General features: G+C 45.0%; 1 protein-coding gene across 2 annotated transcripts; it reads left to right on the top strand.

Moving 5' to 3' along the window:
• The first annotated feature begins 122,036 nt into the window (after nt 1–122,036).
• Nucleotides 122,037–247,262, top strand: LPAR1 (lysophosphatidic acid receptor 1). 2 transcript variants are annotated; one of them, XM_074994041.1, is made up of 4 exons: nt 122,037–122,341; nt 163,661–163,826; nt 185,790–186,537; nt 245,000–247,262. In XM_074994041.1, exons 2-4 carry the CDS (start codon nt 163,767–163,769, stop codon nt 245,299–245,301), a joined length of 1,110 nt encoding a protein of 369 aa, XP_074850142.1. In that variant the 5' UTR covers nt 122,037–122,341; nt 163,661–163,766; the 3' UTR covers nt 245,302–247,262. The 2 variants fall into 2 exon arrangements, with proteins under 2 accessions (XP_074850142.1, XP_074850143.1); XM_074994042.1 differs by lacking the exon at nt 122,037–122,341 and adding an exon at nt 122,861–123,048.
• Nucleotides 247,263–288,358: the final 41,096 nt, after the last annotated feature.

The following is a 288,358-nucleotide window of genomic DNA, read 5'->3' as shown; positions in this document are numbered from 1 at the left end:
GAAGCCATTACATCTTCTTTTCTTGCTGATTTGCCTCCCTATTCCTGTAGCTGTGCCTAATGCCAGTTATGATGCATGCTTTGAACACGCGACTCCTGTGAATTCTCCATTTGGTAAGCGTAAGCACTCTAGCACCCTTTCACTGTTTCTCTTTGTGTCCTACCGTGTCATCTTGTAGCTCAGTTTCATTTCCTTGCTGGAAAACCATTGACTAGACCAGCTCACAGAAAAAAAAATGATGTGGTGGGTGATTATAAAGATCCAAGCAACAAAGAAGAAGGGCTTGTTGCACAGTGGATCAAACACTGATTTCAGTTACACTAGTGAGATCCTAGATGAAGTGTTTCCATCTTAGGTGACAAATGTTAGACACCAGAGCCATATTTGAGCTTCTGAATAAACGACCTGATTTTCAAAAAGGCAGACGACCCAGGGCTCAAGTGGAAGACAATGTGTGAGTTATGGATACTCATTGCCTATAGACATCAGACCTCTTATTTAGAAGCCTAAATGTGCATGTAGATGCCTGGCTTTTAGGCATACAGTTTAGAACATTTTTGCCGTATTGAAGTCTGTAAGGCTATACTGATATCATTAACAGCAGAATTTTACTCATTTGGCCCATTGTCTTGCAAAGACAGACTCTGCAGGCTAGCCAGATTATTTCAGGTGATCAGCCCTGTCTTCTAGATTGTTGTTGTTCTTCTGGTTCAAACCAGATTTTTCTTCTCCAAGAAGAACACAGAGCAAAACTGAAGGCTTCCAACAATATTTCAGAGGTGGTCCCCATCAGGCATTGTGCATTACATTTATTAGTTTACTAACTAAGTAGAGGGATTCACATAGTACTCCACCCTGCTCTTTGCTGAGCACTCTGACCTGGGCCCAGCAAAGCACTAAAACCGTGTTTACCTTGAAGCAAATGAGTAATCCCATCAATCTGAATGGGATTATTCAGATGCTTAGAGTTAAGCACATGCCTAAATTATGTGTTTTGCTGGATCAGGGTCAGGGTACTCAGCATCTTTGCACGATTGGACTTATTATTCATATTAACCATCACAAAACTTAGGGTTCACAAGTTAGTAGCTAATGATTTTTTGTTACAGCAAATTGTTACATTCATTTACATTAAAGAGAAAGAAGAACATTTGCTCACTACTTGCTGGAAAGCCTTCTTCAACACAGGCCTCTTTGTAGGGCCTTTTCTTGGCTTCTGTTTGTGGTAAAATTATCAGCTGTCATCCCCTGTCGGAAAAAGATAAGAGTTGTAATTGTTGTGATAGTAACATTGAATAGCTCTTTGAATGGATAGCACACAGGACAACTTATAAATTCCCTTGTCTTTTGTTTTGGCCTTGCCCCAGAATGATTTGGAATTCAATATCTAGATGGGCTTCCTCGGCATGTAAAAGTTATATAGGAACAACAGTGGAACCTCACTAATTCTCTCCCAGCTACTCTAGGCACTGAAAGAAAACCTGATTTGCAGCAGATACTTAAACTGCCATGCAGTCTGCAGTCCCTTAGTGCTAAAATCTTTTACAATTAATATTAGTGAACATTTAAAACTGATATTTTCAAATCCAGTGCTTTAGTGTTGGGTAGGGTTACCATATTTAAACTTTCAAAAAAGAAGACATCTTATAGTATACTATAACACATTAATACGTGAGTTGGTAGATACTGATACAAATACACTCCCTCTCAAGGGTGTCCTCTTTTTCGAAAGTTCACATATGGTAACCCTAGTCTTGGCCTCTATGTCCTCATTTAGGCAGTAAGTGACTTCTCTTTGAAGTAAATAGATGTTGGGCATGAAAAGCACTTCTTGAATTTAGGCCGCATTACCTAGGTGATGGTAACTTTGAGAGGATTCAGAGAAGAACCGTGAGAATAATTAAGGAATTAGAAAATGTCTTATATTGGAGGACTGAAGGAACTCAAACTTTTTAGCACCACAGAGAGTGTTAAGAGTTGGCTTGATTAGTCTACAAGTATCTACTGGGGAAACAAATATTTAATAATGGAGTCTTCAATCTAGCAGATCTGACATAATCCAATAGCTGGAAGTTGAATCTAGATAAATTTAGACCAGCAATAAGGCAGTGAAAGTAATGAAGAAGTAGAACAATTTATCAAGGATCGGCGTGCATTCTCCATACTGACAATTGTTAAATTACAATCGATGGGGTATTTTTTCTAAAATGTCTGCTCTAGGAATTATTTTGGGGCAATTCTGTGGCTGCTGTTACACAGGAGGAAAGACTAGATCATCCCTTCTTTCTATAGATTCCATGAATCTGTATATTCGTAATTTTAAAGCTCTATGATTAAGTTGGAAGCTGCTGATAGCTGCCGTTGTGTCGGCTTTCTTCCAAACACAGTTGCAGACATCATTAAAGCCAATGGGTATGCCAAGAACTCTTTCAGGCTTTGCAGAAGGACCTGTTCTACCCCTTTATGTAGTGAAGGGAGGTGGAAACAATGCGAAATCTTCTACGGCAATGGGCCCCCTGGCAGATCAAAGCTAAGGCATGCAGATTGAGGGATTTGTTGGGTACGAATGCGGGAGCTAAGAGTTTTGGTTTTCAGGCTGTGAATGTCAGAAGCAGATAGGCAGAGAAGCAGCAGAAGTAGTGAGTGGGACCCAGAGAGGCAGCAGAAAGTCTTGCTGACAAGAGGCCACTGGAGTGGCAGACCTGGGGATTTCTGAGCAAGGAAACTATACTCTGGGGAAGAGGACTTTTTTTTGCTCTCTTTGTAAATAAACCAGATTACACCACAGGAGAACCCTAACCTGACTTGTACCATCAGTTTCTCCTTCTAATTGGAACAATCCTGCGAGGCTTGAATGGAATAACAATATGAAAAAGTGCAAAAAACAAATTAGAAATATGCACAAAAAGTCAAATAAGGGTGTGACACTCCCCATATAGCTGTGCAAAATTATTCCATGACACTTTCAGGTTTGACCAATGGTTCTAATTTTTCCAAGAACTGGAAGCTACAGGCCCAATTCTGCACGATCACTGTGTGCAGATGTCCTATTACTGATTGCTAACACACTGAAGAAGAGTATGATACAGATGTTTCCATTTAGCTAATCCCCTACTAATGAAACTCCACCCAAAATACTTAAGATAGACAAAAATCCTTTCCTCACTGGAAAATATCATGGACCTATTATGGTGTCTGCACACTGTTACTGTTCACTCGTCTTATTTGTGTTATCCCTTTCCCCTGCACTTTGTCTCATCCATTCACATTGGCTACGTCCACATAGCATATGCTATTTCAGGTGCGCTGTTCTGGTTCTGGTACTCCTCTTTGTACTGGAACGTTTGGAATAGCCACTTTTTCCGAAATGTGGTGCCATTTGGACAGCACCAAGTTCACAATCAGGTATTTTGAAATAATTTATGTAATTTGCATACCCCAAATTGTGTAACTTATTTTAAAAAATCTTGACGTAGCCTTTGTAAGCCCTTTGAAGCAGATACCGTCTGTTACTTTACTTTCACCATCCATAGCACAACGAGGTCCTGATCTTAATAGGGGCTTGTTTGTGAAATTAATATTAATAGATAATAATTTCACGTTACAGTAGTGGCACACATTAGAGAAGGGAAAAAATGGAACAATTCATTTCCTAAATTGCACAAATTCTGCCTATATTCAATGAGCTTAACTTTTACAAAAAATTTTGCCTGGTATTGGAGCTCTTAGAGTGTTTGGTCATTAAACGCTTTGTCTGATATTGTCATCAGTACATAGGCAGCATGCGCTGAGAAGGACCAGTACTAAAAATCCCTCTTCATTTGTTAATGATTCATAGTTGTAGCTGATATAAATAGGATTTCAAAAGAGCTGCACTGATCTAGCTGAATAGTAACACAGGTAGCCATATTAGTCTATATTCTAATAAAACAAACCAGCAGCCATGTAACACTTGAAAGACTAACAAAATAATTTATTAGGTGAGGAGCTTTTGTGGGGCAGACCCACTTCCTGAGATCTGGAGGAAATAACTTCATGCAACCTTATAACTTCATATGTGATGGAAGCAAGTCATCTGCATGGCAGTTTCTTTGGCATCTGAAAAAGTAGTCAGAACACAAAACCGTTTACATGCAAAGCTGTTCTTGTTTGATCAAAATACGGACACTATCGAAACCAGCAGTCATGTAGCACTTGGAAGACTAACAAAATAATTTATCTCCAGATCTGAGGAAGTTGGTCTGCCCCACAAAAGCTCATCACCTAATAAATTACTTTGCACGCAAACGGTTTTATGTACTAACTACTTTTTCACATGCCAGAGGAACTGCTGTGCAGATGGCTTGCTTCCATCATATATAAATATTACTTTATTGAATAAGTGTAGCAGTATAACTGCAGATCCAAACAACATAGAAATATATTGCTACATAGGATAAAACAAATCCGTATGTAGGTAAGATACATTTAAAATATATGTTTACATCTTTTTAGTGCTTTTGTGCTTGTGTCTATATTGTCTCACTTACGAAGATGCTTGGCTGATGCTCACACGTAGGTCTTGGAACTAGGGATGAAGGGGGTGGGAGTGTGGGTACTGCAACACCCCCTGGCTTGAAGTTATTTCCATTACATGCAAGATTTACTGTTTGGTTCAATGGTTCTCAGCACTCCTGCAACAAAAACGCTTCCAGCCGCCCTGTGCTCACACTCCTTTTCCAACTTAGATGTTGTTATTAATGAGATTTAGTATTTACTGCCCACATGTTTATTTTATTTTTCAATGAGCGTATGGAAATAATTTTTCTCCACTTGATCAAATAGCTCCGTCGTACTGGTATTTTCTCTCCATAGAGGTTCTTGGACATAGTAAGCAATTACAGTCTGTCTTCTCTTTTGTCTAACTCCCGCTAACTTCGCCAGAGCTGAGGACAAGCTCTGTACAGCTTTGAAGCATGTCACTTCCACCAGCAGAAGCTGGGCCAATACAAGGTATCACGTCACCCACCTTGTCTCTCTTCTTAAAAGCCGCAGCCTGTGCAGTTCTTCAATTTAACTTAAAATGCTAGAACAGTGAGGGTATTTCAAATAGCAACAGGAAGCAAATACCACAGACATGGTGCCAAGTTACAAGCTGTTTTTATCCTCCTTCCTGACAGCATCATAAGAAACCTTGGGTTCCTCTTACTGACACTTTAGCCCACGTTGTAGGTGGGGTCTTTGGATCTGAAAAGAGTGGAGGCATGAAGGAGCCTGGGCTAGAGCATAGGGTGACCATACATTGTGTTTGGCTGGGATCAACATTCCCTCTAACTTTTTCCGTCTTTGGGAAGAATAAATTTTGTAATGTGCAGCAAGGCACAGGAGTATGCGCACCCCTAGTAGAAACACAGGCTGCCGGCTGCAGAGACTGTGGCCACTCTGCCTATCAGCTGGGGGGGCATTTGAATCACTCCTGGGTGACTGTCCAAGCCCCCAGATTATAGGGAACACTTCTCTAGGATAGACCCCTTTTTAAGCCTTGTCCCGGACAGCCTGACTTTCGGTAAAATGGAGCATTTGAACCACCAGCTGATCCTCAGCTGGTGAAAGCAAATGAGACAAAACCCAGTTTTGCTAAAGGAGTGGATCATGCCCCCACCTCAAGAAGGACATTGAAGAATGTTTAGGGGGATAGAATGAACAGTTCCCTGGGGTTGTAGGTGTGATCCTCAGGCCAGCCCTACCGGGTAGTGGGGAAAAACCCATGGACCAGCCCATCACCAGAAAGGGGCCTGTTGAGCCAGCCCCTCACAGTATCCCATTTTCACTTGGGGAAATATGGCCATCCTACCTTACAAGTGGGAAGAGTGGGCATCCATCCTGAGGAGCAGCTTCTAGTTTGGGAGTTGCAGAGAGCTGGCCGAGGGAAAAGGCAGAGGGAAGTTGCATGATGCCAGCTCCAGCATGGCCAGGTCTCTCCCCTTGACTATTTGCCAGGGTCACCCTGCTGCAGCATGTAAAGCAATGCCACCTTCAACTGCCCCAGCCTGCCACATGACAGAACTACCCAGGCTACAGAACCTTTATCCAGAGGGAACCAGAGGGAAGTGTCTGCTGTGAGGCTGGCTCTATGGACAAAATCAGAGATGAAATCTGCTGTGCTCTCACATTTGTTCAGGTTACCTTAGAGGAGCTGTTGGGGGTGGGGGAAAGCAATGCAGGGGGCTCTGAGTCCCTACCAGGGACCTAAAGTGGCAGTTCCCAAGGTGTACACTCTGGTAACTCAGCTGGAGCAATGTATGCACCAGCCTCACCCCAAAGCACCTCCATGAGACCCTATCACAGTCACTATGCAGGTTAAAGGATGCTGCTTGCACCCCAGCTGCCCTTTTCCTAGCTGTTTTCCACCACCTAGGCAATGCAGAGAGGCCAGAAATCTGGTTCTGGTCTGTGAATGATAAATACTATCTGTAGGGAGGCCCAGAAGCACACAGACAGACTCAAGCTGTCTGTGAAGAATATTGGCTTTAGACCTTCCGTCCTGCAGGACATTGTGGTTTTAGCGTTCGGCTTGAAGCTGACAGCAGACATTTGGAAATCCAGGTTTGCTAGACAAAGTTTATTCGCTAAAGCTGCCCTTCCTCCTGTAATTTTTATTTTCAAACAAGCTCCCTCATTAAAGAGCGTGAATAGTGTGGGTAAAATGCAAACAGCTGGCCTAATATTATGTTTTTAATTCCCACAACTAATGCCACAGTGTTTTAAAGATTTGCCTCACATGATGAGTGGGATGAGTTCAAGGAGCAGCTGATATGACCTGAATGATTCCAGAATCCTTCCTGTTTTTGAACTTAAGCAACAACTAGCAATGTTGTCAAAAGCTGGCCTAAGTCAAGGTAGAGAGAGCAGCCTTTTCAGGCTCCCTTTTGTACCTGAGAGAGACTACCACCATTCTCGTATTCAAACTGTAGTAGTCAGTGGGACCAAGTCATACAATCAAATCTGATATTCAGGAAGAGAGAGAGAGAGAGAGAGAGAGAGAAAGAAACACACACAGGCTATATCCACACGACCGTCTTATTTCCAAATAACACAGGCACATGCAAAATGCATTTTGACAGAGCACTTCTGGACACACAGCACTATTTAGAAATAGTGCCAGTAGAGCCCATTATGGCTTATTTCAAAATAGCACTATTCTGTTTGGCTACGTCTACACTACAGAGATCTTTTGAAAGAAGCTATCCTGGAAGATCTCTTCCAAAAAAAACTTCTTTCGAAAGAAAGCGTCCACAGTGTCCCTGCTCTTTCGAAAGAGCAGGCCAGGGATCGGAAAATCAGGCCCTATGAGGACTGCTCTTTTGGAAAGAAAAGGGCCTGTGGAGCATCTACACTCGTTTTCTTTAGAAAGCAGCTTTTGAAAGGGGGCGCTCTTCCTGAAACGGGAAAGGAAGAGCGAATTTGAAAGGAGCACCACGTTCTTTTGATTTACTTTTGAAACAACGCTTTTTGTGTGAAGATGCTCCTTGGGATCTTTCGAGAGAGCCCCCTTCTTTCGAAAAGTCTTCTGAAAGAACTTGCAAGTGTAGATTCAGCCTTTCTTAATAGCACCTATTTCAAAATAGCGATTTTGAAATAGGCCTGATTCCTCATAGAATGAGTTTTACTGGAATCGGAATCAGGCAGCATTTCGATTTTATTTCAAAGTGGTGTGTGCATCATTTAGATGCTGCCAAAGTTATTTAGAGATAAGTGCTGTTATTTGGAAATAACTTGGCCATGTAGACAATGCCACACATAAACAGGGAGATGTATAGCTCTGAAACAAAACTACTGCAGAGTGTAAACACAACACAGCCTGAGTGACACATTGTGCTACTACTTAGCAATGGTGCTCAGAGGCACCGCGGGCTGAGCGGGGTGGCCTGGCCCCATATCCCAGAAGGGACGTGGCCAATGGCAGAAGGGGCATGGCCTAGCGCATTTGGCCCTCGGCACTGATGTTTGGCATCGGCAGCAGCCAGAGCTTTGGGCCCTTTTGAATTGCTGGACCTGGGGCATTTGCCCCCTTTATGCACCCCCATGAACGGTCCTGCTGGTGAGTTAATTAGCAAGGTGAGCAACACAATTATCAGAGGGAAAATGCTGGTTCCAAATACCTAATCAGGGAAAATATAGCAGTTTTAATGAGCTGGTAATTTACAATGTTGGGTGGGAGAGCGGCTGGCTCTTCGCCAGGAGCAGGGCAATCTCCTTACAATCCCAGAGCTTAATTAAGGGGCTGGAGGGTGGATTCATTCACCAAAAGTCTTGTGTAATTCCATCTGCTTTGCGCTTGGAACAGAACAGGAAGCTATTGACAGGGCAGTTGGGGCCTACATCTGGCAAAAACATGTTTCAAAAAGAGTTTATAAATCCCGCAGACAACCAAACAGAAAAGGGAAAGAAAAGAAAGGGGAGAGAGCCACTGCAGGAGCTGGTGAAACACGGCAGACAAGGGGCGCTTTGTTTGTGGGAAGCCGTGCAGGCGCTCGTTCATGCTAGTAGGAGAAAGCTTTACGATGACCGCGACACATAACTGAAAGCAATAGACAAAGTGTGTTTGTTCAGGGTAACGTGGAAACAGAAAGAACTTGCAGACTCTCACCTCTGCATTTCCCTTTCCTCTCTGGTTGGTGCTCAGAGGAAACGAGGCCTCTGGGGCTGCCTGGGCCAGGTTTGATGGCAGGCAGCTCATTGTTCGTGACGACTGGGCCTGCAGGCAGGCATAAGGACTCTTTCGCGGTAAGCAGCTGACTCACTGCGCTGGGCTTTTACGGAGCTGTCTGTACAGGAGTGTACCTCACTACACATTCATTTCCTTTCAGTCAAGGCGGGTTCTTCCCAAGCCCTCAGGTCTGAACACCCTGGAAGTTTGTGGTTCCAGTTTTGCTGTGTGGATCCATCCTATTTGGGGTTCAAATTTGGTTGCTTGGCTATAAATGTCCAGGGGCCAGACTCACAGCTGGTATAGACTGGCAGAGCTCCAGTGAAGTCAGTGTAACTTTGCTAATTTATACTCACTGAATAGCTGGTCTCCTATGTTGTTTTTTTTCAAAATTACCCTTCTCATACCTTCCCAGCCAGGACTAAAATCTCTCAGAGGACAGATGCAATTCAAGTCATGGAGAGACACGCTATAGTCATTGCTTCTTTGACCTCTACAGGCCCGCTTCGTATCTTTAGAAATTCAGGTTCCTTCTCATCTGGCAGGCTTTTTGCTGACTGGAGAAGTAACGAATTGATTTGATCCCAAGAACTAGGAGAATGAAAGTTGGACAGTAGAAGAGGAAGGATATTTAAAAATCTGAATTTTGATTAACACCTATTTAATGTCTAACAAACATTCTGTGGAAATGACATCTTGTTCAGTTACTCAATACCCACTCCCCTGTTACACCCAAGAGCTACAGACATGTTCCTTGAGAGTTCCCTCCATCTGCCCTTCTGGCAAAAAAATATCAGGGGTGACGTTCCTGATATTTTCAATTCCAGTGTGAAAGCAAATGCAGGGGAAAACCACAGAGAAAACTAACAAGCCAACTTGGAGGCCTTCCTTTCACATCACAAAGATGTGAAACTGGTGACTGGCTCAGCTCAAACAAATGAGTTACATATACTACTCTAATGTGGTTTGAGGACTTGAGTTAGGAACAGAAGGAAGGAAAAAAAATAATGCTCACAAAAAATTTACAAGGGAAATAAGTCAGCATCACTGTGTGCTCAATAGTTTTTTCTCATGTTATACAAGAGGCCAAATTCAGCTCTGACATGACTGTTTTGATCTCAGGGGACTTTCTCTGGATACGAAGTTGGCCCAGTGTTTTATTTTCTTTCCACTTTATATAACATTCCTTGTACACTCCTCCTTGCCAATGTGGGGCTTTGTTCCCCTCTAGTGGTTGAGTCAGCTGAGGTTGGGGTTGTTAATTCTTTAGCTCCCCATTAGGGGTGTCCAAACTTACTGAGCCTCAAGCCACATACGATTATCTTCAGACATTCAAGAGCTAGGGTGTGTCTTCTGGGACTCAAAGCTTCAGCCTGGAAGTGAGTGTGTGTGGTGGGGCGGGTATCCTCAGGGCTTCAGCGCTGCAGAAGGCACCTCTGTCCTCTCAGGGTTTCATCCTAGCTACTACTGTCATCCTGAGCCCCAGCAGACATGCCTCATTGGGTTGAAGCCCTGAGACACCTCCCTCTGCTTCACCCCACCATGCGCAGAAGCCAGTGATGCACATGGGGTCACATCCCACCCCCAGACTTTTGCCAGGATCTGCTGGCCCTGCTCTGTCTGATGGTGCTGCTGGGCCCCTCCTTGCATGGCAGAAGTGTGCCTCTCTGGGGGTCTTCTGCTGACATCCCAGTCATCCTTGTTCCATGAGGAAGAAGGGATGTGCCAGCAGAGGGGGATTTCCCTGACGTTTGGCCCCAGATAGATGGGCCAAATGTCAGGAAAGCTTCTCCCAACAGAGCTGTTGGCAGGAGATGCACAGTTTGAATGTCTTTTGCCAACAATTCTCGGCGCTTTAGACATAGCCTAAAAGCCACCAGAAAAGAGCTGCAAGTGGCTTGCAAACCTCAGTTTGGCCACCCCTGCCACAGATGCTCATGCCTCAAGCACAAGATATGCTGACAACCCTCCCTGCTGATGGCCCACACCAGGGAGTCATCACACGTGCAAAAAGACCACAACTACTCAGGTGTACTGAGAGAGGAGGTGGCATTGGAGGGAGGCCTGCACAGCCAACTATCTTCTCTCTTCCAAATCACCCTGGCACTTTTCAATAGCTCTTGGGGCACTAATTGAAACAGTAAATCCAGTAAATACTTTTGTTTCCTTTATTAATCGGAAGTGTTTGGGGCCTGTTTCTGATCAACATATACATTTTGTGGAAGTGAGCTCCATTATGTATTTGTTTCCCCCGCGATCTTTCATTACGTTACGTCTCAGTTCCTAGGTTCTTTCTTTAACAATGTGTTTTCAATTAAACATTATGGTGGCTATTAATAATTCTAGAATTTCAATACTTGTGGTGTATTGCTGGAGAGCTACCGGTAATTAATTATTATCTTGACTGCAAAAGCAGCAGGTTTCCAAGCTCTGAAACAGCCCCTTAAGGTTTGCTGGCACTTAAAAGAGGAGCATAACTAACTGCATGTTCAGCTTTTGCCTGATGGAAAAACTCCATTATTACTAAGTGACTGAACATTAGGTATTGTTTATAGCCAGATGCAGCTGCTTCACATTGTCTGTAAATATAAACTAAAGATGTTCCTGCGATTGAGAATAATGGGTCAGTTTTTGAGTTAATTTAAACTAGTGCAAACCGGGAGTAAGCTCACTGATTTACTTCTGAGTAATTGAGCTGAAAATCTGACACGATAGCATCAGTCCTAGACTCAAGAGAGGCTCATTTTGGTGGCTGCTACACTACGATTCTCCTGTCGGAGGTGCCTTGCTAATGAGGCAGTTCAGAGCAGCCTAATGAGGTGCTAACGTGCATAGTCAGTGCCTCATTAGCATACTGGCGGCCACTGGAACAGACTTCGAATTGCAGATTGACAGTGAAGATGGGGGCAGCTTTGAACTAAACTCCCCACTTCAACATTGCCTTACTCCTACAGAACTAGATCGAAGTAAGGGGATGTCGAAGTGCGGGCTTATTTCAAAGCTGCCCCCATCTTCACTGTCAATCTGTAATTCGAAGTCTGTTCGTGCAGCTGCCATTATGCTAATGAGGCACTGAATATGCACGTTAGCACCTCATTGGCCTGCTTTGAATTGCCTCATTACCATGACACCTTTGACGGGAGAATAGTAGTGTAGCAGCTGCCAGAGCTGTATGTTACATTTTATGAGCCTTGTTTGAAAAACTATAGGAAAAAAAATGCCAATCCTTCTAAAAGTAAACAGTCTGCTAGATCTGAACCTTATTCCATAAACTATGGGGAAAGTTTGTATCCATGTTCAAATCTGAAATCCATGGCTCAGACTCATCTCTAATTAGGGGCCTAATTCTGCTGCTTCTGAAACCCTGGGTGAAACTCCCCTTGACTTCAAAAGAAGTATAATTAAACCAAAAATACCTTCAAATGGGTAGACAACTACATTTTTGTGTGTGGATTTGGGTCCAGATTCTCATTTACTCTAACTGTTTTAAACCACCTCAACAGTGTAATGGGACCTTGAAGTATGCATGTGTTACATTTATGCTCATTTGAGGTACCTCTACACTTCCAGAGAAGTGTAAAGAAGCCTTCCCGTACATGAGAATCCAGGGCTCTGAGCCTGCATAGAGAAGGTGAGTGCTTTCCTCCACAGGCAAGAACTTGAAAGGCAGACCAAGCTCCCCAGCTTCCGAGTTCTTTTAAATTTTCTGATTCTTTAAGCCAATCTCATGAATTTGAGGTCTGACTCATGCTTGCACATGGTAATAGTGAGATTGTTGCCTGTTGTTTCACTTGGTTGTTTCAAACTGTCAGAAGTTATTCAACAGTGTTTATAGGGCTCCAGTCTGAAACATTGCTTAGACTCAGCCTACTTTTTCTATATAGAACTGTGCTGGGCCTGAAATAAAGAATTTCAAGAAGGTATAGATCTTGTAATTTTATTGAGAGTCTCACAGTATGTGGGGGTTTGTTCATCACAGATGCTGGAGTCATGGGAACCTTGGCTTTCATTTAAAGTAAAAAGTAAATCCTGGCTGCCTATAGAAGCTGGAAAAATATGACCTGGGGCATAACTTGAAGGCTCCAAATCCAGGAGACAATTTCCTGACTTTGAGCTAATTTCATTATTATTTTGGGGTCCTGACTCTTGATTCTCCAGTGCCTGGCAGCTGGCAATCCTGTAGTTGAATTTGTCAGTTTCAGACATTGTTGGCATCCTTTCATCTGTGAGAGATAGTCGGAATTGTAGCCTAGGTTGTAGACGGTTTTCAACGTCTCCGGTAACTGAATACTACGATCCGAGATTTGCATGATCTTTGGCAGTTATTGCAAATGTATGTATCTTGGTTGGGAGCTGCTCACTTCCTAAGAGCTCTTTTTTCTTTAGGCTGTAGGAGTCAGCTTCTGTCATGGACGTTGATACCCTGGTGGAAACAATGGCATCACCTATTATCATCACTTGCCAAGCTTTCTCATTGGTCAGGATCACTTCCAAAATCCTTCATATCTTGTGTGCACGGGTCTTTATAGCAAAGCTTGGGATGTCCTGTTGTTCTTGTTGCCTCTAATAGCTCCCCCTATAGCATGTTCTTGGGTATGCATTCATTCTCCAACCTACTCAGGTGGCCCAACCAGCTCAGTCATCTTTGCTTGAGCAGGGCAGCCACACTCAGTAAATTTTCCCTTTGAAGAACTTCTGTGTTGGTGACCTTACCTTGCCATATGGCGTTGAGTATGTGGTGTGAACAACGTAGGTGGAAAGTTTTTAGCCTTCTCTCCTGATGAGTATCAATTGGCCATGTTGCCCCACCATACATGACAGTACCAAGTACATGCTTGGTACACTATAACATTTTGGTCTTCAAGGTAAGCTGTGAGTTGTTTCATGCTCTTTTAGTTAGTCTGCTAAAGGTGGTGGCAGCCTTTCCAATGTGAACATTTTAGTTCCTCATTGAAAGACTGGTGTCCACCATGGAACTGAAGTAGCTGAACTTTTGAACTACTTAAGAATGTCCATATTGGGTTCATCTAGCCCAGTATTCTGTCTTCCAATAATGGCCAATGCCACAATCATCCATTTCCAGCCTCTAATAAACAGAGGCTAGGGACACCATTCCAACTCATACTCACTAGTAAGTATAAATAGACCTAACCTCCATTAATGTATCTTGTTCTTTTTTGAACCCTGATAAAGTTGTGGTCTTCACATTATACTCTGGCAGGGAGTTCCACAGGTTGACTGTGTGTTGTGTGAAGAAAAAAAGACCTTTCTTTTGTTTTACACCTGCTACCTATTGATTTCTTTGGTGAACCCTAGTTCTTATGTTACAGGAACAAGTAAATAACCTTCTCTTATTCAGTTTCTCCATATCTGTCTTGATTTTACAGACCTCTATCATATCTCACCTTAGACTTCTCTTTTTCAAGCTGAAAAGTCCGAGTCTTCATATGGCACTCATACCAAATTCCTAATAATTTTATTGCCCATTTCTGAATCTTTTAAAAATGCCAATGTATCTTTTTTTTAGATGAGGTGGCCACATCTGTACACAGTATTCAAGAAGTGGGTGTACCCTGTATTTATATAGAGAGGAAATAAGATATTCTCTGTCTTATTCTCTGTCCTTTTTTAAATGATTCTTAGCATTCTGTGTGCTTTTTTGACTGCTGCTTCACACTGAGTCAGTTTTTCAGAGAACTGCACAATAACCACAAGATCTCTCTCTGGAGTGATTATGGCTAAATTAGTCCCTCTCATTTTGTATGCATAGTTGGAATTATTGGTTCCAGTGTGCATAACGTTGACTCTATCAGCATTAAAATTTATTTCCCATTTTGTTGCCCAATCACTTAGTTTTATGAGGAAGCAGTGAAGTAGCCCTTTAAAGACTAACAAAATAATTTGTTAGGCGATGAGCTTTCGTGGGACAAACCCACTACTTCAGATCATAGCCTTACCAGAACAGACTCAATATATCTTGCATTTGGAGAGAAAGATGATGTTCTCCTGGATCTGGGCAAGAATTTTCATGTAGGTGATCTGTCTATTCCAAGCAGCTGAATGTAGTGCCTTGCACGCTGTCTGTCACTATTCAACATGCAAGGCACTACGTTCAGTCATTTGGAATGGAGATCCATCAGCTACATGGAAAAACACTTGCCCAGTTCCAGACAGACATCATCTTTCTCTCCAAATGCAAGATATATTGAGTCTGTTCTGCTAAGGCTATGATCTGTCCCACGAAAGCTCATCGCCTAATAAATTATTTTGCTAGTCTTTAAAGTGCTACTTAACTGCTTTTTTGTTTTGATAGAATACAGACTAACACATCTCTCTCTCTGTCACTAGTTTTATGAGATCATTTTGAAGATCTTCGTAGTCTGCTTTGTTCTTAACTATCTCGAGCAGTCAAATATCATTAGCAAATTTTGCCTCCTCACTATTTGGCCCTTTCTCCAAATCATTTATAAATAGGTTGTATAGGATCGGTCCCTGTACATACTTTTTGGGGACACGCCTAGTTACCTTGCTCTATTCTGAAAACTGACCATTTATTCCAACCCTTTGTTTCCTTTTTTAACCAGTTATCAATCCATGAGAGGACCTTCTCTCTTGTCCCATAGCAACTTACTTTACCTAACAGCCTTTGGTGAAGGACCTTGTCAAAGGCTTTTTGAAAATCTGAGCACACTGTTCCTCTGGATCCCCATTGTCCATGTGCTTGTTGACCCCCTCAAAGAACTCTAGCAGATTAGTAAGGCATGATTTCCATTTACAGAAACCATGGTGACTTTTTCTCAACCAATCACATTCATCTATGTGTCTGACAATTCTGTTCTTTACTATAATTTCAACTAATTTGTCTGGTATTGATGTTACTTGCTGCAATTTCCAGAATCATCTCTAGAGCTCTTTTAAATATAGGCATCACATTAGCTATCATTGAGTCAGTAGGTACAGAAGATGATTTGAAGGTTAGGTTACAAACCACAGTTAATAGTTCTGCAGTTTCACACTAGGGTTCTTTCAGAACTCTTGGGTGAATGCCATCTGGTTTGAGTGACTTGTTACTTTTAAGTTATCGATTTGTTTCAACACCAAGTTTCTGTGGTGCCTATTATATCAATATCCTCTTTTAATACGAGGCACTCTAGTTCACCTATCTTATTATTTAGACTTCCAGTGTCTGTGTGTAAGCACTTTAAAATTTGGCCATATGTAGCTGTCTTCCATATCTTGATGTGTATGAATGGCTCACCTTTTCATTTGACTGTTTTTCATCTGCTCTTACCCATATTTTATCACCTTCCATCCTATCCTCCTTCATGTAACAGGGAGAACACCTCTTTATAGACCCTCCCCGGAGAGATGCCTCAATCTGATCCATGTGCTCCTCCACACCTGCCAGTCCTCCCCCAGGTCCTTTGTTTAAAAACTACTCTGCAACCTTTTTAATCTTAAGTGCCAGCAATTTGGTTTCAGTTTGGTTTAGGTGTAGTCCATCCTTCTTGTACAGGCTCTGCCTTCCTCAAAGGTCTCCCCAGTTCCTAATAAATCTAAACCCCTCTTCCTTCCACAATTATCTCATCCACACATTGAGACTCTGCAGTTCTACCTGTTTACCTGGCTCTGCACATGGAACTGGAAGTATTTCAGAGAACACTACCATCAAGGTCCTGGATTTCAATCCCTTTTGTGGCAGCCTAGGGCTTACAGTGGGTATGAAGCTGGGTATGAGTCAACAATGAACAATGTGCCGTTGTAGCCAAGAAGGCTAACAGAGTACTGGGGAGCATTTCCAGCAGATCTAGGAAAGTGATTATTCCCCTTTATTCAACACTGGTGAGGCCACATCTGGAGAATTGCATCCAATTCTGGGCCCCCATTACAGAAAAGATGTGGATGCATTGGAGAGTGTCCAGCAGAGGGCAACAAAAATGAACAGGGGACTGAAGCAATGACTTATGAGGAGAGGCTAAAGGATTTGGGTTTATTTAGTCTACAGAAGAGAAGTGTGAGGGTGGATTTGATAGCAGCCCTCAACTACCTGAAGTGGGTGTTCCAAAGAGGATGGAGAGAGACTGTTCTTAGTAGTGGCAGATGAGATAACAAGAAGCAATAATCTCAAATTGCAGAGGGGGAGGTTGTATATTAGAAACAACTATTTCACTAGGAGAGTGCTAACACTCTGGAACTCCTCCCAGCACTTGTTTCCGTTCCTACCTCCTCTGTCTGTGGAAGGAGTGTGATCACCCACAGGTCTGGATCTCACCTCACTGCATGGGGCAGGACAAGGAAGGCTTTTGCTGCCTACTGTCCTTTCCTTCCCCTACCCCGCCACCATCTGGTGCATGGTAGTGCTGTGGTCCTGTCCTGTTTTCCCTCAGGTCCCTGAGGTGAGGGGAGGGGGTGGCTACTCTCCCTCATACACACCAGCTGCTCCACAGGATGTCTGCTGGAGGGAAAAGAATGCCATAGCACGGCCCCTTTTACCTCCCCTCCCAGCTTCCTGGAATGGGCAATGAACATTCCATCACTCTTCCAAACATCCCCATCTTGGGTTCTCATTGCATGGCTCAGGACAGCAACAATTTCTTCCTTGCTCCAGGTTCCCCTCCCCACTGCCTGCAGGAAGGGAGTGGTATTTCCCCTACTCCCTCCTGTCTATTAACACCCCTACCCCACTCACCCACAGCACAGACGGTTGGTATCATGATCCCTCTGGGGCTTTCCCACTGCCTAGGGAAGGCAAGTAAACATATGCTTCTGTCTGTCAGTCATCCTCCTTGCGGTCAGGCTGAAGGAAGCAAAGATTGCCAGGAGCTGCCCTGCTACCCTCAGACTTTATCAGGAAAGGGGAAGAGATCATTTCCCAATATGTCCTCTCCCCTTTCCCAGCTCCTCACTGCATTCCTTGCCGGGTCCATAGCTCCCCAGCTTAATGGGGCAGTGGTGCAAGGAGCTCCAGCACTAAGCTCAGGGAAATATTTTCTACTCTGTCACCTCAAGTCCTCCTGCGAGAGGACAGTGGTCCCCACTTTCCCCTCTAAAGCCTGGAGGCAGTGACATTCCTCGGCCCAAGAACCACTTCCTTTTCCCTCAGAACTCCTCCTCCAAATCACTACACTGGAAACAGAAGTGAACCTAATCTGTCTCAGGCAGTTTTGGCTGAAGGTAATATGTATACAATGGGCTTTGCACCTCTGCCAGAGACGTAGATGTGGACGTGGCAATTCATATTAAGGTAGCAACTGTGCCCTGAAATTGAACCCCAACATTTCAATGTATGTGGGATTTGTTTTCGCTTAATTCAAGGTGAGGAACTTCCCAGAAGTAAGCATGGAGATGAATTCTTGGGGATGGAATATATCAGGAGGGCAGAGACATAAGATGGTGTTGGTTATGCGGCTCGTGTATAACTCCATTTTATTCCGCCTGTTGGGGATCCAGACAATGACATTCAGGGGACAATGGTGTAACTGCACCCTAGCATTCAAATGGAATTGTTGGGTTGAACTGCTATCTGGGCTTGGAGTATTCTGCTTCATCCCTCCTTTTCCCAGTTCTCCCCTACTCTGGGCCCCAACTTTCTCCTCATTTTTGTGGATTTTATTTTAGGGTTGTGTCATTTCCTGTTTCATTTCTAATTACTCTTCCTTCTTCCACATATTTCTCAGGGAAAACCCAGTTTGTCAGATTTGGATATGAGCCTTTTTTGACCCTCATTGTAAGGAGCCTGACCGTAAACTCTCAAATGCAGTGTAGCAGCAACAGGGCTGTAGCAGATTAGGTAGGATGAAAGTATGCACATTTGTCTTTTAAGTTTAGATGGAGCTGGGAAACTGGGCAGTTCATTTGGCCCAGTTTTCTTCATTTGTTTAAAGACTAAATCCAGGCCCTAATATTTTGAATCAGAACCTTCTCCAGCCTTGGTAAGAATCCTCACTGTAGCTTAAGCATGGAGATTAGAGGGACAAGGGAGGTGAGGTAATATATTTTATTGGACCATCTTCTTTTGGTGAGCAAGAGACAATCTTCTGAGCTACACAAAGCTCTTCTTTTTCAGACACAACAAGACAACATAAGACAATCTGATGCCTCTAACAAACTGGGGGAAGGTCAGAGTGGAATTGTATATTTTACATATTCACTTTCCCTTACTCACCTTTCCAGAAGATAGATAAGATACATATGGTCTCAATGTTCTGGTGCTTTTGTGTCTTAGTTTGAGGTGCATTGGGGGGTGAGGGCATTTTTCCTTGTACCTTATTATGTATCTTTGATAAGTTGATTTTAATATAAACCCCAGTTTCCAAAAGTTGGAATTTAATTCCTAGCTCTGCAAAGTAAGGGTCCTGGAAATAAACTAAGCATTGAGGTGAACTTTTGGCAATAGATTAATATGTACAGAGGGAGAGAGAGAGAGAGAGAGAGAGAGAGGTGGTGGTGGTGTTAGCTGGGCACCACATAGACAGCTCTGGTAGTTCACCCAGCTAAGGGGTTTGTGTGATGACATTATGGGGACTAATAGGTTAATCAAATTCTAGAACTGTATTTGAATTTTTGAGACAAGCTGCCTCTAGAGTTGGACTGTCCTGCTTCTTTCCTAGTTACTTTAGGTCTGCCTAGTTTGCAACTGAACCCCAACAGTCAACTGAGGGTGTGGTTTTTTGTTTCTAGATAACTCTATTTATAGCTCTGTCAGCTCACTCTTCCCAGGGATTGACAACAAGACGTTTGGGAGTATCTGACATAATCGTGTTCAGTATCTTGGCTATTGTTATTGTTTGTGTTTGGTTGCCATGTCTCTGTTCTGGAAGTGTCTTTTGTTACATTTAATTTTACTTTCTTTTTTCACAGTATTGTGGTGTCTGAGGTTTGAATTGGTTACTTTTTCCCAGTTGATGGTGCTTTCTGAAATGCATGTGTGTTTGGAAATATCTCACCCCCTTTTTCCTGCCTGTCCAGGCACCCGTGAGACTGGTATCTGCAGGCTGGTGTAGCAAAACTGGTTGGAGCCTTGGCTTCTCTGTCCGATATGCCACTCATAGTAAACCAGCAAACAAGAAATCCTTCTTGGGATCTGATCCTCAAACGGTTGAAGTCAACAGAGGTCTTTCTATGGCATTCTGTGGGTTTGGACCACGTCCTTGGTGCTGGGATAACCAAAGAGCGAATTGCTTTTCCCCAGAGCGAAGAGATGCAGGCAAACAATTATGCATTTATGCAATTATGTTGCATCTGACGTCTTTGCCCATGAAAGCTTGTGCTCCAAATTATCTGTTAGTCTATAAGTTGCCACAAGACTTCTTGTTAATTATACCTCTGCAGGGTATTTCCTCCCAGGGGCATTCCTGGAATGGTGCAGTTTATGACCCACTCTTGCTCAGTGTTGTATCTCTCTCGCTGCCTTTGCTATTATTCTGCAGCTTACAGAAAGCCTGTTTGGTAACTGGACCAACCTGATTGGTGTTTCTTTGTTTCTGCACGCATTTCTTCTTGGGGCAACTGAGAGTGAGGCGTTATCCTCATCTTTTTGTCATTGATTGTGTAAGGAAACTCTGCTCTTGAATCTGGGAGATGAGGCCTGGTGTAGGCATCTGTGGATCCTCACACTAGTCCCAGCATGGAGAGGACTCGCTCAGGACTGAGTATGTCTGAACATGATGGGTAAGGAATTGATATCAGCTGCATACCAGTTATATGCCTCCAGTTCCTGGCTTTCCATTGGCTCAACAGAATTACAGTCTTCAAAGTTTTGAAGATGTGTTCTGTCAATAGTTTTAACCATATTTACACAAAAGTGTGAGAGAGTGTGTGTGCTCGTGTGTTTGTCTATGTTTGTGCCTGGGGATGGGATTGTGGGAATATAATTCTAAGTAACTTCTTTCAGTATTTACTGGAACCATAAATCATTTTCTCAAGCTTAGGGGCTGATTCAGGTTGGCCCATAATGTGAAGCTCAGCACCTTCACACACTCAGGATGGAGACTTCACAGAGAAGATGTTGGCTGCATGTCATACATATGCTTCTAGCCTCAGAGGCTACCTATGATTTATGTAATGAGTTTTATGTGGTCCTTGGGGTAAGCATGTTTTGCAAGCTAGGTCCCATATCCCCAAGTGCATGTGATCATTCCAGAATGGCAGGGCATATGGGACTCTGCTTCTGGGGGACAGTATATCTTTTCTTATTCTTTATGCATTGAGGGAATCAGTTTTGAGGCAAAGTCTTTTTCTGCTAAGTGAAGGAGCCTGTCTGGAGCAGTGATCGCCACAGAATGTAATAAAATGGGTTCCTGGTTATCATTATCTCTTGGCATTATTAGGCTCATCTCATCATCTTCCTCATCTAGGGGTTATAGGAAAGTTGCTAGCATAACAATAGGCCAAATTACAAAGAAGAATTCCATCTCCCCTTTCTTTTGAGATGCATCAGCTGCTTCTGGGCCAGCAGGAGAGTAAGACAAACTGGAGAAGGCCTGGAAGAAGGTCAGAAAATAGAAATAGTGAAGGACCAAGTTTATCTCAGTGTTCATCTGCATCATGTACAACTGGGGGTGCCTGGGTCAGCCCCCACCAAAAAGGCCTAGCTCAGGGCAGGCAAAAGGGAGAGCACATATTCCCAATACTGATGGGTCACATTGAAGTGAGACTCCTCAGCCAGTCAAACTGTTCTTCTCTTCTCCCACAGTGGTTATCAAGATTCCAAGAAAGAAAACACACAGCCCTCTTTATTGCATTCTGGGTCTCTCGCTCCCAGTCAGCAACTAGGTCCAGTACAGTGAGAAGTTATATTAAAAAAATCCGCTCACAGATAAAAAATGTTCTTCCGACCCCAAAGGGACAGTCACATTACCAGGTCATCTTAGGTTTGGATCGTACCCAACATACCATGCTGCCAGCCAATCCTTACACTACTAACTAAAAAGCACAAGAGAGATGGTAAATGGTCAAATAGTCACACATACAACTTCAAGGTCTGTGAGGTTCCCAGCAGTACTGGTGAGTTTGCTGTCTTGAAAGTCTCTCTGTAATGCATCTGAAGCTTTGATGGGCAATTCATTGCTTTGTCCAGAGCTTTAGGTCATAACAAAGTTCCTCCAGATGTCAGAAGCAGGAATGAGGACAAACTGGAGAAGATGCAGCCGACGTTTATGGTGTTTTGCCATCTGGCCTCTACTTCCTTTATCTCAAACACAAATTGCCCAGTACTTGTCTGAAAGCCTCAGTGCTCTGTCCATAGGCATACCCTGGCATGCTTAGCTGAGTCATAGGCCTGTCTCTCAATGGGCCATTTGAATAGCTGATGGTCCCTGATGACCAGGAAGCAGAATAGGGTGTGCATTACCAAGCTGTCTGTGGCTGTTAGCTGGAAGCATATCATAAGTTTGTAATACAGACATACATATGAACTGTCATGGAAACACAGACTCTTGTGTGGAAAGATAGAAACACTTTATTAACACACAGCTGTGGGAAGCCTTAAAGGAAGACTTAGTATACAATATGTCCGCAGCAACTTTTATACTCTTGGCTACAGAAAGAAGAGGTTAATACGTAACATCAACAACAACGATTTGATTGGCTTAAAACAATAGAGCTACCTTTGTCTTCAGTAACAGAAACTAAGTTTTCTTGCAAGGACACACCATCTCATCTCTCAGCAGCTAAACCACATCAGACCGATTTCAGTCAGTCTGTTATCAGTCACATGACCCAGGCAACTTTCGGTCAGTCACAGACAAGCATCCAGCACTTTCCATACACATATATGCTTCTTTCATCAGCAACATACATTTTTCCTTCTTAATATCCAGAACCCCAAATACAAGGTGCTGGAAACATATAACCAAGATTAACATGTCTGGTGGATTATAGCAGTTTTGCAGTTATCTTACATGTCATAATTCATTCAACAGTTCTGATATTCATAATATACTGTAGCGTCCCCCATGTTCCATACTGTGTCACATCATGTATGAAAGCATCTTTGAATACATGGTGACCTCTTCTCACGTGAAACTTTCCTTCATGCCTGAATTATATTTTATAACCCCCTGTCTCATATTTGACACATGGATTTTGTTATATCCTGACATATTAACCACACACCATTTATTCTGTAATTGCTTCTGAAGTGCTGACCAATAGGTGTACTTGATACGCATACTTGCTGCAAAAACAAGTGACCAGGCACGTAACTGAATAGTTCAGGTAACACATTCCCAAAAGAAACCTCACCCCTATGTGTAGTTCATAACTGATCCTTGCACTTAGACCTGCCGTTGGACTCTGTTACCCTGTATATTGCTGCTAGGAGTGATCTGAAAAGAGAAGGGAAAATGCTATCACCTCTTCACTGTTTATGGAGCTACTGTATCTGCCAGAAAAGGCAATGCCTCTGCCCCAGTGTGTGCTTTGTGAGAGCCCTACCCTGCTGGTGTGGGATGTTCAGATTCACTCTCAGCTGTTAGAATGACCAACTGTCACCCTTTGGAACCCGGCAACCTGTGCCCATCACTTGGAGCAGCTGCCAAAAACAGCCAGACAGCCCTGTCACATACACTCGCGAGGGCAAAGAGAGTAGTCACAGGAGAAGAAAGGAGCCTCCCCTCTCCGCCTCAGATACAGGTACAGAGCAGTACTGGAAACAACAGGGCTTGAAAAGACAAGCAGAGGTGGAGACAGTGTTGTGGTAATGGAAGACATGAAGGTGTACATCAACTCCGCTGTGGCAGCGCTAGGGGCTCGAAGCCCTGAAAGCCCTTTAAATGTCCGCCAGAGCTCCATGCAGCTCAGAGGGCTGGGGAGGAAGGGTACCACTCCGGGTGGCACAGAGGACTGGCTGCTTCTGGCTCCACCCCATCCCCTGAGGCTACACTTCTTCCAGAAATGCGCCTCCACCGCACCCAGAGGCCTGCACAGTGTGTCTGTTCCCCTCTTGTAGGGTCAAACCTTCAAGTACAACTGTACAGAGAAAGAGAATGCTATAGGAATGTCAGTGAGTGATGCAATTTTTATTGTTTCCCTGACTTCATTTCAGACTTGGTCAATCAAAGAGTCACACACACACCCCACTCTTGGCTCTATTAACTCATTCTGGACACGGAATTGAGATAGTTTCTTTCTTTCTCTCCTATAGTTCCTGGTAATAGAATGTCTTTTCACTGACCTTGATCAATCCTTTCCGCCTTACACCTGTGAAATTCCTTGATTACAATAGGTGAAGGGGAAATTGTGAGTAGGAATGAGATCTGAGGAAGGAAAGAACGTGGGGGGTGGGACCAGACAAGAGGAAACGGAAGAGAAATTACATCTATTGCCTTGTGAAACAAGAGGAAGAGACTGGCGGTTCAGAAGGAGGGAGAAAGTATGAAATTAAACACAAAGACATGCAAACTGAAAGGGTGAAAACACTGTTGCAATAAAGGAGAGCGATAAAGGAGGAGAAAAAGAGGAGCACTTAAGACAGTGTAATAAAAAAAGGAATGATAGGGAAGGCTCCCAGAGGAAACACACAGGAAATTAAAGGTTGGGGAGGAAGAAGAGGATAATAATCAGGAGCTATTATCATTTTGGATTGGCCGTTAACAAGGCTGATCAGGTAGAGCCCTGATGTGGAGCCTTTCTTCAGGGTCTCCCACTGGCCGTGCTTCCTCCAACCACTGGTATTTATGTGGTCCTGACATTTATCTGGCCCTGGACATCTGAGTGCCTCTCACCTGTTTAAACATACAAATAACAATCTCTCTTTTTCTTCTTCTTCTTTTTTTTTTTTTTTAATTTCCCATCCTTTAGAGGAGGTAACTGGATTTACCATAGGGAGAGATTTTGTATTGTTCTAATGGCATCGTCTCCCTGGCTGAGTCCTCACTGCTGCAACACAACATAATTTTACATTTCCCTGTCCCAGCTCTTGTTGCATTTTGCCCAGTGTCTGTCTTTCTCCCTTTTCTTTTATAGATTGTGGCTTCACTACAGATGGAGTTCCCAGAGGATGAAAGTTCTTTGCCCAAAGCTGGGGCAGATGGTTTGCACCAGACAGCACCAGCAGGTTCACCTCCAGATATTAAATGCCCTACATGTTTGAAAAGATTTGACAATATGTTTTGCTTAAATCTCTGCTTGCAGAAATCCCGCTTTTCTTCTGTCCAGGAGTGGTCAGAAGCCAAAGCAGAGTGCCTGCTCTGCAAGCTCCCTTGCCAGTCTGCCTTTCATGGTGCAGGAGCTGAAGAAGATTCTAAGTACGTCTCTTGGCCTTCTGAAAATTGTGCTTTGTCTAAAGCAGATCTGTGGGGATTTCCCTATCCGACCTCAAGAGAAACTGATACAGTGGTTTCTCCTTGCAGCAGTTCCACTTCTCAGCAGACTGATGATATAACATCAAATGTTGGGTTTTTGGATCAGTCAGTACTGCTAGGAGATCACAGAGTCAATGAAGCGATGGGCTTGTTTGCAATAAGGAGACTGATTAGTGCAGATCGAACCTATCTGGGCCCATATCGGGAAGAGTCCACATTTGATTTCATCCCAGTTTTGCAGCGCTTTGGAGTACAGGATCTAGGGGATAATCCTCATAGGGACATTTCAGCTAGGTCACAGATACCAACCCTAATGAACATGATAGTGGTGCTTCTTTCTTCTGGAGTTTTACTCTTTGTCTGTTTTTATCTGTATTTAAGTGTTATTCTGTTACATAAATGAAATCCAGCTGGGTTTCTTGGTAGTCTAGGAATTAAAGTTTGTGCATGGAAGGAGGAGAAAGCAAAATTCAAGTCCTTTGGGAGCAAAATCCTGATGGTTATTTTAAAACCAACAGTGTCCCTAGGTCCAAACCCACCACCAGTTTAAACTTTATGTAGTCAAAGGCTGCTTCTTCCTGCCAGGGGCGACGAATGAGATTATCAGGCCAAAGACAAAAGCTCCTTAGCCTTGAACAATGGGGACGATTTGCTCAAAGAGTAGAAACAATGCAGCTGGCCCTGATAAGCTTCAGGGGTTATTTATTTTTCCCTTAATTAAAAAACAAACAGGACTTACCCTCAAATATGGTCCAAAATTTTACATCTTGTATTCAGATCTCTACAGTGTTTAGGTCTAGAACTCTCCTTATAAAGGATAAACAGGTTCTTCAGAAAGTTAGAATTAAACTAACCATTGCCAAATCTTGTGACACCTGAGATATTAGGTATCACTCTCTTTATTACAATTGAATATTTATAGCAGTAAAAGAAAAACCATGGTCAAATGCAGAAATAACTTAAAATATTTGATTGTTTCTGAGGCACAGTAAAAGTGAATCAGATTAGGGCTCCTGCATCATTTAAGGTAAATTTTCAAAAGGACCTAAGCCTCACTGGAAAAGAAATCACTGGGATGTTGGGTCCTGAATCAGTTAGGTGCTTTTGAAAATTGCCTCCATAATCATTAGTGAGATGAAATTGACTGACAGCAGTAGCCCTCAATTTTCCTGAAGAGAACACCAAAAGCTTGCTTAGAATGATGTACAGTTTTGGGCTGGATAAAAGTTGTTTTACGTAATATCTTTGAAAGACAGAGATGAAGGGTTTTTTTTCAGTTGCTTCTTTGTCTCTCTCTTTTATGGAAAACTTCAAAACCTGCCTCACTGTAACTCGTTAGCTTTGAAAAAACATCCTCTTAGGGAACCTTTACCTACCCCTATGGCACTCTAACTAAAGTCATGGCAAGAGCATTGGTGCTGCTCACAAACACGCATGCATGTTGCAAGAGCTTGGATATACATAGAGGTACGTGTGTGGTCAAGTGGTCATGAATTTCCTTCTCTGGAGAAAGCATTACAGTGTAACCTCAGACAGCCATTGTTATGCTGGATACAGTAGTCCATCGAGTTATGCAAGGGCCCCGTTCCCAGGCACCCGCCCATAACTTCAAATTTCGTGTAATTCCGGGAGTGGCTTTTTTCCCCCGGCAGAACACATGTTCTGCAGCCGGGGAAGCAGCAGGAACACCTGGAGCTCCTTTTGAAAGGTAAATTCTGGAGTTGGGGTAGGCAGTTGGGGAGAGTGAATTGGGGCCATGGTGGGGGGACAGAGGGGTTAAGCCTGGGCTGGATTAGAGCTGCAGGGCGGCAGGTGGTGGAGTTGAGCTGGGACTTTGTGGCCCTGTTTGGGGGGTGGGGTGTTGAGCTGGAGCCAGGCACAGGGGGTGGTGAGCCAGAGAGGCACAGAGGGTTGAACCGGGGCTGTGCAGGGGAGGGGGTTGAACCAGAGCCAGGGTCAGGGGAGCAGGATTTTGAGTTGTGCTTAACTTGCATTTATGCAAATTAAGCGCAACTCAAAATCACACATTTTGAGGAATTACTGCACAGGTAAAGCGTTGGAAAGACACAAGAATTTTAATCCTGCCAGATAAATAATTCTACCATTTAGAAAAAGAGATCTACTCTTAAGTGGGTCTTTAATATATATATATGACTTCTCTGATTAGCCCCAGACTTCTGCTCTTGATATCTAGTCAGGGTATTTCCACTTGCATTTGCTAATGGGAAGTAAGACAAGTTTCAAAAAACCCCTTTGGCCTCAAAAAGGGAACACGCCTGTTGGAGTAGCAAAAGGCTTGTTGGCTGGCAGAGAGCGGCAGCTGACCAGTCTGCAGCTGGTCCTCTGCATCCTCTCTAGCAAGTGTTCATCACAAGGGAAAGGAATTCTGAGAAGGTCTGGGGGCAGCTGAGCTCATACACTCGAATAATCAATCAGTCTCTCTCTTTAGCACTTGATCACAGGCTTGGAACTCTGTGGGTTTTACACTGGTGCTCATGATCACTGGGAGAATCATCTGCAGAGCTGGCCAGGCTCCATGGGAGACTGTGTTTTGGACGTGTGTCTACTGCAAACTTTTTTTTCACCACTGCAGTGTGTGTTGTAGCCGAAGCTCTGTGCTAAGGATGCACTGCCCACCAGCAGACCAAGAATGAGGGATTTTTAAACAGCAGAGAGAAAAGGGCAGGTAATTGGTATTCTGGAGTGAAGACATAGGTGAAGGAGTAGAAGCCTTGAAGGGGTCGTCTTCCAAATAAAGACTCCAACATATGGGCTGAGTGCAAAGTAAAAAAGTATTTATTAAACACCACATGCCAACAATCCCCCAACAGGAGCAGTCACATCCATAACCTGGTCTTCCAAATTAAGGGGAGAACTTGCGCTCACCCCCACAAGTATGCACCAATACCACGGTCCTAAGCATGCATATGCTACCTCTGCTTCAGCCATATCAGGCATTGCCCAGTCTCAGGGTTGTACACGCTCAGCAGAAGATCGACACTGCTGCGGTCGATCGGCCAGGAGTTAATTTAGGTAGAGGTGTACCAAATTGAATGTTCAGGGTGTGCCCATGGACCTGGGGCTCCTCTCAGTCACAAGAAGTGAGGAAAATCGACTGCAGATTTTCTCCCATAAACCTTCTGATTGGAGGACTGTGGAGAAAGTTGACCTAAGGTATGTCGACTTCAATGATGCTCTACTTGTAGCTGGAGTGCCCTCTTCAGCCAATTTAAAGTTTGCAATAGAAGAATCAAATTACCCATAGGCCGTGTCTACACGAGCCCCAAACTTCGAAATGGCCACGCAAATGGCCATTTGGAAGTTTACTAATGAAGTGCTGAAATGCATATTCAGCGCCTCGTTAGCATGGGGGTGGCCGCCGCACTTCGAAATTGACGCGCCTCGCCGCCGCGCGTCTCGTCCCCACGGGGGTCCTTTTCGAAAGGACCCCGCCTATTTCGAAGTCCCCTTATTCCCATCAGCTCATGGGAATAAGGGGACTTCGAAGTAGGCAGAGTCCTTTCGAAAAGGAGCCCTGTCTGGACGAGACGTGCGGCAGCAAGGCGCGTCAATTTCGAAGTGCGGTGGCCACCCACATGCTAATGAGGCGCTGAATATGCATTTCAGCGCTTCATTAGTAAACTTCAAAATGGCCATTTGCGTGGCCATTTTGAAGTTTGGGGCTCGTGTAGACGTAGCCATAGTCTGTTCTCTTTTTGTGCTGGTACTGCATACCAGAACCATTTTTCACAGCGCTCTGGCCAAGGATCCTGCATCTGGGACTGCCGGCAGGACTCCATGCTCCATGCCCCAGTCAGCTCCCAGCCACAAGGCTGCAGGGTGCTCCCGCCCGTGGCCAGGGGTGAGTACCAGCACCTCTTTTTTTTTTTTTTATCAAAAATTAAAATAACACTGGGTGTAATAATAATGACACTACGACATAAAGGCTGTGTCTACACTAGCCAAAAACTTCGAAATGGCCATACAAATGGCCATTTGAAAGTTTACTAATGAAGCGCTGAAATACATATTCAGCGCCTCATTAGCATGCGGGCAGCCGCGGCACTTCGAAATTGATGCGGCTCACTGCTGCGCGGCTCGTCCAGACGGGGCTCCTTTTTGAAAGGCCCCCAGCTACTTTGAAGTCCCCTCATTCCCATCTGCTCATAGGAATAAGGGGACTTCGAAGTTGGTGGGGTCCTTTCGAAAAGGAGCCCCGTCTGGACGAGCCGCGTCAATTTCAAAGTGCCGCGGCCGCCCGCATGCTAATGAGGTGCTGAATATGTATTTCAGCGCTTCATTAGTAAACTTTGAAATGGACATTTGCATGGCCATTTCGAAGTTTTTGGCTAGTGTAGACGTAGCCAAAGAATATGTATCTTTAGCATTAGATCCAAGGATTCAAACTACCCCTTCAGCCATCTGACCTATTGCTGTACTGTAACTTTCCACCTTGCTGAATAGACGTTGTCAGCTCTGGCCCTCCCTTTTCCTGGGACCCTGTTCTTTAAACACCCCTCTGAAATCACCCACCCCACTCATGCATCTGATGAAGCGGGTCTTTGCCCACAAAAGCTTATGCTCCAAAATATCTGTTAGTCTATAAAGTGCCACAAGACTTCCTGTTGTTCTTGTAACATTTCTAGGCTCTCTCCATCAAGGTGGTGCATTTCCACATCATGTGGTCAAGTTAGTGATTGTTGGTAGGTTGAAGGGAATCTATGGCAATCCTACAAGTTGAAGAGTACGAATGGACCTGTAGCACCCACATGGAGCACCATTGATGCAAGCAGAGCAGTTTGTAGGACAGGAGACAGCAGAAGTGCGAACCATAAAAGAGACAGGCAGTTGCACATTTAACTCCCAAATCTGTTATCCCAAGGCGATGTGCTAAAAGGTTTTTGGAACTGAAAGACAGAAGGAATACAAATGGAGCAGGTCACTTGGTTAATTTTTATTTACAGCCCCGTAGGGTTTCCTCACAGCTCTAAAATCTCTTTATGATATTTCATATTTTTCCATGCAAGGACCATATAATATTTCTTCCCATGCCAGCAGCATTTTGAAAAGTTCAATTATGACCAAAGAGAAAAGGGCAAAAAAGAAAAAGGAAAAAAGAAAACACTCCCTTTAAAAACCCAGCACCCATCTTTTGGGGGGATTTGTGGGAAATACAGTAAACCCTCGAAATGTGTGATTTCGAGTTGTGCTTAATTCGCATTAACCTGAGTTCAGCGCAACTCAAAACCTGCTCCCCCTCGCCCTAGCTCAACAGTGGTGGCCCCAGTTCAACCCCATTGCCCAGCCCCGCTCACCACCTGTGCACAGCTCCAGCTCACCTCCTACCCCTGCGCCAAGCTCTGGCTCCAGCTTACCACCCCTCACGTGCGGCTCCAGCTCAACCCCCCGGCAGCACTGGTTCAAACCCCCTGCTGGCTCACCCTCCAGGCACAGCTCTGGCTCACCACCTCTGCTCACAGCTCTGACTCACCCACCCTGCAGCCCGGCTCACCCCCCCCCCACCAGTGGCTCCGCTTCAACTCCACCCCCCTAGAATCCTAACTCACCCCAGGCTGAACGCCCCTCGTCACCACCCTACAGGACTTACATGTCAAAAGGAGCTCCAGGCGCTCCTGCCGCTTCCCCAGCTGCAGAACATGCATTCCATCGGGGGATATAGCCGCCCCCAACTTAAGTGAAATTCAAGCTATGCGAGGGTGCGCGGGAACAGAACACTTGTGTAAATTGAGGCACTTCTGTACTAGCCATTGACAACAGATGAGTACTACTCGTCAGTGATGAATGCTGGCTGCTCTAAATAAGCATCAGCCACTGTTATACTGTAACTAAAAGAGATGTCTGTCAAAAAGCAGATTATCAAGGGCAGATACAAAGAAGGAGTTTTATTTTGTCAGAAGATACAGAGGCCCCCAGGGCAATATCAGTAACAGGAAAGTTATAAAACAAACCACAAAAAAAAAACAACCCAGCCCCGCAGCACTTTAAAGACTAGCAAAATAATTTATTAGGTGATGAGCTTTTGTGGGACAGACCCACTTCTTCAGATCTGGAGATAGTGCTGTACTGTATTTCCAGTACAGTACTATCTCCAGATCTAAAGAAGTGGGTCTGTTTCACAAGAGCTCATCACTTAATAAATAATATTGTTAGTCTTTAAGGTGCTATAGGGCTGGGGTTTTTTTTGTTTTATCTAACTCAGGTAATTCCCAGTCATCTAGTCATCCCATGGAAACTGAAGCCGAAGGAAGGAGATTCTGTTTAAGCCAATTGAATTCTAATGATTTAAAAAATATGTTTAGGGCAATGTGCCAGATGTGTGTCAAGGTGTCTAAAAACCCTCTGGTTAGCAGCAAAGCAAGCTCGAGAACAAAGCAGACCTTTTAGTTATCCATTGACTAAAAACATTGGTGTAGGAAAGAAGTTACCGACATTCTTTATTAAAAAGTAAGGGAATGGGAAGAAAGATTCTTTCAGATGGTGGAGCAGCATCAAAACGCCTAGTGGGTCAGAGGCCAAATGCTACACTGACAAATGCTTAGCTTGAAAAAGGATAAGTGCAGAGGCTAGTGCTCCTAGCTTATTCTGCTCAGCTGGTAGGAATAAGGGATTTCGAAATGTGCGGGGTCCATTTGAAAAGGGCCCCCACGTAGCTGCGCCAAGCCATGCGCGTTCGAAAGCAGCGCTTTCGAAGTACCACGGCCAACAGCATGTGAAGGCTAATGAGGCACTGAATGTTCAGTTCAGTGCCTCATTGGTATTCTTTGATTTGGCCATTTCGAAGTTTTTGATAAGTGTAGATACAGCCAAAATGTGTCGGGCACCCTCATTAATCATCTTCTTGTATCTCTGAAAGAATAACTAGAACAATTACATCCAGTTGGAGAGAGTGGTTTACAGTGTTCACTGGGGAAAACGCCAAATAGAAGTCCTCATCAATGATGGTTTCCCTGGGGTCTAATGGAATCTGACATGTCTTGTGCCACTGTAATATGGGAACTGTGCAGAACTACTAAACGTGTATGATTTTAGCATTATAAAAGTCCTAAGGCTACGACCTACTTGACAAATGTAATCTTTTCATGGCCAAATCTGCAATCGCATGCACTAATCATACCTCTGAGATTTTTTTGCAAATTTTACTTCCTGATATCTTTAACATCAGAATATTTAAGTCTAAGATGCCAGCAGCAGAATGGATATAATTCTCTGGTAGTATTCAAAACTGGGAGTTTGATTCAGTATTGTAGTGTTAAAGTGCTTTGAACACCATAGATAAAATGTGCTACATAAGAGCTGATGATGGATACTGTTAATTTTGTCCTGTTTCTTTTAAAATCATGTGGGCCAGAACTTCAGATGATGTAGGTGGACATAGCTCCACTAAGTCAATGCATCCTTATATATCAGCTGAGGATCTAGCACAATAAGTATACTGATGGAAAACACTCCTCCCCGGGGGAAGCGGTTTTGCACAACAATATGATACTTAATTTCCCAGCCCAGTGCTTCATATATTCCAGTCTGAAATTATAATGTCAACAAGAAGAGCTGAGCCAATACTATAACAAATGTTCCTCAAATATTGATTCAGAGTTAATCTACTTTGTGTTTCTGCTGCTATCGTATTTGTAAACATGTGAAATTCAGATTCAACAAAGCACTTAAGCATATGGTTGACTTTAAACCTTTGCTCAAATCCCATTGCTCGCGGTAGACTCTGGGACATCATGCTTAAAATTAGACATGTGAATATATTTCCAAACCTTGGGATCGGATCCAAATCCCACTGAAGTCAGAGGAGTGAATCCTATTGACTTAACTGGGTTTGGATCTGCCCCTGCTGCAGCTTGCTTATTGAACTGAGATGGAAGTTTCCTTCAGTGAATGTTCAGGCAAACTGTGTAACAAACAACTGGCAGGCAAATCTTTTTGGAATAAATTTTTGGCCTACCTGTTTTCAGGAACACATTTTATGAGCACAGAAGACCAGATTCAAATCTAGTTTTCTGCATAGTGACTCCATTTCTTTGACTAGAGCTATGTGTATTTACACTAGCTGAGGCTCTGGCCTAATATATGTGATATATTTGGTGGACTAGGTCATGCCGGGCAGCATGCGCCACTGAGCAATGAGTGGGAATCCCAGCCCACATGTAAGTATGCATGTCTGGTTAAGCCATACCAGGTTCCAAAGCACAATACAGCAAGCAAGGGTGGCCTATGGATTCAGATATTCTCTGAGGAGCCTTGCAATTTCCAGAGGCATTCTACAGTGCCAACAGGAGCAGAGTTAGATCCCAACCTGACAACTCTTAAGCCTTATATTTTGTTTTTAACGTATGCATAGTCATCATAAATCAATGAATGGATTATACAGTGTGCGTGTGAAGATAGGTCAATAAAAAACAAAATTCATCTTCTTTTAGGTCCTGTTTTTCTACCCTGACTTATGCTCAGGAGTAAAGTTATGCACTTAGCAAATTTCATACTCATTAAACCAGGGCGTAAACAGGAACACAGCAGGGAGAAAACATGATACCTGCTGACAGTTAATTTTGGATGGAAACTCCTGGTAGCATTACAAAGGAACATCCAGAATCTGCCCTTTTGAGACCTTCTGTTTGCAATGAAAACTGTGCTGGCATAGTTATGTCTGCACAACACCACAGTGTCGCTTCAGCTTAAACCAAATGTAAGAGTAAGCCCTTTCCTGAATGGCATTAGCTGCATGGTCAGAAGCATTCTTCTTCAACGCAGCCTCATCTCTGCCGCAGTTTATGTTGGCATGACAGCGTCAGTCAGGGATGTGGTTGTCTCATGCCACTGGCTAACGTAGCTGTGGCAGTGTAACTTTCAAATGTAGCCCAGACTCTGATACCTTGCATGCATTGAAAAGAGCCTTACTCCAGCAGGGATCTATTGATTCAATGGGAAAATATGTAGAGAATGATCACACCTAATGTGGGGCCAGAGTTTGACACCCACTCTCAATCTGGAAGGAAAAAAAACAAAAGTCATCCTGTAGCACCTTACAGACTAACAATTTTATTAGGTACATCTTTAATACAGCAGTAGTAGAAACAGCTACTGAGATTCTTGGCAAACACCGCCCAAAGAAGAAACCTTGGGTTACTGCTGATCTGCTTGACCTCTGTGACAAATGGCGAGAACAGAAAAAGAAGAAAGGTGAAGCTGGTGGGACTGAGAAATACAGAGAAATCAACAAGACCATCAGGAAAGGCATGAAGGTGGCAAAACAGAATTGGGTAGAAGACCAGTGCAAGGAAATAGAAGACAACCTTAACAAAAATAACAGCAAGAAGGCATACCAGACAGTAAGAGAGCTGACAAATGTTAGACAACCTAGAGTTTCCATAGTCCAGAACAAGGCAGGGAACTGCCTCACTGAAGAGAAAGAGATCCTTGGCAGGTGGACAGAATACTGTTCTGAACTGTACAATGATAAGGTCGATGGAGACCCAGAAATACTGAAATGTCCATATGCTACCGAAGAGGACAGCCTCCCAATCCTTCGGGAAGAAGTAGAGGCAGCAGTGCAATCACTGAAGAAAGGAAAGTCAGCTGGAGTGGACAATATCCCAGCAGAATTGATACAAGCAGGGGGAGAAGCCATGATCAGTGCCCTTACCAACATATGCAATAAGATCTGGCAGACGGGAAAATGGCCTACGTCATGGACCCAGTCGCTAGTGATCGCACTTCCCAAACAGGGCAACCTCCAACAGTGCCGAAACTATCGTACGATAAGCCTCATTAGCCACCCAAGTAAAGTCTTACTGAAAGTAATATTGAACAGGTTGAAGCCCCAAGCTGAGGTGATTATTGCTGAGGAACAAACCAGCTTTAGGGCAGGATGGAGTACCACCAAACAAATATTCAACCTGAGAATTCTCTGCGAGAAATATCTGCAGCACCAACAGCACCTGTACCATGTTTTTGTGGACTTCAAAAAGGCCTTTGACAGAGTTTGGCAGGCAGCATTATGGGCCACCATGAGAAAGTATAACATCAGCCCCAACCTTGTCCGAGTTGTTGAACACCTGTATGACAATGCCACCAGTGCAGTTTTCCACAACGGTACCATTGGAAGCTGGTTCAGAACGACAGTGGGCGTCAGTCAGGGTTGTCTGCTCTCCCCCACGCTTTTCAACATCTTTCTGGAGCGCATCATGATTGATGCCTTGGAAGACCATGAAGGAACTGTCAGCATAGGGGGCAGAATAATCACCAACCTTTGCTTCGCTGACGATATAGACAGATTAGCTGGAGGAGAAGAGGAGCTTGGTAGAATGGCTGGATACCACCTTGAAACCCTATGGAATGGAGATAAATGCAGAAAAGACAAAACTGATGACCAATAACAGCAATGGCATCAGTAGGGATATAATGGTGAATGGACAAGCTCTTCAGTGTGTGTCCAACTTCAAGTACTTAGGTGCAATTGTGTCAGATGAGGGGTCCAGACCAGAAGTCCTCTCCAGAATAGCACAAACAACAGCAGTGCTTGCAAAACTTAGACCCATCTGGAGGGACAAGAACATCAGTCTGAGATCAAAAGTAAGATTGATGCGCTCACTGGTCATCTCAGTGTTCTTGTACGCTTGCGAAACGTGGACCCTTACAGCAGAATTGCAGAAAAAGATCCAAAGCATGGAGATGAAATGCTATAGGAGGCTTTTGGACATCTCTTATATTGAGCATGTCACGAACGAAGAAGTACGACATAGGATCAGGCATGTCATAGGCCCACATGACGACCTGCTCACTGTGGTGCAGAAGCGCAAGCTCAGATGGTACGGCCATGTCATCAGGTCATCAGGCCTTTCAAAGACCATCTTGCAAGGCACAGTACCTGGTGGTAGAAGGAAAGGCAGGCAAAAGAAGAGATGGGAAGATAACATCAAAGAGTGGACAAACCTGAATGTGAGCAAGTTACAGAGAGCTGCACAGGACAGGATGAGGTGGAGTGAGTTGATCAGGAAGTCATCTGCGGTGCCCCAACGACCCTCAAAAGGGGTTATGGGATAGAGACCAGAGATGAGAGATGATGAGCTTTTATGTAAGATCTGATGAAGTGGGTCTTACCCACAAAAGCTAATTACTTAATAAATAAAATTGTTAGTCTTTAGGGTGCTACAGGTCTGCTTGTTTTTGTGAAATCACCAACTAACACAGCTATCCCTCTAAGACTATTCTCAATGGCTAGGTCTACATGGCCAAGTTATCTGGAAATAACAGCAGTTATTTGAAATAACTTTGGCATTGTCTAAACGATACACGTTATTTTGCAATAAATCTTTATTATTATTATTTTGATTGCAGTAAACCTCATTCCCTGCGGAATAACACCTATTTAGAAATAGGCCATAATGGGCTCCAGTGGCACTATTTCAGAATAGATCTGTGGACCGGAAATGCTCTTTCGAAATAGCGGGGTGCTATTTCAAAATGTGTTTTGTGTTTGGTTGTGTTATTTCGAAATAGGGCTGTCATGTGGACACAGTCAATCTGGCCACCAGTCATGGACTAGGTGAAAAGGAATAGCCATTTAGGGCTCAGGATAGAGTGGTAGAGTATTGTAGGGATATCTGGTGGCTTTCTAAAATATGGATTATGACAAGAGCTGGTCAGCAAATTTTCTAGTAAAAATATTTTGTCAAAATCTAACACTGCGTCTACACTGCACCACCCTTCTGGAAGGGGCATGCTAATGAGTGAGAGCAAAAATTCAAATGAGGTGCAGAATTACACACCACACACCTCATTTGCATACTCCTAGGCAGTCACACTTCCGGAAGAGCCTTTTCTGGAACCCAAAGCAGACATGTAGACAGGGTTCCCTCAGAAGAGCACCCCCTGCTCCTTCTGGAAGTACTATTATTCCTGAGGTTTTCTGACAAGGGAACCCCGTCTACATGGCTGTTTTGGGTTCTGGAAAAGACTCTCCCAGAAGCAAGATCATGCGGGAGTATGCAAATGAGGCATGAAGTATGTAAATCCATGTATCATTTGAATTTTCGGTCTCGCTCATTAGCATGCTCCTTCTGGAACAGTGGTGCAGTTTAGAAGCAGCGTAAATGATTTGCAAAAGCACTGAAATGTTAATTTAATTTTCCGTTTTTGTTGGGGAAAAAATAAAAGAAATTCTGCTTTCAATTTTTTCTCCTTCCTTCCTCTCTTTTTCTCCCCCTTTCTAGTCTACACCTCCATTTTCAGTGGAAAAAATGGGATGAATAGGTTGAAAAATAACTTTCCCCCCCAACTTTCCCTTTTCCTTCCCACAGTGTGGTTCCTGCTCCCTTCTCTGGGCAGTGGGTTGCGCCAATATTCTCCTTATCCCCTCCCACCTATTACGCAGCAGTGGTATCGCAGTTCATCAATGACTATCCTACCATCTCGCCTGCCTACATTATAGTGATGTGAATAACTCACATAGTCATGAGAAGGTCCCATATTTCCCCTTACTTCTCTGCATGGGTATGAAGGAGAGTTTATGACCGATCCCAGAACACATGTGATTTAAAAAAAAAATCCATGGCATCGCTCTTATACAATATAGCATGCCAGAAGTCAAAGTAAGTTTAAATCATATCAAATGTGACTATTTTTTTCATGCAGGTGGTTTTGGTTTATATGCACATGAGTAAGTCTCTCCCACATGGGATTGTGACTCTTACATCTGGCAACTAGTACCTTCAAGGAGATTACAGTTCTGTGAAACAAAACAGGTTATTTCAGCCAGTCATTGATCGGTAAGTAACACTGTCACTTGGAAGTCCATTTTAAGGGACATTCAAGCTAATAGCAGTGCAATGAAATTTTTTGTAGTGCAATAAGGAAGTCAAGTGTATTTGTACTGATTGCAGGAACTGTTGTGGGATAGTACTCAAATGTTATACAAAGGCGTAGTAAAGCAATGTAAAAAGTTGGCTATAGGCAAAAAAATGTAATTTTACGGGACTATGAAATTATTGTACTAATTGCACTTGACAACTGGTTTGTATAGGCAGTGCAGAAATGGAAAGAGGAACTAGGTCAACAGAACTAACTAGGCAAAGGAAGTTGGTTTTGTAAAATTTCAGTGATCATATGCAAAGCTGGTTTGCTAGGAATGTAACTGACACATATTCATGCTCTCATTTTCTCTTTTACTGTGAAAACAACAAGGAGTCCTCTGGCACCGTACAGACTAACTGATATTTTGGAGCATAAGCCTTCTTGGGCAAAGACCCGCTTCGTCAGATGGGTGCAACCATCTTTCAAAGCCAGCCTTTGCCCATGAGAGCTTATGCTCCAAAATATCAGTTAGTCTGTAAGGTGCCCCTGGACTTCTCATTGCTTTTGTGGGTACAGACTAACATGGCTACCCCTCTGATACATGTCTGTTTACTGTAATTTGCACATGTATTGTCCATTAGGTAATTTGGCAGGGTCCTTTCGAAAAGAACCCCCATGCAGACGAGACAGGGGTGAGCGAACTGCTGCACTTTCAAAGTGCTGCAGCTGGCAGCATGTTAATGAGGCGCTGAATATTCATTTTGGTGCCTCATTAGTATTCTTCGATTTGGCAATTAGCATGGCCATTTCAAAGTTTTTTGTAAGTGTAGACGTGACCTAAGAGTTGGGTTCTTGCAACAAATTTGTAAGTGTAGATGCTATCACTTAAACTTCTTGTCACCTGACCTGTTTGAGCCTGAAATAATCCAATGGTAGCAGACATCTAACTACTTGACTTCTGGTGCTTATCTGAAATCAAACCAAAATCATCTATCTTTTTCTGTAGCCTCGCTTTTCTACAAATATATCCCTTCTACTTCTAGGGCTCAGTTATTTCTCAGTCCCTGCTGAAGCTCACCAGCTTTGCACTTCTCTGATGGTACAAACCTGGCAGAAAATGAGTTCATGCAGCGAGTTAAAGATTTTTCTGGACTAGGGGCATGTCCTAGGGAGGACATATTACCAGGGAAGCACTGAACTTTGAAAAGCAGTCCAGTAGCACTTTAAAGACGAACAAAATAATTTATTAGGTGATGAGTTTTTGTGGGACAGACCCACTTCTTCAGGTAAACACTTGAGGATCAGTAAGTCAACAAGTTTAAAGTTGTCTTTTCAGCCCTTCAGCTGTGCAGCTGTGCTGCATGGAGTTCTGGCACAGTTAAGGATCTGGCCCTCAGTGTGCTCAGCACATTCTCACAGACAAAAAGGTCTTCTGCAAATGCTGTCTGGAAAATATTTCTTATTTTCTGCCTGAGAGAGCTGTGAGGGCACAAATTTTGTTTTGAGGCTTATTATTCAGAAATGTGTGACAAGAATCTAAAAGGAAGGGAGAGAAACCTTTCTTGAATGGTGCTCGTAAGGCCAGCTTGGCTGAGAAAAACATCCACTTTACGTAATACTACCTACAGTACATAGAATTCCAAAGAAGGGACAGGGGACTTCTACACACACACACACACACACACCCCGGCCTCTGATAAATTTGGACTTTTGGTAACGTTTACTGTACATCTGTGGGGTGTCAGTTTGTTTTCTGTTGGCTTTTTCCTGTTGGGGTGGGCGCTTCTGAGAAGATGACCGCAGCATCCGTGGGGAACAAGATCTAAAAAGACTGCTCGCTAAATAACAACAGCTGGAATAACTCTGCTAGGCTTCAGTGACAGGAACATACCCAGCGCCTCTGCTTAGATGCAGATCATAGCTCTCCAAAGACCTGATTTTTTTTTCCTTAAGAGGCAAGTTCAGGACGTGAAACCTGTGTATATTAAGCCCTTTTAAAATGGCACCAAAAATGCCTCCAACTCTTCCTGCTATGCTCTGAAGCACTGCTGTTGCTAACATCCCAACTGGAATGAAGAGACTGCCTCTCTTTGGCTGGGCCGCTGTGAATATTACTGGCTTTGGTATCTGACAGAAGGACATGCCACTAGATTCCAGTAGCAGCTGCTGGAATCCACTGACCTGCCAAAAGGTCAGATGCTTGCGCCATTTGTTCCTGTGGCACATTCAGCCACTTCCAAGAGCTGTGACCCTGCGAGAGAAGAGCCTTTGATTAAAAGGATAAAACTGGGGGAGTGGACAGGGAACAAAGAGCTGATAAATTCAATTTATCAACAGAAATAAAAGAAATCTAAAATACCGAAAGGAGCAAGGGGTTTTTGCCTACTTGGGGAGGGAAACTGGGAAGGATATGCTGACAAACAGGGAGAGAAAAATAGCAGGGAAGATGGTGTGACCAAAAAAGAAAAGCCAAACCATCCCCTAACCATAGGGAGCCGGACTATGTGTCAGGACACACTCTGTAATTTAGTACCGCTTCTATTGTCTAGCTCAGCCGCTCTGTGAGGTTGGATTATGTTTAGATCTGTATTTCTGTACAAATCCATGTCATGCTGTCAAATTTAGTGTGCTTTTTTGGGTGCATGTATTTCTGGAGGATTAAGTTTAAATGTTTCTGTATATAAATTTGGCTAACAATTGCCGTGACAAAAAAAGTCCCCTTTATTCTCTCTACCATGCTGGAAACATCAGTCCTGTTCCCCTGGATAAACAGGCATTGGGGCTCTTCAAATGCCACATAAGCTACGTCTATACTGGGATGCTACATGGACATAGCTTATTTAGATGTAGCAAAATCGAAATAAGCTATTTTGACGAATAGCGTCCACACATCCTCCAGGGCTGGTGCTGTCGATGTTCAACGTTGACGTTGGACAGCACTACATCGAAATAGGCGCTGCAGGGGAGCGTCTACACACAAAAGCGGCCCAAATCGAAATAAGGGTGCCAGGAACAGCTGCAGACAGGGTCACAGGGCAGACTAGCACTTCCAGGGCAACAGCTAGCCGCTCCCTTAAAGGGCCCCTCCCAAACACACTTAGCCTGCACAGCACGCGGTCTGCAGAGCCACAGGCATGCACACCCTGTGAAGCACCACGGACCCCCAGCAGCAGCAGCAGCAGCAGCAGCAGCAGCCAGAGGCCCACACACCCGCCCCTGGAGGACCAGTGGCTGCCCTGCTCAGTGCCATGCAGGAGGCAGCTGACCATCTTTTATTTGAGGAAGATGAGCTGCCCCCAGGGGATGAGGAAGTAGCCCCCGAACTTGCTGCCCTCCCAGCCCCCGTCCACCACACACGCCGCCGGCTGTGGAGATACCCCATGAGCACGGACTGGTGGGAGCGGCTGGTGCTCAGCGAGTGGGACAATGACTGCTGGCTCCAGAACTTCCGAATGAGCAGGCAGACATTCCTGGAGCTCTGCCAGTGGCTCACCCCTGCCTTATGGCGCCAGGACACCCCCATGCGACGTGCCCTCCCTGTAGAGAAACGGGTCGGCATCGCTGTCTGGAAGCTGGCCACTCCAGACAGCTACTGATCTGTAGGGCAGCAGTTCGGCGTGGGCAAGGCCACTGTCGGGGCTGTCCTCATGGAGGTAAGAGGACCCGGGGGGGAGGGCCAGACACACCCTGCACACCCCTTACCGGTGCTCTCTCATGTCCTTCCCCTGCAGGTCGTCAGTGCAATCAATGCCCTGCTCCTCCACAGGCTTGTGCGGCTTGGGGACCTGGATGCTGCCATCATGGGGTTTGCCAGCCTGGGCTTCCCAAATTGCTTTGGGGCTCTGGATGGGACCCATATCCCCATCCGTGCCCCGGAGCACACCGGAGGATGCTTCCTGAATAGGAAGGGATACCATTCGGTGGTCCTCCAGGCCTTGGTGGACAGCCGGGGCCGCTTTTTGGACATTTGTGTTGGCTGGCCTGGCAGCACCTACAACACCCGGGTATTCAGAAATTTGGACCTGTGCCGCTGGCTGGAGGCGGGGACCTACATCCCCCAGCGGGAGATCCCTGTGGGGGACACCACCATGCCCCTCTGCCTCGTCGCAGACACGGCATACCCCCTCCAGCCCTGGCTCATGCACCCCTACACAGACCATGTCACAGCCAGCCAGGAGCGGTTCAACACGCGCTTGAACCATGCACGCCAGGTGGTCGAGCGCACTTTCGGCCACCTCAAAGGGTGCTGGAGGTGTCTCCTCACCCTCCTGGATGCAGGCCTCACCAACATCCCCCAGGTTGTGGGCGTGTGCAGCACACTCCACAACCTGGTGGAGAGCAAGGGAGAGGCCTTCTTCCAGGGCTGGGCTGTGGAGGCTGGCAGGGCCGACGTCCAACCACCCGCTGCCCCCAGTCGCCAGGTCAACCCTGAGGGGATCCGGGTCTGGGAGGCCCTGTGGGCCCATTTTGAGTAGGTTGCGGGGTGAACGCTGGCACGGCCAGCTGCGGGCGAGCCACCCACTGCACCGCCCCATCCTCCACAACATTCCCTGTCCCCATGCCCACACCACAGAGAACCTGAGAGCACACACCCCCCACACTTCTGTGCAATAAATGGAATTTTTTTTTTAAACAAAACCTTGCAACCTGTATTAATTATTAAAAGAAGGGGGGAACTATGCACATGGGGGGGCAGGTACAAAACAGGGGTAGAACAAAAACTATTTACGAGGATGGGGGGGAATATGTCCAAAGGAGGGGGTCTTGGGGGGCAACGTCCTCAGCCATGCACCCGCTATTGTCCTGCACCTGGTGTTGGGGGGCACGACCCATGTCTCAGCTGGAGGCCCAGTCGAGGCTGCGTGGGGGCCGGGAGAACCGGCAGATAGGGCCGGGTGGAGTCCAGAGGCCCATGGTCCCCCTCGGCGGCAGGCCCCAGGACGGCGGATGGTGGAGGGACGGCAGGCGGAGTGGCGTTTGGAGCCAGTGCGATGTCCTGGAAGGTGTGCATGAAGGCTCCCCAAGCCTCCTGGCGCCAGGCCAGCGCTCGCTTCTGGAGGTGGAGCCGCTGCTCTTCCACCTGCAGGCGCTGCTCAGACACCTCCAGCTGACTCCAGAGGGTGGCGAGCAGCTGGGGGTCCGTGGACGCCCGCGGATGTCTCCGCCGCTGTTGGGCTTATCCTGGGGTTGGTCCATGCTCTGCCAAGGGGCTGGCCTGGTGGGATGGCCCCGGTGGGCTGTCCAGGACCACTGACGCCACGCCGGTGCTCTCCGAGCCCTCCGATGGCACAGCTGCGGAACAGAGGGGGGAAGAAGAGTGGAGACAGCCGTTAATCTGGGCCCTGACCCGTGGCCCTTATCCCCCCACCCCTCTGCTGCTGGTTCCCCATCCCCGTCTCCTGGAGATGCTGATGATGATGATGGGTGTCCAACCCCCCCCCCCCCCTACGGGGGACCCTAGCTTCAGCTCCCCCCATCCCCAGGGATGGGGCATGGCACTGTCCTGCTGGGGTGCAGGGGCTGATGGACTCTTCTGAGGGACATGTCACTGCTGTCCTTGGGGCCATGGTCATCTGGGTGTGTGGAGGGCCCTGGTCATGTCTCTTGTCCCCCCGCCACTTAACCCCGGGGGTGTGCACCAGGGGGGTACATACCTGACGCTCCACTCCCACAGTCAGGGGACACCCATCGGGCGGACACCCTGCTGGAGCTGTGGGAGGGGAGGGCGATTTGGAGCCCCCATCACTGGAGGACTCCCTCCTCCTCCTCCAGTGTCCCAGGGGTGGGCTCCTGGGGGGGCCCCTAGGGGGACCCCTGGGGTGCAGGGCTGGCCTGCGGGGCGGACTCCATCTCCAGGGCCTGCTGGGGCTTGTCGCCCGAGATGTCAAGGGTGGCTGGTTGGGGGAGGTGTACCGGGGGCCCAGGATGGCCCTGAGCTCCCTGTAAAATAGGCAAGCAGCCGGGGCAGCCCCAGATCGGCTGGCCGTGTCCCGGGCCCGGGCGTAACCCTGCTGCAGCTCCTTTACCTTACTCCTGACGTGGTCAGGAGTGCAGGCAGGGTGACCCCGGGCAGCCAGGCCCTTGGCCAGCCGAGCAAATGCATCCGCGTTCTGCCTCTTGCTCCCCATTACCTGGAGCACCAGCTCCTCGCCCCAGAGTCCCAGCAAGTCCTGGATCTTGGCCTCCGTCCAGGAGGGGCCCTGCTGCCTCTTCCCCCGCTGGCTGGCAGGCTGGGAGCCCTAAGTCCCCTTGTGGGGGGTGCCCTGTGGGTGCTTGGGGGGCTGGCTGGATGCCATGGGTGCAGGGTGGTGGGTTGGGGCTCTGGGAGGACGTGCAGGCTGTGCATGTGGCTGTGCTGCTGCCTGCACACGCTCTCAGCTTCCTGCACAGGAACTCGGGGCGGGGAGCTTTAAGGGGCTGCTGCACGTGGTGACCATAGAGCTCGGGGCTGGAGAGAGTGTCTCTCAACCCCTCAGCTCATGGCTGCTATGGAGGACCCTGCTATTTCAATGTTGCGGGATGTGGATTGTCTACACGTGCCCTACTTCGATGTTCAACGTCGAAGTAGGGCGCTATTCCCATCTCCTGATGAGGATAGCGACTTTGACGTCTCACCGCCTTACGTCGATTTCAACTTCGAAATCGCACTCGGCATGTGTAGATGCAGCAGGCGCTATTTCCAAGTTGGCACAGCTATTTCGAAATAGCCGGCTAGTGTAGACGCGGCTATAGCTTGTTTGCAATTTATGGATGCTTGTAGTGATATTTAAGCATACATGTATGCTTGTATGAACAAGGGCTTTGTCTGTGCGATGGAACTTTCTTTGATTTCTTTTTCATTCTTTATGTAACAATTCATATTTGTTGTTGTTTAATATCTGTGTAGTGATACTACCTAGAGCCCAACTAGGTCCAGGACCCCATTGTGCTTTGTAATGTAAAACACAAAACCATGCACATGAGGATATCCAGCACGCTGTCAGACAGCTTCACCATTTGATCTCCCCTAGCCCTGTTTCCTGTCAATCTATCCTCGTCTGCATGACACATAACAGTTGGCGAAGTGGTGTGCATTGTCCTATCTGGGCACTGCCACTGTTTGAGTCTGTATTCTCATAGCCTTATTCACTAATGCAGTCAGTGACCATAAATTTGTTGATTCAATGAAGCTGTGGTTGCGCAGGCAAGTGGCCTTAGTGTCAGTCATTTGTATTACCATAGCACCTAGGAGCTCCAGGCAAGGACTGGGACTCTTCTGAGCTAGGTGCTGTACAAGCACAGAGGGAAATTAAGCTCACTATCTAAATGTAAGGGCAGAGACAACAGACAGATTAATGAGGAAGCACTCAGAAACATTGAGACAATAGTAGCCTCATTGATACTCAGCAATCGCAGCTTAACAGTCAATTAACTTAAAACATCTGAACCCCTGTCAGGTTTTTGTTTTGTTTTGTTTTTCGATGCCATGCCAAAAGAATTTAAAGGAGGGAGATGCATAAAGATAACGGGCAGCAATGAAGGGTCCTGTGGCACCTTATAGACTAACAGAAAAGTTTTGAGCTGGCCTTGCAGATAGTCACTGGAAGCAGCTCCCAAGTCTGAGAAGCAGTGTGGGAGAAAGCATACAATGAAAAGTATCAGAGAGGTAGCCGTGTTAGTCTGTAGCTTCGAGAACAACAAGAAGTCTTGTGGCACCTTATAGACTAACAGATATCTGTTAGTCTGTAAGGTACCACAAAACTTCTTGTTGTTCTCCATACAATGAAAAGTTAGCACACCATTTAGTTCTCGATCTCTTGCAATTCTCTGCAGTCCCAGGACTAATTCTGCATCTGAGTTGGACTCCCACTAGCCTTCATTTTGGAGTGTATTTTGTGTTCAAGGAGCTTACAGGATCACACCTGTAAGCAATGGAACTTCTCTGTGTGTTCCATTTAATTGAACCAAATTCTGATTTTATTTTTTTTTATGCTTTCAGGTTTTTGTGGTTTGGGGGATTATTATTCTTTTATTGATTACTAAGAACCATTGGTGCGCCTGCTGCTATACAAACATAATAGGCCTGATTCCTGGCCTAAGGCGCTTACAACCTAAAGCAGAAACTTTCATGTATTTTGCTTTTTATGTTTTTTTGTCTTGTTTAGAAATATTTCACGTGTGGTATTTAATTTTGCAGAGGTTTTTTTTTTTAAACTCTTGTGTCTAATTTAGTTCTGTAAACAATATCAGTATGTCACAGGCGATGTTTTCATCCTTCAGTCTCAAATCCTCTGTCCATACTTCTCAAACTTCAGACCTGCCGGAGTTTGACACTCACAATCTAAATGAGTGATAAGCGACATGATCTCCAAGCACCCAGCTCAGGGTACTAGACTATAGCCATTTGGACAGTCTATCTTTCCTCTGCTCTCCTCCAACCCCCAAACACACTCTGGAGAATATTGAGTGACTTGGTTGAACATGGCCCTTGATTCAACTCAAATGTAAAACCCTCCATTAAATCTGGCACATGTGAGAAATCTACTGAATCCATCCAAAGTGGTTTCCTTGACCACTACTCTTTGTGTATGTCTCTCTCTGGGATCCCTCATGTTGAGTAACATTTCCCCATGGGTGCCTATAACTGAAAAGTGCGAAGATGAGAAATTAGGCCAATTCTGCCAATGAACACTCTCAGGCAGTAGCTACACATGAGGTCCCTGTCTCCAGCCGCATCTACACCTGCAGCACCAGTGCAGGCCCGGGAACACTCTGTATATTGGACTATCTGGTCTTCTTTCTTGAGAGTACACTTGATCTCAATATGTTGGCCACCATTCTTGAATGGTGGTCCTCCAGGTTACCCGAGCCGCCACCTGCTTCTCCCCGGTGTCAGCATCAATGTTGCACTTTAACAGGGTGTTCTTAAGGATTTCTCTCTGTCCACCACAAGACCTTGCCCATATCCTCAGCTGCACATAGAGAATTTGTTTAGGCAACCATGTGTCAGGTATCCTGACCACATGATCAGACCATCGTAGATGCCTTTGGTCAATTGTTGCCTGGATGCTGCAGGACACACAGCCAGATTAAAGACCAGAATTTCACATATCCCGTTAGTACTGTTTAATAATTCTTTGCTGCTGATTTATTGAGTTTTTCAGGAAACAGCATCCGTATCCTGTTTTGCCCTTACCAGATTGCTGCTGGTTTACGTCAAACAGAGTTTTGATATTTTTCCTCTATCCAGGGTTATGATACCAAAGTTGGTTTGTTGAAGTAGCAGTTTGGCAGCATTCAGAACTGTATAGCAATTATGCCTTATTTCTGCATGAAGATAGTGTCAAACACCCTATTTTCATTACTGTTTCAACAACTGAAATGTGAAGTTCTGCCAGACGTAGAGGGGATTAGTAGACTAGCTCGAGATGGATGAGTAGAAAAATACTCAGTTGATCTACCACTTTGACAGCAGCTGTTCCTGGTATAAAACCACCTATGAGTAATAAAGCAATCTGAGTTGAATGGTGCTTTAGAAAGTGAAGATGGGTTATGCTAAAACCTCTGACTGTGGATGGACCAAATGCTTTGTCATTGACTTTGTCCTCTCACAACATGAACTATGAATAGAAACCCTCTCCCCACCATCTCGCCAGAGAAAACAGCAGCATGTGAAATGAATGAGAGGACCATTTGGACATATTAATCATAAAACAGACTTTGTCTGACTCCCAAAGCCTTCGTCACAGTGGCATAGGCAGAGCAGGACTCTTAGGTGAGCCCTGATTTAGGGTGGGTGGGCAATGACGGGGGGCTGTCATGAGTGAGCTGGCATGGGCTAGCTGTAGGTGTCTAATTGCAGTGAAGATGCATCTTTACCGTAGAAATGCCAGGAATTCCACTGCAGTGTCTCTGACTATTATCCAGAAGCATAACGGTCTGCAAATGGTGCAGCAGATGGCAATTCCAAGGCTTTGTCCCCTTTGCAGATGCTATTGCCAGAGTGGAGACGAGGACTCCTTTCACACCTATCCCACGTGTGGGGATTCAGTAGCTCAAAGAGGAGAAAGAATCTTTCCACATACATGCAGAGGCAGGAAACAAAATGGCCAAGTATGGTTGGTTGTGGGTTGGTTATTTTTAATGTCAGAATGAAGAGTTTGTCTTGAAGTATGGCACAAGATTCCACCTGTAAAAGCAGTACGTACAAGAGGGTTTGCCATTGTTGGTTTTACAAAGGAGAATAACTAATTTGTGCTGTTCAACAGTGCTTAATGCATAATTACCTCTAGACCATGTAAACCAACAGGAGAAGAAAACAGCAGGATTGCAATATCGTGCAAACATTTGTAAACAAGCTCTTTGCTGGTCTGCTTTCCAGACATCATGTTGATGTGTGTCACAAGAGCAAGCACGCACACCCCTTTAAAAGCCACGTGCATGATGGTGCAAGCAACCATCGCCTGCCTTTTTGTGCAATGAGAATATCTGAGAAATAAACAGTCCCACTAATTAATCAGGGGGAGGAAGAGATGTCTGATGAACTGAGTAACTATAAGCACCTTCTGAATACAAAAGGAAGCGCAAAATCTTTTTCTCCAATACAGTCATACCCCGAGATATACCCATTCGAGTTATGAGAATTCAGCTTTATGAGGAGTTTCATTTAATAACCCTACTTCAGCTTACGAGGCATTTCTTCGCATTTATGAGGACCGATTTGGAGGCTGGCGGCTCTGATAGGCAAGCACCAAGGGGATGGAGTCAGCTGTGTTGGTCTTGACGAAGAGGCCGTGCAGGGGGGCAGCGGCGCCCTGCGAGAGGGCAGCAGTCTGGTGCGGGGAGGTAGACTCGTCCGAGTCCTGGCAGTAGATCACGCCGTTCTGTGAGACACAGTAGATCACACCGCTCTGCGCGCAGCCCATCCCAGCACTGCTGCTGTCGCTCACCCCCGGGCAGCTAGGGGGCCACCACCGCCTGCCCTGCGCAGCCATGTCTTGGGCACCACTTGCCATCTGTGGCGCTCCCTCCCATTTAGCACCTGGCTCGCCCACTGCTGCCGCCTCAGCTGCCGCCAGCAGGGCCTCTCCGCTGTGCAGCCCCGCAGGAGAGAGGCATTGCCCCTCACCAGCCAGGTGCCCCCTGTGCCTGCCCAGCTCCCCACGCGGCCAGCCCCCTGGCACTGCCCCCTCCCCACTTAACCTAAGCTGCACTCAGGCCGGGCTGCCTCCCCGTGCCCTGCTCTGCTCTGCCTGCCCCCTTGCACCGGATTTAATGGGATTTGGTGTTGTTTTAGCATAAAGGGTGTACAATTTGGGGCTCAGGAATGCTTACAATTTTTTCCCATTGAAATTAATGGTAATTACATTTTTGACTTATGAGAATTCACCCTAACAGGGTTTTTTCAGGAACGAATTGACCTCGTAAGGCGGGGGAAGACTGTACTCCCATCCTTAATCTCATCTCAAATGAAACTTTACTGGCGTGGAGGTCAGAAGACAACAAAATCATCTGAACTTTCCAATAGTCTCTTATTTTTAAGGGACTATGTCCATTTTCCTAGGCTGCCTTTCCTCCAGCTCACCCACCACTTCCCAAGAACATAAGAACAGCCACACTGGGTCAGACCAAAGGTCCATCCAGCACAGTATTCTGTCTGTCAACAGCAGCCAATACCAAGTGCCCCAGAGGAAGTAGACCAAACAGGTATCGATCAAGCATCTGTCTCCTGCCATCCTTCTCCAGCTTCTGACAAACAGACACTAGGACATCCTGGCTAATAGCCATTGATGGACTTAACCTCCATGAATTTATCCAGCTCCTTTTAAAACCCTTCTAAGCCGTGTCTACACGTGTACGCTACTTCAAAGTAGCGGCACTAACTTCGAAATAGCGCCCGTCACGGCTACACGTGTTGGGCGCTATTTTGATGTTAACATCGACGTTAGGCGGTGAGACGTCGAACCCGCTAACCCCATGAGGGGATGGGAATAGCGCCCTACTTCAAAGTTGAACGTCGAAGTAGGGCACGTGTAGACGATCCGCGTCCTGCAACATCGAAATAGCGGGGTCCGCCATGGTGGCCATCAGCCGAGGGGTTGAGAGACGCTCTCTCTCCAGCCCCTGCGGGGCTCTATGGTCATGTGTGCAGCAGCCCTTAGCCCAGGGCTTCTGGCTGCTGCTGCTGCAGCTGGGGATCCATGCTGCATGCACAGGGTCTGCAACGAGTTGTCGGCTCTGTGGATCTTGTGTTGTTTAGTACAACTGTGTCTGGGAGGGGCCCTTTAAGGGAGCGGCTTGCTGTTGCGTCCGCCCTGTGACCCTGTCTGCAGCTGTGCCTGGCACCCTTATTTCGATGTGTGCTACTTTGGCGTGTAGACGTTCCCCTTCAGTGCCTACTTCGATGTAGTGCTGCCCAACTTCGATGTTGAACGTCGACGTTGCCAGCCCCAGAGGACGTGTAGATGTTATTCATTGAAATAGCCTATTTCAATGTCGCTACATCAAAATAAGCTACTTTGATGTAGGCTTCACGTGTAGACGTAGCTCTATAGTCCTAGCCTTCATAGCCTCCTCTGGCAAGTAGTTCCACAGGTTGACTATGTGCTGTGTGAAAAAGAACTTTCTTTTATTAGTTTTAAACCTGCTGCCCATTAATTTCATTTGGTGTCCCCTAATACTGATATTTTGAGACCCAGGAAATAATTTTTCCTTGTTCACTTTCTGCACACCTCTCATGATTTTATATATCTCTATCACATCCCCCTCTTAGTTTTCTTTTTTCTAAGATGAAGATTCCTAGTCTCTTTAATCTCTCTTCATATGGGACCCGTTCCAAACCTCTAATCATTTTAGTCGCCATTTTCTGAACCTTTTCTAATACCAAAATATCTTTTTTTGAGATGGGGTGACCACATCTGTATGCAGTATTCAAGATGTGGGCATACCACAGTTTTATATGAGGGCAATAAGACAGTCTCCGTCTTATTCTCTATTCCTCTTTTAACGATTCCTAACATCCTGTTTGCTTTTTTTGACTGCCTCTGCACATTGTATGGATGTTTCCAGAGAACTGTCTGTGATGACTCCAAGATCTCTTTCCTGATGAGTTGTAGCTAAATTAGCCCCCATTATATTGTATGTATAGTTCAGGTTATTTTTCCCAATGTGCATTACTTTATATTTATCCACATTACATTTCATTTCCCATTTTATCGTCCAATCACTCAATTTTGTGAGATTCTTTATATTATTTTTTGTTGAGCGCAGTTACGTCACAAAACATCTACGCTTTCACAATAAAAGGATTGCACTGTGGTTGTTGTATGATGTGAATTGAAAAATACAATTCCTTTTGTCATTTTTAAAGTGCAAATATTTGCAATACAAATATAAAGTGAGCACGGTATACTTTGCATTCTGTGTGGCAACACAAAACAGCAGTCACGTAGCACGTTAAAGACTAACAAAATAATTTATTAGGCGAAGAGCTTTTATGGGACAGACCCACTCTTTCAGATCATAGCAAGAGAAATCAATATATTTGAAAATGTTGAAAAACCATCCGCATATATAATAAATTTCAATTGATATTCTGTTGTTGAACAGTGAAATTAATCATGATTAATATTTTTAGTTCATTGCATCTGTTAACTATGATTAATTGACAGTCCTAGTTTTAACCTTGTTAAAATGTTTTCATTCATATTATTTTTAAATAAGATTTAATCAAAATTAACCTGTGCCGCCTTGAAAGTTTTGCTTTCAATGAAATGGCATTTCTCTGACAGGACTGCATTCCACCTCTGGTTGCCATCACTAAATTGCTGCAAGAGTTTCAAAGATATGTTGCCATTCAGCAGTGTTGGGGGAAGGGATTCTTGTATAACTATCTTGTACATTATTCACAGAGACAAAAAGCCTGTCTAAAAAAATGTTTATTTTATTGTTGAGCCAAGATAGACAACTTTCTAGCACAGACACTAAGGGGGAACGATCATATGGACCAAATCAAATTCAAATGTGAGAACTGTGGTAAATGCAAGTAAAACATTGATTGGTCTAACCCTCTTCATTCACTGGCCTTTCTCCTTGGCCTCTGAATGGCAAAAGCATTAGGAAAAGCAAGCCATTTTAATCCTGTCCTTGAGGAAGGAATATCTGAAAGATATTTCCTGTGACTGGACTACATCATTCCTTTTGTGTCTGGTCTGAAAATTAGGAAGACCATCTCCCATTAACATTCAGCTGACTTGTCTTTTCCCATGAATTAGTAGGTGTCATATTTGGTGGAAACTTATAGGTGAGGATTGCAAGGGGCTGAACTGAGGTGGGTAGGTTAAAATGTTTCAGTGAAATTTAATGGCCCACTGAGATAGTCCTTTGACAGCCAATCCTTTTGATCTCCTTAAATTGTATACCACTTACCAGCTCCCTCATGCCAGAGGCAGACAACAATCCAATGCAATATCCTGTATTCAATACAGAGTGCTGATGAAAATTCAGCTACAGTAGCAAAACATGATAGGCTCTTCATAATGCATTCAAAAAGTGCTGGACCAATGTAACATCAATGTGTATCACCCCCAACTATGAAATGACAAAAAAAGCTCAGATGCATCCCAAATCTCATTGAAGAGTGGTCTGTGTAATCGTTTCAGGTATTATAAAAAGTAAGAGATTCTCAAGGGTACTACCGACTGATCCAGAAACAAAGTTCTGGGCCCCGTACCGTTAGATTCTAGCATCTTTGTTGCCTATTTCAAAGTCATTTTGGCCATTGTGCGGCTGCATTGACATAGCAGCCTGCATGGGAGTGATCAGTGTCCGTATATCTTCCAGTATTTCCTAAATACAGCCTTTCTTTCTTTGTGGCAATTCCTTTTCTTCTATCTGGCTGTCTCATGACTCCCAGAATGTCCATGTCATACTGACTCACTCTTTTACTCATTCCTTAAGCAAGCATCATGAACGGATACCACAAAAAGATACAGTCCAATCTTATATGGTCAGGAAGGTTTCTTTAAATTAAGTAATTTTAAAGGCTGTTAAATAAAAGCACCTGGACCCACAAAGGGCCATGACAGGTTTCACTAACTGATATGCAATCCTCTGAGCGTCTCTGAGCTGTTCCATCCTGTTTTCATGGAAATCAATAGTAATATTGCCCAGGGAAGTAAATGACAGCCTGAATGCTGATTTAAAGAGGATGGAAAACTGCTTTCAGCACTGCTGGCTCAAAGCCAATCCATCAAAAATGGTATTGTCAACTTTTCCATCTCAGCAATTCTGAAGCTAACAGGCTGCTGAATATAAACTTCTGCAGCAAGGCAAGATCCCATGAGCCTAACCTCTGCTACCTGTGCAGTCACTTTCAGATGTTGATTGGTGAGGCCATGCTTGAAGCAGGTGAGCCAGCAAACCCAAGAGTTGCATCAATATAATCTGAAAGCTAGGAAGTTCTAGCTGGAGTTCTGATACTCAGACTCTACAGAAAGCAATATTTGCTTTAATATATTACATTGCAGAGTATAACACATCCTTTCGGGAAAGAAGCTGACACATGGACCTTGTTGATATCCAGCTAAATGTGGCTATGAGATTGTACCTGCCTCCTTGAAGTTCACTCTGCTGCCTTTGCTTTCAGTACTAGCAGACATCCTTCTGCTAACCATGGCTATGTTATATAAATACAAAAAATCCTCACTGATCAAAAGGTCCCACTCCTTGACAACTTTATGCACCCACCTTGCATTTATTTTAAATCCCACTGACAATTCTTAGTGGCTGAGAAGCTCTTCTGTCATCCAGCTTCAACCCAGAAGACAGCTGGCAGATGCAATTGTCAGCCTCTGATGTAAACAAAGACTATCAAACCACTATTTTTCTTAGTCTGACAAAGACAGTGGATGACCATCAGCCAAAATTAGGAGATTACATGGAACCAAATGCACAAATGGAGAACCAAGGCTTTGCACAGCGCAAAATCCTCTTACCCACCAAATGTACTGTGAACAAGTATCATGTCTTGTCAGTTTCAGGAAGGCTAGCAAAGAGGCACTCTGCATGGATTTCAAACATTAACAAAAGAAGGACGAAATTCTTATTGTGATGGGTTGGATCACAGGGATCCACTTGAGGCTGTAACCCAATATGCTGATCATACCACTGAGCCTGCCCATCTGCCCTCTGGTGCACTCCACCATCCTGTCCGGCTGGGAAGCTCTGGTGTCCCCCAGCAAAGGCACAGAGTTGGGATAGCACATGGTTTTTCAAACTGGTGGGGTGTGCCCCCCTGGGGTGTGTGTGAAAAATTCCGGGGGGGGCAGGAGGCAACCCAGCCCTCCCCCCATTATTCCCCCTACCTGAAGAAAGATCCGGCCTTAGCTTCTGGCTCTCAGCCCCTGACATTTTAGGAGGGTGAACCAGTGCAGCCACTATAAAAAGCAGGCAGCTGGCAAAGACCCACATGGAGCTGGCTGTCTTCTGCAAATGATAGTGAGTATGGGTTGGGGAAGGGGAGGAGGAGGATGCGGTTAGATGGCATCTGGGGGTGCCTGGCTTTGTGAGAGAGCTGGAGAGGGGCTTGGGTGGCCAGCCAGCTTGCAGGACTTGTGGGGCTCAGGCAGCTGGCCCTGGCAGAGCAGGGCTTGGGTGGCTGACCCCAGCAGCATGGGGCCTGGGCGGCTTGGGCTGGTGGGCAGATGGCTGGCCCCAGTAGCATGGGGCTTGGGCGGCTCGGGATGGAGGGTGGGCAGCTGGCCCTGGCAGCGTGAGGCTTGGGCAAGTGGCTCAGGCAGCTTGCCCACCACTGGGGTAGGTGGCTGGTGGGTGGGCATCTGGTCCCAGCAGCACAGGGCTCAGGCCGCTGGCAGGCAGGTAGAGTGGAATCAACAAAAAAATTTCAAAAATAAAATGGAGAGAGAAATCTCTGGCTACATCTACACTAGTTGAAATCTTCGAAATGGCCGTGCAAATAGCCATTTCGAAGATTACTAATGAGGCTCTGAAATACATATTCAGTGCCTCATTAGCATACCAGCAGCCGCGGCTCTTCGAAATTGCAGTTTTTCACTGCCGCATGGCTTGTTCAGAGAGGAAGGACCCCCGGAACTTTGAAATCCCCTTATTCCTATCTGCTGATTTCAAAGGGGATTTTGAAGTTGGCAGTGTCCTTTCAAAAAGGGCCCCCATCTGGACGAACTGCACGGCAGCAAAAAGCGGCAGTTTCAAAGAGCCGCGGATGGCAGCATGCTAATGAGGCACTGAATATGCATTTCAGCACCTCATTAGCGATTTTCAAAATGGCCATTTGCATGGCCATTTCGAAGATTTGGTGCAGTGTAGACATAGCCTCTGAGTTGCAATTCATTTGCAAATTTGACTTCATCAATTAAGGATTAAACAGTGACTAGGGCCGTGTCTACACTAGCCAAAAACTTTGAAATGGCCATGCAAATGGCCATTTTGAAGTTTACTAATGAAGCACTGAAATACATATTCAGCGCCTCAGTAGCATGCGGGCGGCCGCAGCACTTAGAAATTGACGCGGCTCGCCGCCGCGCGGCTCGTCCAGACGGGGCTCCTTTTTGAAATGACTGCCTACTTCAAAGTCCCCTTATTCCTATGAGCAGATGGGAATAAGGGTACTTCGAAGCAGCTGGGGTCCTTTCGAAAAGGAGCCCCGTCTGGATGAGCCGCGCAGCAGCGAGCCACATCAATTTCGAAGTGCCGCAGCCGCCCGCATGCTAATGAGGCGCTGAATATGTATTTCAGCGCTTCATTAGTAAACTTCGAAATGGCCATGCAAATGGCCATTTCGAAGTTTTTGGCTAGTGTAGACATAACCTAGGAGTGGCTGGTCCTTATAAAAGCAGTTTCTCTGCTCTTGATGTTCACACCTCCACATTAGAATCTGACAATGGGCCGCATCCTCCCTGACTAATCTAACTTGTTTTCTCCTCTCTTGATGAATACTACTGATAATGGGCCATTTCCACCCTGACTGAACAGACCTTGTCAGGTCTGGCCCTCCCTTTTACTAGGACCCCCCTCTTTAAATAGTCCTCTGACCCCCCCCCACCACCCCCCCACTCATGCATTTGATGAAGTGGGTCTTTGCCCACAAAAGCTTATGTTCCAAAATATCTGTTAGTCTATAAGGTGCCACAGGACTTCTTGTTATGCTGGATGGTGGTTTTCTGAGAGTGTGGCCTAGTTATCCCCCCTTTCTTCTCTTGATTTCAATGTCAATTGGTTCTTATCCTGCTCTGTATGAGTGTGGAGGCGAGACCATACATATTAAAAAGTCTTCAAATCACAAACTACAGACATTCATAAACTGTATATTGCCTTCATCGACCTGACCAAGGCTTTGACCTCGTCAGCAGAAAAGGTCTGTTTGCGATTCTGGCTAAGATCGGCTGTCCCCCAACTCTGCTCAGCATTATTAGGGCCTTCCATGAAGGCATGAAGGCGACTGTCATATACGACGGATCCACATCTGAACCCTTTGAGATTCTCAGTGGAGTGAAGCAGGGGTGTGTGCTGGTTCCAACACTGTTCGGCATCTTCTTTGCAGTTTTGCTCAAATATGCCTTCGGAACTGCTACAGAGGGCATCTGTCTCTGCACGAGAATGGACGGCAACCTCTTCAAACTGTCAAGGCTTAGCGCGAAGACGAAGGTGCTTACGAAGCGTCTTATGTATAGACGCGATCTATCAACAGAAGTTTTGTCAGAAAATCTCTTCCAATGGTAACTTCTGTAGCCAGCTGCTTCTAGTGTAGATGTAGCTATAGGGTATAGCCTTGCAAGCTGTTACAGATGGTTGTCTTACTATGTATGTGTTTCTTGAAGGTGAAACTGAACAATAGGCTTTGAGAGGGAAGATGTTCCCACACAAAATGAAAACATGCATGTAAATTATTGATTACAGACAGAACAGGCAGAGATCTATTTTCTATTGCTTTATCATCTTTATCTCTCTGTTCAGATCCTGTGGGTTTAAGAAAAATGGGCTTGAATCTGTTCCTGTTGAAATATCTCCCTGCCTTCAGTTGGAACAGAATTGGGTCCCAAAGGCTGGGTCAAAAGTTTTCCAGTAAAAATGTTTTCATTGGGAAATGTGGCTTTGTCAAATGAAATTCCCATGAACATGATTTTCAACAGAAGTAGGGCTGTGAAGCAAAATGAACATGGTTTCATTTCTAATCTAGGATTTCATTTTGTTGTGGATGGAAACATCACATTAGGGTAACTCAGTACGCAGTACTCTGGGCGCAGTTCTGTTAGTCAGTGGCAATATCGCCATTACTAAGAAAAGGAGCAGGACTGAATGCATTGTTTCAGGTTTTTGCCACTTCATTATAGTGCGGTCTATTTATTCTGGCCTCCTCACTTCCTATGTTGTTTATGGGGATTCACAAGGAAGATTGCGAAGTTAACAGGGAAACAGCTCTCACTAGGAATCTGTACCAACACAGAAAGGAGAGGTGTGATGTCCAATCTGCTGTGCAAGATGTCCCAACACTGGACAACCCCTCAGACAGCCAATGGGAAAGTTTTATGAAGCAGTGTAAGGGAACACACATGGTCTGGACCCTCGCCCTTGCTCCCTGCAAGATGAATCTGAAAAGTAGTAGAAACTTGATTTTTAGCCTCTTGCAGGGAGCAAAGTCTGTTGTGAAGTGGTGCTCAGTTTGGTGGCACTACTGGCACTGCAAAGCCTGTAAACCTAAGGACAAAACTCTGACCCATGGAAATGGTAGGCTCACAGAAGCCTTGCTCCTGTCAGTCAATGCGCAGCAGCATTAGAAAAAGCAGACACTGTTAGGAAAGGGATAGATAATGAGACAGGCTCTGTCATAATGCTAAAATGCTAACCTTGACCTGAATAGAGATCTTAACTGGCTTCTGCATTCCAAAGGCAATTTCCCCACCCTTGATATTCGTTGGTATGAGAAACCTCTAACTTAATTTGCTTCATTAATTTGCTGCTACTAGAGACAGGGTAACTTCCCTTTTTTATTTTTTTCTCTCACCCCACACCCCGCTCCCTGCTATATAAACCTCGGATTCTGTATTTTCAATCCAAATTCCATTGGATGAAGTGGGTTTTGCCCATGAAAGATCATGATCTAATACCTTTATTAGTCTCTAAAGTGCCACATGACTGCTTGTTACGTATAAATCCACGTTACTTCCACACCTTGAATACAGTTTTGGTCACCCCATCTCAAAAAAGATATGTTCAAACTGTAAAAAGTACAGAGAAGGGCATCAAAAATGATTAATGGTAGAACAGCTTCCATACGAGGAGAGATGAAAACTGGCATTCTAGCTTAGCTGCCTGAATATTAAAATTCAGATTAAATACTTTTCACGAATAAAAGCCCTGTTTGCTGTTATGCATGACACTGTATCATTAGTTATACATAGGTATTCAGGTAAACTCCAGGTAGCTTTGAAAATACAGCAATGAAGAGTCCTGTGGCACCTTAGAGACTAACAGAAAAGTTTTGAGCATGAGCTTTCGTGAGCACAGACTCACTTCATCAGATGCTGGTCATGGAAATCAGTTTTATCATTTATTCATTTATTTATGCTGATTTCCATGACCGGCATCTAATGAAGTGAGTCTGTGCTCACAAAAGCTCATGCTCAAAACTTTTCTGTTAGTCTATAAGGTGCCACAGGATCCTTCGTTGATGTTACAGATCCAGACTAACACGGCTACCCCTCTGATCTTTGAAAATACAGTATTTAAACAAACAGTTTCACCAGTGTTAGAATGAATGTTTATACCTGCTGCGAGTATATTGCTTACTGCTCCTTACTTATTATCCCCACATTGAGTGATAATCAGAGTGAGGTTCATGACCTGTTAAGTGGCTGTTCGATATGTCTTCTGCAGCTCTTCATAATACGTGCAGCTAAAAACATCCTGACCAGTCAGGATGCTTTTACTATGTTGTGTGTATGTGTATAATACACACAAACCCACTAAATATTTCCCAACAGGGTGTTCCAATGTGAATATATAGCCCTATCAGAAATGAAGCAGTGATTTCACGCTACCATGGCTATTTTGGGTAAGCTTGATCACCAAAGACAATGCTATATAATTTCACAACAGTCATGTAGCACTTTAAAGACTAACAAAACAATTTATTAGGTGATGAGCTTCCATGGGGCAGACCCACTTCTTCAGATCTTTTGGGTAAGCCACAGATAATGCTATGTGAATTCTCACCATTTCCATGGGATGTTATAAGCCTCCTTACGTCACTTTGGCCTGGCCTCCCCAATACCTAATTAGGCATCTGTTCCCTAGGATTTTTAGGGGTACCCATGTTCAATTGGTCAAATTATGCTAAGACACTTCTCTGAATATTCACAAGGTGGGATGTTGCAGCCTCAGGAGCAAATTCCGAGAACTGCCACCAGTAATAGAATACTAAGAAACACCACTAGCTGATCTTTGTCTGTACTTTTGGGTCAACGGGATGACCATTGCATTTGGGCCATGATGTTGTTTTGGCACCTGATGCTCCATGAGATAACTGCTGCCTTTTGCATCAGCATGTGGCTAGAAAGCGAGGCCGAATGATCTGATATAAGTGTTTATAGACTTATTTGAATATATAGTCCTAAACATTTATTTCTAAGACTGACCTCTAAACTGGAAAATACCTGCTAAAGCCTCTTCTTACAGAGTGTGAACTCTGTAGGCCCTTTGAATTGCTGCTAAACAGGACAAAGAAAAACCAGAATAGAATAGAACAAATTTGGGCAACTAGAAAAAAAAAATACCGCCCTCTGGCTTAGGCTAAGCAAAGAGTAAAATATACCCTTAATCAATGTATAAAATGTGTAAATGCACACGCTCTAATTAAAGTAGTAGGTTTTGTAAACTAGCAGGCTACAACATAAACCTGATCTGTGATTAGCAGTAACTGTGTATATAATTGACTATAACCTCATCATGTCAAAAACAACAAGAAGTCCTGTGGCACCTTATAGACTAACAGATATTTTGGAGCATAAGATTTCGTGGGCAAAGACCCGCTTCATCAGATGCATGAGTGGAGTGGGGGGTTTCAGAGGAGGGTTTAAAGAGGGAGTCTCAGTCAAGAGGGGGGCCCAGAGTTTATAAGGTCTGTTCCATCATGGAGGATGTGGACCATTTTCAGCAGTTAATGTGGAGTTGTGAACATCAAGAGAGGAGAAACTGCTTTTGTAATGGGCCAAACACTCCCAGTCTCTGTTCAATCCTTGGTTGATGGTATCAGATTTGCAAATGAATTGGAGCTCTGAAGCTTCCCTTTGAAGTTTACTTTTGAAGTTTTTTTGTTGTAGGACTGCTACTTTTAAATCTTTTACTGAGTGTCCAGGGAGATTGAAGTGCTTTCCCACAGGTTTCTGTACATTACCTTTTCTGATGTCTGATTTATGTCCAGTTATTCTTTTACGTAGAGACTGTCCAGTTTGGCCAATGTAAATTGCAGAGGGGCATTGCTGGCACATGATGGCATATATTATATTAGTAGAAGTGCAGCTGAAAGAGCCCCTGATGGGGTGGTTGATGTGGTTAGGTCCTGTAAAGATATCGCTGGTGCAGATAAGTGAGCAGAGCTGGCAGCAAGGTTTGTTTCAGGGATTGGTTGCAGGTTTAGAATTACTGTGGTGTGGTCTATAGTTGCTGGTGAGGATTTGTTTAAGGTTGGCAGGCTGTCTGTAGGCAAAGACAGGCCTGCCTCCCAAGGTCTGTGAGAGTCAAGGATCGTTGTCCAGGATAGGTTGTACATCACTGATGATGCTCTGGAGAGGCTTTAGCTGGGGGCTGTATGTGATGGCCAGTGGTGTTCTCTCATTTTCCTTGTTGGGCCTGTCTTGTAGCAGGTGGCTTCTGGGTGCCCGTCCGGCTCTGTCAATCTGTATCTTCACTTTCTTAGGTGAGTATTGTAGTTTCAGGAAATCTCAGCAAGGGTCTTGTAGATGTTTGTCTCTGTCTGAGGGATTGGAGCAAATGTGGTTGTACCTTAGTGCCTGGCTGTATCCAATGACTCATGTAATGTGCCCTGGATCAAAGCTGGAGGCCTTTAGGTAAGCATAGTGGTCTGTGGCTCTCTGGCATAGGGTGGTAGTTATGTGACCATCACTTATTTGCACCATAGTGTCCAGGAAGTGTAAGTGTTGTGTGGACTGGTCCATGCAGAGGGTGATGGTGGTATGGAAACTGTTGAAATCACAGTGGAACTCTTCAGGATCCTCTTTCCCACAGGTCCAGATGATGAAGATGTCATCGATGTAGTGCAAGCAGAGGAGGGGCACTAGGGGACAAGATCTGAGGAAGCGTTGTTCCAGGTCAGCCATTAAAATGTTGGCATATTGTAGCCAACATAGCAGTGTCATTGAGTTGAAGGTATAGATTGTCCTCAAATCAGAAATAGTTGTGAGTGAGGACAAAGTCACAAAGCTCCACCACCATTTGTGCCTCGGTCTCATCAGGGATAATGTTCCTAACAGCTTGAAGTCCATCTTCATGTGGGATGGTGGAAAGATCACCAATGAATTGTAGTTTCCTAAGGAAGTCAGTGGTATCTCAAAGAAAGCTGGTAGCGCTGGTATTGTAGGGTGTTGAGTAGAGTCCACATATCCAGACAATCCTGTGGTGAGAGCCCCAGTGCCTGAGACGATGGGGTATCTGTGATTCCCAGGTTTGTGGATCTTGGATAGTAGATAGAATAAACCTGGTTGGGATTCTTGGGTTGTGTCTGTGTAATTTGACACCATCAACCAAGGATTGCACAGAGACTAAGAGTGTTTGGCCCATTACAAAAGCAGTTTCTCCTCTCTTATGTTCACATCTCCACATTAGCTACTGATAATGGGCCACATCCTCCCTGACTGAACTGACTTGATTTCTCCTTGCTTGTTGTTCACAGCTCCACATTAACTGCTGATAATGGGCCACATCCTCCTTGACTGAACAGACCTTGTCAACCCCGGCCCTCCCCTTGACTGAGACTCCCTCTTTAAATCCTCCTCTGAACCACCCCCCGCGCCCGACTCATGCATCTGATGAAGTGGGTCTTTGCCCATGAAAGCTTATACTCCAAAATATCTGTTAGTCTATAAGGTGCCACAGGACTTCTTGTTGTTTTTGAAGATACAGAGTAACTCAGCTACCCTTCTGATACTCATCATTTCAATTCACTTCAATCTGATCAATAGAAGCCAGGTTTGGGAGCCTGGGAAGCAGAGGGCTGAAAAATGCTGAGTAATTATTTGAATGGCGATAAGAGAGGTAGGGATCTGGCCATGTTCTCCATAGCTAATGTACCTATCAAAATGTTTTTTACAAAGGCAGCTTTCAATGTGCTAGGAATGGAGCTTCTGAGATAAACTTTCCTCAGCTCCCTGACTTCAGGCTTAGTATTGTTACTGTCTATATTGTAGTAGACTCTACAGACCTGGGCATGGACCAAGGTCCTGTTGTGATAGGCCACAATGATCTCACTTAAAGGAAGAGGTCCCTAGATATCTTAACCTGAAAATCTCAGCCCAGAAGAGCTGGTTTTGCAAAATTAGCACTTGGTGAGTACACTGGAGGTACAGGAAGGTTTTCAAAAGCTTTCTGAACTGTGATGAACAAGAATGCCCAACACTGCAAACTGTTAAAACCTCTAGAATAAAATGTTCTAGCCAGTGTTTAGAAGCTGCTTATTCAGAATTTGCCCTGGTGCTTGTTGCTAAATGGCTCACAACACCTATGCAGCTGGTTTGGTTGAAAGCCACTAAAGGCAGACAAAAAGTGCATCTTTTTTTTCCAGAGATTGTAATCTGCTCCTTGACCCCAGTCCGTATTTTGGGTGAATGTCATGCAGCCTATTGCTCAACAGCTTGTTCTTTTGGCAAGAACTCCAAGCTGAAAGTAACTGAGCCGCAAACATGTGGGATCCTCCAAGTTCATTTGTGAACCAAGAAAGCCAACTGTTACATCACAGTGGGATGCTGGAAAACACCCCCTTCTCCCTCCCTCCCTCCTGCTAATTATCTGGAAAAGAACCCACAGTAAATAAGAGCTTTAGGTAATTCTTTGGCTTTGCAACTGGCTAGAACATAGGATACGTGGGGCCTGGAATACCAGAGTCTAAAGTCAGTCTATAAAAAAAACCTAAAGCAAATCTTTACACATAAAGACTGGTAAACATTGCATGGTGCTCCAGGATCTCAGATTATGCCCTTGAGAGTTGTGGACAATAGTATGAAAAAAATGCCGGAGCCCCTTTCTTCAAAACCTAGATGAGGGCTCTTCCACTACAGAGCTCTTTGAAGGTTAGCCCAACAAAAATATGCTGCATATAGTGAGTGCCATAAAAGTCTTTTGTACTGCCCAGTTGTTCTGGGAATAGTGGGTACTCAGTGAAGGACTGTGGCATAGTGGTAAATGGGGAGATTACATTGCCAGTTCCCATGCTAAATTGCTATGTGTGGCTATGGGCAATTAAATTAAACTCTCTGTACTTCAGGGTTCATCTGCAAATAGAAGTCACAACAATTTAACGGGTCTCTAAATCAGTTTAAACAGCTCTAACTTCCTGGAGTGGACACTCTTAAATCAGTGAAAATCAAATCAGTTTTAGCTTTTTCTGGATTTAGACCTGGCCTCTGAAAACTGAAGAATGTATCCTTTCCATGGTCCAGTGGACTTATTATTGATTTTAGTGAGGTTTAATCAGGTCCATACAGGAATGTTCTCAGATTTGTCTCCATTTTTTTTTTGCTGGTTTCTAACTTTTGCATACAACAGCAAGATAATTAGGCCCCTAAATATCTGATTTACATGCACCTATTTGCATGTGCAAAGATTATAACTGCATGCATAAGATTAGAAGCCACTTTTTGAAATGTTGCCACTTCATGGTAAAAATTCCCTGAAAACCTTGGCTGAAAGGGGGCCATAGATTACAATGTGCCCGGTCTTACAGGCATGGCTTTGTTTGACATTAATAAGAGCCATACTGCAAAAGCCCCATGCAGTGAACTGGGAGTATGCACAACAGCAGTTGATTGTTTAATGTCACTTATTTCAAAACCTCTTGAGAAGAAGCTGAAAGTTTGGTTGCCCAGCTTGGGTAATGAATGTGCAAGAAGAATGGGAGAAATGAACAGCGTTGGAAATTAGGACCACACTTGGAATTAATTATTGTCTGTATTGTTTTGAGCATATTGAGTCCTGGGCTTGTGGAGCTCTGCTGATGTCATCTGCCATGAGAACACAGCTGGTGCACAGCTTGATGGCAACAGATCCCCAAGACACATTCAGACACTTCCTATTTCAGCCACATGCAATGGTTCTGGAACTGATCATATTTAAAAGCAAAGAAAATCAGCATATAAGCAGACTGGTGGTCAAGTCCTACCATCCTGTCCCATATTCAGAAGGGATGAGTACACTAACATAAACTAGGCGCCATTACACGCAACTTAGGGACTCTCATGTTTATTTAAACCTGCTTGTGCCTGAAGACTGATGTTTGCGTGCAAAATAATCTGTTATTGTTATCTGCCTTTTGGTTACGCCTAGGAGCACCAGCTGAGATCAGGGTCTGTGAGGCCGGGCACTGCATAAACACACATATAAGACCATCTGTGCTCTGCAGTAAACAAAACAAGACAGGGTGAAAGAAAGGAAGTAGTAGCATCCCTGGTATATAGATGGGGAAAGAAAGGCACAATGGTTTGTCCAGTCTCCCAAACAATCACAGTTTGCTCTCTCAAAAAGAAAAGGAGATCTACTGAATCCCAGTGTGATACATTCACCCCAAGATAGCGTCTTTCGCTGGTGGTGCAACATACATGCCAAAGAGCTGGAAGAAGGTGTAAACTCAGGCTAAGGTTCATCTTACTCATTCTATTATAGCAGGGCAGGGAACCTCCAGCCTGTGGGCCACACGCAGTGCATCAGGGTAAGCACTGTCAGGCTGCCAGTTTGCTTACCCACGTATGCACAGATACAGAGCCCCTCAGCTCCTCAGTGGCGGCAGTTTGCTGTTCCCAGGCACTGGAAGCTGCGCAGTTACTCCAGTGTAGAAGAAGAAACACCACAGAAGCCAATATGGCTGTCTGAATGACCATACAACAGAAGGTGATCTATCATATTTGGTCCTATCTGACAGCTTGTCTACGCTTCAGCAAAGACCCACCCCGCTCAGGGTTGATCCTTCAGAGTTCGATTTCACACACCTGGTAAAGTAAGTCAATTTCCGATACATCGGTTCTAGCTACACAATTGCTGTAGCTAGAACTGTGTAGCTGATGTCGACTTTCAGGTCTAGCGTGGACCTGCCCTGAGCCTTTTTTAATTTGGGATTTCAAAGAAAAGTGTTCAGTGGAGCTCAGCTTGGAGCAAATGAAACAATCACATTATTCAAACTACAATTGCCTGCGTAGACGTGTGAAATTTTCCCCTCCCCACAAACTGACCACTAAATGACAACACAACAGTATGTTGCTTCCTGAATAGTTCAGTAAATGCATTGTCACCTTCCCATTTTGGCTCTACTGCGCCTGAATTTTCTTTCCTTTCCTTGGGTGAGATGTTAAAAACAAATAATTTTCCTGAAGCTGGAGTGGAAATTGGGGCGGGGGATGGGGAACCAGGTGATGTGTTTTACTGCACAATGCAGTACAGCACTAGCACAGAGGAGAAGCTTCTGCAGTTGCTCAGCCAGCAGTGAGAGGACAGGAACTGCTGACACAGGTGGGGCAGAATCTATTTTTACTATTTAGTGCCCCAGGCTCTGGGGAGTAGGAAATAAATTAGGGGGTGGTGCCCAAGCTGTGTAAATTAGAGACAAATTCCAGGCTTAGCTCTGGGTTGTCTGTTGTCATGCACAGGGCTGGCCTCTCTCAGGGTTACCTGCCTGTCTGATTGGCCTCCTCTGATGCATGGGGAGAAAAGACCTTACATCCTGCACAGCCGTTTGTCTCAAGGGCAAACAATGACAAATGCCGTTCTCTAGTGCTAAGCACCAACTCAGCAAAATGCTGCCGCTAACTATAGCTCCAAACCACAGGACGTCAGCGTGTGCACGACACCCTCTGAATCAGAAGGGTCTAACCACTGCACAGAGATTCTTTCTAGATCCCATGCCTGTGGTGAGGCAGCCTGACCATCCTTCTGAGCAGTATTTCGCGCTCGTTGCAAGGGCAGAGGTCAGCCCAAAAAGCACAACGTGGGCTTGTAACCATGCTGGGAAGTTTTGCTGCAGCTTGGCTCCATGGACAACTTATGACCCTGCAAGGGGTCTGAGAAAACCACACAGCTAATTGCAAACATCATCCTGACCACTTCAGCTACAGCCTTTCACAAAGCTCAATACCAGCAAAGAGGTTAAATTGGAGATTTGCATTTAGAACTGAAAGAGACCTTGGGAGGTCATCTAGTCCAGTCCCCTGCCCTCTCAGCAGGACCCAGCACCATCCCTAACATCTATTTGCCCCACTCCCTAAATGGCCGCCTCAAAGATTGACCTCACAGCCCTGGGTTTAGCAGGCCAATGCTCAAACCAGCGAGCTATCCCTTCCCCCAGACTCCACACCCCCTGAAATTTGGGTGGCAGACCCTCAGCTACTATAAATTGGCACAGCTCTCCTGAAGTCAATTGGAGGATCTGGCTCCATGGATGTGAAATTATCTCCAGCTCCCAAACACTTCGAGCTCCTCCACCAGCCCAGATGGGGGGATTCAGCCCTCAGAGAAAGGGCAGGAAATTGTACACCCCACACTGAAGAGTGTGTTTAAGGGAGTTAAGGGAATTCTGGGTAGAAGTTTCCCGTTAAACATAAAGGCTACATCTACACTAGCCCAAATCTTCGAAATGGCCATGCCAATTTCAAAGATTACTAATAAGGCACTGAAATGCATATTCAGCGCCTCATTAGCATGCCGGCAGCCACAGCTCTTTGAAATTGCCACTTTTTGCTGCCGCGTGGCTCGTCCAGACGGGGCTCCTTTTCGAAAGGACCCTGGGAACTTCAATATCCCCTTATGCCTATCTGCTGAATAGGAACTTCGAAATGCATATTCAGTGCCTCATTAGTAATCTTCAAAATGGCCATTTGCATGGTCATTTCAAAGACTTGGGCTAGTGTAGACACAGCCAAAGAGGGGGAAACCTGTGGTTTGTCCCAGCCAGGGCCTGTTAAAGTGGGATACAAGCCTGTTCACTGGAGGGAAAGAATGGCAGTGGTGGAGAGGTCCTGAGAGATGAGTGTACAGTAAAGCCTCAATGTAACAAACGAATGGGGGGAAGGGGTGTCCGTTAATGCCAAAAGTCTGTTATAGCCGACTGGTTCTACTGTATGATGATGCACTGACCTTCCCAGCCCATCACTCACTCCTGTCCTCTTCCCCCTCCTTTCCTTCCCCCCCCCGCCCCATTCTTCCCCTCACACCTCCCTCTCCCCCTCCCAATTACCAGGAGAGGAGCTGAACGCCAGCCTTGCTCCTTCCACCTCCTGCAGCTCTCAGTGCTGCAGCTCCTCCAGCCCCCGGCTCCAAGCCGCCTGCATGAAGATAGAGTCTCCATCATTTATTTAAGAGCATGCAGGGGGGAGCTGGCTGACAGGGTCTATTATTTCTGAAGTCCATTACATCAGGGTCTGTTAAGGTTTGGGTCTGTTAAGGTCTGAGGGTTTATTGTAATTGTTGCCTGCTGCTTTTTCGGTATGTGTTAGGGGCTGCACAACCAATGTTGTAGCACATCAGACAAACACACACACATCACATGTAAAATACTGACCTTAACACAGGTGGATGAAAATGTTTAACCATAACATGCATTGGTTTAAATACAGTTTCTTGTGTGTTAGCCCTTTGCATGTGGGCACCTGTGTGTGGGATTGTTTTTCATCCTGTGCAGTATGTGATCGCGCTGGTTCTCATTATGTGTATTAAGTATTGGTGCTGCTTGTACTTATTATGCAGTGTGGTGCACACAAATGTAATGAAGGCTAAAGAGTACAGCATTTATACGAATAGCAAACTACCCACACAAAGCCCCAGTCAAAGGAATCTCCTCCATAAACAAAAGGCATCTATGCTGCTGTAATGTACACCTCCTTCCAACCCCTTCCAGCAGCAATTTACACCATAGTCACTTAGTTACTTCTGAATGTGGCCCTAGATAGTATACGAATCAGAGAAAGCTATTCCATATGTGCAGGGAAGATGGATTAGCAAAGACTTGTGAGCACAGTTGAACATCCCTGGCAGGATCAGGGGCCGGGCTGTTCAGGAGATTGGTTATGGCCTATGGAAATACTGATTTCAGTATCACAAGTTCAGATGTGACCAGGATTGGTAGTAAAAGGTGCTTCTGCCTAATATCTGTTCTGTAGCAAATGCATCTGTGCTCTCAGCCATCCCCTATGGGATGCCTGTCTCTCAGAAACCACTACAATGCGACTTGACTACAATGACACTTGAGGACACTGAGCACTCTTAGAAGGGTCAAGCCCCAAATTAACATGGATTGGCATCTTTAAAGGCAGTGAGAAACTGGGGCCAATGATGTATGCAGTTGTTGCGTAGCTAGGGCTTGTTTATTATACTGGCACAACTCTCTCCCATTCTTGGTGATAGGTCCATGGTTATCTCTCTGAGTGTCTGATGGAGGTGGCTCTCTGGCTGTTTTTTAACTCACCTGATTTTACTTTCATTTTCAAATGTATTCCCTGGTATTTGTCTGGCAAATAAGGATCTAGAGAGGGGCCCTGAAAGCATGAATGAACTCCAAATAGGTAGGAAACCATTAACAGGTCAAGGGGACACCTGATATCTATAAAACTTCTGGTTATGTTATTTCTCCATCTCTCCCTTCCTCCTTGCCAGGCCTGTACTCTTCCTTAAAGAGGAGTGGTGGGACAAGAGGTGGAGAGAAAGAGAAACTTCAAACTGTGGTTGGCTGAAGAGGCAAAGTGAGGCAGTTAAATACACTAAGGACTTGTCTACATGGAAAAGCTGCTCTGCTATAACTTTAACTGGTTTTAAATGGTACAGTTACGCCAGCGCCAAAGGCAGTGTGGCAGTTCTATTGTTTGATATAAGGGATTTACTTCCATTTAAAAAGTGACTAACTGATTTAGACTAAGCCAAAATAAACCACCTCCACACTGAAATCAGAGCCCACACAGGAGGTCACACTAGTTTAATTATCCCATTTTAATTCTCACTAAGTTATACTCAAGCAATTTAGACAAGGGCTAAGGGATATAACGAGGAGGACCTCAAGCTGCAAATTACAGAGATGAGGTTGTTCAGACCTTGGGGTTTCTGGCGCAGTTTGCAACATTCTGACCAGAGCCATTGCTCAGGCTTCCACACCTCCTCACCCTGCCTGTGTTTGGTGTTTGAGGTCTGGGGCTTGGGAGCAGGGGCTCCCTCTGAATGGACGAATGGAAATAAAAGGATGGCTGAGCTTAGCAGCACTTATCAGGGATTTTACAATTACTAATTCTCTACCTTCTGGCACGTGTTCCTATTTTCAGAGGAATGAATGTGGCTCACTGACCCCACACCTCAATATGTCAAAATGTCAATGTGCAGTTCCATTTTTACTGTCCTTCAATAGCTCCATGTCAAATCAGCTCAGTTTACTAAGGGGTGCTCCAAACCCTCGTCTCAAAGTCTGTCTGTTTCTCGGTTCTTGCATCCTCACCAGTGATACAGATTTTACAGTTAAAACAATTCAGCCGTCCCAAAGTGCATCTGTGTACCAGAAACTCTAGCTCACTCTCCTTTAGCTGCAAGGGTTGTGTAGTACTAGTTGTTTTTTTAAAGTGCTCTAAAGGATGGGGGGGTGCTTCCCTGGGGGGGCATGAAGAAGTTCCGGGGGGAAGTGAGGTGACCCAGCCCCCCCCCCATCATTTTTCCACCCCAAGAAAGAGCAAACCTTCACTTCCGCCTCTCACTCCTGCCATTTTACATGAGCGACCCGGCACAGACGCTATAAAAAGCAGGCAGCCAGCAAAGACCCCTGTGGAGCTAGCTGCCTCCTGCAAAGGTGAGGGAGTATGAGATGTGGGGAGGGAGAGTAGAAGTAGGATGGGGTTAGATGGGGGCTGGAGGTGCCTGGCTTTGAGCGGAAGGGTCTCAGACAGGCAGCTCTTGGCGCTCGTGGGGCTTGGGCAGTTGGCCTTGGCATTGCAGGGCTCAGCATTTGGGCCCAGCAGCCTGGGGCTCAGTCAGCTTGGGCGGGTGGATCTAGCAGCACAGGGCTCAGGCGGGCAGGTGGCTGGCGTGGGTAGCTCTGGTAGCTGGCATGGGGCTTGGGCACCTGGTGTTGCCCCAGGCACCCGCAAGGGGCCAAAAAATTAATATTTATTTTTAATTTTAAATAACATTTTATATCAAGTTTTTGGGTTTATTTTAAATTACAAATTGTTTTTTTTTTGTTAAAAGAGGGTTGGATGATGGTAAAGAAGAGGTGGGGAGGGTATGAGGCTTTCTCAAAAATCAAGGCCGGGGGGCAGGATGCCAAAAAGTTTGGAAACCACTGCTCTAAAATACCTAGCTGCTGGCGCAAAAAGATATGACAGTTGGTATGCACACCCAGAGCAAACCTACAAAGAAGACAGAGATGTTTTGATTAAGAGACTTTCCTGACCATACCCTTGCTTTACGATATGTATCGCATGTTGGCCTACCATTAAAAGGCAGTAAAATCACAAACTTTCCTACAAGACTGACTGAGTCCATCGGAGGGCTATCACACTCCTACATAATCCACTCCATCACATATTAATGTAGGGAAGCACTTGTGGTGTATGCCTGCTCTACCTGTTACTGAGCAGAATTAGCGCCAGCTACTATCTAAAGTAGCTTTGAACTCAGCTCTGGACTGGAACCTGGATTCATTGTTTTTAATGATTCAAGCTATAACTCTGGACTGAAATAGTCACAAATTTTGGAAACATTTGGATATGAACTTGCAGTGCAAGCCCCTTCCATCTGTTCAATCTCTTGCTTTTGTGACTGTAAAAATAGTGGGTGTTGTTTTGTTTTGATTTTGAGCATGCTTTTAATTACACCATTGTATATGATTACTTTACTTGGCTTAATGTGTCACCTGGATGATCTGCACAGTATGTTTATGCAATGTAACATGAAAGGACAATGTAGCTGGCCAGGAAAACTCATCCCAGTCATAATTAATCTGCGGAAATGCTGTTGAAAATGTCATGTGCGTGTGTTCTAGTTGGATGATGTGGGGAAAGCAGCATTTTCAACTCAACCACCTAAAAATGCGGGCATAAAATGAAATGCGAAATGAATGACGGATGAAAAATCAAGACCCTGGTATTCGGCATAATGGACAGTTCGAATAGGAGAGGCAGACCCCACAGAGAATGGATGGATGATATAGTAGATTGGTGTAGAGCTAGTCTACAGAAACTAAGCCACTCTGCACTGGACAGGGAGAGATGGAAGGAAAGAGTGAGAGAGACATCAGACGCCAATGGGTGCTGAACCCACAGTTATTGATGATGATGATAAAATGAAAACAAATCACTAGTGGGTGAAAAAGTAATATTACTGTTTCTCTCTCCTGGTCCGTCTCCACCTGAATGCTCTTGTCAGACACCTTCAATTAGTCCCATGGCTCAGCACAACACACTAGTTAAGCACGTGGCAGAGGGCACAGGACATCCGAATAGCCTGTTGTCATCTCCTTAAGACCAGCTTTGCTGCTTCACAAAAAGCCAGATGATCCCAGAGTGCAGCTCATTGGTGAATACTGAACAGTGGGAAAATAATTTCTTCCTGATCTCAGCCGAAAACTGGCTTCTGCCTGGAGCATGAGAACAGTCTTACCCTGACTAGCTCAGCTCCATAGGCGATCTTTGTTCCTAGAAATGCGCCTTATTGCAAAGCTTACTAAATGATTCACCTCCGTGACATCTCACGGCAGTGAGTCCACCGGGCAGATGGCGAAGAACGTGTTTGAACCAGCTTAGTGTATTTGCCTAACGTTGCACTTTCTCCCACCACCCCTACAACTTCTCTAAGCAGAAAGGCTGCGACAGGGAACTGAATGACACCAGGAAATTTCAGGGCTGTTCTTAGGATTTTGGAGGCATCCATTATTTCTTCACCTGGGACAATTCCTTCCCCACTGCAGAGCTGACTTGTGGTGAGGGAGGGAGCAGGGCTAGTGACTGATCTTTTCCCCTGGAAGCCTCTTGGAGAGCCTGATGACACTGGCACTGCCAGCATTCTGGGCCCTTGGGCAGAAGAATTAATGGTTCCACACACACTCGCCAGCCACATCTGCATGGACTCGGTCTGCCTGAGGTTTGGGCAATGCTGCGCCTGTGCTGGCTGGGGCCCAGCGAGCTGCCAGTTGTGCTTTTGGGCACCCCTTTCTGGCACAGTCCAGGTTTGTGCATGCCGCTCGGTAAGGTTGCCAAATGGCTAAGCACACGAACCCAAAGACCCTTGGCCCAGCCCCTGTCCTGCCCAGTCTCTGAGGCTCATTCCATCCCCTCCATTGCTTGGTCTGCCCCACCCACTCTCACTTTCACCAGGCAGGGGCAGGGGGGTTGGGTGCAGTGTGTAGGCTCTGAGAGGGAGTTGTGATGTGGGAGAGGATGCGGGGTGTAGGCTCTGGGAGGTGGGTTGGGTGCAGGTGGCGGGCGTGGGGTGTAGGCTCTGGGAGGGGGTTGGGTTGCACGGTGTGGGCTCTAGGCAGTGACAAGGGGTTGGTGTGCAGGAGAGAGTCGGGGGCTGACACTTACCTTAAGTGGCTCCTAAGAGCAACTGGCACACCTCTCTGGCAGTGGGTCTTAAGCAGCAGGAACCTGGGAATCTCCACACATTTCTGTCTGTAGGCACCACTCCTGCAGCTCCCATGGGTCATAGTTCCCAGCCAATAGGAGCTGTAGGGTCAGTGCCTGGGGAGAGGGTAGTGCATGAATCTCAGAATCCTAGGGCTGGAAGGGACCACAGGAGGTCACCTAGTCCAGCCCCCTGCTTAAAGCAGGATCAACCCCCACTAAATCATCCCAGCCATAGCTATGTCAAGCTGGGTCTTAAAAACCTGTAGGGATGGAGATTCCACCACCTCTCTTGGTAACGCATTCCAGTGCTTCACCACCCTCCTCGTGCAATTGTTTTTCCTAATATCCAGCCTACACCTCTCCCTCTGTAACTTCAGACCATTGCTCCTTGTTCTGCCATCTGTCCCCACTGAGACCAGTCTCTCCAGCCGCCCATGAAGACCCATCCCCCAGAGGCAGCACAGATAGGCTGTCCCTCCTGTCTGCTTCTGGGAGCTCTGTGGAACACAGCCAGGAAAGGACCCTGACAGCAGCCAGGAAGCCACTGGTCTCTGGGTCCTTTACGTGGGCCCCTGGGTGGTTGCTCCCTTTCCTTCTCTCTGTGCCCCACCCCTGTTGGAGAGACAGCTGCCATTGGTCCATGCCCTACTTCATGCTGGGTTGTGCTAGGACAGCTTGTTTGGAAAATGTCAATCAATTCAAAGGCAGAGCAGCAGACCCCACACTCGCAAAGGGGCTGTGGGTATCTCAGACAAAGGGAACAAAGGGCACTCTTGGCCAATGGCTTCTGAAAAGCCTCCCCCCTTAGTGCTGGGTAGCCTGTCTGAGTTAATCTCATGCTGTTGAATGCATTGTAAGAATTCAAACTGGGCCAGGAGTAAAACCCCAACATGACAAACTTTTGAGAGAGGCCTATCTGGATCTAACCCTCAAACCCAACTCTGCCCTCTGCGTGGGGCTGCTCCAAACACCCTTGAACTCTTTGGAACCTCAAATTTAGCTGTGGCGTTGGTTGCCTCAACCCATCTACCTTTAGGGCAGTGCTGGAGAATCCACGGCTGGTTGGCTGAATCTGGCCCCCAGCTTGGGGATCCTGGCCCTGCAGGACATGGGGGAAGCAGTGAGGAGCTGGCGTAAAGCCCCTGCATGACCAGCTCTGTCTGGGGCTCGGGGCGGGGGGGCCGTGCAGGGGCCCATTGGCTTTTCCCAACTGCTCCCATTGGCTGGGAATCATGGCCAGTGAGAGCTGTGGGTGGCGCAGTGCCTGCAAAGTGCAGGGCCATGCAGAGCCACATGTCTCCTCCCAGAGCTACAGTAAGCAAGCACTCCAGTGCCCTGCTCCCTCATGCACCCTCCTTCCGGCCCAATCCCACACCCTCACCTCAGTCCTGCACCCTCCCTCTTGCACCCCTCCTCCTGCCCAGACCCTACGCTCCCACCTCCAGCCACTCTCCAACAGCTCTCTCCCTCACACGCTGAACCCCTCATTGTTGGCTCCACCCCTGGCTCCACCCCCCAAAAAATCTATGAGCACTGGGCCCAAAGAAAAGTTTATCAGGCCCAGGGGGGAAGCGCTGAAATTCAGTGCCCTGCCCCCCACAGGGCTAGAGTGCAAGAGGAACTCTGGTGCCCTGAGTTTTATAAAAGAGGGTGGGGGGTTATTTTACATGTGGCCCCAACTGATTTTTCTATGGCTCAGTGGCTCTGACCCAAAAAAGGTTCCCCACTCCTACTCCAGAACATTTCCCAGGCGGTTGTTTTGTGTCTCTCTTTGGCTGACAGAGGGAGAAGTGAGGATCTTCCCCTTTGCAATTACCGCCTACTGAGGCACGAAGCTTCCTTCAGCAAGAAAGAGCAGCAGGTACAGCTGGGTGCCTGGCAGGAATAAATGGAAGAAGAAACACTGGGCCTGCTGGAAGAACAGTGAACCTCATAGCCCTCAAATGTGGAGCTTTTGCTCTTTACAATGGTTTTCTAATACACACTCTTTCTTTCTTCCCCCATGTTGGAACACCAGTTCAGAACCCTGTTGTGTACAGTCTATGAGGAGAACCCAGCATGAAGGCCAGCACTGAAGCCGCTGAGGGAAGTGTGGGACGCAGCCTCATTTCTGTAAGCCAAAGCCTCCTTGGCTCTGGATTCCAGACAGAGGGCTATTACAGCTGAAACAGGGAGTGAGTTTGCTGCCTTTGACAAACAGTAGCAAGGGGCAGACAACTTCCTGTTTTGCACTGCCCCCCCACCAGGCGGCGGAAAGAAGGAATGCCACCACAGGGAACGAAACGGTACTTCCATGCCATCACATTGTGTATCTGATGGCATCAGTGTCAAGAGCTCCTGGGCCTCTTCCAAAGACAATATCTTCCAACACCGGGGATTTTATTCTCCTTCCCCAGTCCAGGGGACAGAGACTGCAGGGGACACTTCACAAGGGCTGGCACGGAGGGCAGACGAGGTCATCCCTTGAGAATATTTCACTCTGCAGGCTGCAAGTGGCTGCTTTAAACGATTCCCCGCTGTAGCTAAGATCACCCAAGAAGCAATGTTGACACAAGACCCAATAATCAGCATGACACCAGCCCTGGAGGCCCCCAAAGCACAGAAGAGCCTTTTGTTTGGCTTTGGAACTCAGAGCACATAGCAGCTCTCTATGTGGGTGCTCTGTGGTGGCCTGGAAGAACCACAAGTCACTGCATGGGCAGCCCCAAGTGCAGCAAATGAGAGCTATTTTTGTTCTCTGGTGCTGGAAAATAGGCTTGGTGCACCATCGACATTTACTGGGCCTGGCTTGTGCATTTGGAGCCTGAAAGGATCTAAGGTAGTTGCAAGCCATGTGTGCAGCCCTACTAGCCCGGGTGAAAAAGCAGCTGGATTTAGAGAATGTGCTGCAACTTTGCACTAACAACATACCAGCTTTCAGATTCTCTCTGCTGAGATAATTGTCCATGCTCTGGTACAGTACTGATTTTATCACCTTTGGGCTGTTACACCTATTTCCTTGTTCTTTGGACAATAACCAGTAGTGGTTATCTGACACCATTAACAAACCTCTTTGTACATAGAACTGTTCTGTGCAAAAAACTGCACATTTTCAGTTATCTACTGAAAATGTCAACTATCTACTGTCCCCTCTATTCCCTGCTGGAGTTTTTTGTTTGTTTGCTGGTTTTGTTTTGTTTTGTTTTTTCTCCTCCAGCCTGTTGTGCATTATGTCAAATTTAGGCCAGATCCTATAACAGACTCCAGGTGGGAAGACCCCTAATTCTGTGGGGCTCCACTTGGGTGTGGGAATTTGCCTTCACATGTTTATTCATGTGATTGTGGCTTAAGATTTTTATGCTTTTTTTCTGGGCTGGCACTTTATAGTCTATGTCTGCACAGCACCTAGCACAACAGGGAGCTACTATAAAACAATTACAAAAATGAGTGTATTGTGCCATAATGATCTAAAGTAAGCACAGACTTAATGACAACAACCTTTAGATGTCTGAAATGCCCAGGGACGGTCTAAAGGCTCCACCTCTAATCCTTTACTCACTGCAACAGGAAAGGCATATGACTTTAATTTTAACTGGCTGCCACCAGTTTGAAACAGGAAAGCAACATGCAGGACTTGAAAGTAGCAGAACAGCTACACTGAACAGAAGCAAAGCTATTTAATGTGCCCTCCAGAATACAGTACGAAAGTACAACTTTTGAAAAATGCTGCATGGAGCAGGCAAACACAATACAAAGAGTAATTGGGTTTCACTGGGTTATTTTTAAAGGGCTACACACACTTTATTGTGGCTCACTTTTTATTGTAGTCTGTTTTCCTGTCTACTTATGTGTTTCTCTCTCTCCCTCTTTGCCCCTGCACCAGTCTGTTGAGTGGGTGCTGTTAGCAAGACTTTATCCTTTTTAAAGTCCATTTCCTTATTAACGTTTTTGTTTGGAACCAACTCTGTGGAATCCTAAAACTGAAATCTCATTTCGTTAGCACCAGAGTTTACTTTCTCCAGGTGGGGAGAAAGTGTCTTTCTAGTTCTCTGCTGGGTCAGTCTTTGTGGGCTCTGGATCTTGGGCAGAATGAAGACTGGCTGTGCTGCAGAGAGAGAAATGGCCAGATCTGCTGCCAATCGGCAGGTCCTGGGAGAATGGCTGCAAAGGTGAGAGTCTGCGTAAGAAGATGGTGATTTCAGGAAATGAAAAGGAAGAATTGCTTAGGAAGAAAGAAAAAGAGCCTCTTGTTTGCCAAAGTGGGCTTGTGTCCACCTAGCATGACAGGTCAGGCCATCCTAGATGTACGTAAGGGGACAGGTCGGGAGTAGTAAGTTTACAGTATAGAGATGACACGTGCGATACTAGAACGTAGTGCATCGCCAGAGATGTGAGGTGAGGAAAGAAAAGTCTGAGCCCTGAAGAACGCTTTGCAGACTAGTTTTTTTTAATGCAGTCCAGGTTACCATTCAACATGTTTTTCTATGCCATCGCCAGCCAACAGTCATGAAAACACCACTGTTTTTACATTATCATCTGCAAGCACCTGTCCAGATTCACCCAGGAAGAATTTCCAAGCTTTGGGTCACGGGTGTTACATCTGTTAGTCTCCTATTATCTATTATATGACTTGTTAGGGGTAAAATGACTGGTCCTCTAGATGATTATTATTGCATTGGGAGGAAATAAATTGAGGTGGCCCTTAAGGCTCAGAATGAGAATGAACCTGATTAGTAACTCCTATGAATCTTTGAAATCTGTTTCTTTTCTCTTTTAAGTATGCCTAGGGATCATGTTGCAAAGACAACCTTGATAATGTGATCTGAGTGTAACCAGTGCAGCAAGCCACATTAGCCTGAATGGCAGAACCCAGGAACGAATAAGCAGGAGTGTGGTGGGGTGGTTTCCCAATATAAGTAGATGGAGGGTTAAAGCTGCCCTTATGGAGGCTATGCTAAATCCAGCCAATGGGAAGAAGACTTGTAGAGATCCAATCAGGAGAAGACTTCTTGGAGTAGCCAATCAGGGGCTATATAAGAAGGGCTGCTCAATAGAGTAGGGTGAGTTTCTCCCTGCAGTGCAAAGGAGAAAGACGGGCACCTGAGGGGAGTACCTTAGACGGAGCAGTTCTGGGCAGGGCAAGGGGAACTGCCAAACTGCAGCTCTGATACAGAGGTCTGGAAAGATGCCATTTCTCCCCATTTGCCACTGAAGGGAGTGTCCAGGCCAGAGGCAACAGTTTGCTACCAAGGCAACTGGTTGGGCTGAAAACTGTCAGAGGATCCAAGTGAAGCATGGCTGGAAGGCTGTGCTGAGAAGGGGATGTCATGAACTGGGGAGCAATGTAGGTCCCACAGGCGGAGCAGAAGTGACAACAGGCAAGACATGAGAGGAAGGCATGTTATTGGGCTGAGCTAATTCCTGGGATGGCCAGCAGGAGGTGCTGTGGGGCTGAGTCATGCCACCTCATTACACAAAAATGTGTGAACATGGTCTGGCTATTCCGATAGGAACTGTATGCTTACAAAAAGTGCTGTGGGGACTTTAATGATAAATTGTCAGGACCTCCTTTTTTATATCATTATGCCAAAGCCATTACATCCAGCAGCTGAGTGCCTTCTAAAGCTGTGTTGGGGAATTGTCTTACTGATAGATCTCGCTATCCCCACCAACCACTTCCTGAAACACCAGGACATTCCCCCCTGAATTGTGACAACCAAATCCTCGCCAGGCCTGCTTCAGCTTAGTGCATGGAACCCGGTGTGATCAGAACCCACGGCAATATGATTACAGGCCAGATATGACCTGGTGTCCATGTCTGCACCTATTCACAGAAAATAACATTTGGATCAGACATGCGAGGCAGGACAGCGCTGTAGTTAAGCTCTGACTTGGAAGACCTGAAGTCACATCCAGGCACTTCCATCAACTCCATAGCTACGTCTACATGGGGACGCTACATCGAAATAAGCTATTTCGATGAATAGCGTCTACACGTCCTCCAGGGCTGGTGCCGTCGATGTTCAACGTCGACATTGGGCAGCACTACATCGAAGTAGGCGCTGCAGGGGAGCGTCTACACGCCAAAGCGGCCCACATCGAAATAAGGGTGCCAGGAACAGCTGCAGACAGGGTCACAGGGCGGACTAGCACTTCCGGGGCAACAGCAAGCCGCTCCCTTAAAGGGCCCCTCCCAGACACACACAGCCTGCACAGCACGTGGTCTGCAGAGCCACAGGCACGCACACCCCATCGAAGCAGTATGGACCCCCAGCAGCAGCAGCAGCCAGAGGTCCACACACCCACCCCTGCAGGAGCAGTACTTGCCCTGGTCAATGCTATGCAGGAGGCAGCTGATCACCTTTTATTCGTGGAAGAGGCGTTGCCCCCAGGGGATGAGGAAGCAGCCCCAGACCTTGCTGCCCTCCGACCCCCACCCCCGCTGCACACGCTGCCGGCTGTGGAGCTACCTCACGAGCACGGACTGGTGGGAGCAGCTGGTGCTCGGTGAGTGGGACAACAACCGGTGGCTCCAGAATTTCTGAATGAGCCGGCAGACATTCCTGGAGCTCTGCCAGTGGTTCACCCCTGCCTTATGGCACCAGGACACCTCCATGCGACGTGCCTTCACGGTCAAGAAATGGGTCAGCATCGCTGTCTGGAAGCTGGCCACTCCAGACAGCTACCGATCCGTAGGGCAGCAGTTTGGCGTGGGCAAGGCCACCGTCGGGACTGTCCTCATGGAGGTGAGAGGACCCGGGGGGGTGAGTCCTGGGGGGGGAGCCCTGGGGTGGAGGGCCAGACGCACCCTGCACACCCCTCACTGGTGCTCTCTCATGTCCTTCCCCTGCAGGTGGTCCGCACAATCAGTGCCCTGCTCCTCCACAGGCTCACGCGGCTTGGGGACCCGGATGCTGCCATCGCGGGGTTTGCCAGCCTGGGCTTCCCAAATTGCTTTGGGGCTCTGCATGGGACCCATATCCCCATCTGTGCCCCAGAGCACAGTGGAGGACGCTTCCTCAACAGGAAGGGATACCATTCGGTGGTCCTCCAGGCCTTGGTGGACAGCCAGGGCCACTTCCTGGACATTTATGTGGGCTGGCCTGGCAGCACCCACGACGCCCGGGTGTTCAGAAATTCGGGCCTGCGCCGCCGGCTGGAGGCGGGGACCTACATCCCCCAGCGGGAGATCCCTGTGGGGGACACCACCATGCCCTTCTGCATCGTCACAGACGCGGCGCACCCCCTCCGGCCCTGGCTCATGCACCCTTACACAGGTCACCTGTCAGCCAGCCAGGAGCAGTTCAACACACAGTTGAACCATGCGCGCCAGGTGGTCGAGCACACTTTCAGCCACCTCAAAAGGTGCTGGAGGTGTCTCTTCATGTGCCTGGATGCAGGCCTCCCCAACATCCCCCCAGGTTGTGGGCGCATGCAGCGCACTCCACAACCTGGTGGAGAGCAAGGGAGAGGCCTTCTTCCAGGACTGGGCTGTGGAGGCTGGCAGGGCCGACGTGCAGCCACCCGCTGCCCCCAGTTGCCAGGTCAACCCTGAGGGGATCTGGGTCCGGGAGGCCCTGTGGGCCCATTTTGACCAGGCTGCGGAGTGAACGCTGGCAGGGCCACCCACTGCACCCCCCCATCCTCCACAACACTCCCTGCCCCCAAACCCACACCACAGAGCACCCAAGAGCACCCCCCACACACTTTTCTGGCAAATAAATGGACATGTTGTTTGTAACCAAACAGTGCATTCTCTTATTAATTATATATACACACACACACACACACACACACACACACATACATACATACATACAAAAAGGGGGGAACTATTTACGGGGGGGGCAGGAAGCAGAACAGAACAGGGGGTCCAACACAAACTATTTACAAATGGGGATATGTATAAAAGGGAGGGGGTACGTCCTCGGCCCCGCACCCCTAATGTCTGGCGCCTGGGGTTGGAGGGCGTGACCCTTGCCTCGGCCGGAGCCCTGGCCGAGGCTGGGTGGGAGGCCAGGAGAACCAGCAAATATGGCCGGCCGGTGTCCACAGGCCCCAGGTCCCCCTCGGTGGCAGACCCCAGGGCGGCGGATGGCGGTGGGACGGCGGTCGGAGCAGCGGGTGGAGTGGCGGGCAGCGCGGCATGGGGGGCCAGGTGTTCCGCTATGCACTTGCAGGTGCGCATGAAGGCCCCCCAACCCTCCTGGCGCCAGGCCAGTGCTCGCTCTTGTAGCTCTAGCCGCCGCTCCTCTACCCGCAGGCACCACTCCAACACCTCCAGCTGACGCCAGAGGGTCACGAGCAGCTGGGGGTCCGTGGCCATCCTCGGGTGGCTCTGTCGTCGGCCTCATCCTGTGGCTGGTCGGTGCTCCGCCGAGGGGCTGGCCTGCTGGGATGGCCCCAGTGGGCTCTCCGGGACCACGGACACCTCGCCGGTGCTCTCCAGGCCCTCCGATGCTGCAGCTGCGGAACACGGGGGAAGAAGAGTAGAGACAGCCATTAGTGTGGGCCCTGACCCGTGGCCCTTGTCCCCCCACCTCTCTGCTGCTGGTTCCCCATCCCCATCCCCAGGAGATGCTGCTGCTGCTGATGGGTGTCCCCACCCCCTCCCCGCGGGGGACCCGAGGTTCAGCTCCCCCCATCCCCAGGGATGGGGCATGGCGCTGTCCTGCTGGGGTGCAGGGGCTGATGGACTCTTCTGAGGGACATGTCACTGCTGTCCTTGGGGCCATGGTCATCTGGGTGTGTGGAGGGCCCTGGTCATGTCTCTTGTCCCCGCCCCCTTAACCCCGGGGGTGTGCACCAGGGGGGTACATACCTGACAGTCCGCTCCCACAGTCGGGGGACACCCACTGGGCGGATGCCCTGCTGGAGCTCCGGGACGGGATGGCGATCCAGAGCCCCCCGTCGCTGGAGGAGTCCCCCTCCTCCTCCTCTGGCATCCCAGGGTTGGGCTTCTGGGGGGACCCCTGGGGTGCAGGGCTTGCCTCTGGGGCGGACTCCGTCTCCGGGGCCTGCTGGGACTCGTCGGCCGATGTGTCAATAGTGGCCGGGGGGGGGAGGAGGTGTACCGGGGGCCCAGGATGGCCCTGAGCTCCCTGTAAAAGGGAAGTGGCGGAGGCGGCCCCAGATCGGCTGGCCGCATCCCAGGCCCGGGCGTAACCCTGCCGCAGCTTCTTAACCTTACTCCTGACGTGGTCAGGAGTGTGGGCAGGGTGACCCCAGGCAGCCAGGCCCTCGGCCAGCTGAGTGAACGCATCTGCGTTCCGCCTCTTGCTCCCCATTACCTGGAGCACCTCCTCCTCGCCCCAGAGCCCCAGCAGGTCCTGGATCTCGGCCTCCGTCCAAGAGGGGCCCCGCTGCCTCTTCCCTGGCTGGCTGGCTGGCTGGCTGGGAGCCCTGGCTACCCTTGAGGGGGGTGCCGTGGGGGCACTTGGGGGGCTGGCTGGCTGCCATCGCTGCAGGGGTGGTGGGTTGGGGCTGCTGCGGGCGTGCAGGCTGAGCCGCGTGGCAGTGCTGACGTCTGCACATGCTCTCAGCTTCCTGCACAGGAATGCAGGGGGCGGGGAGCTTTAAGGGGCTGCTGCACGCGGCGACCATAGAGCTCAGGGGCTGGAGAGAGCGTCTCTCAACCCCTCAGCTGATGGCCGCCATGGCGGACTCCGCTCTTTCGATGTTGCGGGACGCGGATCGTCTACACATGCCCTACTTCGACGTTCAACATCGAAGTAGGGTGCTATTCCCATCTTCTGATGGGGATAGTGACTTCGACGTCTCGCCGCCTTATGTCGATTTCAACTTCGAAATAGCGCCCGCCACGGCTACATGTGGCCAGCGCTATTTCGAAGTTGGCACGGCTACTTCGAAGTAGCTGGCTCATGTAGACGCAGCTCATGTGTGGCTTTGGGCAAATCATTTAGACTCTGTCTCAGTTCTTCATCTGTGCAATGGGTATATTAATACTCACCTTCCTCACAGGGGAGTGATAAGCAAAAATACAAGTGGGAGGCACTGAGATACTATGATGGAGCCCAAAGAAGTACTAAGGTTGTATCTGCACAGCAAAGTTATTTCGGAATGCTGGCTGCTATTCTGAAATGATGTTGAGAGCGTCTACACAACACACCTGCTAGTTCAAACTAATTTTGGAATAATGGATAGCTTATTTTGAAATTGGTAAACCTCATTCTGTAAGGAATGGCACCTATTTTGAAATAGGGGCTGTGTAAACAGGGAATAGAAGCTATTTCAAAATAAACTATAGTGCCTCCAAGAGTACTAAAGAGCCTGTTTTGAAACAACTGAGTGATATTTTGATGTACATTTTTTGAGTAGATGTGCTATTCCGAAATAAGCTATTCCAGAAAAATCTCTTCCGGAATAGCTTGTTTTGAAAAAATGCTGCTGTGTAGACATAGATACAAACTTTTCTAGGCAATACAAATTTGACACAAGCACAAATATTACATAAAAAGATCAGAAGAGGAGGTAGAAACTCGGAGCATCGCAGGTCACAGTCACTTCTCCCAGAGCGAGACATGGACCTCCCAAAATGTTCTGAACCATTTAATACTCAGCACTGAGTAGGCCTCAATTGGAGTATTGTGTCCAGTTCTGGGAACCACATTTCAAGAAAGATGTGGAGAAATTGGAGAAGGTCCAGAGAAGAGCAACAAGAATGATTAAACGTCTAGAAAACATTAGCTGTGAGGGAAGACTGAAAGCACTGGGCTTGTTTAGTTTAGAAAAGAGAAGACTTAGAGGGGACATGATAGTAGTTTTCAAATACCTGAAAGAAGAGAAGGGAGAAAAGTTGTTCTTCATGGCCTCTGCGGATAGGACATGGAGCAATGGGCTTAAACTGCAGGAAGAAAGGTTTAACTGTCCGGGTGGTTACACGCTGGAATAAAGTGCCTAGGGACATTGTGAAATCTCCATCACTGGAGGTATATAAGAGCAGGTTAGATAGACATCTGTTAGAGACGGTTTAGGCACTGCTGAGTTCTGCTGTGAGGGCAGCGGACTGGACACAATGACCTCTCAAGACCCCTTCCATTCTAATTTTTATGATTCTGTGTCTACACCAGCTGTGCTGAGCGGAGCCAATGGAGTCAAGTCCATCCCTCAGGCCTTGTCTACCCTACCTCCCTCCTTCAAAGGGAGGATGGTAAGTAGGGTGTTGGGAGTTTATTAATAAAGTGGTGTGCTGTACATGCAGCACTTCATTAGCAAATTCCCTCCTGCGGCAATTTCTAAGTTTTAAACTTCCAAGTGCCGGCTTGTGTCTAGCCACGATTCACCCACCGGTACTTCAAAGTGCCAGGGTACTTCGAAGTCCCTTTAATCCTCAAAATTTACTCCTCAACATTTTAAATGCAGCACAGCATTTCATTAATAAACTCCCAACACCCTACTTACCATCCTTCCTTCGAAGTAGGGAGGTAGTGTAGACAAGCCCTAAGAGAGATACTAGCTTACTTCAAAATAATGCTGCTCTGCAGACATAGCCTAAGAGAGCTACTAGCTACTGAAGCAGCAAGTGTGTGATGAATTTGTAGTAGGTCAGATGTCTTCTGATCTTTGACATTGTTAAAGTTATGACAAAGGTAAAAGTCCAAGAGTTTCTAATGTGGAGACTTACTGCGAAACTTTAGTTTCACACTTATGAAAGAGATGGAATTTTGGCATTGATTGTATATATCATACACATTTTTGCCTTGAAAATCCCTCACCTGAGTGATCCAGTGTTAAAGGGTGAATTCCTCACTGGATTGAGCTGTGTTATATACAAATGCATCAGTGCCTTTATCTCCTGGCAGTGCTGGAGTGCTGCTCTTGTTTCGCCTTTATGCAAACGTAGCTTGTAAGAGAGCGCCTGGAAAAATCAACAGAAATGTCAAGGGTCGTGCCAGTTGAGTCTCTCCCAGTGCAGTTCTATTTGATGAGCTAAAACACAGAGCAGGTGTCAAACCTTCTCAAACCTTGTGCTAATGAACAGAGAACTGAATAGAAAGCAACGAGCTAATTGCATAGAAGTGCCTTCTGTTGGCCAGGTAATAGACTGTAATGTTGTCTCTAGGCATTTGTCTCACTGTGGTATCTGAGTACCACTATAAGCCCAACATGTAGATTTGTTGTTAATCTTTTGCTTCTTACAATATTGGTTTTAGACTCAGCCATCTGCTGCAGGAAGAAACACTTCACTGCATCTGAACCCCCTTGCCAGCCTCACTTTGTAAAAGGGCTGAGCAGGGATCCTCCCACTGAGAGAGAGGACAGTTCAGCTGTAACTTCTTCCATCCATGGGTGGAATAAATTTTGTTATGTGCACGAGCAATAGAAGTACACACTGCCAGCTGTGGGCGCTCTGCTAATCAGCTGTGCGACACCTGAATTTCTCCTGAGCAGTCACCGCAGGGGTCAGCTTGCAGGGAAGACTGCCCAGAACTAAATTTACTTAGAGTCGAGTTGTGAGTTCTTGACATGGACAGAACTCCCCCTGCAATGAATGGGAGCAAATGGGAGGCTTTCCTCAGGTCAGACTTCACACGTTGGGCACCTCGCTAAAAAAAAAAGTCTATATGAAAAATTAAAAATTCAACATCAATCCAAAATCCTGGGAATCTACATCATCAAATTGAAACACCCGGCGACGATTGCTATGACAGGGCACATCATCCTTCAATAGCGTATGTGCAAGCCACACAAAAGAACTTTGTCGTAGAAGGAAAAACTCTCAGACTCAATTTGGAAGTAGACTGACATGCAGCTATTGCAATCAACCATGCAAATCCAATACTGGACGGATAAGCCATGAGAGAAGCTGCAGACTCAAACACTGCCCATAGATCCTCACCACCGCAGCTAACCACCATCTCTTGAGACGAAAAGGGGCCATATCAATCATATCATATCATACGTCACAGCCTTTGATTTGCTCACTGGTGGCCATTACACTTCGCCTGGCTGTAGCTACGCCTGGAATCCTTCCTTGAAAAAATGGGTTACCTGCTCCACTCATTATGGATGGGAGAGACTGGTTCAGTTCATGGTTGTACCACAAATTCTCTAAATGATGTGGGGGCCTGTCTCTAAGGGTTTGGCTACACAGCAAAGAGAACCCCATTGCAGGCCTGTTCCAGCCAGCTTGGGTTTGTGGGGCTCAGACTGCAAGGCTGGTTCATTGCTGTGTAGACTTCCAGGCTCAGATTGGAGTCTGAACTCTGGGGCCTCTCCCATTTCCCCTCCTGAGCCCAAAAACACAACAATAACCCACCCCTGCAGCCTAAACGCGAGTCGACTCGCATACGCCAGCAGTAGGTGTCCAGTTGCCATGTAGACATTCCCTGTAGCTTTGGGCCTCAGTTTCCCCAACTGTAAAAGGGGCATAATAGCACTTACCTACCTCACAGTGGTATATGAGGATAAATCACTAAAGACTGTGAGTTGCTCAGATATTATGGTAATGAAGACATCTACAAACAGATAGGTGGTTGCACAGAGAGTCTTGATGGAAAAAGGTAATACAACCTCAGAATTCCGTGCATTCTCTGCCTCCCTCCTGCCTAACCTCCACACCAAAGGCCTCTTGCAGAGTCTCAGGAGGCCAGAGGTGAGGAGCATGGTGCCAAAGAGGGAGCTCACCATTCCTCGGTAGGTGAGAGGAGATCTTAACGGTGCCCTTTGTGCACGGATCTAGGGGCCACAGTCTGCATCCCAGGATTTTACTTTCCCTTAGAAACGCCATGGGATGGATAGTCACAAGCAAAATTATCATTTTCCCCACAAAAGAAAATATTCACAGGCTTGTTAAGACATCCCTGCTGATTTGCTCTTGTAATCCCCCAACCTTTTGTCCTTAGAGCTTTCTGTAGGCGGAACAGGTTTAAGATGTTCTTTTCCACTAATCATGACTCGCGTCTTGGGCCAGAGCTGGGCTTTCAGTGTCCAAACCACACACAGTGTGTTCCCAACTTCCATGGCAGTTTTGCGGAGGCTTCCGAGGAGAGAAATGAGAGAGAGACTTGTGGGAGGGAATGCTGTGGTTCATATATCTGTGCCTGACAGAAAAGGAGATCATTGGCTTATCTCCAGAACGCACATGCTTCCCAACATCAGGTCTCGGGTGGTGGACTAAAAGATATTTGTTTGTTTTTTTAATGCTAGACAGAGTGAAAATCAGAGTGATGGTCAAAGGGTCATACCACAGGACAGTAGAAACTGACTCCAAATAAATAAGACTAAGAAAACACAGAAATCTCCCTAAGGTTTTCAGTTAGTGAGAAATTTGGAAATAGTAGACAAAGGGTGGAATAAACAATAAACTTCAAAGTAAAAATTTATTTACAGTTATCTTCAGAGGAGTCCCAAACCGAATGTAAATTCTAGCATGGTCATCACCAAGATCGTATATTTTTTAAATATTTTTCCCAGGACTGAAATAAGAACAAAAGGAAAAATAATAAGGATACAAAATTATATTCCTGTGAATGAGCACTGGACATTACTCAGTAATCTGTAGCTTAGTTGTCCCTTTCATAAATAATTAATGGAACATAACTGGAAATAGGTCACCGAAATCGAATTGCTATGGAATAATTTCACCTAACTCTTAGTCACCCTGGTATTTTCTCTGAGTGCTTTTTAGTTCACTTTTTTCCCCTTTGTACACATTTGCCTTTGGCAGAAGAAGCAAAATCTCACCCCCTTTGCTCCATCTCCTCTATTCCTCAGATGGTAATGCTCCAAAGTAGTGATTACACAGAACAGATGCTTATGCCAAACCAATGGGCCAAAGTCAGCCCTTACATAAGCAGCTGCTGCTCTCTTGATTTCAATAGAGCTGCAATCACTTGTGCCAAGAATGACTTTAGCCAAGTATCTTCTTTTAAAATAAAAAAACTGCCCTTCTTGCCTTTAAGGCCTTAAGGGCACTTGATATCTGACTTTGAAACATGAATAGGTAAATGCAGTTTTACTGCTGTGGACGAAGAAGGTATGGATACTTGTAAATGTGTGTCGTCCCCATTATCATAGTATCCGAGTGCTTCACAATCTGTAATAGAGTTATCCTCACAACACACCTGGGAAGGATGGAGCATTGTTGTTATTCCCATTTTACAGATGAAAAAACAGAGGTACAGAGAGTCCAAGGCCCGGGTCTACAAAAGACATTTGGCTCCAGACTTCCACTGAAGTCAGAGTAGTGAGATCCAAAACCCCAAAGGTATTTAGGTTTCTTAGAAACATACCCAAGATCACACAGGCAGAGTGGGAAATTCAGCCCTGCTGAAGTCAGTGGAAGCTGGGCAGGCAAAAAGAAATCTGTCTCCAAACTATAGAGCAGATCTGCAGAAGCCTACTGCCTGGTGTACACACACCCCCAGAACTGAGTTCCATGCCATGCGGGAAACACCCTGGATTCTGTCTCCCTTGACTGGAGGTTTGGGCTTTTAGGGGCTGGAGAGCGGAGGAGAGAGATTAAATCACACAACACAGCACGGTAACAGAAGCTCAGTGGTGCTGGCTCAGTGATGCTGACCTGCAGTGGCTGAGGCAGGCTGTGGCTTCTCCAGTCTGACAGATGACTTGCGCCTTTTTTTTTTTTGGGGTGGGGGTGGCCCTGGCTTTGGAGATCTGGCTTGTTGGGGAGGGGACGACCCTGGGCAGAGGTGTATGGTCAGTGGGCTTGCCTCCCCAAAGCAGAGATTTACCCATGGCCCATGACTGCAGCCAACTTTTCCTTTCTCACACAACTCCTGGTGACTTTCGATCCTGGCACGCAATGCTGCACACAGGCATAAGGGGTACTTTTGTAGAACACTGAAGGTTATTAGCCATTGGAACAACTTGACAAGGAATGTGGTGGATTCTCCATCACTGGCAAAATGTAAACCAAGATTTTTTTTTAAGCTATGCTCTATTTCAAACAGCATCTATTTTAGGGAAGTTCTGTGGCCGACCTTACAGAGGTAGTTATACTTGGTGAGTGGGTTACTGAGAATCTAGGACCTCGGCAGCAATTCATTTTGATCAAGATGTTTGCAGTGCATGCTGGAACCAACGATCTCCATGCAATGCAGTGAACCTCCATATTATAAAATGAAGTTGGTTTGTGCCTGCCATTAATTGATGATACAAACATTTGTCGTTGTCTGTCTAATTATCGGACTACATTTCGGCCTTTGTGATGCTCTCTGGCCACCTGGGGATCAGCAGTATTTTCTTCCTTGAAAACATATTTTGTCCTCTTTATGCATAATGTATTCACTGTTTTGGTGAACTCAAAGCAGGCAGTTGTAAGGTCAGCTAGTTTCTGGACCCAGTATTTTTGAATCTGTAATTCTGATTGGGAGAGAGGGAGGTTATTGACAAAGGTGAAGGAATGTGATACTTTTCTGAAGAGAAAGCAACTTCATAATTTGGAACAATTGAATTGTGGCTGGAGGTTATTAAGGTTAGACTAAGATGGAAAGGCAGCCCACTGGAAATCTGCTCCTTAAAGGACAGCAGTTGAACCGCTCGGTTACTGTTTGAAAATGTGTATGTTTGTGAGGCTATTCATTAATTCTTAATGGTATTTTACCCCGCTTGCTCTACTTTATAAAGCCTCTTTTTTTATTTACAAGCTGAGACTGTATTATTGGTGCATCCCAAGCTGCCAAAGATTTCAAAGTGAAAGTAGGATCTGCAAGGAATAACTGATTTGGCCAATGATAGTAACAGCAAACTAATTCCAGGAAAAGAAGAAACCCTGGGTGTGAACACAGTTTTGGAGCCAAACTTTTCTGAAATATGTGGGGTTTTTTCCCCCCAGATGGGTGAAGAATTCAATGTTCCAGAGAATGTAGGGGAAAGGCAACTTCTCACCAGATGCAGCCTAAGCGTCAGAAATGTGATGAAAGAAGCCTTCGTGCCTGAGATTTCCAGCTCACTTGTGCAGCCTTAGAATCTTTGATTGGTTTGAAATAAGCCTCCCAAAGTGTGGCAGCTCATTCAAATCAAGCCCAAACCTTTTGAGGGTGGCCCATTCGCACTGATTGTCCCTGAATGCTGCTGAGACTGCAGTGTAGTCATGCAAAGCCTGCTGCATTCACCTATAGTGTGGCCATTTCATTTCCGCTTTGACATGTGCGGCGGAGCAATGCTAAGTGGTTTGCAAAGCACTCATAGAATGGTAATTTGTTACAGTTGTTACCTTTTGACCCACTGGAGAAATGTATCCCTGTCTGCTAAAGAGATTTGAGAGCAACGCAAGCTCTCTCGGATCTACCATGAATCTTGGAATGTTATGTGCCGGTGCTTGAAAACTTCGATAGGCCATGATGGGAATTCAACGTGATTTTTTCTTTTTTGAACCTTTAATGAGCAAGGTGAATTGTTCCAGCTGCACCAGCTGATGGAACGGATACTTCTGAACATTTTGTTTGCCTACCTTGAAGAGGCACAGCTAGAGAGGTTGCAGTATAATGAATTAGATGACCCCTGCCCTAGGGGAGGCTGGGACCCAGGTTGATGAGCCTGTTTTAACCTTGGTTTACAGCCTTTGAGCTCAGGCAGGACAGGCTCATGATTTACAACCCAGAGACCCCCGATCAGTCCCCACTGCTGATGGCTCCAGAGGAGATGGGATGGGAGGTGGCATTACTGTTGCCACCAGTGATGCTCTATAGCCCAGTTCACCATGTTCAGCACAGCATGGTTGGGTGTTTCCTCAGCAGCACAGGCTCTCAAGCCTGCCAGCTGGCACCACACAGCACTGCTGTTAATCTCCATCAAACCAGGGAGCAACAAATCCAGGCCTGCTCACAAACCCAGATTTTCTGCTAGGCAGTGGGTCTCCCTCCACACTGCACCAAATAATTGATTTAAAAAACCCAGCTTCAAATAAATTATCAGTCACTTTTGCAGAAGTGCTGAGTACCCACAACCCCCTCTACACCTGCAAAATTCTTGAGCCAGGCAGCTGGGCCAGCAGCCACCTCGGGCCTGTCTCCTGGAAGGGGTGCAGCCAAGGGAGGAAGGGGCAGGGGCTTGGGACAGTCAGTCCTGGTCTCTCTCCACCCCATGCTCCCTCACAGCCATGCACACAAAGTGGTGACACAGCATTCCCACAACATTTCAAAGGGGCCCAGAGCTCCGGATGCTGCCATTACTGTTTCACCAGCAGCAGCGGACGGAGCTCTGGGATCCTTTGAAATGCCAGGCGCTGGGGCAACTGCCTTCTTCCCCCACTACTCCCCCCACTGGCAGGCCTGGAGACAGATAAGGAGGACAGAGGACATGCACTGATACGTTCCAGGAGATCTTGTGTGTCAATGGGAGTTGTGAGTGTTTGGTGCCTTTGATAAATAAGGTCACAGGCCCTTTTTCCAAGCTGGGAAAATCACCTTGTCACCAGCACCCCACAGTACAAAGTGACAAATGAGAAATATCTGTCCAGGTTCACTGATTCTGTTACCACCCTCCTACGTCCTGTGTGTCAGCCAGTTCCTGATAACACTGGAAGGCTGTGTCTACACGTGCCCCAAACTTCGAAATGGCCATGCAAATGGCCATTTCGAAGTTTACTAATGAAGCGCTGAAATGCATATTCAGCGCTTCATTAGCATGCGGGCGGCAGCCGCGCTTCGAAATTGACGCTCCTTGCCGCCGCGCGGCGCGTCCAGACGGGGCTCCTTTTCGAAAGGATGCCACCTACTTCGAAGTCCCCTTATGGGAATCCCCTTATCCCACTCACTCCAAAGAGTGCCTATGGGAATAAGGGGACTTCGAAGTAGGTGGCATCCTTTCGAAAAGGAGCCCCGTCTGGACGCGCCGCGCGGCGGCAAGGAGCATCAATTTCAAAGCGCGGCTGCCACCCGCATGCTAATGAACTGCTGAATATGCATTTCAGCGCTTCATTAGTAAACTTCGAAATGGCCATTTGCATGGCCATTTCGAAGTTTGGGGCACGTGTAGACACAGCCGAAGTGAGGCTGAAGATTCAGTATCAGCTAAGGATGAGCAAGGTGAGAGTGGGAACCTCCATGGAAAAAGGTGTGCAAGAGGCCAGCACTGCTTACAGTGTAGTGATTTCACACTCATGGTAGGAATACGAAGACATCTCAAGGAGGTATGGGTGAGCTGTTTTGACGAGAAGAAGAGCAAAAAGAAAATGTGCACTGGATGCAGAAATGCCACAATACTGTGGAAAAAAAAACTGTCCTCATAACATATCTTAACCACTTTTGCCATATCAGAGATTATTTCTGATTTAGCCAATCTTTCTGATTTCTTAAAAGTGGTCATTTTTCTCTGAAAACTGACAAAGAGTGCCTACTTCCTCTCCTGATCGCCTCCATTTGAGTCACATCTGCTTACGTTAGTGACAAAAATAAGTGTTAAGCTGACTTTTTCATTCTGGTCAGCCCTCAAGCTTCAACAGAGGTACAAAAGGGAATTCGCTTTGATTCTGTTCTCCAGTCTGTGGTCGAGATGTGTCCCTTTTACTGTCTGGAAGCGTCCTGTTACATTATTGCTAAAATCAGCCAGATTCAGACAGAACTGATTGTATCGTGGAGTCAGGCAACATCTGGAAAAAATCAACGCTGTGGCCCATCTATACCACATAGTTAGGTCAACTCAGAGCAGCTTAGGTTGACCTAGTTGTGCATGCGTCTACAGGTACTGTGACAAAGTACCTTGTCAGCCTCTGTGGGTCCCTGCGCTTCCTGGCAGATCTGTGCTGCCTCAGAGACTCACGGAGGCCCCCCTTTTGCCCAGGCCCTTCCAAAGGCAGGGGTCGCCGCTTAGCGAGCCATCCTCACCACAGGCAGGACCGGTACAGGGAGAATACTACCAGTCCCCTTGCAGGCCCGCAGCTGCTCCAGTAAAGTGATCCCTCGGGGGAAGGGTGGGGGGAGTCCAGACCCACCCTCTACCCTGGACTCCGGCCCAGGGTCCCTATGAGAACAAGAGGCAACCGGCAGGACCTTTACCCCTGCCCCAAAGTAGTAGCCTCACCCTGGGCCATTTCGCCTACCACTTCCCCTTGGTACCTTTTTGCTCGCTCCTGCTCCTCTGGTGCACCTCCCAAAACCTTTCCCCCGCTACCAGATGGGGAGCCTTTTATAGGGAGCACAGGGCCTATCTGAGCAATGAAGGTCTGGGCCTAGACAGGGAACAGAAACGCTCTGTCCTCCAGGCTGCGGGGATCCCACCTGGGGAGCCCTGCAGTTGGGAGGTGAGTACTGGGGGACAGGCAGCCTTTGGCTGCTTCAGCCCCCTCTGGGACTGTCTTTTGGCCCTTTTCTCGGGCCAGCTTCCCTTTCCCTGCCTTGGGCAGGTTGCTTCTTGCCTCCCCCCACTCCCCCCTTCCTGGCTAGTTTCCTCTGGAGCTGCTGGGTGGGTGGTGTGTGGGGGGACTCTTGCTGCCCTGCCTCTTGGCAGGGAAGGGGGTACCCTCCCCCCCCTTTTTTCCATCTTCTGTGCGGGGAATTTTCTGGCCCTCCATTTGGGCCCACTCTTTCCATCCACTGGCTGCTGCATCCTCACTGCTCCGGAGGAGGTAAGGGGCTTTTGTGGGCGGTGGCCGGGCTTTCCCTCCACAGCTTGCTGTGGAGTGGCTGGGGGGGGTGAGTTTAGGTGGGGCCCCTCTCCACCAGGGCTCCACAGGGGTGGCTGCGTAGTTGGGGGTGGGGTGTTAGGGTGTGGTCCCTGCCCCACCCCTGCAGCCACTGCCTCCTTTGCCGCCCCCCCCCCCCCCACACCCAACTGCTGCTGGGGCCCTCTCCATCTGGGCCCCACCCTAACCATCTGCCCCTTCCTCCTTCATCTGTTTCTGTGAGGCTCTGCAGCAGCTGCTGTGGGCCCACCCCCCAGGCACCCGTGGGCACATCCCTCCCTTTATACCCCCTGTCCCCGCTTTCTGGTTGGTTCTGCCACCCCCTTTCTTCCCCCTCTTCTCCCTCCCCTTTATGCCCGCAAATCTCCCCCCCTTCTTTTGTTAGGTGCCTGAGCCCCTTCGCCTTCCTTGCACTTGCCTCCCACACACACATCTTGAATTCCCCCCACATCCCAGTGCAGAAACAGGAGCCATCTTATCATCTTGTGTTGGGAGTTGTGGCCTTTTTGTGTTCCCTTTCCTTTGTTTTTTTACCCTCCTGCCCCACGCCTGCCTGTCCAGGTCCTCAACCTGGCTGGTAGGGGAGGGGCAGCCGTTTTCATTTTCTCTCTCTTTTCCCCTCTCCCCTCCCCTGCTAGTTAAAGGACCCACTCCCAATTTTTCATGAACCCTTATACCTTATAAAATGGCCTCCCCACCCACTTGGGGGTTGTCCGTAGATGCCCCCCTCCCCTCCCCTCCACTGTCACTCCTTCTGCCTCTGCAGCAGTGGCCGACTTGTCTGGGGCTGCCGGGAAGTCTGTGACGGTTGAGGGCGCGGGCATGGGCTCCGGGGCTCCTGCTGCCCCCGCCGCAGCATCCTTCTCCAGTGACTCCGCCCCTAATCCACCCCCCCCCCCCCCAAAAGGGCAGGAAGGGCCAGGGGACCAAAAAGGGCAAGAGCCCTGCCCGGAAGGCCAAACCTCGCGTGGCTGGGCCCTCCACCCCAGCTGCCGATGCACCTGCTGCAGCCCCTCTTTCCCTCCCCCCTGCTCCCACCACTGATCCTGAGGGCTCGGATCCCCCGGCCCCCAGGTCGTACGCCCAGGTGGCGGCAGCCACCTTGCACCCTGCTCCTTCCGCCTCCACTCGGAATACCATCCCTGATGGTCGCGGCCCCTTCCCCGCCCTCACCAGGAGGCACGGAGTCCGCTGCCTCATGGTGTCGGCCTCACCCCACATGGAGACCTACGTGCAGGCGTTGGCATGGGTGGGGCCCGCAGCCATTGTGGCGGCCTCTCGAATGTTCAGGAAGATCATCTTCTTCCTGGCGTCGGAGGCAGCCGCGCAGGAGGCAGTGGAGAGGGTCTTGGTGGTTGGGGGCGTCTGTGTGCCCCTGGAGCCGCTTGAGGACCTGGGCATGTGGGTGGTTTTCTCCTCTGTCCCTCCCTTCCTTCCCAATTCCGCCCTTCTGCCTTTCCTCACCTGCCTGGGCCGACCCTTGTCGGTCCTGAGTCTCCTCCCTCTTGGCTGCCAAGACCCCGCCCTACGGCAGGTGCTCTCCTTCCTCCAGCAGGCGTGAATCCAGCTGCCGCCGCCGGCAGCACAGGGCGGGGTGGCCCAGGAAGGGACTATACTGGTGCCTCATCAAGCGGCCCAGTACTGGGTCTTTTACACCTTGGGGAAGGCCCGGTGCTTCGTGTATCGGGCGGCAGGGCATGTCCGGAGAGATTGCCCCCTGGCCCGGCACGAAATAGAAGATCCTGGGACCTCCTCCGACCCGGAGGGTGCCAGCCACATGACCGGCAACACCCCAACTGCAGCAGGCCCTGGGACCGCCCCCCTCTTCCCGCCCTGGATGGAACCATCGCCGCTCAGGTGTCAGAGGATGCCCAGGCACATGGTGAGGGGCAAGAAGAAGCAGGCGCCGGCGCCCGAGCGGGCATTCAAGCCAGGTCTGTGGAGGAGAAGGAGGCAGGGACGGCAGCAGGACCCGGACAGGGCCCACCCCAGGGCGGGCCATCCCTTTCCCTCACTCTCCCGTCCTCTTCTCCTTCCCTCCCTCCTCATTGCCTCCGTCCCCTGGTCCTTCCTCCTCTATCACTGAGCCCACCTCTTTGGAGGACTGGGTATTGGTAAGGGGGAAGCGCAAGAAAAGAAGTGCACGTGCCCAGCACTCCACCCTGTCAGAGGATGGGGTGGATGTGCCACGCAAGGCATTAAAGAGAGCCGCCAGCCCTGATCCATCTGCTGAACCCCTGGCTACTGACCATCTGCCGGGGGTGACTGAAGCCGCTGTGGTGGCAATGGAGAATATCACCCCTCCTGTCCCAGAGCCCGACATGCTCAGCCCCCATCTCAACACCCTTGTCCCACCCCCAGGTTTCCTGGCCGCCCTCCAGAAGGTAGTTCTGGAGTTCTTTTGGCCAGGACTGCACTGGGTCCCTGCAGGGGTTCTTCATCTCCCCCCGGAGGAGGGAGGGCAGGGCCTGACCTGCCTACACTCTCAGGTCCATGTCTTCCACCTTTGGGCCCTGCAGGGACTCCTTAACAGCAATAGTGCAGATAGTCCGGCGTGGAGCATGCTGGCGCACGCTTTCCTCCATCGCTTCCAAGGACTCTGATACGACCGGCAGCTCCTTTATTTGCCTTTGAGAGGCCATCCACGAGACCTCTCGGAGCTGCCGGCCTTCCACCAGGACCTCCTCCACACCTGGCAGCTGTTCTCAGTCTCCAGGTCTTTAGGGGCTGCCGCGGGGGAAGACCTCCTCGCGGAGCCCCTGCTACACAACCCGTACCTCCATGTGCAGGCAGTGGAGTCCCCCGCGGTGTGCCAGAGGCTGGTCCTCGGTGGAATCGCCAGGGTCGGAGACCTCCTGGACTACGACTGGGAAGACTGCATGGAGGCCCCGGCGCTCGTCTGGCGCATGGGGCTCTCCACCCTACTTTCTCCCCGGCGCGTACTCAGGGAGGTGAAGGCTGCCTTGCCACCCGCTGCTCATGTCTACCTGTGCCGGGTCTTGCAAGAGGGTGCACCCCACCCCCTTCTCACTCCTGGCCCTCTGGATCTCTCCGTGGGCCCCAGCTCCGCTACCCTTCCCGCTCCCCTCCCCTGGATCATCCCCTTTCGAACCGCGCCCAGACATCATCTGTACACGCTCGTGCTTCACATGTTCCACTATCCCACCCTCATGTCCCACCCTGACCACAAGTGGCGGGACCTTCTACCATCTTCGGAGGGTGGGGAGCCCCGGTGGGCCAGCCTTTATTCTTCCCTGGTCCTGCGGCCCGCCGGGGACATCAGCTGGAGAATCCTGCATGGGGCGGTGAGCACAGGCATGTACCTGGCACGGTTCACCCCCCTCCCTGACACCTGCTTCTTTTGTGGCACGAGGGAGACCCTGGCGCACATTTACATCGAGTGCTTCAAGTTGCAGCCCCTCTTCTGGCTCCTCCAGAGCCTCCTGCTGAGGCTTTGGCTGCACTTCTCCCTGCACCTCCTCATTCTAGCACACCCCATCCATGGCCCCACTAAGTCGTGGGACCTCCTCATCAGCCTCCTCCTGGCTATAGCCAAGGTGGCCATTTTATAACACTCGGGAGAGGAGGCTGGTGGGGAGGAAGCCTGCGACTGTGGGGCCTATTTCCACTCTGCTGTCCGCTCACGAATCCAGGCACAGTTCCTTTGGGCGGCGTCCACTGGCTCTCTCGACACCTTTGAGGGGCAGTGGGTGCTGTCTGGGGTTCTCTGCTTGGTGTCCCCTTCTGGTTCCCTCGTTTTAAACCTTTGACCTCCATTCCCATCCCTGTTTTTCTCTTCTGTTGGGGCCATGTTTTTTTTTTAATGGGATCCCTCTTCTATTAAGAGGGGCCTCTTATTCGTGGGCAGGCTGTGCCCGCCCACTCCCTGGTCTCCAAATAGACCCAGTATACTGTCCTTCTAGAAGGCTCTGGAAGCTTCCAGGAAAGGGTCTACCACCGGGTTTACCACAGTACATTTGTCTCCACCTCTGGTGCTGGTATAGGGATAATGTGTGTTGTCTGTTGCTCTGCCACAGTGCAGGAGCCCCACTCCTGCAAATCCATCCATCATGTCCCGCACATAGCTGAGAGTTCCAGTCCTGCACAGCAGGAGGCAATTAATGTCCTTGCCACTGGCACCACAGTGGTACCTGCATCGATTCCCACTTGACCAGTAGTGATTTGGAGTCAGGAAATTCGTCTGGTCATGTAAGTCTCAACAGTGCAAACACCACTTGCTTCTTTACTGTTGGCGCAGCTCTCATGTTGGCATCCCTGTGATGGAGGGTCGGGGATAGCTCCAAGGCACGTGAATGTGAAACCCAAGACATGGACGAGAAGGACTAGTTCGGCATGCAAAACTTGCGCTAAAGTGTGAGGAGACAGAACTGTGTGTGCCCCTCAGAGTTCACCATGAGTCCAAGGCCAACAGTTAGGGAAATAAGAATGTGTTTCCTTGCCAGTGACGTTCACTGTTGAGTCATGGAATATTAGTAATCATGAAATCCTATGATTCCCTTTTGCTTAGCCTGCAAAGAACTACATTTTAAAGACCTCCACCTGCAAATCATTTGAAATTCACCTATTAAAAGAATGTGGTTAGTTTTTAAGCAGAACCATCATTGCAATCAGTGATTTAATCTTACCAAAAAGTGATAGTATAATTTGGCTTTGTTTTGGGCATTTTAGTCATAAAGTTACTTGATTTTGGTCTTTTTAGTTCTGTGAATGAAGTGCATGGCACTCTTCAGCCATTGTTAGAGAATACAGAATGACAGTGACTATCTTCCCCTCAATTTCAGTTCCTCTGCAGGCCAGGCTTCCTCCAAGTGACAGAAATCAGCAAGAGAAGTTGCTGAGGTCATTTTAAAAAAACCCTTTATCTTTTGCTCTTGTCTAAGTTCCTGCCTCAGGTACCACACAGAAATAATTAAATGGTAAAGGTCCTTCTCTGAAGGTCCCTCTCTGAAGCTGACAACACCTGGCCCTGGTGAAGTCAATGGAAGTCTTACCATTGATGTGTAAGGGATTGAGATTTGGCCTAAATTATGAGACTTGTTGTCTCACTCAGTGCCAGATGCTTAGTGCCATGAAATGAACTGAGAGCCCATCACACTGTGAACTGTCAGGACCTTCTTGTCAAAATATCCATTACAACAGCAAAAGCAACCCCGAGCCCGCATGTTCTCCCACTTACGTTTCCAGCCCCACCCTTTGGAAATGCGACAGGAAGCAGCTGTCATGTCTACGTTCCATATTGTATTGAGGCTTTGGGGTCTCCCTTTGGCCAGGAATCAGACTGCTGTAAACTCAGGAGACTATCTCCCAGCTTGCTCAGCCCTCCTTTTCAGACAAGCAAGACAGAAGAAGTAGAAGAGCAGACACTGAAGAAGTCCATTGCAGCTGGGTAATCCTTATCCAGAACTTTGCCAATAATTCTGATTTTGCAGTCGTGCAAACCAAGAGTCACTATACTGAAGTCAATATAGTTAAACTAAGTGTAAGACCAGTGTCAGTGATCAAACTTGGGCCTTAGACTCTGGGTGTTCCTACACTACTGGGAAGATCGACCTGGTCAGGACTTCAGATTTGCATGCCTGGTAGAGAAGCGTGAAATTGAACTATCTGGGGTCTACGTCAACCACTATACTCATTTTCACAAGGAGTAAGGGCGTTCCAGAGAGTTTCTCCAGTTGACCTCCCTCTGTGAAGACAGCCAGATAAGTCAATTGCAGATAAGCTGACTCTAACTATGCAATTGTTATAGCTAGAATTGAGTATCTGCAATTAACTTTCCTGCCTAGTGCAGACCAATCCTCTGAGGGTTCTCTGTAATGGCAGTGCTGAAGAAAATCACTGAAGAACTTAATCATTCACCATGGGGCAGGGAGTGATTCAGAAAGTCTCCACTGCTGGCTAGGATGAGGTGAGGAACATTGTTTCCAAAACAGGTTGAGCCCAGAGAAGGTGAGACATTTTGCTGAAGGAGAGATCACATAGTGGGCTGCTCAGGCCTGTCTGACCTGAGCACAAGGTGACCTGACCCTCTACCATAGCCAGAGAGGGATGAGTTACTTTCACACCCAGCCAAAACCTGTCTTTCCCTAAACCTGTTTCAGTGCTGCTGACTCATCCTCGAAGCATGGCCTAGTGTATAAATCTAGCCAGTTAGAGCTTGTGTTTGTGTGTGTACATTTATATATAGGAATGCATGGACTCTTGAATTGATCATTGACTTAAATTACTCCTGTCTTTGCAGAGATCCCTACCAAAGATGTCAACTAGTGCAACTTTCTGAGTATAAAGTTGAGGAAATGTTTGTGTGCAAATAATGAATCTTATTCTCATTTACATCCAGGCTCTATTACACCCTTCTGTCCATGCAAAGTAACCTCAAAGTGAGACTAATGCAAAGGAACCCCCATGAAAGACTCAGGCTCTCAGTGCTCAAAATTTGTTTGTCAGTCTTGGGAGATAAAGGAAGAAGTTAAGCAGAACAAGCCAAACAATGTTTAGAGGATTCTTAAAATAGTGCACTTAAAAATGCTGGACACAACCTCCTACAAACCCAGGTTTTTAATTTACCACACAGCTGGAGAAAAAAGTCTGCGCCATGGCAGGCTTTGTAGACTGTGCCAAATGTGAAAGAGTTCAGCTGCTTTTTTGACCAAGCGGGCAGAGTAAACTAGGGATGAGATTGTGGTTTGCACCCTAAAGTTTCAGCACAAGACTCACTGGCTCAGGAGAGGGAAGACAACACCACCTTTGAGCCCTCCCAATCCTGAGCTGCTCTGGGACCTCTGACTTAACTTGGACAATCCCTTGGGGGCCTGTCGAAGTTATGGCAGTCTCCCTGCGCTGCCCTGTGCTTCCCAGTGCTGCAGATACATCACTCTTGTATACCACCTACCTACCTCAGGCTTGGAGGGCAGCCTCATGGTTGTCTTCTGGAGAGTCCGTGCTGAGGGAATCTTCTACCTCAAAGAGGGTTTTTATGCCTCTGTGATCCTTTTTATGCTGCCCTTGGGGACTAGAAGGGAGATGAGGATCTCTAGCAAGGGCCATGCTTCAGCCAGTAATGTAAAACATCCCCCAATAATGTAAAACATCACTGAACAAAATCAATAAACATGGCTGAGAGAGAGCAGCTCCCCTACAGTCACTATAGTACCTCCTCCTTGGTCACAGAAATTCCAGTGCCTTGTGGCTGAAGGACTCTGCCACCCTTCCTCTTGCCAAGAAGCATCTTCCTCTGCAAGGCATCCCACTGAAACCAAAGAAGGAAGGCACCACTTGGCATGAGTCAGGCTGACCGAATCAGTCCCATTATTAAGTATTTATTCCAACACGGCGTGCCCAAAGTGCTGACGACTGCGCACAGCCCCTTTAAAAAAGGAAAACTCAAACCAGAATGTTACAAGGTCGGAAACTCAGTGGAGAGGTGAAAAGTTTAAGTAACTGAAAAGCAGAGTGACAGACAGCAACTGAAGAGTGTGTTTCATATAGATACAAGCAGTGCTGTTTGTTGTGTGTGTGCGCACCCCTCAAAACACTTAGTGGTCTGAGTTCAGCCCTGTGGAAAGTAGGAACAATTCTAGTGAAATAAACAAAGTTGCACCCTTTATACTGGGACTAAATATATCCCTCTGTGTGGTTGTGTGGGGTTGTTTGTTTGCAGCTCTTGATCAAAAACAAAACCCATTTTTAATTAAGGTCCCTTCTTGCTAGTTTCCAGTCACCCCCTCTGCCCCAGTCAGAAAAGTCTGAGATCCCAGAAATTTAGGCTAGTGCTGCACTATGGCAGAAAATCGACCGGCTCAGGTCAGCGTCGACCCCTGTACTCCTCGTGAGAAACAAGAAATAAAGAAGGTTGACCTTCTGCTGTGTGGACAGACATGGGAGTCAATGCAGATAAATAGATTTTAGCTATGCAATCAGTGGTTGACCTCTGTGTCTAGTGTAGGCATAGCCAAAGGCATAGCACCACCACAGATTTTATGTGTTATCTTGGGCAAGTCACTTAATGCCTCTGTACTTGAGCTGCTCACGGTAGAAATTTCCTTTCTCTGACTCTTTGTGTCTTCTCTATTTAGATTGCCAGCTTGGAGGACCAAGACTTTCTTCTACTGTTTATACAGTAACTAGCACAATGGCCCCTGGTCTCAGCTGAGGCCTGAGTCTGAGTGCTACTGTAACAAAAGTAATGTCCAAAGTCTCCAGTAGTGAAGGGTGGGGGATGCAGTGAGGAGTGAATGAGCAGCTAGGCAAAGCTGCCAGTTGCCTGAGCTAACAGTTCAAGCAGCAGTGAGCTACATGAGTGTTAAGCTAGCCTCCTGCACAGCTTCAGCAGAGTGCAAGTATAATATTCCAGAGGACAAGCAATAGGGCAGAGATGTGTAATTAGTTCCTGATGTTCCATACAAGCCAGGCCTGGGTCCTTTAGAAACCACTAAGGCTTGTTTTTATTTATGCATTTATTTGTTTTTAAAAGAATAATGCATTTTCCTTCTGCACTGATGATTCCCATCTGGCAACCTCAGTACTGGCTGCTTTGATCCTATGCTCACCTTTCAAAGCCTTGAGGAGGTCTTCTTTTATGTTTTAAAAAAAAATCCAGCCAATATTTAATATGAAGGAGATGTTTATCGGGGCTGGCATAATCACTTTGCTCTCTTTCACAGCACATACTGTCTCTGAACCTTTGAAGCCCAGACACAGATGAAAACCCAAGGAGGTCAGTGACTCGGTTTATTTTGAAAGAGGGACACTTGGAATAATGAGGAGGAATGCATGTTTGTATGTGTGTGTTTCGGACTCAGTCGGTCCCCTTAACCTCTGACACCTAGTGAGGCTTACTTATGTCCCTAAGCTGTCTCCTTGGTTTAGGACATTACATTGACCAGATCTCAGCCTGCGATCCAACATGTTTGTGAATAGTTTGACTTTTGTGAACTGGAGCTTTTTCCTCTTGGAGGGGATGGGATGCAGTGTAAGGGTCCAAATTCATGAGATCACCAGGGGCTCTCTAATGCCATTGTAAATGAAAGAAAAATATGCTGTATTTTACCTTCCTAAAGGAGCTTTCCAGGTGGTGGGGGGGAACCCTCCTAGTTGAATAAACAATACAGAAACCAGCTGTGTTGCTCCCTCGTTCCTGGGACATGTGGCTGATTGTACAATGGAGATATCCCAAAATACTTGAGCCGTCCTTGAACTAAATGGAATTTTATTTTAGTTTATTTTCCAGAAAATCTTATTTCTCTGAGGAGGTAATAAAATGCAAGGAACTGTACTGCAGACAAGAAAATTTTGTTAGTACAAGTTAGACTTTTTGTTTACACAAAATTCAATATTTCGCCGCCTTTTAATAATCATGTATTTATATTCCAAGAATATTATATATTTCAAGGTTTCTCTTGTATCTAATGTATTCAGTCTGCATAAGCCAATGACATCCTGGTGCCGCACACCATTATTTTGAACTGTGGTGAACAAAATAATATGGATTTAATCAAAAAGGGGCTATCACTGGATTTATTTATTTGTAATGTTCTAGTTCCCCCCAACTTATCTTTCACATTCAAATTTAGTGAGAAAGAAAAGCAGAAGTGTTCAAAGTTAGACTGTTTTAAGAGTTGACTCAGAACTAAGGGGGGATTTTATGGATTACAGCTGTGCTTATTTTATGGTTTCCTGGTTTTTTACAGTTTTTCAGCGTACAGACTCTGAGACTTCAGACTAGAGAGAAGGGGGTGGAGGTTGTGTAGAAAGCTTCCAAGATGTGATCTGAGAGTTTTTAGATGTCAGCCCAGGGTTCGTATTGTTACTGGAAAATGGATTCAATTGATCATATAAGCCAGCATTTCAAGTTTATGCATTTCTCCCCAGCACAGTATGTATCTGTCTTCCGCATGAAGGAAAGCTGAGTGTGACGCTTTCAACTGCCAATTAGCTAAAAGAATCAGGCCTGATGGCAGTGATGACATTAGAGCTGTGAACACAAGTTTTTTCCAGTGTGAGGTTAAAAACTAGGATGTTTATATAGGTTGAATCTCTCTCATCCGGCACCTGCAGGACCTGACTGGTGCCAGATGAGAGGATTTGACGGACAACGGGAGGTCAATATTTTCTAGTACATTACCAACACTTGCACTTCTTACTAGGCTCTTAGAAAACATTTGGCGGTAACTTACAGCTAAATAACAGCACAGAACACTGAGAACCAGGACTGGTGGCTGTAAACAAACTTTATGGGCTGTAAACAAACTTTATGGAAACAAACTTTATGGAAACTTGGCCACACCCCTGATAAGTGGCCATGCAGCTAACTAACATCGTGCCGGATTACGGAGTTTACCAGCTAACAGAGTTCTAGATTAGAGAGGTTCAACCTATAAAAGTAATAGCATGAAACATAGCATGCCAGTAGTTGAAATTATATCACTTGCTAGTGCACTTCTTATGCCTTTGGAGGCCCAAAGCCAGAGCTCGCCATGCCTTTAACCTTCCAACAAGTGCAGATATCCAACATATCATCATCATTCTGAATTAATATTTGCATTATTGTACCACTCAGAGGCTCCAGCCAAGATCGGGGCCCTTTTGTGTTAGGGACTGTAAAAGAACACACACACACACACACACACACACACACACAAAGACCACCCCTGCCCTGCAGAGCTTACAATCAATGCTGTTGCTTTCATAAAGTTTCATTCTTACGCTTTAACAACTAACCGTAGCATCTGGAGAGGGGGTTAAATCGATTCTGAAATTATAAAGATCACTTACAACATAGAACTAAAGTGGCAACGCTAAGACGAGATTCTGTGCAGGATCTTGTTTGTACCCTGGGGGGGGTGCAGGGGGAGGGTGGCAGTCGCAGTGGATGCTCTAACATTGTTTTAGTTGAGCTTTACAATATGCTGATCGTGACCTGCTTCAGGGGCTGGGTCATTTGCACTATGTTATATTATATGTTATATTATGGGGACTATGTTATATTATAAAAGCATCCCAAAAGCCACAGCTCTGGATGCTGAAGCAATTCTTCCTGTTGCACACTTTCAGAGCCTGGACTTTATCCAGCTCCCATGGGGGCTTGTGAGAAGCATTATGGTCCAGCAGTAGCTGCACCAAGGAAATCCTCCTCTGACTTCAATGTGCACACAGGAGGAACAGGAGCGGTGATGTTATGATTGCCAGTCTCAAGACACCACTAACTGGAAGAGAATGGGATGAAATGAGAGAAGAGGAGATGAAAAGAGCACATCATGTTGATGTGGACTGCTCCTTGCTTCCAAATATGTGTTCCATGAGAAGATCCTCTCTTTCACATGTTGTGTACCCAAATTCAGCTCTCAGTTGTACTCAAAAATAGCCAGAAAAACTCTGGAAGCACAAAATCCCTGGGGCGCACACTCAAACAGCCCCACCCAAATGGAGGCAGGAGAGGAAAAACAAAATGCTGTTTTCATTCACTCTAGAGGCTTACATTTTATTCTTCAGGCTATTCACATTTGTTTTGCAGAATAAGCAGCCTGAGGGCTATTGCAATGCTATGGGCCAAGGTCACTTAGCGTGTGGAATCCCAAATTATCTGATGGACAAAAAGAGTGTCTGGAAACCACCCAGGCTGAACCGTGGTGACTGTATGACTCTAGGCTTCTTAGTAATATGCTGGAAAACAAAGGTTAATGGGCAGGGAATCTAATGTTCAGCTGAAACACCATTGAATACAAATACGAGTTCTGTGCAGCATACTCCATGCACTGGGACAACCACATAGACTCTTCTTCTTCCTTCTTCTTGGTGGTCCTCGATAACGAGCAGGACATCGCCCATTTGTGAGTCCAGTGATAGCTGATCAGCTCAATTGTGGAGCCACAAGCCTTATCGCAGAAGGGGCAGGTATTAGTAGCTGTTGGAGGGGCACGGGGCGGTTTTTGCCACTCTTCTTCTCCCCATCTGTGCTACAGAGGGACTGCTCAGATTGTGCCAACCGCTCAGAGATTACCGCTTTCCACTGGGGATGGTCCTGGGCAAGGTTCTCCCAAGTGTAAACACCAAGGCTGCACTTTTTCATGTGTGTCTTCAGCATGTCATTATATCATTTCCTCTGGGCCCCAACACACCTGGGCCTTTCCTTCAACTCTTAAAACAAAATCTGTTTTGGGAAGTGCTGATAAGATATCTGAACCATGTGCCCACTTGAACGAAGTTGTTGGTGAATGATAATGGCTTCAATGCTGGTCATGTTTGACTCTTCAAGGACGCTAGTGTTTGTGAGCCTATCCTTCCAAGAAATATTTAGAATTCTCCTGAGATAGCATTGATGATACTGTTCAGGTGCCTTAGATGACACTATCCAGACTTCACAATATAGAATAATTCATCTAAAATTACTAAAAGGGTATTTGTTCATTCTTGTCACTGAGAACTTGATCTTTACTTCCAATATATCAGCACTCATCACCACAAAAAGTATGCATTTGCAACCAGCCAGCCCTCTCCTGAGGCAGATACCCTTTAAGGACAGTTGTTGGGGACTGGCAGAGGGGTTTATCAGACCATTATGTGAAGGGCTCAGGTGTTTCCCATAAATATCCAAATCCAAGGAAGTGTGTCTTCCCCATGAAAGCTCATGACCTAATGAATAAATGTGTTAGTCTTTAAGGTGCTACAGGACTGCTTGTTATTTGTGAAGCTACAGACTAATATGGCTACCCCTCTGAGTCTCTTCCCATAAAGGGTAGGCAGGCTACAAAAAACAGACTGTGTCCTGTGGCAGGCTGACATTAGAAAAAGAGCCAGAAATTCTAGTGAACAGATTAGCTCCTGCAGAAGATCCCAAGTCATGGGAAAATATGGGGATTGTGTACTGAACTGTAGGATAGTGGAACAGACTGCCTGGGGAAGTTGTAGAAGCGCCTTCATTGGAGGTTCTTAAAAGGAGGCTGGACAACCATCTACCTCGAGTGGTTTAGACCCAACAAACCCTGCAACTTGGCAAGGGGTTAGACTGGATGACCCTGATGGTCCCTCCTGACCCTGTGGTTCTATGATTCTGTGTTTCGCTGGGAAGGAATAAAGTTGAGAGTTTGATTTAGTCAGTCCCTTCTGGGCTCAGGAGACTAGCCTGAAGCCAGCACACCTCCAGTGTGCTTAGGGGATACAATGCACTCCTAAAGTTAAAAGAGATCCCGTGATGGTCACCCATGTTTTGAAAGGACAGCGCTGCTCCTGTAGGATTGCTCTTGCTAGTTATTACAGTCCCCAGCAGGTATAATCTTTATTTTAGTAAACACAGCTTTGTGTTAGTTTCAATATAGATGAAGAGCTAGCCACAGTTAAAGCTAAAAGAAAGAGGCGTAGCCAACAGCTGTGCTCTATGAACATCTGAGGTTATACTCCTAGTAGATCATTACAATTCTTGGTATATTTTTAAAGAGTTTTCCTAAGTGCATTTGTTCTTTTACATAGGTGCCACATTTTTAATGCTATGGCATTTTTCTAAAAAAACAAATCTGATTCTCAAGTATTTTTGTCTTGAGTTAGTTGGCCCCTCGAGCTGCTCACTTTACCTTCCACTCACTGTCTTGCCCCAGAGTCACTCAGCTCTTTATCCAAGAAGCATGCTCATATAAGACTCATGGGAACACACCTCTTGTGCTTTCATAATTAGTCTTCATGAAAAAGAAAGACCAATATTTATTTCTTAAGTTTTCCTTGAACTCTGGCAAATACAGATTTTAGAAGTCCTGATTGCACAGTCTTCTACTAACAGTAGGTGAGCTGAGCATGAATGAGCGTTGATCTTTCTGGTATCTCCTGCTGGCTAAAAAAAGATCTGAAGTGCTTTTGAGATGTATATAGGCAAAAATGGTGGTTTTAAGCCCACCCACTCTAGGGATTTGTTCACACAGCTGACGACTTAGGGCAACTACACAAGCTCTAGAATTCCCACCTTTCCCCACCATCTGCCACAGGAAGGCTATGGCCTATCACAAACCCACTGTTGCACTCTACAGAGTCACACAAAGCCAGTGCCTTCAGCTAGTCCAGGGCAGGGTTGTGTGCAGATGAAAGATGTATTTCTAGTCAAATTCAGCCTGTGACTCTTGCCCCATCATTGCCAACTGAAAGGACACAGGCATCATGGTGTTTCCTGCCGAAAGAAAGCAGGCCCAATACTACATCCATTGGTGTTCTACCAAGAAACCATGTAAAACCCTGGTCCTATAAAATTCTTTCCATCTTTCAGACACTCAGGTGCGCTTCACAAAGGTGCTTAGGTACCTAACTCCCCTCCTTGGTATTCTGCAATTGAACAGGAATGGTAGAATAGGAAATTCCCTGCAGGCTGGAACAAATTTTTAAAAGATTTGGATCATGTAGTTTACTTGTGTGGCAGCAAAAATAGAACAATGAGAAGCGCATCAATGCACAGTTATGGACAGCCCAACTCTCTCTCACACTCCTCATTACTAAATGTGACCAATTCTCCAGCTACATGATGCACGTCCCATTGGCTTGAGTTACTCTTTGTGAGTGAGGAACAGATTTCTCATGCAGCTATGCTGAGTGCAGATTGAGAAACAAATCTATAACCTTCTATCCAGCTCAGACTTTGTAATAAGTTTTCTTTAGCCTTCACCCTTTTTGGTGGTAAGTTCTTCCATACCTCTAACAGTATTTGCAGAATATACAGACCTACAGAAGAACAGACACTCGTGTGTCTTACTAGAAGGAGATAGAAAGATCAGCATCTTAATTTGGGCTCTGTTCCTGTCTGCCAAATGCTGAAAGACAGCTGTCTTGTGCTCTTCTGTGAGCAAAAGATACAACATGGAAATAAGGGAGGGAGGCAATAGAACATTCTTATATGATCTGTCTTGTTCTTAACCTTTCTGGGTTTTCATAATCAATATTTATTTCATCACTAATTGTATGTGCCAAAATCAAAGTCTCTCAGTTACCACGCAGTTTTATTGTGGTAGCCATATATCCCATTATAGACATGTTTTATATTGTATCAAAATGAAAGTGTGTAATGTTTGACTAATTGCCTTTACTTACAAGGATTTGTCTAGGATTCCAGCATTAAAGAAGGAGAATTTGCTAATTTTGAGTCACATCTCCAATCAGATTAATACCCCTCTTGGTCTACTAATTCAGTTCAGTTTCCTGAAGTCGGTAGGAGACAAATTCAGCTGACCCAATCAAAGCTTCTAATTATTCAATCATCTTTTCTGTGAATGAGTAAGAATCTTTCTACACAGCACCACCTACCTTCCTCTTGCAAGGTCTATGCCCTATCTCTGGCCAGGAGCATGCATTTCCCCTCTAATCATTGTTTCTCAACCCTTCCTCTCCTAACAGATGATATATTTCCACAACAGGCTGGAATACTGCCAGACCAATGCTGATTGATTATAGATTCTTAAGGCCAGAATGGATCGTTATACAGTAAACTCTTTTATATCCAGTATTCTATTATCTGGAACTCTCATGTAACCAGCATTTTAACCATAAGTACATTTTAGTTACATTTTCCATAAGTACAGTATAGTGAAAGTAAATACAAATAAACACAGCAAATAGAGTCTAAGTTTACAGTGTGTAATACTACTGTTGTTGGTAAATAAAGTACTCTGCATACATTTTTGTTTGTTCCTTAATATCTAACTTTGTTTTTTCTCTAGTGTTGTGCCTTTGTAGGTATACCTCTCTATTATCCAGAATATTCGAATATCTGGCAACCTCCTGGTCCCACGGCTGCTGGATATGAAAGAGTTTACTGTATCATCTAGTTTGACCTACTGTATAGGATAGGCCATAGAATTTTACCCAGTTATAGAATCATAGACCTCCACAGAATGCTAGAATTGGAAGGGAACTTAAAGGTCATCAAGTCCAGTCCTCTGCACTTGAGGTCTGATCAGTGTAGAATACAGCTGAAGAATTATTTCTTGTGTCTTGTGTACAACAATCCTGTTAATACATCCCAGAATGATGTTTGCTTTTTTTTGCAGCAGTGTCACACTGTTGACTCAAATTTAACTTGTGGTCCACTCTGACCTCTGTTACCCTTTCTGCAGCACTCCTTCCTAGATAGTCACTTCCCATTTTATATATGTGAAACTGATCGTTCTTTCCGAAGTGCAGTACTTAGCATTTGTCCTTATTAAACTTCATTCTATTTACTTCAATTTCTTCCAGATCATTTTGAATTATAATCCTATCCTCCAAAGCACTGGCAACCCCTCCCAACCTGATATCAGCCACAAACTTTATAACCTTACTCTCCATGCCATTATCTTAATCAATGATGATATTGAACAGAACTGATCACAGAACTGATCCCTGCAGGGCCCCACTTGTCATGCCCTTCCAGTATGACTGTTGAGTTCAATACATCTGTCTGATTCAAATGGATCTTCCAGAAAAGCATCCATCCCTAATCTGAAATAATCAAGAGAGTGGTGGGAGCGTCGGTAGAGCAGAGTCTTGAATTCAGCTCTCCTAAGATCCAGGTAAATATCTTCACCATTTGAAAAATCCATCTTCTGATGACACTAGAGAAACAAGACTTCTCAGTCCTTGTATAATATCCTCATAGTAAGACATGTTCTCCACTTCGGATGTCTTTATTTATACGTGATCTGGTTAGGACAAAGCAGAAATCCAAATACTGGGACCAATTCTGACCTTGCCTACACAAGTTTTACAGTGCAACTCACTTGATAAAAAATTTAATTACTTCTGATTTCCACCAGTATTAGTGACATCAGAATCAGGCCAATTATGTCTGAAAGCAGGAAAGCAGGGATTGTTACAATGGCCTCAACAATTTGGACAGCTGATTCCCATTTAAAAAAAAAGGGGGGCGGAATTGGAAACCAGACCCCAAAGAAACTTTGAAAAACACATCCCAACTATACAAGATGAGAATTTGTGGCACTGATCTTTCTCCGTGAAAGTGGGGAAGTAAAAGATAAACTTAAAACATAAATTGGGCTGATCTGTTAAAAACCTGTCCCTGTATTTTTAAGCTTGTGTAAACTGGCATAACTCAAAGGCAGTGGAACAATGGGTCTACTCCATTTACACTGGCTAAAGATCTGGCCCTCTTTATAGCAGTGTTCCCCCCAAAAGAGACTCCACAAACAACATAAATATCCCTCCACTGTTGAAACAAATAACCCTGTCACTTTTTCCTGTCTTGCTCTGATCTCACGCTCATGTAAACACTGTACAAAAGAACCTAAGGAGGGCACACAAATAAAAGCAGAAAACAATGTGTGGGGTTTGCCAATACAAACAGTCATTCATCAGGGAAAGGTAATGGTTAATTTCAGGAAAAAAAGACTTTTAATTATTAAAAGGGCTGAGATGACTGGTTCCACTTACTTCATTACTTGCGGCAATTTGAAATGTCTAATACTGGGATTCCCAACCTATGGGTCAGGACCCAAACCTGGGTCGCCATTAGATTTTCTAAGGGTCACCAGCTGGGCTGCTCTGAGCTGCATATGGCTCTTTAAGGAGCCATTTGCAGTTGCTGCCACCACTCACTCCTCCAGCATCCAGTTCCTGGCCGTGGCACAATGAAAGGGAACTTAATTTAAATAGTTTAATGGCCAGCAGGAGGGATCTGGCCATTAAATCAATTAAACTGAGTCCCATTTCAATGCGGCAGGGCAGGGAAATGCCCACACTGCAGGTGGGGGAAGGGAGTAGGAGGACCCAGGGGGGCTGGATGAAGGAGGGGGAAGTGGCCTCGCTAAGGAGCAGTGAGGGGCAGCAGTGGTACTTGTGTGAGGCAGGTGTGAGGGGTAGTTTGGGGTTGTGAGGTATTTAAGCCTGGGGGTGGGGGCAGAGCAAATCAAGATTTATAAAAGTATTTTCCCAGGGGAGAACCTCCCCCACCCAGTTTTGAATTGCCTTGGGTCACCGAGTCTTACTGAATTGTCAAAATGCGTCACCGGCTCAAAAGAGGCTGTGAACCGCTGGTCTAATAGGACAGCTTAAAGGGAAATATGAATTTGTTTAATTGGACGGCAACACTATTCATTTCCTATGAGTAGCCAACCAGAATATAGCCCTTCTCAATGTAAGGGGCTCTTCTTCTGCTGAGTGCTGGCTCAGTTAACAAGACTAACTAGTTATTAGGTCAGTGTTTCCCATATGGTGCTCCGTGGAACCCCGGGGCTCCGCAAAGTGAAGATAATGGTTCCGTGAGAAAACTCCTCTGTGGCTCCGTGACCCTCCCCCACTGAAACAGTAGAACTAAATGTAATTGGTTTAACAGCCGGCAGGGCAACAGGAGGGATCCAGCCATTAAACCAACTGAATTTAATTCCATTATTTCAGCTCTGACAAGGCAGGGAGCTGCAGAGAGTTCCTCACTTGCCCCACTACTCACACCTCTCCAGTGGAACACCTCCACACCAGCGTTCCGTCCGCTGGGCACATGTGGCCACCCAGCATGGGCTCCTCAGCCAGTGCCACGAATGGGTTAGTCCCAGGAGCCAGTTTGGGGCTGAGGTGGGTTAATCCTGGGGACAGGGTGGGGTGGGGTTTGTGGCTGAGAGGGGTTAAGCCTGGGAATGTGGGAGGGAAGGTTTGAGACTGAGGAGTTAAGCCTGGGGATGGGGGCAGATGTGGGGGATGGAGGTAAAGCTTGGGGAGAGGGGAGCAGATCTGGGGGATGAGGACTGAGGCAGGTAAAGCCTGGAGATGGGGGCATGATGGGGCCAGAGAAGGATAAAGCCTGGAAATGGGTTTTGCAAAATTCTTTCAAGTTTATACGAGTGCCATGGCCAAATAAAATTAGGAAACACTGTATTAGGTAATGAATTTTTGCGGACGTGGGTCTTACCTATGAAAGCATTGGATAACTCCCCCTAGCATCCTCCAGAGAGCAAGAGAGAGATTTGGGAGTGAAAGTCAGGAAGACAGTGGTACAAACACACATTTAAAGTGTGAAGAAATAGAATATGTAAAAAGTTTGTGAACGTCCTGCAGTAAACATGTATCATATTACAAATCATTGTGTGTGTGCCGTTCTTGAAATGGGGTTACAAAAAGTATGGTTTGACATTATTTATTTATTAAGGACCATTTATTCACATGCATTGCAGTTCTCAAATTATTTTTTTTACCAAAACTGAAAAAAAATGACTCTTCTTGCTATTTTGATTGCAAACCCCTGCCCAAGAAGGACAGCTAGCCTCTCTGCTCCCTCTGATGAACCTACTTTTTCTCCTCAGAATGAGATCCCTGCTCTGAGACTTTATCAGCACTGTGGAACTGGGCCTCTTCCTGTCAAACTTAGTACATCCCACAGAGGCTGGCAGGAAACAAAAGATGGGAAGGGCCAGATGCCCTCCCTCCTGGGGAGCAGAGATGGGCACTAGGGCTCTTCTGCTGCTGCATTTCCCTGTCCCCAGTGAGCAATTCAGCTCCCTTTTTCCAGGCTCCCTCCTCCATCTTCCTAATCTCTTGTCCTTCATTCATGAACAAGATGGGCTAACAACTGGAGTAGAACTAGGGACCAGAACTTCCCTACTGGTGGAGGGATAGGGGTAAGGGATTTGAATTCCAGTCAAGTTGGGCATGGATGTGTGTGGAAAGCCCAGGTGCCAGCAAGAAGCTTTGCTGTCTAGTTCCTACACATCCACAACACTTCTCCCCAGTTTTCCCAACAACACTCCAAGTCCAATAGGTCTTCTCAGGCTCAGGGTACTTGGGTGACCCACAGCTTCTCATGGACATAGACACAAGTGCAGCATTAGCTTATTATATATTGTTTCTGAGTAAGAAAATATGTGTGGTACCAGCAAGAGCACTGTATATGACTGTGGCTTGGAAGAAGGGGATCTGTGCCACTGAGAGTGGTTATATGGCCATCCTGACAGTGAATGTGTGGTGTAGTTGTAAGAGTGCTGAGCATGCTTGGAGAAAGAGTACCTGAGGTGCAATTTGGCTGGACACTAATTAATTATGAATCCTGTGTCCCTTAATTAGAAATACATTTAAGCTAATGGTACTCTGAGTAAATTAGATGTTCTGTGCAGTACTCTTGTAAGGCACTTAAGACAAACTCTTATGTCCAGACGGAATTTCCCCAATCACACACCTCTGTAAACTAACAGGGACATATTCCTCCCTGTTAATCTCCTTGCCTTTAACTGAGTTTCAGCACAAGTGAATTGAAAAGAAACCACTGTTCTTTGGCATTGCATCCATGCAGAAAACGGCATGACATAGATAGGCACTGGTTTCACTTCCAAGGGTGCTGAGCACCTGGTGGTGCCATTGAGACCAATGGACAACACAGCTCAGAGGTATAGCCCCCTTTCACATGCATAGGACTGAATAATTATGGGAAAGTTATCCAAGGGTTTTAATGCTACAATCAAATCATTATACACCAAAAGCTACACAATCACATTCAAAACAATGAAAACATCAGTTCATTAATGGAACAGCTCCAGCCATCTGGCATTCATATGTTCCTTGTCAGGGCTGTTATTTTGCAGACATAAGTGACCCAACCTTACCTCCAAGCAAGGGCTTTCATTAACTAAATGTATCCAAACCCTTTGTAGTTGGCTAATGTTACAGTCTTCCTTTCCCACTATTTTACATGGTTAAAGTTTCAGACTCTCGAGCCTTGCAAATCCTGTGAGGTGTTCTGCACTCTCCACTCCCACTGAATTTAGTGATACTGAAGGATGCTCAATACCTCTCCGTCTCAAGCCCTAGGCAAAAGAAAAGAGCTGATAATTTATTTCTGTAGTGCAAAAGGAGGCATTGCTACCCACTGTAGCAAAATTCCCTTCAATGAAAATACTTAATAACTGATGGTAAATACTATTGCATATGTTCTAACATTTTGTTAACAGCCACAGGTAAACGTGTCACGTGCACCTATTTCAATTACCCGACTGCTAATTAGCTCCCAACTCTTTAAAAAGCTGGAATTTAAACCAAGTCATCACAAAGGTATGTGTGGGGCTTGATGTACACAAGAGAAGGATTTTTCAGACTTCTCAATATAAAACCTTTTTTCTGAAAAGGGACGTGTGAGCCAGTTGTTTAGTGCTCTCTCTCGCTCGCTCTCTCACTCTCAACAGTGCACCATTTTCTACCCAAGCACAATTAAAAACACAGGCAAGAGGGCCAGATTCACCACAGAATGCATAGGAGGAGTAAATTACTTCCCTTCTCCCAAGGCTTCAAATCACACCCTCTAAGGAGGCTGCTGAGGGGGGTTAATAAAGTGGCACGTCCCTAGCTACTGTACCATCTTCTCAGACAGTGGAAGGACAGGGGGAGAAAGGACACTATCTTCCCTTCCCCCAGTGGGAGGTTGCAAGTATTCTGTCCAGCTGCAGTCAGCACGGAAGAATGTTTGAAGGCCAGGCCCCTGTGCTTGATTGACTGAGACTCTATTCAGAATAACATCCTGGCTTCACTACCAAAGCATGCACACACACACTCACTGGCTGTCTCTCTCAGTGTCCCACTCATGTACAGTGTTTGCCAGTATTAATAAATAAACTCCAAACAGCTGAAATGCTGACAAAGAAGCATCTTCAAGAGAGAAAATATCCTGAGTTGGACCCCTCCCTGCCAATGCCCTGTCAATCATGAGATTAGCCCCAGAAAATCATGACCTTTCTGAAAAAAGATTGCACTGTATTTCTTTTAGTCTGTCTCTTGGTTTTTGAAATACCTTTGCATGGTCCAGCCCAAACCTTAGCCACCAGGGTGTCCACTTTCACACTTGTACAGGATAAGGTGATTTTGGCCTTTCCTGCTGGAGTTCTCATCCCCATATCTGCCTGTCACCCTTCCAGCCATTAATCCCATCCCCCAGCCTACTATCACTTCTGTCCCCACCTAGTCCTTCTCAGTTCAGGCTCCCCACCCTCAGATCAGTGCCCTCACCTAAAGCTCCCTGCACTCACCCCACATCTGCTCCAAACTCACCATCCATACACCTCCCTCCCTCTGCCAGCCTCCACCCTCCTCACTTCAGCTCCCTGGCAACTTCCAACCCATAGCTCAGTCTTCCCAGCCTTCCCTCTGCTTCTCATGGGGTTCTTTACCCTCCCCAGGCCTTTGGAATGATGCTGCAGTCTCTGCTGGGAAAAGTCCTGGGCATATACTCTGCATTAAAACAGATAAGAGGTAGCACTGGGGATTAGAAGTTTTTCTTTCCTATCATTGTAAAGGATCTTCGAGGAGCTGCCATTGTTATTTACTCAAAACTGTCTTACACTACAGGCCTGTAACAGAACACTTACAACTTGCGATTAGAATTCTGGTCTTAAATACACATAGTGGGCAAGCTGTCAAACCCTGAAAAACATTTACAGTATTCTGCATGAATCATAACTACTCTGCAAAGCACATTCAGTAACAATACTGAACTGCAATGGTTTAAAATTATAATAATTTAAGAGCTGTTTAATTTAGGGCCAATTCATTTGTTCATCCACACAATGTTTATCGCAGCTGATTGTAGTGATGCTCATCTCAGATATTTTTTTAAGGTTCAGAATTTTCTCATTGCTTTATGAAAGGAAAATATTTCTGGTCTGACCTGAAGTAAACAAAACCCTATTTAGGCTGAAAGAGTTTCCTTGACAAGGCCTGTTGCAGCAGAAGGCAGCATGTTTCAAATCGTACGTACATATGTCATGGAAATGGAAGGGACCTTGAGAGGTCATTGAGTCCCTCGCCTTCCCAGCATGGCCAAGCACCATCCCTGACAGATATATATATATATTTTTAAAAAGTCTATTTGCCCTGACCCCTAAGTGACCTCCTCAAGGATTGATCTCACACCCCTGGCTTTACAATGTCAATGCTCAAACCAGCAAGCTATCCATCAACTTGAGTAAAATCATCCACTGTTTAAAGAATTCTTTAATATTATATATAAACAAAGTGAACGGGCAGAGACCATCTTAGTTCTGAATTTCCTGGATTTGTTTTTTCAACTCAGATCGCAAATACAATAATTTTTCAAGCTCACAATAAAGAGAAGTTAGTTCCCTAGCTTCTATGGGATTTTCATGACTAACTTTCCAGGACAGAGAGAGATCGAGAGAGAGAGAGAGTGTGCAGGTAAAAGGCACTTACGTTTAAAAAACAGGAACATGGAATTTAGTGAACATATTATTGAAATATGTATTTTTCCAGGGGTTTAGATGTGTGAAACTGCTTCCATATTTGATCACATTCAGTGCATCTGTATATAATTTTATAAATAAGCTCCAGATGTCTCATCTTCTCTTAGTATTACATGTTTGCCTGCTCATAAGATGCAGTGAAGATCTTATTTCTTTATGGTTACTGCCATTGTGAACAATTTTTACTGGATTATACAAGATATGGATAACGAACTAGTCACTGTTAGAACACTGAGTCAATGTTTGGATTCTATACTAATTTTTGTAGTAAAAAGATGGCTGCTGGTTTAACCACCAAGGCCATCACCTTTCCCAAGCAAGGATTTGAACTACTAGTCATTCAATTATGCAAGTCATTTTTCCAGTTTCAAGCAGTGCAGTCCTCCTTTTTGTGTAGTTTTGTCTCCTTCATGGTACTGAGACAAAACCAGATGTGTGGATGGAACATAATGGTGGACAGGGAACACCATTTTGAGGAGCATGCAGACCTGCCCCCTACCGACATGATGTCATGCACTCTTCAAAATGGCATCCTCCATGAGTGTGAGGAAACACTGGTGGTGTGGGCCCAAGCTAGTCCCAGAAATACTGGAATATCTGATATTCTGGAGATGTGGCAGGAGCCACGTTACTTTCAGTATGTGTCATTGTCTTTGTATAGCAGACTCATTGTATTTCCCCAGTCCAGTTCTCCCATGAAACTGTCACTTAAGACTTGTCTTGGGAGAAAGAAAAAGGGTTTACCTTCACTTTGGACAGCTACAACAGATTACATGACGAGGTTTAAAATATCAGTGAAGATACAGTAAATTGACTTTCAGTTTAGGTTACCATCTCAGATTCAACCATGATTCCTCCCTGGGCATTAATTCCCGCTGCTAACTTGAGTTAAAAGAAGAGCAAATTCTTAAAGCCAACTGCCAGACAGAAGATCAAATCAACCTAGCACATCCCTCCTGGCCCATCTTCATGATGGTTAAGAAGTGGCAGTTCCACACTTGCTTGCAAACGTAGGCTGTGAGTCTCTGAATCAACTATACCGCTTCACAGAGTCCCATTCAGCTCCTACTGCAGAATCAAGGCTCCAGGTCTCTCATGTATTAGAAACTAACGGCTTATCCTTCGTGTTACCTCACAACTCAAGATCATCTTCACAGTTAAGGAGTTCTAAAATATTATAATGTTGAGGAAGTAGGTTTTGGATTTTCAGGGCAGAATCTCTAAGGTCACACACACAGAAAAGCACACGTATGTATGATATTACCCAGAGTATAATCTGGACTTCTAAACAGCTTATGGTAAAAGAGTCTACAGAATGGAAATATTTAATCTCTTTTATATTGCATACAGATCTGAAATAATAGCACATCAAGTCATAAAAGGCTCTAATTTCAAATGATCCATTAAGGAAATAAACCGAGGTGTGCAAAACCTGATCCAGGTTGGTTGCCTAGGTTATGGCCCTGACTCTTTGTACAGTTTTAGTTCAACGCCAAATTCTGCTTTGAATTTCAGATCTGTGCAAACCCAGACCTAACCTTCAAACTAGAAACACACCTTTGCTGACTATCTCCTCTTCAGCTTCCACTCTCAGATGGTAAAACAATTACATTATGGCTCATTCTCTAGCAGAAACATCCTTCGGGCCATGCTTTGGAAGAAGTTGGATAGATCATACCCACAACTGCTTTTCGAGCATCAACAGCATGGCCAAAAACTACTGCGGGTCCTGGGGCAAAGTGAGAAGACGGCCTGGCTCTGTGCTCTGGAAAGAATGGGGCCAATAGTGAAGGGGCAGTGCAAATTGTCAATCTTATTGGTATACTAAAGATACATTATCTTTAGTTCAGCAGTGAAAGTAACTTAAACTTCTTATAGGTACTGTTGTATTAACCTCCCCAGGGGCTCAGAGCACGTGGTTGGAGGGGTGCGATATGACAGTACCTGTAAGAAGTTTGAGTGTAGGGTGGAGTGCAAGAGGCTCAGGGTAAGGGGTTGGGGGGCTTAGATGTAGGAGGGCAGGGTGGTGGGATTGTGGGGGGCCAAGGTAGATGGTTGGTGTGGATGTGCTCCAGGCAGGCAGTGGGTCACTCACTCTCCTGCCCCCTCCCAGCAAGAGCCAGGAGGTAGAGTAAGGCAGGAAAGCTGTTCACTTTCCTCTCTCTCCCTTGCACTAACAGGAGGGGAAGAGCAAGCAACAAGCAGCATCAGTAGGAATGTGTGTGTGGTTGGCGGGGGTGGGGATCTAATGTTGTCCTGGGCAGGGACTTGGAAGGCCCAAGGCTAGTGTGGAGCATGTCCTCTGCCATCCCTTTAACCTGCCTGCTGCTTAGCATGGCAGCCTACCAGAGAGCCCCAGGAGCTCTCCTGGAAGCAGGCCACCTTCCTGCAGTGGATCACCCCAGGCGGCTCTCACTGGAGTGGTGCACCAGGGAATGCTGCTTTACTTTCACCTCTGATCCTCACATGCTGTTTCTGCATATGGACCACAAACAATGCGGTCTCACCTTATAGCTTTTGAAGGACAGTATAGTCTCTATTAGCTCTCAACTACAGTAGTAAATCTTCAGATACCCAACCATTCTTTGAAGTAGACTGGTCAACCCACATCAATCTCTGGCACCACTTGCCATCATCCCTTCCCCTCCACATGCACTACAAAGTCACAAGTGGTGAAAAGGGGGCAAGGTATATGCGCTTATACTCTTTCCAGCCTTATCTGAATGCTAATACTGAGAAAAAAAACATCCTGTGCCATCTTAAAATAACTTCAGTACTTCCCCCAATCTAAAAAGAAATAGCATAATTCTCCTCTGATTTAGACCAGTTTCATGAGCTAGTGAAACTTTTTTTGTAACAACGTAGTTAGTCTTCCTTTACACTGGTCTCACTGCCAGGAGACTGAAGAGTGGAGTCTGAAAGGAAATGCTGACAAAATTCCTAACAAACTGATATCTAGAAGACAGTGTGCAGGGGGTGAATTGCAACTGGCCTCTCAGAACTGTGTGTTCCAACTGCCTACACGGAATATGCAATCCTAGCAAACTGTAGCATATACAAATAATGCACATAAAGGTTTAATTTGCTGATAACACAAATCCAGACCAAGTTATACTTTAAAAATGTGACTTCTTTGTTTCTGGGTAAAGCACTGGAATGCACTTGCAAGGAAAGGAATTTAGGGATTCATGAAGCCCAGGGATGCTAGGATGGAGACGGAGAATGTGTTTTTTATAAGATGAAATGTAATAAGGATATATGCAAAGTACTTCACTTACGAAGGAAAAATCAGATTCACATAAACAAAATGGGAAGTGACTGTCTATGAAGGAGTACTTCAGAAAGAGATCTGGAGGTCACAGGGAACCACAAGCTAAATATGAGTCAAGAGTGTGACGCTGTCGCAAACAAAGCAAACATAACTCTGGGATGCATTAACAGGAGTGTTTTGAGCAAGACATGAGAATTAATTCTTCTGCTCTACTCTGCACTGATTAGGCCTCAATTGGAGTATTATGTCCAGTTCTGGACGCCACATTTCAAGAAAGATGTGGAGAAACTGGAGAGGGCCTGGAGAAGAGCAGCAAAAATGATTAAAGGTCTAGAAAACATGACCTCTGAGGGAAGAATGAAAGCATTGGGTTTGTTTAGTTTGAAAAAGAGAAGACTGAGAGGGGACATGAAAGCAGTTTTCAAGCATCTAAGAGGAAGTAACAAGGAGGAGGGAGCAAAATTGTTCTCTTTGATCTCTGACAATAGGCAAGAAGCAAGGGGCTTAAGCTGCAGCAAGGGAGGTTTAGGTTGGAAAGACTTGCTAACTGTCAGGGTGGTTAAGTACCGGAATAAATTGCCAAGGGAGGTTGTGGAATCTCCATCACTGGAGATATTTAAGAGCGGGTTAGATAAACATCTATCAGGTATGGTCTTCCGTGGTCTCCAACATTTAGCCACTAACCACATGTAGCTATTTGGCTGGTTGAGTGTGGCTAGTTGGTGTGAATGATAAATATATTTTGAGAATAATGTGGCTAAATAGAAGTAGCTGCTATATTGGCTGCTGCTTCAGAACTGGTTGGACACCATGGATGTAGACATGCCTGTTCCTGCCATGAAGACAGAGGACTGGACTTGATGAACTCTTGAGGTCCCTTCCAGTTCTAGTAGTCTATGATTCTAAATAGGTAGCATGTTTATTAAAAGCAATGAAAGAGTAACAGACAGAGAGGAACAGACTACTGGTGTTTGAGTTACCTGAAGTAAGACAAAAGGACTGAATGGAAAGGGAAGAAAGCAGATGACCATTTCATGTTGTGAAGAGGAAAGATAAGGAGATGGCAACAAAACAAAACAAGAAAAAATGTGGAGAAAAGTTGAAGCCTGTAACTGAATGAAAGTGGGGTGCTGGAAAACGGAAATGGGATCTAGGCAGACAGGGAGGCTTGATATAATAAGTACAGATGCTTAGAACTGGCAAGTGAATGACAGAGAGGCTGCCAGACAGAGGACATGGAGATCTGCTGAATGGGACAATCCAGGAGATGGAACAGGGACAGGGGTGTATATGGAGTATGAAATGCTTGGGAGGCATGTATGCATGGCTGGGGGAATACATTTCTGCAGAAGAACAAAGGGCTGGGTGGGGCAGATATGGAACAGGGCATTAGTATTGCAACAGAATGTGGGGGGAGAAAGGGGATGGGGTCTGTTGTAGGGCTGTGTAGGACAGGTGAGGGGAGGGCATGAACATGGGTACAGGGTGTGGGACAGATAGGGTTAAGAGGCATGAAGAGGGGTAAGGGACCTAAGCATGGGAGTGGGGGTAGGAGGAGGGAGCATGAACATGGGAGCTGGGGCAACTGGAGGGTATGTGAGGCATTTGAGGAAGAGGAATGAGCAGGGGGACAAGATACAGTTGGAGGGATGGGAGAGGGAGGTGGAGGAAGGGCATGAGCATGGGGCTCGGCTAGTCAATGGGCTCTGAACCCAACTAATTACAGGTGATAACTAAAAAGAAAATAGGGACAGGTGTGCAGGTCATAGGGTCACAAAGGTGTGTGGGGCAAGTGTGGGAAAGGCATTAGCACGGAGTCAGGGAGCAAGCGTGGGGAAGTTGGCAAAAGTTGGAGGGTGTGTGAGGCAGAGGTGGAGGGGCCTGAGCACAGGCTGTGTGGGGTAGGTGGGGACAGCTAGAGGTGTGTGGGACAGGTGGGGAGGGGCTGGGCACAGGAGGGGGAAAGGCTGAGCACAGGTGGTGTGGGGCAGGCAGGGCCAGATGGAGGTGTGTGGGACAGGTGGGGAGGGGCTGAGCACAGGTGGTGTGGGGCAGTTGGACGTGCATAGGGGGAGGGGCTGAGCACAGGAGGTGGGGGCACGCGCAGGTATGTGGGGCAGGTGGGGAGGGGCTGAGCACAGAAGGTGGGGGCATGTGGACAGCGGCTGAGCACAGGGTGTGTGGGGCAGGCGGGGAGGGGCTGAGCGCAGGGGGTGGGGGCACGTGGAGGTGTGTGGGGCTGAGCGGCAGGCTGGGCAGGGCCCCGGGCACGCGGCTGGCGGCAGCGCCAGCGCCAGGCGGCGCCGAACCCTCCTCGCAGCCGCAGCAGCAGGCGGCGCCCCACGCCCGGCGGCCCCAGCCCGCTCCCTGCCCCACGGGCCGGCTGGCGGCTGCCCCTGGCTCGCGGCGCCCGGCGCGGGGGGGGGAGGAAGAGGCGGAGGATGGCGCGGCGCGGCGCTGCCGCCGCCCCAGAGTGAGCGGGCTGTGCGCGGCGGCGGCGGGGCTCGGGCACCCGGCGGCTGCAGGCGGAGCGGCGCCCGCTGGGTCGGTCGGTCGGTCTGTCTGTCCCGCGTGGGGCGGGCCCGTCCGGCCGCTCGCTGGCTGGAGGCGGCGGCGAGCTCGGGCAGCGCAGGTAACCCAGGGAGAGCGGGGAGTCTGTCCGCCCGGCCCCTCTCTGCACCCGGGCCCGCCGCTCCTGGGCCGGGCAGGTCGCCCTTCTCCCGCGCTCCCGAGGCTTTACGGCCGCACCCCCTGGAGCGGCTGCTCCTGCCGCGGGCCCCGTGCAAGCCCGGGGCGGCCTTTGGGGGTGCCGGGTCCCCCCGCACTCGGGGTGCGCTGCTGGGGCTCGGGCTGCTCCGGGGCGCGGAGAACTTGCAGGAGTTTCGCTGCGGCCGCGTCGGTCGCTCCGGGGCTGCGCTTGGGGTTGTCTCGCCTCCCGCCTAGGTCGGGGGGTAGCCCCGCGCCGGGACGAGCCCCCCCCCCCCCCGAGCGCTGCGTGTCCCCCGGGGCTGGCTCCCCGCGCCGGACAGTGGTTCTTTCCTCTTGTGCCTCTGTGGGGGGCGGGGCGGGGTTGTCCCCCCGGAACGGGGCCCGGGGCCGCTTTTTTCCTCCCTCCTCCGCTGCCTCATCCCCCCTTGCCCATCGCCAGCCGCAGCCGATCGCAAGGAGTTAGCTTTGAGTGGGAGGCTGGGAGCGTAGGGACTTGTTGCTTTGGATGGATGAGGGTTTCGCTGGCTTCAAGGTTATTTTCAGCCTTTGATGCCGTATGGTCTTCCGTGTCCAAGCCTGGAGATCTCCTAGACTTATTACTTCCATCCTAGCTGCGGGTGTTTGAGCCAGGTGAGGAGTTGCTGCTCTTAGTGGTTAACCCTGTCACTACCTGGATCCCTCCTGGCCCCCCTGCAGGACCCTCATCCTGTTGCTGAGAACTTAACATAGCAGTGTCTACCAGGATGCTTATGAAGTCATTGACTTTTAAAACAAATGCGTGTGTCCTATGTTTTGGTAGCTCAGCCCCTGAGCTGAATATGTTGGTGCATGTATGTGGGAATATAGACAGCATGGTCGCGCGTGTGTGTGGCCAATTACTGTGTTATACAGTGTGTTGTGCTGTGAATAGCTTAGCCCTAACCAGTTTCAATGGGCAGCCCTTGCTAAATGAGTCTTCTGTTTCTGCTGGATCAATGTATTTATCAAATCAGTTAAACTGCTGGGAATAAGTAATAGTTATTTCTTCCATTATTGGATATTATAATAGTGCTGAATGTGGTGTTATACTTGGGGGGCCGATCCAGGTTTTCCATGCAATGTCCCTCAATTTCTTTATACCAGGCACACACTGAAAAGTCCTATTTGAATGGTTGCTGCCTCTTTTCAGTCACTTAAAAGAAAAGCTTGCTGAATAGAGACTGAAATCTTAATGCCAGCATAATCCAATGAATAGTGGGAATTTATAAAAGGACAAGTGGAGGAACTATAATTTGTTGAATGAAGAACAGATGAGAATGCAGGAGTTGAGAGACCAGTGATCTTTGAGGATAAAGCTGGAAGACAAAAGGGTAGCTGAAGGTAAACTAAAGGAGAGAGAAGAGCAGAACCAGAGGGCAGGGAGGGAGTGGCAACTTGAAAACTTCTCTGCCTGGAAATTCAATTAAAAATTCTTTTGCTCTTCTATCAATATTTCTCCTTTGCAAACTCCCATTGACATGAGCTGTGTTCATCATATGCAGCCCCAGACCTTAGTATGGGAGCCTGTCTCCTTGTTTTCTTTCATCTCCTGACATCTATGAAGATCCATAGTTTCTATTGATTGAGATATGGAAACATCTCAAAAGAGGTTCTTCAACTCTACATTTTAAAGTTTGAGGAAAATACAGTTTTTGAGTCTCAGTAGATAGCATAACTTTTTGTTTAAATTTTGGCTGGCTGTGACTTGATTTCAGCTAGACAAACTACTGGAAAAGAGTGAGTGTCTCTTTAGAAAGAGAATCTCATGCCAAGTCAGGTTCCTTACATTGTACCGTTTACTTTAAAATGAGTTACTAAGTTCTGAGACTCATGTTTCAATTTGGCAATCAAAATTGCATGCCATGCAGCCTTCTGTTAGAGTGAGTATACTGTATCATTAAAATGAATTATTCCAATGGTTTCAGCAACAGATTAGCTACTGACATTAGTTTGAGTTGCAATGCAGCCTTGTATACTGTGATTTTGAGTCCTAAATACACAATTATATAAGCCCTTTGCTAGGTCCATACTCAGAGTTACGAACTGACCAATCAATAACATGCCTTTTGGAACCAGAAGTACATACTCAGATAGCAACAGAAAGACCATAAAGTAAAACAGGCATAGTACTGTGTTCAATGTAAATTACTATGTGGAAGAAAAACATACCCCTTTTTTAATAGTAAAGTTTCAAAGCTGTGTTAAGTTACAGATTTACAACAGAATCTTCAAAGAGCAGCCATAATGTGTTGTTCAGAGTGACAGACAACCTCCATTCCCAAGATGTTCGTACATCTGAGGTTCTACTGTAATACAGATCTGAAAATCGTATAAATGGCTCAAGGGGCTGCTGTCTTTTACCAAATACTGTAAGCAAGTGTGTGTGTGCTTTTGGTTTACAGTTCAACCAAAAGAATTAAAGATTATGTTTAAATATTTGTCGGCAAGCCCTCTTTCAGAATTCTGCAATTTGATGTTGTTCACTAGGAATTAATTTTGTTATTGGGGTGGTGGAAATTGGGTTCAAAACTGTTAATTTAAAAGTACTCCAAGAAGTTAGTAGTTATAAAAGAAAAACTTAATGAGAAAAGTGACTAGTGATGTTTTCTTTCCCCTCTACTTCAAAGCACGTGACTTAAAAATGAAAAACAGCTTTTGAACCAACACATTTGTGAGCTACAAAATTGTTGGTTAGTGAAACAGTGATCTGTGCAAGTATGTAACAACTAACTCATCTGAAGAGGCATTAAGAGATCTAGTCAAGATAAGATGTTTTGTCACTGGGCAGTTCGCGGTACATTATCCATGGAAGCAAATCTTTTTTTTATATTTATAGAGAAAATTGGATAACTGTCAAAGCAGTGTTGCCCTCAGCACAGAGATGAAGCTTGTTGGAAAATCTGTAATGCAGAGTTGAAGGAGGAATTGTTTAGAACCTAAATGTACATAAGGTTTAAATAGAGCAGACAGTACACAGTTGTGATGAACAACTCAGCGCCCTAATGAGGAATGATTTGCTTCAGAGGGACCTGATGATAATGTAAGTGTTCTGTGAAATCCTGCATTGAACTTAACAGGGTCAAAGTTAAATAGATGCCTCTTGTTTACACCAATAGAATAACATTTCTTTAAGCAGCTTTCCTAGTTGAGATTCTTTCACTATTTTGTCTCTTTTTAGTTCTCGGATGTTTTGGTCATTCATTTGGATGGTGTTGTTGTGTTATCTTGTTACCATGCTAACTTTTATATAACACAATACAGTGCCCAAGCAGTCAATGCACAAGTTCCATATGGTGAGTGGTTTTATGTGAATACAGCTCCACCACCACCCCCAAACAATACCTAGTGTAGTTTTGTATCTTAGCGTGTCCACCCTGCATACGTACTTGGGGCAGGAACACTGAAGGAATGAACAGTGGGACTGGTGTCTTCCTGAAAAATGGCAATAATTTGCATTTGTCAACTTTAGCCATTTCTCTTGGGGGAATGAAAGCTGTATGGATTTTTAAGGAACGTTGTCATTTTAAAAACTTTAGCCAGAAGTCCCATTTTTAACTACAGTTGTTGCAAATAATACCAAAATAAGAAATATATAATTGAAAGAAGTCTGACCTCTTCAGTGTGTGTGTTCGTGGGTTAGTTGCATTGTGACCCCCCACCCTCAGCGCCATAGTTTCCTCTCTCCTTTGTGAGGCTCTTTTAAACAGCAATGAAGGAGTGAGAAATGCTGCTCTCTAGGAAAGTGTGGTTGTACATATTAGCAGAAGTTCTTCATTGACTAGACTTTGAACTGAATTCTGCTTTAATATCAGGTTGTTTTGAATAAAAGAAGCCTGGGCCTGATGTACCCATTTTAACTGTTGGAATTAAATGAGATGAAAAAAAATTGATATTTCCCAAAAAATTTGCTCATGAGCTATTTTAAGTAATGGTCAAAATACAGCTTTCAGCATGTGTGTTTTGCAATACCATGTCTGCATATGCTATTAGGCAATGTTGTATAAATATTATGCTTTACAATATTACAGCATAGGCACTGTACTGAAAACTTTCAAGTAACTGGAAAACTTTCTTTTTAGTAAATGTATGAAACTTTAAAGGGCTTGAAACAAAGGTGGTAGGTATCAATGACAACACCCCCATTGACTTGAATGGACTCTGGCTCAAGCCCAAAACTAGGGTTTCAAAGAGGAGGGCAAGATTGCTTCCAGAAAGGAAAGTAGTACTCCATTGGGAAGAGAGACTCCTGTTTGTGTTTCAAGGGATTTGGGTTTTGTTTTTCTAGGCTAATCTTTATGGTATAATGACTTTAAAAGAAATAGAAATATGGTCTCACTGTTTCAGCACTGTGCTATACGAGAAAAATGTTAATATGTGAAACAGGTCCAGTACGCTTTTTTGCTGAAGAAACAGAAAGGTATGGAAAATGTCTGCTGTAATGCCTCCAGCCCACATCCTCCTCCCTCTGTAGCCCCCCAGCTGGTTAGTTCAGTATCCCTGAATTTCATACTTTTGGCTATTGTGGGACTAAATAATATGCTCTAGAATCAAAGCGTGCTCTGATATTTGTGAAAATGTGTATATACATTTGAGCCTCTTTAATCGGGCAACCCTGGGAAATAGGATATACCAGATTATGGAGTTTTCTGGACCATGGTGGTTTATGCTGGGGGGTGTGGTTTCAGAGGGAGGGTGGGTTTGTCAGGGAAGTGCAGGGGCTGGGCATGAGGAGGATGTGGGTGAGGTGCTGTTCCCAGGGAAAAGTGGCTCTGTGCCTCCCTGCTGGGCTCTGTCTCAGATACATACATCTCCACTCTGGGAGTGGTTGGAGAGAAGCATGGAACTGTGCTGCCATTTCCCTAGCTGGGAGGGAGGGGGAGTAGCAGAGCTCTTCCCCTGCCAGGGTCTGAACCATGGGTGTTCTGGGTTTAAGGACCCGTGTGCTATGCCTACACCAGAGGATTTTTCTGGAAAAACTGGGCTTTTGTCGGAAAAAGCCATGGAGCCTCTACACAACTTGCTGTGTCAACAATCTGTCGACAAAACTCGGCACATTCACCAGCAGCGTTACACCTCTGTGTTTGGGCATAATGCCTTTCTTGACAGTTTCCTGTTGACAGAACAGCCATGTAGACGCTCTGGGGGGCCCTTTTGCCAACAGACACGGTTTCCGGTTCACTGGGCAGTCCTGTTTGCAGCACTTCTGGTCGGCCGTTTTGTTGAGGGCCAAGCAGTCTGGCTGCTCTGTCGAGAGGGCAGACTGCTCTTTCCATCTGCTTTTATGTGTAGATGCAGACTGTGACAGAAGTTTTGTCGGGGTATTTTGGTGGTCACTTCTGTCAAGAGATGCTTCTCCTGTAGCCCTGGATTATAGAGGTTCAAGTTTTACAAATTTGTAACCTGAGCATGCAAAGTTTTTCCTATGACAGTAATTTGTACTCCTTTCTCAATTGACTTTTCCATCTTCAGACTGCCCTGACTGACTTTTCTGTTTGGTGTAACAATATTCTTTCTAACCTAGCCAGAGTTTTCTGCAGAGAGAGTTTGCTGTGCACAGACCAATTTGTTCATCATGTTCTGCATCCTCTTCTTAAAAAGTCATCTTTTTGACCTCCAACAATGCAAGTAATTAAATGACTGAGTATGAAACTCAGTTTAGTTCAAGTGTTGTTTACCCTAGAGGAAAAGAATTTTTTGTTAAACAAACAAATGATGATGATTTACTTCTGACAGACAAAAACGTTACCCATAGACTTGTGCGTCTGCTCAGGTTAAATGATCCTCATTGGTTGGCCCACTTTACCTCTTCTGACAGTGTGTGCAGACATCTGGTGCGGAGATGATATCCATGTTGCTTTTGACTCTGTTTAGGCCGTCATTGGGATGAATGACCTGGACAGAATCCTACATTGGCAAATGTGGAGACACTTATTTTTAAAATTCTTATCAGGGAAATTGGATGACTAATATTACTCCATTTTTAGTGGAGCAATACAGAGCTAGGCATTCTTTCTTGCAGTTTCATAGCCTATGATTCTTAAACAAGCAACTATGTAGGTGATTAGTTCCAGAGGGGTAGCCATGTTAGTCTGTAGCTTCACAAAAACAAGTATTCTGTAGCACCTTAAAGACTAACAAATTTATGTATTGGGTAATGTGCTTTCATGGGTAAGACCCGTTACAGATTTTCAGAAAACCTGAAAAAGTTAGTTATTAAAAATTTGTTTGTCTTTAAAGTGTAACAGGACTGCTTGTTCTTTTTATATAGGTAAGCTGTAGAGCTCTGAGGATACAGAGTTTGTATCTGCATTTGCACAGATGAGCTGTAGATATAAGGCAGATATCTATAGATTTGCAGCACTCTAGTAGTGATCTGTGTGGTGGTAATACTGTGAGCAGAGAACTTAAGATTTTTAAACATCTCAGAACCAAGCAAGCATTTGAGATTTTTTTACAAACTGGAGGCTGTTTTTACCCATTATTAAAAATGCATGTGGGTACATAATTTGCTAGTCAAGTATCTTCTTTCTGCTTCTGTTTCTGACTAGGATTATAACATAAGTTCTTTGAAAAATTTTTTTTTAATGCTGACTGAAAAGTGTGCTGGTGAGCTTTGTAGTCATGTGGAATAAATTACAACTTCAGGAGGCCTAAGCACCCTGTAAGACCCACTTATTCCTTATTTAAAAGACTGAAGTGCTGCATGAACTCCCCTGCACAGAGGGAATTTTAGATAGTTTAATGTGTGTTGATTTCTTAGTGTGGCAGAAAAAAAAATCTCAGAGGAGCAAGCAAAAAAAAAAAAGCTAGGTTGGAGTAAAAATCAAGGCCATTCTACATAACAGATTTAAAACAGTGCTAAAATTTGTTAAAGGAAACACATGGTGTGTTCCATTTTAAGTGTTTGCTCTTTGTTTCTGAGACACCATGTAAAATAATGGGCTGACAGCCTGTCCTATGGTAACAGTAAGCAAAGACTGTTCTTGAAAGTGATTGGCCATTTGAAGATGGCTGGCTCTTGTTTAGATTAAAGAAAGACTGTCTATAGCTTTTTATTACGCAGATGTTGGTTTGCAATCTCATAGTCAACCTTCATGGGAGTTTAGAAGTTATGATTCAATCCTCACTTTATATATAGATGTATGTAGTACAGCTTCTCATTAGGGATGTCATAGAGTATCCAGTTACATGACTAACATATAAGCATCTGCTTATTGGTTAGTGCTACTAGTTACTCGCAGCCCCCTCCCACCAAGTAAATGGAAAGAGGCTGGCTCAGCCTCTAGCCCTGTTTTTCACTGCGATCAGGCAGATTTCCCCCACTGCTACTCTGCTTTTAAAATAGTGAACCAGTATGCAGGATGGCTCAGCTTCTGTTCACCACCACTCCGTCCTGGCCTGCCCCCCATCTGCTGTTCTGCCTTTTGAATTTTAAGAGTGGCAGGATTGGTGGGGTGAAGAGTCCAATCCCCACAGCAGGGACAGAAGCTGTAGAAGCTGAGCCAGCCCGTGTGCTGGTTCACCCTTTTAAATACAGAGCAGCCGGTTGGTTGTGGAGCAGTTAATCGAGTAATCAGCAACAGAAATTTTGTCGGTTACTCAGCAGATTACTAGCTCTGTAAGAATCTCTACTTCTGATTAGATATCAGTGGCTATTTAATACTACTGACTTCACACAAATGTAGCAACGAATAACCTGTATCTGGAAAGTCTGGTTGATGCTACGTAGCTCACCCTGACTACTACTTGTGTTTGGGTGTATGCATGTGGAACGAACCAGAATCAATATGCTCATGCTCCTTGTGCAGAAGGATACAGGTGTAACGTGTTGTGCTTCTTTGCTAGACTGTTTTTCTGTTTGTCATCATGGGGTGATGGAACGGCTTCAACCTGAATTTCAGTTGATCTATTGAGTGTACTGTACCTGGAAGCTGAATCTGTATAATTGAATTACATTGCTGGAGTTTGGGTTTCAGCCACCGCTGCAGCTTTAGATGATACTGGTGGTGACTTAATGTTGGTCTGCTGTTTGAAAAGTATCAATTTTTTCCCCTTTCTCTCAAGAACGAGTATTGTATTACACTACAGGGTTGAACCTCTGTAATCCAGAACACTTGTCCAGCAAACTCCATAATCCGGCATGATTTTGGTTAGACAGATGACCGCTTATCATGGGTTTGGCTAAGTTTCCTGTGGTCCTATAAAGTTTGTTTACAGCCACCAGTCCTGGCTCTGTTTTCCATGAAATTGAGCTGTAATTTACCCCTAAATGTCAAGAGCCCAATAGGCAGCAAAAGTATTGGTAATGTGCTAAAAATATCAACCTCCCAAAGTCTGGCAGGTTCTGTCATCTGGCATTGGTTAGGTCCTGAGGGTGCCAGACTAGAGGTTCAGCCTATACAAATATTAATTCCTTAGGTACGTGATGCAGAAGAGTGCAAAGGCCTGCAAGTTTCAGGTCTTGTTGCATGTTCGGGTGTTCTAGAAGGGCTGAAGGATTGATCTTGGCAGTTGAATCTCCATATATATATATATAATATATATTACAATGGCCCCTTTTCGTCTCGAGAGTCAGTAATTAGCAGCAACAGCGAGGATCTTTGGGCAGTATTTGAGTCTGCAGCTTCTCTCATATCTTATCTGTCCAATATTGGATTTGCATGGTCAATTATGACAACCCCATGTCAGTCTATTTCTGAATTCTTGATTATGAGAGCTTTTCCTTCTAAGACAAAGTTCTTCTGTGTGGCTTGCACATATACTATCGAAGGATGATGTGCCCTGTCGTAGCGATCGTTGCCAGGTGTTTCGATCTGATGATTTATATTCCCAGGATTTTGGATTGATGAACTTTTTCATGGCATTTTTTGCACGTATCCTTGAATCTTAGCTTTGGTCTTCCTTTTGTTCTCCAACCCACATGCCAGCTCACGGAAGAAGATTTCTTTGGGAAGACATTTGTCACCAATTCTTCTCACATGACCAAGCCAAAGTAGCCTTCTGCTGTTGAGGAGCACTATGAGGCTGGGTATGTCAGATTTTGACAGGACATCAGCACTTGAAACTTTATCTTACAGGTTGATATTCATAATTCTGCGGAAGCAGCGTAGACAAAAGCTGTTCAGTTTTTTGCTCCTGGTTTGAGTAGGCGGTCCATGCCTCAGAACCGTATAGCAGGATACTCAATACACTTGCGTGATAAGTATCTTTACTTTCACTGTCAGCTTAGGATTGTTCCATGCTAGTTTCATAAGTCTGCCAAAAATCATAGCTGCCTTCTCAACACCGATGTTCACTTCTTCGTCCATGGATACGTTTGTGGTGACAGTAGAGCCAAGGTAACAGAATTTTTGAACCACATCTAATGGGGTGTTATCCAGAATGACACTGGGCTGCTGAAGTATACCTCGAGTGAAAACAGTTTTCTTCATGCTTATGTGAACGGAAAACACCTTGCAGGCTCTGGACAGAGAATCCATCAGTGACTGTAGTGTGTCGTCTTTGAGTGACTACAGCTGCATCATTTGCAAAGAGGAGCTCTCTAAAGAGGACTTTCTTGACATTCGTTTTGGCCTTGAGTCTTGCCAGGTTGTAAAAAGAGTCATCTAATCTCATCTGGAGAAGTGCATCACTGTATGAGTTTTGAAATGCGCAGTTTAGGGGGACTGAGAAGAATATGCTGAAGAGGGTCACGCCCTTGTTTGACTCCGCTGTTCATTGCAAACCGTTCCGATGTAGATCCGTTATATAGTACTGTTGCTATATAACCAGTGCCTTTTTTGTGCTGGTACTTGTGAGTACTGAATACCAGCATCTTGGCAGCCCCAGCCATGGCATTGGCCAGGCCAGAGGGTAGGGGCAGGGGGCAGCTGGCTGAGTACCAGCTCCTCTTTTAAAAAAAACCCTTTGCCCCCAAGAAAGCACTGTATATAAGTAACGCTGCTACTTCCAGCCAGTAGTGCCAGCACATGAACAACTTATCTCATGGTTACACTCTGTGGGTAACAAAAAGCAATACAGAATTTCAGTTTGCATCATTTAAGTTTTATTGGGAGAACTTTTTTACATCTCTATTTTACTAGATATATCAGTGTCAGTTATTCAGCTATCAAGGTGTGGAATAAAATGAGAGGAATTTAATATTGTTGGGTTTTTATCTTCCTAGACTAGTGGGATTCTTCAATTTGACAATTGTGGTAATAGGTAAATTTACACGAGTTTGGTTTTTCTTGTCTGGCTTGTGGTTCTCATACCAGGCAGGCCTTGGGACAGGCAGGATTTGAGTGATTCATTAGAGAGATTAGGTGTGCTTTTTACAATGTGTAAGTAGTTGTGAGATGAGCTGTGTTAAATGGAAGGAGTGTTGCTTTGATGTGGTAAGGAAGCTGTAAATGGACAATTTGGTTACGTTGCCTGGGGCAAGGTTTGTTGTGTTTTAAACTTAAGAGCATGCTGCAGTATTTACTTGGTAGAACTATACTTCAGGTTAACTACTAGAGTATAAAACATTTTGCGTGACAGTTTTTTAGGAGGATAAAACAGCTGGTCAGAACAGCATTGGAATCAAAGTATCGTAAGACCAATTTGAGAATGGCCTCTCATTTTATGTGAATAGTGTTCCAAGAAGGTATTGCAAGCCAGTTTGGGGGCGGGGGGAAGCAAAAAAAAGCCTCTTTCAATTATAATTAGCTGGGACTAGTCATTTCCAGTGTATCTCCCTCTTATTTCGTTGATAATGAATGAAAGATGATCTTTGTTCTTCAAATAGTCATTTTCGTTGTCAATTAATACACTGTCACTTAAACCAAATAAACAGAAATTAACTGTTGTGGATGAAGGTACCACTGATTCAATTAATTAGAGGAACATGTTGGTTTGTCGTATTGCTAATCAGATGTAAATCGTAAAAAAAAGAACCACCAAGAAAACATAATGGAAGAGAATTAAAAACAAACTACTCAGACAGTAGAAGGCAGCGAGACAAACTGCACAGTCCAGGAGATTAGTATCGGAGGGGTAGCCGTGTTAGTCTGGATCTGTAGCAGCAACGAAGGGTCCTGTGGCACCTTATAGACTAACAGAAAAGTTTTGAGCATGAGCTTTCGTGAGCACAGACTCACTTCATCAGATGAAGTCTCTGCTCACAAAAGCTCATGCTCAAAACTTTTTTGTTAGTCTAAAAGGTGCCACAGGACCCTTTGTTGCTGTTACAGATCCAGGAGATTGCGATTTAACAACAAGAACTATGCCATGAAAGATGTAGTATAACTACAATGTACATTGACCTTTTAGGATTACACAAAGGAATAGTTGCAGGTTTTGACCAACAGTAGATGTACAGCTTTGTCACTGTACATGGAACACTAAGACACTTTTACAAAAGTGAATGTATTGCATTTCATTACAGGAAACTTGTACAGACTGACTGAAGGGGAGTTGTTTTTGTCCATGGTTGCCTGGTAACTTAAAATAAAAAGTGTTAGTTTTGTATAAAAGCCAATAAAACAGAAAAAAATGCAGCATCATGTTATGCTACTCCCAGAATCTGGCGCTTGCAGACAGCTGCTCATACTTCCACACTATAGCATTAAAACATATCACAGTGCTGCTATCTAGTGATGAGTCTGGATTTTAAAAAAAAGGGAGTGGGTGGGGACAGGATGGAAATTATCATACTCACCATAAATAGGCTCATTGAAGTTTTGCAGCACCCATTAAAGCTCTAATTTTGAACATTCTAAAGCAAGTGTTCATCTTTACTCAGGCAGGTAACCATTCTTCCCCCAATTGACTTCAGTGTGAATACTTGTTAGACTAAAGTCCTTAAGTGTTTTGAAGCGTGACCATGGGAAAATGGCAAACAGTTCTCATACTTCAGTCCAAAAATGTTCACAAATAGGAAGAGTGGGAAGAAATCTGGAAGTTCTTTCACCTACCCAACATTTCTCAGCATAAAAAGTCACAGGACCTGGCTTGTATGATGGTTTATATGGAGTCTGTAAACGCACTGTTAATCTAACCTTTCACAGAAAAATAGGAAATGAGAAAATCATGCTGCTTTCCTAGGCTAGAGGCTCCTTTTTAAATACATTTAAGCATTCAGGTTATATTCTAGTTGCATGATAACAGCATACCCTAGTTCTCTAAATAATTTGGGGATGGGACAGTTAATACAAATTCACTGCTCCTCTTGCCCAGCCACAAAACAGTTGTTCAATCTGCAGACAGACCGCACTGCTACCAAATGCAATAATCTGGAAGGACTAAAGTCAAGGAAGGCCAGAATTAAAGCAAGCCCGTTTCCAAATTACAAATGTAACCTATGGTTATAGATCTATGGAGAATCTGATCATGGTGTGCGTAAGAGTTTAATATTATCTTAAATAGACAATTGCCAACCTCTCCCTGCTTGTTCATTGAAGATTGTCAAGACATTTAATGGCTTTCAGACTCACATTACTGCATCTGCAATAATTGTATCAGCCTCTCAAAGTGGAAATACAAAACCTTTGCTTGGGCAATATTACTCTTAACAGTTGTGTTGGTCCAGTTAATTGTCCATTTAATGAACTCTGTAGTACTGTATTTTGTTTAGTCAGGCTGGCTAAAGTTTGGCAAGAATAACAATGGACAATAAAGAATTATCTTAATGGTGGGGTTTAAATTCTCTATTCTCATGTCCCTCCCTCCACCCAGGGCCACAAACAAACTTATCTGACGAACAGCTGTGACCTAGAAAGATCATACCTTTGATCTTTGACACAATACAAGGCCCAGACTAAGTGGCCTGGAACATCCAAAGTCCCAAGGCAGACATATTGAAACTTTTCATTACTTTTTCATCTCACTTACCGCTGAAGGGTGCTTGTAAGTCCAGGGTGTAGCACAGAACTGAAAATCAAGACTGGTTGATGATATGAGTTTGTTTTTGATCTCTTAAAAGAAAGCCCTAAAGGGGTGATTTCCCCCCCCACACTCCACTTCCTGAATTTCTTCAGGGCCAAAACTCAACCAGTTGTGCTCCCTCCTTCATTTTTGAGGGGTACCCAGAGTGGATTAGGTATGGGCTCTCTCAGAAGTATTAAAGAAGCTGTGATTGCCAACAACATTCACTAGAAAACTGAAGCAGGACGCCAGTTTTCATTTTTCAGCCTCTGAAAGGTCACATGGGTCATTAGTACATTCAGGACTCATTCCAAAGTGTTTCCTGGAAAGAGGTATGTATATGCCCTTCAATTTTAATGCTCATTGTGAAGGTACAATCAGAATGTGAAGGAGTTCTAAGGATCCAGAAAACAAAAGGAAGACTAAAATCACCTTAAACAGTTGGTTTTGGAACTCAGAGGTGGCCCCAGACTGGACCTATATGACTGACCTGCTGCACCCAGGCTGAATTCGTCAATGATTCCTCAGCTCTTCTCCCTTATTACCCCCGACTTATGTTACATTGATGACATCTTCATGATTTGGACTCTTGGTATAGAGACTCTAGAAGAATTCCACAGTGACTTTAACAGTCTGTACCCCACCATTAACTTATGCCTCGACTACTCCAGGCGAGAAATACGTTTCCTGGACACTACAGTATAAATGAAGGATGGCCTGATTGGTACCACACTCCACCTGAAACCTACACGCCTCTAGCTTCCATCCTCCACACACAACTGGATCCATTGTTTACAGTCAAGCCCTTAGGTACAATCGTATTTGCTCTGCTCCTACTGACAGAGACCGAAAACTACAAGAGCTTTACCAAATATTTATAAACCTGAACTACCCACCAGGAGAAATTTAAAAAAAAAAAAAACAAATCGACAGGGCCAGACAAATACCCGCAGACCAGCTACTCTAAGGTAGGCCCCAAAAAGCCAAGAACAGAACACCACTGGTCATTACCTACAGCCCCCAGCTCAAACCACTGCAATGCATTATTAAAGACCTACAATTTATCCTTAATCAGGATGCCACACTCCAGAAGGGCCTAGGTAACAGGCCTGTTCTCTCCTACAGACAACCTTCCAGCTTTATGAGGATTCTCACCAACAATCACAGTCTATACCTCGGGAACACCAGTCCTGGAACTTTCTTGCAACAAAGCCCGTTGCCAGCTTTGTCCACATATCTGTTCTGGAGATACCATCCCTGGACGTAACCAGGTTAGTCACAGAATCACAGGCACATGCTCATGTTCCTCAATTACCATCATACATGCCATCATGCCAACAATGCCCAGATGCTTTGTATACTGGGCAGACTTCAAACTCTTTTAAACAAAGAATTAATGGACACAAAACAGACATAAAACACTCCTGATCCACAAACCAGTCAGCCAGCATTTTAATGGAGTGGGCTATTCTGTTAATGACCTGAAGGTTTGCGTCTCACTGAAGAGAAATTTTATAAGAACGGCCATACTGGGTCAGACCAAAGGTACATCTAGCCCAGTATCCTGTCTGCCGACAGTAGCCAACGCCAGAGGAGGTGAACCAAAGGTAATGATCAAGTGATTTGTCTCCTGCCATCCATCTCCTGCCTTTGACAAAAGGCTAGGCACCATACCTTACCCCTTGGTAATAGCCATCTATGGACCTAATCTCCAAACATTTATCGAGCTCTTTTTTAAACTCTGTTAAGAGTGCTGGCCTTCACAGCATCCTCTGGTAAGGAGTTCCACAGGTTGACTGTGTGCTATGTGAAGAAAAACTTTTAGTTTTGAACCTGCTACCCATTAATCTCATTTGGTGTCCTTTAGTTTTTATATTTTGGGAACAAGTAAATAACTTTTCTGTATTCACTTTCTCCACATCAGTCATGATTTATATACCCCTATCATATTGCCCCTGAGTCTCCTCTTTTCTAGACTGCAAAAGTCCCAGTGTCTCTAGCCACTCCTCATATGGGACCCCGTTCCAAACCCTTAATCATTTTAGTTGCCCTTTTCTGAACATTTCCTAATGCCAAGATATCTTTTTTGAGGTGAGGAGGCCACATCTGCGCACAGTACTCAAGATGTGGGCGTACCATAGTTTTATATAGGGGAAGTAAGATATTCTTTCTTATTTTCTATCCCTTTTTTAATTATTCCTAACATCCTATTTGCTTTACTGACTGCCGCTGCACACTGCGTGGATATTTTCAGAGAACTATCCACTATAATTCCAAGATCCCTTTCCATATCTGTTGTAGCTAAATTTGCCCCCATCGTATTGTATTCCAACAGATTGGAAATAGAGTCAGGATAGGAATTTTTTAGGCCATTATAGGGGTTCGTTTGCATACTGGGCTTAATCTAATTCTTGACCCCTCCCCACCTTCTGCCCCTCTACTCTATGGTTTGCTCACCTTGATGATGATTTTCTGATTTGTCAACCTTGATTACTATTTTTGTTTCTCTGTGCCTTAAATATTGAGGGTGTGTTTTGAGGCATTCCTGAAACAAAAGCGCACACGTGCTGTTGCATTCAGGCTCAACTGACAATTACATAATATACGCCATGCAAAATTAGCATTGTGTTGCACACGGCTGTGATTCCACAACAGCTTTAATGCTGGAGATGTCTACAGCCAGCTTTAGCAACGTGCTCTACCCCATGGGTAAAGAGGCACTGTAACTAAGTAAAGCCTTCTCCTTCACATGTACACAATTATCTATACCCCCAAACCATTCTACCATCAAAAGACTTGGGGTGCAGGCTTCCATATCAGTCCGCATTTCCTATGGGTCTGATTAAATTTCAGTCTCCTTTCTTTTAACTGCTGGCATGGAAGAAAGAACTTTCTGTCCATCCATTCCCCTCTGCCGACTGCTTCCTCAGAGCTGTTCACAGGCATCTTTAAAACTGCCGACTCACAGTTCTGCCAGCCATGTTCAGACCCTTTTTTGCTTGCTTTTTTCCACCTTGTGAGCATCCTGAGAACATCTTGTTGACCAATTTTTGTTCACATGAAAATATGGGGATGAGACTTTAGGCTCGCGAATTTGCATACAAATAGGCATATTCATAGTGAAGTCCTCATTCTGACACTTTATTTTAAAACCATTTATTTATTATTAGAGCTATAAATAACCTGTACACAATTACTTTGTGTGCATGTGACGAGAATTGATTAAAGTTTCTTGAGCCGTGTCTACACGTGCACGCTACTTCGAAGTAGCGGCACTAACTTCGAAATAGCGCCCGTCACGGCTACACGTGTTGGGCGCTATTTCGATGTTAACATCGATGTTAGGCGGCGAGACGTCGAAGCCGCTAACCCTATGAGGGGAAGGGAATAGCGCCCTACTTCGATGTTCAATGTCGAAGTAGGGACCGTGTAGTCGTTGCGCGTCCCGCAACTTCGAAATAGCGGGGTCTGCCATGGTGGCCATCAGCTGAGGGGTTGAGAGACGCGCTCTCTCTCCAGCCCCTGCAGGGCTCTGTGGTCACCGTGTGCAGCAGCCCTTAGCCCAGGGCTTCTGGCTGCTGCTGCTGCAGCTGGGGATCCATGCTGCACGCACAGGGTCTGCAGCCAGTTGTCGGCTTTGTGTATCTTGTGTTGTTTAGTGCAACTGTGTCTGGGAGGGGCCCTTTAAGGGAGCGGCTTGCTGTTGAGTCCGCCCTGTGACCCTGTCTGCAGCTGTGCCTGGCACCCTTATTTCGATGTGTGCTACTTTGGCGTGTAGACGTTCCCTCGCAGCGCCTATTTCGATGTGGTGCTGTGTGCCAGCCCTGGAGGACGTGTAGACGTATTCATCGAAATAGCCTATTTCGATGTCGCCACATCAAAATAGGCTACTTTGATGTAGGCTTCACATGTTGACGTAGCCTTGGAGTGGCAACTGACTTTTCTTTCACTCCTTTTCTTATGAAAGAACCCACCTACTTTTAAATTTTGAGTGGATGTACACACCAAATAGAGCCTTTCTTATACAAAATAGATCTGGTAAAATATTTAATTGTCCTGAAGAAGCCTCTTGATTTCTTCTGCATCTTCTCCACCTAAACTGTACCTCTTAGGAGAAATTCAATGGACACATACTGGTTGTGGTGGCTAAATCACCCAAGAAGGGGACAAAAACCAAACCATGTTAAAATAACCAAATATCAAGGTGAGAGATTTCTGGGAATCGTTTGCAAAAACCATTTGGCTTCAAATAGGTATCTGAAAGACTGTTCATCATTTACAAGTATTCCTACTGTAGTATTATCCAGAGGACTGAATCTAGTACTCATGACTGGTCATGCTGGGGACTTCAAACAGCAGGAGTCAGTCTGTGCATTGAGACGCTCACAAAGGTAACGCAATGAACAAACAAATTTAAGAGAAAAAAAAGAACCACATCCCATTTATGGACTGCTCACAAGAGGAAAGAAAAAGCTCAGGCAATCTCTTCCAAGCTGATGTTTACAAAAGCTCAGCTCTGAGACTCCCTCAGTAGCAGAATGCAAATGACCTACCTTTCTTTCTGTTTCACAGCATCCCTCCCAGTCCTTGGTAGCAACACTGAAACTTTTGTTAGCACAACAAGGTGAGTAAAGTAATAACTTGTTGGACCACCTTCTGTTGTTGGAAGAGACAAGCTTTTGAGCAACAAAAGTATTATCACCTCACCCATGCAGGTCCTCTAATATCTTTGGTTCTACATGTCTACCACACTGCAAACAAGTTTTTTTTTTTTTTTTTTTTAAATAGACTTTCAAACGTGATAGGACTGTGTTCTGTGACAGCATACATCTCTACCATCTCAGAAGCTGCTTGGAAGGAGATACAGTCCTTGGCAAACCCACAGCGTGCTGACTTTGCAGACCACTTCGTACATATGAACCAGTGCAATACCATTTTTCTTTTTTAAATGAAAGCTGAAAAAATTGTGAATGTTGAAAGAAACTCTCCTGTTCTCCACTGCTAAAAGAGCAAGGGGATTTTGAGCTCATTCTTGCCACTCTGAACTTAAAAGTAAAATAAACTCCCCAAATGAAGAAAGGGCTGTCTAGCATATGAAGTTAAGACCCCTAAGGTTCTTCCTTAACTTGTTTGCCTGAACAGTAATAGTACAACATGAAGCACAGTGAGGTGCTCCCACAATACTACCACTTACTACCAGGATATGGCCCCTTTTTAGATCCCATTCGTTAAACATACTGTAACCTGGGCACTTTTTGTACATATCCAGTAAGCCTGTAAACTGCATCACATTGATGTCTTTTGTGGGACACTCAGACTCTTCGGTGTCATTGAACAAGCGTCTCTGAAATTTGTATTCACAGTACACATAAATAATCAAAACCTGGCTGAGGCATCAGAAACAATGAATAAGGATAAATGGCCAAGTCTCATCATAGCAAACATTAACAACCAGGTGCCGCAAGGTTCTGTAACAGGACCCATAGTTTTAACATATTTGTTAACGAGCTGGAAAAAGGGTTGAGCAGTGAGAGAGGAGAACTTGAGATGACTGCTGTTTAGATTAGTGGAGTCCAGTGAAAACCATGAAGAACTTTAACCAAGTAAGATGAATAGGTGAGGTAATAAGGATATAAAGTTCAGTGTTGATAGATGCATAATGAAGGAAAAATCATGAACTCTGGAAACTCAGTTTGGGATAGAACTTGGTTATCACTCTGGATCACTGAATGTTTACTCTCTTTACTGAAGCATCAAGGTCTGAATAGGAAAATAGATTAAAATGTTTTGGATCCTTTTATTTCTGAAGGAGAGGACTCGGGAACACCGGGACAGTGTGGAGAAACTTGAACTGCTGTTGCCTCTTTTATACCTATAGTGCAGTTGGTGGATACTAGTCTTTGGTCTGCCGCTGCAATTAAGTGCATTTTTCTAAACGGTGTTCTGAGTCATATCAAATCAAGTAGCTTGGATTTTGTCCTTTCAAAATGTATCTGCAATCTACGTAAAGCTTGGTAAAATGCGCTGTTCAGGCCTGAATTTGTGTTACCGAGGAAATAGGCTTCTTTAGAGATAAAAATCTGGTGTAATACCCTAAGGGAAGGGAAGTAATTGTTTTGTACACAGAAAGCACATTCAAGAAAATTCTTTAATCAAATATACTATTGTTTATCGTGCTGCATGCATGATGGAATGTTTATATGATTCAGAAGAGATTTTCAAGATAATTTCATGCTACCTCTAACATTTATAGCCTTTTTTGAAGGTGATCTTTGTACTTTCCACAGATCTTAAGGGAACACTGCCAAGACTTGTGTAGTGTAAATCTGTTTTGATTTGTTTTCTTAACACTGCTTGCCAGCATATTTTCTTGGGGGAAGGTAAATCCCCTTAGCCAAAAGTTGTTTTTGTTTTTTTTTAAAGCAGAAGAGCATTCTCATACTTACGCGTAATCAGCAATAACTAATCATTGTATGTTTGCATGTTAGAGGAGGGAAAACCTTGGTTTCAAGCATTCACAGAATCCTCATAAACAGTAAATATCTAATTCAGAAATCTAGGGTGGCATTCAGAAGTGATCTGTGTTCAATCTCCACTTTGCTCCCATTGAAGCTAGTGGGCAGTATAGCTTTGACTTCAGTTGAAGCCGTATAAAACCAAGGTTGAATGCTTATGAAATATCCAATCACTAGTGCAGGGGTCTGCAACCGAAATAGCAAGAACCATGGTTTTTTCCCAAATTGTTACAAAATTAATACTTCAGGAGCTGCAGTGCATGTGAATATAGACAGTCCTTAATAAATAAAGTTGAACCATACTTTTTGTCGCCCCTATTTTAAGAACAGGACGCACAATGATTTGTACCAGTTGGAAAGCTGTTACCCCCATCTCCAGTCTCTACCCCACTCCTGCCCCCATCTCACAAACCTGCCGCCATCTCCAGGATTAACCTGCCTCAGACTGTGTGGCTCCTCTGTGGTTGCCACCTCCCCCGCCCCCCGCCCCGCACTGCTCCCTCATGTTGCCACCTCCTCTGCACAGCTTCAGCAAGGGCACACTCAGCTGCTCCTCCCTTCAGCTGTCCTGCGAGCTTAGCACATCCCCCCAACGTGCAGCTCAGGTGGCTCCCTGCCTTGATGGCATTCTCTTCTAGGGCTCCCTGTCCTGCTGGCTTTCTCTTCCCTGACTGCTCAGTGGCTCCAGAATCTGATGCTGCTTAAACAAAAAAGACTAAATTCGGTTGGTTTGATGGTGGGCAGCTGAATTTAGTTTGTTTTATCAGTGGCAACTTCCAGAGCTGCAAGAGGAGTCGAGCAATGGCAGCACTCAGAGCTGCAAATGGCTCCTTAAACAGCCACAGGTTGCTGATGCCTGCTCTAGTGCCTTTTTCTGCAGTTCGTGTCAATAGGAAAAGTATCTTTTCACTTAATGGTTATAGGATCATGCTCCTAATTTGACCACAAGAAACTCCAGAGAGACCTAACAAAGCCACTGGAGAGAGCAACTGCGTATATTAATGCACTGTTGACAAATGCAAAGCAATGCACATGGAAAGCAGTAATTTTAACTACTCATACTCAACGTTGTTTTTAAATTAACCTTTCCAGACAAAGGCTTAGGTGTCGTCATGCACAGCTCTTTGAAAACCTCTTCATGTATAAAACAAACATTAGGTTATACAAAGGAGGGAATAGAAGGCATGTTCAAAATACAATATTATATAACTCTACCATATGCCTACACCTGAAGTAATTGTGGTCAGCCTATCTAAAATAAATAACTGAAATAGAGGTGGCCCAATGATTGATGAAGTGCTGAACGGTAGGATTGCCAATCCTCCAGGGATTAAAGATGACTCTTTTAAAGATTGTTGCATGAAGAAATCATCCTTCCAAAACTGGCAACCCTGCCGAATAGAATGTTTTATACATGTGGAAAAGTGGCCTGTATAAGAGAGTAAAATGTTGAGGGCTGTTTGAATTTGTTAAAATGTTTGAATTATAGCACAGATGATATTTCATAATGTCTTCTCATGCTACAATGTCCTCTTCCCTGTTTCTTCAGAGTGCACTTTCCCTGAAATTGTTCTGAGAACCCAATTCCTGATCCCATATACTTTTTGTTTATAGTTGTCCCACTGGCTTTAATGAACCTATTCTTAGGAGTGGTCCTTGGGATTCTACTGGATTGTACTACATTGCTTTGTTGTTGATAGCAGATGATTAGTTAAAGAACCAATTGTTCAACAGCAATAAAGAATGAACAGTCAATTGTGCCTGTTTGCAGACAAAGCAGTTATAATTAATTTTACTCTGTGCGTATAAGCTTTTTACAGTATATTTAAGTAGTGTGTACAACTCTGCAGCTTATATGTGGAGGCTGCGCAAAGTACAAGACTCTGCATTTTTGTACTGAACTTCTAGCTGAATGTATTTGATCGGGGGAAAAAATGTTCTGTACTATGCACCATTTTCCTGCTTAAGGCCAGGACAATGCTCTATCCTCGATTAGCCACAAAGGCCCCTATTCAAGAGGTTTGTCTGATGTCATTTTTGAGTAAAAGCTGGACTGTGAAAGTAGCTGATGTAAACCAGCTCTTAGTCTGAGATCATCTGTTGATTGTCATGTAGTGGAAAAAAATGATGGAATGTGAAGGTAAATTTTGTTTAAAAAATAACCAATGAGAGGTGCATTAGTAGCAAGAGCAAGTGACAGGATTTAGAGAAGGAAAGAGAGGGTGGTACAAAATTAAATACAGGTTAACTTGTGCAGAAATGGTAATTCAGCTGGCACCCAAGGTGGTCTCTTCATAGAGCAGTTATAGCATTGGTAATCTGCTTTGCCGAGTATTTGTACAGCCATATCTGAGTGTTTCTGTTGATTGGAATTGCCATGTTTTACACCCTATAGAGGCAGTGCTCAGATTCTCCAGTCTAGAGAAGTTACTTTTGGAACAACTTGCTTCCCATCCTCCAGGTGACTGCTGTAAACTCATGGCTCTTTTTTATATTAAGAACATAGATATCTGTAAACTGCTTGTGAAAGTGAATGGCTGAAAGTCCTTTATGTTCTCAGGATGTCAAATGCTTTGCCAGAGCAGAGCCTCTATTTAATAGCCATCTCTGAGGCCTGAGAGTGAGTGGCTTGGGGGCAGCAGGATGGGTGGAAGGGAAGGAGGATGACCTGGTTTTCTTTTAATAATAACATGCTTTTGGCCTTTCACCTTAATTAACTGGAGTTTGAATACATACATTGAAGGAAGACTCCCAGCCTAGAATTTAAAGAAATTGTTGATGGCAACTATCTAGTGCTTTATTAAATAAACCAAGTAAAAGCGAAGCCCTTCTTGATGGGGGATGTCCCTTGCATCTCATCCCATTGTTTCTCTGCTGTCTGAGCTTGGAAGCCTCTCTTAATAAGTAAGCCTCGTGGCATTCACATGGGAAACACCAACAGGAGACCTGAGACCCACTTACACTCATGTCCACTCAGAAGTTATATACTTTAAAAAAGCATCGGGGTAGAGAGTGACTTTGTTGGAGATAATGCCACTTATAAGAGGAATTGTCTTTTAAATAAAATCAGCTGAAAAGAGATGCCCATTTATTTAATACCAAATCAAATGCAGCAGTTGACTATAGGCTGCTGCTAAGAAAAAATGAGCTCACCCCTCTATCAAGTGAGGGAACGAGGTCTTCTTGCAAAATGCAGATTGGAATTTGGGTTTGGATTTGAAATCCTGCCACAAAGTTCAGATTGTACAGTTTTAACTCAACTCTGCATTTAATTTTGTCTCTGTAAAGTTAGCTCCTATGCAAGGTGCTATATTGACAAGCCTCAAGAAGAGAGCAGCGATCGAGCAAGTTTCCTCCTGTTGCTTGTCAATATGCCATACTGACCTGGAGGAAACTCCTGTAGAAATGAGATAGTACTGTAGTTCAGTTTGTGTCTGTGCAGTCAGTCTGTGACCTCTCTGCTGAGACTTGATAAAGGTTGCCAGTTCCTTACAGCCAGTTATGGCACTGGTGCTTTCTGTAATGTGGACATCTTGTCTTCTGGAAAACGAACAGACTACCAAAGTGGTGTTTAGTGTTTTGGTTTTTTTTTTTATGAATACACTATATACCTGGTTTCATTGCCAAGGTTGACTCCATTTCCTCCTGCTCCTTTACTGCAAGAAACTCAAATGCTATCTTGATTTTTAGGTTTATGATACAAACCCAATTTAAAGTGTATTTTGTCACAGATGATTTTTCTCCCAACCTTTGAGATGTGCCACTAACAAAAAATAAGAGATGGATGTGTTTGAATGTTGAGAATACTCCTGGAGTTGTGCTGGAGCTCTTCCATACAGGACAGGCAACTGAATTCTGTTCCACTACGCCTGGCTTTAGGTGAGAGGAAGGAGCTGCCCTTTAGTTTTCTGGAATTGCCTGCTCAGACTTTTGACATTCATTAAAACTTCAGGAATCTATTTTCGTATTCAGCTGGAAAAGCTTGGTAGGGAATGAAATGCATATCTGTAGCCAGTTCGTGTTTGGCACCCCTCTTTCTCGCTCTCCCCACTGCATATAAAATGCTTCCAGTCACTAGAATTGAGGGACAGGTTGCTGCCAGGTCAGGTTTTTGACCAGAATGGCCAGTTGAAAGGGAGCCCTGGTGCTCTGATCAGCACTACTGCTCAGGCTGCTTAAAATCCAGTTGGCAGTGCAGTGGTGCTAAATCAGGCTTTGTCTGCCCTGGCTCTGAGCAGCTCCTGGGAACTACCGGGATGTCCCTACAGTTCCTAGATGCAGTAGTGATCTGGGAAGCTCCATGTGCTGCTCCTGCCTCAAGTGCTGCCTCTGCATCTCCCATTGGCCAGGAACTACAGCCCGTGGGAGCAGCAGAGATGATGGTGCATGTGCAGGCAAAGTTGCCTGGAGACCTTTTATGCTAAGGAATTGGACATGGTAGCCACTTCCAGGGGCCCTGCATAGCCAGGCAGGGTGTCTGACTTAGCCCTGCTGCAGTGTCACCGGAGAGCTGTCACCTGATGCAATGGCCACTCGCCTGGAGTCTGCATAAAGAACTCCCTCCCTCACCAAACCCACTCCGGTAGCTGACCTCCTTCGAGACTCCCATGGCACAAGCCCAGCCCTGAGTTGCTTCTGGCACCCAGCTGTTCTCCAGGTGCCTGAACCCCCCCAGCCCTATCTCAGTCCCAGCGTCTGCATCCCATCTAAAGTCTGTATCCCCTCCTGCACCCTAAGCACCTGTCCCAGCCCTGAGCTTGCTCCTGCATCTCAAACTCCTCATTCCCAGCTGTTTCCAAGAGTGCTCAGCCCCTAAAACACCCCCGCTCAGCCACCAAAGTGAGTTTGGGTGGGGGAGAATGAGGAACCGAGGGAGGGTGGGATGGAAGTCAGCAGGGGGTGGGGCCTCAGAAGGGTCGAGGCAAAGGTGTTCGGTTTTGTGTGATTAGAAAGTTGGCAACCCTAGGAAGTGAGGGCTCTGGGAGACATGTTTTATGTGGGACTACATAAGGTTTCTCCCTTTGTTCTGATAATATTTCATATCTTAGAAGGGGGTATTACTTGTGCAATTTGCTATGTCCACAACTGCCCTCAAAAGTTAATCGCCATTTCTTTCTTTTTAGCAAAAGGTGCAGAACAATGTTAAAACCTGAGACCTCCTGTTTCTTCTGTCTTGGGGGTATCAGAAGTAAATTCTTACCTTCCTTAATATCGGGGGAATTTCTTTTGCGTTTTGTACTATATTTGCAGATGTATGCTGTTTAAACTGGTTTTATTACCATACACTAAAATGTATTCAGCCGGTGATAAATAGGGAAATAGCAATGGTTGCCAAAATCTCTTTATCATGCTTGCTATAATGAAGTCTAGTAAAGGAGTCAAGCTAACAGATTTCCCCTCAGGATAAAGTTAATTGAATAACGTAATTCATAGAATAAAATCATTCGTTCTTGACTCTACAGTACGAGTTTGATTATCCGTCATCCCCAGGGAACAGGGATTGCCAGATAATCAAATTTTCTGGTTATTTGAGTGCTGCCCAGGGCAGCTGGTCCTGGGAGAACAGCCCTGGCCAGGACGTCAGCCCTGCTGCAGCCAGCAGGGTAGCTAGCCTGCAACCAAACGGTCCCATGCGCTGCCATGCCAGATAATAGAACTTGCTGGTTATCCAAGTGCCGGATAACATGGCTTTTACTGTACTATAATCTACAAAAACAAATTCTTGTAGGATTTTTAACTCCTCTTGGTAAAGTCACTCTGTTCTAAGCACATTCTAAATAGGAAAGGTGTGGCACAGTCCCTACTCAGAAGTTCACAAGCTGAAGAGGAAGGGAGCAGGGCCTCCACAGTGTGTGTAAAGTGGTTCACTTGGTGACAGACCACATCTTGGTAAGACAGATTTGTTAATTTCTACAGCCTATTATGTGGTTTATTTCCAGTTAGTACTCAAATTTATCAGTAGTAGTTAGCAATTTTTTGGTTAGGTAGCATGGTGGAAGTGGGTTTTCTGAAGAGACTTGGATAGATAATTTAAAGAAGTGGACCCCTTTAGTTACCTGTTTGCTGATCCTGAATTCTTACACCATCCTAAAGCCATGTTAAAACTGGCGAAGGTTCAGTGCAATAGCCACCTCTTCTTCTTAGCGAAAGGTGCAGAACAATGTTAAAACCTAAGAACTCCTGTTTCTTCTGTCTTGGGGATTTCAGAAGTAAATTCTTACCTTCCTTAATATCAGGGGAATTTCAATATCTTCTCTGCAGTTTTCAAATGTATCTGTATTGATGTTTCATTAGAGCTGAAAACCTTTTCCCTCTAAATAACACATTACTGATGTCCCTTTTTCAAAATATGTTGTAAGGATACTTGGTCTTTTTTTTTAAAAAAAAAATTTACATTCTTTATTCAGAGCTGACCCACTCAAATTCAGTCATGGTTTACATTCTTCATTCTGAGGTGGCCCACTCAAATTCAGTCATGATTTTTTTTTCTCCCTTTTGATGAGGATTGTGGCTGAACAGAATTTTGTAGGAGTTGCCTAAACCAGGTTTCTGGAATGTCAGGTAGAATTTCAGAACTTCTGTGTCCATATTGCTGGCCACAAATCTTAATAATACGGAATGTGGCCAGGTCCTTGGAAGCTGTGTAACTGAGCAGCCAGGTCACTCAGGGAGTGGGCAGAATTGGGGGGAGGCAGACCCCTTTTCTCCGTGAGCTCCTTGTGCAGGAACTTTGAGCCTTTCCCTGTCCACATCCTTAACTTTGGGTCTCAGCCACCAGAATCCAGATTCTCCTTAACCATCAGGTTTCTCAATAGGTTTCGTCCCATGTTTTTCCCAGAGAGGTAGGGTGAGGACTCTCTTGCTCCCCTGGCTGCTGGGTCCTCAGTCTCTGGCTTGTGCCTTCAGACAACCTGACCGAGCTCCTGCCTCCTCACTAGTCCACTCCAAGGCAGGCTTTTTCCTTTTCTCCCTTTTCCAGGCCAAGCATTGGTTTCAGGCAAAGCAGGGTGGGCCTGGCTGAGCCCACAAGCTTTCTTTAACCCCTGGGGTGCCAGGCACTCTTTTCTTCATTCCCCCAAGTGGAGAGAGTACTAATTTGATTTTTGTTATAAACATAGTTGATCAGCGAATAGTAAACAGAGCTATTGCTGAAATTAGATAACTGTATGAACAAATGTGCCTAAACGCTGGGGCTGTCTCTACATGAGTCCCCTCCTTTCAGAAGGGGCATGTTAATGAGGGAGTTTGAAAGATGCTAATGAGATGCTTCCATGAATATGCAGTGCCTCATTAGCATAATGGCAACTGCAGCAATTTGAAAGTGCCACTTTCGAATAGTGCACCACCCGTGTAGCTGGGGGATCCTTTCGACAGGACCTCCCAAATCTTCAAAAGTATTTTCTTCCCATTTGTTTTGGGAAGAAGGGGCTTTCAAAGACTGGGATTTTTTTCAAAAGGCCCCCAGCTATACAGGCGGCGCACAATTTGGAAGCAGCAGATTTGAATCGCCATGGCTGCCAGTATGCTAATGAGGTGCTGCATATTCATGACAGCGCCTCATTAGCATTTTTCAAACTCCTTCATTAAAATGCCCCTTCCGAAAGGAGGGGGCTCATGTAGGTGCAGCCTAGATGATGCTGGCTTGGTAGATTTGGTACATCCTTGTGTGCTAAGAAATGAGGCCTAATTCCGCAAATGCTTGCACAGGTACTTAACTTTAAGCAAATGAGTAGTCTCACTAAATTCAGTGAACTTTAAGCACTTTGGGACCATGCTGTTTTTTTTTTTTAACTTGAATACTCTTTGTATAAATGATACACATTCTACACATGCAAGATGATGTCAGTTCTGGACATCTTTCAATTACTTTGCAAGATCTTAGCTCTTTTCTGCTAATTGGAAGGATTATTATCCCATTAAATGTGTGCCAACATTTTCTCTTGCTCAAAAGATCTAAATAGTTTGATGTTTTTGAGTAACTGGTGAAATCTGAAGAAGTGGGTCTTTACCCACAAAAGCTCATCACCTTATAAATAAAACTTTTAGTCTTTAAGGTGTTACAGGACTGGTTGGTTTTTGTGAAGCTACAGCCCTCTGAGACTTATCAATTTCTTTGTATCCCTCCTTTTTGTCAATTTCTTCCTCCTATGGCCATCCCACTCCCAATTACTGAAGCATAGGTATTATGTACTGTAAACCTTGTAATCTCCTGGCAATTGAATGCGGAGTTCAGGAGTTTATCTAAGATTGCAGCTTCATGCAAAATATATCTTTGAATGAGTTGAAGGCAAATAAGCAAACGTGTCTTTTTAGAGTCATAACTTTTGAACAATTTTAGTTGTCAGTGTGCTTAGCTAGTTCATTTAGTAAAGTTTCACGAGTTTAGCTTCTTCAAATTTGTCTTATTACAGCATGTACTGAACTCGAGGTCAAAATTCAGCAACTGCTCACTGCTGCAAAATAAGACAAGGCTCCTGATAAAACATCACTTTCAGTATTGGTGTAAAAATAATTGTCCTTATACATGTTTTAAAATACTGGTGCAGTTATACAAGCAAAAATAGTTGGACATATTTATATAGTGGTTTCTTTGAAGTAAATTGCTTAAATAAATTATTGCACAGAAAATGACAGTAACCGCTGTCTCTAGACAGTTGGCTGAAGTGAGTAATGGGATCAAGTAATGATGAAGTTGATAGTCTGATCAGCATTTTGCCAGATTTGAATTTTGGCCTGAAAATAAGACATTGTTTTCCGAGACATTGTTTCCTTAATAAAAAAAATATTTTCTTTGATCGCTTGCAAGCAACAAAATGTAGTAACGTTTCTTGGGTCGGGTCATTGCTTAAGCACTTTTTTCAAGAATGGTTTTAATGTGATGATTGTGTTTAATAGAGAAAAATGTTAAATTTCTTATAGCTCTTTAACCTAGTTGTCCATAAATTTGGTATAACGTGGTCCATATCAGGCAGAACTCAGGAATTTCTGGGGGGGGTGAAATGCTTTTTTTGTAAATGTGGACTACTTTTTTATAAACAAAAAACATAAAGGTGTTCAAAATATTCGTGCAGTGAGTGCGCATGAGAGGTTAATGAAAAATTTGAGTGGAAACAGTGATTGGCAAAAGGATTTTGTTATAACATACTACAAATTTATATAGTAATTTTTTATAGAAATTACCTTCTGGGATCTTGCTGTAATATAGTAAGAGAGAAACAATATTTCCTCATCCCTATCCCTTTCTTGTTGTAGAGGCCCAGGGTATGCTGGTAAATGTAGTCGCTTCCATGCTCCAGCTCTCTAGGCTGGGAGCTTCCCAAGTAAATACCATTCCTAGGGTGCATTGGTTTCCCCTCATCATGCCCTGAAGGCTTCATCTGCATAGTACAGCAGGTAGGAAGGAGGAGAAACATGGGGGGGGTGGTTACATTTGCACTTCCTCTGTGTATGAGGCTCTATATTGTGGTGATGAAGCTGGAGGACAACATTTCATGGTTGTGGTTGGTGAGTTTAAAATTTTTTAGTGCCTCATCCTACTGTAATGTAATAATAATAAACAGAGCAGAACTTGCTCCACTTTCTCTCTTCTGTATTTACATAATTTATGGTGATATTTGCTAGCAGACAATAGTGCCTGCGTATAATAAAATATTGGAGAAAGGTCCTTGGAATCATTGCAAACCTTTCTTCTTTCCCCCTTCCCACAAAGCATCGACATGTACATTTGGGTGTATAAAATAAATATCTTTAACAAACACATTTTTGAGTATGTTTGTGTTCATTTGTGTTGATTTAGCGTCGAAGTAATATCAGAATAGTAAAACTGCTAAAGTGAGCAGTGAAAACATTCTTCATATTTGTGCGTGCATATAAATACAAACGCGGAACAGGTGCATTTAGTTAGCATGCAATAAAAGTGACACATACCGTTAAATACGGAGCACAATGTGGTGTACTTATGCACATTTGCAGATTGGCGCCTGAATCTCTCCTGGGCAGCTGCCCAAGTGCTCAGATTACAGGGAACACTGTCCCCTGCCTTTCTCCCAGTGAAGAGGCTGTTCTCAAGACTCTCTGCACCTGAAGCTGGTGGATGGGAGATTTAGGATGATCCTTGGCTCATGGGAGCATGTTTGCCTGTGTGCCACTGTCCCTTGGAAAGATCCACGTGGTTGGCATAATTGCTTGGGAATGAAGGTGACTTGTGATGGAATACAGCCACACACCAGGCCCATACTTAGGAATTTGGGGGATGGGTGCTCTTTTTTTTTTTTTTCAGTAAATATGGACCCAGCTCCCCACCCCGCAGCAGGTCCTGCCCTTCCCCCACACTGGGGTCTCCAGTAAGACCTGCTCCTCCTCCAGCCACCCATAGTTTGGTCACCTCCCCCCAAACTGTCCCCCAACCCCTACTAGGCCCTGTGCTTGGGTCAACAGCCCACCCCCACTCAGCCAAAAGATACCCCCCCCTCCCACCCTGAGTCAGATGGAAGATGCACCCCAACATCCAAGGCCCCAACATCTTCCTCTACCTGAACATCCCACTTGACCCAAGGGCCATCCCAGCCCAGCTTGTTCTAAAGATCCCCTCCCTGCACCTTGGCCCGGGAGAGGGAGGACTACCTGGAACAGAGGGCAGGCGGCAGCAACAGCAGCCACAGAGGATCGCCTTCCTGCAGCCTCCCGCTCCCCAGCACTCACTACGTAGAGCTTTGCCTTGTCTCCCCAGCCTGCTGAGCCCCGCTTCTCCCCCAGCAGCTGAAAGGCCTCCAGAACCAGCAGGGCCCAGTGAGCCCAGAGGAAAGGGCAGAGCGCCACATGGCGAGCTCCGGGTAGTGAGGGAGGCCACAGGGAGGCAATTGCGCGCTCCTGCTGTTCACTGCCCAGTTCCCTGCCCCAGGTAATCCCCAGCCAGGCTGGCTGCGGGGGGCAGAGCAGGGACGGAGTGGAGTCACCATTGGGGGGGGGGACACAAAATCCCCCCTCATACTGCCCTGCGTAAAAGTCTGCACACTAATGCTGACTTTGCTGTGCATCTGGTATGACTCCCTAAATGGGTGTGTGGGTTATGCTTTGTTCTAGAACTTGGCCCAAGGGCACAGAGTTCTGTCTTGGTGTCCTCCTGTTCTCTCTACCTCTTCCACACCCTTTCGAGCAGCATCTCACGTGGAAAACAATGCTATTAATCATGGGCAAGTGGTTGCTTTTAAACCAAACGTAGTACATTAACTCTTTTCTGCTAAACGAAGAGCAATGAGTTGCCCTTATGCAAACTCTTCCATGAAATTTTTAAAATGGAGGCTCGCTGAAGGAAAAGATTCTTCGTTTCACTTCCATGGTGCCCCTAAATACTAACTCATGTAAACATCAATACAGTGCTGTTTTCAAAGGTACATGTGTGCAGGGGGAAGGGGGAAAAAGTACACACAGCTGTTGTCATTCTCTGAACCTGCCGGCGCACCTTGGGTTTTTTTTGTGCTGTCTTGTATTCGAAAGCTCTCTTGGTAAGTGTGTTTTTTAACTGGGGTTTTGCACAGTGCTGAACAAACTGATGTTTAATGATTGTGTTAAGAGGTGAAGACTGGGTGGGAAGAGGTGAGGATGGGGTGCATGCTTCTGGCAGTACGAGGTAGTAGAAAATTAGGAATGATCCTTAAATGGAATGTGTCTTGGAGCTCTAGTTTTGTTCATTTGCACTGCTACCTGTGCGTGTGTTCCCTTTTTCCATGTGACGGTCTCAGGATCTTTTCCTAAATACCTTGGGTACAGCAAATGGAGATAGTGGTCCTCTGTATAGTCCAAATTCTATAGCCCCGGATGGGGACTCCAGCCAGCTGGGGCTGGGACATGTCTGGGATGGGGATTCTCTGGCAGCCCCAGTTTCGGGGACCTTCCTCGGTTGGGAGGACCCTTGCAGCCCAGCAGTTGGTAGGCTGAGGTGTGGAGTCCCTGCACCAGTCCCAACAGGGGGAGGGATAGCTCAGTGGTTTGAGCATTGGCCAACTAAACCCAGGGTGGTGAGTTCAATCCTTAAGGAGGCCGATTTGGGGCAAATAGATGTCAGGGGTGGTGCTTGGCCTTGCCAAGAGGGTAGGGGACTGGACTTGATGACCTCCCAAGGTCCCTTCCAGCTCTAGGAGACACACATCTCCAGTTACAAAGGTCTCTGGCCAAGGGGAGCCCCACTAAGACCCCCAGCTTTGGGAACTGCTGCAGGGAGTCAGCTGGGGCCCCTGCTGCACAGGAGGAGCCTGGAAGCCCAGGTTCAGGGAGCCCTGCAAGAGTGCCCCCACTCGTCCAGGCAGCCAGCCTGACTTCCCCTTGTCTGGCAAATCAACTCATCTGGGACCCCTCAGGTCCCAAGAGTGCCAGATGAGGGAGGTACAACCTGCAATTAAAAAATCCTAATTTTCCCTTTGGCTTGCATCTACTCATAACAGCCATGACCTCTTTCCAATGAAGTAAATGTGCACTTATGGTCTCAAATCATATGCTTGTGGTGTTGATGCTCAAACAAAATGTGTGGTCCTTTGTTCTACTGCCCATGCGCTTCCAGCCTCACCCTTACTTCTGTTCTGAAATCTATTTTTCTGCCTTTTAAAACAACTTACAAATGACTGTTTTGTTCCTCTTCATGTTGAGTCTGGGACAGGTGATCCAGAGATTAGAATGCTCAAGTGTAGAATTTTTTGAGCTATGCACTTTTTTCAGTTGGGGGACTTGCATGTTGTGCATATCAGATCTGTGCTATATTGTCCATCAGCTTAGCTGGTTTTCTGAACAAACCCAGCACATGAACTTGCAAAACAAATGAAGCTTTCTAGAGGCTGAAGACTGTCGTGTGACAAAACAGCATCTGCTAGAAATTAGTCGTGTTCATAAAGCAAAAGAAATTCCATAATCGGTAGTTTCATCATTAACTGTATGACACCTATGTACACTTCCCCATATATAATTATCTTCTTGATGTGTTTACTATAAAGATAACTAGGTCTGGAAAAGCAGCCACAACTCTGTCCAGACTCAGCAAGAGAGTATGGAATAGCAACAAGCTGTACACTCACACCAAAATGCAAGTCTACAGAGCCTGCATCCTCAGCACCCTCCTTTATGGCAGCGAGACTTGGACCCTGTATGCCCGCCAGGAAAGGAGGCTGAACGTCTTCCACTTGCGCTGCCTCAGGAGCATCCTTGGAATATCGTGGAACGACAGAGTGACCAACACCGCCGTCCTCGAGCAAGCTGGAATCCCAACCATGCACACCCTCCTCAGGCAGCGTCGACTCCGCTGGCTTGGCCACATCCACAGGATGAATGATGGAAGGATTCCAAAAGACATCCTGTATGGTGAGCTAGCCTCTGGCAAAAGACCTCCCGGACGCCCCCAGTTGCGCTACAAAGATGTCTGCAAGAGAGACCTCAGAGAGGTAGACATCGAGCTGGACAACTGGGAAGAACTAGCAGACGACCGCAGCAGATGGAGGCAGGGGTTACACAAGGGCCTTCAGAAGGGCGAGATGAAAATCAGACAGCTAGCAGAGGAGAAGCGAGCGCACAGAAAGCACAATAAGGACTTGCCAGACACCCACCACATCTGCAAGAGATGCAGCAAGGACTGTCGCTCTCGTGTGGGTCTTCATAGTCACAATAGACGCTGTAAATGAAGTCCTCAATTGAAACTTTAAAGGGTGCAATCCATAGTCTATGCAGACTGAAGGATGCCTACTACTACTAACTAGGTCTATAAACAGTGAGGGGGGGGCGGTAATTAGAGCGATATTTGTGGTAGACACCTGCCGTTTCATAGTTTGGTTATGATGTGCATGAATCTGCTCGCTAATTCTTGGCTCTCTTTCAATGACTTGCAATGCAGTAAGCTGTAAAATCCTTACTAGCAAGAAGCTGTCCTTGTCCTTTTGTGGTTCAGATGTGTTTCTCTTTGATAAGAGATTTCATTTTCTGGCACTGTGCCTTTTTGCTGAAGCATATTTTTCTGAGAATTGAATTACTCATTTTTATACTGATGCAAGACCATAATCGGGGGTGGGGGTGTGGGTGTGTGTGTGTGTGTGTGTGTGTGTGTGTTCCTGCAGCATTGCAGATCATCCTGCTACAGATGTGAAGTGTTTTAATATGGGCATAACTTCTTTCCAGCTGGAACACTTTAAACACCTGATCATCTCACAGAAGCTTTTTCCTGTAACAGTTCTGTGAAGCAGGTCAAGTAGTTAGACTCAGTACAAGCAGGCAGTATAGACTTACTCCCCTGCTTAGTTTGTGATCCAACTTTTATAATTTGCCTAGGCAATGGTTTTGCTGTGCATTTTCAGATTTTAAACTCTATTATTTTATGTTCAATCTGGGGAGCTCTTGGAATGACTTTAAAATTTTTCTTGTCAACCAGCACTTTAAAAACATACCAGATGCCTCTAAGCTAGAAGATAATACGAAAGCTGAAAGGGTAGGGTTCCCAGCAGTGTGGTTAATGGAATGCTCCGGTGGGAAGCCCACCTATCCGGCCACGAGCAGCTGGATTCCAACCAGGGTTCTATATATAATACATAAAAATGAGTTACTCAAAATAGCGAGAGCTACTGCAGCAACGTGTGACACTAGCTTTGGGCTGTTACTGTAGGTTAATCTGTGCGTGTGTATCTGTCTGCCGCAGGGAGTTTAGTGTTTTACTCCTGCTCTGACAGAACGATGTTGTCCGCTGGTTTGAGCTGTTTAGTCACTGCTGCTTTTCCCACTTCTCCCTTAGTGCACGAGAGAGGCTGGTTGATTCAGGTAAGAGTTCTATGAAAAAATAGTCAGCAGGAACTATACGTATGTTTATGTGATGTGACCCTCTTTCTCACATCCTGTGTCCCCTACCCCCCCATACACACACACCCCCCCGTGGATTTGTCTGAGTGAGCATATATACATTAAGAGAAGATGGAATTCCATGCATCCATGACTTTGCTTAATACTGTCTCTATCACTCTTAAGTATGTTTATATGAACCCAGATCTCTTCATTTCTTGTACCGGGTGTCTGCATGTTCTGAAACATGGAGGTATTTTTAACTTCACGTTCACTGAGGTTTGCGGTGGCTCTGATCTCTTCCAGAGGCGGATCTTCTAAAAAACCCTGTCTTCTACTCTCACAAGCCTAGCTCCCAAGGTTGACAATTAGATTGCTCCAGTGGAATGCAGCTGTTGTGGGAGGCTGTGATCACACAGAGGTAGGCAGTCCCTCCGGGAACTCATTTGATTTCAAAGATGAGTTCTAAAACCTGTTATTCAGTGGTAAGATAGTGAGATTCATTAAATCAATAGGGTACTGTGTTCTTGACTACGTTTTGCTTTGGTTGGTCCAGCTTATCAGCTGTGTGTCAGCTTGAAAGCTTGCCTTTCACTAGCAGAAATTAGTCCAGTAAAACAGAGAGGGGTTCTCCACACTTTTTTTGCTGAAGCCCTGCCCCCCGCCAACATTCCTTAAAAGTCCCAGGGCTCGGGTAAGGTGGGGTGGGGAGAATTCGGGGCTCCCAGCTGTGGAAGGGGACCCATTGGGAACAGGCTTAGTTTTATTTCTATCTTGGGAGGACGAGACCTGGCGGGACAAAAGCCGGCTCTGCACAGCAGCATCCAGGGAGAGACTGCCACTTCCATCCCTTCACTCACACAAGAGGCCACCCAACCTGCTGAGCTGGGGGCGGAATGCAACCAAAAATACAATTCACCAGGGGAACTGTTCAAAAAGTTGAAAAACCCTCAGAGCGTCAGCTGGGAGTTACGAAGGGAAGTTTGAAGTGAGGGTGTAGCTGAAGTTTCATGGAGGGAATAGCTAAACACTGTGCGTGCGTGCATGGTGGCAGGTTGGTGGGGTGCCGGCTTCAGCCCCCTGAAGGGTGTTGAAGCTCAGGGCTCCGTGAACCTCTTGAAAGAACTGGTTGAGAACTACTGCAATAAAAGATAGGACGTTACCCACCTTTAGTCTCTTGTGTCTTAGAACCAGCATGGCTACCATGACACTGGAAATTACCTGCACTGCTTCTGTGATAGAGCGGAGCCGCACTCAAGCCCCGGGCAGGTTAATGTGCACCACCAGGGGCCAATTTATCCTGGAATGCTGAACCTGGAGAGGAACTAGAACTTGATGGGGCCTAGGCAAATGAAGCTCAGCTTGGTGAGGAGCTGGGATAGAAAAAGAAAGCTAGGAGCTTAGAGCAGGCAGGGGTTCAGGACTGAGGTGTGCAGTCATTCCATGGACAGAAGGCCATTGGCGAGGGATGCAGAGGAAATCCGGGGGCAGAGTATGCCCTGGGAACCAAAACTGTGTATACAAAACTCAGGGGAGTTTTGAAATGCTCTGTCCTGCCTACTGAGTTTCCCCAAAGGCCTATTATTGTTTCCTCAGTATGAGGACAGTAGTGGAGACCTGGAGCACAAGGCCATGTACAAAGAATGAATAGATTTCTTGCAGGAGCTAAAATGGGCAGAAGAGGGCTCAGTGAAGGGCTATACAAAGAAGATGGGGAAAAACTGACCTCAGGCAGGGAAGATGGTTGATTTTAATTATGTTGATGTAAACGTGCTGGGTTATGTCTGAAACTGAAGCAAGCTTTCTAGGATGACCCTTTTTAAGAGGGAGGAATAACTTACACAACAGCATGCAGAGACTGAGCTTAAAAAAAAAAAAAGACTGGCTCAGGAAAGCATGTGGAATATAGCTTTCTTGCATTACTGTCTGCTCTTATTGGCATGCTAAATATACGTTGGCTTTGAGGAAGGTGAGTTAAGAATAGGAAGGCGACTGGCAGAGTTGCTCTGGATGACTACACTGTACTCCGACTGATAAATACCAATTAGCTTTTTTCCCAGTTTGTTTGCTGGGGGAGGGTGGGGTTTTTTGTTGTTGTTGTTTTTGGCCTATCTTTGGATGCTTAGTTCAGAGGGTGGGAGCAGTTTCCACAACATCTTCCAGGAAAAGGCAGTGTGAGGCAGAGATGGCAGTAAGTTGGCCCAAAAATGTTTTTAAATCTTTTCCATGGCCATCTGATATATATTTGAGAGCATTTGTGCATGTGTCTGTGTGGCCATCTGTTCATCTGTGGGTCCCTTTGTTCAAAAACTCCTTCTAAATGGCACGAGCTAGGACCACATTTGCCATACAGTTTCCTCTCTCCAGAATTTAAAGCAAGGCCAGGGTTTAGTTGAGTGAGACAGTGGCCGGTTGTGGGAGGGGCTCAGTGTTCTCACCACCATCCATGGGTAAGATTCGTGTGCTGGTGCTGCCTGTGGTTGCACCCCCCCGCCATGCAGGCTCCAATGCTGCACGGTGGCTTTCCTATTCCATTTCCCACTGCCTCCCCCTCAGCACCAGTGCTGGCAATGGGGAGCGCAGGCAGGCAGTGCAGGCCCAAAGAGCTGCCACCACTGGAGCACTGCAGTCCCAAGAACAACACAACCCCACTCTTACTCTAGGCATCTCCCCGCACCCCAGAGCTTCTAAGCCCCCTGAATCCTGCATGCCCCACCCCCTGCCCATAGCCACCCAACACCTTGGACAGTGTGCCTCCTACCCTATCCTGGGCCTCCTCTGGGGAGAAGTTGGCAAGTGGGAATCACAGCCTCTGCCACCTGAGGCAAGCTCCAGCCCTAGGGAAAGCTTGGTGAGTCTTCTAGTTAATATATATTAGTATACAGAGACATTGAGGTTTTGTTTTGGGAATGAAACTGCTAAATTCTATTTTCAAGCATGCAGATCCTGGAATTTGACCATTGTCTTGAATCCGTTTCAGAGAACTCATTAATTTTATTTTTCACCCTTCTTCAATTCATTTTTATGTATGATCGGGGAAATTGACAAAAGAAGCTAGTATAACTTCTGCTGAAAGCAACCTGACTGGGTTTTTTATGTTTAACTAGGAAGGTAGGCATCCTTCAGTCTGCATAGACTATGGATCGCGCCCTTTAAAGTTTCAATTGAGGATTCATTTACAGCGTCTGTTGTGACTATAAAGACCCACACGAGAGTGACAGTCCTTGCTGCATCTCTTGCAGATGTAGTGGGTGTCTGGCAAGTCCTTATTGTGCTTTCTGTGCGCTCGCTTCTCCTCTGCTAGCTGTCTTCAACTCGCCCTTCTGAAGGCCCTTGTGTAATGTTTAACTAACAAATGTGTTTTCTCACTGCACCCTTCTTTGTTTTTGGTGCATGGGAAAACCATTAATGGTGGCACATCTAATGTAATCAGATTTGTCTTGCACCATTATTGTGGTATCAGAGTACATTCCAGGGACTGAAATAGTAGTAGAGGCAATTGCTATCCTTACCGCCTTCAAAACATGTAGGACAAACGTCTTGAGTTGTTTACCAGGGTTTCCACTGTTGGAGAGTTTTGTATTTCATTCGGTCTGTGAGCGAGAGTTGAGTTGGGTAGTTCTTGCTCCTGTGAATGTTGTCTCCTGTGCTCCATGAATCCTTCGATATCGTTAAGAAGTGTTGTCATGGTTGTCAGGGAAGAGAACATCTCTTGGGTGCCGAATGTCAAACTGAAGACAGACTTCAGTGAGGACTGAGACTTCATGGTTCCTGTTCAGCGGGGAGTCAGCACAGCATGAGGAGTATGGGTGTAATGTTCTTAAGCTGACCCATGTTCTGTAGTGCACAGGCGGCTGTGTGTTGTACCATTGGGAGCCTTATCAGAATGCGTCTGTTCCTGAAGACAAGTTGCAGTAATCATGTCCAGAGTTCACAAATGGGTGGAGCTCAGAGCTTGAGACTGAGTATACAGTAAACCTCTGATTTATGCAGAGGTCCGCTACAGCCAGCGGCACCATCTCCGCCTGCAGGCAGGCGGGGGCTGGGTGAGGGGCAGGGTGGGGCACCTGCTGCTCCAGCCAGTGGCTATGTGGAGCAGCTGTGACACCCCAGCAGCCCCCCAGTGATGGGGAGGCTTCGGTCCTGGGACTTCTCGGGCGGTGGCAGCTCCAGCCACAGCACAGCTGGTCCAAGGCTGCTCCAACCATTCCCACCCCTCTCCATCCCTGGTGTTCAGTGCCAGGCAGCTGCAAGGCAGGAGCTTCCTCCTTAGGAGCCCCCGAGCCAGCTGGCAGCGCAGGGGTAAGCGGCAAGGCAGGGTACGAGAAAGTAGGTTCCCTCCCGGACTCGACTCGCATTAATATAAAAACATGTCAGTTGAGCCCACACAAAGTGGGGATCTCCTGTACCTTTAAATTCCTGCAACCTAAGTGGGACAACATTTGGAAGACTCATACAATGATGCGACGCTATTGAGTGCCCATGTGTTAATTACTAAGACTTCTTTTTCTTAATCTCCAAAGGTTGCATTACTATCATGCAGCTATACTAGTGATAGCAATTGTGGACAGCACTGTAATGAAGTGGGGCGCTCCTCTGGTCAGTTGCAAGGCTCTTCCCTCCCCACCATCCCCAGCACCCAGATTGTCTGAGCTGGACCCTGGCGGGGGGCAGCTTCCGGGAACTAAAGGGTTAATTCCCTCTCCTGTGCTCCAGGGCTCTGCCCCCTGCTCTGGAGGCAGCGGGGGCTGAACTGCTCCACACATCTGGGACTGGACTTGGAAGTCCCATGTTGCTGCTGCCTCCTTGTGCATCAGGCCAGCCCCAACCTTTTAGAAGTTTGGTGTCTACTCTTACAGGGGAAATAAGATCTATGGAGGGTTTTGTTTTTGTTTTTTTTAAAAGAACTCATTATTTGATTTTATGATGTTTGCCATGCTAAAGACATGTAATGTAACTTTATGATAACTATTAGAATTATTTTGTCATTTATTTTATGTTCCTTTATTTACATGATTAAGAATCACATTTTGTTGATTGCTATTTTAAATTACCAAGATAAATTATGTTCCTAATATTAAAAACATATTTTTGTTATATTATTATTCTAACTAATTTTTGTAGATTTTGCTTGAGTTAAACATAAATAAAAATTAGTACCTAGAGACATTTTGTAATATGGAGGCAGTTGGTTGCATAAGTAATATTTTGCCCCAGGCACAAAAATACCTAGTTACATCTCTGTGGATTGAGGCTGCTGCTGGCATGTTTGCAGGAATGACATCTAAACTAGTTCTGGAAAGGGTGAAATTACATAGGTATGTCTTCTTAGATGTTACTTATTTCGACATTCTAATTCCTAAATAAGTAATGTTGGAAAATCACGTTCACACAGCTATAGCGTGGTTAAGCGGAGCGTTCTCATTTACAGCCACAGTTCACAGCCATACCATTGCAAAAGGGGTATTTGCATAGCAGATAATAGTGGTTTGTTCACACACATTCCTTTTGACCTTGAAAGGGGGCGGAGGTGTCAGCAAAAGTCGTTTGCAGAACTGGAGTAACTATTTCACAGGAAAAGCCCGCTTATCTTGAATTATTCCACTTGGCTGTTTGAATGCTTTGTGTTTGGTTTTTTTTCTGAAAAATGTGTCGTCCCCTCCCCCCCCCCAAACAAAACATAAGGGTGTAAACAAGTCCTAATAGTGGTTAAAATGCCAGTGCCTTGCCTACACTCATCCCAGCACCATTGTTACTGCTTCTGGAACTGCAACCGTGGTAATACAATATGGGCAGATCAACAAAACAAGAAGTCTATGCTAAGCACAAGCAGCAAAAAGACAGGCTCCAGACTTTTCAGAAAAAGTGTCCTCTCTGCTTTCTGAAATGGCTTAGCAATACTTATTGAAGTGGGAGACGCATTCAAAACATTATTTTATGCACTGGGTTAAATCATCCAGAGAAATAGTCTAAAACTGGGTAAGAAATACTGGATAAAATGAAGATGTTGGACAGACTATAACCATGGCAACAGAAGACAAAGTTAAAATGTTTGAATAAGTTCTCTCCCCATAAAATAAAAATTGACCCATGGGTATACATTTATCACACTTAAACTTTTTTTAAGTGGTGTGGTAGCACAAATGGAGAAGAATGAAGGCAAACTAAAAATAGTCAAACATTTCTGTACTTCTGTTTATTCTCCAAATTATTTCAACATGTCTTGGCAAAGCTGAGATTGCTGTATTACCTTTAACTGCACTTGTCCCTATCCTTCATAGAGGACTAACAAGCAGTAATGCTTGGTTTTGAGAAAATATAATACTAAGATCCTTCAGGGAAAAAAAAGTTGGGGAATTTTAAATTTATTTCATTGTGTTCTTGAATAAATGTGTGTGTTGCTTTTAAAACTGAGCATCATTTATGATGAGAGTAGCACAATTAGTTGCTCTGTTTTGGTGGTGAAAATTTATTCAGTTACTGTGATCGTGCTAGGTCATGCTGCTGCATTTAGACAGTTTGAAGGGGGAATGACATACTTTCCATTTTTCAAAACAGTCCTGAGTTTACAATGAAGGATACGAGAGCAGTTTATATTATCTTGTTTCCAATAAAACATAAAATGTTGGCTTATAATGTTGGTACTTCAGAAATAATATAATTCAAGTTGAAAATGAATTTTTCTGAAACAGTCGTCTTGGTGATGTGCATGTAATGCTGGTACTCTATATGTAACTATCTCATTTCTTTTAAAACCTCTGTTGGACATTTTTTATTGTCGACGTTGCTAAATTCATCGTGTTTACATTTAGTTTTTATTACTTGGCTAAATATTTTATTGTCCTGAATCAAACTCTCAAAGTTATATTTGAAATACCTCTTGTATATCTTCTGTAAAAGGTCATACATCCAAAAAGCAACTTACTTAATCATAGAATTGTTTGAACTCTGTTTGGTATTTGAGTGGTTATGCTTACATGGCTTTCTTGATGATCTAAAGGTTTTGTCCTTCCTTCCAGGAGTGAATGCCAGCATGATTGAGATCTGACCAACGGTGTCAACATTTCAGCTACAAGTCCAAAGGTGTGGAGGAGGGGCCTAACAACTAACATCTGCTGAGCTACCATGGCAGTCCCATCTGCTTTGGTGCCCTCGTCAATGGTGTCACTACCACAGGTGATGGAGGTGAGTAGACCACTAACATTTTGATCGAAATAGAGTTGATCAAACGTGTGTTTGTAAAGGTGATAATATTGGATTCCTAATCATTGCCTGGCTTTGTTTCAAGTCATTGATAGTTCCTCAAATGCTTTATATCCTGGATATACTTGGCATTCATCGAATGTCGCCCTTTTTGTGAAGTGACGCTGTTCTGTTTCTAGCTACAATATTTCATTACTAGAAGCTAGTTCAGTCACCGTTATTTTGGTCACAATTCAAGGCCTGAAACAGGATCAGAGCCCAATTTTTCGAGGTCCAGTCTAGGTCTCATTTCTGTACGAGGATCTAATAGTATGGACTCTTGATCCCACACAGAGACCTACTGAGGGCGGTGGGACTCCATCCAGGATGAATGGATTAAGCCCCACTGCACAGGAACAGGGTCAAGATTAAAGGATGGGGGCGAAGCACAGAAGAATAAGATTTGCTCTTTCTGAAATAAATGTGTCCAGCAGTCTTCTCAGTGTTATTTCAGTGCAATGAACATGAGGAAATCATATTACATTCACAAATTATATTTTTAAAAGAGTGACAGTGTTTTTTATGACCTTGATGAGGGAGTGGATTGCACCCTCAGCAAGTTTGCAGACAACACTAAGATAGGGGAAGAGGTAGATTCATTGGAGGGTAGAGATAGGATCCAGAATTACTTGGATAAATTGGAGGATTGGGCCAAAAGAAATCTGATGCAGTGCAACAAGAAGTGCAGAGTCCTGCATTGGGGACAGAAGAATCCCAAGCATTGTTATAGGCTGGGAGCTGACGGGCTAAGGAGCAGTACAGTGAAAAGGGACCATGGGGTTGTGGTGGATGAAAGGCTGGATATGAGTCAACAGTGTGCCCTCGTAGCCAAGAAGGCTAACGGCATATTAGAGTGCATTAGAAGGAGCACTGCGAGCAGGTCTAGAGAAGTTTATTCCCCTGTATTTGGCACTGGTGAGGCCACATCTGGCATATTGCCCAGTTTTGGGCCTCCCAGTATAGAAAGGATGTGGATGTGCTGGAGTAGTTCAATGGAGGGCAGGATATGCAAACCTGGGAGGGAAAAAAAAACCCCACAAATGTTATCTATGGGTATGTCCCTAAAGGCTGGATTTGAGTCATTTACCCTGCAGGATACTTTCTGGCCATGTGTCACAGTAACTTAAAATGTTCCCCACCTCAGGTTTGTGCTTCTGTTGCACGCAAAGATGTATGCATATCTAGATGGTGCTGATGAGTAATTCTTACAATTTTGTGATGCTTATGAAGTTCGGGAGAAGGGTGTGACTAAGAAACATGAGTGATTCCAGTTAGTTGCTTACTGTGAATACCAACACTTCTCAATTCCTTCCAAGAAAGGCACTTTGAACAATGGAAGACACTAAGGATGTGTCTACACTTACTGGATCTGAGTGGCGATCTCCCAGAGTTCGATTTTGCACATGTGGTAAAAACGCATGAAATGGATCTCTCTGAGGTCTGGAGTCAACCCTCTGTACTACTGCTATCACGAGGCATAAGGGATGTCAACAGGAGAAATGTTCCCATCGGCCTCCCTTAGCGAGGATAGACCTTACAGTCGACTGCAGATGCATCAGTTCTGGCTTTACATTTTCCATTGCTAGAGTTGCGTATCTGCAGGCAACCGTAACGGCTAGTGTAGACCAAACCTAACAATAAATTGGGTTTGCTCCTAGTTATAGGACTTGTGTTGCATGAATTCAGAAATGGATAGCAATAGGTTGTAAGTTCTCTGAACAGGGGCATCTCTTTGTTTTCTGTTGGTACAGAACCTATTACACTGGGATCCTGGCCCGTGCTTGGGGCTCAGAGGCATTACTGTAATACAGATAATAGTAGTAAAAAAATCACTGCCCTTTACTGAAGTGCTAGAAGAGACACAAAGCGACCAACACTAGACAAACATATTCTTTGTCTTTAGTATCTTCCTTTTTTCTTTTTTTAACTCTGTTGCCTCCCACTCCTTGCGCATCCTTCGTTTCAGCCAGTCTTTCCCCCACTTCTTCATATAGGCAAAAATGCCACACACTGATACATTATAGAAACCTCAGTGGCTTCATAGTGTGTAGCAGGTAGAGTGGCCATCAGAGGCCAGAAGCCGTTTATTCATTCTGTCCAGACTTTACAGCTTCAAAAAATAATTTGCTCTTATGAACTCAGAGCTCTTAGAGCACTTCATACCTGCTAAAAAGGCCATTCGTCTCTTGTGGTTTTGTTTACAATTTTTTTTTTTTTTTTTTTAAATTTTGCCAGCCCAGGCTACCAAGTACAAGGGAGGCCAACCCACGACTCTCAAGCCCCATGTGGTGCTTCGAGCCTTTAAATGCAGCTCCTCCTCAGAGCTGCACACTGGGAGTGCTGCCTGCTCACTCTGCGCACACACCCCACCGTTTGGTGAGAGAAGTGCGTGGGAGTAGTAGTGGTGGCAGCTCCGGTGAGTCACTGGCATGGAATTGGAACAGGAGGGAGAGGGGTGTGAGGGTGTCTGGCTCTGGGGCAGGGGGAGGGTGTTCATTTAGAGCAGGGGTGGGGGGTCTGGATGAGCCTGGCTCTCGGGTGGGCAATGGCACTCAGAGCAGGAAGGCTGGGGGTACTTGGCTCTGGGGGTGAGGGAGGGCATCAAGCCACATATTAAACATTTATTGTTATATATCTATATATCAATCTACATTTTTATATATCTATAGACATATAAACTACAAATATAAATAAATATATAACACGTGGCTCTTTGTACTCTGTCTGTCGCTATTTTGACTCTTTGTCTCTGTTTGGCTACCCTGACCTAGTGCAAGATGTAAATGGGGGGACAAAAATAAATAGCTGAAATTGTTAATTTTGAATGTGCCATATAGGAAATGCCTATCGCCATAATGTGCGTAGATGGTGGTAGTGCCAGCAGCTTAGAAGAGGTGATTAACTAAACTCATCAATTGCAGTATAATCAGTTAGAATTACATGGAATACAATAGAACAACAAATATTAGAGGGGAGATGTGTTGATACATATTTAATCCTGGTGGAAAGGGTTGCTGTGATTTAAACAAATGGGACTATCTTACTAGTATTGCCCTAGATTGTTGGAGGATGACTGGGGGTGGTTCTGCCTCCACAGTGGCTATTCCAGGTAGGCTGTTGAACTGTAGCTTTCAGTGTCCCCTCTGAAATCTGTTACATCCTTTTGATAACTGACCTGGCTTTAAAGCTCAGAACTATTGACTTCTGAGGAGAGCCTTAAAAGAGCAGCAGAGCTGTTACTGTTCCTTCCACTTAGACAAAACAATATTGCCTGCGGTTTGGGATTGGCTCCCAACTACAGGGCTGAGCAGAGTGAACTCTGTAGCAATTTCTACCCCTACAGGTTAGTAAACAGATTAAAGCTCTTACCAAAACAGGTCTTTGGTAGCATTGAGCACTTCCAGTGAAAGTGCAAATTAGCAATGGTCAGACAGGCCAGGAAATGAATAATGAATCCGCCTGGTTACAGGCATTCTGGAAGGGGGAACTTAAATATTGCCTGGCTTTCTCTTTGTACTAGATGGAATGGGCAGTGTTCAAAATATTTATCCATGGTTAGAGAGTAGTCTAGCATTGTGTTCTGTGGATTCCTGGTTTATTGGAAGAGCCTGTTGTGGCCAGTGTCCCAAAAACTGGGGGTGGGGGTCTGTTATATGCATCTTCAGATATTCTGTTTAAACATACATCATGAAAAGAGTCCATCAAGCAAAGTAGGCAGAGAGACTGATCAATGCTGGCTGTGTATGCAAAGGGCCAGTATCTTGCCAGGAAAAAAATATTTGAAGAGGTAAATATGGAGTAACTTTCTTATTTCCATTTCAGACCTTGTTTTCCGACCCAAAGCTAAATGTCCTACGCTAGTAAACATATTTCTGAATAAACATTTTCCTTACTGGGTAAGTTTTCTCACGTACATATCTTGATTGCATACTGCACAGAAAAGATGGAAGGTGCATCCTAGTTGGAGATGGAGAGCATTTCAAACATCCTGATGTGAAGACCTCATCTTGCACAAAATCTACATGTTACCATTCATTATGGGCTGAAAGACCTCTTTGAGTGCATTTCCATAGCTTCTTTCATCCCAGAGTGCATCAGTGCTGAGACACTGTATTTACAGTACTTAGCACAATCAGGCCTTGAATCTGATGGTTTGTGGGATGGGAGAAGGGGTCTTCTGGGAACTGGTGTGATTACAGATATTTAGTAACCGCAGTCAAACTGCAGTTGCCAAGTGAACATCCCAACTCACTGCACGATGCAGTCCAGTGACATCGGAACATGCAGATCTTCTGGCCAAGATTTCCAAAGGTGGTAATGAGTGATTTTTGACTACCTGGCTTGACATCTTTCAAAGGAGCCAGATCATCTTCGGTTAGGTGCACAGCACTATTTGAAAATGACGACTTGGCACCTGTTTCGTGATGCCTTCTTGTTTTAGAATATGGGTTTTTATTTAAAAACCATCACTCTTTAGCTGTTGTGGCTGCTGAAGTGTGTTCAGTCTGCATTTTCAAGGCTGGCTGGGTGGCTGCAGTGAGGTCTCCCTTCATCTGCAGAACCTGAAATACAACATGTGTGGGACCTGCGCTAGTAATCTCAGTGGATGTTAACTCAGATGTCTAATGCAGTACTTTTAAATGTTGCCATTGTTCACTATTTCACTGCTAGTTGAAGCATGTAATGCTAAAGGATGGTGTTATGCAGACCTGCACAATCTATTCAGCGACAGTGGTGTTTTAGCACACGAGAGCGGGCTCGCAAGAGTACTACACCTGCCCAGTCTCACTCTTCAAACTCCTGCTCGTGTCACACTTCCTTCCAGGCTAGAAGGAGTCAGACAGAGCCCAGGGATATCTGAACCCCCTCCAAAGAGGGAACAAGCTCAAGGATCTCAGAGAAAGTGTGTGATGGTCCCTTGAACATCTGAATGATTTACTGTGAGTGGCATTTTAGGAGAACATCTTTATTTTTGCAAGATGAGCTTGGAAAATAGCATCCCCTCTCCCGTACCACAGCCTGGTTCTCTGCTTTCTGAAAATGTTAGTTTCCATTTTAAGTTTTCATCTAAAACCACTTGCTCATTATCATAGTCATAGAATTCTAGGGCTGGAAGGGATCTCAGGAGGTCATCTAGTCCAGCTCCCTGTCTAAAGCAGGATCAACCCCAATTAAATCATCCAAGCCATGACTGTCAAAACAGTACTTAAAAACCTCCAGGGATGGAGACTCCACTTTCCCTCTTGATAACGCATTCCAGTCCTTCACCACACGCCTGGTGAAACAGTTTTTCCTAATATCCAACCTACAGATCTCCATCTGTAACTTCAGACCATTGCTCCTTGTTCTGCCATCTGCCACCATTGAGAACAGTCTCTCTCGATCCTCTTTAGAGGATCAATACAGGTTAAGCCTCTCTAATTCAGCACCCTCAGGCCCTGTCTAGTGCCAGATGAGAGAGTTTGCCAGGCTATGGGAGGTCAGTATTGTGTATCAGCATTACCAATGCTTCCACTTGTTACTGGACTTAGAAAACACGTAGGGGTAAATTACAGCTAATTAACAGCACAAAACACTGAGTGCCAGGACTGGTGGCTGTAAACTGTATGGGACCATGGGAAACAATAAGTGGTCATTGGGCAAACTAAAATCATGCTGGATTACGGAGGTTGCCAGACGAGAGAGTGCCAGACAAGAGAGGTTCAACTTGTGTTAGCCATTCAGTAGATAGACCAAAATTAGTTTCTCATTCTTTCAGGCCTCTTCACTTCCCGGCAGGAGAGCATCCATCAGAAACATTATATCTTCCCTCATTGCTGGGCAGGATTTTTCTGAGAAGCCCAGAAATGTTGGAAAAGGTGCTTCAGTGATAGCATGCTCTTGTTAGTTTGTTTTTAAATTTCTCTTTTTAAAATATTTCCAAACTCTCTTTTGGCATGTTTTGTTTTGCTGTTTAGTGCGTTTTTGCTGGTCTGGTGGCAGTGAAGGGCTTTGAACAGTGATGATAAGGGTGTATTTGGGGCCTGGGAGCATGGGTAGTAATGTTTGAGGGCTGCCTGGACCTGATTGAAACATACTTGCAACTTTCATTCTTTTTATTATTCAAAAGGAAACTTCAATAAAATTGCTTGGTTCTCCATTTATCGGTACCTAGGTGTTCGGCTCCTTTGGTGGACTGCTCAACAGTCCATTGGTATGAAAGGGATTTTCAGACAGAGCCAAAATTCCAGCTGCCTGCTCTTTTTTTTTTTTTCCCCCCCCTTTCCAAGGGAACTATTTTTGAATTTTTCATGATAATTTTACGAATAACCGTTAAAGGTCAACGCCCTCTTTGGTTTTTTTACAGACGGCCTGTGAAGGTTATAATCCTAGCTTCCAGCGGGATCTGTATCTCCAATGACTTACACTCTCTTGTAGTGATGCTGTTTCTTTCTGCCCAGTACCCAGCGGCTGTTCATTCCTTTTGGTACGCTTCACATAAACCGCTCGATATTGAGGACAGATGCTGCACTCCATAGTCATTCAAGGTATCACTGGACCATAACCCAACTTCTTCAGAAAGCATTCTTAAGATGTTGGCTTGACTCCCCTTAGCATTCAAGTCTCTTTTATGTTGTCAGCCCCAAGTAAAAGGACCTTAAAACAGGTGTAAAATTATGGCCCGTTTGAGACCTCTGTGTGGCTGGAGGGGGTTTTAAAAGGGCTGCAGTATAAAGGAGAAGCAGTCATTGTTAATAGAAATCAGAGCTTACCTTTTGAAGGTATGCCAAAAATAAATGACTTTGGAAATATGAATTTCGAGCCTCCAACAAAAGAATGAGGTTTCACTTGCTGGCCTATTGCTTGCTTTGGCTTGCGAGAACTAAATACACCAACGTAGTTAGCCAAGGATTTCTTTGAAGGATAATGATTATAACCAGAAAACCAGTTTATCGTTCACACACACAGTGTGCTCTTTTGATCCGAAATCGAAAGAATGCCGCTCTTCTTCTGGAAGCCCTCTTCTGCCACTGGATCACAAAGAGCACCTTCTTTCAAAAGCTTCTTTAGGGAGAAAATGCGTGTAGGTGCTCTGCAGGCCCTTTTTTCGAAAAAGCAGTCCTCATGGTGCCAGATTTTTCGATCTCAGACCCATTCTCTCAAAAGAGTGGGGGCTGTGTTGGATGTTCTCTATTGAAAGAGTGGATCAATCTTTCCATCTGCCTTTTTTGTGTCTGTGTCTTTTGAAAGATCGCTGTAGTGTAGACTGTGAGGACAGCCAAGTAAGTTGATTGTAAATAAGTCAATTCTAGCTATGCAATTGCTGTAGCTATAATTTTGTATCTACAAGAGCCTTTCAGGTCTAGCGTGGACCTACCCTTAGAGAAGAGTGCTGTGGTTACCAGCACTACCCCTTCATGGATTTTGAGCAGCCAGACTTGTTCAAAGCTGCTGTCGATGTGGCAGATTACCTCTAAAACCAAAGATGATGTTGACTTTCTTTAACTGCATCTCTTGTAGCCTGCAGGAGTTTGGGGCATGAGGTTATGGTGGTCTGAGCACTCATCCTGATGACATTCTGGGCATGATTCCAGTATAGCCTTTGATCACAGACTAAATGACTGTTCAAAATGGATGTAAAGTGCTACCAGATAATGTGTTACATTCCCATTGGAAGATGGAAATAGGTACACATGATGTACGTCAGTGGAGAATCAGGCTTCTCTGTGCCCAGTTCCCTCCTTTTATGGACTTCACAGTCAGCATTTACTTACTTCTAAGTTTGGTAACTTGAAAATAAAGATGACTATCTTTACTCATGCATATATTTTGATGAATAGATTTATGTTACCAAGTGTCCTTTACACTTGGTTTCTGTACCTCCTTTTATGTTGCATTGTACAGCCAAGTCACTTTTAGTCTGTGCTCTAAATCTGTTTGCTACCAACCACCAGACTCTTTTGAACTTGCAACGTTCGTTTTCTGAAACGTGCTTTTGTAATTATGGGGTGGGGAATTACTCACATGCTAACAAACCTTTTTACCCTTTATTCTGGGCCCCTCGCTGGGATTGCTGGTTTCTCTGTTAAGTCTAGCCTTCCTGCTACATTGGTAAATTTAAAGACAGTCAGTTAAATTCAAGCAACCGCATTTTTTCCTTCAATTCCTGTAATAAATACTCTGTGTGAATCCAAGTTTCTCTCAGTCCAGAATTCCACATCCTTCCCAGCTCTAAGTTTCAGTTGGAAACGCTATCTTCTCGATCTTTCAGAGGGTATTCAGATTACTGCTTCTCTCAGGGGACTTTGTTAATTAGGAAGCATCATGGTCAACATCACATCTTGCAAAACCAATCTGGCTGCTCTGACTTCCATTGGCTTTAAGAAGACAGTAAGTGGAATCCCTTTGCAAAATTGCAGGCCTCAAGTTTGAATTGACATTCTGTTATAAGCCTTCTTCATGCTTTCTCACAATCTAAGAGAAAATTGGCAAAATTTAGTTTTGATTGGAGATAAGACTTTTGTTGATAAAACTGTTTGGGGAAAGTTTGAAATTTTTTTTATAATTTTGTTTGTAAAACACCAAATGCAATTGTAAAACACTGAAATTCTCGAAATTCCAGAATAACCCCCACCAAAGATTGTACAATGAGAAATCAACAAAAAAAACACTTGAGTGCTTTTTTTTTTTTTTTTTTTTTTTTTTTTTTTTAAAGCTAGCTTGGGTGGCTAATTGCAGAGCTGTTCACTGATGGGCTTTGAAAACTGGCAGTTCCCAGCAGGTTTTATATACCCCGGTCATTAACCCTGGAGACCCTCCCAGTGATAGCTGATGCTTCTGAAATGAAGCAGAGGTCAGCTGCTAGTGTTCTGAACCACTTGTTTTTTTGCTCTAAAGTTGTTCCCAGAGAATTTGCAGAGCTTGTATCTCAAGGACATGTTCCAGGCAGCCAGCACTTCCCCACTCTTTCCCCCCACCCCCCCAGGAGAGGAAAGGTGGTGTGGAATCTTCACCACCCTCTGATATTCTTATCCTTTCGTCTTACTGGATGCTGCAATGCAGAGAGAGAATGGGGATGCTGTTGCAGTTCTCAGTACCAGGCTTTTCATGCTCCTGCTGGAGAAGGGAGAGCAGCTAAGGCAGGATCTTCATTTCCCACTGTGCTTTATCCTGCAAGGTGGACACAAGGCTATATAAATGATTGGCCTTAGTGGGTTTTTAGAAAGTGAAGTTATGGTTCTAAAGGAAAAAGATAGGAAATAATCTTTGATCCTGGTGCAAAGTTGAATTTCCTGCAAGAGTGAAGATTAGGCATTGATTAGAGGGGCAGAGTGAATTTTGTTACATAAGAACATAAGAACGGCCATACTGGGTCAAACCAAAGGTCCATCAAGCCCAGCATCCCATCTGCCGACGGTGGCCAATGCCAGGTGCCCCAGAGAAGGAGAACCGAAGACAATGATCAAGTGATTTATCTCCTGCCATCCATCTCCTGCCCTTGTTCTGAAGGCTAGGGCACCATACTTTATCCCTGGCTAATAGCCATTTATGGACCTAACCTGCAAAAATTTATCAAGCTCTTTTTTAAACCCTAATAGAGTCCTGGCCTTCACAGCCTCCTCAGGCAAGGAGTTCCACAGGTTGACTGTGCGCTGTGTGAAGAAAAATTTCCTTTTATTAGTTTTGAACCTACTACCCATCAATTTCATTTGGTGTCCCCTAGTTCTTGTATTATGGGAAAAGGTAAATAATTTTTCTATATTCACTTTCTCCACACCATTCATGATTTTATATACCTCTATCATATCGCCCCTCAATCGCCTTTTTTCCAAACTGAAAAGTCCCAGTCTCTCTAGCCTCTCCCCATATGGGACCCTTTCCAAGCCCCTAATCATCTTAGTCGCCCTTTTCTGAACCTTTTCTAATGCCAATATATCTTTTTTGAGGTGAGGAGACCACATCTGCACGCAGTACTCGAGATGTGGGCGTACCATAGTTTTATAGAGGGGAAGTATGATATCTTTTGTCTTATTATCGATCCCTTTTTTAATAATTCCTAACATCCTATTTGCCTTACTAACTGCCGCTGCACACTGCATGGATGTCTTCAGAGAACTATCCACTATAACTCCAAGATCCCTTTCCTGATCTGTCGTAGCTAAATTTGACCCCATCATGTAGTACGTGTAATTTGGGTTATTTTTTCCAACATGCATTACCTTACACTTACCCACATTAAATTTCATTTGCCATTTTGCTGCCCAATCACTCAGTTTGCTGAGATCTTTTTGTAGTTCTTCACAATCCCTTTTGCTTTTGACTGTCCTGAACAACTTGGTGTCATCTGCAAACTTTGCCACCTCACTGCTTACCTCATTTTCTAGATCATTGATGAACAAGTTGAACAGGATCGGTCCCAGGACTGAGCCCTGGGGAACACCACTAGTTACCCCCCTCCATTGTGAAAATTTACCATTTATTCCAACCCTTTGTTTTCTGTCTTTTAACCAATTCCCGATCCATGAAAGGACCTTTCCTCCTATCCCATGACCACCTAATTTACATAAAAGCCTTTGGTGTGGGACCGTGTCAAAGGCTTTCTGGAAATCTAGGTATATTATGTCCACTGGGTGCCCCTTGTCCGCATGTTTATTAACCCCTTCAAAGAATTCTAATAGATTAGACAGACACGACTTCCCTCTGCAGAAACCATGCTGACTTTTGCCCAACAATTCGTGCTCTTCTATGTGCCTTGCAATTTTACTCTTTACTAGTGTTTCTACTAATTTGCCTGGTACTGATGTTAAACTTATCGGTCTATAATTGCCAGGATCTCCTCTAGAGCCTTTTTTAAATATTGGTGTTATATTGGCCGTCTTCCAGTCATTTGGTACCAAAGTGGATTTAAAGGATAGGTTACAAACCACTGTTAATAACTCCGCAATTTCACATTTGAGTTCTTTCAGAACCCTTGGGTGAATGCCGTCTGGTCCTGGAGACTTGTTACTATTCAGCTTATCAATTAATTCCAAAACCTCCTCTAATGTCACTTCAATCTGAGTGAGTTCCTCAGATTTGTTGCCTAAAAAGGCTGGCTCAGATTTAGGAACCTCTGTAACATCTTCAGCCGTGAAGACTGAAGCAAAGAAATCATTTAATCGCTCCGCAATGGCACTGTCTTCCTTGATCGCTCCTTTTATATCTTTATCATCCAAGGGCCCCACTGCTTTTTTAGCAGGCTTCCTGCTTCTAATGTATTTAAAAAACATTTTACTATTGTTTTTTGAATTTTTGGCTAGCTGTTCCTCAAACTCTTTTTTGGCTTTTCTTACTACATTATGACAGTTAATTTGGGAGTGTTTATGTTCCTTTCTATTTTCCTCACTAGGATTTGACTTCCACTTTTTAAAAGCTGCCCTTTTCTCTCTCACTGCCTTTTTAACATGGCTGTTTAGCCATGGTGGTTCTTTGTTAGGTCTCTTACTGTGTTTTTTTTATTTGGGGTATACATTTAAGTTGGGCCTCTAGTATGGTGTCTTTAAACAGTTTCCATGCAGCTTCCAGGGATTTTAGTTTAATTACTCTACCTTTTAGTTTCTGTTTAACTAGCTTCCTCATTTTAGTGTAATTCCCCTTTTTGAAATTAAATGCCAGAGTGTTTGACCGCTGCGGTGTTCTTCCCAACACAGGAATATTAAAAGTTATTATATTGTGGTCACTATTTCCAAGCGGTCCAGTAACAGTTACCTCTTGGACCAGATCATGCGTTCCAGTCAAGACTAGATCGAGAATCGACTCTCCCCTTGTGGGTTCCTGTACTAGCTGCTCCAAGAAGCAGTCATTTAAGGCATCAAGAAATTTAATCTCTGAATCCCGTCCTGAGGTGACATGCACCCAATCAATATGGGGATAATTGAAATCTCCTATTATTACTGTGTTTTTTATTTTGATAGCCTCTCTAATCTCCCTCATCATTTCAGCATCACTATCGCTGTCCTGGTTAGGTGGTCGGTAATATATTCCTAATGCCATATTCATATTAGAGGAATGAATTGTTATCCATAATGATTCTATGGAACATTTTGATTCCTTTAGGATTTTTACTTCATTTGATTCTATATTATCCTTCACATATAGTACCACTCCGCCACCCGCACGACCTGTTCTGTCTTTCCGATATAATTTATATCCCGGTATGATAGTGTCCCACTGATTTTCCTCATTCCACCATGTTTCTGAGATGCCTATTATGTCAACTTCCTCCTTTGATATGAGGTACTCCAGTTCACCCATCTTATTAGACAGACTCCTAGCATTAGTGTAAAAGCATGTTAGAAAACTACCACTATTTATATGTCCGCCTTTCACAGACGCGTTGGATTTTTTTATGCACGATTGTTTCACATCTGATCTTGCCCATATATTATTTCCCACGTTCCCTATCTGACTAACTTCTAGGGAATCCCTGTCTATGGAGCCTCGTGTAAGAGAAGTCTCCGTCCGATCCAGGTGCTCCCCCGCACCAATCGGCTTTCCCCCACCTCTTAGTTTAAAAACTGCTCTATGACCTTTTTAATGTTTAATGCCAGCAGTCTGGATCCACCTTGATTTAGGTGGAGCCCATCATTCCTGTATAGGCTCCCGCTACCCCAAAAGTGTCCCCAGTTCCTAATAAATCTAAACCCCTCTTCCCTACACCATCGTCTCATCCACGCATTGAGACTCTGAAGTTCTGCCTGTCTATCTGGCCCTGCGCGTGGAACTGGAAGCATTTCAGAGAATGCCACCAAAGATGTTCTGGATTTCAGTCTCTTTCCTAGTAACCTAAATTTGGCCTCCAGAACATCTCTTCTACCCTTCCCTATGTCATTGGTACCAACATGTACCACGACGACCGGCTCCTCCCCAGCACTGCCCATAAGTCTGTCTAGATGCCTCGAGAGATCCGCAACCTTCGCACCAGGCAGGCAAGTCACCATACGGTTCTCCCGGTCATCACAAACCCAACTATCTATATTTCTAATGATCGAATCCCCCACTACTAAAACCTGCTTCTTCCTAACAGCTGGCGCTCCTTCCCCCGGAGAAGTATCCTCGGCATGAGAGGATACAACATCACCCTCTGGAAGGAGGGTCCCAACTATGGGATGGTTTCCCTCTGCTCCCCTTGACTGCTCTCCTTCCCTGAGCCTTTCATCCTCCGTAACAGCCTCAGGACTGTCAGACTGGAGGGTGGGACAGCCCTACTATGTCCCGGAAAGTCTCATCCACAAACACCTCTGCCTTCCTTAGCCTTTAGTGCTGAACCACTTAGCCTTCACTTACTTTGGTGGTTATATTCTATATATTATGTTTCCATAGCTACATTTTTACAATTGTGACCGTCTCATAACGTGTTGTTAATCACGTAAGGCTGACCTAGTTCTCAACAAGAGCCAGTCCCTCCAGACAAAATAAAACAAGATGCTGTGAGTCTGGCTTACTTGTCTTCTGCCTTTCATTTCTCAACTACACTTCATAATGGACATCTTTCATGCACGTTATAAAGATGTGCTTAAGACAAACTGACAATTCCATTTAAATCAACTTCTTCTGAAATCATTTACTAAATGGGTAAGGTAACATTTAGGACTTTGAACATCTGCTTTTAAGTGGGCTATGAAATGCTGAGTGAAACTTCAGGAAATTAAAATATAAACTTCCCTGTCTTTTTTTTCCTGAAGGGGCAGGAGCTGGGGACTGGCCTGCCTGTTGGTTTATATCATTAGATTAACCCTTTTGTTGTCCAGCGATATCCCATGGTCTTTTAATGCTTGGGCACAAGCTGTCATGTATAGTAAGCATATAAATGTCTTGCCTGGGAGTCAGTAGTTGGGTGGTTAACTCCCTTGTGCAAAGGTGTGTTCTGGAATAAGGAAAATGGATCAGTTTGAAGCTCTCTGGTTTGAACTTGGTCTGCAAACCACACCTGATGACTATTGCAGATGTGCCTGTTAAGGTCTCTTAAAATTCCAGTAGTGACCATAAATCAATTGCTCTTTCCCTTCTCAAGAGCAAACACCTGCACGTCTGAATGTGGAAATGCCTTTCTTCCCCTTGGGAACGCAGAGATGACTCTTAGCAGCCATTACAGACTGCAGGGTCGCATCCGCTGGAGAAAAAAGCTTTCCTTTGCTTTGAAATGCTTGAAGAGAGCTTAAAGTGTGCTGTGTCCCTTCTGTCTTCAGTATTATTAGACTCTACGGTCAGGTATTTGTTAGGATACTTGAGTTGTGTATCATTCTTGAATATAACCAATCCTGTTTTAAGCATACCCTACATTCGTATTAGGGATGTTTAACTGATTAACCAATTAAAAAAGGGTGTAGGCCAATTAAAGTGCAGATGGATTGACTTTCCCAGCAGCCCTCCCCTCCCACCTGGGGCATCCCAGAGAATGTGGCTTCTCCAGTTAACCATTAACGTCACTGGTTCATATATGTAATTGTGCACATGTACTTCCTACTGCCTTAGTGATTGGCTTTTTTGGTGTATCTGAGACAGACTGCATTACAGTCTATTGATTTTTATTGCATTGAGTGCATTGATTTTATAAATGCTTGCTTACAGGTGTGTGTAGTAGGGCTATGACACAAGGAGGGCAAAGCTGTGTATCGTATGGACTGAAATTTTTAAGTTCTCTCTGTTTTGTAGAACAACTGCAAAAATCTCATCCTGTAACTTGATCATAAGCAATATTTGCAAGGATAAATGGCTTCACTTATGAGTCACAGAGAGGCAACAGTGACTGTTGGACCATAATATGGGTATTGAGTATCTTGGAGAGAAATTGCCACCACTAAACTGAGTGCAGCAAATGTAGCATAGAAAATTCATTGGTAGATTTAAGACCAGAAGGCACCAAAAGATCATCTAGTCTGTGTCCTTCCAGATAACACAGGCCATGTAACTTCATCCACTTTACTCCTGTAAAGTGCCAGAAATCTGGATATTCATGTAAATACGGATTCTGGAAATGTTTTTGATTTTTTTTTTTACTAATTAACTCCTTTACAACTTCTTTCTCTCCTACGGATTTTTGCAATTGACCCATTATTCCCTTATAATTTTTAAATCAAGAATTTAAAGGCACATGCAGGGAGGTTGACAGAGTTACTGGTCCTTGGGCAATGGGAGTGGAGCCTGCTCCACACTCCCGGAAGGGTGGGGAAGGACCTCAAGTGGAAGGGCCAGGGCTGGGAGCAGCCAGCCCTCACTGCCACCTGAAACATGCTGGCCCTGCCCCCCCCCCCCCCGCCCAGCCCTCATGTCAGTGCAAAATGGGGCTCTGGAGTGTGCCATCCGGCCACTGTGGTGGCAATTTAAAAGAACCCAGGGGATCCTATGAGACAGAAGTTCCCAAGTGTTAGCAACCTGAATACCCCTGCTCCTTCTACATGGTCTCACCTTAGCTCATGCCATCTCTTCCCTCTCCCCCTCATCACTTGCGCTTCCCCAGCCTCCCTCACTTGACTAGGCTGGGGAAAGAGGTTACACCGCAGGAGGCAGTGGAGGCTGTGGGGTGGTGGGGTGGGGTGAAATTAAGGTGTTGTGGGGGTGGGGTGTTTATGGCATAAACCAACAGCAGCTGAGGGTTTGGGCTCTGGAAGGGAGTTTGGGTTCAGGATGTGGGCTCTGGGCGGTGGTAGAAGCTTGGGGTGCACAGTGGGACAAAGGCTTTGGGAAGGTGGCTTTTGTTTTGGTTTGTTTTTTTGTTGTCTGTGATGCAGATTATGGGCTGAAGTAGGGGGCCGATGTGAAGGAGGGAGTAAGAGGGCTCAGTCTCTGGCCATGCAGCACTTACCTTGGATGTTCCCAGAAGTAATGGACAGGTCACTCTGGCGGTGGCTCCTAACAGAGCAGGTCAGGGCACCACCTACACAGCTCCTCTTGGCTATAGCGCCTGGCCAGTAGAAGCTGCAGAGTTGGTGCTTGGGGCAAAGGCAGTGTGTAGCGACCCCTGCCTCTCCCAGCCTCCTAGGCACAGAAGGGGTGTGTCAGCTGCTTTCAGGACTGGCGTGGAGCTGGAGTGGGTAGGAAGACTGCCTTAGCTGTGCTGTGCTGCCAGCCATTTAGCTTGAAGGAAGTGCTCGGAGGTAGGGAGCAGAGGGATTGATCGGTGACCCTCAGGGACCCCCCAATGGTCCACAGACCCCAGTTTGAGAAACATTGCTATAAGAGATTTTAACTAATAAATAATTAGGACTTAAAATGCCTAACTTCCAGGAAAAGGCTTTATTTCTTGCCTTGTTGACAGGAATTTCCCTAATAGTGTTGACTTTCGTAAATAAAAACAAGTGGAAATAACTTGCAATAATCCCAGGTAAATGGATGCAGAAGGTCACCAGTGGGAAACTATGTAGGCAGATACAGCCGAAAGAGAACCTGCTGCAGAAGGTTATAAAATGGAAGCTACAACTATTTGGACATATTTGCAGAATGAATGACAAACAAAAAATCAAGTCCCTAGTATTCCGCATAATGGATGGTTCGAATAGGGAGGCAGACCCCACAGAGAATGGATAGGTGATGTAGTAGATTGATGCGGAGCTAGTCTACAGAAACTAAGCCACTCTGCACTGGATAGGGAAAGATGGAAGGAAATAGTGAGAGACACATCAGACACCAGTGGGTACTGAGCCCATGGTTGATGATGATGATGATGAAATGTTTCAGATTCTGTGTTTACTGCTCTCCATCCACTACTCATGTTTCCCAGCTCTGTATATGCTTCTAACAATATGTTAGGAACATGAAAGTAACAGTTTTATATGTAATGGGTAGCACTGTCTAGAAAACACCTGAATTACTTGAATGGAGGATAAACGGTTTAAAAAAAAAACCCTAATGATTGTATTTTGATGAGTTCTCCTAGCCAGTCTTGTTCCCCACCGTGTAATGCCCACTCATTCTTACACTGGTGAAATTCAAGTGCAGGCAGTCGACTTCCACAGGGCATAAAACCAGTGTAGGAGGACAGAGAGTCAGACACAGTGAATAAATACAGATATTTTAAAAAAAATCTTTAACTTCTGATACATAGTGCAGCAACAATAATGTAAAAATAAGCGCATGCATCCTGAAGTATTTTGCCTTTTGGCAACTCCATCCTGCATAATGATTTTGAAAGGAAATAATTTAGCTAATGAGGGATTACCTTATTTGTTTTTCCTTGAAGAATTGCCTTTTGTGTGCTCATATGAGCTCAGCACACCAATCTGACAACTTACCAGTGTCTTAAACCCTCCCTTAAAAACCAAACAGGTAAAAGCCATTCCTCACTAGGCTGGTTCCTGATACAGCTGTAATGCCAGAAAATTAAGCACTCAGGCCTGATGCTGTTAAAATTAGAATGGCTAAAACATTTTGAATTGTCCCTCCCTCCTTCCGCCAGTTCTAGTCAGAAGAAAGCTGTTCCAGGTTATACTTTGGTCGGGCATGACTTGCCCTTATCTATTTTAAGTGCATCCCTTATTCAGGACTATGCCCTAAATCAATCTGATTAGTTTCTTTGAGATAACTGGCTCTGTGGATAGGGGAAAAATCAATGGATGTGATTTATCTTGACTTTAGCAAAGCTTTTGATACAGTCTCCCACAATATTCTTGTCAGTAAGTTAAAGGAATGTGGATTGGATAAATGGACGGTAAGATGGATAGGAAGCTGGCTATAAGGTCGGGCCCAGTGGGTAGTGATGAACAGCTTGATGCCAGGATGGCAGTTGGTTTCCAGTGGAGTGCCCCAAGATTCAGTTCTGGGTCCTGTTCTGTTCAACATATTTATCAATGTCCTGGATGAGGGGTTGGATGGCACCCTCAGCAAGTTTTACGGATGACCCTAAGCTAGGGGGAGAGGTAGATACGCTGGAGAATAGGGTCCAGAGTGACTTATACAAATTGGAAGACTGGGCCACAAGAAATCTGATGAGGTTCAATAAGGACAAGTGCAGAGTCCTGCACTTGGGACGGAAGAATCCCAAGCATTGTTACAGGCTGGGGTCCGACTGGCTTAGTAGTAGTTCTGCAGAAAAGGACCTGGGAGTTGTAGTGGACGAGAAGCTGGACATGAGTCAACAGTGTGCCATTGTAGCCAAGAAGGCTAATGGCATATTAGGTTGCATCAAGAGGAGTGTTGCTAGTAGATCCAGAGAAGTGATTATTCCTCTTTATTCGGCTTTGGTGAGGCTGCATCTGGAGTACTGTGTCCAGTTCTGGGCCCCCAGTTATAGGAAGGATGTGGATGCACTGGAGAGGATCCAAGGGGAGGGTGACCAAAATAATTAGGGGGCTGGAGCATATGACCTATGAAGAAAGGTGTAGCCAGACAGAGCCCCCCCACACCTTTGCTATACTCCGTCTTGCTTTCCTTAGGTGCTTCAGGCACGAAAGGGTTAAAAGGAACAGCCCAGCCTTGGAATGCCGAGAGCACAGATGTGCTTATCTCCTGGCATGAATCTTTGATGCTCTGGAGCAAGAGCCAGACTGACCCTGAATGGGCCAAAACCAGACAAGAAAGGACAACGGACTAACAAACCGCCAGGGCCTCGGGCTGCCCTTGGCTGGTACCGGTGATTAATACGCCCACTTGGTCCCAGACGGATGAATCTCCAGCCCATTTAAAAAAAAATGCCCTAAATTGTCTCCACCTCACAGGTGCTAACTAAGCCCTTGAACTCCCTGTGAGAAGCAGCATCATGGGATGATTTAATTCAATTGGCGCCTTTTAGATAAGGAAGAAGCGTACGTGACCCAAGAGATATAAGAGGAGGGTCTGGCAGACCCCTTTTTGAGCTCCAGTTACCTTTGCCTGCCGGACAGGAGGGGTTTTGCCTCCCGAGGTCCCAGGAGATGCCCGTTTCCCTGAAAAAAGGGGAAAAGATTTCTTCCCAAGGGATTGAGAGAAGATTCTGGCCATGCCACATTGGTAACGCAGGGGTGAGCATAAGACCTGCTAGGTCTTTTACCTTTTGCTTTTGCATGCATTTAACAAGTATAGATCTATGAATTAAAGCGTATGCTAGCTATTTGTAATCAAAGTATAAACCTTGTAACCATAAGAGCTTAACTCATTAGTTAAATAAACAAAGTAATTGGTTGAGTGGTAACCTGACTCCTCCTGTTACTGTGCAAACCGAACACAAAACGAAGAGCCCAGCTGCTTTTCAGCTGTAACAGCTGGTCACTGGTGGGGCATATTGAGAGCCAAGCACTGAGTCGTGCTGCCTCCACGGAGCAGGCTTTTGGGGCACCTGTCAGCCTTTCTGGCTGTCCGCTGCAAAGGGACTCCGTCCTAGCAGTTAGACTCCATGTGAGGACCTTGGGGCATCCGTCAGCCTGCCCGGGCTGCCTGCTGTGAAGAGACTCTGTCCTAGCAGTTGAAGACTTGGATGAAAACAAGGGCATAGGTGGTATCCCACCCAACCATTGGCTAACAAAAGGTTGAGGGAATTGGGTCTGTTTAGTCTGCAGAAAAGAAGACTGAGGGGGGATTTGATAACAGCCTTCAACTTACTGAAAGGAAGTTGCAAAGAGGCTGGAGAGATGCGGTTCACAGTGGTCACAGATGGCAGAACATGGAACAATGGTCTCAAGTTGTGGTTGGGAAAGTCCAGGTTGAACGTTTAGGAAAAACTTTTTCAGTAGGAGGGTGGTGAAGCATTGGAATGGTCTTCCTAGGGAAGTAGTGGAGCCTCCATTCCTGGAGGTGTTTAAGTCTCAGTTCAACAAAGCCCTGACTGGGCTGATCTGATGGGGTTTGGTCCTGCCTTGGGCAGGGGGCTGGACTTGATGGCTTCTTAGGTCTCTTCCAGCTCTATTGTTCTATGATCTGTAAGCTCAAGTGTTGAGGAACCCGATTAGGCTAAATTTGAGGGAGGGAAAATCATGAAAATAACAGTCCTGTTGCTTTTGTTTGCGGTGGTGTTATTTTGTTTGTTTGGTGCTACAAAAGTTATGGAGTAGACAGGCCCCAGCACTGAGAAATTTACCATCAGAGATTATATGATAAACCTAAGGCATTCCATGGAATAGTGAACAGGGGGATAGAGAAATGCACATCACCGTGGGAAACCTAGAGTAGAGAGCTTGCTTCAATACATACTGAAAACAAGGTATCCTGGCAGAAGAGGAATGGTAATGGCTCACAGCAGTCTAGCTGTACTTTTATTTATAAACTAGCAGATCTACCTGGCATTGCTTGAAACCGTAGCTTGATTAGGGTTTTCTGGTGTTTGTTTGTTTGTTTGTTTGTTTTTAAATAAAAGGAAAATGTACATGCTTTATTTAAATGATTGTATTTTTCAAAGAATACAATGTTCTTTTTAGGAAGTTAATTTTTATTTTAGATTTCTTAAAAAAGGATTGTTAAAATTTGTCTTAATTTTTTTAATTTTTTTTTGAAAAACATGGGAATTCCATCAAGTGTGCTTTTTCTTTATCCTTATAAATTCTTGTCGTTGACTATGCTTTAACAAAAAAAGGGTTATAGTCAATTTGGTTTCCAATGACATTTTCTTCTGGTTTTCAAACTTTAAGCATTGATTTAGCTGTGCCAAAACAGAGCACTACTCTACTATTCTCTATTGCATCCCTTTTCTGTAAAGTTTATTGAGAAGCAATCCTATTCCAGGTTCATCTTACTTTTCTGGCTCATCTTGGTTCAGTCACTCTCAACATTGGCTCATTTATTTCAGTTGTGAGAACTGGACTTGATTTGGTGATTCCTGAGAAGCAATCTCCTTGCAGGCACATCCAATTTTCCCGGCCCAACCAAGCCCTTATGTTGCTTTGTTATGATAAGAGGAAGCTGTAAGCTGAATTTGGTGGCCCTAGCTCATACGTTTTTGGATGAGTTCTTGATCAGACAGACAAACTCAGTCTAAAATATAGAGTACACTAGAAGATTTATCTGGTGTTGCTCAGGTCTTTAACTCAATTTCTGTTTTTTAGAAAATAAAATGGAAATATACGTGCTCATTTAAATTATTGTTCTGTGGTTGGGCTGGGGATGAGGGGTTCAGTATGGAGGATGCCCTTATGGGAGAGGACTACCTCTCTCACTGCAGCAGCTTGGGGCCAGGCAAGAAGCACGTCTCCATGGCCAATGGGCACTGCCAGGGGGAGGGGTGCGTATGCCCCAGCTGGGGCAGGTCCAGATTTGTGTACCCCGTGTGCTCCCCAGCCAGAGTGAGAAATGAAGCAAAATGTGCACTTTCCCCTCTCCCCCCAACAAAGGGGACCAGCCAGGAATGCCCCTATATGAACCGGGGGTGGGGGGCTTAGTCCCCTCCACTCCCTCCCTAAAGGGCACCTGAGGGTTGGGAGGTTTGAGTTTGGGGCAGTTCCAAGGGGGTTCCACCAGCCAGCCCTTTTCTCTTTTCTATGTGTGTTTTTGTAAGAAATCCCATTCCTAACACAAGCAAACCTTTGCTTTCTTTAAACTTTAATGAGAGAACGCTGTAGACCTAATTTGGCTGTCCTAGCACTTAACATTTGGGAGGAGTTCTTGAACAGACACTGTCCCAAATCTATAGTACATAATACGCTTAGTGGTTCACTGTTTAAAGCTCTTACATTACATATCATGGACAGCATTGTCTGTATAAACTTGATTATTTTTAGAAGGATTGTATGTACTATGCAGTTTACCACTACTATGGGGAAAAATTCTATTTCTAAAGGCTGACATAAACACTGGCATCTGAATGCCCATTCAGGCATTGTAATAACAGATGCAATGTCATCTTGGATATATATGTAAATACATTGTCTGAAGAATTATTCATGTTCCCTTGTTTCAGTGTGTGCCTCACCTGCAGAGGCAAGTTTGTGGTCACTGAAATACTGCTTTCAATTCTAATTCCTGTTTTCTCTTTTTTTTTTTTTTCAGTCCACAGCCATGAGTGAACCCCAGTGCTACTACAATGAAAACATTGCCTTCTTTTATAACCGGAGTGGAAAATATTTAGCCACTGAATGGAACACTGTCAGCAAGCTTGTGATGGGACTAGGTATTACCGTGTGTATCTTCATCATGCTGGCCAACCTCTTAGTTATGGTGGCTATTTACGTCAACCGTCGCTTCCACTTTCCTATTTATTACTTAATGGCCAACTTAGCTGCTGCAGACTTCTTTGCAGGACTAGCTTATTTTTACCTAATGTTTAACACGGGACCCAACACTAGAAGATTGACTGTGAGCACCTGGCTTCTTCGCCAGGGACTTATTGACACTAGCCTAACAGCCTCTGTAGCCAATTTGTTGGCCATTGCTATTGAGAGACACATCACAGTCTTCCGAATGCAACTGCATACTCGGATGAGCAACCGACGAGTGGTGGTAGTAATTGTTGTCATCTGGACTATGGCCATTGTCATGGGTGCTATACCAAGCGTTGGCTGGAACTGTATCTGTGATATCACTCACTGCTCCAATATGGCACCACTCTATAGTGACTCTTACTTGGTTTTTTGGGCTGTTTTCAACCTGGTCACTTTTGTGGTCATGGTGGTCCTATATGCTCATATCTTTGGCTACGTTCGCCAAAGGACTATGAGAATGTCCCGGCACAGTTCTGGGCCCCGCAGAAATCGGGACACCATGATGAGTCTTCTGAAGACGGTGGTCATTGTGCTTGGTGAGTGTCTACTTCAAACAAAATTGTTCCTCTTTGTTTCCCGTAATGTAACACTTAATTAGTGGAAGAAGCTAACTGGAACGTGTGTGCCCAACCTTCCCACTGGTCCATTATACATTTTGGGGAAATGGGAGATTGAGAAAGCAAGCATGGGAACACCAAATGGTCATACTACCCTGGGAGTTATTGATGGTGGTTACAGCTGAACCTCAATCATTCTATAATGTACCTTCGGTCCTAGCAATATAATTGCGTTAGAAATATAGTGTTATGCAGAAGCAGCTTCACTTACATTTCCTGGTCTCTTATAAGTTCCCCCCAGGTGTACACTCTGTCATAGAAACTTATCCCCTGCATACCTACCTGGTGCCAGGCCTGTGTATGTGGTTGAGCAAGGCATCTGTAACATTGAAGTGACTCAAAAGTAGCTACTACTTGCCACATGATTTCCCTGTGCCAGATAAGCACCCGCTGAGTTTCGCTTTTGTTGCTTAAGAAATGGTACATTCTGAGAGGTGTCTGTTGCCATATTTGGAGATAATCAAGATGATAAATATTTGATTTAATTCTGTAGCATAAAACCATTCCCTCTGTTCAGTGACAAAATCTATTAAATCTCATTCAGTGAAGTGAAAATGTGTCTAGCTAGGTTCAGGAGTCTGTCATATGAGGTTCATATACATAGACATCTTTGTTACATTAACATAAATTGATGGAAGTTTATATTTAACTGCTTATGGACTAATCTTGGTACAAGAGACAAGAAGCTGTGCTTTAGTTCATTAGTACAAGCAGGTAAGCAGCATGCTGACTTAGCAAATATTTTGGCAGAGGAGCAAATGTGTGTGTGATGGCAAGAAGAAGCTGGAAATTTACCAGCAACCCATGTTACTGTGTTATCTGTTTCTGTGCATCATTAAGTTTTGCTTTTCTCTCTAGAGTTGAAACAAAATGTTTTGAGTATTGAGTGGAGAAGGATGAAGTAGGTACATTTTCCCTTTGACTCCTGGACCTCCTTTTCACCAAATTCAGACAGGCACGTGAGGTTCAGAAGAAAGCTTCAGCTTTGAGCGTATCTTCAGAAAGCAAATCTGTGATTTTTTTTCCCTTTTGGAGGCATTGCCACTCTTTCCAACTGTGTAGCAGTAAAGTGTTTCTTGTCAAGTAGCTGTCTGGTTTTTCTCTTAAGCCAGGCAAATAGTAAACTTTTTGTTATCAGTGTTTTGAAATGGTTTAAAAAAAACCTCAGTAAATCTCATTTGATCATTTAATATCAGTTATGCGAAGGACTAAGATTGTCTGCACAGGTTAAGGTCAGAGGATATCTCTCACCACCTTCTCCTTTCTCCTCACAGATCAATGAAAAGTCTATGCTGAAGACCTGAGCATTAATTAGATACAGCATGCCCTGAATAGAAAAGGTTGACCTGAGAACTTAAGCTGTCTTCTCTCCTAGGGCATTGCTAAAACAGTAGAAAGAACTCAGATGGTTAATTAGCATAAACCATGCTAATTTAATGTCACTGTTAGTATCTTTAAATAGTAACCACCATGACTCCTTGTTATGTTGTTGTAAATAATCATTGTCAGCACTGCAGGCAGCATGTGCAGCTTGCTACATAATTTGAACAGGTTCATAGCACTTCCCTTATTGATTCCATAACAGTGCTGACATCCCTTCATGTTGTTCTCTCTGCATGCACTCAATCTTAGGCCATGTCTACACTTACCAGTTTAGAGTGGCACAGCTGTACCATATAACTGTGCCACTGTAAAACCACTTGTGTTGCTGCATTATGCTGACGGCTGGGTGGTCTCCTGTCAGCATAGTAAAACCCACTGAATGAGTGGCAGAACGAGAGCATCTCCCATACAGTATCTGCACGAGTGTTGTACGCTCAGGGGAGTCATTTATTCACACACCAGAGCAACAAAAGTTTTGCCAACGTCCATGCTATCATAAATGTGGCGTTAGTCCCATAAAACATTTCTTGAAGTCTTATAAAATTGCTTTCCTTAGAAAGCAATAATAAATGCAGGTCTCCATTTCCTAGCACTTAACTATGTGCTGTTAGTGTGTTTTTACTGCATCACCAACACTTCTATGGAATATGTGTCCTGTGTATAACAGGATATTAAGTATAATACTTGAAGTAGCCTTTTTAAAGTAGATTCAATGCTTGCATGAAAAGCAGAAGCTGCAATTATACTTGCTAGTACAATCCAATAGGGCTGTGAATCTTCATGGTCCAGGGTATTGGGCTGGCTAACAGCTGAGATCAGGAAGGAAGCCATACCACTCTACAGGATGTAGTATTGCAACTGGGTATATTTATGGGGAACTTCTTCTGAAGTATAAGATGCTGGTTATTGTCAGGACCAAAGGACTGACGTAGGTTAGACCACCAGCCTGTTCCAGTTGTTTTCCTTATCCGTAGAAGCCAATTGAAAGCCAATACTCAGCAGCCATAGCCGCACAGTTGTTAAAACTGTCACCTTTGTGGCAATGGTTTGCAAATGTTCATTCCATGGTGATTAGATATGAGGCAAACATATGTCTATCTTGGGTCTCTGAAGTTAGCCACCAAGGCCCAGTTTAGCAAAGCACTTAAGTGTGTGTTTAAATTCCATTGCATCTTAAGCACGTTTTTAAGTTCTTTACTGACTCAGGGCCTGAAATAGTTTGAATGGTTTTCATAGACATAGACAGTCACCAACACTGAGTGCCTCTGAAAATCAGCTCAGTTGCCTACATATCAGACATGGACTTCGATTTCCAACTTTCAAAGCTCAGTTGAAAAACTTTGGCCTCCAGATTCTCGCTTCTGGGTTTGCTTTCCTGGAGTTCTCTGAGTTATTCCGTAGTATTAGGGACAAAAGTTTGGTGGCGTGGATTAATGGTGACCCTTCAGCCAGTGAGTGATGTCTCTTCTGCAGCAATTGCACAACAAATAGAGGTAAAAGTTCCTAGCTGGGTTTTCCAATGAGACTTTCAAAGCATAGGTTTTTACAGTTGCACTCTATTATTTACCAGTATTGGCCTCAAACAGGAGGGAGGGAGGAAAGTGAAAGGAGATAATGTAATCATCCTTACTTCTATAGGCTTTTAGGCCTGGTTGCAAATGTTCATGGTGAGTGGAATGAGCTTGATTTCAATTACAGTGGCTTCCAATTGTCTCTCTTCTATAGGAAATCTACTGCTTGATGACACTAGAGGAAAATTGCTGGAGTTGGTTTCCCAGACTTGGGATGAGAGGTTTTCAGACCCATGTGGAAAAGTGTATGGAATGTTTATCTTCATGCTACTTGGCTCTTTCCAAATTAGCCTTCTCTTTCTGCATCAGTAAATTATTCAGAAGAGGAGAACTCTGGGCTTTCATGGTGGTCTAGCTATCAGTGCAATGCACTGCATTAAAGTCTGAGGCAGAGCTCAGCCACTGTGCAGAAAGAGGAAAGGAAGTACCTAGATTTTATTCTCAAAAGACCTGAGGAAGTAGGGCTTATCCATGAAAACTCATTACTTAATAAATTGTTAGTCTTTCAGGTACTACAGGACTGCTTGTTATTGTGAAGCTACAGACTAACATGACTCCCCCTCTGAATCAAAAGATGCTGTCACCTGAAATTCCTTCCAACAGACTCAAGAATGCAGCTGGTGCATGCTAGTCCTCTTGATCTGGAATATTGGGTTTGCTCGGAAAAGAGTTGATTGGGGGGAATGGGGTGGGGGGGGAAGGGAGGTAAAGTGAGGCTCAGAATGAAAAAGGAGGGGGTGGAAGAACGGGCTGTAGAGGAACCCTCAAATCTACAAACACTTCAAAGAGAAGTAATGTTGATCTTGTTTTCTAGCCCCCTGAGTCTGTAAATAACCACCCCATCAGTCAGTTAACAAGGGATTCTTTCACTTCATTTCTAAACTTGCATAAACTGGGTTTTCTGCAGTTAGCCCCTTGCTAGTCAGAGGAAAACCCCCTCCAGTGAATGTAGAGTTTTTTTTTCATTTGGCCTTCCTGCTGTTTCAAGGAAACAGGTATAAACGAAAGAATTTCTTGTTTATCAGCCCCAGTAAATGCCTGATGCTATGATCCCCTCATCTCATTGCCTTGCTCCAGGAGGACAGCCACCAAAAAGAAAGAAAATGCTCTTCTGATGGCTATGCTGTCAGCATGTGTGAGGTGGAATCCAAATGAGTTGCATAAGAGGACTCATTGTTTTCCTAATGACTAAGAAGGGTTGAAGTTCTGGCTGGAGCCATCGGGTGCTGGCACACTGCGTCATCCCACAGAGCTGCTAGGATGTTGAATCCTAGGACTGAGTCAAAGCAGAAAACAGATCTTTTTTCCTCTTTTCATGCCCTTTTGTATTTTTTCCTTGAGTAAAATATTTTAAACAGAAGGAAGTGATTTCATAGATGAGTCCTTTTAACAAAGCTCCTTTTGAAATCTCTAATGTAACAAGAACATAAAGCTCTTTCTCCGTAATATATCTTTTTTGCTCAGGGGTTTTCACAGAATTGATTCATATAACAAACAGATGTAAAATTGGGTCTCTGGCAAAGACTCGGGTCATACCAAAAGCATTTCATAATTACAATGTGTGGTATTAAAGTAGAAAAGGAAGTTTGAAGAAAGAACCTAGCTGATGCAAAAAAGCTTAAAATTGGCACCTTTTCCTCATTATTGATAGTGTTCAAACACTTTTTTTAGGGTGATGTTAAACCAGTTTTCCTGTTGGGTTTTAGTTAGGGTTATCTCAATCTTCTTCACTAGCCAAATTCAGGGCTGGAAACATTCACTCCGGTATGAGGAAGCCCTTTATCAAAGTTCTGAAGTGAGAGAGCTGTGTTCAAATCCTACCATCAGTTTAAACTTGACTGTCCTTCGAATAGGGTGACCATATGTGACCAATCTGATTAGCTCTGTGGATATGGGGAAGTCAGTGGATGTGATATGCCTTGACTTCAGCAAACTTTTGATACAGTCTCCCGCAACATTCTTGCCCATAAGTTAAGGAAATATGGATTGGATCTTTGGACTATAAGATGGATAGAAAGCTAGCTTGATGGTCGGGCCCAACAGATGGTGGTCAATGGCTCAGTATCTGGATGGCGGTTGATTTCAAGCGGAGTGCCGCAAGGCTCAGTTCTCGGGCCGGTGTTCAACATCTTTATTGATGACCTGTATGAGGGGCTGGACTGCACCCTCAGCAAGTTTGTGGATGACCCAAAACTAGGGGAAGAGGCAGATACATTGGAGGGTGTAGAGAGAGAGAGAATCCAGAGTGACCTGAATAAATTGGAGGATTGGGCCAAAAGAAATCTGATGTGGTTCAACAAGAAGTGTAGAGTCCCACATCTGAGGCAGAAGAATCCAAAGCATAGTTATAGGTTGGAGACTGACTGGCTAAGCAGCAGGGCAGCAGAAAAGGACCTAGAGGTGGGGTTATGGTGGATGAAAGGTTGGCTATGAGTAAACAGTGTGCCCTTGTAGCCGAGAAGGCTAACGTCATGCTAGGGTGCATTAGAAGGAGCATTTCGAGCAGATCTAGAAAAATGGTTTTTCCCCTCTATTCGGCACTGGTAAGGCTACATCTGGAGTATCGTGTCCAGTTTTGGGCCCCCCTGTATAAAAAGGTTGTGGATGTGCTGGAGCAAGTTCAGCAGAGGGCAACAAAAATGATTAAGGGGCTGGAGCACAAGACCTATGAGGACAGGCTGAGGGATTTGGGCTGGTTTAGTTTACAGAAGAGAAGACTTAAGGGTGACTTTAATAGCAGCCTTCAACTTCCTGAAGGGGAGCTCTAAAGAGGAGGGTGAGAAACTGTTCTCAGTGCTGTCAGATGGCAGAACAAGGAGTAATGACCTGAAGCTAAAGAAGGAGAGGTGTAGGTTAGATATTAGGAAAAACTACTTCACCAGGAGAGTGGTGAAGCATTGCAATGCGTTGCCTAGAGATATGGTGGATTCTCCATCCCTCAAGGTTTTAAGTCCCAGCTTGACAAGGTCCTGCCTGGGATGACTTAGTGGGTGGTTGATCCTGCTTGAAGCAGGAGGCTGGACCAGGTGACCTGAGGTCCCTTCCAGCCCTATGATTCTATATCTCCCTGTCCCAAATACAGGTCAGGGAGATAGGGGCGGCTCCTCCAACCCCGGAGGGCCATGAAGGAAGCGGCAGCTGCTGGCGCTCCCAGGGAGCCTGGGGAAGCTGGCCAGAGCTCCCCAGGAGCCCTGGGGAAGCCACAGCTGCCAGCCTCCCTGGGAGCCCTGGGGAAGCAGCAGCTGCCCATGGTCCCCCTGCTTCTTCGAGGCTGGGGGCAGGGGGCAGGGGCAAATATGGGAGAATTCGTTCCTTTAAAAAAAAAAAGTTGGGACACTTTTTTGGTGTCTCTAATACGGGGCTGTCCTGCCCAGGATAGGACAGAGGGTGATCCAACCTTTTGAAAAATCATTCCCAGCAAAATTGTCTTTTAATGCTATTTAGATGTCTAAGTATTCAGCTAGGTTCTGAATGGACTTTCCTAAACCAATGGGAGCTTACGTACTTTGATGACTAAATACATTTAAAAATCTATCCCGTAATCTGTTTCTCAGTTTCATGAGCAAAAAAACTGTCTTGCCTATTTACGATGTTAGCTGTTCATGGCAGTGACTGTCTAGCTCTCCATAGTCTCTCGGGTATTACAAATGAACTAACGGTGAGGGTCACAGTGCACATTTCAGTGTGCAGCCTCATTGTAGGGTATCCATAATGCGGTGTTGTATTGTGACTCTGCTTTGGTAGAAGAGAGTGAGTGGGGCTACTCACGGTAGCAAACGTTACAGCCAGTAGTCAGTTTGCAAAATAGAGCTCTTGTGTCTAGCATCGAAATAATAGTAACAACTCTTCCCAGTTAAATAAGAGAAGTTGCATAAAACTAGGCCGCAAAATTATTCCTCCTTTTTTTAGCCTCCCTGCATGTGCATGGTCAATATTATTTTACCAAAATTAGTTATGTATATTGACTTTAACTCAGTAGCTGCCTTCTGTGACCTAGGTGGAGCAAGCAATAAATTCCTGATTGCTTCTACCGAGATTTCCCTGGGAAATGGAAAAGCAGCACAATGTATCTTCTCTGATGTGTAAGGGCACTGTCAGTTTGAGCAAATTACAAGTTTGATATAACCTGCAATACTTGGAAATAGAGGTGCATGCAGGATTATAATGAATTTTAGTTGTCAACCATTTTGGTGTAAAGTACTGTCATTTTCTCTACATGCACTATCTTCGCTATTACAATGGAGGGATGGTAACAGAGAGAGAACCATGATAGCTGTGTTCTTCAGCCATGTCTGAAGGAGTGGGTCCGTCCCATGAAGTCCACCACCTAATAAATTATTTTGTTAGTCTTTAAAGTGCTACTGGACTGACACTTTGTTACAATGGAGGGATAAATGTGATGGAAACATTTGGAAGTTCAGACTACACAACTGAAAGGGTAGACCTGCTTGTTGATGGGAATGGGCAGTAGGGAAGGGGGGCTCTGCCACAATTATGAATTGCACAGGAGACTTTAAATTTTTTTTTTGTACAGACTTTGAAACGATTTCACAACCAGGGTACCAAATTGAAGTGAAATGCAGCAGACAATCACTAAGTTAATATAATGAGCTCTTATGAACCAAATTAATCCTTGGGAAGGAGGTGGTTTTCATGTTGCTTGGTTAAAGGAATGTAGCAGGAAGTCACCTACTTCTCAACATATGCAGTTGGTTAAAGGAAATTCCAGTGTATTATCAGTAACTTGTCCTCTCGGCAGGTGATTGATTGGTTGACGTGCAGTTGTTATATGATAGAGTGAAAACCAGCCAATACTGCAGAGACAGCCTTTCTTAAAAGGTGTTTTCAGTATGTATGCTATCTGCTGTAACTGGCATACCATTCACGTCACAAGTGTTTCTGCCCATCTCTGTCCTGCATTTAAGAAGTGGTAGTTCAAAATGCAACTCCCATATCATTTAGCAGTTTTTAATGCACTAATTCTCCATGCTGGTGTAGAGATGCAACTGTTATGATGAATGCTCACATTTCATAAGTGCCTGCTACTTCCTCATATCTTAGGGCCATTGACATAACATTTTATTTGCTGGATTTCATTCGTTCTCAGGTGAATGGACTCAGGAGTTGAGGTGAAAGCAATCTTGTCCAGGCAGAGCTTGGCCATGGCTTCACTTAAACTCTGGCAGACCTTCCTTGCCAATAGACAGTTATTTCTACAAGCAAAAGCAAACAGTAAGTTGTAGTAGTGCAACACGTCAATAACAAGCTGTTTTTTGGTAGAGCAGAGCTTTAACTTGGCACTCGGGTTCATCTATTCCTCCTGTCCTTGTAATGGTTGAAACACATGCACTGAAGCCTCAGTATCATTTTCCATGAAATCATTCTTCTTTGCGTATGGCCTGTGTGTCTCAGGTGGCACATGACTAGGATTCACCAGCAGATTTGGTCCACTGGTTGGATGTTTAGTGGCCTAGGTGGGTACTGTCAGCAAGCGTGACAGGAATGTTGATCCATGCCCCCCAAGAGATCATTGAAAACGTGTGTCACTTCTTCACTTTAAAGCACTGTTCTGTTCAGCAGGCCTGTCCTGACTGGGAGAGGGTTATGCGTTTTCTTTTAACGAAGATAGAAAAGGCAGTTGTGGAGTTGGGTGAGGGAGCGCTGCTTCCCACAACCACTCTGCAAAGAGCACCTTTTAAGAACTGGGGTGCTCTTGGAATTGAGAAGCACTGTAGAATCTCTTCCCGTATGAGAGAGTTGTTCATCCTTCGCCAGCCCTATGCAGTAGTGCTGCTTGTGTGTTGACTCAGGCCTAGAGAAAACAAGTTCTGTAAACTCAGGAATTGGCATCAGCAATCTGTCTGACCGTCAATGACTTTCTGTTCTAAAACAGGAGGAACAGTATTTAGTCTCCTGGTGTTTTTAGATAAGTTTATTTTGAAAGTGCATAGACTGTGAACTTAGCCCACGGCTGAGTAAACTGGGAAGTTGCAACTGATGGTCTATAGACTACATTAATCATATCTAATGTATTTCATAAGATCGCATCTCTTCCTGCACTGTACATAGGTATACGTGAAGAATCAATGAGTTTATAACTATTATACCATCAAAGACAATTCTTTATGAAAAAATTAAATTTAAAGATTTTTGCATTTTAATTATTTTTGAGCTGATTTGTGTGTGTGTGGTGTCATTTGAGTTGTCATCATCACTTTCAGAACAATGGTGACTTAATACTGACATACATCTGAAGCTTTGATTGGAAGAAATAACTGCTGTAACTTCTTGCTTTTTATTAAAGATGGTTTATGCTGCTAGATTTATAATTCTGCACTTCAAGTGCTTACTCCTGTTCATCCTAATGTGTATGTGGGTGTGTGCGCTGCATGCATAGTTGCCAGATTTTACCCATAGTGGTACCTGTCGGGTTGGCTGTGGCCCAGATGCCTCTGCCAATGACGCCAGCTTTGGGCTTCTTGATACAGAGGTGATTGAGGAGGCTGACTTGATCATGGATGTTCTTTTGCCCAAGTATCCAGCATGGGTAGCCTTGCCTCTTATCAAGTTTATCCTGGTCACCACCAGGATGCTTTGCCAGACGCCAGCCTCCATTACACCAATGGCAGTACTGCAGAAGGGGTATGAACACATCTGTACACACCCCCAGCCTGGATCACTCATGGTCTAAGCAGTGAACCACCAGGAGCATCAGGGCCAACCTGGACGTATCCCAAAAAATAAAGACACAAAGTTGCTAGACTTAATCGTGGGAAAGATTTATTCTACAGGGGGCTGGGGCAAAAGTGTCTTGGTCCTTGTGGACAGCACTTTAGTGATGTTTTAGATCAACTGACGAGGCAGTGTTTGCTCCTCTCCCTTGTGCCAGAAAGCCATCTCTTTACGGACCTGCACGCTCACTGTGGCATCCGGTTGCAGGTATCTTACCTGCCAGGTATGCAGAATGACCTGGCGGGCCACCTCAGTCAGATGTTTCGGTGCCACAAGTTGGCTCTCCAGGATGTTGCCGTCACCATCTTCCAAGAGCGGGGATCATCCCCAGGTGGACCTGTTTGCGACCTGCTTCAGCAAGAAATGCCCCCAATTCTCTTTCTTCCAGGGCACAGCCAAGGGTTCCTCATGGAGGCCTTCCAGTTAACGTGGATGGGGTAATGTCAGTACAAATTTACCCCATTCCTCTTGAAACTGAAAGTCCTTATGAAAATCTATCAGGACAGAGACGCTATAATTCTCCTAGCTCCTCCTTGGCCCAGACAGCACTGGTACACCATGCTCCTGTTTCTCTTGGTGGTCAAGCCAGTAATGCTTCTCCTGTTTCCCAACTTCCTGATTCAGGGCCATGGTTGGTCACAGCACCCACACCTTGAGTCACTCTCCCTCATAGCTGGAAGATCCATGGCTAAATCACAAGTGCCAATGTGCAGCCCAGGTACAGGATGTCCTAATGGGCCACTGTAAGCCTTTGACGTGGGCCACATAGTCTGCTAAATGGAAGGGTTATATCTGGAGCCCTAGTAAGGAAACCCTTTCCTAGCATGCCACGATTCCTGTCCTTCTGGACTATCTCATCTATCTAAAGCACCAGGGCCTGGATGTGTTGTCCATTAAAGTTCACCTGGCTGTGTTGTTGGCATTCTATCCAGGCTCGGGCACAGCCCCTATTTGGGGACCAGTAGTGGGACACTTTTCTTCAAGAGATGGATCTTTACCCTCAGGTGAGAGACCCGCTGCCAGCTTGGGATCTTAGTGTGGTCCCCTCTAGGCTGGTAGCTCCCCCGTTTGAATCTATGGCTTCCTGCTCGTTAGCCTACCTCTTGTATAAAGTGGCCTTTCTGTTAGCTATTACTTCTGCCCACATGAGTTGGAGTTGAGGGCCCTTACCTCAGAGCCCACATACACGGTTTTCTATGAAGTGCAGCTGAGGGCCCATGCTGCCTTCTTGCCTAAAGTGGTGTCGTTGTTGGATGTTACCTGGGACATCTTTCTCCCGGTGTTCTTTCCCAAGCCCCATATGTCAAGTAGGGACAGGGCATTGCACTCTCTGGATGCAAGTCGTGCCCATGTTTTCTATATTGTATGCACTAAGCCATTCCTCAAGTCTCCCCAGCTTTTTGTTGCCTTTGTGGACAGTATGAAAGTCCTCCTGATGTCGTCTGTGATTCTTTTCCCGGATCACCTCTTGCACCAAGCTGTGCTACAACTTGGCCAAGATGCAGGCTCCACCTGTTTCAGTGCACTCACCCAGCATGCAGGCCTCTTCAGCAGCCTTGCTGGCACAGATTCCCCTTCTGGACATCTGCAGGGCAGTAATGTTGTCCCCGGTGCACGCTTTTACAGCACGCTACGCCCTTGTCCAGCAGGCAAGAGATGGTGCAGCATTCAGTGGAGCTATTCTTCACATGGCTGTGGGCTGAGGTCTCACCCCTCCTCCATGCACACGTCTGGTAAGTCACATATTGGAATGCACAGAATCAAGCACTTGAAGAAAAAAAAAAAAAGGTTATCCCCCTTTGTAACTGTTGTTCTTTGAGAGGTATTGCTCCTGTCCATTCCAACCCCCGCATTTCCCCTCTGTTGGACTGTTCCAGCGAAAAGGAACTGAGTGGGGGTTGGTTCAACATAGATATATATGCATCTCCAAGAGATGTGACCACAGCTCACCTGATGGGTACTGTGAGGGGGAAAGTCTTCGCACAGCTATGCATGCGGCCTGCACATATGCATGTTGGAATAGACAGGTACAATGCATCCCGAATAACAAGTTACAAAAGTGAGTAACCATTTTTAATGCCTATCCCCTACACAAAATATTTACTGTCCTATGAAAGAGTAAGTACAATCAGTTTTTGAAGATGAACAGAAAATAACTGTTGTATCTTTGTCATGCAGGTCTTTAATTTTTGTCATTACTGTCATGGTAGAAAGCGTAAGCAAGTAATTTAGCAGCCTGGGTATAAATATCTATATGGATTTTTTTCCTGGTTAATATTTATAATACATGGGAACTGAAAAATGTTATGCAATTGTTACCTCAGTTCTTGCATCAGCAAAACTATAGGTCCAAGTCTCAGCTGTAAATCTAGACAGCTGCCTTCAAATCTGTGGAGTTAATCAGCCTTGCATGACCTGAGCATCTGGCCCATAATTTATATTCACTTCTCAAGGGCCAGGAAAATAACCTGAATCTGGAAAGTCATTTAGTGTTTGGGGTTTGGTTTGAGAAAAAAACATGGTTATTGCATGTACTCTCCCCGTAAAGAATCTCTGAATTTGACTCAATTGGTACTCCTGATGCAACTCATTATAATTCATCTCTTATTCTGCATGAAATCAATTTGGCCATAACTAAGTCTCTCTCTAAATGCTTGTTTGGCTGTCAAGGATAATACTGTAATAAAAATTAATTCTACTGGTCTACTTGAGCCCCAATTCATGGTGATTGACATTTGTTTCGCCATTATTATGTGCGACTCAAGGCTTCACAATAGTTTTTGTTTTCCAGAAGCAAAACAAAGCAAGCTCACATAGCTGAAGCAACTGTAATTTGAACTTTGAGTTTAAAAAAAGCTGTGGCAAGTCCTCTCTGTGAACCCTAAATCTGGTTTGATGTTCTGACAGTTTAAAACTAGACATTTTCTTTCTGTCTCTTTCCCCGCTGTCCCTCCCAGTGAAATCTACCACATCCACAAGTAAAACTGATACATCTTCAGTTAACAACTTTTCTCCAAAATATTCTAACTATCCTTGTTAAATTCATGGCTTTGCTCTGGGAGAAACCATCTGGAAGTTTGGCCCCTTAGACTTAATAAGATGGATTTGTTTTCCTTTTGGTTTCCTTTGAGACTATGGTTTGAAGAACTTCCGTCAGTTCCTAAAGCAGGCATGTGGTTTTATATTTGGGGGAGAGGTGAAGGAGTCCCTGTGGGAGGGCTGATACCTTATAGTCAGAGGAAATGATGCCTCATTTATAAAGATATCTTTTCTGAAAATCAGTTTTGATTAATACTTTTTGTAGGGAGGCACAAGCAGAAAGAAAAATGGAAACTCTGGAGCATTCAACAATGTATGGGGATAAATAGGAACCTTGCGTAATCCTCCTTTTTCTATACACTTTCACCAAGTTCAGTTCTTGGTAAAGAATCCATGGTATAGTGATTTGCCGGGACTATCTCAAAGTTTAAAACCACTTCTTAGGATCTCTTTAAATGTTTAAAGAATTGATTTCTTTAAGTAGCAAAATTTGAGACCCATTTGTCCCATTAGTACACAGAGCTAAGGGCTGTGTCTACACTAGCAGATAAGAATAAGGGAATTTCGAACTTGGTGGGGTCCTTTTGAAAAGGAGCCCTGTCTGAACAAGCCGTGCGGCGGGAAGCCATGTCAATTTGGAAATGCCGCAGCTGCCAGCATTCTAATGAGGCGCTGAACATGTATTTCAGCGCTTCATTAGTAAACTTCGAAATGGCCATTCACATGGCCATTTTGAAGTTTTGGGCTAGTGTAGACATAGCCAAGATTGGCATATCCTTGCACCTGAAGTATAGAAGTTGAAATAATTAATAGTCAGCAGAAGACTGAAACGTAGATGTTGAAAGTCCCACCTAAAGAAAAGGAAATGAAATAGTTCTAAGTAAACTACACTCCTTCAGTAGCATTATAGCCAAAGATAGACTTAGAGACAAGGTGAATGAGGTAATATCTTTTATTGGACTAACTTCTATTGGTGAGAGAGACATGCTTTTGAGCTGACACAGAGCTGCTCTTGTAAGCTCAAAAACTGGTCACCCCCCCCCCCACCTCCCCAACAGAAGTTTGGTTCAATAAAGGATCCTTACCCACTTTGTTTCTTGAATATCCCAGGACAGCATTTCTCAAACTGGAGTCTGTGAGGAAACTTAGGGGAACTCTGTGAGCCCTGCAGATTAACTTCTGGAACAAAAGCAGACTCCTTACCTGCCCTTTTCCTGGAGGAGACCTGAGGCTTTAGAATGATCCACACTCAATGTCACAGTGCAATAGGGTTTCTTAACACAGAACAGGGGAATTCAGATTTCAAGAAGATGCCTATGCCACTTTTATAATTTGGTTTCATCTAAAATACTGTGTTTTTGGGAAACACATGCCAGTATAGTTGTGAAACAAAGGGTTTGGGAGCTTGAGGAGCCTGGTTTCTTGTCCAGGCCAAATCTGATGCATACTGCAACCTTGCACAAGTCATTTGGTCTTTGTATCTCAGTGAACTTAACTAGAAGGTAGAACTATAACCACAGGACCTCACAGAAAACTAGAACTTTGAGAAAATTAGATATATAGAAATGTCATCTATGAACTAGTGTCAAATTGTATAATTTTTGTGCTAAGTGAGTCATGAAAAATTGGTTTGTTCTAAGTGTGTTGCCCAAAGTATCACAAATAGAAGAAGAAAAGATTATAATTCTAGTGGTGAACTTTGGAGAAGGTTTCATTTTTATTAAAAAAAAAAAGTAAACAATATTTGCAATTATTCTTGTCATTTATCTCGGATCTTCCAGCAACACAAGAAAATACTTTAATAAGTAGATGCATCCAAAAACTAAGTTTACCTGTTGTTATAGCCTTCATTGCACTCAGGCTATAAAATGTTTGCTAGCAGAAGAACACAAAATGATATCACATACCAGTTTTCTATTTTTCTGCAGATAGAATGGAACTTTGGCAACAGATGTTAGCTTTTGAATACTGACCACTGTACATGTAATTAGATAGAATATGTTGGAGAGAGTTATTTGCAGTTGATGTCTGTGGCTTGTTTCTTTTCGCTTTTGCAGGAGGAGACACAATATAGGTTTAAAAGCATCCAGGTTTTCAAATGTTGATTTTAGCACCTGTGTTTGGGGGAGGGGGTTGGAACCATTGTACTGGTATGTAATAGTGAACCCTATAATTAAGCTCACTTATTTTTCCCCAGCCTTGCTACAGAGTTACATTTTCATCAACATATTTCCAAATTTGATATGCTTAAAACAAAGTCCCAAGAAAATCTCATATGTCCTTATCTTGCCTTCTTGCCAATAGTCCCTAGTTATCCAAGCAATCCCCTCTTTCAGGCCCTTTGAAGTCATTGGCAGTATTTGTACAGGTAAAGGTTTGCTACAGGAAACCTTGAGCTACGCAGGAGAGAAAATAGGTGTTAATGCAAAGACTGACATGTTGGCGCTCCCCTAGGATCACAGGAACAGCTTTTATCCACAAATCACTGTGAACACAAAGTATTCTCTGTGATCCCTTTGTTGGTAGCCTGAGAACCTGTGTGTGGGGTGGGGGGTGGTTACTGTTGGTCAGACCAAGATACTGCTGCCACTCTAAAGAGAAGTGCACTTTACTACAGACTGGAAAAAAACTGCAAACAAAACGTAATATGCAGCGATGGCATTCAAACAAACCCCTCTGCAGGGCTGATCTCTTCTCTAAATAAACAAACACATTTCCAGTCCTTCAAATAAAGCTGCAGAGTCATTGTAAAACTAATGCCAATTGATGGCATTTGTCTGGAGTGTGACGGGTTATCACTTGGAGGCATATTTTCTTTGCATCCTAGCAGAACAATTTTAGGAAACATTCACATTAATGCATAGTCATGTTTCTTATGGACATACTACATTTCTTATGGGCATCTCAGGCCAGTTTTCCTGCTTCAAATCCCTCCTTAAAATTTGCATCTACCACAATGTCATTAAAAAAAATGAACAATGATTAATCTTGTGTACTGGGCCTACTGGTTATCCCACTGTTCATACTCAGCTCATTGTTCCCATGTGCTCTGTTTAGTCTCCCTCTTATCTTTTCTTATACCTTAACTTGAAAGCATCTCATGCCGAGGACCGTATTTTTGTTACGTATTTTGCTTAGAACATTGGGACCCAGTTAAGGTGTCATGACACTACTGCATTGGAAATAATTAGTAATACTGTGGGACTAACCTTACAACTCTTCTTTTCATTCACGTAGTCTTCACGCATAGGAATTATTCTACTGCAGTCAGGGCAACTTGTATGATTACCTCCATGCATAAAGATTACCAAACCCACCTTCCATACCCATGTGTCTGCCACAAAATACATTACATGTTAGTTGATGAACTGGCCTATTGAAATGACTAGTAGACCATTGCTGACTATTAGCTAAAGGCTATAAGTATCTTAACATATTAGAGAATAGTGTATGCTCACAGAAATCTTCTACTTTAGTAATGCTCTGATGTTGCTATGTACTAAAAAAAAAAAAAAACTACCTCAAACACTGCACCTTCTGGCCTTGCAACCATTACAACAAAGTCAGGGTTCTAGTGTTGCTATCTCTTAATTTCATCAGTCTTGTGAGTTGGTGATTTTCTTCAGGTTTCATTTCGTGGAGTCACAAACACATCAGAATCTCTCTCTCTCATGGTTGCAGAAACTTGAAAGTGTAAACACTAAAGACTCAAAAACTAGAAGGCAAATGAAAAGAATGTTTTTGACCTTTTATTTTTTTAAAAAATTGTGATTTTTAAAGACATGGATTTCAGAATTGTACACAACAGGGAAACAGCCTTGTAGTTCAAGTCCAAGTCAGCTGACATGGGCCATGGGCATCTAGTTGCTGTGTAGATAGACCCTAAGAATATTCTGAGGGAAGAGTTCAGTGTGAGAAGGTAAAGCAACAACTTTTACTGTGTTTCCTTATTAGCTTTGCATTTGAGTCAGTCCTTCAACCCAGATTGGTTATACAGGTGGTACCTCCCTGGTCTGGCACCCTATGGACCTGAGTAGTCCCAAAGGCGTGAATATGCCTGATCAGGGGAGGTCAGGCCTCCAGGCTCCCTTAGTGGGGAGGTGCTCCTCCTGGCCACCACCAGCTTCCGTCCTCAGGTTGCCTGGGGCGCGGGCTCCCCGTGGCTGTAAGGCTGCTGCCAGGGGTCCCTGGCCAGGTGCCCCACTCCTGCAGGGATGCCGCCTGGGGTTCCAGCCCCAGCCAGGCTCCCTTCGGTGCAGCTCCCCAACGCTGGCTTGGCTCACCTGAGAATTCTGCACCATCACAGGGCTAGCAGCTGCCAGCAACATCTGTGATCATGCTGGACCATGTATGTGGCCTAACAAGAGAGTGCTGGACAAGACAGTTTCAACCTGTATTAACATATGGTCTTGTAAGCAGAGTATGTGTATTAATTTGATTAACAGCCCAGCAGTAGTTGGAAAAAAGATAAAGTTTGTGCGGTAACTTACTCTCTTTCTTCTAAAAGAGATTGTCTGTCTGAAGAACTCACAGCCTTCAGAAAGAATAAAGCTGCTGGCCTCCAGGTATTTATTTCCTGGCATGCACATGCATGCGCACACAACAGAAAAAAGCTTTTTGTCTTCTCTCCTCTGATCCAGTCATTTCCTTCGTTTGATCCTCACTCTTTTAAAAGTTAGTGTATTTTGATGTGGTCTCAGCACCAACTCTGTTCCTATATATAAAGTTGCTATTTTTCCTTTATGCAGTTTTAATTTTCTGAAACTCGTGCATTTTACTATTCCTTTAGCATGCTAATGAATAAATATTAGTTACCTTAGCAGACCTTTAAAGTGAACATGCTGTAAAAGTCTCTTGCTTGTCTGCAGAAGAAGCTTCTACTTTGCACAGCTAGATTACATAACTTAAAAAATTCTGTATCTAAAGAAAGCATTCAGCCAAATAGCAAATGGATGTCTGAGTCTAGATGTGAACCTGGATTAGTTAAATGCTTTGTCGTCAAGAAAAGCAACATCAGGAATACTTAAATTGTGCACATGTATTTTTTCCTAATATTTGTCCTAGAATACTGAGACCTTATAAGTAACAAAAAGTGAAGAAAATTCTATGGAACACAGTCATCTAAAAGGTGTGCAGCTGTGCTAACATTTCCAGAAACCAATTTAATGACGAGTCAGACACACAGCTCAGAGCCTGTAATGTAATGCATAGGTTGAAAATGTACATTTTAAGATGATATGGCTGTACTGGCATTTTTGGAAGCTAGACTATTTTAAGACAAAGTCCAAGACTTATAAAGTTTCCAGTGAACCCAAAATGGGAAACATGATTTGAAACTTTTTCTCTCTTCCACTGACGTACAGTGTAAAAAAATGAAGGGACCAGCTCATTACTAAATTACAAAGTTAACTGTAGGGTCCCCATTAATCTACACTGGGTGCTCAAGAGTCTGTGTTTTGTTTTTTGTGTTTTGTTTTTTTCTTCCTTAAATTCTGAGAATGTATTGCTGTGCATACCTGGATTTGGGCAAGTGTTTAGGTGATGAGAGAATGAACCACAGAAGTAGGATAAACCAAACAAAATGTTTGGTTCCTTTCTCTCTGCAATAAGAAAATCTCAGGATTAATGGTGTCTTCTTCAATTTGTCGCTCTAATTTAACTGGCCAAAGGGACACAAAGACAGAGTTTAATGCTGGCCGCTGCAGAGAAGATGGTGAAGGAAATGTTGGCCTCCCCTATTTATAATAGGGTTGGTTAACCGTATCGTGTTTGCCAGGAATCCCCTGGAATGGGGCATGACCTCCTAGAGCAGGGATGAGCAACCCCTGGCACGCTTGCCAAGAGTGGTACAGGAGCCAGTTTTCTTTCAGCTCAACCCCGCCCCTGTTCCCCTCAAGCAGCTCCCCAGCAGTTCCCAGCCTGGGGCAGTGATGGCTCCATGCTCCCTAGCTGGGGCTGACAGCTCTGTGCAGTTGCTAAAGCTACCTGGCAACTTAACCCCCCCACACTGGCCCCGCACACCTAAACTACCACAACTTAACTCCCCCTGCCCTCCCTGCTGGCCCTCACACACCTAAACTGCTGCACCTAAGCTACCTCCACATCCCTGGTTGCCAGGGCTCCCTGACTGGGGCTGGCAGTGGCTCCGCTCTCCTAGACAGGGCTGCCGCTGGCTCCATGCTCCCTGGCCAGTTGGGCTCCCAGGCTAGGGGCAAAGGTGGCTTGTTGCTCCCCAGCAGGGGCAGGCTGCTCCATGCCTCCTGGCCACCAGGGCTTTCCAGCAGGGACAGGTGGTGGCAGTGCCAGGGCTCCATTCCTGCCTCTTCTGTGCTGTGAGCAACCAGGGCAGCCCAAAGCCATTGTTTCTGCCTCCTTCCCTACCTTCTTTCTGCAGTACCGAGCCTGGTAGGAGGCGGTGGGGGTGAGGAGCTGCCCCCTCAGCCTGGCAGGGGAGAGGTGGTCCCACTGCAGCTGCTCTTGGACCTGGGAGGAGGATGAAGAACTCTGTGAGGACCAGAGGTGAGGTTGGGGTGCCTAAAAGCGGTGCTGAACTGAGAGCAAGGGCAAATTAAAGGGAGCTGAACATGTGGGGCAGGCGTTGGGTGGGCTGAACTGGGTGGTTGGTGTCTGAGCTGCTGGTGAGTGAAGGTTGACGGGCTGAACTACTGAGGTGGCAACTAGTGGATTTGAAAGCTCTTTCAGTGGATCCAAAATCACCTTACCTTGAGGTTCGGGGACAAAACTCAGGCCCACGTATCAGCCATTGGTCTCCCAGAGTGTGTCTAAACTGCATTTTAAAACCGTCAGCAGTGAGTTTCCGTATCTGGGTCTGTGCCCCGGCCTCCAGGGCCTACTGACTGATCCACACCCCTCACTGTCAGGGCTCCCGTCCCAGGGCTGGTGGTGACTCCCTGCCCATGGCAGCAGCTCGGCAGCCCTGGCTGCTGGGGCTCCCTGTCCAGGGCCAGTAGTGGCTCTGCTCTCAGCCCATGGGGGCTGCCTGCCACACCAGCTGAGCCCACAGCCCCTAACAACCTCTGTGGCTGGGGCTCCGTGGTTCAACATCATCTGTGGTCCTGCCAGACCGTGGATGTTGTCAGACCAGAGAATCCAGGATAAGAGAGGCTCGGCCTGTGTTAAAATTCTGGACGTTTTTGGATATTTAAAAATCTCAGCCGGACAGAGACTTAAAGACGACACAGTAAAGGTCTGCATCGTAACTGATTTATTAACGAAGCTGAGGTAAGGAGGGCTATTAGTGACTGTAAAAAGTGTTGTCAGCACTCAGATCATACATAGAGGTCAAAAGGTCAAATGTCAGCACTCAAAGGTTGCTGATCCGGTCCCAGAGGCTGCTGAAGTCCGTCCGAGAGGTTGGTTGGTAAAAGCTCTGCCCCAAAGTGTTCCTGGAGTGGCCAATCCCTCCATGCAGACCCTATGCTGCATGTGGGGGTCAAGAAGGGTGCGGTAGGGGGCGTCTCCACATGCTGTCCCAGCCCTGAGCAATGATTCTGCAGCTCCCATTGGCTGGGAATTAGGGCCAAGGGGACCAGTGGGGCAGTGCCTATGGGCAGCAGCAGCACACAAAGCCACCTGCTCCTTCTGCCTAGGGACTCCAGGGATATTCTGGCCACTTCCAGGTGTGGCACAGGAACGGGGTAAGCGGGAAGCTTTCCCCATCCCCGGCACTGCTGACTGGGACTTGGAGCTGCCCACAGTAAGCACTGCCTGCCTGGAGCCCATAGAGCACCCCTACCCACTGACCCAGTCCTGAGCACCTTCCTGTAGCCCACATCCCACCCCTCCTGTACCCCAACCCATTACAAAGCCTGAGTCCTCTTCCTCCCAGAGTCCACCCCTCTCCTTCCCTGGCCCTGCAAGTTCCTGCAAGTGAGGATGAGGGAGAGGGAGCAGCGGAGGGAAGAGATGAGCAGTGGTGGGACCTCAGGGACTGGGCAAGGCAGGGGTGTGTGGATTTGTGTGATTAGATTGTTGGCAACCCTAATTTAGAGTTGCACAACCTCAACTATACTGACACAAATTCCCATGCAGTGGTATAACCTCACTCATGTGGACGTAGTTACCCAAGTCTAAGTACCTCTGTAGCAATTGATCTTCTTTCTTCAAAAGAAGAGGAACAAGCTGTACCAGTATATAGGGCACCATTACACCAGTGTAATTGTCTCCATGCTGTTACTTTTCCCAGTGTAATTATTTAGATCAAAGTCACACGCTAACATGATTAAACTGGTAGAAAAAGGCCAGAACCCTAAAACAAGCAGTGCCTGTCAAGAATTTATTTTGAATTTGGGATTTCGTTTTGTGTTTTTCTCTTGGGGTTTTGTTTCTTTGAGGCTGGGACACAGATAATGTTACTGTTTTGTTCTGTTGCTAGGCTGAAGTATGTGCATTGTGTTTCTGTTTTTGGTTTGGAGGGGAAACAGGTTGGGGCATGCAGAAAGAAATGTGTGTTTTGTTCTGAGTCCTATATTTTGATCTCATCCTCTCAGCTGAGGGTCCCATGGGTAGGGCAGAGACAATGCCAGGCCCACAAGCATTTTGCTCAGGAAAGAGATTCCAAAACAGGAACGGGATGCATGGCCCTACTTGTGTCTAATCCATACCGGTTCCTTTCTCCCTCCTTCAAAGCTCTCCACCCACTGGGTGTGCAGAGTTGGATATTAGTTTAAGGTGGAAACAGCACTTCGAAAGCTTGCCCAAAACCTTGGTTTACACAGGAAGAGATGCATGCTACGCTTCCCAAATGAAGTGTGTAAACCTTGTTTTTCTGACTTATAGAATGCTAGGGCTGGACTTCAGGAGGTCATCAACTCCAGCCCGCTGCCTAAAGCAGGATCAACCCCAACTAAATCATCCCAGCCAGGACTTGGGCTTTTGTTCTTTTATCCTGAGGAAAACAAGTGTATTTTGATTATTTGTGGATCTCTTCTGAAGTAGCATCAGCCCAGGGAAAGATTCAGAGATGACACAGTAAAATTTCTGCTCATTACTTTTCCTGCGACAGAGCCCTAGACAATCCTACCCTAGCTTTCCCCACTCCAGTATGTGTTTTAGTCTCATGCTGTTGCTCCCAAAGGAAGACACTGTACACTTGTTGGAGATTTTCATTGCTGTGTGAAACACACCTTGAGTTTTCCAGACCTGCACACGGCTTTGAAAATTGGCGGTAGCAGGAGGCAAGCTTCATACTGTGTGCAGATGAGATGAGTTCATGCTGGGTAAGAGTGGCTGTTGGCCACACTTCTGCTTCCCTGACCCTTAGTCCCCTGTGGGGTAAAACAGGTTAGGAGCACCTTAAATTACACCTTCTGCACCTGTCCCATTGCCCAAGGCTAACGTATTTAGAGCCAAGAATTTGCCCTGGAGATTCTAGTTTTGCAACACCTATGTGCAGCAAAGTATGATCTCCTTAGCCGGAAAGGGAAACTTGAGGCACGGGGCTAAAAGGCCAAATTTTAGCCCACTCATGATCAGGCTTCCATATTACACCTGCAGTTTAGCTCATGTGTGTGTCTGTGTAGTGAGCTGAAGCAGTTACTTTTACAGTTTTGCTACCTGAGTAGATAACTGCATCCATAAAATAAATGGTTGTTTGTTCAAGGGTTGTTTTTTACCACGTGCTGTCTGACATCTAGCATGATAGGCTCTCAGCACCCAGGTGGCCACCAGGCAGATAATGCATGAAATTTGTGTTTGTCCTAACTTGCAGGTGTGTGCTACTGTGAAGGGAAAAATTGTCTGCAAAGAGTTTCTCCTGCATGTTAGGGGCATAGAAAATGGCTGTCAAAATCTGATTTCAAATGACTTGCCCCAGGTGTCTCAGAAGGTTCGTGAAAGGTGACCCTGGCTCTGTTTCTACCTCTCTCCCTATCACCTCTCAACAGGCAAGGGTCTTGTTTTGTTCTCTTGGTGGCAGGGGAAGATGAGTGCAATAGAGAAACAGTTGTTAATGCCAGAGATGGAAAAAGGACCCAAAAAGTTACTCAAGTAAAAGTACACCTGGGGGGTAGGTAGGATGCACTTAAGTTCAAGTCACCAGTGTCCCTCTGGAAAGCTACTTGAGTAAGAGTACACGGGCATGCACTTAAGCTTGATTCTACTCAAGTGTCCAAAAGCCAAAGCTTCTGCACTTCTACTCAAGTAACTTTTGGGGTACTTTTTCCAGCTCTGGTTAATAACCCCAAACACATCAAAATCTGCAATGCTGTCAAGACCATAAAGGAAAACATTTTATTTTCATGGTTCTAAAGGCAATCACTTGATGCTCAAATGAAGAGAAGAAAGTGGGGATGGTTAGGCCACACTCTCAGGAAACAATCATCCAGCACAGTCCGTAAAGCTCTTCATAGAATCTCTTAGAAAACGCAAAAGAGGAAGACCTCAGACAATGGGGAGAAGATCTGCTGAGATTAAAGGACAACTGGGGTACTCAGCTGACCTAAGGGGACAGCTCGAAGTTTTATTTCAGGACAGTGAAGTAAAGGAGACTTGTAGATGACCTATGCTCCACACGGAGTACAAGGGTTTGTCAAGTCAAAGGCAAGCATACCCCAAAATAACCAAAGTCCAATACTGTTTTTAAAAAAAAATGTCTCCCTTCATTATTAACTGAGAAACGAACAATTCAAGTCTTTTATGTTACTACTGACTGCCAGCTTTGTCCACATATCTTTTCTAGAGGTACCATCACTGGACCTAGTCACAGAATCACAGGCACATTCTCATGTTCCTCAGCTAACATCATATATGCTGTCATGTGCCAACAATGCCCAGATGCTTTGTATCTTGGCCAGACTTCAAACTCCCTTAGACAAAGAGTTAATGGGCATAAAACAGACATAAAAACACTCCAGATCCACAAACCTGTTAGTCTAGATTTTAATGGAGTGGGCCATTCTGTTAATGACTGAAGAGTTTGCATGTTACTGAAGAAAAATTTTCACACAACTCTTGAAAGAGAGACTGCCGAACTGTCTTTTTATATTCAAATTCGACACATTAACACGTGGTTTGTACCGGGGTGGGAATTTTCTGAGTCATTATAGGGGCTCGTTTGCATACTTGGCTTAATCTAATTCTTGACCTCCCGCCCACCTTCTACCCCTCTACTCTCTGATTTGCTCACCTTGATCAATTTTTTTCTGATTTACCTTGATCACTGTTTTTGGTTCTCTGTGTCTTAAATATTGAGTCTATTCTGGGATGGCTATGGTCTGAAGAAATGGGTGTGTCCCACGAAAGCTCACCTAATAAATTATTTTGTTAGTCTTTAAAGTGCTACTTGACTGCTTTTTTGTTTAAAAAAAAAAAAAGCAAGTGTGCTTACTGTAGAATCAAAAGTGAACAGTTGAGTCAGAGGCTAAAAGCACAGGACAGGGTGGACTTTGCTGCTCTCAGTGGTCAGCCTCTTAGACTGTTACTTTCTAATTGAATTTAGAGAGAGACTTTCAGGTTAAAAATGACTTGAAACATTCATTTCTTGAACTGTGGCCTTTTAAATGGAGGTTGCAAGTCAGACAGCAATCACAGCAGACTAGATGGCCCAATAACCAGCATGCAGAGCTGTTTGTAAATAAAACAATTTTACAATTCTCTAAATAAGAATGGCTGAGTTAACGGTGATCAGAAATTTATCTTCTGCCAGCTATTTGGTTGTTGGCTTGAAATATGATTTCTTAGTTTCACTCTACGTTTGTAACGACAGCAAATTATTACTGTTGATGACTTTGCGGTGTGGTTTATAGTGGTAGAGATGTCCATTTAAAATACATAAAATTAAACTAGTCACTTTTTTGTTAGTTTGTTGCTCTGTGGCTAGAAGGCTTCAGTCTCCATTATTCTCAATCCAGTAAGTAACTGTATTTAGCAAAATGTGACCTCTTACACTCATTCCAGAGACTACAGTAGTGATTGATGATTTGCCCCACGTGATTTTTCTTCCTTTGGTTTTAGTCTCTACCCTTTGTTCCTTGTTCAGGCCACCACTCCCTTTTTTTATTTTTAACCTTATCTTCCCTACCTGGTTCCATTCAGATGGCGGGCAAGAGATACGCTTTTCAGAGCTTGCACAAAGGCCGATGGTAAGTGGAAGAATCGATTACTGGGAGTTATTGCAAGAGGCCCAGTCACAAGCAGCTTAGAGCTTAGGAGCCAGACGGGAATGCCAGACTATATGTGGGGTTTTGTCCTGGCAGTGTATAATAATTCTCAGCCTGTTCTATAAACTAAAACATAGCTGTCTTGTTGCACACCTTTATTATGGACAATACATATCCCTGCATTTCCTGCTTTGCGCTCAAGATTAAGTATAGAGCGTGACTTCTGAAAGAGCGGGCAAATCCCTGTGCCAGTTTAAGAAACAAGTTGTGAAAAGCGCATCTGGTATATTGTGCTCCATCACCCTCTGCTAATAGGCTGTTTTGTTTGCTGCATATAAATCAAAAGCAGTGGAAGGTAACCGTAGAGCTTACTAATATCCATTATGGGTTCAGCCCCTTAACAAATGGTTTGTGAACTAACACTAGGTGTCTGATTGCCAGACCTGAAGAAGTGCTCTGTATAAGCTTGAAAGCTTGTTGGTTTCACCAACGGATGTTATTGCACGGAAAGATATTACCTCCACTGAACAGTTTGAATAAATAAATTTCAATGCCACTAACTGGATGAGTTAAACCTTTTAAATGGGAAGTATATTGAAGAATATTTTGTCTGTGTGATATTTTGAACAAGTGAACATTGATGTTAAACTTAGCTGATTCAAAAGTTTTCACTCAGCCTTAGGTGTTCTCCAAGCATGGGTGTAAAATGAGCAAGAGGAATTTATATATCATAATGAACTGTTCTTAGTTCTCTTTTTGAAAATATTCATAAATCAAGTAATACCTATTTAGCTGTCTATAGCTAACAGTACCTTGTAGCATGTGCATGATGTCCTGTGGTATCAAATTATACCACGTGGCAGACTGGAAAAGTAGTTTAATAGCCTCCGTATATTTCTCAATTGTATAAAGAGACACTTTGTATGAGATAATTCCTTTGGGCTTACTGTTACGACAATGTAACTGTCAATCCATCTTTTCTCGGTCTGCAAAATGTTACTACTTAAAAATGAATCACAAGCTTGCTGATAATCACATCTGAAATGTGAAAGAGACCACGACATTGTAAAAAAAGAACAAATTAAAAGGCCTTTGACAGTATGAAGTTACTGCTTCACAGTTTAAACTGATCTATGTCAGCAGAGCATGGAGAAACGCCTGTGTTTGTGCTGTACCTGTAGATCTGTGATAGCTAGTTATTCCTGGTAAGTAATACCACTTATCAATAGTAATTGTTTCTAACAATCAGTACTGTGATTTTATGAGGCATTTGGTTTTCCCTTCAAATGGTATTTAACCAACCCACCTTCTGTCTTTTTTTACTACACATTGATGACCATGTGTTCTATGAACTCAATCCAAAGTCCATAGAAGTCAGTGGAAAGATCTGGCTCTTTGACAATAACATTGTAGGCTCCTAACTGCTGAATGGGTCAGAAGTATCTCTTGAGAATGGTAATGATCCACAAGGCCAGCAGGAGACTGGGTGGGTGCAGGGGATTCAGTAAACCATGATCTGCAGTTTTGAAGCATTTCTAGTAAGGAGAAATGGGATTTATGCCATAAAGCGCAAATGTGGATCTACCCAAAAGCACTGAGGGGGGTCTCAGACTCCAGGGTTTGAGTTACAGTAAAAGTGAGCCGTGAAGTTCTGATTTGCTTCCAGAGCCAAATTTGAAAGGAATCCCAGATCTGATACCTTTATTATGCAGTTACACTGATAACTGGGGATCCTAGTAGGAGTAGCATAATTTTAATGTATGGAAATGTTTTCTGGTATAAACATCAAATAAGGAATAAGTCCAGCATTTTTTCATTTAAAAATGAAATAGGGGAATGATTTCCATACCTTGAATTATGTGGGAGTTGTGTTTCTGCAATCCCCTTAACTCAGGTTTTCATGCAAGTCTGGGTGTGGCGCCAGGAACCAGGCTGCCACTTGGTTCCCAGTTCCCCACCACTTGCAGGACCTGGGAAACTGACCAACCCACCAGGGCTGGTCAGTTTCTTGGCTGCTGCTTCCTGCTGTCCCTCAGCCTGACAGCAGCACCGCTGGGGGAAGACAGGGAGAAGGCTTTTAGCTGCTAGGCAGGCTAGGAGCCCCTTCTCCCTGCCTTCCCCCAGCCATGCAAACGGCTGAATAAGGGTTCTTTTGAAGACAGGGTTTATTTTTGGAAGAGCCCCATCTACACTGCTTTTTTTCTTTTGAAAGAATCTCTTCTGAAAAGAGATTATGCAAATGAAGCACAAGATATGTAAATCAGTGCCTCACTTACATTTTTGGTTTTCCTCATTTGCATTCCTCTTTCAAAAGAGGAATGCAGTTGTAGATGCAACCAAGATAAATAGGCTTATGAACTAGAGCTTGCTCCAGGAACTAGCAGAAGTATGGGAAATACAAGATAAATTAACAAGATTTTGGGTGAAACTACTGTGTAGAAATTACCATGTACAGAGATCTAGTTAAAACGCAGTTGAAATCCAGTTCAGTCTTGCAAGCTTTTAAACTCTTTTCCTCCACTGACCTACTGTTGTAACTCAAGACTCGAGAAAAACCAAGGAAAACTGCATAAAGTCGCGGTCCACACCGCAGAATTAACATGCGACTTAAGAGTGTCAGGGGCCAACCGTGCAATATTTTGTGCAGGGTAAAGGAGGCTTTTGCAGGACAGTCTAGGCTAGCATGGACAGGGAAGAGTGGATTGTTGAAAACAAATGGTGAGAGAACGGCAATCTATATCTAAATGTGGTTTAGAGTTGCTGCAGGTTAGAGTTTTTGTCATGTAGCCATAGGGTTACCAAAACATTAACACTTTTATTTTCAAACTTACATGGAATTCATGTGGTTTTGGTTGAACCAGACCAGCGTTCTCTTTAGAGAACTGGCTGTTTTTACATCTCTTGTTTCTAATAGCTGTCTCCTAGCTGAAGGAATTGTTGGGGTAGATGGGCCTGGTTTTTTTTTAGGTTCTTTCTGGGCTAGGCATATGCAACTGAAAGTGCCCCCAAAAGAACAAACTGCCATGGAGAACTGCAGGATTGGCTCGGCTGGCTCCCCATCTAGAGCCCAGTGGGGCACGTGGTTTACATCCTGTCTTCTCTTGAGTACAATTGAAATGCAAGGAGTTTTTCTCTCTGTTCCACCTCTGCTCCCATGTGTCGGACTTTTGCCCTAAAACAGGGTGATATTTTGGTATAATGCCCAGGGACATCTAGCATTTTCCTTGGCGCTACTAAGCGGAGTGTTTGTACCACTGAAATGCAACCACAGTGTCTTCAATTAGAAAATAAGTCCTCTGCCACTGAGGCTAAGTTTACATGACAAGATAAATTTGAATTTATTAAAACTGGTTTTATAATGCCAGGTTTTTTAAATTTGATTGAGTATTCTCACTTCCCACAGGCTCTGAACAAATTCAACATATTGCTTCCACACTAAAATCAACAAACATCAACGGTTGCAGCCCATCCCACAGTTCCTCAGCCCCGCATTCTGTGCCAAGTGCAGTGCTGCCTGTTTTCCAAGTCCTGCAGTTTGGCAGACCCAGGAAACTGGCGGTGCAGCAGTCCTGGTCAGTTTCCTGGCTCCTACTAGTACACCAAACTCTCCATTTAATGGGCTAATGGTGGGGGGGAAGGGCTGTCCGTTCTTCCCAATAGTTGGTTAAGTGTGAGGGTTTACTCCCCTCCCCAAAACAACCCCCACAAAAGGGATCCAACCCCCTATGCCCCTTAAGATGACCCTGTCCAAGAAAAACCCAAACCCCTGCCGCTCACCGGCTCCGGTGGAAGAGCCGCTGGAGCTTGCTGGCAGGGGCGCCTGGTTGCAGGTGGCTAATGGTGCCTGCAGGCTGGGCACCTGCCTATGGGCATCTGGCCCCATGCAGCAGAAGCCACCAGGGTGTCTGGTCTCATGTGGGAGGAGCCTCCTGGCTGCAGGGAGCCTGGCCCTGTACAGCTGGAGCTGCCTGGCTGCAGGGTGCCTGGTCCTGCGCAGCCGGAGCCGCCTGGCTGCGGGGTGCTTGGTCCTGCATGGCAGGAGCTGCCTTGCCGTGGGGTGGCAGGAGCCATGCAGCAGCCCTGGTCCATTTCCCAGATCCCACTAGTAGCAGGGAGCTGGGAGCCACGTGTAGCACATAGCTTTGTGAGATACATAAGGGACATTTGTGGAGGCTAATAAATGCGAACGAAAGACACAGCATTTCCAGACTAGCCTTTATTCCACATTTTAAACTGAAGATTGATGTTATACCCATCCATTAATATCGACATTTTGTTATTGATATTAGGGCAGACTAAATCGAGCTAATGACATTTACAGTGACGTTTTAATGTCAAGCTAACTCCTTTAAATTCAATTTTATCTTGTAGTGTAGCTGCACCCTTAGTGATTAGCTCTGCTAGGATAGCATAGACATGAACAGTAAACTTGTTAAATGAGCCAGAGCCAGAGATACAAAATGCTTGGGGAAATAACTCCTTATCCCATACGCTTTCCTTCTCCCTACTTAACATGTTACTGACCCGTTTTAACTGTCAATGGGAGTATCCTGGAGAGGCGGTCAGAGGGGCTGTTTCGATGAGGAATCATTTTGTCAGCAGATGTTACCTGACACTAGGCTGTGTCAGCTTTGATGTTTGTATGACTGGCTGCTCAGCACGGGAAGACAGCTCATCCTCTTGTGACAATATCATACCAGGAAATGCATGATGTACAGCCAGGAAAAAGCTAAGGAGGTGGCAGTTCTTAACTAGCTTTTCAGAGGCAATCCTATCACTTCCGTTGGGTAGTGACTTGTTTTGTTTGCTACAGATATATTTGCTGCTTTTTTTTTCCCTGTAAGTACCTCCTCCAGACACTTAGCAGGTTGTCCTAGTGATGCTAACATGGTCAGAGTTTGGTGTATACTCCCCTGTGTACTCAGAAGAGAAGCACGTTTTTGTTTTGTTTTGTTTTTTTTATATAAATTGTTGGCTCGTATGAGAGTGGTGAGCAACCTGCAGCCCATCATTGATCTGTGTGGCGGCCCACAAAGCATTTTGATTATCATTTCTCATGAGCAGGGTTGCCTGATTCTGCTGTTTTTTCCATCTGTCTTTTTCTTTTTCCTTACTGGTATTTACTACAGTGATCTCCACATAAAGCAACAGCAACTTGAAGTGAGGTGCACACAAGATTGACTGCAAAAAATTGTGCATTCCTTCTGCATCCAATCAAACACTGCTACTGTTTTGTCAACACGACAAATTCTAGGCACACACATACAATTAGCAAAACTGTCCTGTCCTGAGAGACCCTCTTGGTTACACCAATCTTGCAGCCCAGGGAGATGGAGGACCATTCGTGCATCTTATTCATTAGCCTGGGTTGCTCATTGCTGACGTATGACAATCTGTATGCTTCTTTGTTGTTCATGACATAATGGTAGTATATACCAGATTTGAAGGTACAAAGCCATTTCTTTCCTTGTTTTGATCCCTTAGTGCAAGTGAGTTTTTTACTGAACAAGTCTTCCACAGCTTTTGTGAATGACTGAACTTGGCCACGTTGCAAGCAAGATACATATAACTTTACACACACACGCACATGCAATGTGTGTGTCTGGCATGCACGTGTTTGTGTATAATATACAAAAAGTGTTCCTGTGTTCTGGTATATGCATATGTTTTCAGCATGTACTTTGTGCATTTATTTTTCACTATTTAGTATGTCTGATCATTTCTTACATATCACTGATGGCACTGGACACATTTCTGAGGTGCCCATCACTGTAATAGTACTGGACATCCCCAGCTATTCTTTTTTCTTGTTCAAGAAATATCCTCCTGTGGCGTATAGGTGTCCTCCATCATATGCTCTTATTCAAAGGATCGGGATCCAAGTACTATCATGGGCATGCCTATCCACAGGGCAGATATTGGAAGGAAAAAAGGTATCTTGCCACATTTCTTTGAAGGTAGTAAAACTTGAGTTCAAAAGTCAGTTGCAGGTCCCGCACTGGAAAAGCTCTGCTCCCAGTCAATGTACCTTGAACTTTTAGCCCAATGTCCCTGGTGAATACAGAAATGATGCAGAACAAGAGGGAGGCAGCCATTGAAGTAAACAGGCCTCGGGATTTATAAATGAACAGGACCCAGTCTGTAGTTAGCCAGCGCAGACCATGAAGCCCTAGAAAAGACGTGCCCTGGCTTTGTTATAGTTGATGGACTTTAACAGCCGGGTGGTCTCAATGATCAGCCCAATTGCAGCAGATTACAGTCTCCAAGCCTGGAGCCAACACCACAGTTGCTGCAACTGACAGATGATGCACTCTTGCGATGGGCCTTGAGCAGTAAATAGTGCATTTGACCACTATTCCTGTCTGGGAGTGTGGAAGCCAACACAAGTCCAGTAGGAACGTTAAACCATCCCATTCCTTTCACAGTAACAGAGAAAGCATTGTGGTTTGCAGATAAGGTGCATTGGCAGAAAGATATAGCTCCATTGCCTCAAAAATAAAGTTCCGAATCATCCACCAGTAGCACAAGCAATTCTTATAAGGCTATCACAGCAGTAACAGAACACAGTGTGCCTTTTCCTCCTCCTTTACTTGTCACAACAGAGTTGTTTTGCATAGAGGCTAATCATCTAGACTGCCCAAGCTGCTTAGGCCAGACCTCAGAACCATCAACCACTATGAAGAGCTGTCGGTGCATTTCAGTGATGAGCAGTGTTCCCTCTTGTCTTTTCCACCCATGTACAGAATACATTTTATGTGCACCCAGGCATGTGCACCACCAGTAGAAGCAAAAAAACCTAGTGTCAGGCACCCTGTTAATTAGCCAGGTAGCATTTGAATCTTTCCTGAGTGGTCACACAAGCGCCCAGCTGACAGGAAGTGCTGCTGATGGAGCAGATAGCACTTTTTAAATTTCCTTTCCTTGTTAGTTCCATGCCTATTTAGTTTATGCTCAAACACCCTGACAGTCTGGTCACATCAGAGCAGTCCCCTTTTTAAGCCCTATGTTGATTCCCGCCCCACCACAAAAAGTAGGTATTTGCCCTGTGTGCGGTTGCTGACTTGATCAGGTGGCAGAATCAAACAGGACAGATGCCCGCTTTTGTCAAAGCGTGCTGTGATCTGGAGGAACATGGGAGGGGAAGCAGAACTGGGGAGTGGAGGCAGCAGTTCAGCATGGGGGTGACAGGGTTCTAGCGAGCTGCAGACAGTGTTTTGAGGGGCATCCCCCTCTCCCATATGCTGGAGCCCTGAAATATAATGGAATCATTTTGGAAGTGAGTACTTGAATATCTTAGACAGGATGGGGGAGGAATACCTTTTATGAGACAGCTTCTGTTAGTGATAGTAACAAGCTTCTGAGCTTGCACAGACCACTTCTTCAGTCATTGGCCTCTTAACTTCCAATTTTTAAGCTCTCAGCTTTTTTTTTTTTTTACTTTTTACGCACACAACTTTATGAATTATAGTTATGAGACAGCTTGGGCTTACTGCTACAAATACAGAAATCACTTGGTGGGTGGTTTTTCTTTTAATGCCATTGTGCCTATCAGAACAGCAAAATATTTCAATTACTTCTAGGACTTAATGGGGCTGGCAATTGAGTGGGTATTGCTGAGTCCAAGCACTGCCCATGCCATGCATCAGGTGTGATCTAGTTTTCAAGGGATGATTAGGTTTGATTTTCCACAGTTGTAAGTCGAGCAAATAGTTTTAAACTCCATGCAGTGGATGTAGCATGCAGAATCAATAGGAGCTGATTTAAAAAAATGCAGGAGCCATGCAGAACAAGGTTTTGGGCTGGTGTATTTGTTCTTTACTGCTAGTGTTTCCATATACCCCACACCCCCACCACGCACACGTGTGCTCACCAACGTTCCTAGTATTTTACAGGTGTGATGTCTGTGTCTGCCCTCAGGGTGTTCGGGCTGAGGAGGCTTAATGTACTATCTGAAACATCTGCTTTATCATCATTTACATGTGACTAGGACATGGTGAAGTATTCTTATGGCATATTTAGAAAGTAAATAAATTATTAGGATGGAGATTTACTGTACCAACTCAACCTTTCTGGAGTTTGCATCTCAGAACATTGTGTAAAATCTGTCCAACACCTTGGTATCCAAGCACAAAGTTTTAAAAACCACTCAAAACTAAAATTTTGGAATTGATTACCTTTCTGATATGCATTTCAAGGGTGTGTGTCTTGCTCTGAGGACTAAAATCCATGGCAAGCAGGAAATCCTGCAAAATAAGCAACTTTTGAGTTATCCTCGTGAGAAAGCAGTATTCCGTGACACAGAACTCCTAGGGTGAATAAGGGCTGCTTGAATAAGTGAGTGTCGGAATAGTGTCCGAGAAGTAGATGTGTTTGGTCTATAGCTTCACAAATAACAAGCAGTCCTGTGGCACCTTAGAGACTAACAAATTTATTAGGTTGTGAGCTTCAATGGATACCCATTCATGGTCTGACATGATTTGTTTTAGACGGATGTGCACTTACCATGGTGTGGCCAAGTTTCCCATGGTCCCATAAAGTTTATTTACAGCCACCAGTCCTTACTCTGTGTTCTGTGCTGTTATTTAGCTGTAATTTAGCCCTAAATGTCTTCTAAGAGCCCAGTAAGCAGTGGAAGTGTTGGTAATGCTGCTAGATAATATTGACCTCCCATGGTCCTGGAAATTCTCTAGTTCAGCTCCAGTCAGGTTCTGAGGGTGCCATCTGAGAGCTCTTGAGTGACCTATGACTCCTGAGTCTAGTCTGAATCTCAGTGGACAATAATTGGTACCTTTTGGTGGTGGTCTCAGTAGAGAATTTAATTACACAGTGAGTGTGCAGGCAGAAACACTTTTTCTTCCCTAGCATTGGAACCTCCAGAGCAAAGCCAAGAAAAGTGATGAGCGCTCTCTAGGAAAGGTTGCAGCATTTCTGCTCCCTTCCTTACCTGCTCCATGGATAGTGGCAACAGTTTGTGTCCTCTAGACTGCCACACTTGTCACAAACACTATTGGTGAGGAATAAACCAAATTTTGTCCTGCTAGTATTTTATTTATATGCTGTACTACTACAGTTTGAACATCTCTAATCCGGTACACTCACATCGAGCAATATTGAAATCTGGCAAGATTTTAGTTAGCCAGACGATGACCACTTGTTATGAATGCGGCCAAGTCCCATAAAGTTTGTATACAGCTACCAGTCCCGGCTGTCAGTGTTCTATGCTCTTATTTAGCTGTAGTTTACCCCAAATGTCTTCTAAGAGCCCCGTAAGCCGAAGTAATGTTGGTAATGTTGCTAGACAATATTGACCTTCCATGGTCAGGCAAATTCTCTCATTAGGCACTGGTTAGGTGTCAGATGAGAGGTTCAACCTGTACTGTGCTTTTATTACAAGATTAGAATGACTGTTGTAATGAGAGAGACGACTGAGTCAGCACTAGGGTTTTGCTCCCTTTCTACCGCAGCCAAAACCTGTAGAGTCACAAAATTCATTGTGACTCTACAGCATATAGTGAATCAGAGGCTAAAATAGTAATGTTGGCAAAAATGTGCTAACTGAGGAGCCCTCCGGAGTCTAAGACCAGTGGCCTTTGTCATTATTATCAAAACACTATTCATATATAGTTTTGTTAGCAGTATCCTAAGGACTTAAAGATTTTGGTAGTGTCCACAGCTGAAAGGCAAATGCAATTTTTGCTGTGAGATTGTGTATTTGTTTTTCACAGGCCCATGGATTTAAACTATGAGGATACATTGCTGAGTGGCCCAAGGGAAGCCTACATGTATATTGTTTGTGCAGATTAATTAGCAACATGAAAAGGAATTCAGCACTTTAAGCCAGGTGTTAATATCTTACACATTGTTAATCTGAAGGGACTCTGTTAGATTCTGTGCATTTGTTCAATTTCTGCACCAATGAAAGCAGAGACCTATCAACTGTTGATGCACGTTTTAGTGAATTCAGTCTCTGTTAACTCATATATACTGGTCCACTGTCTCCAGTGAACTCTGTCTAGCTTCTTTCTGTTGCTTTTAATTGTAGTAAACAGGGCTTGTTACAATGCTGCCAGTTAGCTGGATCTCAGGAAAATTGAAGGAGCCATGGAAACTAGAAAGCAGAAATAGTCACAAAATGTTAGATGCAAGCTATATTTTCTAGCATATTATGGTTTAGCCTGACCTAGAACAAGATCCCATGTATGAAGAGTTAAACTTGCTACAAGTGCCTCTGTTTCCTGCATAAGAGGTAGTCCTGTGGTACCTTATAGACTAGCAGATATTTTGCATCATGCATCAGGCGAAGCAGGTCTTTGCCCACAAAATCTTATGCTCCAAAATATCTGTTAGTCTGTAAGGTGTCACAGGACTTCTTGTTGTTTTTGAAGATACAGACTAACTTGGCTACCCCTCTGATACTTGTTCCTTGCATATTTGTACTTAAACTTTGGACTTCTGACAAGCTGTTCTTTTGAGCAATTTGGATGCTCTTTCTATTCACTTTTTTCTGTGATTTAAATGAAGTAATAACTATCTGCCTTGTGTAAAGGATTTCATACAGCTGCCAATTACAATAGCATTTAATGGTCTTCAGCATAAGATTGATACAACTAGTGAAATGTGGTAGACTTCATGGAGTCTCAGGTACTTCTCTCTGTCCAGGGTAGAAACTCTGCTTGAGGAGTTTGGCTTTATGGGATCTTTGTATGTATCTATTTTTGTTTTCATTCATTTACGTTTTCATTTAAAGTTGTTTGGTTGCAGGGTAGCTTGGTTTTTTAATAGGGGCTTCCAAGTAGAAAGGGGTGGAGATAACTTCCAAGTCCCATTCTCATGGTGGGAAAGGACTATCCGAACAAGGAGGTCTTGCAATGTGCACTGTCAAAAGACCATCAGACTCAGGATCTTCCTTATCTCCTCTGGAAGTTTGTTCATAACCAAACCTTAAGAGGTTTAATTCTGGATATTTTGATCCACATTGCCACAAAGAAATGAGGTTGTCTGTATTTTGTAGATCAAAATTCAGCCGTTCTTGTAGATGGGCCTGGGTCCATTAATTGCTTTAAAGATGACTAATGTATCTTAACTAATCATATTGGATACCATTTGATTATAACTAGATGGGAGAAAGCACATAGTATTGCTCATAGCAGAGTGGACTTTTTTAATCTAATCTGATCATTGCCATTGTCTTTCTTAGATTCATACTCTGTTCAGCTTTTATACTACCCTCATTGCTGTAGTGTCTGAGTGCCTTCCAGAAGTATGTTATGTTAGGAGCCAATTTAGCTGTGTTAAGGAAACCTAGAGTTTCTAATAACTCTATTTCTGCTGTCACAGCTAGTTTCATCCTGTTTGTAGTAGGATCCAATCAGCTCCTAGCATTTATACTGCGCACACACAATTTTGTCAGAAACTTACTTTGAATTTGGAGTTGATCCAATCATAACACAAGGAATGCTTAAGGACCTTTAACCATGAGAAAAATCACATGGAAAAGTTTAATTAAACCATATTGTTCAAATGTAGCATTATGACTGAACTAAAACTGGTGGTGGTTAGAGGGACATTTTAAGAAGAAAGTTCTTTCAGCCTCAGCTTGAAACAATTTTCTGTGATTTAACAGCGGCAGTCTGTGTAGCAGTAAGGAAACAGCAAAGTCTTCAATGTGTTAGCATCTGAGCGTGCAATGTATAGTTAACCAAATCTGGATTGTAAGTGGCTTCGTTCAACATGCCAGCTGTCCGCTCTGTGCCTCAGATGACCTCTTGTGGTGAGCCCTATTGTTCGCATAAGCATGTCTACTTCTGTAGAAAGGCTCAGAATGGCTTTAAAAAAATTAAAGGGGTACTGAGGGCCAAAGAAACTTGTAACAGCAAAAGTACTTCTAAAATTCCAAGTATAAGTTCAGGTATGCCTTGCATAAAAAGACCAACTTGGCCAAGTGCTTCTGCTAGGAATATCTAAGTGAACAGATCTTCAAACTTGTCTACTGATTCTATGTACCTATATTTTTGAATGTCTAACTTGAAGTATCTCTAAAAGAGTCCAGGGTGCAGGCTCAGTATTTTCTGAAAAGTCCTTTGAAGGCGTCTCAAGTTGGCACCTGAAACTCATTAATCATTTAAAAAAAAAAAACCTTGGCCATAATAGTCTAAATTTGCTTCAAACCAATTAATATTAATTATGTAGCCTGTTTGGAACCATTTATTTCAAAAATGAAGAAAAAAAACACTCAGTAATAGTCATAAGAAATCTATTTGTATAGTCCGGCTGCCGGTGAGTAGTCAAATCCAACCTAAAAAGCCACAGGTGGGAGGGGACATATGGATGTAAAAGATATTCTCTTCCATCCAGCTCTCCCCCAGTCTAAATTCCTTTAATCATCTACTTTTGCCTTGATCCTTGTCCAATGTGTAACACAGTGTTATGTAGGTTTGTGCCAAAGGCATAAGAACCACAGAGGTCTGACTCTGCAAAACCCTGTCATCAATGATATTTTATGCACCTATTCCAGCCAAGTTGCTATTACATATGAGGTTGTCTCACACATCATGCTCGTGAAGGACTGCTAAGGGAATTATTGAACTGTTATATGATAACGATAGACACCAAAGCTTCCTGTTTGTGTCAAGTTTTTGGCAAGGCTGAGGCTTCTGGACTATTATTCTGTTTTATGGAGGAGAAAAATATTTAAACTTCCTTGGCAACAAATGGACCTCAGTTGGACATTAGCTTCACATATCTTTCTGGTTTAGAAACCAGTCAAAATCCTGACCATTGTCACTTGATAATTTCCTGCTTTTATGCATTTATTTTCTTCCTTTAGGCAAAAATGAACTCAGTCATTCACAGATCTCTCTAAATTCAGTTATTTGATTAATGGTACATTGAATGTTTTCCTTTCAAGATTTTAAATGCCTGTTGTTAAATTGTATGACTCAGATTTTACAGTGGTCCAAGCAATGTAGATTTCATGCACCGATCCTGAAGAATGCCTTTTAATAGGTTCTGTGTACATGTGACTATAGCTGTGATTGTTAATGTAGGCGACATCTGTCACAAGGATATGCTGCTCTGGATGGTGAGACAGAATTGGGACTAACTGAGGGAGCTGTCTGTGACTGCTCTAGCGTTTGTACCTGAAGAGTTTAATCTTGATAATTTGCATGGCGTAAGCGAAGGATAGAACTCACAGCTATTTGGTAGAATTGCCATGGTTTCTAGGTGTTCTGTGTGAGTTGTATGCAGGCTCTCAAGGCCACTCATATGCCTACTGAGCAATCAGACAGATAATTAGATGGCCCAGGCACCAGGTGGGAGGAGATTCGAGGAGGATGAAGGAAGTTAAGGACTGAGATTAAAACTTCAGAAAAAGGTCACTTGTTAAAGCATAGAACTGTAGGAAGCATAAAGAAAAGTAGAATGAGCTAGTAGCATGCATATTAAGGGGGTTTTAAAATTATGGATTCAACCTAAAGAATATAGTGAGGAAATAAAAAATCACTTATATCCATAATTGTGAATTATGAATTGTTTAGAACAGGGGTTCTCAACCTCTTTCTTTCTGAGGCTGCACCCTTGATCTATGTAATAGCCAGGGCAAACATCAGGTGGTAGAAAGCAGGGCAGTTGCCTGGGGCCCCACACCATCAGGGCCCAGTAAAGCTAAGTTGCTCAGGCTTTGAATTCAACCGCAAGTTGTAGGACTTGGAGCCCCAGCCTTCAGTCTTCATTATGGAGCTGTGGCTTTTGTGCCCTGAATCCTACTGGCCCTGTTTGGCAGGCCCCTGAAACCTGCTTGCGGACCCCTAATTGGGAACTGGTGGCTTACAACGTGTGATGACATTGATGTTGGCAGAAAATGCAAAAAGAGTTCAAAGATTAACATATGCCAAAGAATCCTGTGTGCCCTCTACAGCTATCTACTGTATAGCTCACTCAAAAAATCCACTAAGGAGAGATATGGAGCAATTATTTTAAAAAGGACCAAAGGGAAAGGAAAACAAAGGGGAGATGTTAAATATCAAGCCCAGGAATCAAGTCAGCCTTGTGAGGCCCGTAAATACTGACACCTGATTTTGCTTGCACTGGTTCCCAGCTCAATCAGAGCAAAGGCAAAGCACGAAGGAGGTTTTCACAAGATGCTAAATCATTAGGATGTTCATGTGCTTAAAGGATTCAAGAAGGGAACAGCACTGTCCAACCACATGGATAAAGTGGGGGCTGGGGAAGTTGGCACCAGTGGCTAGGGGCTTGGAGGGTTGCCAGGGAGCATCACTGGAGGCCACCAGGGGATCGTTAACCTCCCCTATCTTGGCAAACTTCCTGGTCTGGGACTGCTCAGTTCCCGAGGGTGCTGGGCCATGCAGGTGCAACCTTTATTTCGTAAGGGAGGGGAAATAGATATTGGCACAAGTTGGGATGTCTGCATAACAGGTGATCTGCACATTACATTGTGTGAAAATGGACCAAACTCAGCATCCCAAAAATCTGAAGAGACAATTGGTTGTAAATTCTCTCTGCAAAAATCCGGTCACACTGGATTGAAAAATGCAGCAAATGTGGTAATACTTGAGGTGAAATCCTGGCCTCACTGAAGATAATGGGAGCTTTGCCATTGACTAGTATGGAGGCAGGATTTTACAGCTGACACTGGAATGGTGATGTGAATAGGGAATTCCATTGGCTGCCCTGGTGAAATAATGCTGGAAACACTGATGTCAGTGCAGTAGGATGCCCATTTCTTGGTTCTTTGTGGTATTTTGCCTGGCATGCTGCATTCTGAATGTCATCTTTCCCTTTTTCCGTGTGGGTTGTATCACTTCCTCATTTTGCTTTGCTTCAGCTCGGACATCTCTTACAATACGTACATACTCTTTTATAGTGGAATGAATGTGGTCTGAGTTTGATTTCATTGTAATGGTTACACATCACTTTGGCCTCTTACATATGATAGAAGCATTTAATTAAAAAAACGCTGGCAGGAACTACAGCAGACTGTTGAGTGTCTTTAGTGCAGCGCACACGCATTTGGCAACATCTATAATCTGTTCTGGTCTGGCTATGGTCTGAAGAAGTGGCTCTGTCCCACGAAAGCTCACCTAATAAATTATTTTGCTAGTCTTTAACGTGCTACTTGACTGCTTTTTGTTTTGATCCGTAATCCAGCGTGATTTTAGTTAGCCAGATGACCATTTATCATCAGTGTGGTTACGTTTCTTGTGGTCTCAAAGTTTTGTTTACAGCCACCAGTCCGGGCTCTCAATGGTCTGTTGTTTAGCTGTAATTTACCTGTAAATGTCTTCTAAGAGCTCAGTAAGCAGTGGAAGAGTTGGTAATACGTTAGACAATATTGATCTCCTGTGGTTCCGCAAATTCTCACGTTCAGCATTGGTCAGATCCTGAGGGTGCAGGACTAGAGAGGTCCAACCTGCACAATGTATATTGGTCAAGATGTAGCTATTCCTTCAACAAAACACTAGTGTGTTGGTGTGCAGTAGTGCTAGGCTCACACAGGACCACATTTCCTTTCCCATATTCAGTCAGAAATGCCTACCCAGAGGGTCAGCCTGCTCATATGAGCTTTCTGAGAGTGGCAGAAACAGTTGGCATGTTGTGATGGCATTCTTTTGCCCTGTGTACAACAAAGCCTCTGTCCCTATGTATGTCTATTGGTTAGCTCATTCTCAGGAGAGGGATTTCAGATTTGGCACGTGCTCCCCCTTAGGTCTGCTGGAGTCCATGTTTCTTGACTTGCTGGGTTTTTTTAAGAGAATGTCTTTTTTTTTTTTTTCTGTAGGCAGTTTCTGAGGGAGTTGGTGTGGGGGCAGAGCTTTCATTCCGATGAGCTGTGGGGAGCTGGAACTGGGTCGGTTAGAACTTGGCCTTTTCAAAAATTTCTTCACAGAGCTTGAGTTTCACACAGGCACATTTTAGAATCTGAAATAAAAACTAAATGAAAAAAATCTGCCTCAAAATTTCTAGCCAACGTTTTGAACTCACACTAATGACGTCTTCTTGAGCTGAGGACTTGGGGCGATACCATAGCCATTTTAGGGCAAAATCAGAGAGTGGTATGTCTGGCTAAGAATAAAGGAAAAGTTGCTCTTATGCTGTGTATTTGTGGAACCATTAACGCCATTCAAATTACAAGGGACTTTATGAATTTTGTATTATTGGGAAAAGACAATAAGATAAAAATACATGTTAACATAATTGAGTGTTAAGCTCTTTATTCTACACTCAAGAATTGCAGCATAAGGAAGCTTACTGATGTCTAAGGCACGAAAAATGCATGGCTGGCATGGCTGTGTAGTGGATAATTAAGAATATTCAAAGTTACTGGAGCTAACAATTGTCCCTATGGAGAAATGAATCCTACTTAGCTAATTAGCAATTGTCATGCCTAAAATCCTAGAAATTGTCATGCACTGTTCGACCTGGCTTCGACTCCTGTAGGATTTGATCTCACCGAGCCATATTTCTACCTTTATTTTGCTAGTTCAGGTTGTTTTCCAAAGATGTTTCCTGCTACATCTTGCCCTGAGTGACAACTCTAACCCAAAAAAATGTAATGCCTCGGGCAAGGGTATTGTACTAGTCAGGGGCTAATTTTAATGCAGTCTTTTTATTTCCCTGTCTTCTAAGGGTGCCATATCCTAGTTCGCTTTCACATCAGTCCCCTGCAACCTCCCCACCACTGAGCAAAGGTTTCTTCCTTCCCACCCCAGAAGATGTCCTAACCCTGTGTTCTTCTTTGAGTGGTCCCCACGGGTGCTCCACAATAGGTGTCGGGCTCGCCCAGCGCCGCAGATCGGAAATCTTCCAGCAGTTTCTCCTGGATCGCACATGCGCCGGCGCGCGCCGCTCCCCTGCACGCCCCCGGCCATGTGCGCGATCCAGTCCCCACCAGTTCCTTCTCAACCACCATTGGCTACAGATGGAATCCGCTCAGGCTAAGGCCAGAGTCAGATTAGATAGTTGTTTTCTACGTGTAATTTGTTGTTTTTTTCGGTTACTAAAAAAAAAAAGAGAGAAAGCAAAGACAAAGAGAATATCGGCGCAAAAAAAAAAAGAGAGAGGAGCGGAGAAGAGAAGAGCGGACGTGAAGGCCATTTAGGCCGCCCGCTGCCCCGCAGGCCGGTGATCACTATTTGGGGTGGAAAGGCACGGATTAAGTGCTAGTACCCTATTAACAGTAAAGGACTCACCGCAATGGCCTTTTCAGGTTTTAAAAAGTGTGAGTCATGCCACGAAGCTCTGCCGGCCTTCGATGGGCATAGCGAATGCACCCGCTGCCTGGGGGAATCACACATTACCCAGAAGTGTTCTCACTGTGCTAAGCTCACAGCCAGGGCCAGGAAGAACAGAGAGATGAGGCTTAAAATGCTCTTGTTCGATAAGGCTCTCCAGCCGGACTTGCCGGAGAAGCCTCACCCAGAAGGACCCTCTGGGTTGCATAAAAGGAAGGCAGCTTCTCTGACCCCCTCAGTGCAGAAACGGAGGAAACTCTCCCCGGCTCGATCCTTGCCAGCGGGTTCAGCAAGCAGGACGAGCGGAGCGCACAGCCCCCAACCACATACTCAGGCAAGCGGCAGCACGGCAGTGCACGTGGCAGAGGCTGAGCCTCCGGTTACACAACAGCCGGCACGCGCGGCGCCCAGAGTGTCAGCGAGTCAAGTGCTGGACCCGGCGGCACCGCCGCAGGCGGCACCGGCCCCCCGCGGCACCAATGGTGCAGGGGCACCAGGCACGGAGCCTGCAGGCGCCGGAGGAAGCTACCTGTGCGGCACCGCAGCTGATTGTGCTGGGCGCGGCGCTGACAGCAGGTCTGAGATCCCCGGCATGGAAGGGGGCGGTGCCAGCCCCGCAGGGGAGGGGCAAGGCGAAATCAAAAACCCGGCACCGCATCCCATCTCCGGAAAGGGCTGCGCTGCTGTTAGCACCAAGTCCTCCCCCTGTGATACACACGCTGCACCGAAGGCCTGTGTCTCCACCGGCCTATCCAGAACCACCTCCTCCATTCCTCCAACCAATGTCACCATGGCTTGGGCCACCTTCACCATTTCTGGGAGGGGATCCCCTAGAGTACTCTCACAAGCCAGTTTCACCTCTGTGTCGTCGAGGAGGTCTCGTTCTCCCAGACATCGGGGGTACACACCCTGTGAGTGTTCTAGGTCTCCATCCCCGGACCCTTGCCCATGCTGCTATGGTCGTCCTTATCATGCTGGACGAAGACACCGCAGGCCTACACCCAGGGGCAGGTCCCCCCCGGCTGCTCAATACCCCCGTGGACACTCTCGAGCGGGGACGGAAACACAGTTGTCTCAAGGGGAGTTAGTTTTAGAACCCCGAGACTTTCCTTCACAATCCTCCAAGGAGCAAGTGTATCATTGACCACAGGAGCCCGAGGGTTCGAGGGAGGTTTACCCCAGTGGTTCTTCCTCATCCTCCCCAGATGAGGCCATGGCCCCCGGGGATGTCTCCCCCCCGGATGACCTTAACAATTTCAGGAGCCGTTTAGAAGGGTGGTTTTCACGCAAGACATTCAAATGGCAGAGGTGCAGGAGAAACATCACAAACTCCTGAAAAATTTAAGACCCCCAGCTTCATCCAAAATTGCTATTCCGCTGGACGAAGCCATTATGGAGTCAGCCACTACCATATGGCAGACTCCGGCCTCTATTCCGCCTATGAACAAGAGAGCGGATAAGAAGTACTTCGTCCCGGCAAAGGGCATGGAGTTCCTCTTCAGTCACCCACAACCAAATTCTTTGGTGGTTGAATCGTCCCAGCAGAGGTCAAAGGCTTCTCATTACAAATCGGGGGGATCGGACAAAGACGCTAAGAAATTACAGCTGTTTGGCAGGAAGGTATATTCCTCTTCTACCCTGCTATTGAGAATGGCAAATTGTGCGGCACACCTAGCAAACCATAATTTTGATAATTACTCCAGGCTTACTCCCCTCATGGATTCACTTCCAGAAGACAAAAAGCCGGTGTTAAAGGTGATTGTTGAAGAGGGCTACGCAGCATCGCGGACGGGAGTCCAGATTGCCCTAGACGTGGCGGATACGGCAGCACATTCAACGGCTACAGCAGTGGTCATGCGCAGAGAATCCTGGCTCCAGACGTCTGGTATCCCTGGGGACCTACAGGCGAAGATCGTGGACCTTCCCTTTGATACACAAAAGCTGTTTGCAGACTCAACCGACTCGGTCCTCCACTCCAGTAAGGACTCGAGAGCGACACTTAGAACCTTGGGCATTTATACTCCCCCATACAGGAAGAAAAAATTTTATCCTCGGCAAAGACGCTACACTTACCAACCACAGCGTGCTCAATATCAACGGGGCTATGACCAAGGGCGCCATCAACAGCAGCAACAGTACAGAACTCCCAGGCGACGCTCTTAACAAAGCCGTACGCCCTCGGGACAGGCCCAAAGGCAACAAGTTTGACGGGTATGTCGGGGGCTGCACTATCAATACCATCGCTCAATGCCACTCTCATCTCATGTTCCATCATCGCCTCAGACTGTTCCACTCCCAATGGCAAAAGATCACCACAGACAAATGGGTGCTGGAGATCATAGCCACGGGTTACGTGATCCCCTTCCAGTCACTCCCACCGACGAAGCCTCCCCCCAGGCCTCATCTCCGGGACGCTGCCCACGAGGCGAGGCTCAAGCAGGAGGTGGATCACCTTATGTTCATAGGGGCGGTGGAAAGAGTGCCGGAAGAATTCCAGGGGAAAGGTTTTTATTCATGCTACTTCCTAACAGAAAAGAAAACAGGAGGCTGGAGGCCCATCTTAGATCTTCAGGGCCTCAACTGTTACTTGCGCAAGCAACGTTTTCGGGTGATCACAGTTGCCTCGATACTCATGGCACTGGATGATGGAGACTGGTTTGCAGCCCTCGACTTACAAGATGCTTACTTTCATATAACAATCCACCCGGCACACCGACGCTTCCTCCGCTTCACGGTCGGCAGGGAGCACTTCCAGTACAGGGTTCTTCCGTTCGGCCTATCCTCGGCCCCCAGAGTCTTTACCAAAACCCTGGCAGTGGTGTCAGCCTACCTGCACAGACAGGGGGTGTTTATTTTCCCGTATCTGGACAACTGCCTGCTGAAAGGGGTCTCGAAGGCAGAGGTCTTACGCATGATACGCGTCACAGCGGACACGTTTTCTTCGCTGGGCCTAGTTATCAACCTCGCAAAGTCAAAGACCGAACCCACACAAGATATAGAGTTCATAGGGGCACGCATAAACTCTATCACAGCAAGGGTGTACCTACCCGACGCCCGCTTCCACGCCATCAGTTTGCTGGTGCAAGTCATCACATACAGCCCCACGGTGCTGGTCTTAACGTGCTTACAGCTGCTGGGCCACATGGCGGCAGCGACGTTTGTGGTACAGAATGCCAGGCTACACATGCAAAGCCTGCAGCATTGGCTGGCGAGCGTTTACAAACCGGCATCCCACACTGTCCACAGAGTGGTGTCGCCCACAACAGAGGTGCGCAGATCCCTGGTGTGGTGGGAAAACCCCAAGAATCTGCTAGTGGGGGTGCCCTTTCACCAACCACAAATTTCTATTTTTCTTACTACTGACGCCTCCCACATAGGATGGGGAGCGCACATCGGCAACAAGGTGATGCAAGGGCTATGGTCCCCTGCGGAACAGACACTGCACATATCCATACTGGAGCTCAGAGCAGTGTTCAACGCCTGCAAACATTTTCGACATTACCTACATGGCAAAGTAGTCTGGATCAATACCGACAATACCTCCACTATGTTTTACATCAATCGACAAGGAGGAGCACAATCCCGTGCCCTATGTGCGGAAGCAGTCCGATTGTGGAACTGTTGCATCGCCAACAACATAACGTTGAAAGCTTTGTACTTGCTGGGCGCTCACAACGTGAAAGCAGATCAACTGAGCAGGCACTTCGCACTCACGCACAAATGGCAGATCCGCTCTGATCTGCTACGGCACATTTTTCATACATGGGGGTTTCCCCAGATCGATCTGTTTGCCACCCAGTCCAACAAGAAGTGTCCCCAGTGCTGCTCCAGGGCAGCAGTGGGGTGGGGGTCCCTGGGGGACGCATTCATGATTTCATGGAGGGGCCCCCTACTTTACGCGTTTCCCCCCACAGCGCTTATCCACAAGGTCTTGCAGAAAGCCAGATGGGAGAGAGCTCACATGATACTCATAGTCCCAACTTGGGATCGGCAGCAATGGTTTCCCTTGCTTCTGCGCATGTCGGACCGCCCACCGCTCCCTCTACCGGTGGCGCCGGACTTACTCACACAGGCTCAGAGGTCCATAGTGCACCCGCACCCTCAGGGTCTGCGTCTACAAGCATGGCTAATCCATGGCTCAGCTCCTTAGAGAGCACGTGTACGGAGGGAGTACAAGTCCTGGAATGTAGCCGAAGGACCTCCACCAGGAGGACTTACAAGCAGAAATGGACTCAATTCACAGCCTGGTGTTCCGCCAAGCAGTTAGCTCCCCTTGACGCTCCTATACCTGTAATACTAGAATACTTATTGGACCTCAAGAGAGGTGGGCTTTCTCTATCCTCGCTAAAGGTCCACCTCACCTCTATATCAGCCTTTCGGCATACAGAGGAAGGGCTCACGGTATTCGCCCATCGTATCATTACCAGGTTCTTGAAGGGGCTGGTAAACCTGTATCCCCCTCAGATACCGCTTCCACCATCGTGGAATTTGGACTTGGTGCTCAGCATGCTATCGGGTCCACCTTTCGAACCATTAGCCACAGTTCCCCTCCGTCTCCTTACGATGAAAACAACCTTCCTCCTTGCAATTACGTCAGCCCACAGGGTGAGTGAGCTCGCAGCGGTGATGGCAACACCACCCTGCACAGTATTCTCAAAGGAGGCGGTAACCTTAAGGCTGCACCCAGCCTTTGTTCCAAAAGTTTCTTCAGAGTTCCATCTTAACGAACCAATAGTTTTACCCGAAGCCTCACAGCTCCAGCAAGGAGGCACGCCTGCATCTCCTGGATGTGAGGAGGGAGTTGGCATTCTACATAGACAGAACTAAGTCCGTCCGGAAAACGGACAGGCTTCTAGTCTCTCTCGCTCCCAGATCAAAAGGAGAAGGTCTCTCTTCACAGAGAATCTCAAAGCACATTGTGTCCTGTATAAAAATTGTGCTACGAGCTTCAAAAGACTCCCTTGCTGGCCCTGCCCAGGGCTCACTCCACCAGGGCGGTGGCGGCGTCAACAGCCTTCTTCAAGGGCATTGCGTTAAAAGACATCTGTAGAGCGGTGACCTGGTCATCCTACGACACCTTTGCCAAGCATTATGCCCTACATCGGGTATTCCAAGAGGATACCAGTCTGTCGACAGCAGCCCTCTCAGGGGCAAGCTGCACATAAACCGATTACCCACCTCCTTACTTGGGTTACTGCTGCGTAGTCACCTATTGTGGAGCACCCACGGGGACCACTCGAAGAAGAAAGAGAAGTTACTCACCTGTAGTAACGATGGTTCTTCGAGGTGTGTCCCCATGGGTGCTCCACCACCCGCCCATCTTCCCCGCTTCAGATCTCTGTCTAGTGTTTTTCAGGAGCATTCGAGGTGGTTGGTCAAGGAACTGGCGGGGACCAGATCGCGCATGTGGCCGGGGGCACACAGGGGAGCAGCGCGCGCCGGCGCATGCGCGATCCAGGAGAAACTGCTGGAAGATTTCTGATCTGCGGCGCCAGGCAAGCCCAACGCCTATTGTGGAGCACCCACGGGGATACACCTTGAAGAACCATCATTACTACAGGTGAGTAACTTCTCTTTCTCTGCCACCAGCCTGCAGAGGGTGCTGTGACATTTCTTCCCCTGCTGGTAACCAGTTACAAGACCCAGTATGCCCTACACAGCTGCAGCACCCGCTTCTTGTTCTAGCTCTGTGTCTCCTGCAGTGTAGGGGAGTGGATGCAAGGGGAATCGCTGCCCAGCCAGAATTCTGTGATGGGAACAGGACAAGAGACTGGCTGGAGCTGGGGGCAGAGGAGGCTGGTTTATTGGAGAGGGACAAAGGTGGGAGGCAGCTTGCATTCTGTGCACAGAAGAGTTGGACGGATATACTTGTGCATGGACACACACAGAGCAACTAGTTCTTCAAGTAGTGTCCCCGTGCGTACTCCGCTCTGGGTGTCGGTGCATGCTTGTGCCAGCACTTGGAGATTCTTCTATAGCTGTGGTTTCCTGCATCACTCATGCACAGTAGTGCCTCCTCATGCTTTCTGACTCACCCATGGTGCAGGTCCCTCAGTTCCAGGTTCAAAGATTCCAGGCCCTGCACAATCTTGTCCAGGTGGTGCGACTGTCTCCCACTGTGATGGTGTGGGCCATACGTTGTTGGGTCAAGGGGGCGCCGCAACATACACGGTCAAGCTGGCCAGACTGCTTATATGGTGCCTCCAGTCCTGGCTGGCCGCATGCTATGCCCCAGCCAGGAACCCGCTGTCCAAATCGGTGGCCGTCCTGTCACATGTTGTTGCCTCCCTTCAGTGGTGGACGTGTCCAGACAACGTTGTCACTGGAGTGCTTTTCCATCAACCGCCCCAGTCTATTACCCTATACAGATGCCTTCCTTATGGGATGGGGTGCCCATTGGGGTCCCCTTATGGTCCAAGGCAAATGGTCCTTCACCGAGCAAGCGCACCACATAAATCTACTGAAGCTCGGGTTGGTCCACTAGGCTTGCCAGCATTTCTGGTGGCACCTCACATTCAGAATTGTCAATATCCCGACAACACATGCATGTATTATGTCAAACATCAAGGCAGGTTTCGGTCCCCATCCCTGTGCATGGAAGCCATAAAACTGTGGACTTGGTGCCTTCAGCACCACATCACTCCAATGGCCACCTATATTCCCAGGTTACTGAATGAGAACTTGGATGTCCTTAGTTACTCGCTCAGTGATCATCACGAGTGGGAAATCAGCATAGTGGCCCTCAACAGTGTGTTTGAGTTTTGGGTCCAGCCATACAGATAGACCTGTTTGCAACCTGAGTCAATAGGAAGTGCCATCAGTACTGCTCGGGGGCAGGTCTGAGAAGGCACTCTCTCAGAGATGCTTTCTCCATCAAATGGGCTGCGACCCATCTTTACGCATTTCCTCCCCTTCCCTTGATTCACAAGCTTCTGGCCTTGTCAGACTGGATCTGGCTCACTTCATCTTGATAACCCCAGCATGGCCAAGACAAATTTGGTATCCTTACCTGTACTGGCTGTCAGTGGTGACTCCGTATCCCTTTCCTCCTTGCAACATCCTTCTGTCTAAGGACTTCGGCCACACCCTTCACCCCAATCTACTTCAGCTGTTCCTCCACACATGGCTTCTTCATGGTTCCAGGATGCCGAAATCTTATGCTCTGAGGAGGTGAAAAGGGTTCGCGTTAGCAGCAGATGGGAGTCCACTCACAGGTCCTACCTTTAAGAGTGGATGCTTGCCTCTCTGTGGTAGGATACTAATCGCACTGTGCCCCTTCATGTCATCCTTGACTACCTGCTGCACCTGCCTGAGTGAGCCCTAGCCCTCAGTACCTTCAGGGTGTATGCTGCGGCATTGGCAGCGTTCCACCAGGCTGAGGATGGGCTCTCCTTCCTCACCGACCATATCACCAAACACATTTTGATGGGTCTGCAAAACACTCTTTTTCATCAATATGTCCTTTGGTCCCCATCTGGGACCTTGTCCATGTTCTCATGAAGCCACTCTCGGAACCCCTGGCGACATGTTTCTAGCTCCACCTGTCAGTGAAGGTCTCCTTTTTAGTCACCATCATGTTGGCCAGGAGGGTTGGGAACCCTGCTGCTCTGATGGCTGAACTTCGTTATGTGGCCTTTATCGAGGATAATGTCGCTCTGTGCCCTCATCCTGAGTTCCTCCCTAATGATCCCTCTCCATTTCATATCAACAGACCTATCCACTTCCATGCATTCTTCCCAAAGCTGCACTCTGATCCCACCTGTATGGCATGGCACACTCTGGACATTCAGGCATTGGCCTTCTATATCAATTGCACAAAACCTTGGTGCAGGTCTCATAGGCTCTTCCTCTCCTTTGCGGAGTGATCCAAAGGCCATCCTGTTTCGTCTTAATGGCTCTCCAAGTGGCTCTTCACCTGCATTCACACCTGTCACGCTCTTCACTGGAAAGACATTCTGGGTGCTGTCACAGCCCATTCTACCAGAGTTGTCTTCCACCACCGCCTGTCAAAAGAACATACCCCTCACGGACACGTTTTAGGCAGTGACATGGCCTTCGACCAATATGTTTGCCCAGCACTATGCTCTTTCTTCTTTGATTGCTTCCTCCATTCAAGTAGATCAATCAGTTCTGTTGGCTGTAATTGTTACTGGTCTCCAAACCCACCTCCAAAGTTAGACTACTGCTTTATGGTCACCCAGAGTGGAGCACCCATGGAGACACTATTTGAAGAAGTGGAAGTTACTGACCTTGTGCAATAACAACGGTTTTTCAACATGTGTGTCCCCATGGGTGCTCCACTTCCCTCCCTCCTTCCCCTGCTTTGGAGCATCCTGCTCTATTTCCTAGGGTAGAGAGAGAATGGAGAGCCCCGTGCTGCATGTGCACCAGACAGTTCAAGAAGACTATAGAACAATCTCCGAGTGCCAGCATGAGGATGCACCGACACCCAGAGTGGGGGAGGGATGCATCTCAAAGAACCATTGTTATTGCACAAGGTGAGTAACTTCCTCTGATATGGAGGACTTACAGTAGTTCATAGGCAAACAAGCACTTTTCTGGAATAGGTAAATATCACTGTTACAAGTGCAGGGCTGCCAGATTCTGCTGTGTTTTGTCCACACAGATTTTTCCTACCAGTATTATTAAAGTGACGCTCCCATACAGCAAGGACACAAGAAGTGAGGTGCTTGCTCTTTGCGCACAACATTGACTGCGAGAGCCACGTGCTCCATCTGCAGCCAATCAAAGTGCTGCTGTGGTTCCGTCATCGTACCATGCAAATTCTACACACGGAAGCCTAAAACTACCCTGTCCCAGGAGGCAGACTTGGTCATGACAATCGTGCAGCTTCCTCACTACTCTAGGTTCCCAGTTACTGTGCTAGGAGCTATGAAAACACAAAGCAAGACCGCCCTGCCCAAACAGCCTTCAGTCCAAATAAGACTTGTGCAATGTGTGGATTATTCATCTCCAATTTCAAATAAGGAACCATGCATGATGAGGCTAATGGCCTTGCTTGCAAATGGTAAATGCAGTGCTACTGCCAGGCTTGGGACAGAGGGTATTATGCAGGAGAAAAATTATATAGTTAAACAGGAGCAAGTGAATACTTCAGAATACATCAGATGTTATCAGAACTGTAGAATAACTTCCCTTTCCTCCTTCCTGCCTTCCTTTCGGATTTTATTACCTTGGTTGCTTTCATTCCTTCAGACTCTGCCTCATTGTTTTCTTGTCCAAGTGAAACACTTTATTTTTATATTTGTGAGAAGTGCTGATACTAGTCTCCTGTTTGGAAAGAGGAGTAGGAAAACGGTTGAACTTGGCAAACTGGGACTATCAAATCACAGTGGTGTGTAACTTGGCAGGGTGCAGACCCTTTCTGTTTTATGCTGCCATTGTAAAGTAGGGGAAAATGAATGTTCATGGAATAAATGTAATCTTACCCCCATTTTAGGCAAAGGGGAAAAGAGCACTCCTGAGGAAATGCTTTGTCTTCTAATTGGAGAACTTTTGAAAGAGGAGTTGTCCATCCGATAACTTGAAAATGAGCATGTTACTCATTAGTGTGTGGCTTAATGTGGAAGAGTGTAAAGGCTTGAGGCTGATTTGTGCCTTAAAACTGCAGGAGTAGGAAGCAGCGGAGAGACATGACATTCCATTGGGAGTTCTTGGGTGTATTGTCCAGAAGAAGAGGAGCATCTCATCTGCACCACACTCTTGGGCCATATGTTCTCTCCTGCTTAGAGCCAGCTCTGTTGGCACTCTCTCTCTCTTGTCTGGGAAAGCTAGTGACACAGGTGGGACTAGCCTGGAATAGTGTATTATAGGGATGGACTCAGCTGAGCCCCATGGGCATAAGTTGTCTGTGAATTTCCCATGGTCTCATCAAAACGAAGACTAATAATATATTCATTTGATACTGGATGCCAAATGAAATATGTACCTTTTGAAACCGCTAAAACGGCGGAGCTTAATCTATAAAACTAGAGAAAAACTAGGCCAAGTGTCTGTCTCCCGCATAAAGCCTTGACTGGTGCACTCTGGTTAAAAAGGCTTGAAGTCCATTTATCCTCACTTGGTTTTGTATCTACGGCCTGTCTGCTATTGCTATAAAAAAAAAAAAAAAAAAAAAAAAAAAAAAGCCCATCAGAGAGAGGTTTTTTTTTTTTCAACAGACTTGTCAGATTTGCTTCCAATGATGTTTGTTTCTTCAGAAGGGGGACTCTTCTTCTTACGTTGGCTCTTATAAAGCAAAGCCATCACTGAAGATAGCCTATGCAAGTAAGGAAAAGACTCCTGAAAAATGAACTGTTCTCAATGAGGGTGTGTCTACACAGCAAAGTTATTTCGGAGTAACAGCCACTATTCTGAAATAATTTTGTGAGAGTTTACACAGCAAAGCTGCTATTTTGAAATAATTTTGAAATAGTGGTCGCTTAATTTGAATTCCGTAAACTTCACTCTACAAAATAGCACCTATTCCAAAATATCTATTTTGGAATAGGGGTTGTATAGACAGGGAATAGGGACTCTTTCGAAATAAGCTATTCTGGAATAGTTTATGCTGAAATAAAGCTGCTTGTGTAGACATAGTATTTTGGATTAGAGCCCCAGTAGGCTCTAATTAGGCTCTATTGTGTGTGAACACACTTCTTAGTAATAAGTTTTGCTTATTTTGGGGCTTCCCTGTAGTGTGGATGCATTATTTCTGAATAGCTTATTTTGGAATAACAACACTGGAATATGCTATTCCAGAATAACTTTTTAGCATAGACCTACCGTTAACCAAACTGACAGATTTTGACTGGTTGTTGTAAGGTATGACTACTATAGACCTTGTATTCCAACAGTGCCCTATACAAACTTCACCTTGTTCTATACTCGCCCCCACAGTTTCTTCTCTTAGAGTTAAAATTTTGCCATAGTTGCCTTTAGTAAAAATAATGGACAGATTGCAAACAGTAAACAAAAATTGGTGGAGGCCCATGACCCGGCTGGGACTTCAACTAAAATAATGGAGAAGGGGCTGACGTGGGGGTGTGGGCAGGAGACGGAGGGAATGAGAGTCAAGTCCTGCTGTAGGGGCAGGGAGCACGAGCACCTACCTGAAGAGTGACTGAGAGCTTCAGGCCTCCCATTGGCTAACTGCTCCAGCTCTGCCACTCAGGGCTGAAGTGGAAAATTTCACAGAAGTCTCTCATAGTCCAAGAGTCCCTGACCTCCATAACATACTCATAATATATATTTTTTTCTTGTCAATATGCCAGTTATTAACTATATGAGACCACACATTAGCTAATAGTGTTATATGCCATCTTATCAAAGGGTTTGTTCTCATTGGGCACATCTTTGGGGGGAAAAAAAAATGTGTGTCCTAGTTAAATGGTTGGTACCAGACATCTGCTGTGCGTAATTATTCACTGTTACGTAAACCAGCTCTGCCATGGTTACCCAAGCCATTCCAGATTAGGAACATACAGCAACACAGATGGTAGAAGACAGATTGATGAGGCTGATGATTTTTTTTGTTGTGACCCAGCCATCTAAATATGCTGGATGCTCTGAAAACATGGATTGAGACAGACTCTACAAGATGCATCATGAAAGAGCACAACAGGTGGAGAAATAAGGTCTTGTGGCTGCTTGGATATTCATGCTTCTGTCTGGAAAATAAATCCACGATATGTGCAAAGCACCCATTCCCTGAAAAACAAACACACTGCATTCAGACCCTTTTCATGGACGCAATATCCTTTCACCAGTGCCCTCTGAGTATCTGTTCTGACCTCTTCCCTGTTCTTACTTATCCAGTCTTTGCTTCATGGGTCTCACCTGGGCATGTCATTCTGGGACTGCTCCACACCTTCCCCAGTAATCTTTCCTTCCTTATCGCCCCAGACATCAGTGCCTCCTAGAGCTCTGAAGTCTGTCTCAAAAGTTGCTTCCAACCCTAGCCAAGCAAAGGGACTTGTATGAACACATGGTAAGCCACTTCCTTTGGTATCAGGGCCATGGAGATTTCAGTTTCAGCACTTGTTGCCATGAGATGATCCTGCTGGTGTCTGATCACTGTGAAACCTAGCAAAATGTCAAACACCAGTGATGCAAGAAAGAGAAATACAGGGACTGCTAATGACTAGATGACCACTGGTACTGGCTGAGTAGCAGTAGTGTGGGCCCCTGCAGCCCAGCTCCGCATTCCCTAGTGGGAGATCATCTCCTGTCTCTAGCTGTTTTGTTGTAAACGTGGTGTTATGGCTCCTTCCCCACTCTAGCAAGATAAATGCAGAAGTGGGGGCCAGCAAAAGTACCTCCAAAACCTTCTTTACCAGGTTTTGGTATAAACTTCCCCCCCAAAATTCTAAAAACCTTAGATTTTGGGGATAAAATTTGCTGCCACCACCCAAGTAGTAATAAGGAAACCAGGGAGAGACTACTTGGGAGATTTTAGCCCCGAAAGTAAAAAAAACCAGGACACAAACATTAACCAATACCAGGTTAATAAAAGGAAAAAGAGAGAACTTTTATTATTCCAACAATATTTGTGTTGCAAGCCTTATGACTAGATGGAAGAGTTACAAAGTAAAACACATGGGGAGTCTCCACCATGTGCCTAGAACTTAGTTACAAGGAGAGTAAAAGAACACTTTTAAAAAGTGCACAGACACTAGATCCCACTTCCCAAACCATAAAACAATAAAGCCCAATGGATTTATCTAAACTTTACCCTACTTACAGAAGATTGGAGGGCCTGTTTTTGGAGGGAGATATTCTGTCTCTCTCCCCCTCATGGCTGGAAAGAAGAAAAAAGAAGACAGAGAACAGAAGAAGGAGGAGCCAAAATTTAATTTTTACCTACATTCTTACAAGCCAGCCCCACCTGGCTCAGGAGGTTAACCCTTTTACTCCCAGGCTGCTGGCTAACCCTCATGATTATAACATGTGGGCAACAGATAATGCCAGAAATTGAGAATAACCAAAGACTAGACAATGGATGGGGTCTAGTGTAAATTTACTAAACCATAACTATTTTCTAGTCCTTGTGCATTGTGAAATAGGACCCAGTGAAAGTATGGTGGTGTTTAGTGAAATGGGATATAGTTCCTCTCTTTGTATTATTGTAAAGCTGGAGTGGGTGACATTTGTAAGATGTTAATTAGATTTGAGGAAATTAAGCTGATCACCAGATTACTTCAGACTGGTTTTGAAGAGAAAGTTTTGTCAGGGGCTTTAAAATTTGTCAGTAACTCGGGTGTTGTGGTGAGCTTTTAAATCGCGTTTTACTGGATATCATGTTTTTCTATGATCATTCTTGGCAAAATGAGACGAGAAATCTGTGCAGGGGACGAACATAACCTAGTTTGTAATCGAGTATCACTCAGATATGTACAGGTAATATGTAATGAACATTCCAATCCACAAGAAGGGAAAAAAACATTGTGTAATTATGGGGGTTGGTGGCAGGAGCTAAATTTGAGTGCCACATGCTTCCCAGGACTAAAGCATCCTTGGGATTCCTAAAGTTTACAGATGGCAATTTGCTAACACAGAAAGCATTACAGTCAAGATGGGGGAGTTCTGCTGGATCTTGTCCTAACAGATAAGTACGAACGACTAACCAAAAATGTAATGGCAACATAGGTGCACATGAACATGACTTGATCACATGTATTAAGTGCAAGCAGAATCCAGTCCAATAACATATATTTGTTACTTTAATAAGACCGGTTTCACAAAGCTGAAAACAATTGTGAGCCAGATCAGCTGGGAGGAAGAAATGTGAATGATCCCTGGGAATCATTTTAAGAACCCCTTACTACAGGCTGAACCTTTCTAGTTTGGGACTTTCTGGTCTGCCTATATCTGTGGTCAGCAGGACCATGGATGATGATGCTGGACCAGAGAGCCCTGGGTTGCTGGGGCTGGTCATGGAGCAAGGGACCACAAGGGGAGCTCAGTAGGGTCAGCTGATGGCCCTCAGGAGAGTCTGGAGTCCAACAGCTGAGGTGCCGGAACTGACCTCCTCTGGTCTGGCAAACTCCCTCCTTTGAGACCAATCAGGTCCATAGGATGCCAGATCAGGGAGGTCCAACTTTTAGATGATGACGAAGCAATTCTTGGGCTGCCTTGAAGCTTTGAATGACGTTGGTGCCTATCGACCTAGATTTAGTCCTTGATGCGTGGCAGAGTCCTCTGGAGTTTCCCTGGCCAATGATGTACTTCAGGCTGAGGGAACTGGTCAGTTGTCCATAATGATACATTTAAATAGCCTTGATATGGAAGCATTATTCATGGGTGTGGTCACCAGTAGGGTAAATGGCACTTCTCACCAGTGGTGTCAAGTTAGTGATACCAGTGAGTTTCCATGAGATGAGGTTTTGCAGGATTCTGTCCCTCATATAAGGGACGCTGTCGGGGGAGTTGGTGAGGTATGTTGATCCCCCTGAATGCTTTGAGTTGCCCTTAAATGAAGAGGAAGCCAATGCACAACATGAAACACACAAGTGTGCTCAACAGGGCTAGTGCAACTAAGTGCATTTTACATTGGTGGTGCCTCCAGGTTATCTATGATGTAGTCATCAAGTAGCATGCGCAGTTGGTCTGAGTCTGAGATTCCTCGCAGAAAGCGTTTCTCCATATAAATCCTCCAAACAGTTCAGCTAAGCCAAGATGATCAAATTTAACAGCTCTGAAATGTGAATTAATGGAACCTGGTCCCATGGCATTTTCAGTAGTGGGTCCTGCATGCAGAACCCTGTTGCCTTCTCTGTATACCAGAGTCTGACTGGCGTGCAAGGTTAATCTCTCCCTCAGTCTTTCAGTGAAGTGTGAATGGGAGATGCCTGGTGAACATTGATATCCAAAAGTTCCTTCACTTTATGGTGTAGCTTTGGATTGGTCTGGTGATCAATCAGTGCATGGTGTGAATGTACTCCACCATTTTTTTTAAAAAGAAAATTGTCACTTTGCCCCGCACACAAGGATGTCTACTGATGTAGGCAATAAGAGACCAGTGCAACCCTGAGTCTTCACATAAATGTTCTGAAGACTTCATCCTATTGGAGCAACTATGGATGCACAGTGGGCTTCGTGGAATGAGTTTGATGGCCTGTTTCTCAGTGGAAAGTTGTCCAAACTGTACAAAACCACAGCTTGCCCTAGGTGGGAATAACGGATGTTATGGCAGGGAAAGCAGAGCAGTTGTGGGCTCAGTGGGCCATGCAGAGTACTTTGTCCCTTCAGTTGACCCCTCCCATCGCACTGGGGAGTACGCTAACAGATACCCTAATGCTGGCTGCAGCATAAGAACCTAAACAGAATAGAATTTACAAGGCAAGATTTGGAAGCTGATATTGCCATTGCCTGGGCTAAACCTGTCTATACACAGGGACTTCATTTTTCCAGTCATGTCAGTCCTGCAAATGTTAGAAGCATGGAAATCCCCACATCTCTCTCAAATCTTTTCATGGCAGAGCTCCCTCTGCTATTTATGTATTGGCAAACATCTTTACGAGCACAGTGAGAGAATGCCATACCTAAACTCACTGCTCCCATTACTTAATTTCATCCCTGTAATTAAATACAGTATTTTGTTCTGAGCTTTACCCACCCTCCATTCTGCAAGTGGTTGTGGGGGTAGGAGGGATTAGGGGAAGGGGAAAGAGAAACTGTTTCAGTCTGTGCAAGATTCTTTGGCAGTCATGCTACTGAAGCCTTAGGAGCATCTGAATTTCTGCTGAATAGAGCTCTAACAAAGGAAATAAAGCCCTTGAAGGGCTACCTTTCAGTGCATGGAGGGCATGGTTAGTACTTTCAGCTGCAGAAGGGGCCTGCGAAGGGTTAGCAGGACCCAAACAAATTCTTTTCCTTGAGAATTACTCCCCACATAGCTTCTCTCTTTCTGCTGCTTCATTCATGGCGCTAAGAGAAGGGTTGTCTTTGTTAGCTTGAGAAGTAAATTGCAGCAGTCTCTCCTGGGAGCAAGATTTAATCTCTAGCCGAAGTGGAAAAATTCTCCTCATTATCACCTTAACTGGAAATATATTTGCCAAAGAGGGAATATATCAAGAGCAGCGTGTGTGTGGCTCTTCTTCTAGTTTGAAGTTCTGCCAGAAAATACTATTTTTAGAGTTTACAAGAGAAACTGCTCCTTACATCTGTGAATAAAACATTGCCGGGAATATATTTATTGTGACAAATTAAAATAAAACATTGCTGGTTCTGATCAGATCCCTATGTGCCCAGGTCATTGATGTTTAATTTTTCTCTCTCTCCCTAGGTGCTTTTATAATCTGCTGGACCCCAGGATTAGTCTTGTTGCTCCTTGATGTTTGCTGTCCTCAGTGTAACGTCCTGGCCTATGAAAAATTCTTCCTGCTACTGGCTGAATTCAACTCTGCCATGAACCCCATCATCTACTCCTACCGGGACAAGGAAATGAGTGCTACTTTTAAACAGATCCTCTGCTGTCAGCGCAGTGAGACAGCTAATGGCCCCACCGAGGGCTCCGACCGCTCGGCTTCATCGCTCAATCACACCATCTTGGCTGGAGTCCACAGTAATGATCATTCTGTGGTTTGAAAAAAGAACTGAAGGCTCAGAAGCAACCACCAAGCATTCTTACTGATGAACAAACAATAACAGGCTACAAAAACCACAGACAAAGAGGGCTGGGCACAAGGAAAGTAACACACTCACAAGACATTCTAAAATAATAATGGACGATGGTACTCCTGTTTCCCAGCACACTCATCCACGCACAACACCAGCCATGTATGCAGGACTGGCCAAGTTATAACTCTTGTCCTTTCTTCTACTTTATGAAAGTAGAAAACAGATGCCTTACAAGAGAATTCATAAGTAGCCCTTGGAAAGTCTTATTTAGGCAACACTAACTAAACTTTGTCAGAATATGCTTTGTCTTTGTGCCAGTTGGAATCAGCTCTGGTTAATTAAGCTTATACCTGCTTCACTGCATTTACATGTATACACTTAGTCATCTTTTTTTAAAAAAAGAAAGCATTTCAGTTAATAAACACTTAATATTTATCACGATCTGCATGCTTGTGATGGACATTATCTGGGCAGGGATAAAAACACGCTGTAGTCTTTTTGTATTCTTAGCTACAGTGCCATTACTACACCAAAACAGAAATAAGTGTCTAATACAGGCAACAAGAAAATGAGGGTAACTCACTCTTCCAACCTTTTTTACTGGTATTAGAGAGCATGAAAGTTCTGTGTGTTTGCAGCTTGTTTTAATTAAGAACAAGATGCTCATTGTAAAGTCCGCAGGAAAGTAGAAAACCATAGATTGTACTAAAAACAGTATTTGTTTAGATTATGAAATAAACAGTACTCTAGTCACAAGGTATTTAACTTTGTTTGAAGTGTGGTATTGAAATACATAACATACGCCAGGGGTCCCAAGTTTATTCATGGTCAGCTCCTTAAAGTAGGGTACGTCTTTAATGCTCTAAAAGAGTTACTGTCATGATGCTCAGCTGAAGCGCAATAGTGTTTTGTAAGTCTGTATTTATGGTATTAAAATGTGTTCCTTATTCACTGTAGGATTCAAAGGGGTTTTAATACATAATATAGAGTACTTTTAAAAGCTCTTTTTTAAAACCTTTTTTGCACTGAGACGTTTTTGAGGGTATCTATTAAATTATTTACCCTTCAGCTTATAAATAGTGGTTACTTGGAGCTATGGTACAATTTTTATTTTTAAGGTGACCCAATATATAATAACCTGCCAAACAATTGAAACCTCCATTATGACAAGCCATCCTAATATCTGGGCATCTCTTAGACAGCTGCTTTTAAGAGGAGATACTACCCGTCCAAGTATAAGCTCCTATGAATTATTAAATACTAATGTAAATCCATCATCTGCCGTAAAAGTTTAGTGAAGAAGGGATCTTTGTATTAAAGAACTTGGGACCTTAGTGTGCCAATTACTTGTTTGTGTGTGCGTGTGCACATCATGTGTGCATAACAATGTAATGGACCACCGCAAAAGCTCATAAGCTATTTTCCATGTTGTTAGATGCCTAAATAACTTGTTGCTTATCACCGGCTTTGTGCAGTGCTGTGGAATGTTAGGTTGCAGGTGTTGGAATGCTGTCATGAGGCTATTTTGTTGAGGTGGACAAAGCATGTAGCTTTAAGAACAATGCCTAAAAAAGGGAATTCAGCTCCAAGGAGGCAGAGAGAGTGTGAAGTGTGGAATCAATGGGAGTTTTTCCACTGAGTTCGGTGAAACCAGGATTTTCCTCTGTTTAGCAGGTATACATGGGCTGCGTGAATGTGAGGGAGATGACGGTGGGCTTAGAGAGGGTGACCAGGGATCATGTGTCAGTTAAACAAGAGACTGATATTTACGTATACTTTGTACACGACAGCTACAGCTATATTTGTTCATTCTTTACTGATGTTGGGAACAAATAAACTCTTGGATTTCCATGCATGTAAATGATAAGACCTCGAAGATGGGCTGTTTGAACTTAATAAAAATCCTCCACACTAAAGCCACTAATAAAGTTTTCTCAGAATGAACAATGTTTGATGTGCATCCCTGTGAGTGCTCAGAACAAGGGGGATTCCCCGAAGAGAGGCATTCTCTTGTCCTTTCATTTCTGCTTTCCCTTCTTTCGACTGTTTTAGTAAGGAGCCAGGAATGGTAGAGGGCTCAGCATTTGAGGTTTTCCCTGCTTCCAGTATCTCTTGCAGTGGAACAGGAGATACTACAATATTTGGGTTTAACGGTGGGTTTCCTCCTTGCCCACAGGCATTTCTGATGTCTCGTGTGGGAGTCAGAAAAAGAGATTGGCCAGTTGGTGAAACAGCCAACTCTAGTTCTAGATGGGATTCAATAGACAAGTTTGCCAGATTGAAAAAGAATACCTTTTTGTCCCCCAAAATATTGTGACGTAGGAGACTGAAAGCTTTGGGAAGTGGGGTATGGGAAAGATTGAAGCAGCAAGAATCCTTTGCAACAGATTTGGTTGACAAGCCTTGTGTGCATGAGGCATAGTTTTGTTTCCCTCATTGCTGGTACAAAAGATGGAAGTCTGTCGACATCAGGGTGGGGAAGCCCCAGCTTGCAGTCCAGATCTGGCCCATGGTTTACTGGGAACTGGCTCCCCTCCCCAGCATCTGGCTCACTGTGGGAAGGAGGGGTGTGGAAGCCCGAGCTTCAGAGGCAGGAGGCAGGCAAGCCAGGGCCAGATCCAGCCCACAGGCTCTACAGCACTGGAAGGGGCAGGGAAGTGGCTTTGTGTGCCAGTTCTGCTCCTCCTCCCCTGCTGCCTGGAGAGGATTTTCTCCTGCTGCTGTGGTTGGCTGCGATTCCAGCTAATCAGAGTAATGGAGAGCAGTGCCTGTGAGCAGTGGGTGACGTGTGGGCCCCCCGGAGGAGTATCAGGTAAACACCCTCCCATCACCCAGACCATGCAACCCCAGTCCACTCCTGTATCTTCCCTCCCACCCACACTGCAAGCCTGCTTCCTGGCAGCCCCCTCCCACACTGAACCCCTCATTTTAGCCCCACCGCAGAGCCTAGGAGTTCAACAGACTCTTCTAGTCTTGACCCCTCTAGGCTCCAGGGCTCGTGTGTTAGGGTAATGAGGGGAGAGTCTTCTATTATTTTTCTTCAGTTGGGGACCAGGTCAATGAGGTTTTGGTATTGGCTGGTCTGTTGGTTTTTTTTTTTTTCTTCTTACTTGTGTGGCCCCCCCAGCCCCTTAAAAGGTTCCCCACTCCTCATATCCACTAATGTGTGTCCATTTCCAGAACAACTCTAACCAGTGCTGGAAGCTAGAACTTTCGAACTTGCAAAAGCAATTACATCTCATGCATCAAAGAGCTTAATCCAGGAGCACTTGTCACACAAGTCAAAACAAAAAGCAGTCAAGTAGCACTTTAAAGACTAGCAAAATGGTTTATTAGGTGAGCTTTCGTGGGACAGACCCACTTCTTGAAGTGGGTCTGTCCCACGAAAGCTCACCTAATAAACCATTTTGCTAGTCTTTAAAGTGCTACTTGACTGCTTTTTGTTTTGATAGTGTATAGACTAGCACGGCTTCCTCTTTGTTACTTGTCACACAAGTGTGTTTTTCATTTCTTAAAGATGAACTGCAGACATTTGCTCAAAGTTAAGAGTGCAAAACTTGTTTATATGATTCCACTAGAGGAATTAAGCATGTGGCTTTTTAAAAATTTAATTGGTGCTGTATGTTAATGTAATTATCACTATCATTGAGAAAGCTAAGTTGCCAACCACATAGTTTTTCTGGAAACTAATGTAATTACAGCTGCCATGAGCAAAGGAAATGAAAACAAGAGTTTGGAATAGAATGATTCTTTCAGCCTGTTTGTTGATTCTCATGTCATATTTTGGCAAAGAAGACAAGAAATCTGTCATTTTGATTTCTCAGTTTCTTTAGAAGGTTGTATAATTGTCTCCAGTTGTGTTTAAAGTATTGTGGTAAATATTTTTAAGCAATGATTCTACAAATCCTATAACAGGGTTTGAGAAACTTTAAAATTCCAGCCCTTCTCCTGGCATCATTAACACACTTGTATGTCTTGCCCAAGCGCGTACTCCCCAAGTTCGAATGCAGTGGTGTGTTTCTGAGACAGCTGTAAACATGGTGGTTTTGTAGGAAAGTGAAATGCTGGATAAAGTCATTTGCATGTCAGTAACCAAAATGTTCTCCCCGGGTCCTTTATTTGGCACAGCACTGGTGTTGAGTTCTCTGTGAACAAATGGGAAAGTTAGGGCATCCTTGGGGGTGGGGGTGCTGTAGGTGTCTTTACGAGCTAAAATATGGAACATTCACTGTTTAGTTTCCTTACCTCTTTAGTGTTGCTGGCTTTTACCTTGGATGGATGGATATCTGCAGCTGTCTTGATACATGCTTCCGTGATAAGGCAGGGAAAATTTTGAAGCTATTAATCTTACAAGTTTACATGAAAAGATGACATTGTGTTGTAGCTGCAGCATGTCTTTTGTTGTGAGCCCTGCCTCTTGATCTGTCACCTTTGGCATCTCGTGAAGAGCACAGATTCTGTAATAATTAGAGATGTGCCCAAACTGAAAACCCAAATGAGAGTGTAATGAAGTTTGGAACAGATGACTTTTGCTATAGGTTGAACATCTCTAATCCAGCCCTTTCTTGTCCAGCAGCTTCCATAGTCCAGCATGATTTTAGTTAGCCTGATATCCGCTTGCCATGGGTGTGGCCAAGTTTCCTGCAGTCCCATACAGTTTGTTTACAGCCACCAGACCTGGCTCTCAGTGTTCTGTGCTCTTACTTAGCTGTAATTTACCCCTAAATGTCTTCTAAGATCTCAGTAACCAGTGGAAGTGTTGGTAATGCTGCTAGACAGTATCGACCTCCTATGGTGTGGCAAATTCTCTTGTTCAGGTCAGGTCCTGAGGGTGCCAGACTAGAGAAGTTTAACCTGTATTGGCTTTGCTCACTAGAACCAAAAGCCACGAATCTAAATATGCCTGAAGACTATATCTGGATCTAGAGTTAAATGCCTAGGATCACCATTTATGAACAGTCATCTCAGCCTATTATTAATCAATAGAACAAAATGCAGGCACAAGTCATTTCAGAAGACAAAGATCTAAAGTTCCTGCTCATCTTAGAGGGCAGCCATGTTAGTCTGTAGCTTCACAAAATAACAAGCAGTCCTGTGGCACTTTAGAGATTAACATGTTTATTAGGTCATGAGCTTTTGTGGGGAAAACTCACTTCCTCAGATGAAAGTGGTTTTACCCACACAAGCTGATGATCTAATAAATTTATCGGTCGCTAAGGTGCCTGAGGACCGCTTGTTAATTGTTAAAGTTCCTAAGAGACTGGAGACAATTTTGCCCCTCAAAAGTTCTCCGATTTAAAGTCAAGGTAGTTTGTACATCACAGTCAACAGTTTGTTGTTAAAATATCTGCGTGAGCTTCAAACAGTATTGAACATCACTGTATTTTAAATGTTAGAGCATGTACAGCTATCGACGGGGAGGATATACGTTCTATACATGTGTAGGGCTCCCACCACCATCTTGTTTGAAACCTGACCAAAATAATTTTCCAATGAAAATATACACAAAACTTTCTCAAGTGATATTAAATAGGACCTCATAGTTTGGGAAGGTTTCAGTACATGCACACCACCTCCTTGAAATAAATGAGAATAGTACAAGATACAGCTAGGAAAGACTTACTAACCTCGGATGTTTTGTCAAGCCATGACTGTGCTTTGTACCTAGAATTCTGTTTTGTCCATTCCAAGAAACGTTGTGGGATTTCCTTAAAAGTATTTTCATAATTCAAATCTTCAATTATTGATATAATGAATTAAATTTATGTAAATGAAGTATCTGGATTTCTTTAGCGTCTTTGTAGTGACTTGTCTACGCTATAACATAGTCAGATTTTAATACATTAATGAGCTTGCAAATTGTGGTGTAGCAAAATCGTAGTTAAAGAAATGCGAAGTATTAATTATGGTGAAACGTGACAAATGTTTGTTCCATTTCCTCGTAAAATCTACAAGTATTTTTAAGATGTCTTAAAACACAATTCGACATTGTGCTGTAGAAGAGCTAAGGGAGGGGCAAAGCTCTATACAATAAACCCTCGAATTAATGGACTGATGTGAGAAGAGGGGTCTTTTAAACCCAAAAGTCTCTTAAATATGAGGGTTTCCCGCCCCTGCCAGGCTCCCCCAGCTCCAGTCCTCCGTCCCCAAAAAATGCCTGCAACTCCAGCAGCAGTGTTTCCACTGAGGAGCTCCCAGAGGCTGCCACCGTGACTGGAGCTTCTGGATCACCACGTGGCTGGAACTGCCCGGAGCAAAGCCAACACCGGAGCTGCCAAGCACTTCTGCCACAAGGGGTGGAGCAAGTATGTGAGTGCTGTCTGCCTGGATACACAGACACCTCTGCTGGGAGGAGTGCGTGGCAGCTGTGAAGGTGGGCAGTGCAGACTGCGGTGGAGGTTTGTGCGGTGGGAGGTGGTGACTTTGGTAAGTGACCTTACTTTTTGCAGGGGGTGGGATTTAGGATTTTATGGGCACCAATTAAGTGGACTTTGGGCACAAGGGAGGGCAGGTGGATGTCTGTTGTTCCTGAAGTCTGCTAAGTTGCGGTTCATTGTATCAAGGGTGTACTGTACATGTATGAATGGAATCTCACAGTATCTCATTTTAGTCTCCTATTCCTGCAGTTAGTAATCAGTCTATCTAATAGTGGCTACCTACCATTACAATCTGCTCAATTTTCAACCAGTTACCACATTATTCAGAGAACCAGTTTTAGAAGTCCTCCTAAAGGCTACGTCTACACTACAGAGATCTTTCGAAAGAAGCTCTTCTGAAAGATCTCTTCAGAAAGAACTTCTTTCGAAAGAGCGTGTCCACAAACAAAAAAGCCGATCAAAAGACTGATCTGCTCTTTCGAAAGAGAGCATCCACACAGCCCCTGCTGTTTTGAAAGAACAGGCCAGGTATTGAAAATGAAGACTGTTCTTTTGAAAGAAGGGTGCTGTGGAGCATCTACACACATTTTCTTTCTAAAGAAGCTTTCAAAATGGGGCACTCTTTCTCAAACGGGTAAGGAAGAGCGATTTCTAAAGGAGCACCACATTCTTTCAATTTACTTTCCAAAGAACACTTTTTGTGTGTAGATGCTTCATGGGCTCTTTCGAAGGAGCCCCCTTCTTTCGAAAAATTTTTGAGAGGACTTGCTAGTGCAGACGCAGCTAAAGTGTCACAAAAGTCTTCCCAAGTGCTCAGCTCCCTTGCTTCCAGAGATACCACCTGATCATACCCTCTTTCCCTTCCACTCCTTTTCTCCTCTTGCAAGCTTTTAAACAAAGCTGCTAATCCACATAAATATTTCCAAAGCTAACAGGGAAAAAAATCTACAATATAAAAATGAAGCTGGACAAACAGATTGTGGTTTTAAACCAACATATCGTCTGCTACGTCCACCGAAGTAAATCCAGACCAGTGATGTGCTGCCAACTCTTTAACAAGAGACTCCCAGCCCTGCAACATGTTCCCTCTCTGCCTGTAATAAACTCCTTGTAATGAGAGGTGGAGATGTGGGAGACTAGGAAATCTGATTATTTTCCCCTAATTAAATGAATGTACTTTCTCGTAACTCAACTAAGGATGGAGCCAATGCTCCTTGGCAAACAAATGGTATGTCAAGTTCTTGTACAAGTTTATAGATTAGCCCTTCTATAGGAAAGTGTTTGGCACATGTAATATGAAGCATGTGAGAAGGCCTTTTAGGGGAGAAAGGGCTTTGGTGGTAATTTATTGCAAATATGTCTGCAGATAGGTACAATCTGGTCCCTTCCAGATTTGTTTTTTGGAGCCCCAAGATGATTTAGCAGCATTGTGGGGTGCTTATTTCTGGTGAATCACTTTGAAATCAAAGCCCGTTTAATTTTCTTTACATTTTAGCACTCAATGTAGCTTGTATTCTCTCTCCTGTTCCAGACTATCAAGCCCCCCACTGGCCCTTATGCTTGGCGGCTACAATCTATGATTGTGACATTTTAATCTTAGATGGTGTTCATACCACTAAAGGGGTCACCTGGGATCAAGTGTATCATGACGTTGCCAGTGGGTTGATGGTAGCAGGAATGAAATATGGAACCTATGGCTCTAAAACTACGGGCCTCTGCTCTCTGAACTAACTATTGTCACCTCTTTGCCAATAGCAGACTCATAAATCTTGCTATGTGGCCCAGCTGTGAAATGGGGACAAAGCTGGAATGTGTGAATGTGAGTTTCATGAGATTAATGGTAAACTCGATTACCTAGGGTTGAGTTTCTAAAGTTGAGGAGTGGGGAGGGAAGCAGGTATGTGCTTTTTATTGCTTGCTCTGGAATTTAGAAAGAAGGCCTGACAGCAGGGTTGGGATATTTTTGTCTTGATTTGCACAGTAGAAATTTAGTTCCAATTTAGCCTGCTGTTTATTATTTTTGTTACTATATGCCTAGCATTTCCAGTCATAGACCAGGGCCCCTTGGTGCTAGGTATTGTGCAAATACAGAACCAAAAGGCAGTCCCTAATATGTACTGTGGTGACAGAAGAACTTGTAAAAACACGCCCTCAACAAAATGGCTGAGAGGAAGTTAAGTAATTGAGGGGGGAAAAAGATTTTTATGTAGGCATTCTGTGTGCTTGTTCGCCTGCGCGCGCGCGCATAAACACTAAATCGATTTTAGTTAGCATCTGCTATTGTCGTCCGAGTATGTGCACAGAGACACGTGTTGGAATATGTCCCCCATTTTGGCTTGAATTAAGTAGATAAAATAGCAACTAAAAACTGAAAAAGAGCCACCCCCCTAGATTCTAAAATCAGTGTGTTCATACACAGATTTCCACCATGCTGAGAAAGAGAGTAGATTGAAACTGATTGTTGTTTTTAGAACCAGCTTGTTGACCAGCTCTCAGACTACTTAAAACCCTTGTTTGCTTTTTGGTAACCTCTGTTTTTCTTTGACTAGCTAACACTGGTGCCAAAAAAAAAAAAAAAGAGAGAGAGAGAGAGAGAATGAGGGAGGGGATGCTTTAGAATTGACAAGCCATCCCAGGCCTTCAATTAAGGTAAAAAACTAACAATTTATATACTGTGAGATGAGAGCATCCCTCAGCAAAACCAGAGTTGACTTTCCTAGGGGAGGAAAAAACTTCTGTCATGCTTTTTAATACCTCATAAAGATGTGGAAAGGCACAATCTCTCTTTCCAAACATCCTTTATATGTAATATAATATTTCAAGCTTTAACGATGGAACCTTCATGCCGTGTCATGTGCAATGTAAAGAGGCTTCATAAAGCTTGCCTTGCCCTGATGTAAGGAGCAGGAAGCCAAAACAAACAGTTTACTATATAAATCAAGCCTCAAGGAAACATACTGTGGTACTTTGGGGATTCCTTTTAGACCTGGATAACCATTTTCTGTGGAAGTCAGGCTATTTATATTGCAGTCTGTTAACACTGAATAAACATCTGCCTGGTGCAGCAGGGTGCACAGGCTAGGCTGCACAAGTCACCAACCTGAGTATGAATTTGGAAAAACAGTCCAGAGCTTAGATTCTAAAGCCCAGCTTCTAAGAACCCAGGAAGCTCATTGCAGAAGTCTGCCCATGTGGTGTAGGGCCTGAGTCTGGAGAACAGGGTTGTATCATGTCATATATTTCAGGTAAGAGCAGAAGGACCTGAGATCATAAAATTAGGGCTGCAGAGACCTTCTAGGTCATCTCCTTCATCTCTTTGCTGGTGCAGGATGGGTTCCTATGGAAGACTTGCTTAACTAGTGGCATTTGGCCAGAACCTCTTATTCCTGCTGTTCCCTGGCCATGTGCCTGTATGTTTTTATCTTTTCTTGGCTGGCTACCAGCATTTTATTATATTTTGTTGTAATTTTTTGCTTGTGAGAGGTAGCGGCTGAGGCTCCCCTTCCTCCTCCTCTTGGCCAGTCATATGGTCCCTCACCCATTGTTCTCACCTGCCTTGGCTTCCCCTTCACCTCCCATTGTGTGCTGCTCAGAGCAGGAAGAGTTGAGGTGACAGCCATGCTGATGGAGGAAGTGTCTCTTAATTGGCCCAGGGGTCAAATAACTAAGCAGCTATCTGGTCAGTTCTGCATCCCCAGTTCCCTGGGAGTGGAGGTTAAATAGAAGAATAGGAGACAAGAGAGCTGAAGGAGAAGACATAGATGGGGAAAAATGAGGAGGGAAGGAGAAGACAAGGATAAGGAGACTCTTGAGCACCACTATTCTTAGGGACCATGAAGCTTGTGACCACAGGCTCCACAGACCTGGAAGAACAGAGACAATTTTCAGTTTTTAAAGCAAGTAAGTGCATATGCAGATAGCCTTGGAAAGGGAAATCTTCTGCTAGGCATTAAAAAACATGCAGCTATTTCTGTGAAAAATGAGTTCATTACCTTAGAGGTATACCCTGATAGCACCCCTTGCTAGCCCTCCTCAAAGTCCTTAACTTGGTTGTGGTGAACAGCATGGTTGTGGGACCAGCAGAGTGCGCTCTGAGGGAGCACCTAGAAAGCTAGCCCTACTATGAGAAAGAAGAGAGAGGGGAGATGACCTGAGTGGAAGGAGAGAGCTCTTATCAGGTAAGGTACACAGGGCCCCCAGATCTGTAACCTCTTAGCTCCTCCCAACTTCTCTTTCTTCTTCCCAAATTTACAGGAGAGAGAGCTTGATGAGATGAGAAGAGTCTAAATACAGCGGGGGTGGGAGGATTACCTGTGTCCATGTACATTTTGTTCTGAACATGGTGAAGCCTATCGCCATTCCTCTCTCTTGTAGGCGTGAGGTCAGCTCCTGGTTAAGCTCTGTCTCCTGCCCTCAGTAGGGGAGTCATCGTTCCACTGATCAGGGATATATGGCATCCTGGGAGATTTCCCCACTGCGGGACAGGAAGGGGTGGACTAGTAGTTTCAGCTGGTACTCTGCACGCACACTGGCACTAAACTGGTTCAGGCTGAATCTTTTAGCTTTAACCAGTTAATGAACCAGTTGAAAAGCACTCTGTTCTAAGTGGCTATCAGATCACTTGAAAGCAGCTTGTAGCCTTTGTGTGGACACAGTAGTTCACAAATGACTTCGGGGGCTTTAACCATCATGTAGATGAGAACTTAATTATACTCCCTAGCACTCTTAATTCTTCTTCCTGGAGGTATATGCCCTTCAGCTACACGTACACTGCATGGCTGGCATGTTCTCTTCTCTACTCATTGCACACCCAAGCAATCTATGTAAGCTGCTCCTTTGCTCTTTCCTTATAAGACTCCTTCAGGCCCTTAATCATTTTGTTACTACTCTCTGGACTCCCTTCAGGTTGGGCAGGTCTACACTAGGCCTGAACGTTGATCTTAGATATGCAATGCCAGCTACAACAATGGCATAGCTGGAATTGATGTATCTAGGATCGATTTATCAGGCTGTCTTCATGGAGGCAATTCGACAGGAGAAACTCTCCCATTGACCTCCCATATTCCTCAAAAAAATGAGGAGTACCAGGATCAACTGTCCAGTCCTGATGGTTTGCTTTAGTGCATCCCCACTAGATGCGCTAAATCAAACCCCCAGAAGATCTAACATGACGAGGTTGGTCTTCCAGTAAGCGTAGTCATGATTCTTCATCATGAGGTGCTCAGAGCTGAACACTGAGCTGCTTTGCATGGTACTCTCTGAAACATGCAGTGCCATGGAGTGATTTGAAAAATCGAGAGCAGGAGGAGATAAAAATTAAAGAGATGCGAAACCCTTTCATGCAGCACTTAGCCTGTGATTTCTTCAGGGGTCTTCTGACAAGTTCAAAGATGGCTTTTTTTTTCAAAAGGAGTTAATCCTTTTGCATGGTGTGGCTTTTTCCAGATCGAGGCTGAAAGATGTGTAATTTTAGGTGTATTTCATTTACCCAGAGCTCCAAGAGCCACTTTGAATGAGGAGACGCCTTCTCTTTTCCCATCCATCTTTAACATTAAGTTAAACTATTTTTAAATAAGTGGCCCTTCACCACTAACAAACTGAAGGATGCTGAAAAAGCTTGAACCTTGGTGCCTTTTCATTGCTCCGATCATTCCAGGAACATGGTTTCTGGGGATTGGGTTGGATTTCTCGTTAGTTATACGCAACCGTGCACATTTTACTCCTCTTCTCAAATGTCATCTCAGGATCTTCTGTGTGTATATATGTGTGTGTGTGTGTGTGTGTGTGTGTGTACAAACACACACACATTTGGCAGTTCAAGAGAGTTGCTCAAAACTCTGCCTGAGTTTGAGCCGTCCCAGCTGTTGTTGCCTTCTAAGCTGCTCTGCCATTTGTTAACAATGAGGGTTGAGCTGGAGCTAGCAGATGACACTTATTTTGTTTAAAAATTCTTGTGTCAGGGGAGATGCCAACATCAGACACATGATCTTACTGCTAATGTGCTATCCTGTGAGCAAGCAGCCTGCTTCAGATGGCATTTCTTAAGGACACACATTAAGAAAACACCATTTCCTGCCTTGGGGTGGCTCACAGCTTAAAAATGTCTGACCTTTCAATTAATTATTTTCTTTTTCAGGACTTCTATTTCTCTGCTCCTTTATGGACATATGAATATAAAAAAAACCAACTTTTTCCTCCAGCTTATCTGCATTTCTTCTGTCATTTCAGACTGAGTCTTTATTTTTTGGCCTGGGGACAAAAAAGGCAGTGGGACTGTGTCTTGAGTAAGGAGTGTTTGAACTGAGCTTTAAGAGACAGGAGTCCTGAAGGAAAGCTGAATTATCAAACAGGCTCAGTTGTGACCTATCTCCAGTAAACCATTGATTTCCCTGGGCACAGTGTTACCTACTGATGTCAGTGGGAACTGAGTTAGGCCATGACAAGGCAGTTTGAAAATCCCAGGTGAAACGAATACGTATGGGAGGCAGCATGACCTAGTGGCTAGGTTACTGCACTGGGAATTTGAGAAATCTGGGCTGAAATTCTGGTCCTACTGAAGTCAATAGGCATTTTGCCATTGACCTCAATCAGGTGAAGTTTTCACCTTTGATTTTATTCCCACCTCTGCAACTGACCTGCTCTAACCTTGGGCAAATCACTTCACCAGTCAGTGCCTCTGTTTTCCTTCCAACCTTTGCTTCTCTTCACTATCCAGATTGCAGGCTCTTCTATTTACATACTAGGTATATGTACAGCACCTAGCAGTGTTCTGGTATCAGACGCTGCTGTTATATAACAGTAAGTACCAATCCAAACTACAGTAAACCCCCGAAATATGCGGCTTCATGTTGTACATAACTTGCTTTAACGTGAGTTAGGCACAAATTGAGGCTGCTCTGTGGCCGTCAGCCTGTCTAGCTGCCAACAGCTTTGGGCAGCTAAGCAGGCTAAGAGCCCCATCTCCCTGACTTCTCCCAGCAGCGCTGCTGTCAGGCTGACATCTGCGTGGCTGGGGAAAGGCAGGGAGAAGCAGTCAGGAAACTGACCAGCCCTCAGGGGCTGGTCAGTTTCCCAGGTCCCGCAAGCAGCGGGGAGCTGGGAACCAAGCAGCAGCCTGGTTCCTGGCTCCACGCCCCAACTTGTGCAAAATTTGAGTTGCATGGGGTTGCAGGAACACCCCCCTCTCAGTGTAACTCAGGGTTTTACTGTACAGATGAGGGGGAAGTGTTCACACTTTTGTGGGCATGTGAGGAGAAGGGTAGCAATATTCTGCGTACAGTGGGCCCTGATCCAGAGAGCTGACCTTTGGAGCAAGCAGGGGAAAATGAATTGAGTGACTTCCACTGCTGGAAGTTGAAGGAAATATCTGTGGGAACAATCCTTTTTAAAGTAAATGTTTTTAGAGGTTACAGAATGAAGATTTTTTCCTTTGATTGATAACGGGGAAGCTAAGAATGTAAAACACGGGTTTGATGTAAACTAGACCATATCAGCAAAATCCAGAGGATCATTACTACTGATAAATATCATGCTGCTCATATCCAGTTTACTTTATACTCCCTTATTTTCATGTGGTGACCTGACAAGGGCAAGGCTTAATTCATCTTAAGTGGCCAGAGTAGTTTACATGAATTAAATTATTTTGGTTCAACTATCTAGTGACCTTGCATATTTTTGAAACAATTTACAGATTCCAAACTAGCTAACTGTCAAATGCATGAAGAATAGCCCTGAAATCTGTAGGCTTCATAATTTGTACTTAAGCTATCTACAAAACATGGCCATTAATTTAAAGCCATGTTGATGAATGTGTAAACCTGTTTATTAATCGAAATTCTTACAGTAATCTTTTAAATGGTTTGTGAACTCTCCACTTGTGCCGGAAACCTGTTTATTATTCAAAATTAAAATGAGTTCCACCAGTGGAATGTAGGGTTTTGAAAGAGACTTTTTTAAATATCGCATCCAGAATATCACATCCAGAAATATGAGGCCTCCAGAATAAAGGAGACTTCTGTATTACACAGCAGCAGTTGTCGAGGAAAAATATTCATTGTGTCTTGTGCCTTTTGCTCATAACACAGTAACAGCAATCTGAAGGAACCGGACAACCACAGCTTGGTTCCCAATGTCCCTGCTTATTAACGAAACATAACCTGCTGCTGCTCTGGCTGATTTTTGGCAGCTTCTAGAAAGGAGAACATGGTAAGCCCAAGTAGAGGTTTCACAATCCATTTAAAAGGCTACTACCCCATAGCTATGCACTATGAGGTAAATAGTGGGGTCCCTTTTATTGGACCAATAAATAAGCTATAGAATATAAACTTTCTGGACCAAATGAATTTTCCTTGATATCTGACTTGGCCTTTTCTTATTCTGTTCACCTGAAGATCTCAAAGTCTTCACAAGTACAATCCAGCTCATTTGCATGGTGGTTCTGTCAGCTAGAGAAGAATTAATATCTCTGTTTGTGAGGTGAAGAAGTGAGCCTCAAAGAATGGTAAAAGGATGGAAGATGACACACATGCAGGGGAGTATGAACATTTACGATTTCTGATGGGTGCTCCGGATGTAAGATGGAGCTATATGCTTGCTTGCTCTCCCCTGGAATGAGGAGTTTTGGTTGCACCCACTCCACTCCCTTGAGGCTGCTAGAGGCCTGTAGCAAAGGACAACGAAAGTTATTGGCTGTTTCTAGATGACTATGAAACATTGGTGCAACTGGCTGTTGTTGGAAAGAAAGTCATGCCTATTTTACACAGCCAAACGTCACAAATGTTCACAGGATACACATTTAACCATGAATAAGCAAACTGTAAAAACCTCTAAAATTCATTGATTTTTCTGGGAGCTGGGCTGAAACCAGGCATTGAAGGAAACACCCACTGAAAGTAACGAAACACTCTGGAATTGTACAAATGGCTTGATTCCGGAAACCCAGAAAGGTTCAATAAGAAGCAAAGTGCTTTCTTTTCTGGACATACTTAGAAGATGGCCTAACTTGTAGTGAATGACATTCTGATTGAGAAGGGTTGCAGGCTTTGGGTATGTCTACACTACAGAGATATACCGGAGTTGTTATTCCAAAATAACCTATTCTGGAATAACATGCCTACACTAAAGGGAAACCCCAAAATAAGTAAAACTTATTCTGAAATAGTGTGTCCACATACAACAGAGCCTATTTCTGATTAGAGCCCCCAGAAGCACTGCTTCAAGGGATTCTAATCCAAAACATAGCCCTTATTCCTGTCTACACTGCCCCTACTTCAAAATGCCTATTTTGAAATAGCTGCTATTCCTCGGCTGCATCTACACTAGCAAGCTCTTTCAAAAGAGTTTTCAAAAGAAGGGGTTCTTTCAAAAGATCCCACGGAGCACCTACACCCAAAAAGTGTTGTTTTGAAAGTAAAGCGAAAGAATGTGCTACTCCTTTCGAAAGTACTCTTCCACACCCATTTTTTTTCAGGAAGAATGAAAACGTGGTACATGCTCTGCAGGGTCCTCCTTGCAAAAGTGCATTTGTCTTGGCACCTGATTTTTTGCTCCCTAGTCTGTTCTTTTGAAAGAGCAGGAGCTGTGTGAACACCTTCTTTTGAAAGAGCAGATCACTCTTTTGATCCGCTTTTTTGTGTGTGGATGCACTTTTTCAAAAGAGGTTCTTTCAGAAGAGATCTTCCAGAAGGGCTTCTTTTGAAAGATCTCTGAAGCGTAGACCCAACCCTCATGAAATGAAGTTTACCAATTTTGAAATAAGCTGACCACTATTGTAAAATTATTTTGAATCAGCAGTTGCATTGTGTAGGTACTCACAAAGTTATTTCAAAATAGCGGCTGTTATTTCAAAATAGCTTTACTGTGTAGACATCCTTTGAGAACAGGCTCACTTGGCAGCAGAATCTGACATGCGAGGTCAAAAGTGATGTTAGATAATGGAATGGAATTTGATGGATTTCATTCACACACCTCACTGCATCATCCATGGAAGAGGAGGCTAAAGTGTATTGCATGGGAAGAAGGGAGCAGAGCTACATTTCTAGCCATAGGGAATTCAGCTTGCATAACGTCAGCCACTGTTTGTGCAAAGTGCCTTTGATCTCTGCTGTGAATGCAGTTGTGTTTGTTAATGAAGTTTTGTGACAGAGCTAAGAGTGCGTGTAATGGAGCAGAACTACACAATTTATTTGCGTGCTCTTAATTTTCTGTAAACAATCATAAAGCTTACTCATCACCTGGTGTAAATCAATGCAATTCCAGGGATTTTAAAGGTGTGAAAGTGTTTATACTAATTGAAGATCTGCCCCAGTATGTTCCTACAGGTTTTTGCTTGGACAAAGATGGAAAGATCTGTTAGAAAGGGTATGTTTTCAGCCTGTGCTGGGTGGTGAGTTCTAACCTAGGCACCTCACCCTGGATTACACATCAGCCAACTAGCACACGGTGAGTATGCCCTGCCTTGGCTGCATGGGACTTAGAACAAGTTACTTAGAGGTTCTTGGCCAATATCTTCCACCAGCACATTGTTAAGTGCCTACATTAAGATTGTCATACATATCCAGCTGGCCTTGGAGCCCAAGAAACAACTTCAGCTGTAAGTCAGTGGGATCTGGAGTTTTAAATGCCCAAGTCACTTCTGAAAATTAGACTTCGGGCTTCTCTATGCTTCAAAATGTTTCAGCTCTAACTGTGCTGAAAGGTAAAATGCCCACCCCACCCCCCCAGTGGACAATTATAAGAGTGTGCGAATACACCAATATATCATATTTATAAACTATCTGGCAGAAGGCATCTTTGTTAGTATAAGTATGTCTACACTAGGGCTTTTACCATCATAATGATGTTGGCAAAACACTCCACACTCCTAGTGGATATTGTTATCCCAGTAAAACTTTTCCACTGTGGACCAGTGTTTAGTCTTCTAGCTCAGGCAGTTCTGAAGTTGTTATTCCAAGATAAAATCATAGAGTAGCCAGTATGTTGAGTAAGTGGTGTTATTAGTAATGTTAACAATGTTTAGAGTAGCGTCACCGCCCATTTCCATCTTCACTGAGTAACCCTATCATAAAAAATATGGAGAGATTCCAAACACAGCAGCAGGCATTTCATTAGCTGTGAGAAAAATACTCTACTGTGCATAAATTTACTATGAAACCCATGTGGTTTGTTATGAACTAATATTTACGTATGTGTGATTTCAATAAAAATCCCTGTGATTTCATTAGCTCAGGATGTGAGCAACTCACGCATATGAGGGCAAATACTAAGGCCGGTCCCATCATTTTAAAGAGCATTATTCATCAGTGAAGCTGAAATGAGACTATAATGAAACCCCAAACCAGGCAGGTCTTGCCCTAATTGGGGTTTCTCTACCAGCTGCAGCCTGGTTCTGATCTTATTTATCCCAGTGGAACTCTGCTGACTTCATTGGTGGCTCTGCTTCACACAGGGTAACGAAGACCAGAACTGTACTGTAAGTTTGCTAGGGGTGCATCCTTGTCAGCGGGGTACAAAATGGGAAGAAGGAGAACCTATGGAACTGCAGATGGGTCAGCTTTACCCACCCCCCCATCCCCAGAAGAATCTTGGAGCAGGCCCATGTTCTCTCTAATTTTTACCAGCTGGGGTGGAATAAATTCTGTTATGTGCACCACCAATAGAACACACATTCTACCAGCCATGGGCAGCTGTAGGCACTCTGACAATCAAGTGGGCAACACCTGGATCTCTCCTGGGTGGCCACCTAAATGCTCAGCTTACAGGGAACATGGGAGCAGGCTCTCAAGCAATCCATTTTAAAGCCCGGGGAGGAGGGGAACATGATCAGAAACTCCCAACATAGATTTACCAAGGGCAAGTCATGCCTCACCACCCGGACTGCCTTCTCTGGCGAGATAACTGCTCTGTGGGTGTGGGAAAAGTGGTGAACATACCTTGGCTCCAGCACAGCTTTTGATGTGGTCTCCCCCAGTATTCTTCCCACCAAGTTAAAGTGTGGCTTGTATGACTGGACTGCAAGGTGGATAGAAAGGTGGGTAGATTGTTGGGCTCAGCAGATAGCGATCAATAGCCTGATGTCGAGTTGGCAGCCAGTATCAAGCGGAGCGCTGGGACCAGTTTTGTTGAACAGCTGAATTAAAAGGGCTCCAGGGCCTTTTGAACTAACTGCTGGGCCCTGCTCCCTTTGCGCTCCTTCCTCCCCACCCGCCCATTGGCAGGCCTGGTGATGAGAGATACGGAGACTTGGTGGGGGGGAAGCTAACTCCTGGCTGGGAAGAAGGGTCCCAGGAGACCCTTCCTGTGGCTGGGCCCTCTTCTGTCCCCTCCGGATCTGTCTTCCTGCTTCCAACAGCAACTGCTCTAGCCCGTTTAGATCCCATTCTCATTTTTGTGCCCCATCCCTGTGTGCCTGAGTTTGCAGGAGGTGCAGCCCTCATAATATGTCCATTGTGAGGGTGGTAAGCCCCCTGCCCTCACGGTGCTGCCACTCCTGGATTGCTGAATGATTTACAGCCTTGCTGAGGTAGGTTTGCTGGCAGGGGCTGGTCCAGGCTGGTGTGTTACAAGCAGAGGGCACAGAAAAGATGCTTCTCTCCCCACCTAGATCCTCAGGCAAGCTGCTCCTACGTGTACCCACAAGACTTCCACTTCCAAGTCTGGATTTCTCCAAAATACTCTCCTTCGCTATGCAGAACCCCCATGGGCTTATTCCCTGTCCTGATAACCAGCCCTCTCTGGCACTGCAGTCTGATGTGCTTTGCAGTCTGATATTATGGAGATGATTGTGATGTTACAAACATTTGAACTTCACATGCTGTAATAACAGCAATAGGAATCATGCAGTTTATAGTATTTTTACACCAGAGTTCTGCAACACTATAATGCTGTTTCTCAGCCACAGAACCATGAACATTCAACTAACATTACGAATCAGCTGTAGAGGGGAAACAGGCTCCAATGGTTAATTCATTAGACTAAGACTCATACGATACATAGGTTCAGTTCCTGGCTCTGCTACTGATTTTCTGTATGTTCTTCAGCAGGTCGTTGTCTGTGTTTCCCTCATTGAAGTACCTTTTGGGTACTTGAAAACCACTATCATGTCCCCTCTCAGTCTTCTCTTTTCTAAACTAAACAAGCCCAGTTCTTTTAACCTCATAGGTCATGTTTTCTAGATCTTTAATCATTTTTGTTGCTCTTCTTTAGATTTTTCCAGCTTGTCCTCATCTTTCCTGAAATGTGGCACCCAGAACTGTATGCAATACTCCAGTTCAGGCCTAAGCAGTGCAGAGGAGAGCAGAAGAATTACTTCTCACATCGTCCTTACAACACTCCTTTTAATACATCCCAGAATGCTGCTTGCTTATTTTTGCATCTGTTTCTCATTGTCGACTCATATTTACCTTAGGGCCCCCCATATCCCTTTCCACAGTAATCCTTCCTAGGTAGTCACTTCCCATTTTGTATGTGCACAACAGCTTCCTAAGTGCAGTACTTTGCATTTGTCCTTATTGCATTTTATCCTATTTACTTAGGACCGTTTCTCCAGTTTGTCCCGATCATTTTGAATTTTCATCCTATTCTCCACTTGCACTTGTAATCCCTTTCAGTATTGTATCATCTGCAAACTTTATAAACATACTCTATGATATTATCTAAATCATAATGAAGATATTGAACAGTCCTGGACCCACAACTGATACCTGCAGAGCCCCACACATTTTGCCCTTCCAGCATCACTGTGAACCATTCATAACTACTCTCTCAGAATGGTTGTCCCACCAGTTACGCTCCCTCTAGGAAAGTCATGCAAGACTATATCAAAAGCCTTGCTAAAGTTTAGATGTACAACATCTACCTCTTCCAACTTATCCACAAGGCTTGTTATCCCATCAAAGAAAGCCATCAGGTTGGTTTGCCATGATTTGTTCTTTATAAATCCATGCTGACTGTTACTATCACCTTATTATCCTCTAGCTGTTTGCAAATTGATTCCTTAATTATTTGTTCCATTATCTTTTCTGGTTCAGAAGTTCAGCTGACTGGTCTGTAATTACCTGGGTTGTTCTTATTTCTCTTGTTATATATAGGTATTATATTTGCACTTCTCCAGTCTTCTGGAATCTCTCATTTATTCCATGACTTTTCAAAAATAACAGCTAATGGGCTCATGTATCTCCTCACTCATCTGCTTGAGTACTCAAAGATGAATTCATCAGACCTTGGTGAATTGAAGACTTCTAACTTGTCTAACTAATTATTATCTTGCTCTTTCCCTATTTAAGCTTTTGACCTACACATTTTCACGGGTATTCACTATGCTAGGGGTCCAAGTGCCACCTTTTTGGTGAAAATTGAAACCATTTTTCATTTCCACATTTTCTGTTATTGTTTTTCCTTTTTTATGGAGTAATGGTCCTACCCTGTCCTTAGTCTTCCTTTAGCTTCTAATGTATTTGTAGAATGTTTTCTAGTTACTCTTTATATTCCTAGACAGCTTGAGCTCATTTTGTGGCTTGCTCTTTCTAATTTTGACCCAACATACTCCTGTTATTTGTTTATATTCATCCTTTGTAATTTGACCTAGTTTCCATTTTTGTAGGACTCCTTTTTGATTTGTAGGTCATTCAAGATCTCCTGGCTAAGCCACTGTGGTGTCTTGCCATACTTACTATCTTTCCTATGTAGTGGAATAATGTGCTTTTGTGCCCTTAGTAATGTCTCTTTGACAAAGAGCCAACTGTCCTCCACTGTTTTAACTCTTAGACTTGCTTCCCATGGGATCTTGCGTATCAGCTCCATGAGTTTGCTAAAATCTACCTGCTTGAAATCTGCTGTCGTCATTTGGTTGTTCTGCCTCTCGTTGTTCCTTAGAATCTTGAATTCTATCATTTCATGACCACTTTCACCTGACCTACCTCCACTTTCAAATTCTCATGCAGTTATTCCTTATTTGTCAAAATGAACTATAGAACAGCCTCTCCCTGGTAGCTTTCTCCCCGCTCTGAAATAAAAAAGAAAAAAATATCTCTGATACATTCCAAGAACTTGTTAGATAATCTGTGTCCCGCTGTGCTATTTTCCCAACAGATGTCTGGATAGTTAAATTCCCCCATCACCACCAAATCCTGTGCTTTGGATGATTTTGTTAGTTGTTCAAAAAAAAAAAAGCCTCATTCACCTCTGTTTCCTGGTTGGATGGGCTGGAGTGGACTCTAACATGATATCGCCCTTGTTTTTAGCCCTTTATCCTTATCAGAGACTCTCAACAAGTCTGTCTCCTATTTCCATCTCAACCTCAATCCAACTATACACATTTTAAATATATAAAGCTATGCCTCCTCCCTTTTTTCCCTGTCTGTCCTTCCTGAGCAAGCTCTACCCTTCTACACCAATATTCAAGTCATGCATATTATCCCACCACGTCTCTGTGATGCCAACTGTCAGTTTTTTTTTGTTTACTAGCATTACACGTGCTTCCTGCTAATTCCCCACACTTCTTGCATTAGTACACAGACCTCTAAGATATTGATTTTACCCCCAATCTACCCCAGTTATGTCTTGTCTGTACTGTATCCAAATACACTTCTCCCCTTCCTCGATAGGTGACTCTCATACCTGCTTAGCAGTCCTTTTTCCTGGAACAGCGTCCCATGGTTAAGGACACTAAAGCCTTCCTGCCTGCACCATCTTTGCAGCAGGCTTCTGCCTCTAGAATACATCGGTTTATGTTTGGGTCCCTACTCTTGACCGGAAGGATCAAAGGGAACAATCTCCATGCTAGTATAGATCACTAAAGATCACTCTATTTATCTCAAAAATTCAGCCACTTCCGGGTGTATGACAGCAAATTTAACTGCACACACCAGCACTATCTGGCAAAAAGACACAGATGTTGTATGCTGTCCACCACCACCGGCTGCCAACTGGTTGCAGGGTGTTTTCCATTGGGCGTTGTGTAGGCTGGAGCCCAAGTTGTCAGACTGCCAGCCCCATGTTCCCTCTTTTGTCTTTTCCCCTTTTGTGCCGTATGGAAATGTGTTCCCCAAGTCTTCCACAGAGCCAAGCGAGTATGCTTGGTATGCGAGGCGTGCCCTGCAGTGTGAAAGCTGCATTTTCCTTACTGGTGCAGAAGGTTTAGATTAGCTAATCAGCCAGACACATGCTCATTTCAGTTCCTCAGAAAGAAGGTGAAAGGTCTGAATGAATCCTTCCTACCTGAGGTCTGTTTTCATTATGATTTGCTATTGCCTTAGCTGTGGAAATACAAGAGGAAAGAATTTGCCCTGTCAGAACAGGAAGGGAAGGGACAGAAGAATAAAGCCCTAATATGTTATTGAGACCCAAAGGGTGTGCGTGAGAGCAGATGCTTTACAAGAAGTGAATTCTTTGGTACCGGTGGACAGTGTGACCTCTAATTTTTAACATGCATGTGTAGAATAAATTTTGTTGTGTGCCCAGGCATGTGCAGACATGTACCACCACCATATACCGCTGCTGCCCTCTGTGGTGGGGGCTATGTGTGCTCTGCTAATCACGGGGGGGGGGCACCCACAGCTCTCTGGAGTGGCCACTCCAGTGCTCAGCATACAAGGAACACTGCCTGTGGCAGTGAATTCTTTACCCAGACATGTGATCGTCTGGTGGGATTATTAATCCGTGTCTATGTAGTTGAAGCACCATCAGGCCATCCCCTGGTTTTCTGGCAGAGGTGTGCCTGTCAGACACAGGAAGTTCCTGGGGGGCCATGCATCGAATGCCTTCGCAAACTGCAATCTTCAGCCTTGAGGACAAATAAGGACTGCAGTTACCATATCAAAGCCGTCCTCCGCTACCAGCTGCCAAGTGGTTGCGGGGTGTTTTCCATTGGGCATTGTGTAGGATGGAGCCCAAGTTGTCAGACTGCCAGCCCCGTGTTCCCTCTTCTGTTTTTTCCCCTTTTGTGCTGTATGGAAATGTGTTCCCCAAGTCTTCCATGGAGCCAAGCGAGTATGATTGGTATGCAAGTCGTACAGGGCAGGCGCTTGAGTAGACAATCAGTCTACAGTACAGCAACACCGGAGGAACCAGAAATTTTGAGTGAAGCAGCTGATGTCAGCAGCATTACTGTTCGCTCAGGCCCTTATTTACGGACAGGTCAGAAAGCAATGCTGGCATCACACAGGCCAGCATAGGGACAATAAAAGAGGTCCTATTATCACAGCACCTGGCTGTGCTGCTGTAATCAAAAGCTGCACTGTGGCAAACTCAGCATGTCAGGGGCTTTGTTTCCAGAGCCCAGGCGTTTTAATGGAAGGAGCCTAAAATCTGGAGTACCAAGTCTCAGGCAACATGTGAGTTTTCTCTTTGCAATCGTTGTGAATAGAAGTTAGGGTTTCTTTTTTAATTTAAAGGGATCACAGGCCTGATTCAAAACCCTGACACCTAAGGAAAGACTCCCATGGACTTGAGAGGGGTTTGTTTTGGGGGGCCTTGTGGGAACATGGGAACAGTGTTATTGTCTCTGATGTTACTGGAGTTTAGAATCATCTGGTCCACCACAGATCAGGTGCAGCGTACTGAATGACAGGCCCCATCTCCCTACGCTGCCTGGCAATAGATCTCCTACGCTGTGCTTCTGCCTCCATGCCCACATGGTCCTTAGCCTCTTCTGTGGAGGCTGAATAAAATAGCAGTTGTGGAATCCATGGTTTAAGTGATGCCTCTCAGCAAAGGACTGGACTGAGGTGGACAAACTGACTTCATATAAGTCAATAATCGGCCATGAAGTGTATGAAACAAGCAGTCTGGCCCTTGTTGCCCTGGCAATGTTGTTGCAGAGCACCTGTTTCCAACAGTCTCTGGGGCAGTTTTAGGATGGGCTCTTCCCAGAAGGGATTGGATAAAGTTTGCACAGCTGGTGCTGTGCTGAGTCACTCCTCTTCCAAACACTCACGCGCAAAAATCCTCACGGTCTTGCAGTGTCTATGATAAACAGAGGCCAAAGGATAGGAGGAGAGGAGTCTTCAGGACTGCATTGGCATTTGGTTATCTGTGCTTCTGAAATCATGAAGGCTGTTTTTTGGCTTATGTTTTGCTGGCCAAATGTAACTTTCTTACCCTGCTGGAGGATTCTCAAATTCCCAATCAAGGAAGCTCTTTGCAAATAGCTAACATTCCTGACCTGCAAGACCAGATGGCTTGCAGTCCCAAGAAAAAGCCCACCCAACTACAAAAAGATCTCAGCAAACTGAGTGATTGGGCAGCAAAATGGCAAATGAAATTTAATGTGGGTAAGTGTAAGGTAATGCATGTTGGAAAAAATAACCCAAGTTACACGTACTACATGATGGGGTCAAATTTAGCTACGACAGATCAGGAAAGGGATCTTGGAGTTATAGTGGATAGTTCTCTGAAGACATCCACGCAGTGTGCAGCGGCAGTTAGTAAGGCAAATAGGATGTTAGGAATTATTAAAAAAGGGATCGATAATAAGACAAAAGATATCATACTTCCCCTATATAAAACTATGGTACGCCCACATCTCGAGTACTGCGTGCAGATGTGGTCTCCTCACCTCAAAAAAGATATATTGGCATTAGAAAAGGTTCAGAAAAGGGCGACTAAGATGATTAGGGGCTTGGAAAGGGTCCCATATGGGGAGAGGCTAGAGAGACTGGGACTTTTCAGTTTGGAAAAGAGGCGATTGAGGGGCGATATGATAGAGGTATATAAAATCATGAATGGTGTGGAGAAAGTGAATATAGAAAAATTATTTACCTTTTCCCATAATACAAGAACTAGGGGACACCAAATGAAATTGATGGGTAGTAGGTTCAAAACTAATAAAAGGAAATTTTTCTTCACACAGCGCACAGTCAACCTGTGGAACTCCTTGCCCGAGGAGGCTGTGAAGGCCAGGACTCTATTAGGGTTTAAAAAAGAGCTTGATAAATTTTTGCAGGTCAGGTCCATAAATGGCTATTAGCCAGGGATAAAGTATGGTGCCCTAGCCTTCATAACAAGGGCAGGAGATGGATGGCAGGAGATAAATCACTTGTCTTCTGTTCTCCTTCTCTGGGGCACCTGGCATTGGCCACCGTCGGCAGATGGGATGCTGGGCTTGATGGACCTTTGGTCTGACCCAGTATGGCCATTCTTATGTTCTTATGTTCTTATGTTCATGTCAGCTCTTCAGAATCCCAGCAAGCTCCTCTCTCTTTCTCTCTCTCTCTCTCTCTATACACCCATCTCCAGCTAAACCAAGAGTGTTACAAATCCAGAGTGGCTCATTGACCTTTCACCTCTTTAGCCCTCTTAAGAAATAAACACGGCTTTCTTCCAGGAAGGCTAGACATTACCCGACCAAATGGGGCACAATTTGACCATTTCCTGTCGTTTGTGAATGGAAGGGATTGCATATTGAAGGCAGATTATAGGATTAGGTAAAGCTTTGCTGTGGCATGACTTCGGACAGGCCCTTCATGACAGCCTGCAAAATGAGTGAAGGGTGTAAATACCAGGCAGGAGAGTTATTTGGAGCGTGAAAAGGGGGAGGCTATAAATAGGACGGTGATGTTAAGAGAGAGAACATTGACGCTGCCCGTTAAAAAATTCCTGCCTGCAAGGTCTGCTGAGTTATGGACTGGTATCCCTATATTAATAGAGGGGGGGCACCATTGCTCTGTTTCAAACAGCTAAGACATTGTATTAAAAATGTATTGATCTGGATTTAAACAAAATCACAAAACATGTCTGTCCACCAGCTCTCCAGGTGAGGTTTCCAAAAGCACCCAACCTGGACTAACTCTGCTCCCCCAAAGTTAAATGGCCGAATTCCCATGGACATCGCTGGCGGGCAGAGTTAGATTGGGGCTGGCACATTTGGAAATCCCACAGGTGGTGAGCCTGTGCCATCAGTTAGGAAGATGAGGTGAAATTCTGATTCCCTTGATGTCATTGAATAAACTCACAGGGGCTTTAATGGAGCCAGATTTTACCCCCATCTTTGCTCACTGAAACCAGTGCAAACTGGCAACACCATTCCAAGTTCACAAAACCCCACTGACCATAAAACTCTGCTGCGAGGTCTGGGTTATACAGACTAGCCAGAAGACAAAGCAGTTCAGGCAGTTTTTCAATAAGATGGGGAATGAATGCCAAGGTCAGAGATGTCTAAACAGTTTCGGCCCAACAACCAGTCAGCATCCCCAGAAAGTTTCTCTCTGCAGCATTCACACTGCCATCCCGCTGTCTGTATCTTTACAGGCCATCCATAAGGAGCTGTGGGCTGGGAGAGTCAAGCTGCAGAAGGGGAAGCCTAAGGTTCATTCTGTCAGAAGTTCAGGACCAGAGATCATTACTGAGCCACTGACGGTGTGCCCTGTTAGCTGTATGCTGTCTATCCTTACCACTCTCTGGACACACTCAGGCTTTACTAGATCACCAGGAGAGCTGCACAGAGGTTTCTAGAGGCTGGGACAAAAGCTGAAATGGAGGGCCCCGTCCTTTCAACAAATTACCTTGGAGATTAAAGTGTTTAAGAATAGCGGGGTGGGGGTTGAGAAGGCCCAGCCCTGTGGGGTCACTGTCGTCACCAAGAGGATGAGGGTCTTTGTTGTTCATGCAGCTGTGAGACCATTACCAATCCAACCTGTCCCTGAGCTCCAGCCCCATTACTGGCAGGAGAAAGGTCCCTGGTCTGTGATCCCACTCCTCGATTGGCCGGTTGCCCTGGGCCTAGCAGCGATGTCGGTGGAATCTGGGCTCTGCCAAACTGGGTGAGTCATTCCCTGAGCTATGAAGGAGAGGTGCCCTCAACCCACGAACCAGGTTGCAATGACTCTGGCTCAGATTCAGCCTGGCCGCCTCTCTGTCGTTTTGGGATCCCAGAACAAGTGGCCCCTTTTCCACCTCCTCTTCACATCCCCCGTGCGGTCCTTATTCTCAGTCCCAACCGAGGAAACTGGTCCCAACCTCAAAGCACAGGGAACGATGCTGTGGGTTTGATATGTAATCTTTCTATCTCTAATCCCAAACTAAACAGCAGATCTAGAGCGTAACCAGTTCCAAGTGTTGTTAAGGCCAGCCCTGTGAGGGCCAGGGTAGGTTCTAGTTCCACGGTGTCCAATACACTTGCCGTTCACCACATGCGGTGAACCGGACACCATGCTTTGGTGAAATGTGTCTCCTTAGAGCCGCACTTGTGGTGTGCCCTCTGCCTGCTCTGGCAGCAGTGGCTCAACTGAGGCTCTGTCACAGAGCTGCACAGCACCTGTGGCTGTGACACGGCTACAACGTGGCCCTGGCAGCTGCGGCACAGCATGGCTCTGGTGAGTCACCGGTAGTGTGTGCGTAGGGTGTGTCCCTGGCTCTGGGGGCGGGGGCTATGGCAATCCTTAAATTTCTGTCGGACACCACTCTTCTAGTTCGTAGGCGCTATAGGGACTTTTCCACCTTTTACCTCTGTGAGTCCTTCGTGACCTTTGGAGCCTGGTTTTCAAATGATTAAAAATATAACTGTGCACAAAATTCATACCTAATTCTGCACCTAATTTGGGTGTAGAGTTGCATGTGCAACCTGGGAACGTGCATACATAAATGTATCCAAATGCTTATTTTCATGTACATATCCAACGTTTGCATCTGCAGTCCTGGTATATGCACATCACATGCCAATGAGACACAAAGCATCACATAGCATATTGTGTGTATAGTTGTACACCATCTACTTTGACAATCATGCGCTGAATTATCTTTCCTGACAATACAATCCTCATTAAAATCTGCTGCACAGGCACACAATACGAAATTTAAATCTTGACAGGCTAGGGTATTTAAGACAACTTGTGCGGCAATTAGTCAAAGGAAATAATTTGCCCTTCAGCCATCTGAGTCACTCATTGACTTGCACCAGGTCCTTCCTTCAGCTATGGAATGAATGAGATGCTTAGACTAACATGCTTGATTTGTATCAGAGAGGTAGCCGTGTTAGTCTGTAGCTTCGAGAACAACAATAATTCTTGTGGCACCTTATAGACTAACAGATATTTTGGAGCATAAGCTTTCGTGCTTTCTTTGCCCATGAAAGCTTATGCTCCAAAATATCTGTTAGTCTATAAGGTGCCACAAGACTTCTTGTTATGCTTGATTTGGTTGCATATATAGATGTAATTTCTCTCTCTAACGTTAGTTTAATGGGACTAGTTGAGAGGATAGGGACCCCAGGGAACAGTTCCAGGCCCAGGCCCATTTTTATGAAAGAAATCATGGACATGAAGCCATGGAGGAAAAGAGTAAGAGTGCCTGGAGTACAAGGAAGGCAATGCAGGCAAAGGCGGTGGCATACAGAAAGGTGTCAGGTCACTTTGTGCTGGGGTCATACGAGAAAACACATATGTCATCCAAGTCGAGCACACATATGTCATGTAGCTGCTCTCTGCAGTAAGCCTCATGATTAATGAAGAGATCTTGGAGATGACCCTTGGTTTCCAGGAAACTGGTCTGAGAGGAATTTTCGGGCCGTTACAAAGGCATTGGAGTTAGATGTACATCTGCCGAAGAGAAACTGCGAGAAGTGAAGAAAGGATGTACTGTACAGTACCTTTGTCGGGGGCAGTGTTTTTGTAGAACAAATGTAGGGAAAGGCCATGGTGCAACCAGAATGGGGTGGGGGAGGGCAGAAGAATATTTTGTTGGCCTGAAGTATCTGTTGAGTCAGCACAATATCCGACAGTCCACTAAACTGAAAGTGTACTAGGCTGTAGTCCTGACCATTCTCCTGTATGGCTGTGAAACCTGGACCTTGTACAGAAAACATAAAACTGCTGGAGAGCTTACACACACACAGCCTGAGGTAAATACTGCACATTCGGTGTCAGGACAGAGTTACAAACTTGGAAGTCCTGGACAAAGCAGGAACCACGAGCATTGAAGCCATGATTCTGAAAGCCCAGCTTCACTGGACAGGGCACGTCATAAAATGGAGGCGTCAAGAATCCCTAAGTAACTCCCAGGGCAAAAGGAATCAAGGTAGGCCTTGCAAGAGGCGTTAAGACTGCATGAAGGCCAACATTGCTCTTGCTGATTTAAAACCAGATCAGCTAGAGCAGCATGCAAAAGACCGAACAGGCTGGCATGCTCTCATACAACACACTTATGACAACTTTGAAGAGCAGCAACACGTACCCCTCACTGATGCTCGTGAGATGAAGAAAGCAACAGCAGCAGCTGCACCAACAGAGCCAGGACAATTCCCTTGCCCCCACAGTGAAGGCCCATGCCGTTCAAAGCTTGGACTCCTCAGCCACATGCGAGTCCACAACCGATGAGCTTGTGCAAGCTCAAAAAATCAGTGTCAGACAAGATGGACTGCCTATATCTATCTTAATATTTACAGAAAAATGACCCTCTACAGACTCACCCTTTGCAGTCCCATCCTCCATCTGTTAAACATCACAAAATCAAAATCAAATTGCCTGAGGGCCAGATTCTGCCATCTTCATTCACCCTGAGCAGTGCCCTGGGTCAATGGGGCTATTCACAAAGTATGGTGTTACTCACTGTAAGTAAGGCACCCAAAATCTAGTCCATTATCTCTAAGAAACGCTATATGATTTTTCCATAAGGGAGGGCAAATTGGCTGTGTATTAATTTAGAACAACATACTATAAGAGGTGCCCGCAACCCACCTTGCAATGACTCTGGCTCAAATTTGGCCTAGCCACCTCTCTGTCATTTTGGGATCCCAGAACAAGTGGCCCCTTTTCCACCTCCTCTTCACATCCCCTTGCAGTAACATCTCTGACAGGTTTTTTTCCCCACCCCCTAATTTATTTGCCCCAGCCCCAAACAGCCTCCTCAAGGATTGAGCTCACAACCGTGGGTTTATAGGGCCCCTGCTCAAACCACCACACTGTTTTAGTGACTTGATTTAAAAGGATGGAAAAAGCCAACATAAAACTGGAAAATGGTGGGGGTTGCCTTTCATTTCAGTGTTTTTGAAAATGGTTCATTTTTGCTGGAGAACTAAATTTCCATCCTTTCACCAAAGCAAGTCCAACCTCACCGCGCTTTCAACAACAAGCCAGTAACAATGTGGAAGCAGTCACTGAAAAGGCCCTAAATACAAGCCCACTGATGGGGGCGGGGAAACCAAGGGGCAACTGCCTTGGGGCTAATGATACAAAAGGGCCCAAAGCTCCTGGCCACCACTGCAGTGGTGGTGGCTGGAGCCCCAGGCCCTTCAAATGATTGCAAGAGCACTGCATGGTGTGCTCCATCTGGGCAGCGCAGAGGGCTTGCAGGCAGGCAGTGCTTTCTAGGCAGCACTGACAGAGCAGAGCAGGGCCCTGGCGAGGCTGTCAGTCCCTCAGCTTAAATGGGTGACTGCCAAGCAGCAAGGCGTGAGGCGGAAGGTGGGACTCCAGATTATAAAACCACCTATGCAGCCACTGGAAAATGCACGTGCTTTATGACTAGTCAGTAAAACACACGATGCTCTGCCCCGTATGACACTGAGGCCGTGTCTACACTAGCCAAAAACTTCGAAATGGCCATTTCGAAGTTTACTAATGAAGCGCTGAAATGCATATTCAGTGCCTCATTAGCATGCGGGTGGCCGCGGCACTTCGAAATTGACGCGCCCCGCCGCTGCGCGGCTTGTCCCGACAGGGCTCCTTTTCAAAAGGACCTTGCCTACTTCAAAGTCCCCTTATTCCCATCTGCTCATAGGAATAAGGGGACTTTGAAGTAGGCGGAGTCCTTTCGAAAAGGAGCCCCATCTGAACGAGCTGCGTCAATTTGGTAAACTTCCATTTTGAAGTTTTTGGCTAGTATAGACATAGCCTCACAGGCCCGGGTTGCCAGCTCTAGGGACTGAACCTATGCTCATAGGGGCTAAAGCCCTGTGCTCTACCACATAACCTGAAGGCCAGCTGACTCTGAGCCAAGGCTGGAGAGCAGAGACTTCACTCACTCTAGTATGAGGTCTCAGTGTCTCTGGGTAATACACCTGTAAGAAACAGGTCTGTCCAACTTCCTGAAGAGAAAGTATGCATATACCGATCTCACAGAGCTGGAAGGGACCTCCAGAAGTCATGAAGTCCAGTCCCCTGCCCTCTCAGCAGGACTAAGCACCATCCCTGACAGTTTTTGGTTTTTTTTAAGTTTGTTTGCCCCAGGCCCTAACAGCCTCCTCAAGGACTGAGCTAACAACCCTGGGTTTACAAGGCTACTGCTCAAACCACCACACTGAGTGTTTGCTTTGTTGACTTGATTTAAAAGGATGTGAAAAAGCCAACATAAAACTGGAAAATGGTGGGAGTTGCCTTTCATTTCAGTGTTTTTGAAAATGGTTCATTTTTGCTGGGGAATTAAAGTTCCATCCTTTCACCAAAGCAAGTCCAACTTCACCGCGCTTTCAACAACAAGCCTGCTTCAGTAAAGGCAGCGGGATGAGCCAGATATGCAATACTGAAAGAAGGCCTGTCACGGCACAGAGACCTACTCTGGCCCTAGTAAAGTAATAGGAAGAGAGACAAAATGGCTGGGGCTATCTACACAGCAGGCACCTATACAGTTAATAGCAACTCAGGATCACACAACTGCTGCAGGGAGGGGCACAAGGAAGAAGCTGCCATACCAACAGGAAGAGGAAGCCTTCTCGTCTGTCATCTGAACTTGGGACTAGGTAAGGGTCACCAAGCTGGGAAAACCCATTCTCTTATGTTTTATGTCTTTTCTGTGACCAGTTTCTCCCTGGAAAAGGGGACCTGAGTAACAGGCCAGCTATGTGATTTTGGAGCCACCAATTTACAAGGGATCAAACTCACAGGTTAGAAGGTGGGAGAGGGGCTGGTTGATTGAGAGCAGCCCTGCAGTCTGCATAATAACCTTTCTACTCCAAATACTAAGATTGTGAGTTCAAATGTGCCTGTTTGGATGTGTTCACTTCAAGTGAATTATGCCTTTCGTACAATACCTTGGTCCCAGTCCTGCAAGCCTGGACACAAACCTAATACCCACTGTATTGTGTATTTGGCAATACTGGACTCCAGCCCTGGAGGTCTGTCTCCTTGGTAGCCTTTTTTAACTTCTAAAGGTTCACTGCTGCTAACCCAAGAGTAACATTTCCTATGGGCGTTCAAAGTGAGCACTGGTGTTTAGTATTGGGCTGTTGTGTGTTTTTCTTAAAGACCTGGCTCCTGGAGTCTTGTGTTTCCATAAGTCTCCCAGCTTTCTTTTTTAAAGTTTCCAGCTGTCAGGATTGTAGAGAGAGCTTGAACATCTGACCACCTAAATGATCATAAACCAGACTGCAAATACAGTGAACCACAAGTTTATTTTTTCAAATGCCATGATTTTTTAGATGATCACATCATATTTCATGGTGTGTGGTCGGCACAGGACTGCCTAAGCTGACTTAGAGGGAATCTCAATGACATTATAATTAGCTTCTAGTGCTCCATGGGCACTAGTGCTCCTCTAGTGCTGGCACTAGTGAAGCTTTACTGGCCAGAGCCATGGGAGGAAAACTTAAGGAACACAAGTTTAGAGCAGACAAGCTCAGAGTGTGCGAAGCAAAGCCCAAGGCAGCCAAGTTCGGAAAGAGTGTCTCTAAATGGTAGCTTAGGATAGATGGCAGAGCCATTGAGTATGATTGGCTTGTAATGGGCATAAAACAGAAAGGCTGAGTCATTTGTAATGTACCAAGAATATCGGTGCGACAATGCAACTACTTCCATTTGGCTTCCTGTCTCTGTGCCTCCTTAATTCTCATGTCTTTATCTCTGAATTTCACTCCCCTTTTGCCATTTAATTCCAGGCTTGGGCTGCGGTCTGCATGAAAGGCAGAAATGCAAAATCAAATTATATTGTAGAACAGTGGGCATGGAAACTTCCTGCACAGATGTAATATGACATGTCCAGATGGCAACAATTTTTTTCTTTTTGCAAGACGTGATAACAATTACCATGTAAAATTGGCCAACTGTAATTTTTGACATGAAAAAGCACCCCAAGTCTCCTGGTGCATTAGTCCAACCTTTTGTTACAAAGCCTTCTAAAACCATCCTAGAGGATATTTGCTGGCCAGTTTGCCATATAATTAGGTTTTTCCAAAACACAAATGTCTATATTCTTCACACTTGTTAAAGGTTTTTTCTACTTGAGGGCTGGGTCTACACTTGCCTCCAACTTCACAGCACTTCGTTAGTAATCTCCCATCACCCTGATTACCATGCCCCCATCAAAGTTGGGGGCAAGTGTAGACCCAGCCTAAGTGAAAGAAGACCTGATATTTCATGCAAGACTTCGTCTGTTCTGGCCCCAGTATCCCTGTTGTGTTGTGTTGAAAATATTTGGTTTCCCCTTTTTCAGTCCTATATAAGGACAATAAGGCCTGTCTCTAGACTGCTGCTAGTTGACTGCATGGTGCTTGTGTTCTTTGTCTGCATCTTGTAGAGCTTCTGTCTTGGAGTGTTTCATTATTTGAAATTGGTGATCATATTAGTCTTCTATATAAGCTCATATTTGTATTTTCTTTGTCGATTTTTTTACAAAAGCAGAGTAATGGGCAGGAGACAAACCAAAAGGAGTTTGCTTCAGTTTTAGGAACATAGGAGCACATGATCATCATGATGGACAGAACCATTTGGGATGGTTCTTCTCCGCTTTTATTGTAGGATCGACTTTTCTTTGGTAGGTTATCAGGAACAGAAGTGAAGAGTGGTTATGAAAAGGAAAATGACCATGAGGAAAAGTCTGTTCTCTTATTCTGCTCATCTATTCCCTGAATGTCTTATAGACATATCTGCCTCCCATATTGACAAAATAGGATTTTACTCCTGTTAGCACAGTAAGCCTATTGCAGCTATGAAAGAATGACCTGGAGGCTTTTCCACAACTTGTGTCACACACCATATTGTTGGCTATGATCTGACTGCAGAACCTATATTATTGCTGTTAAGGTTAAACATGGTAAGGACAGCCTGATTACTGGAATCCAGATGATTTTGCAGCTGCAGCTATTAGAAAATTACCATCTGTTGACTTCTAAATGGAAAGATGTTTGATGTGTTACCAACCTCCGACAGATATGGAACCTTCACCATGGCTTTGTGCAGCGCTTACAGAGTAACTGAAGTGATATATTCAGCTCCCCTTTTTACAGCACAAGTTATGTACCTGTAAAGAAAAGCGATCAGACAAAATAATTCAAAAATGAGATCAAAGGGAAATGACAACAAATTAATCAGTTGCATGTGTGGATTGGAATGTCTTGCCTTAAAAGTCGTGCCTCATTGAGTGCACATTAGGACAATCAGTAACAATGGGAGAATGATGGATATTTGTGGTCATGCATTGCAAGATTTAGTTGTTGGTAGCCTGCTAGGATGTCAGATAAAAGATTAGCCATTGAGTGGTAGAACTTCCTAACATCAGTTGCTACTCTCTGCTTGCTATGACTGTATTGTATTTAAAGAGAAGCTCTCTCCTGTGAATGATACCACACCTGTTGAGTGTATCTTTGGAATGATAAAGCCCCATGACTAAGCAAAGTACCAAAGTGACAGTGTTAAAATCTGATTAATTAAAAAGCTCCTATGATCTGCCACAGAAAAAATACCTTTTTAAAATCAAAGGATGAAAACATCCTCTGGTTTATTGTGTGCATTTTGCATCTGATTTCTTTTGTCTGTTTAGTTGGAGTGTTGCAGCTGTATTGGCCCCAGAAAATTAGAGTTATAAGGTGTGTGGGGTAATATCTTTTACTAGACCTATTGGCAAAAGTGACATGCTCTTGAGCTATACAGAGCTCTTTTTCAGGCCTTTAGGTATTCACAGGGTATGTCTACCCAGCAATTAAACACTTGTGGCTGGCCTGGGTCAGCTGATTCAGGTTCACAGGTCTCAGGCTTGCAGGGCTGTAAACCTGCCGTATAGATATTTGGGCTCTGGCTGGAGCCTATGACCCTCCATCAAATTAGCTGACATGGGCTGTTCGCAGGCCCTAATTGCTGTGTACAGGTACCCAGAATATCACAGTTATACACAAAGTGGAATGGACTGCTTAGTATACATAGTCAACATATGTTCTAAGACCTGCACAGCATTTAAAAGACAAACCTGGAAGCTTCAATTCATAACATTGCTCACTACAGAAAATTACAGTCTTAGTAAGGCCTTGGATTTATGGCTTATTCCAACAGTCTGTAACTCACTATTCCCCTGTGTTATGCTATGGTACAGAGGTATTAATGGGCTACTTTACCTTGAACGGTGTCTTAGGATGGGGGGGGGCATGAAATTTCATAAGGGGGGCACAGTACAATCATCTGGTGGGTCTCAGGCTCATCCATGTCATTAAAAATGTTGAAATGTGTTTAGTGTTTTTATGTCTGTGTATTCACATTTATATCCCGAGAAATGAAGTTTTTACATTCTCCTGATTTATTTTCTTACGCCTACTGAAATGGCTTTTTCCATATGAACATAACTGAAATTTCCATCCGTTTGGATTACATTAGACAGGTTGGAGGGGGGCCCTGCTGGTTGCAGGGACAAAAAGTGGGGTCTGATGTAAACAGTTTTCTCATCCGTATCTAGGATACGTGCCAATCTGCTCCACTTTGTATTTAGGTGTGAGGTATTTTATGAGCCAATTACATGCCTAGAACAGTCACAACTTGGTCTTCAGGAACGGTGAACTGCAGCCACTGGGAGCTTTGGGGCACCATGTCTACAGACGGTCAGGTAGACAATTCATCTGGCAGCCTGCCAGGGGCTAATCCTGCACTGGAGGTTCCCCCACCACCACCTCTCACCCCACCCCCGGTCTATGCAAATGTAGGCCAAGAGGCCATCCACGCCATGACCCAAACACTTTGGCTGTGTCTACACTTGCATCCCTCTTTTGAAAGAGGTATGCAAATGAGGGAAATCAAAAATGCAAATGAGGTGTAGATTTGCATATGTGGCACCTCATTTGCATTTCAAAAAAGCTTCTTTTGAAAGAAGAAAACCAGTGTAGACATTGCTCTTTCGAAAGTAAACCCCATCTTTGAAAGAATCCTTCTTCCCTTTTTTATGGAAAGGAGGATCTTTCGAAGGTGGGGTTTACTTTCGAAAGAGCAGTGTCTACACTGGTTTTCTTCTTTCGAAAGAGGCTGTTTTGAAAAAAGAATATGCAAATGAGGCACCATGTATGCAAATCTGCACCTCATTTGCATTTTCAATTTCCCTCATTTGCATACCTCTTTCGAAAGAGGAATGCAAGTGTAGACACAGCCTTTTTGTGGAGACAGCGTGCCACTCAGGTCTAACCCCATACACTAGGGCTCCGTGCTACTCACTCAAATTTGAACAGATGGGTGGCCAGGTTAATTTGAGTGGACAGTGTTGCAACCTGGTGTGCAGGGCCATAGTGCCAGTCAGGTTTGGCCCAGAATTGAATGGTGCCGTGACTCTGTGTACTAGACCACAACCCCACACACTCAGATTTGAAGGGGATAAGTGAGGGGGCTCATGGACTATGGGGCGTCAAACTGTTGTGGAGTGGGGGCTGAGAAAGGAAGAGTAGAGCCAAGCAGGGTGTACAAATTTTATACCCTCTGCCACACACACTTCAAATGGTGCTTTGCAGCTCCTGATAGCTGGGGGCCCAAACTGCTGATGATGTGGTTCGTAAACGTGATTAGCACTGTCTAAAAGTGAGGTGACAATGGGATTCCACCTTGCGAGACGTACAGGTGTAGGCCTGTCACTTGGAGAGGGCGCTGAAAGAGACAGGGCACACGCATATACTCAATGGTACTAAATGATTTTGGGGTTACTTTAAATTGTTCTTCACTTTCGAATTAGAGTACGTGTAGTGATTCTACAGTCTTGCTTTGGTATTCTTCCGTTTCCTCAGATAGCAGAAATAAAGAACGCTTTTACACGCACGAGAAGAATACGGCATATGTTGCAACCCACACTACTTAAAATGCCTCTGATACATTCTGTTTGCCTGTTTTATTCTTTTATAATGTCAAACGTGGGTACCCAGTTGGCTGAGATCTCTTCTGTAGGCTATAAACAAAGTATAAACAGAACATAGTTACTGCAGAATCTCTTTAAAAATTGTTCTGTGTCTTTTGGGAATTATTGCCTTACGTATTTTCTTATCTTTCAAAATCCTTTATTGTGGCAAAGAATGTTGTGTGCGCAAAAGCAAGTACAGCAGAACCTTGCTAATCTGCATGTTGTTCATTTGTATACAGTATAATTCACTTCAGAAATGATGCTTTCTCATCATACTCCAGCAAAGATTGAATAAACCAGCATTCCAGTTGGGCCTTGTATTGCCTAAACATCATTTCCTACAAGTTCATACTTCATTTCTGTAGTTTGACCCATTTTTCAATTGTATCATAAAAATAGTTGTCAAAGTAATTTAACTAAATCTCTTGTTATGCGGCATCCTTGATTTTCTTTGGTGTGTTTATTCACTCACTAACCCATAAAATTTAGTAATTCACAGTACCATAATTACAGATTGAGGTTCTTGTTTACACTGTATGTGAAAGCTGTCTCTCTTGACATGTTCTCATAAAGACTTATTAAAACATTTCAGTCCCTTACCACAATCTCTAGAAAGCTTTTCCTCTTCCCATTTTCTAATGTAACCACCAGTTGAGAGTCAGAACAGCTGGAAAAAGGAATGAGATTTCAGCCTATTTCTAGATCTACCAAAAAAAGTGGGTGAGGGGAGGCAGGTGGAAAATGCGAAACTGACACATTTCTTGAAGTCAAGCTATTACTTAAAAATCATATGTAGTGACTTTTCAAAGCAGGAGTTAAAAATGCGAGGAGACCTCTAATCTATTATTTGTATTACTCCAGTGCACAGGGGCCTCAAACATCATCAGAGCCCCCACTGTGCTCGTTCTTATCTTCCCAGGTTTCCGAAATCCCTCAGCTCAATCGCTGCAGACTGTTTTTTTTTCCTCTTTTCATTCCTTCGCATGCCATAGTGAGCTTCCCATGGTGGAAACTTTAGTCTCCATCTTTCATATTTTTAAAAAATATATTTTAAAAAAGCTTCTCTGCCTGAAGTAATTGTATAAACACTGTGTGATAAAGGACCTCCTGGCTTTGTTTTTAGAGAATGAACCTATGTTAAAGTTTGCGGGCAGCTCTTGCCAAGGATTTATTGTACAGGCTGGAAAGTCAGCGCCTTCAGAGGAGGTCTGCGGCCAACTTCCAGGAACAAATCTCTGATTCTGTGAAGGTCGGGGGAGCTTTTACAGATTTAATGTAATGCATACAGACAAGTCCCAACTGGAGCGTTCCAAAATGAGATTAAAAGCAATCCCTTGTTTGCAGGCATAGGCACCACAGTGGTGCGACAGTCACCAGTCCTGAATCATCCCACTCCAAAGGAACTTGAAGCTGACTGAGCAGGGCTAGAATCTCTTGATGGGGCACTGTCTGACATTGTCTATGTATTTAAGGTATAATAATGAGGGACTCAGGATGAACTCCCAGGCAGCGAGTCAGGGGACGAGAGTTCTATGCCAGGCACTGGCACCGTGTCTTTGTGAGAGTTTTGGCCAGGTATATATAGGCCACCGTTTTCAAATGCTGGTATCGAAAACAAAGGGGCAGGCACAATCAGCCTCTCTGAAAATTAACTAATTATTTAGATGCCTAAATATGGATTTAGGAACCCAATTTAAAGGACCCCATCTTGAAAAATGTGGACAAACTAGGGTATTTTAATCCCTCCAACCCACACAGTTAGCTGTGTGCTTTCTTTACTGGGGGGCTCCCTTCTCTGGAAATACTGATCTCTGGGCAGGGTGCCTATGTTGATGAGCAGATGATTTGACCAGAAATGTGACATGACTTGTTCTTGTGCTTCCGTACTTCCATTTCCCAATCAAAATTGTGTTGCTGTAATTCTGCATCCTACTAACTCGTTCCCAGGTCACATATTAAACTTTTGTGCTTGAGACGGGTTAAGCTCCAGACATGTTCATTTCAATGCTCAGCTAAGTATTGACATCTGTTGGGTGCATACTTCATATCAACTGCTCAAGCGGCAACAGTTATGAATCTGAATTCAATCCATCAATAATGAAGGCACAGCAACATTTCTCCTAGCTATCCAGCATGTCCTGTGCAGGAGTATGCCTTATTCCATGAAAAATGCCAAACGTTAATTGACTATGATAGGTCTAGTGAAGTTTCTATTATGCTGCTGTGTCTTTTATGCCTCATTTGTACAAACAGTTGAGTAAATACAGTAGGGTCTCGCCATTCACAAACTTAAGGGTCACAAATTCTATTATTCGCAAGCGGCTGCTTCCCTGGGGCTCCGAGGTGGAGAGTGCCACAGCCGTCACCTACCCAAGGGCTCCAGGCAGGAACACTGGCAGCCAGGCTCCAGGCAGAGAGTGGCTACCATATGTGCAAAATTCAACATTCGCGAGGGTTCTCAACCCTCACATGGAACCCTCGCAAATGTTGAGACCCTGCTGTAACTTTCAAATAAAACTGTGCTGTCCAAATTCTGCCAGATAACTGAACCCGACCCAACCTCATCAACTGAGGTGGTTCAGGCATGAGTAGTAGTATGGGTAAATTTACAACCACTGACAAAGACAGCCCATCACTCTTGGTTCTTCCCGAAACCATCCCAGTAACATTCTAGCACTTAGCAAACATACTGTAGATAAATATCAGTGTTTGGCTCCTGTTGGCTAGTTTAATTCAGGAGAGGCCTTCCCATCACCCAAGGGGATGGCCCTGGACTTTTTAACGGGTAGGACGGAGTGAACTGACTGATGAAAGTTGCCCGCTTTAACACCTTAGAGGCTGAGGCCCGCTGAACTGGTACAGCATGGGAAACAACAGCTTTTCCATACCTCCCTGCCAACGTGATTTTCTGTCAGCAAGGCACAGCTAGAGTTAACAGAAGAAGATGCCTCTTCAGTCCTTGGCCTCGCTGTGTAGACCTCCAGCAGGCTACTATGTAATGCCATTTATGGAACAGCCCTGTTCTCTAGGATGGGACTGAGACCACTGGCTCATTTAATGAAAGTCAACCCTGGCAGAGGCTGGGCTGATAACTCCCTAGCCAGGAAGGAAGTGTTCAGCTTGTGAATGAACACTGCTCATTCTTTCCAATCCCACACACAACACATTCCAAGACAGTGATGAACAGTGTACCCTACACAGCAGGGAGAGGACAGTACAATGTAACTGTATTGCTTTGACTCCAACTCTGGGACTCAAGGTCCCACTTGACCATATTTCAGATGTGTATTTTAAAGAGGACACATTGGAGCATGTTGTGTTTTGTGGTGGGGGCATCTACAGAGCTCACCTGTTATTCTCCTAGCCAGTCACTGGATGCCAGTGTTGTTCTTTACAAGCCTACTATCACTGTGAAGAAGAGGGCGGAAGAAAGGAAGAACCTTCCAGTGGAAGTGTGTAACTCTCAAGGGAAGCCATTCCAGGACACACTTTCAGGGTGCTTGGATACCCAACCTGGCAAAAATGAGCACTGTGTCTGGAATTAGACAAACTCTTTGGAGCCCAGCACAGCCACGTAGCTAGCAGATCTCTAATTACAAGTCAAGAGGCTGCCGAGGAAGGTCAGCCACAAGTCACATTTATATAACGTTAATAATAACATGCAGCAATTCATACAGTTGCCGTCACTGATTGAAACCACCCTGCCTCATATCACCTTAGCTGTAAAGCTTCATCTTTTATAACCACTGACTTTATAAAAATTGTGGTTTAGGGTAGGATATTCAAAAACACTCAGTATTGGCCTAAGTCCTCTATTTCCATGGAAGTCAGTGTTAATTAACTCTGCTCCCACTGATGTCAATGGCAGTCTTATCATTGACTTCAGTGGCAGCAGGTTGAGGCCAAAACTTTTTTTTTCAAATCCAGCCTTACTGTAAACCAGGGGTCAGCAACCCCCAGCATGGGTGCCAAGAGTGGTATGTGAGCCAATTTTCATCGACATGTGCTGCAGGAACTCAGCCCTGCCTTTTTCCCCGGTGCAGCTGGGAGCTTGCTCAAAGCCATTCTGCCTGTCGATTGACAAACGTCCGGTGAAGGCTACCAGCCACCACCTTAATGGTAAAGTGGTGCATCTTCATTTATTTATTAATGAAGCAGTTGTAAGTAGGACTATTGGTGACTTTAAAAAGTAGCACCAGAACTCGACGGAACATAGAGGTCCAAAGGTCACATTTCGGTACTCTGCCTTGGAACAGTTGCTGACATCTCCTCGTATACCTTCTACGGGGAGAAGTAACCACCGCCTTACTTCTCTCTCCCCAGCACATGGTAGAGATGAGTGATATGCTCATTGGCTGCTGAGTAACACAACCTGTCTGTCTCCCCACAAAAGTTAATCCACTGTCCAAATGTATTTAAAAAATTCAGGTAGTAAATGAAAAATTGCAATTATTGTCACTTTATTAATAAATAGGAAAGCTAAATAATGCATTTGAAATAGATTTATTGTGTAAGTGTATTATGTTACCTACTTTCTGCTTCTCTGTTTTCTGTCAAGCAAGGGTCCGTGTGTTTCACAAATACATTACTACAGAGTCACCATAGCCTTGTAAAGTGATTTGCTGTTACAACAGTTTCACAGATGGGAAACTGAATATAGGCGGCTTCTTAAGGGTTCAATCCTGCTCCCATTCCAGTTATTGTAAAGACTTCCACTGACTTCAGCAGTTCATGGTCAAGCCTTTTGTAACTAAGAAGGCACCCATTGAATCCAGGGCAGTCAGGAACAAAACCCAGAAATCCTGACTCCTCATTCCCTGCTGCACGTGCTAGACACAGGCCTTATTGATAAAAACAACCATCATTGAATGTTGTTTAGACTAAATTGGAAAAGTGTCCAGAAACATCAGTATTTGGGGGAATTTTGCACAGACCAGAAGATCATGTCAGCACTATGGTAACGTGTGTGTTGGAGTGTGCATTCATTCTTGGTCATAGTTCTACTGAGTGCATTTGGATTACCTACTTGTGGGGTTTGGAAACTGAACTGTGTTCCTATCCAAACAACCATCTGTGGATGAATCATTAAGTTCTGTAGTTTATAGCCCAAGGGACCTTAGAAAGCCAGATATTTAGACAGACAGCTTCGGTGCTGGAAACTATAGGAATCCTACCAGGCCACGAGCTTTAGACTCTAGCCTCCTTCTCCATGGGAGAGCTAGCATCCAGTGACTGACAGAGTGGAAAAAACACTCTGAATAAATGCTATAGTGCTCCATTTTTCTCTTGCTTCTACATGGATGTTTTGGTGTTCTCTGTCAAGATTCAGTAAGAGAAAAGACACTAAAGCTTTGATCCGGCAAAGCAGTTACAGCAAGGTTTAACTTTAACCATATGAATAGGCACTTTGAAGTCAGTGGGGCTACATGCTAGGGGTCTACTACAAACCACATACCCAGGTAGAAGAAGTAGATGAGGTTTTTTCTAAACGACTCACAAAATCATTCAAAGAGCAGGATTTGGTGGTGATCGGGGACTTTAACTATCTGAACATATGTTGAGAAGCTAATACAGCATGACACAGACTAACTAATAAGTTCTGGTCTGCATGGAAGAAAAATTTTTTTCAGAAGGTGAAAAAGCTACTT

Source organism: Carettochelys insculpta, chromosome 5 (genome assembly GCF_033958435.1).
Source record: "Carettochelys insculpta isolate YL-2023 chromosome 5, ASM3395843v1, whole genome shotgun sequence".
Taxonomy (NCBI): domain Eukaryota; kingdom Metazoa; phylum Chordata; order Testudines; family Carettochelyidae; genus Carettochelys; species Carettochelys insculpta.
The sequence above is the reverse complement of the archived record's forward strand: the minus strand, read 5'-3'. Positions and strand labels throughout refer to the sequence as shown.

Excerpts from the sequence above, each read along its gene's own strand:
- LPAR1 (XM_074994041.1), top strand. The coding sequence starts at position 163,767 with ATGGCAGTCCCATCTGCTTTGGTGCCCTCGTCAATGGTGTCACTACCA. Across the intron at positions 163,827-185,789 it reads CACTACCACAGGTGATGGAG|TCCACAGCCATGAGTGAACC; the intron begins GTGAGTAGACCA and ends TTTTTTTTTCAG. Across the intron at positions 186,538-244,999 it reads GACGGTGGTCATTGTGCTTG|GTGCTTTTATAATCTGCTGG; the intron begins GTGAGTGTCTAC and ends CTCTCTCCCTAG.